This window comes from Sturnira hondurensis, unplaced genomic scaffold (genome assembly GCF_014824575.4).
Source record: "Sturnira hondurensis isolate 20B ecotype Veracruz unplaced genomic scaffold, ASM1482457v3 Scaffold0000880, whole genome shotgun sequence".
NCBI lineage: Eukaryota > Metazoa > Chordata > Mammalia > Chiroptera > Phyllostomidae > Sturnira > Sturnira hondurensis.
This window is the reverse complement of record NW_028073511.1, coordinates 1,635,693-1,924,050: the sequence shown is the minus strand read 5'-3', so window position 1 is coordinate 1,924,050 and position 288,358 is coordinate 1,635,693. Positions and strand designations below refer to the sequence as shown.

Below are 288,358 nucleotides of genomic sequence, written 5' to 3'. Positions count from 1 at the left end.
TTGAGTTTGTCCTGGAAGTAATGAGCTCAGCCTCACATGATGAACTATGGCTGATCATGCAATGTGAACCCCATTTTACCAATGGGTAATTTACTCATTAATTGGTTCTGGCCAATGAGGCATGTGTATTAGTCAGCTCAGCTGCCATAACAAGCTACCATGAAATGGGTGGCTTAAATCAGTAGACGTTTGTTCTCTCACAGTTTTGAAGGCCAGAAGTCTGAAAGCAAAGTGTTGACAGGGTCATGCTCTCTCTATGCTTGTATTATTGACCATCTATGGTCAATGGGTGGTCATAGACCATCTAGGGTCTATGCTTGTATTATTGACCGTCTTTAGGGAAAATCTTTTCCGTGCTTTCCCCTCAGCTTCTGTTGTCACTGAAAATCTTGGGCACTCCCTGGTTCACAGCTTCTTAGCTCCAATCTCTGCCTCCTTCGGCACATGGCATTCTCCCTCTATGTCTTTGTTTTCATCCAGCTATCTCTCCTCTGTGTCTTTCCTCCTTATAAGGACACTAGTCGTATTGGATTAGGGGTCTACCTTCTTCTGGCTGATCTCATCTTAACTCATTATACTGCAATGACCCTATTTCCAAATAGGGTCATATTTAGAGGTGTTCCAGCATTTTTAGAGGGTGGAGGCACAATTTAACCCATGTAAGACTGAGGGAGAGTCTTTGGAAAATGCTTTCCTGCCTGGTAAGGCAGCAGCATCACAGAGAGCCACCCCCACCCCCATCTCCCATATTTGACTCTATCAAACAGGAAGATGTGATGTAGATTACTCTGGTTGTCTTGAGCCCCTGAGGAGGGACATCTCTCATTGGGGTTGGCAATGAAAGAAGATGGTAAAGTGACATTGCTGAAGCACAGCCCTGATCCTGACATGTCCTACCTCTATGTTAATAAATGTGCAGAAGCCACATTTTATTGGGGGTTCTGGTACTTATAACCAAACATCCTTCTTACCTAGTAGCCCCTAATTTCCCTGCTCAGTTTGTGGAAATAAGAACCATGAGATTTTGGAATTGTAACAGAATTTAGGAATCATTTAATCCAACTTCTTCATTGGATAAATGAGGAAGCTGAGGCTCAGCGGGGAAAAGGACTCACTCAGAGCCACACCACGGATTAGGGACACAGCCAGGGCTGACACTAGGTTCTCCAAACTCCCATTCCCCCATCAGGTTTCCTGGGCTTCTGGTGCTCATGTACCACTCTTTCTGTGGGGAAAAGAAGGTGTTGTTTAAAGGGGGTCCTGTTGGGTGGGCCATCTGTAAGGTGTCAGAAGAAAGAAAGGATGGTGGGACAATCAATAAGAAGGATTCTGAGGGAAGCATGGGAGGCCACCATGCTGCAGAGCCATATTCAGTCTCAAGGACACATATTTATTCTGATCACACACTCTGTGCAGAACTTGCTGCTCTGAATTGTGAACCTTGAAAGGGTATTTCATCTCACCAAGGGGTTGATACCAGCCTGCTTGGCTGCTTGTGCTGGGCTGTGAGTTAGTCTCTAGAGTAATTTGGGACAAGGAGGCAGAGAAGGCAAATAGAAATGCCTGAGACCTTTTCTTTCCTGGGGACTCAGGCCACCCACTTCCTCCTTCCACCAAGGCTGGTGGGACAGGAAGAATGGTTGGTGGGAAGGAGGCAGTAATCCACCCTTCACCTCAGTCAGTCTGGGAGCCTGGAAGGGACTCACATAACCTTGTACCTGGCAGATTTCCAAGAGTGCAGAGAAATCTAACTTCATCAGCTCGGTTGAATGAAGATCTGTTCAATTCAAAGGACCCAGAACTCTAGAGATAGGTCTGCAAGATGTCTCTTATTCTAGGCTGTTCATTTTATAGGAGTGGATACCAAAGCCCCAAGAGGGTTTAGAGAGGCTTGCCCTGGAGCTAGTCAGATCCCTAAATGTCAGCCTCCCTACCCTGTGCACTTTTGATCCAAGACAGAGCTGAGCCTTGAGTTCAGTCAACAAATACTGTGTGCTTGAGCCCTGTGGTTGGCAGCTTCTGACATGGGGCCCCTGACCCTTGACTCCTAGTGTTTATGCCCTTGTGTAATCTGCTCCCTTTGAGTGTGAACTGGACCTAGTGATCACTTGTAACCAATAAAACATGGTAAAAGTGGTGGATTGTTGCTCCTATGATTAGTTTACAAAAGACTGCGACTTCCATCTTGATCAATCTCTCTCTCTCTCTCCCCTGGGATCCTCTTCTCCTAACCTTGCTCTGATGAAGTGAGCCAAAGAGGTCCAATTGACAAGAAGCTGAGGGCTACAACCAACCAGTGAGCAGCAAGAAACTGAGGCCCTCAGTCAACAACCATGGAAGGACTAAATTATCTTAATAATCATAGAGTGAACTTGGGAGCAGATTCTTCTCCAGTTGAGCCTTGAACTGAGACCACAGCCCTGGCCAAACATCTCAGTTATAAATATTTGTGATAGGTCACAAAGCAGAAGACCTCGTTAAATATGCTTGTATTATTGACCTTCAGAAACTGTGGAGAAATAAATGTGTATTGTTTTAAACTGCTAAGTTTTGTTATATAACAATAGATAACTAAGACAATCCCCTATTCTAGGATAGTATTTAGAACTATATGTCTAGCACATTCTAGGCAGTGTCGAAATGAAAAGAAATCGTTAATATGGATTTACAGAAGCTTATAGTTTGATGAACTAAGCTATAGCATATGAACTAAGCTACAGTATATAATAATACTAACTATTCACTGAGTGTTTCCTCTGTACCAGGCATTGTTGTAATTCTTACAACAAAGAACCTGTGAGGCCTGATGTTAGTCCTACTTTACAGATGAGAAAACAGAGGTACAGAGAGGTGAATAACTTGCCCAGTTTCATATTTAGTAAGTGGTAGAATTGGACTTGAACCCAGGCGGTCTGATTTCAGAAGGAAAGAAGACAGCATTCATTCATCTGTAAAGCACTTGAATGACTCCTCTGTGCATTAGTTGTTAGTTGCTGGGCACATAAAGACATGTCCCTCTTGTGAAAGAGTTAATGGCTCTGCCCTTCACTATGCACAACCTTGAGAAAGTTTATTAACCTTGGTTTTATGTACAAAGGGGTATAAGGGAGACCAACCACTCATATAGGGTTGGAATAAGATTAAATTAGTATTTATAAAGCACATGCAGTAGCACCTAATACATAGAAAATGTTAAGTTTGTAAAATAAAAAAAATAAATGCTATGTCAGCAGAAAGTGACAATAGCATGTCATTGCTAGGGCCCTGTCTGCTTAGATGCAATGGGAGATGAGAGGGAGTAATGTGCTTCACCTTCAATGTTTGTACATGTCCTTTTTCTTTTTCTTATTGTTATTCAAAGTCCCATGCTCATTGGTGGTCTTCCCAGGCAGCTTGTAGCCTTTGTCAATGCTTCTTATTTTCTCATTAAGATAATCAGCAGTTCTAAGTTGGTCCTCTCCTGCCAAGATGCCCAACTCTTAACGGTTGTTCACTTTTTCAGCCTAAGCTTCCCAGGATGAGAGACTTTTGCAGTCTTTCCAAGTCCCAGGGTTTATGTGCACCTCTGGCCCCCCTCCCTGCAATGCACAAAGGCCCAGAAGTCTCGGGCCTCCTCCCTAGGCTCCCATCCTCCCGATTCCCTGCTAGACTCTTCCCTGTTGGTGAGAACAGTGGTACCTCTCATGACTTTGCCCAAAGTTCAGGAGATTAAATTATTTGCAACAGAAGAAATATAAAAACTCTGAAATGCTAATGAATTCTAAGTGCCAAAATATATCCTACAGACGATGAGAATTGTTGTTGGCTAGGCCAAAGGGATCCTGGTAAAAGTAGTGGCTAAGGGGGGCTTCAGGGAGGAGATGGGGTTCCATCCAGGCCTCACAGAATAGTAAGGACAGAGAGAAGGAAATGGACAGGAGTGGCCATGCAGGAGCAGAAAGCACCTCCAGGGTGCCATGAAGATGTGATAGATGTCACTTGTGCCTACCCATATTGAGTGTTCCTCTATTTAAGGCACACTCCCACCCCAACTTGCTATTATGCGGAGGTCACAGAACTCAATCCAGGCAGTTGGTTGCAAGTGAAAGCGACATGTGCCACTTACAGAGTGAAGCACTTAATGAATGGAGAAAATGCCTTCAGTCCTGTATTCTACTGCCATGGCAACCAGGGAGCCTGAGTTGGGAAGGAGCCACCAGAATGAAGAAGCCAAGAACACTGAGTATTCTATGAAGAACAACTGCCCTGGAGAGAGTTGTCTGGACCCAACCTGGACTGTGTGAGGGACAAATAAACCTTTGTCACATGAAGCCACTGATTTTTTAGTGGTCCTTGTTCCTGTCATGGCCTGGCTTACCTGATGGCCAGAGAAGTATATATGCTATGTAGCAGGACATTCAGTTGGATCAGGTAAGGAGGTCCATACTCGACCTTGGTGTAGGGCATCAGAGTCACCTGGGGAAACTTTGTTCTGCCCCCCAAATTCTAATTCAGTGGGGTAGGGCCTGGGCATGGGTATTTTTAAGCTATCCAGGTGATCCCTATGTGTATTCAGAGTGGAGGACTGTGGACATGCCCACCTGCACCCCCTGTGATGATGCAATCTTAAGTAAACTGCTTTATTCTACAAACCCTGTGTTTCGGCTATAAAAGGAGAAGAGTATTATTGGACTGGCAGGCTCAAAGCTGAAATTCCCCATAAAAATATGAAAGGGCTTTATAAACTGTAAAGGGCTAAAAAAAGTAATTTTATTCTCGATGATATTAAAGGCCTGAAAAGGCAGGAGTTCAGACTCAACCCAGTGGACTGTTCACTTTGAGAACATGTGCAGCTGATATTTCTGGTCTGGAGTTGGTACCCGTGGTCACCGGCTCATCCCCTTGTGGCAGGGTGGGCTGCAGGATTCTCAGCACCTGTGACTGAGCTGTGTGTGGCAACAGCTCCCAGGTGCTCTCCATCCTCTGATGCTACTGTGATATTTTCTCCACCAACTGGATTAACAATCTGGTGCCTGTTGTCCTCCAGACAACAAAGATTTGACAGCATCCTCCTTTTATTTGCAAGTATATTAATTTTTATTTTTATCCAAGTTTGATATAAATTTAAGTCAAATAGGTTTATAATATAAAAGAACAGTGTCCAGCTGCAATCTTCCTGTTCAGAACCTCTCTCCTCAGAGGCAGCCCTTCGACCGTTTAGCTCTTTCTTCACAAGTTTATTTTTCTCTTATTGGCTTTATCTGTACTGCTTCCCTTTGAGACATTGTCCGTTGACTTCTCACAGTAGAGTGTGAGATTTAGCTTTCTGATAATCCTCCTCCTATCGCTCCACAACAGCAAATCACACTTCCAACCAGTCTCCCAGTGGAGTTTTATCAGAAGTTTTGCTTAAAAATAGGTATTTGATATTTGCATTAATATTTATGATTATATAACACGATTTAGAAAAGAGCTCCATGTATAACAACAGTTTATTTCTTAGACTATTTTTAATTTTCTTAGAGCTAGTCATTGTTTCTATTTTGTTTATTCCTTTACTTACATTTTAGACCTTGGGGAGTGAGAACAACAACAAAAAAATGTGTTGCAATCTGCTGGAAAGCATAGAATCATTTTACACTATGTAAATGTGTAATATTTACAAATGAGCCATTAAGGTTCTCGCCCCCAACCCACCAACATTAGGAGGAGCCATCTAGATGTCTGTTATATCATTTCACCCTTGTTTTTTATTTTCTATATAAGATTAATAGAAATGTCCATTCAGTTGCTCACAGAAAAATGTGAGTTTTCAGAGTGTGGGAGAAGGGATTTTTTCTGTTCTTTTTAAAAATTTTATTTATTTATTTAATTCTTGTTCAAGTACAGTTTTCTGTCTTATATTCCCAGCCCTGCCCATCCCCCCAGTGCTCCCCACCTCCCTCCCATTTTTACCCTCCACCTTAGTTATTGTCCATGTGTCCTTTATACTTATTCATGTGAATCCTTCCCCTTTTCCCCTGTGATTCTCTCCACTCTCCCCTCTGGTCCCTGTCAGCCTGTTCTGTATTTCAGTGTCTTCGGTCATATTTTGCTTGCTTGTTTGTTTTGTTGTTTAGATTCCCGTTAAAGGTGAGATCATATGGTATTTGTCTTTCACTGCCTGACTTATTTCACTCAGCATAATGCTTTCCAGTTCCATCCATGATGTTGCAAAGGGTAGGAGCTCCTTCTTCCTTTCTGCAGCATAGAATTCCGTTGTGTAAATGTACCATAGTTTTTTGATCCAGTCATCGACCGATGGGCATCTAGGTTGCTTCCAACTCTTGGCTATTGTAAATTGTGCTGCTATGAACATTGAGGTGCATAGGTTCTTTTGGACTGGTGTTTCAGGGTTCTTAGGATATACTCCTAACAGTGAAATTTCTGGGTCAAAAGGCATGTTCATTTTTAGTTTTCTTAGGAAATTCCATACTGTTTTCCATAGTGGTTGTACCAGTCTGCAATTCCACCAACAGTGAACTAGGGTCCCCTTTTCTCCACAACCTCTCCAGCACTTGTTGTTTGTTGCTTTGTTTATGATGGCCATTCTGACTGGTGTAAAGTGGTATCTCATTGTGGTTTTAATTTGCACCTCTCTGATAGCTAGTGATATTGAGCATCTTTTCATGTGTCTCTGGATCCTCTGTATGTCCTCCTTGGAGAAGTGTCTGTTCAAGTCCTTTGCCCATTTTTTAAAATTGGGTTGCCTGTCTTGTTAGAGTGGAGTCGTGTAAGTTCTTGGTATATTTTGGAGATTAAACCTTTGTCTGAGGTATCATTGGCAAATATGTTTTCCCAAACTGTTGCTTCTCTTTTTATCTTCATACTGTTTTCCTTAGCCATGCAGAAGCTTTTAATTTTGATGAGATCCCATTTGTTTATTCTTTTCTTTATGTCCCTTGCTCTAGGGGACATATCAGTAAAATTATTGCTGCGTGGAATATCTGAGATTTTCCTACCAATGCTCTCCTCTAGGGCTTTAATGGTTTCACGGCTTATATTTAAGTCTTTTATCCACCTTGAATTTATTTTGGTGTATGGTGTAAGTTGGTGCTCGAGTTTCATTTTTTTGCACATAGCTGTCCAGTTCTCCCAACTCCATTTGTTGAAGAGGCTATCTTTACTCCATTTTATGTTACTGCCTCCTTTGTCAAGCAGAGAGTTGGGTTTATTTCTGGGCTCTCTGTTCTATTCCATTGGTCTATGTGCCTGTTTTTATGCCAGTACCAGGCTATTTTGATTACAGTGGCCTTGTAATACAGTTTGATATCAGGTATTGTGATCCCTCCTACTTTGTTCTTCTTTCTTAACACTGCAGCTGCTATTTGGGGTCTTTTATGGTTCCACATAAATTTTTGAAGTGTTTGTTCTATGTCTGTGAAATATGCTATTGGTACTCTAATAGGTATTGCATTGAATCTGTAAATTGATTCGGGTAGTATGGACATTTTGATGATGTTAATTCTTCCAATCCATGAACACAGTATATGTTTCCATTTGTTTGTGTCTTCTTTGATAAAGAAATCCCATCGAATGGGATTTTTTCTTCATTTCTGCTTCTGCTATTTCAATGTTGGTATACCAAAAGTCCCTTTGATTTCTGGATATTGACTTTGTAACCCGCTGTTTTGCCAAATTCGTTTATTAGTTCGAGCAGTTTTTGGGTAGAGGCTATAGGATTTTCCAGGTACACTATCATGTCATCTGCGAACAATGACAATTTTGTTTTCTCCTTTCTGACTTGGATGCCTTTTATTTCCTTTTCTTGCCTAATCGCTGAGGCTAAAACTTCCAATACTATATTGAATAGAAGTGGTGAAAGTGGTCAACCTTGTCTTGTTCCTGATCGTAGTGGAAAAGATTTGTTTTTGCCCATTGAGTATGACGTTGGCTGTAGGTCTCTCATATATGGTCTTTAATATATTGAGACATGCTCCCTCTATTCCCATTTTTCTGAGTGCCTTTATCATAAATGGGTGTTGTACCTTATCAAAAGCTTTTTCCATGTCTATTGATATGATCATGTGGCTTTTGTCTTTGCTTTTGTTTATGTGATGTATTACATTTACTGATTTGTGAATATTGAACCATCCTTGCATCCCTGGGATGAATCCCACTTGGTCATGGTGTATGATCTTTTTGATATATTGTTGGATGCGATTTGCCAATATTTTATTGAGGATTTTAGCATCTATGTTCACCAGCAATATTGGCCTGAAGTTTTCTTTCTTTATTGTGTTTCTATCTGGTTTTGGAATTAGGATGATGCTGGCTTCATAAAAAGAGTTTGGGAGTATTCCATGATTTTGAATTTTTTGGAATAGTATGTGAAGAATAGGGGTTAGCTCTTCCTTAAAAGCTTTGTAGAATTCTCCTGTGAAACCATTGGGTCCAGGGCTTTTGTGTGATGGGAGTTTTTTGATCACTGCTTCAATTTCATCTGCTGTTATTGGCCTGTTCAGATTTTCTGTTTCTTTTTCATTGAGTTTTGGAAGAGTTTTGAGTTTTAAATTTTATTTCTAGATATTATATTTTTCTAGAAATTTGTCCATTTCACCTAGGTTTTCAAATTTCTTGGCATACAGTTCTTCATAGTAATTTCTTACAATCCCTTCTATTTTTGTGATATCAGTTGTAATCTCTCCTCTTTCATTTCTGATTGTGTTTATTTGGGTCCTCTCTCTTCTTTTCTTGATGAGCCTACTTAAAGGCTTCTCTATTTTGTTTATCTTTTCACAAAACCAGCTCCTGGATTCATTATAGGAATTGTGCTTTTAGTCTCTATGTCAGTTAATTCTGCTCTGATCTTGGTTATTTCCTTCCTTCTACTTGCTCTGGGCTGTCTTTGTTGTTCTTCCTCGAGTTCTTGCAGGTGTAAGGTTAGGTCGTTTGTTTGGAATATTTCTATCTTCTTTAGGTAAGTCTGTATTGCTATGAACTTCCCTCTCAGGACTGCCTTCACTGTGTTCCATAAGTTTTGGGTTGTTGTGAGTTCATTTTCATTTGTTTCCAGAAACTTTTTGATTTCTTCCCTAATTTTAATCTTGATCTATTCATTGTTTAATAGCATAGCATTCAGTCTCCATGATTTGGGGTGTGTTGGGTTTTTTCCTTTGGGGTTGGTTTCCAATTTCAGTCCCTTGTGGTCAGAGAAAATGCTTGGTATGATTTCGATTTTCCTGAATTTGTTGAGACTCGTTTTGTGTTCTATCATGTGGATTTTTTCTTTAGACTTGGAGTTTCTTGAGAGCAGAGGTTTTATCATCTCATCACATTGGGGACTCCCTGAGGGCATGGTGTGTCTCCCTCAGATTGGGGTTCCCTGAGGGCAGGGCTGTGCATCCTCCCTTCTCTTCCTGTCTTCCTCTCAGCCCCACCTCAGTATCTAGGTAGGGTTTCTACCTCTGGGAGTTGGAGACTCTGCCTGATACTGTGAGCCCCCAGGAGCTGCTCAGGCTCTGGAAATATTTCCCTTCCTGTCTTTTTTTGTGCTGATGACCTTGGCCCTTCAGGAAGCCAGAGTCTTCTGAGACATCTTAAAGGGCTCTGTCTTGCTCTCTGAGCCACTGAAGACATCAGTTCTCAGTCTCTGCATGCTCCCAAGGATATTCCTTTCCTCTCTTTTCCATTGTATGTAGCTTTTCTTTTCTTTTCTTTTTTACTCAATGCTATCTTTGTAGAGAGGCACTGTGGATGGCAGAAATAATAGATTATTAATTTGGAGCCTCTCCAGTAAGTGAGACTTGCCACCCAGTGAAGATTCATATTAGGTAACAAGCAAATTACAGTGGCATCAAAGGTGTCATGGCTGCTGACGAACTTAGGATGACAGGAGTGGGGGAAACAGGGGGGAAGGCCACTTTGTAGGAGGGTCTGTGGAGAGCCAGGCTCTCTCTCTGGGCTGGGTATTTTCAGCTACTTCTCTTGTTAAAGTCTCACTGAGGCCAGTGAGAAGGCACCAGAATTTCCCTGTGAAGAGAAAATGGTTGAAGCTGAAACTGGTGGCACTGAGGGATAGAGCAGTAAACAGGCCAGAGTTCCTGGCACCTGGCCTACACCAGCTGGCCATGTAAGTTGGTCATGGCTATGCCACGGAAGGACTGACAGAAAAGGCATCCCAAAGCAAGAAGAAAATGGGCAAATGGGACATAGGACCTGTCATCTCTGGAGGAGGAAGCCCCTTGTCATTTCCTTAGTGACACTGCAGCACCTTACCTGGCTCCTTTCCTCCTAAGACCTCTCTGATGTTTCTTAATCAGCAGTGTCCGATTGTCCTATGATAGGATAGACAGAAGTGTGGTGTTTATTGAGTTTAAGACTAGGAGTCCAGATCCAGGATTCATGGCCCTGCTTGATTGTTGATGAGCTCTGGGACCTTGATCAAGTAAATTAGCCTCTTAAAGCTTCAGTTTCCTCATCTGCACAAAGGTGATGCTAATAGCAGTAATAGCAGCTAACACTAACTGAGGGTCTCTTACAAACCAGGTACCACTGTAAGTGCTTTACATCTACATTGTTATCCCTATTTTATAAGTGAGATAGTTAAAGTACAGAAAAGGTAAGAAACTTGCTTGAGACCACAGGCTGGTGAGGAGAACAGGTGTGCTGCAGACCCCTGTGGTCTTGATTCCTAATTCCCACATTGTTTTGCCTTGGTATACTTATCTCATAGAGCTATTGGGAGGACCATGTGAGATTATCCAGTGTTTTTTAAGAAAAGTTCCCAGACCCAACACATATCTAGGTTCTGACTCCTGGGTCCATTATGACAGCATGTGTTCATGAAGCACTTTGTTCTTGTCATTCAGTACAGGCATCCTTACTGTGGACCTTCTATGTGCTAGCCACTGTGGAAGGTGCTGGGATAGAAGAATAAACAGTCCAGACTTGCCCTTGACCTCCCAAACCTTAAAGTCCAAGAGGGAAGACAGATATTAAATACATAGTTATGCAGATGATTAATTTCAGCCAAAGTCTCTACTACACAGAGAAGCAGTGAGTACAGTGGGAAAATGTAACAAAGAGACGTCTGGCCAAGATGGAGGCATAGGTAGATGTACTTTGCCTCCTCACATGGCCAAAGGAAGGGCAAAATCAAATTTAAAAACAAAATATAACCAAAACTGACAGAAAATTTAACTGTATGGAAGCCCAACAACTAAGGAGTTAAAGAAGAAATATTCATCCAGACCCTGTGGTGGGGGGGCAGAGATGGGCAGCTGGGTGGAGAGGACTCGTGGCAAGGCAGAGGCTGGTGGGGCAGGTCATCCTACGTTAGCCTGAGGATAAAGCAGGAGGAACAACTGGGGAGTGAGACAGACCACAAAACTCAAGGTTCTAGTGTAGGGAGAAAAAAACCTTGAAACCTCTGACTGAAAAAACCTGAGGTGGCAGGAGAAGCTCCCAGCCTCACAAGAGAGTTGGTTGGAGAGATCTGGAGGGTCCTAGAACATGCACAGAGCCACCCACCCACAAATCAGCACCAGAAGGGCTCACTTTGCTTGTGGGTAGCAGAGGAAGTGACTGAAAGCTGGCTGAGAGCTGAGCAAGTGATGTTGTTCCCTCTCAGACCCCTCCCTACATACAGCACTGCAACTCAGAGATGTGGGTTGTCCCACCCTGGAAAATACCTAAGGCTACCCTATCTACTTTGTAACAAACACACTGGGACAAAAAAATATGGGTCAAATGAAAGAACAGATCAAAACTCCAGAAGAAATACAACTAAACAATGAAGTGATAGCCAACCTATCAAATGTGGAGTTCAAAACACTGGTAATCAGGATGCTCACAGAAAAAATTGAGTATGATCACAAAATAGAGGGAGAAGTGAAGGCTGTGCAAGGTGAAATAAAAGAAAACATACAAGGAACCAAGAGTGACAGGAAGAAAACCAGGATTCAAATAAACAATTTGTACCAAAAAGAAGAAATAAACATACAACCAGAACACAATGAAGAAACACGAATTTTAAAAAATGAGGAGAGGATTAGGAGCCTCCAGAACAACTTTAAATGTTCCAACATCTGAATTATAGGGATCCCAGAAGGAAAAGAAGAGCAAGAGGTCGAAAACTTATTTGAAAAAATAATGAAGGAGAACTTTCTCAATCTGGCAAAGGTAATAGACTTCCAGGAAGTCCAGGAAGTTCAGAGAGTCCCGATGAAGTTGGAACCAAGGAAGCACACACCAAGGCACATCATAATCACATTACCCAATATTAAAGATAAGGAGAGAATTTTAAAAGCAGCAAGAGAACAGGAGACAGTTACTTACAAAGGAGTTCCCATAACACTATCAGCTGATTTCTCCAAAGAAACCTTGTAGGCAAGAAGGGGCTGGAAAGAAGGACTCAAAGTCATAAAAGGCAAGGATATACATCCAAGATTACTCTATCCAGCAAAGCTGTTATTTGGAAAGGAAGGGCGGATAAAGTGCTTCCCAGATAAGGTCAAGTTAAAGGGGTTCATCATTATCAAGCCCTTAATTATTACATGAAATATTAAAGCAACTTATCTAAGAAAAAGAAGACAATCAAAATTATGAACAGTAAAATGACAAAAAACTCATAATTCTTAACAACCAAACCTAAAAATACAAAAACAAATCAAGCAAACAACTAGAATAGGAACAGAATCCTAGAAATGGAGGTAACAGGGAGGGTTATCAACAGGGAGGGTGACAGTGGAGAATGGGGGAATAGTACAGAGAATAGGAAGCATAAATGGTAGGTAGAAAATACACAGGGGTAGGTTAAGAATAGTATGGGAAATGGAGAAGCCAAAGAACTTATATATGTGACCCATGGACGTGAAGTAAGGTGGGGGAATACTGGTGGGGGACAGTTACAGGGCATAGGGGAAAAAAGGGGAGAAAAAATGAAACAACTGCAATAGTGTAATCAACAAAATATATATTTAAAATAGAAAATATAACAAGGGAACCTGGCCTGTGTAAATTTGAGGGACACAAGACTGTTTCTGCCTACTTTGGTGTGATCCTTGTCAGAAGACACAGAGCCCTCTCCTCAGGGAGCCCCAGTCTGAGAGGAAGATGTGGCCCTGCCCTCAGGGACCCCCAGGCTGAATTGGGAGATGAAGCCCAAGTGCCTGCTCGGACAATAAAAGGGGAATTATTCAGGGGCCTTATTCTGAAAGTACAGCTGAGGTCAATGAGGAGACAAATTAAAGCACAGACTATTTGTTAAGGCTAAAGAAGTCTTATCTGATAGGCCACAGCTGGCATTTAGGAGTCTGTCCAGGCACAATCTGAGAAAAGGGTCTGTTTTCAGGGGCCTGTTAGTAAGAAGGGCACAGGCAGAGATTGAAGCAAGAATAGGTAACAAAGCTAAGTGACTGGCCCAGGATGGGTGCTAAATAAATTACAGTTCTTATTATGGGAGAGCAGGGCTGCAAGGTCAGTAAAGAACATAGAGGAGACTTGGAGTCAGTCGGTCCCCACCATTCCATTATCAAAGGCCACATTGCAGGAGCTTCCAGAAAGATCTGTCTCCATTTTCGTACCTGGCTCTTCAGAGCTGGAAATTAAAGTGAGACTGAGGAGCAGCACCTGGGGCTGTGGTGACGCATGCTGTATGGGAATGGGTACTTAGCACAAATACTCAGAGGAAAGCCATGGCTAGCTTAACCGCCGGCTGTGCAGCTGAAGTGGGATTTTTTTTAAGTGAAGTAGTTGGGGGAAAATTTCTAATGAACCCTATCCAACCATAAAATCATGTAGAAAATGAATTCTACCTGACAATAAAATAAAACTGAAACAAATTACTAGGTTCCCATATTTGTAGGGCAAATTAATTTCATGTTTAGAATACCAATTGCTTGCTGAGAGGTCCGTAACCACATGCTGCCTGAATTTGGCCTGACCATCAAAGTTTGGAGGGGCTGCAGAGGAGGCGTGGAGGCAGGGGCAGCTGTGGCCTGGCCTGGAGTCCTGTGCTTGGACCCTGGTTTTTTGCCTGTCTCTCTCCAGTGCCCAGGACTCGGTTGGTACAACATTGCTTACCATGTGCAAGTGCTCCTAAATTGTTTCTAGTATTTTCTGTTTCCCTCAGCCAGGATGCACCTGGAAATAGCAGTTGTGTTTCTTCCATCAGATGTGAGCTATCCGAGGGCAAGGCCCTGTCTCCCTCAGACTGGGGCTCCCCGAGGATAGGGCTGTGCATCCCTCTTCAGACCAAGGGCAGGGCATAAGTCTTTCTCATTAGGGCTGAAGATTCTCCAAGTAAAGGTGGTCTTGAGAAAAGCTATAACTCTTTTCTATGCAGTAACTTCCTGGTGCCTATGTTAGAGAAACAAGAGAAGGCTAGAGTGGAGCCATGATAAAACTGGGCTAGTTTTTTGTATATTGTAATATGAAGGACATGTTTTCTTTTTAACTCTTTTACACTTTATGTCTAATGGTAGGAAATGTGAGTTAATTCCCAGTTATCCACATATGAGTGATTATATTAGTGGATTATCTGTGAAATATTAAAAACCAAAAGACTGTGCGCCCTTTTGTCCCAGAAACTCCTGGTCAACCTGCCCCCCACTTGATGGTGCTTATTCAGGAGACACTTGGTTCTTGGTCTTGTGACCCAAGCTGGTAACTGTCATGATACCTATTATTGATCTTCTTGGCTAATGCTCTGCTGGTAGCTCTTTGTATATATAGTCTTTATACTTCTGGCCTTATTATGCCCACTGTACAAACTGGGCAAACAAGACTCCAAAAATTACTAGCACAAGATTTAACAGCAGCTACGGGTTTGAGATGGGATTTGGATCAAGCTTCATTGACGTTTTCTTTCCCACACTGTGCTTCCAAATACCATGCACAGTTAGGAAAGTTAGCCTGTCCCCTCTCTGCCTCCAAAAATGTAAAAAGTAATCACATTCTTTAAAGATTACCCACCGCCACCACCACCGCACACTACTTACTCTCCTTAGGTAGGACCGTGGACTGAGAACTTGGTTCATCCATTTTCCTTTGAAGTCTCTGGGCCACAGTGTCTAGTGCAGGCCTGGCCCTCAGCCCTGAGTAAGCACCTATTAGGTGCCAGTGTTGTGCTGGACCCATATGGGAACCTGGTCTGAAACAGTTGCATTCTTGTGGACAATACTGAGTGTCTGATGTCACCCCTGAAGGACTGTCTGTGGGACTTGGCCTCCCTTTGGTCCTAAGACTAGCTGTGTGAGGGATGTGTAGTGTCCCACCCTCTCCGGGCTCTGTCTCTTAGCTCAACAAGGAGACAGACTGATCCATTGACATTAAGGACCTTCCATGTGTGACAGGCTTGGATCTGTGTGACATGCTGGCCTCTCTGTCCTAGGGTGAGTGGTGGGTGTGATGGGGAGAAGGTATCTTTTCCTGCTCACCTTTATCCCTCCAGTGCCTGTCATTCTTCTGATGACCTTTTCACCCTAGAAGTGCTGAAGACAGGGGTCTCTGTTTCAGGGAGATAGACTAGAGACAAGGAGTGCATATAGGTGATGTGTCAGGCTGTCCTTGAAACCAGGGACTGTGAATTTGCAGGTCTGGCCCCCAGTGCATAATACAGTGCCTGACACATTGCTCGTATACAATAAATAGTTGATGAAGGCATAGAAAATAAATAGTTGATGAATGAATAAATAAATTCATGTGATCAAGGCTCCTAGACCCCACAGAAGACCCCATTCCATGTCTGATTTCTCCTTTCATGCCACCCCATTACCCACTAATCTGGAAGTCAACACTCTCCCCCTTCACATTATGTCCTTTTGTCTCAGCTGCTGAAAACCTTTCACCAAGAATTACACACTGTTCCCATTCTCGTGCCACTGGAGATTCCCACTGCTCTTCACTTTTCCTCTGCACCACCTTTGGCTCCTCTAGTTCTTGCATTCCATAATTGTGATGGGGCACCCATTCTCAGACAGAGAGCATGGGTCTCTAGGAAGGGAGTCCTGCCTTCCATTTCTGCTCAGGGATCTAGAGGGAGCTGGGACACCTGGGCAGGTATAGCGAACCAGGCCATTGAAGCTGGGACTCCGTGACAGAGATTTTGTGCTATAACATAGTTACCTTCCATTATTATGTTAATCTCTCATGTACGGAACACATCAGTATTTTACTTTATTTTTATTTTTAATGTATCGTATTGGTTATGCTATTACAGTTGTGTCATTCCCCCCACTTATTCCCCTCCATCCTGCACATGCCCTCCTACCCACATTCCCCCATCTTAGTTCATGTCCATGGGTCATATACATAAGTTCTTTGGCTTCTACATTTCCCATACTATTCTTAACCTCCCCTCGTGTATTTTGTATCTACCAATTATGCTTCTTATTCCCTGTACTTTTCCCCTCATTCTCCCCCCAAGCCCTTCCCACTAATAACCCTCCATGTGATCTCCATTTCTGTGATTCTATTCCTGTTCCAGTTGTTTGCTTAGTTCATTTTTTTTTTGTATTTTTAGGTTTGGGTGTTGATAGTTGTGAGTTTGTTGTCATTTCACTGTTCATATTTTTTATCTTCTTTTTCTTAGATAAGTCCCCTTAACATTTCATATAATAAGGACTTGGTATGATGAATTCCTTTGACTTGATCTTATCTGGGAAGCACTTTATCTGCTCTTCTATTTTAAATGACAGCTTTCCTGGATAGAGTAATCTTGGATGTATATCCTTGCCTTTTATGACTCTGAGTCCTTCTTTCCAGCCCCTTCTTGCCTGCAAGGTTTCTTTTGAGAAATCAGCTGATAGTCTTATGGAAAGATAAACTCCTCTTTAGGTAACTGTCAGTATTTTACTTTAAATAACTGCTAGGAGAACATAGAGTCCTGCAAAAGTAGCAGGGACAGTAGCTGAGTGTTTAATATTTCAACTAAGCCTTGCTGATGAATGTTTACCATTGCTTCCCAGTCTGCCTGCCAAAGGAAGACAGGAGAAAGAAAGCAGGGTGATAGGAAGAGGAGAGGGAACAAGTAGGGAGAGGGGGAGGAAGGGAAGAGGGGAAAGAGAAGGAAAGAAGGAAGAAGGAAAACAGGAAGAAAGGAAAGGAAGGAAAGGGGAGATTGAGAGAGGGGAGGAAGGACTCACAATGGGAAAAAGACCAATAGATCAGAACCCAATCTGAAACCCCCACACCACAAAGCCAGGCCCTATGATACTTTCTCACTCTGATCCATGAATTTGTAAACTCAATTCTGAAGACAATATATATATTTTACTCCCTGCCCTGTGTTCCTGTGTTGTTGACATCTATCATTCCCGGCCCTTCCTCATGGCCTTGAGTATCCAGTCCTCACTCCTTTATGTCCCCAGGTTTTATTGCCTCCCCAGCACTACCTCCAGTCACCTAGTCTGTGAGATCCCCATTGCCCAGGCAGCAGAGGTCACATAGGCAGACCACTTGGTCTGAGTGAGGGGCCATGGCTCTCCTCCTGAAGGGGGTATCTCTTTGTCTAAAGACCTGGTGCAGAGTCCTCCATGTGGTGGGTCAACGGAGTCACAGGTGCCAAGAAGATGTGGCCACTGGAGTGGCAATTTGGCCACAATACCAAGTCAGGCTACAGAATTTAGGTCCAATATGGATTTAAATACGGAAGGGGCTCTGAGTTGGAAGCAAAAGCCTTTTTACAGCTGCTTTTTGAGAATTCAGCCATCAGCTGTTAATCAGCCGCCGTGCGGTGGGTGCACGTGTGCTTGAGTGCGTTGCCAGGCCCGGCAGCTCTCCTCTCTCTGCTCTGCTGCCACCCCTCTTTGGTAACATTAATTAAGGCAATTTAGAAGGCATGCTAAAGATTGCAATGGAAGCCTATCAATATTTCACTTAAGAACGGATTTCTGTCCGATGGTATCAGAAGTCTCTAAGTGAAAAATATGACTTGTTCTCAGGCAGCCACACACACACACACACACCCCTCTGATGAATTATTAACTTGTGACTTCCTTTCTGTCTCAGGCACTGGGCACAACTTTATTCAGCTGCAGTCAGAACGAGTGTTTCTAGCAAAGCCATTTGCCTAAAACACAGTAAAATAAACATGAGAAATCTGTGGCTCTGTGTACTGGGGCTTTCTGTCAGTGAGGAGTCAGGAGATACTGCTGCTCAGTGCTCCTCCCTCTCTGGGTTGGCTGGGCATGGAATAGTCATTACTCTCCACCAAGAGGGCACAGTCTCTGCCAGGCCGCAAGGCACAATGTCCATGTCGGGGATGAGAAGGGGCTAGGGCTCGGGATCCCTTTGCTCCCCCTTCCCTGTCCTCCTCTCACTCTCTGTGGATCCATAGTCACAGGGTTTCATTCTCCTCTGTGCTTCTTCAACTTTGGGGTCTGCAAATGGGTTACTTATTGCTTTGCATCCTACTGTGGGGGACAGTATGTCCTAGTGGAACAAACATGGGCTTTGCCATTTGGCAGACCTGAGTCACTTACTAATTATGTGATCCTGGATAAGCCACACCTCCCCTGAACCTCAGCTTTCTCAGTTCCGAATGGGGAAACAATCTCACTGGGTAGGACTAATGATGGCAAATCTAAACCCCTTGTGCAGAGGAGAGATCCAGGGAGACACTCAATGCCAGAGATAACAGGGTTACTTCTTTGTGTGGTTGGTTATAGGTGCTACACCTTAAACAGGACGTGGAGCAACTAAATTTGTCCAGAAAGCAGTGATTAGGATGCTGAATGTCTGGAAAACCATGATCATGTAAGAGCAGATGGAAGGGACTGGAAGTATTTGGCCTGGAGAAGTTACATTTTAGAATGATGTACTAGCCCTTTTTAAGTACATTTTCAACATCTTCCTGTCAAAGAATGATCAGATGTGTTATGCAAAGCCCCTAGAAAGAAATAGAAATTACAGCAAACATTCAGATTAATAGAAAAAAACGTTTCAACCAGCAGAACTGTGTGAAGATAAAATGAGCTTCTTTGGATGAGCCCCTACCCCTGATCATTTTGCAGAGAGGCTGAACAACCAGTTGGCAGGGGTGCCACAGAGACTGCCATGCCCCCAACTAGAGACTATGACTCAATGTCCTCTAATCTCCAGTTCCGTCTGGAGGGGCCTTCATAAGAACAATCCTCTCTTCTCTCCATCACTTCTCTTGTTGCCATCCTGGGAAGAGGCAATTGCACCGTTGGTGAGTTTGGGGGATCTGAGTGTTCTCCACTTTAGGGAATTTTCTGCGACAGGAAGGCCATACTTTCTGCTCCTCTCAACAGTGGGATGGAGATGGGGCCGTGGATGTCCAGCTCTGCCTGAGACTCACTAATTCTGTCAAATTGAGGCACAAGGTGTGGTATTAGCAAGCCCACCTGGCTGAGACCCTAGTGCCACAGTCTCTGCTGTTGCAGTAGACTAAAGGTAATATTTGGTCTTCGTCTGCTTCTATTTCAATTTCTCAGAAAGGTATGAACTAGGCATGGAAGAAAAGATGTTAGTAGTTTGTCACTCAAGACTCTAATGGTAGTTCTGTTACTGGTGGAATGAAGCTGTTTTTCTGAGTTGCAAGAAAAGCTTTTCTGGAGAACCATGCATGGAAGGTTGAGGTTTAGTCCTAAGATTTATTGAAGAAATTGAAGCAAACACAAAAGACTATCCTGCATTAAGCTCCGGTGTTCGTCACCATGGAAAAAGTCTAGTCTTGTCTTCATTAAGCCTAGTACAAAGGCCAGGGTCTAAAAGTTCTGTGCCACTGGCCCAGCCCAGTCCAGTTCCTGTCACCATAAGGCAAGCTTGGTCTGTATTCCTGGCTCTGCTCCAGCTGGCTGGGCATCTCTCCAGGTGCATATGGTTTGCTGCAGTCCCTAAGTGTCTGCTAGGGTCATGTGGATGCTATGGAGAGAGAATGTGCAAGTGAATGGGGCACATGTGCGTTACCGGCAAAGAGGGAGCTTCTTTGTTAAACTGGGATTATATTATCTCAGGCTTGGGAAAGACCAGGACCCCCTTCAGACTAACTAATCAACTTCCCAAGCTTTTGCCAGCTGGCAGTGGATCCTCCCTCGAACCAATACATTTCCTAGATCTTCAGGGGTTCTCTGTCTCTTATCCAATCCAACCCTTTTCCCAGGCTAGACTCTCCTTACAGTCACCATCTTAGTTCCTACTACACATGCCTCAACATAGAAGTTCCTCCCTCCGTGTCATCTTGGCTTGTACTGGGCATGCAGCTATCACTCCCTTTTATTGTTCTATCCCTCCCTTCAGTGAGCTGTGGGGAATGAAGAGATGGCTTCCCGGGGAGTGTGTGAAGCTGCAACTTCCTAGTAAAGCAAGCAGGCTCAGTGTTTGATTCAGCTCCCTAGCCCATTAGATTCAACAATGTCCAATTCCTTTTGCTCCCTTCCTTTATTAATATCTAGCCACCTACACTACCAGTGCAACTTCCTAAGGTTGAGACATAGAGTGATCAGTGCCTATTTGCTTTCATAGCTATTTCCTATCCATTTCCCAGTTATCCATGCCAACTGATCTCTTGCCAGGGTCAGCCAATGGGAGGAAGAGTGGGAGATTGCAGAAAAGAAAAAGTGAGAAGACAGGATATTTCTTCCTATCTCTTACCGCTTTAATGGATGTCTTCAGGGCGACTGAAACTGCAAAATTGTCCCAGCTACTGCCAAACAGCCTTGGCAAATGCTTTCTGGTAACAGATGTTGTCCCTCCAGCCCTAAGGATCACAGTGGCTTCTGCTCTTGCTGGCCTCTGGTGCCTTTTCCATCCCTTTGTTGACCTCTTAGCTCTTCCAACAGTTATGTGATCAATTTCCTGTATTAAGTGTTTCTGTTGGAAATATCCAGAGTGGTTTATATTATCACGGCCTGACTCTGACTGATACAGAAGACAGTCCACACTTGGGAATTTTATGTGGCTGATTTCTTGGATGGAAGCATGTTAAAGACCACCATATGATTTCCAAGTCATCTGGGGATCTCTCCAAACCTTAGGCCCCTGACTTTTATGCCTTAGGTTCTGTGTTCTCAGGTGGGATGAAGTCATGGAAGCTAAGTGGGGTTGATCAGGACCACCTAGGATGGGGTATAACAGCTAGTTATAGGTTTGAGCTTCCCTTGCACAGAGAGGTCAGTCACCGGGCACTTTAGGGTGGGTATAACAGTCCATTGTTGGTGGCAGTCTTTGACCTGGTTTCAGGGCCCTCTGACCTTAGGCATTCCCTAAACAAATTATTTCCCCAGAAACCTCAGCCTGTGTGTTCAGGTTGTCAGCCCCACTTTCTCCACTCCTGGCTGTTCATGTAGTCATCACACCAGATCGTTCTGCATTTTGGCTTCTGAGTGCTCTAGTCTAGGCCATCTGACTTATGCCACTGCCTGTGGGCCAACCTGGGTTCAGGGACTCCAGGCCCTTTATTGTGTATTCATCCTTGATCATGCAAACGACAGGCTTTGAGGTTTCTTGAGTCTCCCAGGTGCCTCACAGCTGTTGGTGCCCATCAATGAGCCCCGCTTCTGTCTGAGAACACTGCCAGAAATGCAGTAACCATCTGCATCTCCTTCTCATGGGCTGGAAACAAGGCAAGTCTGGGCTACAGATGTGGAAGTAGACTCCATGGGAGAGCTGTCACACCAGTTTCATTCTGCATCACTCTATGCCCACCTGAAACCTTTAAAAAATGATTTAAGGTTTTCTTGCTAGGAGAAAGAAGTACACGACTTAATAAACTCTTAGAGATTTTCTATTATTTTCCCAATAATTTTTCATTATTTTATGTGAAAAAACCCCCAAGGGCTTTATCTACAAACTAATCTTTATTATAGTCATCACTGTTGCCTTCTACAATACTGTGATGGTCATGAACTCTATCCTCACTACCCCCAACACCACCCTCATGACCACCACAACCACCAACAGCATCACTATCACCATTGTCACCACCATCCTTAACACCTCCCCATCACTATCTCTGCCACTGTTATGGTTATAACCATGGCTATGACACTGTTACCCAAATTAACACTAGAAACACCATCAACCTCAACATCATACACATCATCTACCACCCCTCATTATTCTCCTGTAAGGCTTTAGCTGGGTTGAGTGCTACAGGGCAAGAGAGACTTGGGGACTCTTATAGGTGCCAGTCATAGCTACATGGGAACACAGCAGCAGAGAGGTAATAGGCAATGAAGACACAAGAAACAGAGGGGTTATCTCTTTTGCACAGAGCATGTCTTTTAGTGGGAGGAGCAGCAGCTAGAAGAATGGGAGGGAAACCATTGCTGGGAAAGTAGAAGGAGAGGAGACAGCAGACTCATCTCTGCAGTTAGGAGCAGGATGCCTGGAGCCATACAGGGAATCAACCAGAGTATTCGAGGGGTTGGAGATAAGGTCAGTTATATTGGTTGTTATTGTCCTTCCTTCAGACAATATACAAACTGCCCAGTTTCCCTGTGGTGGAGTGCTATGATAGGGTGGTAAGAAAGAGAAAAGCAACCCTGAAGTCTGGAAATTGGCCTTGGTGCCCTCCTATTGAACATAGACAATTTCACAGAACATCAACATCAGACAAGGCCACCTGTGGCCATAGTAGGTCAAGATAAACAGTTTATTCCTTAATCATGTCTGAAGACAGGCAAAGCATGAACACTGCAGAAGCCATAAAATGCCATGCCCCAGAAAAACTCCCTGTGAGTGACCACTGCTTTTTCACCAATTACAGCTTTGGCCTTGCTCTAGTTTTCCCTGCCTATAGATCAAATTGATCTAGACACCAGCATAGGATTGTCCCTGCTTACTGGCAGCACTCAATCCAGAGTAAATTCCTGCTTCCTTGGACTGTACCCAAATCACCTCACCAAAGTGCACCAAAGCGCATGTTCTGCAGCAGCTTCTCCTCAGCTCTGTTCTTTTACTGAGACCCCCACAGTTGCCACGGTCTTCCTCAATTTGACAAGTAATAAACTCAATTTGTTTGCTACTGGTGTGTTCATGGGGGTCTTTGACTAGAGGGCATTGACAAAGGTGTGGAAGGCTATACCCTCTAGTGACTAAGAGAATTAATAAGGTTCTCCACCCCTCATAAGAGTCTTTCTCCCTCCTGAGGGCAGCCTCAGCATCCCTTTCTTGGACTCCACTTTTCCAGCTGATCATCCTGATAAAGAAACAAGGTCTGAATAAGCTGCAGGTTTTTTTCAGAAGTGCTGGTCAATGGGTCATAACACTCCCCTGAGCTGCTTGTTGAAATGCAGGATCCTGGACTTTACTCCTAAAATTATCCCAACAAAACACCTGAATTCCATTATTTTAGCAAGAAATTCAGGTTGTGATCACATGCAACAAAGTCTGAGAACTACAGGTTGAGGGGCCTGACACTCTGAGGGCTTTCAAGGTCACCAAAGACGGAAGATTGGGTCTGGCAGGGCTGGACTCTGCAGGCCACCCCAGAGAGACCTAAAGAACATCCCCACCCTGGAAGCCATCTGTCCCTGGGCTCAGGCTTCTCTGGTGTTGCTCTCCCACTCTGGAAAGGCTACAAAGGATCAGGTCTTTCCTTGCCTCTGTATGTGGTTGTGCACTTTCTTTTAGAGGCCAGGAAACAGAACTGACCAATAACATTTAAGGTAAAGGCATCTGCTTCCAGAAAAATATGTCTCAAAAGGGACTGACATTCCATATCTTGAAGTGAATAAAAATGTTAATCGATGGATCCATCATCCTGTCTCAGGGTCTCTGAGCTACAGAAGCAGGGAAACAAGCCAATAATGACACACATACACACATGAACACAGTTGTTCACACACACGCACTGAGAAAGAAGAAAGATTTCTTATTCTCAAAGCCTTGAACAGTCACCCATCCTCACAGCCTCTCATCCCACCCTGTCCTCACCAATTCAATCCTCCTTCATGAGGATGGTCCTGGCCCAGTAAGATTTAGGGTGAGACCATGTACCTGGGCTTGAGTCAAGGTGCTCCTATTTCTTTTTTCACTTATCCCACGCCCACCTTCAACCCCAGACCAGAGGAGTACATGTGTCTTGGCTGAGGGAAGGTAAGGAGGAGTGCGATTATTGAGTCTATGGGGCCTTATGAACAATTTTCTAAATGAGAGCGAGGAATACTAAAGGCAAAGGGGCTTAGTTTGAGGCATCCCAAGGTTGGAGGTTATGGGAACCCCACCCCCATTTAGGCTAGATAAAGCATCTGGGGGTCTTAATGCTGTGAGTGGAACAGATCCCTCTCATATACACTGAGTGACCTTCAACAGCTTCTTTACTTCTCCGAACCTCAGTTTCCTCATCTGGAAAATGAGAGTGATGCATGGTAACTCATGAAAGTACCTGAGGTTGTGGATGCACATAGCAGATCTTCAGTAAATGGTTGTTGAAGCCTATGATGTCCTTAAACCTTTTTTAAAAAGACAGACTCCCACAGCTATGGTACCCAGACAAAAGTGGGTCCAAGTGGGGCACAGAACTCCAGTGTGTCAGAGACTACTTCCTCCCCAGAGCAGCAGGTCTGGACTGTGGTTCTAGGTTGGTACCCACAGTTTGCTGAGCCCTGCAGTTCTGACAAGCAGCCCCAGGAACCCAGAGGCTCTGCATGGAAGATGCCTAATTAATCACTGCAGTAATGGTTTCAGCAGCAGCAGTCCACTGCACTGGGCCACATGTTTGTAATCCTGCAGCTGCTCACTTGCTCTGGAGCCCAGGGAGCCCATTGTCCATGTGTACGCACTCTATCATCCCACATCCCCGGTGCCTGCTGAGGTAAACCCAGACCTGGAAAGAAAGGGACAACCGCATTTCTTTGACTTCCAGAGATGTGTATGCAGTTGACCGCCAACGTACTTGTCCAATGGGCAGGCCTTCCTCTGAGCTCTTCCCCTTCTTAGACTCCAAATACAAGCAGGAATCCCACACTGCAGTGAGGCCTGAGGGTGAACACTGGATTTGGAGCTTGGAGACTGTGGCTGAACGGTCTTTGCTGTCCTAACTTCCTGTGTGCCCATACTAAGCTTCTTCACCTCTCTAAGCCTCAATTTTCTTATCTGTGAAATGGAGACAATAAGGCTTATCCTGATTAGCACATAGGACTGAAATGTATTACTTAATAGATGTGAATTGCTTTAGGTGCTATATCAAAGAATGAATGCCTGGAGATTTTGTTGCACTTCATGGGAGGCCCCTCCCCACGCCAAAGATAGAGATGAGGTGCCCTCTGGCTCCTCCCTGTGGACGTTCCTAAGCAGTACATCAATCCCTGTACCCACATTATCTTAGTAGATGGGTCTGGAGTAGGAGGGTCCTGTGACTGTGGAGATGAGGACCTGAGTCGGGCAGGGCTGCCTGGTTCTATCATGACAACCCAATCCAAGTAAGCAGCACGTCAGGGAGGACAGAATGCTCCTAGCCCCAGAGCAGTTTCCATGATTCACAGCATCTGACCCCCACCCCTGCCCCCACAATCCGACTTGAGCCGCAGATTTTGAGGACCGAGAGAAGACCCACATGCTCTGCTCTAGCTATGGGCCCTTAGTTTGGTTGGGGAGGCATTGCTTGGCCGGGGCGGACATGGCTCACTCTCCAAACCTCTCATCCAGGTGGAAAGTCTCCAGGTGCAAATGACTCTCATATCGGTCTAGTAAAAAAGCTCCTGGAGACACCTGCCAAGTGGCTGAGAGCTAATGGCCTTTTAGGAATGGGGCTGCTGCGAGAGAAGGGAAACTGGGAAACCTGTGCTGTCATGAACCCCTCCGTTAGCATAGGCAGCTCCATATTAATAAAGGAAGGGAACAAGGGAATCAGACATGATTAAGCCTAATGGACCAGGTAGCTGAACAAGACAATAAGCCCGCTTCACTAGAAAGTTGCAGCATTCACAGGCTTCCTAGAGGATCAAGGCATTGATCCCAAGGGGATTAACACACCTCCCTCCCCAGTTTGGGAGGAAGGACCAGCTTCCCAATCTCCCCAGGGTACAATGGGTCCACGTGCCCAGACTACAGGGGGGAAAATGAAACAATGAAGGAGAAATTCCTCTGCTGGGCGCATTCCCAGGAGAAGCCAAGACGGCTCAAGGGGAGGTGCTTCTACTATGAGGCATGCGCAGTAGGAGTCAAGATGGTGGCCACACGGGGCGGGGCCTAGCCTGGGGAAGGAATAGATTCAATTAAAGACACAACCTCTGTAAGATGTGAAAGGTGGATTGGTTGGAGGGAGGGCCCAGCAGCAGCCCACGAAGAATTGGAAAGTTAATCGGTTAGTTTAAAAAAGCACTCGGTCCTTCCCAAGCCCAAAAATAATATAATCTGAGCCTGACAAAGGCAAGCGTGCCCTGCCGAGTGACACATGTTTGTTTGTGTGCTCGTGTGCTCCTGTGTTCTCGCTCCGCAGCAGCCGCCACGGACCACGCAGGCTGTGAGCACGAGTCTGGGGACAGCAGTGCAGTACCCACCGAAGTACAGCCAGGAACAGACAGGCTGGCCGGACAGGGACGGAGCTGAGCTGGGTAAACTAAGCTGTGATATGGACCGAGCCAACGGCACAATATCTGGACCTTGGCTTGATGGAGACAAGGCTGGACTTCTTTCACAGTGGGACAGAGCTGAACCCGGGCAGTCCTTCATATTTACTCCAGCTCCAATAGACCTTACAACAATACCTCATCCTCCCATGCATGGGTCTCCTCCAGTGCTGTTCTCGTGACTGTGAAAGGACCCCATTTCCACAGGCAACACCTCTGGGGGGGACCTGGCCCCACATGCAGTTCCTGAGTCCTAACGTTAAACAGAGGCTGGATTTGGGTAGATCAGAATCCAAGGGCACCTATCTCCCTTATGTAGCAGCAAAAGCCACTTCCTACCCCTCTTGACTCAGTTTACCTCTTTGAGCCACTTGTTTTCCCCAAGATGTTTTTTTCAACCTCTCCAGATCTCAGCTCTTTCTTTTGGGAAATGGAGGGTGAATCTTTTGATCTCTCTTTGTCTTGAGACCAGAAAGTAAAATGATAATTAATATAATAGGATTTTTAAAAGCAAAGGTATCAGGAAATTGAATCATTTGCCTTTGTTAACAAAGATAGCTAACATTTATATGACATCTACCATTTGCCAGACTCTGTCCTAATGGCTTTTTGTATATTTACTTGCATGAATACTATGTGGTAAGTAGTCTTAACATCGAGGCCCAGGAAAGTTAAAAGACTTGCTCCAAGTCTCACAGTTAACAAGTAGTAGCTGGCTTCAAAGCCCTACTCCAGAATCTCGGCTCTTAACTTCCAGCTCTCCCATCCCTTGAAGTCATGGCTACTTCTGCGTCTACCTCCCATGCTGGACTGTGAGCTCAGGAGGCAGAAACCCAGCTTGTTCCTCTTTGTCCCCTCTAGGTCCAGTCATATTCCCTGACACATACCAGATGCCCAGGAACTATTGGTTACATGAATGAATGAATGAATGAATGGCACAGTGATAGATGCCCCGAAAAGGTATTTGAAATCTATCAAGAGGGATTCAGATGCTTGTCAGTGAGAAGACAGCAGAGGTCTCAGGTCCCTGTTGGGGGTGTGCTTATTCCCTCAACACTGTGTTAGGAAACATGCTCATTGGAATCACCAGACATCAGCAGTGTTAACCCGAGATCAAATGACATTTTTGTGCCTTTAGAACCTTTACTACCTCTCTCCTACCACCACTGCAGGAAGCAACGCTCCACCAAAGTCTTTAGGGCCAAGCCAGGCTCCGTGTATCATCTAGCTCCCATCCCACCCCCCACCATCAGCAGTGAGTACTCTCAGATCCATTCTAATTTGTATTGTTATTATGACCACTAGACATTTCCTTATCCCCCAAACGTATTTTTCCTCTAAAGAAAAGTTGCTTCACATGCTGAGGCTGGAATGCTAAGTGTTCTGGTAGGAATTGGAAATAATCATGAGAACAAGCAGGGGGTGGTGTATGAGGCTCACTGGCACGTGGGGAAGAGGGGACCTCACTTCCCTGAAAAATCCTCTTTTTCACAAAGTCCTGCACTGGAAATGAGACTTGTCAAAGGGGATGCCTGCAGTGGGGAAGGCAATGAAAGGGGGCAGGGAAAGGAGGTGGACCTACTTCTCTGTATGTTGTGGGAGAGAGAGGGTAAATATCCAAGGTGGTGGGGAGATGGGAAGGCCTGCAGTGTAAGAAATAATGCATTAACAGAGTAATTCAGTGAGTAAAGAGAAATATCAGGAATATCAGGAATCAAACTACAGGGAAGATTTTAAGTAATCATAAAGGGTTTTTCAATGTAGTCACTGCTAAGAGCTATAGATGTCAGGGGAGAAAATTGGTTCACTTACCAACAATTGTGGAGGGCGAGAGAGCAGGATGCAGATCGGAAAGTACTTAACTAAGGATTTCCACCTCTTCCTTTCCTGGGATGCTTGGGGGTGGGGTGAGGTAGGGGAATGGCTTGTCCATTTACTGAGAGGGGTGGGAAATGGGCAGGTGGCCAAAGCAGGCTGAGCAGGAGAGGCAGCTTGGAAGGGAGAGAGGACACTGTGGCCCCAGCAGCCCTGCCTCAGTGTGAATTTCTCTTCCCTCCCTGATAGGTGCACAGGTTAAGTGAGGTAAGGACAGGGGTCCTGCTTTGCACTGAGCTGGAGGCGTGTTGATATCATCACCAAGAACTTATTGATAAGCAGAGAGAACTCTGCCAGGTGTGTGACATATTGGAAACACTCAGACACCCAGTACCTGCCCTGAGTTTACAACCTAAGTAGAAAGATACGAACAACATCTTAGAGAAGATGAGAAAGATCTTCAGCATTGTGCTGGGAGATGTGGACTAATCACGATGGGATATGATAGTACTCAGCCATCACCAGGGCAAACCAGTCTGGGGAATCTTCAGGGGTTCTCAGATAGTGACCCACTGTGTTTGGCCGCAGTGCCACCTCTTTCTCTCAGGGGCTCCCAGCAGTAGCAGCATGTACTAACAGGGCAGACTCTGCCTTCACCTGCCAGGAGAGAGTCCAGGTGATTCTGCCACTAAGAACAATCTTGGGCAGTGAGTTGAAGCTGACTTGAAATTTGTCTCTGAGTGCAGAGGTAATGTTATTGGTCAGTTCCACTGACATCGAGGACAAATTTTACCCCATCTTATCTAATATAACTCTCGCACCAGTTTCTTAGTTTCTTGAGTCCCAAATCCCACAGGACAAGTGGAGAGGACCAAATAATACCCACACATGCAATGGCTTATGTTACAGGGGAAGAACCTACACTTACAGAACCCAAATTTTTTATAACAAGCAGCAAGAGTGCCTGTCCTTTCCTCCAGAAGAGACAATCATTGTATTAAACTGAGGAGTGAGTGGGTCTCCCTCCGCTGCAGTGAGAAACACTAGCTCCCACAGCTGTTTGCCACACACACATCCTTGAAAGAACAATGCAGAATAAGAAGCAATCAATTCCTTACTTGTAACATGTGTGAAAATGCAAGTGCAGTGGATAAGTGTCTCCCAACATTAACAAACAAATAATGTAAAGCATTTATTTATTATGGTTAATCATTATGTCTATCTTTTCCTGCTGAAATGGATGCTCCTTGAGGGTTGGGATTAGTGTTTCTTTTGTTCACTAATGTATGTATGACATTCAAATACTATGTTAAATGATCCACTAGCATTTGGGCTAGGGTTAGAGTAACTACAGTAGTGCCTGGCACACAGTAGTTACTCAACAAATGTTAGTTGAATGAATAAATAATTGCATGAGAAAGGAGAAAGTCCCTGCTTAGCATGTCCCACTCAGGAATTTTCCTTGCCAAATTGCCAGCATTCCATTGGAAGAAGGAACCTTGGTTCTAGAGAAGTAACCTCTTTCTGTGTCCCTTGAATTGGCCTGGGTCACATGTCTCCCCTGTATCTCTCTGTTGGTTGGAAATAACTACTGGAACCCATGAGGCAGCAGAGGTGCTTAGGGAAGAGCCAGCTGGTTTTCACTTTGTTTCTGCATCAGGCAATGTGTGCTCATGGCCAGGCCTCTGGCACCTCTCCTGGGCCTCCCCTCTTCTCCCTCCCTTTCTCTGGCCAGTGATTAAAAGTATCAAAGCAAAGTAGAGCTGTCTCATTACATGTCCTGCTTGTGTGACTTTAATGTGCTTAGAAATGATTTGAAGGGCTCAGAAATTAGCAGCAGAGCTGCCTCCCCATCCAGCCTGGAACTGGCAACCCTGAGATAAGGGTATCAAGACCTGGCTGTGAATTAGTTCTAAAGTAAGCTGATAATTCATCAGAGTAGGTGAAGAATAAAAAATAACAGAGATGCTGCACATATCTTTGATTAATTAGCCATCCTTGTTAATTTTGCTACTTGTAGAGACAAATCACTGGTCCTAATAGTGGAGCCATTTCCTATTTGTCACTGGGGTGCTGAAATATGGCACTATGCCTTCTTCCACCCTGGAACTAGCAGGGACCGTGAGTAATGGGGCTCCCCTGAGGGAGGCTACTATGACCACTTGGGAAATTTTCTTTACTTTTGGACCTTCTCCACGAACCAGGCGTCCACAGAGTGAAGGGAAGAATGCGGCTTGGGACCAGCTGCCTGGAGTCCTCCATTTGTGAGTGTTTAGTGATTCCTAAGGACAGGAGACTGGGAGGGGAAGGTGAGATTTTGTGATTGTGCTATCATTCATCGAGCAGGGGCCCAACACTTTGGCGCCTCTGGATCACGCTAGAAGAAGAGTTGCCTTGAGCCAGGCATTAAATATACAAACACTAATGAAAACTGACGAGCAAAAACAAAGGTTTTATGTCAATTAATGATTTTGTGTTGGCCTGCATTCATAGCCATCCTGGGCCACATGCGGTAGGTTGGACACCCCTGAGGTTTATCACAAAGGCTTTGAACTCTTGCTGTTTCATTAATTCATTCACTCATTCATTCATTCAACTCCTATTTATTTAGCCTCTTCCACATACTAGGCTTTTGTTGGCCCCAGGGATGCCAAAATGAAAGCTGAACAACTGATGGGCTCTGTGAAGAGGAATTCCTAGCCTGATACTGAAATACAGCAGCTCTCGCTGTGAGGTCACTTCTGTCTCTGTCACAGTCACTTCAGAGGGTCCAGAAGCAGCAGGAACTGGTGGTCTTCACCAGAATACCACACATGCATGTTTTCACCACGTACTCCCAACCGCTGCTGGAATTCGGACATAGTGAGACTGTATTTTTGCTTGTTTGTGTATTTGTTTGTTTGGTTTTAGGCACTCTGTTTCTTTCCAGACACAAGTTTACAGCCTCAGGAGCTTGGTGCACTAGGTCAGAGCTTGGGACAACAGACTCCTGGTCTGCTCTGAGGCAGACTTGGTGGCCCAGGACAAGCTCCTGCCCTTGTCCCAGGTACTTGTTCTCCAACTTGCTTCTGCCTTCACATGTAATTTCTGCCCCAAGAAAGTTCCCACCCCACACCTGTGACCGAAAGTGAGCCTCCGATTTGTTTCAGGTGTATAGGGGACCCAGCTCCTTATGGCTCCTATAGAGAAGGCAGGACAAGGAGGTTTCTGGGCAACTGAATGTGGACATCTGAAGGGGAACATCTTCCAGGGGGACACCAACTCTGAGCCAGCAGGAGCCAGGTGGGAATGTAGAGTGAAGTCAGCTCAGTGGAAACTGTGTTGAATGAACATAAGGATCCATGACCCAGCGGAAAGGGTGACTGTTATTAAGCTTTCAATTTTGCCAGGCTGAATTGTAGGCTCAGTGGTGTCAGATCTTCCATCTTTTCAGCAGAAGTCATAATTCAATGTTTTTTATGTGAAGAAAACCTCTTGGTTTTAAAAGGCTGGCCTGGAATTTAAAATATTTGAAAGTTACTATGTGGGCAAACAAAATATGCCTAGGGACCAGATTCAGTCAATAGATGTGTCAATTAGAATTAAGTTTAGCCTGTAGCAAACAAACAAAATATCAGTGGCTTAAATAAAATAATTCGTATTTCTCACTCACTTCTAAGAAACTCAGAAGTAGTTGACCTTAGACTGCTCGAGTGTTACATAATGTCTAGGCTCCTTCTGTCTTGTTCTCCCACCATTCATGGACTCTATTTCCCACATTGCCTCAAGGTCAAAGGTGGCTGCCGGAGCCCCATTTGTTATGTCTGTATTCTTGTCAGCAGAATGAAGGACAGAAGAGGAGCATGCTCCCTTCTAAAGACATTTTCCAAAAGTTGCACACTTTGTTTCTTCTCACATCCTATTGACCAAAACTTGGTCATATAGTCCAGTCTAGTTGCGATAAAGGCCAGGAAAGATTGTCATTATCCTAAACCCAGGATAATTGTGTGCCCAATTAAAAAGAAGAAGTACCGATAGAACAGGGAAAGGGGAGAGTGGATTTTAAGTGACAGCTAGTAGTCTTGACCCCAGTTTACTTTCAGTTTGAGACCTGTTTGACCCAGTGTACTTTTTGTGGTGGGGGTAGGGTCGGTGAGTGCATGGGATCTGGGCACTTGAAGACCACTCAGAAAGGGTGAGGCTGCTTTGGAGAAGGACCTGCTTTCGGGTGGGAGAGTTGGGTAGGGCGGGCTCTGCCCCAGTGATTTGACTTCCTCAGAAGTGTGGCTCAAGCAGACCCTCTGGGGTTATTTGTTTCTTGATATCTTGCAGGGGCCAGAGTTTTCCTTTCCATACAAGCATCCCTTGGTTAGTATTTGGGCGATGCCACAAGCACCCTTAGCCACACCTTGACAGGGCAGGGGTGATGACTTTAGTCAGTCCCTTAACTAGCATGGGGCTCCAGATAAAGGTGGGATGCCACTGATTTGTTCCAAATATAGAACAGGGTGAAGGACCTTCAGTTGCAGCGAGAGTGATTCTGGTAAGAAGTCAGGATCTCCAAACTCAGCCATGAAGGATATATAAGCGGCTAGTAGAAGAAAGGGTGGCATTTTCTTTCTTGTAATGATGAGGGTGACCTGTCTGGAATGAGGTCCAACATGCATCCAGCAAACAAGCATCCAGCAAACAGGCATCCAGCAGGCATGCATTGTGTACCCAGGCAGGCTGCTTACCAGGCTCAGCAGAGGACAAGGGATGGGTTGGGGGGAGAGAGCAAGAGGAATGAGACATGGGGCATGTCCTCAGGACTCTGACCAAGACGACTGGAACCCAGGATGGAAGCATGTGGCCCTCAAAGCTGCCCCTGTGGAGATCATCACCATCATCACCATCGCCTCTACCATCACCATCACCATCACCATCACTGTGGAAACTGACCATCATCATTGCTGAAGCCACTCATTACATTATGACCACTGTCTTTGCTGTTGCCACCAAAAATGACATGCATACTTTTGAAAGGAGTTAAAGAGAGAGAGAGTGGCCCAGCCCCTATCTGTGGGATAACTTGTCATATAATGTAATCATATAATTAAATTATAACATGTAACATTTGTTGAGTATTTACCATGTGCCAAAAACTGTTCTAATCACTTTACTCACATTAGCTTGTTTAATCCTTGAGCAATTCATGTTGTAGGTGCTGTTATTTTACCCATATTATAGATGAGGAATCTGAGGTACAGATGACAAATAGACTCAGGAAGAACAGCATGGAGTCAATGAGCATAGGGAAAATACAGAAGTAAACCCTGAGACCATGTCTAGTCCTTCGGTGAGCGCAGTAGAGTTGGGGCCAGTGGGTGGCATGTGAGGGGAGTCTTCCACCCAGAATGTCACCAAGGGGACTGCAGACACATCTCCACTAACTGGCTCAGAGTGACTTGAAGAATTTTGCTGTTCTGCTCCAACCTCAGGGACCAGACTCTGGGAACCTGAGAACCTAAGGGCAGCTTCTTTCCTGTGGTGAAAACCCAGCTCCTCAGGTCCCCCACCCCAACATCTCTCTTTATCTCCTGGTTTTAAGGACACAGGATAACACCTGATACCCTCAAGGCAGTGAGTCAATCTTTTCTAGTACCTGCCAGAAATGTCAGCTCACACATCACTCTCTCCAAGGCATCTTATCCCAGGTGGGTTCCCCTCCTGTGCTCTCCTGCAGGTCCCTGAAGTTCTCTATGTGCAGGACATTCAGTGTCCTCATGATCACCTGTCTATGCATCTGTCTTTCACTAAATTATCACCCTGGAAAAACAAGAGCCTTGGTACACTGCTTTCTGCTCAGGGCCTGGCACAGTGCTTGCACCAACAAAATGTCTTTGGTGAGTGAATACATAAACCATAGAAGTCTGGGCCGACTCTGACACAACTGCCTACAAGTATCAGCATCTTCCAGACCCTCAGCTTCACCTCTGAAAAATGGAAACACTACTTCAAATTTTATATGAAGATTTAAAACAAAAGTAACAACAGAAAAATTTCCTCCCACCAGGTAGGTGTACACCTATGCATGTTGACTTACTCTACGAAGGATCCTGTGAAATGCAACCTGTCTCCAGCTTTTAGATGAGGAAATGGGGACTCTGAGAGGAGAAAGACTTTGCTTACCAAGAACTCTGGTCTCTTTCCAGTTCCTTATGGCCTCTAGCTTCAGACCCCAGTCCAAATGTACATATTCCTGTCTCTACCAGTTGCAGGAGTGCAGAGAGCCCTGGGACCGTGGGGGGCCAAATAGACAGAGGAGGCACATGGAGAAAAGGTGTGGAACCTGGCATCTCCCTGAGAGAGGAGTGGGAATTCTGTCATCACTTACCAGCTCCCACTGTGAGTCTTTCTACCCACAGAAACCCACAGGAACTTCCACCCGCTTGAGCTGGCCCACCCTGGGACATATTTTCTGGGCTGTGTGCCTGGGGTGGGGGGCGGGGCTGAGTTTTAATCCTGGCTCAACTTTGTATTCTATGCATGGAATTTGTCTCTGACATGTCATGGATTACCATAATGCTGGAGGAATGGCTGTGCTGGCTTGGCCATGGTGTGGAGGAAGGTGTGAAGAGGAAAAGTTGTCTTCTTGGTAACTGGCCAGGCTGGGGGTAAAACCCCACCACTTGACTCCCACTCCAAGTCTCTTTCCAGCGCACTAGGAGTGAAGTTCTGGCACGTAGATGTAGGAGAGTTTTTCTTCACTAATTCATTAAAAACAATTCCAAACACATATTGGTGGAAATTACCTCTACAACCCAACAAACAAAAGGTATGAAAGCCAAGTTTAATCCACTCTAATGAGCAAGTCCATGAAGCTGGGTCAGTGTCTTCAAATGAAAACCAGAAATCACTGAAGATAATTGACTCTGTGTCCCCTATCGAGTTGGGATCTCCTTGAGGGTAGGGCTGTCTCCCCCTCAGATCGAGGATGCCTGAGGGTGGGGCCATATCTCCCTCAGACTGGTGCTCCCTGAGGGCAGGGCTGTGTCCACACTCTGCTTATAAGACTCCCTTGGGTAAGTCTGTGTCTCTTCTATTATGTGAAAGATTTCTGAAGACAGGGCTGTCTCTACTTCACAGGGAAACAGAGACTCTTGGGCTAACAACATAATTGCTCTGAAACTCATTTTTGTGTGTCTTGAGCACAATCATGCTAATTTTGCAGGGTTGTTATAAATGGCTGTGATTCTAAAACCTGTCTGTAACTTCTGCAGCACTCCCCTTTCCAAGAAGTAGATTCTCACTTCCTCACCTTGACTATAGCCTGACCTCAGTGACTTGTTTCTAGTAAAAAGAATGTGGCTGAAGTGGTGCTGCTGGACTTCCAGTCTAGGTCATGAAATTCAGTAAAACTGACCTGCCTGAGTCTCTCTCTCTCTCTCTCTCTCTCTCTCTTGTCTTCCCCTCACTTGCTCTTGGAACCCAGATGCCATGAGGAGGCCAGGGCACAGGAGGAGGCACATGTGGGTGTTCCCGCCATGAACCCCAGCTGTGACCAGGTGACAGTCAGCATTCTCTGTCAGATTTGTGAGTGAGAAGCCTCTGAAGTGACTCCATCTGATGATCGGTCACCATGGATGGACCCTGAGTGAAACCAGTCAGCTGAGCCCAGCAAACCCCTAGATTCATGAGAAATGCAAATACTTGGTATTGTTTTCAACCACTGTTTTGGGGGGTTGCAGGCAGCAGTAGATCATTGGAACAGTGTTAAGTTAAACAACTCTATACCTGATGCCAGCACTTTGCCTGGTACACGGTCAGTTCTGCATAAAGCATAGCTATTATGGTAGTTTATCCTGTGCCCTCCTGAGTTCAGGGCTGTGCACAGTGGGCTGGGAAGGCACACACTTACTGGGACCCCTGAACTGACACCTGGTGTCTTAAAGATTCTGTGGCAGAAGTCACAGGAATGGGGAGAAGGCTAGGGAATAAATCTGGGAAAGAAATCAAAGAGAAACCACCCAGGTACTTACTTTGACTGACAGTATACAGGCATTGTGTTAGGTGTTCTACAACATTGTCCTTACAGCCAGGTTGTAAGATATATTTCACCCCATTCAGCTGGTGAGAAAACTGAGGCTCACAGACAGATGTGCTTTGGCATCTCCTCCATATCCTCAGAGCCAATCAGTGCAGGTGCCAGCTGGTGTGCAATCTACCTGTTTCCTCCCCCCACCACACTGCTCTTCATCTACCCAATGATGCTTCCCTCTTGCTCTCAGCCAATCAATAAACATTAATAAATGAGTAATCACTGTGAGCCCTCAAGGTGCTCATCAGCACTGTGGTGCCTGGAAGGGCTTCCTGACACCTCACATCCACATTCACTGCTGAAACTTCCTTACTTTGTTGAAGACCAGAAACATCATCCTCCCTCCCTCCCTCCCTCCCTCCCTCCCTTCTTTCCTTCCTTCCTTCCTCCCTCCCTCCCTCCCTCCCTCCCTCCCTCCCTCCCTCCCTCCCTTCCTTCCTTCCTTCCTTCCTTCCTTCCTTCCTTCCTTCCTTCCTTCCTCACCCAAAGACATCCCCATTGATTTTAGAGAGGGGGAAAGGGAAGGAGAAAGAGAAAGAAAGAAACATCAATGTGAGACAAGAACATGGATTGGTTGCTTCAAGTACATGCCCCTTCTGGGGTTGAACCTGGAACCTAGGTATGCCCTGACTAGGAATTGAACCACCGCCTTCTGGTCTGCAGGACGATGCTTCACCCAATCAAACTACACCAGCCAGGGGTCATTTTCCTTTCTTTAATAAACCTCCATAGACCTAATAATTCTTGTTGAGCTCTGTATTGCTCCCACTCCCCATACCCCAACTCCTCTGATGGAAGAACAGGCCCCCTAGGAGCCCCTTTACTGGGCTTGAGGTTTTCTCTTCTGGGACCCACTGTTCTAGAGAATAAATGCTTCAACTAGGACAATATTGCTCCTATGGGGGAACAAGTTGGCTCTTTGGCGGGGAGGGGATGAATTTTCTCAGTGATGGTTTGTGGCTCCCCAAGATATAGAGTAAATCTTCAGTATGAATTACTATCTCTGTGGTATTGCCCCAGGGCAATAGTGGAGAAAAAGTTTGCAATACGCTCATCTAGGTCCCACACCCTGTGCAGTTTGGAAGTCGTAGATTCTTTCTTGGGTGAGGGTGATGGGGACTCGAGGGGCTTCCTGGGGTGGGGAACGGTGAATGGCTCTGATTCCCAGGTCCTACAAGAGTCTCTGGGGAGGGACGGGCTGACCACACAGATACCAGCTCAGAGGCAGGGACTCAAATGTTTTCTTTTCCAAGACTCCAGCCCAGCACTTGCTTCTTGGGCCAGAGTGCATGAACAGTGTGTTTTCTTTAGAAAATCAATAATTGATTATTTATGCTGCTAGAAATAAAGATATTGTCACCAGGGTCAGAGATTAACCAAAGCTCTGGGCTGCCACTGGGAATTTTGACATCCGTATTTGAGACTCTTCCCCTCACTCACATTTCTAGCCTATGGCCAGTGTGGATCAGGGGGTGACAGGTCTTCCTGCACCAGACACATGGCCCTCCCCAGACCCTAGTCCACATTCTTCATCTCAACAAGCAGAGATGACAGCAGGGCCTCAAGCCCCATTGGGGCAGAAAGAGCTTTTCCTCAGAATCCCCTAAATCTTCTAAATCCCATGAGCATCTGAGGGTTTCATTGTGGAATCTTGTGGGAAGGGTCATCCGTGGCAGAATGCAGGGGCCAAGTGTGCGCTGTGAACCAGCCTTTTGCGTGTGTGTGTTGCTGTATGGGGTGTATGCTGTGTCTGACTGCTTATGTGTGCCTCCATGTGCATTTTCTCACCTGTCACCTGGCTGTGCATGTCTACCCACACAATTCCCTTCCCTGGGTCATCACACCAGTCTGAACTTGGAGAGACATCAATCAGGGTGATTTCCATGCCAGGCATGGCTGCCTTGTTCCCTTAGGAGAGAGGGATGGTTTTCATGGGAGGAAATTAGTTCATTTCTAAAGGCATTTAAAACACCTCACCTGTAGCTTCTCTGAACATCTAGAATGCTGAGGAGCAAGGGTGTGGGGCTGTGAGATGGCTGCTTCGAGGGTTCCAGCCTGAGAGGCACAGGGAGTGGGATGGTAGGGGAACTGGGCAGGCATGAGGTGAGGTTTGGGGTATTAATAAACTTGGGCAAATACGGTGGAAGGGGGAGACTCAGGACCAGAAGAGAGATGGAAGCTTGTGAGGAGAGTGTGGCTGGGCTTGGAATCCCGGCTCTGTCTCTGAGCCATCTGAGCAGGGCCCCATTCCTAGAGTGGGCAAGTCACTCTCTGTGGGGGCCTGTCTAGAAGGGCATGGAAGACACACACCAAGTGCTCAGGACAGGGGCTGCAGGCTCTTAATGAAAGGGTGCTGGAGAAATAAAGGGAGGAGCTCGTCTCAAATGCAAGTGCCCCTTTGGTTCTGAGACCTGGCAGCTGGCCTTGTCCATCTCCAGGCATGAGAGACACCCTCACTCATTCCTGTGTTAAGGCCCCATTTGAGTGCTGTGCCTGGTGTGGTAGTCACAATCTAGGCACAGAGGGCTGTGTGAGGCATTCGCACCTCTTAAGCATTTAAAGTACTCACACCAGTTCCAGGAGGCATCTCTCTGAGCCTTGCCTTCCTCTTCTGTAAATAGGTTGAGCTGGGGAAACTGCCTCCCTGACTTGTAAATAGTTTTAGAGCAACACCAAGTCTGTAGTTGGTACTACATCAATGTGACCTACTAGTACCATCCCTATTTTACAGATGAACATATCAGGGCATGGAGATAACAAATAACTTGTCCTCAGGGTACATAGGTAGTAACTGGCAGCCCAGGGATTTGACTCCTGACTTCTGGCTCAAGAGCCATGTGCTTCCTCCCACTAGCCTTTGCTTTGCTCTTGCCAGGACCTGTCCTAGAGACCAGAATCCTACTCTTTCATTGCTGCCAACTGGCTAGGCCTTACCCCTGCAGTGCTGGAAGTCAGATCACTGATTCTGACTGTTGGCCTGCCCACTTATCTAGATTCCTGAGTCACCAACGTACTCTGGTCTCCTATATGGTTCCCTTCTTGCTCACCAACCTGGTTGTCCTTCCCGGAGGAACACCTACCTGCCTGCATGTCATATTCCAGTCATGGAGACACAAAGTTAGAAACAGCTGTTTCTAACCCCTTAGGTTGTCCCCAAACTGCTGTGGCCTGTCAAGGCAAGAGTGACAATTTAAGGTGGAGAGTCTCAAAAGTCCAGACATTTGACAGTCCCTCTATTTAGGTATGGTTAGTCTCGATTTGACTGCTATGTATCATTTGTCAATGTTGGTTTTCTGTCTTGTCTGTTTAACTGTTTAATTGCTTTTGGCTTCCATTTGTTAATTCTTTGGCTTCAATTGTGCTGGTATTTCAAATTTGCTGAGGAAGAATTTTGCTAGTGTGGGGAAGATAACCAAATACCATCCTCTAAGTTTTCTTTTGGCTTTGCCCTATTGTCCAGTTAGCAAGAATCATCTTAGATCCCTTCCCAGAATTGCAGGTGGTGCTTACTGTTTATTTTGTATTTCAGGCCTTTTTGAAGAAATAGTTTTCTTCATTTTATAATGGTCTGCTGTTCCTTTCCCACTGAGGGGCTGGGGGCACAGGCCATGTCTCTGCCTCGCCTGCAGCCTCCCAGCTACCCATGCTTCCCCTGGGATGCACAGCTGTGCACAGCACACATCCATGGCTGCACATGTTCATATTCATATCCATATTCATGCACAGTATATTTTAAACCTATAAATATTGATAGAATGCACATTCAGGCCAGGCATTATTAGAGGTGCTGACATGTACTTCTAATAGTACCTGGATAACAGACAAATATAATACTCCTGTGAATATTATGCACATACACAACACAGACACATTTACATACACAGAGTCACACACATTCATACTCACAAACACCATGTTTTATGTCCATGATTTCCTTGGGATAAAGCTTCTAGACACTCTGACCATGGTCTGACCTTGTTAGTGTGGATGTCACTGCTCCTGGCAAAGTGTCCCCTGCCATTGGAGTAAACATTGGAGTTTCTCAACCAGTGAGTTTCTGTGGTACCCACTCACTTGGACCTCTCCCCCACCCCCTTTCATCAGTGGCCTATGCATAATCTCATCAATCACTCCCCCCATCCCCAGGTACATATCTGGGATCTCCCTCATGTGTGCACAGGAGATGTGAACTCAGATGCTCATCATAGCTTTGTCTGCAAGAGCAACAATTAGAGAAAACAAAAGGTCCATCTATGGAGCAGAGAATGTAATTGAGCCAGGGCTAAATACATGGATCAGCATGGATAAATCTCAGACATATAACATTTTATTTAAAAATGTAGCCCATAGAAGAATATAATTGATATAGCATTTGTATAAAGCTAAAAAACATACAAGTGCTGTGTATCATTTATGAATACATGTATGAGAGGAGACCCAAAAAAGAAATTTATTCATTAAAAACTAATGCATTTGTCCTTACATGTTTAAACTTCAGTCACCTTCAAAGTACTCTCCATTTGATGCAGTACATCTATGGAGACTTTTTTTCTCACTGCTCAAAACAGTTTTTGAGCTCATCAATTTTGATGCCTTTCAGTGATTTTACCTTTTTTTTTTGTCTCACCTCTCCCACATTGGCAAAATGTTTCCCTTTGAGGAATTTTTTTTCATCCAGGGAAACAACAAAAAAAGTCTCTTGGGGTGAGATCAGGTGAACAGGGAGTGTGCGGCATGGGGGTCATGCCATTTTTGGTCCATAACTGCTGAACACTCAGCGCAGTGTGAGCAGTTGTGCTTGTAAATCACCCATCATGAAATGGGCAAACACACTGAAAGAGTCTTTAAAAAAATTTACTGAAGCCAAATGCGGCCTCTCAGAAAAATGCCAGCTGGTATACTAATGCAGCTGGGTTCCGAGTACACTCACCTAGTGGAGGAAGGCTGTACGACAAGGGGCCTGCTCTCCAGATGATAATTTCAGGGGTTTGGGGGTCTCCCTTCACATTGTGGTACAAGCCCACAAACCCGTGCAGGACGAACACCAGATCTGGGAGAGCGGTGGCCATGGGCACAGGCGTGGAGGTCAGAACCAGGCAGGGTTTAGAAGGGCGTCAACAGAAATTATAATGTTTAATTTTGTAAATTGGTTGCTGGGTACATGATGCTCATTGAATCATTAATTATACATTTTGTGTCCAAAATCTGTTGTTTTAAAAATATAATAATGAAAAAGAACCTGAGATGTGTGTTCATCCAGAATTCTTCTGGACTCAGAGCTGGAATCATATTGGAGCCTTTATTTCTTCATCTGGTTGTCTCCAAGTTACAGGCAAGTTTTTTCCAGATAAGAGTCTTCCATGTAGAGGAAATGACTGGAGTTCCTCATGAAAGATGACAATGACTGCGAGGCAGCTGGGCCTTTTCACTCCCATTTGGCTTTCCGTCTGTTTTATGTTGCTAACCTGGTGCTGACAGACAGCTACAATAGCAGTCTTTTCTTGCCCTATTGAAGTGGGCGGGATGCCTGTAGTGTGGGGTGCGTGATGGGGGAGAAACCTTTCCCTGTGATTTCTTGTCTGGCAGGAAAGATGGGCTTGAGCCTCTTCGAAACTAAACCTGCAAAGGTTTTCCCACGTCTGAGAGCTTTGTTCAGTCACGTAGTGTACAAAAGCCTGCAACCTACCCCATGCCCCAGGTGGTCCCAGTGTTCGAAGCCACCCTTCCCATGTCCCTCTCTCGTCAAAGATCAGTTTATTGTGTCCTTCCTTGGTGTCCTGCTCTCTACCAGGTAACTCAGGGGACTGATCCTACTTGCCAGGAACCTCATGGCGACACTTTTTGGAAGACCTGCTGTAGCCTTAAAGCAATGTAGCAGCCAGACATGTAGGCGTCATCTCTCCTTTGCCAGGGTGACCCTGAGGTTGAGGATTATATTTACCGGGCCCCTGGGGGTGCCCGGGTTTGTCGTGCAGGAGCAGGAGGAGGTGGGAAGAGGCAGATTGAAAGGGGTCCAATCAGAATGGAGTCCATTGTGCTCTTCCTGGGCCCAGCTCGTCACCTGCACGCTCTTGTCCCACTGCCAACAGCGGTAATCCGTCTTCAGCGGCTGCTCGCACTTCTGTTATCAGCGAGAATCAAATCTGGTAAAATGGCAGGAAAAGTGCTTGCGCGGGGCTTTTCAGCAAAACTCAATTAAAGTGGAGAATTGGTCTTGAAAACGAGCCGCTCTGCTCACTCCTCAGCTCAGAGTATTCCTTCCCTTCCTGCACGGGCTGGACACTTCCACTAGGTAACCCGATCCCGCACGCCAAGGACAGTGAATGAGAGAAGCCGTGCACGGGTCACCGGGGGCTGTCACCACCAAGTCCCACGCACTGCTGGAACGGAGGGCTGTGAACTCCATCTTCTAAGTGGGAAAACTGAGACAGATTTCTGAAGGCCATATCGCTGTCAAGGGCAGAGATGGAATAAGAATCCTAGTATCTCTGGTTCCCAAGAATTTCCACCCTGACCCTCTCAGACCCCACCGCATAGAAAGCTTCCGCCTGCTGATGTATCTCAGCAAGGCTGTTTCAGAGGCAACTCCACTGCAGGGTCTCCCCCCAGACCCCAAACTATGGAGTGGCTCCCCTCGTGGACTCCAGCTAGTGCTCAGCCTGGTCGCCTCTGTGGACACAGCCACCCCCTACCTCGGAGCTGCTTCTGGTGGCCTGTGCCTCCCTACTGGAGAATTTTTGGAGTTTTATGGGGCACAACCTTATCCCGAGCCAGAGTGGCACCAGGGCACTAGAAGTAGCTGTGACGTCCCGAATTCCTTGTCTCACTGCCTTTCATCCTCAGGCCAATCTGGGTGATACAGCTGTCCTCATTTTACTCCTGAGCATGTTGAAGCTCAGAGAAGGGGACTGAAGTGTCCAGGGCCACACAGCTGATGTTCATCAGGGGCTGAAAACCTGTACCTGTCACTCTTGGAACCTTTAAACGGTACCGCCACTCCGTTCCTCTTGTTCGACTTTTTTGAGGCTGCCCTCTCTTCAGGGAGCTGGCTCGTTCTATGCAGCTTCTACAGTCCTTTCCCAGGCAGCCTCCAGGGGGCCGTACCTACTCCTTCCACAGGCTTCAACAACTCCCAGGGCCCTGAAGTTCCGTCGGTTACCATCTCCACTTGAAACCAAAGGAAAGAAAGCAAGTGTCAGCCTGTAGATGGGGGCATTTCCACATGATATTATTGGAATTTCGTCTCCCTGGAAAAAGTCATATGATTGAATTTTGAGTTCAATAGTGAATATATTTCAATTTGAGCTGTGCAGTGAGTCAGAGTTAATTGTGTGTCTGTCACTGGGACTTGGCCCGAAGAATGCTTGCATTCCTCAGATATCTACTGAGGGGGCCTATCTAAGTGTGGGGATGTGCTTGTTCATGCTGATTGGATCCTCTGCCTCACACCAGGTCTTAGGAGGAAATAAGGCAGTGGTAATCGTTTGGGGTACATCTCTTGGCAGCTAGTAATCAAATATCTGACGAAAAGTGGTTTTAGTTGTAGGGCTTTAGATAGTGTAATCAGAAATAATTCTAATTTGGGGCAACTTAGTGATGCCAGCAGAGCCCAGGCTTCTCCTGTCTTTCAGAATGACCGGCAGCCACCCTTAGGTTGCAGAATGGCTCCCCAGCCCCCGAGTAGCAAGAGTGGAGCATTTCTCCTCAGGAGGAGAGCATTTCCCAGCACCCCACTCTGGGCAGGTAGTGTTGTCATCCCAGTAGCCAAAGCAGGGTTGTGTGCATGCTTGGTCCTGGACCAATCACTGGCAAGAGGAAGTAAGATGATCACAATCTGCTTAGACCAAAGAGGTTTCCTCTCTAGAGTGTTGCGTTAGAAGGAAGAAGATGGCAACATCTGCCGGGTAGCCACGAGTAGCTGGGTATGACCCAAAAAGTCAATACCTGCTTCTCAAATAGCCAGTAAAGAGCTGACCTTGAAATGGTAGATGGGAGCTGGGGGTGGAGGTGGAAGAGGGTCTGGGGACAGCAGGGTCTGATGTTGTTGACATGTCGTAGCCATCCTTTACAGATGATGCCTGGAGAGCCAACCCTACTCTGAGACTCCCCAAGATAGGAGAGGTGGGGCCTCTTATAGAGAAGACAGATTCCAAACATGATATAATATCATGTTTGTGGGACGCTGGGTGGTTAAAAGCATGTTCTGTGGACTGGGTTTCCATGGGCTGTGTAATTCTGGGCAGGTAACTTAACTTCTCTGTGCTTCTGTTTCCTCATCTGAAAATGAAGACAATAGTATTTATCTCTTGCAGACCTCAGAGGACAGAACCTTGGTTTGGAACTGCTGCTTCTCATTGTGGTTGGCATCGCTGTTAGCAGAACCTTTGCTGAACAGTTCTTTTCGGTGTAAGTCAGCTCTTCTCAGATGTGCTGCAAGACAAGTTCACACAACCCTCTTCTTACATGAGGCCTTCCTGGATTGCCTCACAAGGTGGGCCTGACAATGGAGACATGGGTCCCTGCAGCTCTCTTCTTTTCCTTCCTCATCTCTTAGATGCTGACCCTCACCTGGTGACCCCTGAGAAAACCTTATATTTGGACAAACATTTACAGTTTTAGTAAATGTAGCCACATACATTACCACGTTGAATTCCTGCAACATCCCCATAAGATAGGAACAAGTTTATACAAGAAACCAAAGCCTGAAGAAATTAAGTACCTGGCTCAAAGGCTGAACATAAAATCAGGTGAAAATCAAATTCAAGTCCTCTGAGTCTAGTTCTAGCTATGAGAGTAATAACTCACATTTATGTACTATTCATTCTATGCCTGGCACTATTATCTCATTAAATTCTCACAGCAAACCTAGGAGGTAGTTTCTATTATTAGTCCCACTTTACATTTGAGGAAGCTGAGGCACAGAGAGTTTAAGCGGGCTTCCCAGGGTTATACCATTTGTTGGTTCTGGAGCCGGGATTCAAACCCAGGCCACTGGGTGCCAGTGATCATGTTTGTAACTACTTTGCTACACTCCAAGCCAGGTGTTCCCACTCTTCCAAGTCATGGGGCACTCAAATTTCTCCATTATCAACAACTTAATCACTAAAGCTAAAAATGAAGGTGCCCCTCCCCCTAGGCTACTGTGTGCTGTTAATTATGCACTGGTCAGCTCACATTCCAGACCTCTCAGGACTAATCTCTTCACCCTTAGTTTACTTCTATTTCAATTTTTGGTGCATTCAGTGATATATATTTCTACAAAAGACATGGCCAGAAATACATTCAATCTGACCCAGATGTCATTATGACATGCTACTGAGAAACCCATTCCTGAAGTGTCAGCCTTTCCTCTGTATAAGATTGGAGGGCCTCAGAAGGCCACCATCATCACTGTCAGAAATACTTAGGAGCTCCCTATCACCCTTGGCTTGGCCCAGGTTGAACCCCACAGACACACTCCTGACCCCAGCCAGCAGGACCTCCAGAGAACTTCAACCCTGCGCAATGGCTTGACCAGAGATCTCTGCTACCCAGACTTTGGAAGAGAGTGTGTGGATGCTGTGCCCAGTGTACCTGGCAGGGCAGGGAGACCCCTGCCCTTCCACCTGGGGGATCTGCAGAGGGTACAGTGACAGCATGACCTGACATCTTGGACATGTTACTGCCACTGTGTTCAAACGATGCTCTGAAGTTCAAACCTACTCTCCAAGATAGGAGGGATGAGGACCCTTGCAGAGAAGTTCAAGGGAGGGTAGGCGGTGGTGAGACCAGCTGACACCTCCCTTCTGTCTTTGCCCGGACCCTGGACGTGTTCCAAGTCACCTCTCCCAGCAGGCCCCACGTGCTTTCCTTGATCTAGAGCACAAAGCTCTTGGCTCTCTGAGATGTACACAGCATAGGAAATCTGAGCCAGTCTCCACTCTCCAAGGTCAGGCTGAAAGGCAAGCTGAGCAGAAAGCAGGTGATAAAGGGGTCTTGCCAGCACCCCACTCCCTCCAACTTCTCCTTTGTCTGCCTAGTTTCAGCTGGCATCTTCCCTTGCTGGTCTGACTGCTTGTTGAGAAGAACAAGCTTCTTGAAGGACAATTTACAACTCCACAAATAGTCACATGGTGGGAGTCACCCCTCCAAGCAGGCAGAGGATGCTGGGTGGGCACTGGCCAGGGTTCTTGACTCATGGCCCATTGTCCTGGCACTGTCTTCTCAGGGGAGTTGCTTTTAGTTCACCTCCATGGTGGTGGTGTCAGCATCGCCTCCCACTCCTGGGTGGTTTTTCTCCCAGAGAGGCAGAAGCAAGCAAACCACAGAGCTGCTGCTGCCGAGTGAGAGCCAGAGGTCCAGGCAGAGTGGGGAAGCAGCTGCTTCAGAGAGTTTTTCTGCAGACACAGAGATGGATGCCTGGAATCGATCCCTTCTGAAGATGAATCACGGCAAGACGCACAAAGAAATCCCCTTTGGTCTGAACAGGCAGATAATGTTCCTGACAGGGCCTTGGCTCCATGTCAATTCCTTGTGATTGGTGGGAGGTATGAGAGGAGGTGGAGGAGGTAGAGAGAAAGGGAGAGAGAGAGAGAGAGAGAGACAGAGAGAGAGACAGAGAGAGAGACAGAGAGAGACCGAGAGAATTGTGTTGCCTTCTATGGGCAGCAAGATTAAGTTTGGATCTATCTTTTCCTTTAGAATTAGCAATGCCCACCTATATCCACTCAGGTAATTAAGAGGCAACCACGGGTGAATTCATAGCATGCTCTGCACATCCTTGATGTGCCACAGATCAGGCCTTTTCTAATTATAATCTTAGAGTGAGAGAAACTCAGAATGTGGTTCATCAGAGTTGGGCAGAAAGCCTGGATATCCTCCAGTTCAGCACCTTCAATTGCAAAGATGGAGAGACAAAGCATGAAGGGTTGCGGGGGTCTGCTCAAAGGTGCACATGCAGACGCAGCCCCCCAGGTGCCTTCTGCCTCTACCTGCACAGGTAGAAACATCCATGTCCCCAAGGACAAGGGGTCCCCAATGTCCAAGCTTTGCCAATTCAGAATCTTCCTCTCTGATCCTGCCTCTCACTGGCTGGTGTGAGAATTTTTCATCTCTAGTCTTTACCAGAGTTTGCAGGGCTGTCTGGGGAGTGAACCCTAGAGGTGGAAGAAGGAAAGCCACCATATTTGATGCTTATATAAACTGTTTCCTCCTCCATGCTTCTAGAAATGCACCGTTAGATATTGGGATGGCAGAGGCAGGGGGGTAGGAATGCAGATTGAGGTCATCTTGTGAGACAGGTCCTCTGGAGACCCAGAAAGGTAGAACAACCATTCTGAAAACTCACTCCAGGAAGCAAATGGCCCCGAGAATGGTGGTTCTCAACCGGGGTCGGTTCCGACAAAACCTGGAGACATTTCTGGTTGTCACACTGCAGGTTTCTACTGGTGTCTAGTGGGTAGGGGCAAGAGATGATACCGAACATCCTGCAATGCATGAGGCAACCCCCATGACAAAGAATTATTCTACATAAAATGTCAATGACAAGAGTAACCCATTTGTTTAATTTCCATCTATGCAACTCACACTCCAGTATGGAAATGCTCCTTGTTTTGCCTGTGTAAACATGGGTCTTTCTTCCAGTGGGACAGAGAGGGTGGAATTACTGAGGCTGGGGTGGGGCAGATCTGGATGAGTTGTCCTGATTGTAGAGGCAGATTCTGTTCCTCTGGTTGTCCCCTCCCTCCCTCTCTGCTCTTTTCACAGAATGACCTTTCCAAAGAGAGGAGACTCATTTTTCAAGGGCTCTCCAGGAGCTGACTTTACTGCTGAAAACCTAAACCAGTTTTCCAAGGTCATTGGTAGAAGACACGTTTACTAATGAGGTTGGCTGTCAATGAGGACTTTCTCTCTCTACCTGAGCTTAGGAGGGAGGAGAGAGAAAAGACCACCTGGACTTGCTGTCCTCTTATCTTCTTTTCTTTTCATTCTTATCTTTAACAGTTTTACCCCCTTCCTTCTCCCTATTTATATTTTGTTCCAACTCCTTCTAACTTAAGTCCTTGCCAAGTGGCCTCTGATTTTCTTGATGTCCTTCCTGCCTAAAGCTGAATATTGTACAGAACAAAGAAAAAGGTTTCATTCTTTCTCCTTAAAACCTAGATCCCAATAGACAATAACTACTAGCCCCACACCCTACCCTGTAGTGTATTGTATCAGGGGGTTGATACCTGGCTGAAATCAGCTAATAGCCCAGGGACTCAAGAGCATCCCCACCTCCAAAGGATAAGCCCAGAGTGGCCTCACAGTGCTGACCCCTCCACCTGTTGACAAAGAAAAGAACTTAAGGAGCTGTTTAAGAACTGTGCTAGAACTAAGGCTACAGACATGAAAGATGTAGATCAATGTTTATACTATTTACTGGCGTGTGTGGCTCGGGCAGTGAGAGCAAGAACATTTGTTACCTGAAGGGACTAGCTAGAGGGGAACATTGCTCCTCCATCTTTGTGATTCACAGAGCCCTTTCCCCTGACAGGTGAGCTTGGGATAAGAAGCTGGAAAAATTGGGATTCACACAGCTTAGATCCAGATACTTGTTCTTGCTCATTTTTGAATTTTGGTCAGGGTTATATGAGTTCAGGGAGGTGTCATGGAGAAGTCAGATGACCAAAAGAAGGGAAGTGGGAGGGGATACTTCCTCAGAGTCTTTCTTTTTTCCAACCCAACAATGGGCATTTAGGGAGGCAAACCAGGGGCAGACTGAGGAGAAACCCCTGTCCTTCCCATTCTCTCTCTCTACACATCAGCCCTCCTTCCTCCCTGGGGGCTATACCGCTCTTTCTCCCTCACCTGTCTTCTCCCAAGTGCCACTTTTGGAGGCTCAATGCTGTGTGTGAAAGTGAAGGGGCCCCTGGAAGATAAATGGGCTTTCCCCCAAGATGTGCCTGTGTGTGCAAACCTCGCCATTTCCAAAAGGGCTTTGAGGAAGATAATGAAATTAAATTTAATCAAGCACAATGTAGCTAAATTACAGCCTGTAAATGCCATATCCACTTACAAAGTGTCATGTTCAATCACCAAAACACTGTGTGAAGTCCCTTTGTTAGCCCTGAACTGCAATTGAGAAAACTGAGGCTCAGATCACATAAGCCACTTGCCTGAAGGTCCACAGCTGGTGAGTGACAGAGGTGGGCCTAGAGGCCACTTCTGACTACAAAACGGAAGCTCTTTCTGCCACACAAAGAGCTGGCAAGAGCAGAGAGCTAGGTGCATGCAAGCATCCTAGGACTAGGGAGTCACTGGGAGTGAGGCAGGAATGCAGCTTGGGGTCCCTGAGAACCCAGGCCAGTAGCTAGAGAAGAGAGGGAGGGAGCAGATTGTTTAGGAGGGTGGAGGGGCTGGGGCAGTTGTGGGGAGATGGGTGTGAGGAATACAGGGTCTTGGGGGCCAACACTGTGCAGTCACAAGCAGGTACAGGACAAGAGCATCACGAAGGGACGAAGAAACAGAGACTGCTTTGTCTGCTTCCTCTGTGGGTCTCTCTCGTTTTGTCTCTGCCTTCATTTCTTGGCATTTGTCCCTGCCAGAGCTGGTCCCATACACACACTTTAGGAGCCTTTCTGGGAAGCTCATAAGAGGCATGAAGAGAACTGTTTAAAGGCTCTTGCACTAGAGCTGAATCTTTGTCTCATTATTCCCACCTGCTCCTCTGGACACTCAGCCCCACTGCAGTTGGTACTAACCCGCAAGGACCATAAATTATATGGGTCATCTGGTCAACTCTCAAGATGCAGTAGAAGAAACGGAGACCCAGAGGGGGCATGTGGCTTGCCCATGGACACACACTGTCTTGGGGTGGAGGGATGACATGCTGATCTCCTGACCCAGACCAGACTCTTCCTTCCACTGCAAATGTAGGTGTCAGTGGTGGTGGGGGGGGAGGGTGCTGGCACTCCCAAGATACAGCCCGCAGGGCCGCCTTCGCCTGAAACTCTGTGTACCTCTGCTAGAGTTGGTCACAGCCACTCTGTCTCCAGGGGCTTCCCTTCTTCCCTGGTTTGCTGTTTAGTGTTTTAAAAGCACATCTCATTTTAGAGCCTTTGCTATAGTAAATATCTAATAATCGTTTCAGACTCTATTACTTGCCTCACAAAACAGTGCCTGGAAATGGTGCTTATTTAATTTTGTGCTGACAAAGAAAGATTCAGAAGAAGCCTGAAAATGCCTATCAAATCTCAAGTGCTGTTGACTATTTATGGTTCAGGGAGGAGGGGTGGCTCACTGACCATCACCTGAAACTGATACTTATTCTAGTCGTAGGAATATTGGTGCTTAATTAACTCTGCGCAGCCATTCTTCATAAAAGCTGCTAAGGTGTGTGTGTGTCTGTGTGTGTGTCTGTGTGTGAGAGAGAGAGAGAGAGAGAAAGAGAGAGAGAGAGAGAGAAAGAGAAAGCTCAACAATTTGCAGGTTAAAGCGTATCTCTGAGTATTAACATAAAAATGTATATGCCACAAGTCACCTTGCCAATATATATGCCTGTTCATATATATACATGTGTTAAGCAAGAGAGTAGACTTATGTTCTTTATTTGCACAACCAGCTTATAGTCTCAAAAATGGGTCCCACTAATGAGACCACAGGTAGAAGGCATCAGTCGTAAGAGTCACATCCACTGTACTGTTCCCAGATTGCTCTCATCTTCGTTATCCCTGGGGATCTTCACCACCTAGATAGTTTCATCCCCACTTTACAGATGACTAACCTGGGTCCAAGAGAGGTGAGAAAATGGAGTGGAGTTCAAACACTGTCAAGTGCTGGACTTGTGTTTCTGACTGTCTGAGAGCATAGAGGCTAAAGACACCTGATTCAAAAATAGCTGTGGTCATATTTGGATTCCGACTTCAGCACTTACTAGCTGTGAGAATTTGGGCAGGGAACGATCTTGCCTGATTAATGATGTTCTCATATGCAAAATGGGGACTGTAATATCTACCTGCCTATCTCAAAAAGTGTACGAAAGAGAAACAGTGGTGTAAGAATTATGCAAGGTAACAGGTATGAATGCTTGTCTCATGCCTGACCCATTACAGGAACCTATAAATGTTTGCTTTTATTATTGGCTGATCCAGTTTCCATCACACTGCCTGCATCCCCAGCTGTGTGAGAGCCCCTTGCCCTGGGTTAACTATGGTATCACTTGATCAACAGTGCTAAAACATTTTGGGCACGGGACCCCTTTACACTATTAAATATTATTGAGGTCTCCAAAGAGCTTCTGTTTATGGAGTTACATCTATTTCAATCTACTGAGAAATTTAAAAATACTTTTATTTTAAAACAGTGTTAACAAACCCATTATAAATGGACAGAAATGCCAGTTTTAATGAAAAATAACTGTATTTTAGAAAATACATTTATAAGAATATGGCTTTTATTTACATTTTTGGAACTCTCTTTAATGTCTGCCTTTGATGAAGACAGCTGGATTCTCATATCCGTTTCTGAATTCAATCTGTTGTGATATTACATGTCATGCAGCTACTGGAAAAGGCTACTGCACATTCATGAGAGAATAAGAGAGGAAAAAGTAAGTAACATCTTCATATTATTATAAAAATAATTCAGAGGAGCCCTGCGTGAGATGAACATTAAGCTCCCTACTCCCCAGGCAGGTGTGATTCTCTACCTTTCTGTGACTCCATCTGAAAAATTAAGATTGACTAAGAAAAAAGCAACCAGTTGTTCCTAAGATTTCTCTCTAGGGACGCACATTCATGGATCGAATATTGACAAACTAAGGTCTGGCTACTTCTCAGCTGAGCCATCAATAGTTAGGAGCTTCTTCAGTGGCATCTAGCATCAGCCTTAGACCGAGAGGCTGTTGATTGATTGAGACCATATGCTGTGTCATTGAGAATGTACTTCAATGTAAGAAAGAGCTCCAAATGATTTCAATCATAAATAAATTTAGTATCTCACACAAAAGAAGTCACCAAGTTAAGTTGCAGAGCCGGTTATTTCAGAGGCTTAACAAGAATCATCAACAACCCAGGTTTATCAATCTCTTTTTTCCTCTGGAGGTTGATTATATCTCCCTCGTCTCATGTTCATAGGATGGCTGCAGCAGTTCCCACCATCACATGCAGATGCAACAATGTCATCATCAGAAAAATCAGTGTTTCCTTTGAGTTGCTTTGTATTGTGGGGAAGATTTCCCCCAGTCAACTCTCCTTTGAATGTCATTGGCCAAAATGGGGTCACATCTGTGTTAGTGTCCTAAGGCTGCTGTAATGAAGTACCACAAACCAGTGGCTTAGAAATTTATTGTCGCACAGCTCTGGAGGTTGGAAGTCCAAAATCAAGGTTTTGGCAGAGCCATGCTCCCTCTGAAACCTAAAGGGAAGGATCCTTCCTTGGTCTTCCAGCTTCTGGTAGCCCCTGCCCTTCCTTGGTTTATGGCATTGCATTCTAACTATGTCCCTTCACATTGCCTTTCCTCTGTCTTCTGTGCCCGTGCCCAATCTCTCCCTTGTTATAAGGACATCTGTCACATTGGACTAGGCTCCCTCCCTAATGACCTCATCTTAACTTGATCAGCTGCTGAGACCCTGTTCCCAAATAAGGTCACATTCACAGGTGCTGGGAATTAGGATTTCAACGTATATATTTTGGAAGGGATGCATTTCAACCCATGAGACCTGCCTTTTCTTAAATCACTGGCAAGGGGAATGACATCAATGTACCAAATAATTAGCTTTGGGGGACTCTCAGCCAAGGGGTAATAGCCTCCCAGGGGCATGTGTACAAATGGGGAAGGGTTTTTAGAAATCCTAACATCTGAGGGCCCCTCTGAACACACAGTCCCTTAGAAACACTGGGGATGAACTGAAGGCATGAGACACCTGTGCTGCATGTGTGGCCTCTGGGAGGAAGGTAAGCATAAGAACAAAACCTGAGTTCTGCCAGAGACACAGAAAGGGGACCAGGTCCTGGAAGGCCAGTGACCATGCCTGCTGACGGTGGCACTGATTTCTTTGTGTGTCAGTGCAAAGGCCTCCCACCCAGACCCAGAGCAACATGGCGTGAAGCAACCAAGATCTGCTTCTCTTCCTGTTGGTAGGGATAAGGGAGAATGGTGGGAGTAACTTTCGTATTTGTCTGAAATGCTGTTCTCCCCTTCCCCACCACGCCCACACTTACCCTGCACCCTCCGTTTTAGTAACTTAGCTGATTTTGGAAGGGTAAAAGAAAAGGGAAAAAGTGTAACACTGTGCTTCCAAACACAGCCAGAGATACTTCTCTGTTTTATTCTGTTTTTCAGATGTTTTGTTACATGTTTTGTTTACTAAGTTGGGATCCTGTGTGTACCCAAACCCAGGCATACTACTTCTAGGAGAGCACTGTCTCTCATTCTAATTATAAAATTGAAGGGCTGCAGACAAATATAAATAAATATTAGCCAGATATAATTTGGTTGGATCTGCCTAGCTTTATTTTTCTCCCTATGCATTCTAAAATAAAATATTTGAGGTCATACTACTATATATATACAGATGTTGTTTGGCACATAAGACCTGTCATGAGGACTTTCCTAGTTGTAAAAAGATGATGATTCAGACATTAGTGCTCAGGTTGCTAGAAACCTCTGGGTCTCTTCACCAGGTGGAGTGGACTAGATGAGAACACAGCTGTCTCCTTTGCATCCTGTGACCCTGGTGAGATTGTGGGGAATGCGCCAAGCCCAGGGGCATCAGGTATTTCCTTCTCCAGGGTCTCCTCTGCCTGTTGTGATAGGCTCTTCCAGTCCCCTCCTACAGGCTCCCAGGACAGAGGGCTCAGCTCCAGGAGGGTCCTCAACAATGCCTGAACAGAGCCCATTCCCATCCTTGTCTCCTTGCAGCACCCATCTGGTGGTAGATGACCCAGCAGTGGGTGAGTCATTGACCTGGGAGCACTCCTGCCCTGCACTTGACTGTTTCCTCCTCAATAGAGCAGGGAACACAGACTGCTTTCCTTTCTGAGGTGCTCTACAGCCTTATAAACCTAGCGCTCCCCCTCTCTGTCCCCCAGCTGATGGTGGGGTCACCCTCAGTGCTGCCTCAGCTGATGGCTAGCTGTGCTCTGAAAGCCCCTGACCACTTTCTTTTCTGTGCTTTCTGAGCACTGAGCACCGAGTACCAGCTTTTTAGGGCCCCTGGATGGGCTGTGGGACTGCAGGTTGTCTAGCCAGCCACCTGCCCATCCCTCAGGGAGAGAGAGAGCAATGATTAGTTTCAAGGAGGACATCTGTGCCCCTGGGGCCCCTTGGATTGCATCATGGAGACAAGCCCTGGCTTTGTTATGCCAGCAGGACATCCACCTCCCCAGTCTTCCAACCTCTTCTCACTGGTCTTTATTTCTTGCTGTTCATGGTCCCTCCATGCCACTGTGCTTACTTTGGTTCCCTCTGTCTCTCACCGACTTCTGCTCCCCCCATGCCCAGCTCCCTCCTCCCTCACCCTGCTGCATCCCCTTCCATCCTGTGTGAAGGGAAAAGTTAAGTGGAGACACACTTGCCCTGTCTGTTGCAATACAGACGTAGCAACTTTCTCCTCTAATCAATCTGTCAAGCGTGATTAGGCTGCCCTAAGATTCAGATTACTCACAGCCCAGCCAGCCCAATGGGCTGACAGCTTCTGGCACTGCCAGAATAGATGCATGCACACACACACACACTCAAGCACACATGCACACACAATACAGAAACTCTTGTTCACACGTGTGTGTACACACAAACACTGGCACTCACACACGTACAATCTGCAGAGACTGGGTCCAGGGCCTCACTTTGTAACTATGGCAACCTATTTCTGCCGAGAAGCCCATCACTTGGGTGACAACCTTTCCCTCAATCATTTCTTCACTCATTCCATGAGCATGGGTAGAGTAGCCACGTGACAGACCCTATTCCAGGAACCAAGAAGTGCTTACTCTCAGGGAACATAGAAAACCATGGAGAAACAGCCAGCAAGTGAAGGTTAGAACATGATCAGAGATGCTAACCAAGTGGTAGAAGGAGAAGGGGGAACACCTTTGGGGGAGGGGAGTGCTCCAAGGCCTGGGCAGGGGTAGGAAGAGCCTCTAGGTCACCTTGCTCCGGGAACTGCCCACCACCGGGAGTGGACTGCCTGGGTTTGAGCCATCCCTGCCACTGAAAGCGTATGACCTGGGGCAAATCATTTAATTCCCTTGTTCCTTGGCCTCTTCATCTGTAAAATGGGGTAATCACACTAGTTACTCCTCATAACTACCTTTGAAGAGACCAAGTTAATGCATATGAACTGCTCAGAACAGGTCCTGGGATGGGGTAGGTGCTCAGTGAGGGTTTCCCATCCAAGACTGATCTGATGAAGGAATTGTCCTCAGCAAGTGGTTATCACACAAAAGATTCAGAATTAGCATAGGTAGCCCAGATAAACAGGGCAGGGCCCTGAGGTTGGGGACCTAGGGCAGTGGGGTGGGAGCAGGGCATGGAGGTCAGGCAGGTCAGACCCTGCAGACGATGAAAGGGCTAGAGATTTAAGGTCAGCCACTAAAAATATGGTGCATCCATTCAGGTTTGGGCCTGGTAGAGCCTGCAGGCAGAACTGAATTGCATCTTCCAGGAATATATCCTGTACCAAAGCCTTCTTCACAAAAACATTATGTGAAACAGCACAGATTGGTCTGTATAGCTTCTTGCGGGAGTCTGGGAACTTGGGCGTCCAGGCCACGTTTTACTGAGCTGCTGCTCAAAGGTCCATCCTCTTTCCTCTTTCTTCTCCCCTACCCCCTCCAGCATGTACATCCCCAAATGTGGCAGAACCCCTGCCAGTAAACTCACTCTGTGTGGACCCCTGTGAATAAGTCAAGTGGAAAGTTACACAAACAGAATTAGGGCATCTTCAGTTAACACCTGGGCTCTCTGCTCCCTGTCAGTCAGTCAGGGCTGGATCTCAGCCTCCCAATGCTGAATCCCAGAGCTGCATCTGCTATGGCGCTTCCCACCCAAGGCTTCCTGCTACAGCCCTGCCCTCAGGGAGCCCCAGGCTGAGAGAGCATTTTAAACAAACAAACAAACAAACAAACAAATGCAAGATTAGGGTAGTGGAGAACAGAATGAGGACTCCTGGAGAAGAACTTCCCGTGGTTGTGACCTCGAGTTGCTGTCTCAGGGGCTTCACCTCTCCTGGATCAAATCCTGATGATAAGGGCTGGGAATAGCTCCCCAGGAAAACCCAGTACATTCTCCATCCTTCCTCTCTTCATCTTTCCCTTTCACACTGAACATTGCTCTCTCCAAAGGTTTTTCATGTTCTTTATGTTCTTTATGTTGGAGCTTTACTTGCCCTGTGAGGAGGGTGGCAGGGAGTGTTACTGTCATTGTAAAAGGAGGGGAAACTGAGGCCCCTGCAGTAATGCAGATTCCACAGTATCCTGATCTGCTTGTGCAGAGCTGGGTGTGAGGTCCTGGATTTTGGCCAGAGGTCTTTCCCTATGGGGCAGTTTCCCTTCAGTACCTCTGTTTTCTCCATGACAAAGTGGAGACAATCACAATAGCTTCTCATGGAGGCATCATGAGAATTAAATATATAATGACAATTGAGCAATTCCAAAGGGGCCTGGCACATTGTAAATTCTCAGTGTGCTACTGCTACCACTACTCATTATTCTGTTTCCTGGGGTCCCTTCAAAGCAGACCCTGAGTCATAGATTTGGGGTCACATAGTTTGTCTGGAAGGTGAGCCCAGGGAGAATCTACAGGGCTGTGGGGAAGCGAAGCAAGAGGGGAAGGGAGACACTATTGGGCATGTTAATGAGCAGTTACCACTGTGGAGAAATGGGTCTCCATCCCACTGGGGACTGCTTGGCCACTGTGCAGAACATGCCTCAAAGTCGTCCCAAGGCAAGGCGAGGAAGCCAAAATAGTCACCCTGAAGCCCTTATAGGCATATCTCTGGGTATTACTGGGCATTACTTATAGGTATTACTGGACATTACTGGGCCTGTGATCTCCCTGGCACTTGGGCCTGTCCTATGTGCACGGCTAGGAGAGAGCCCTGAGCCAAGTCATGGTGCTTGCAGTGTGGCCCCATGAGCTTAAGCTGGAACAGTGGGTGGGGAGAGCACTGACCCCATCTGCTACAAGTAGCACAGCCCCTCAGTGAAATGTCGTTATTGGATCCCACTGCACTCTGGACAGAATTATAAAAATATTTGGATGAAGCTTTCAAGGGCAGGGTCTCTGCCTATGCTGGCCACTGCCACTTTTCCAGGGCTCAGCACAATGCTCTGTTCACTGTAGGTGCTCAAGAAACATCTTTCAGAACACAAAGTCCTCTGTACTAACATCTTGTAGCACATCTTTACTTCTAATCTATATCTGCTAACACACATGCACACCCCACTAGGGCGGGCTGGGGACTCTATACAGTCCTCATACCTAGCACAGTAGCTGGCACATGGCAAGCAGTTGAGGCACATGTATTAATCAAATGCAGGGCATCCCTGGAATCTAAGGCGTAATAGAGGTCTGTCTAGGATAAAGAATAGAAGCCAGAAGCAAGACTGCTGCATGAGCACAGAGGCCGGAATGAGAGAAGCCTGATGGGTAAAGATGAAAAGTGTCAAAGTCCCTGGAGAAAAGGTGGGGGGATAATGTCTCATTTGTCTCATCAAATTGGCTGGCTTGTGGGATTTCCCAAGAAGCTAGCCCCTGGCTTGAGAAAGCCATAGCAGAACACATGTTACACCAAGGAAATATAAATAGGAATTTTTAAGAAATGAAGGTTTGCTGAGAAGGCTTTTCCGTGACAAATGAGAGGCCCCACTGGGGATTGTGCAGCCTTGGCAGTAATTCAGTGTCTGAAAACAGGGGATGCAGCAGAGGGACGGCCACCTGAAGGGGGATGAAAGTGGAGGGCAGAAGGGCTTCTGCGGGCCACTTCAGTTCCATTGAGGAGTGATTGAGGTGATTGAGGTGATTGAGGAGAGAAAGAAGATGAGAGGAGAAGACAGAAGCAACCACAGGAGCAGGGAGGCTGCCTTGAAGTCTTTTCCAGAGTTGCATTTCCTCCAGACTAGACTAGACTTAAAACAAGGGCTGACATCCAGCAGGAAATTATTTTCAAAGATGTGTCAGTCAGTGATTGCACAACAATGCTGTGTAACAAATCACCTTAAAATTCAGTTTTCTAAAACAACATTAGTTTATTTGCCTCTCAAATTTCTCCACACTATTTCCATCAAGATGCAGGGTCTATGTCCTCTTCCCTTGAATCTGAGCTGAACCCAGTTACTAGCCTGTAATGGCCTATTTCTAGATTTTTGTTATGTGAATAATACATATTATTTTAGTTAGATTCTGTTATTGACCTCTGAAAACAGCCTGATAGATGCAATGGTATTTTAAGTCACACCCAAGACCAGGGAGAGATTTTTAACCAGGGAGCTTTCCCCAGAGCCCCAGAGACATGCCTTATAGGCCCAGCTGTGGAACCAGTAGAAATATTTATTGTCTGTTACCACCACTCTGTAAGTGGTTCTCTCCCCATCTCCACCTCCAACCAACCAGAATGCTCTCACATCCTCTCTCACCTTGGCTTGCACTTCCATCCTCCTTTAGGACCTGTGGTTCCACCAGTGTCTCCTCTTCCTAATTCAGTGGGATTGTTAGACTCAGGGATTCAGAGAAAAGCATCATTCTGCCTTCTTGCCCCCAGGGAGCTATCTGCTATTCAGATCCTCTTCCATGGGTGGGCTTAGAGCCATAAGCATCAGTTCTTACAGCAAGAAACCTCTATCTCAGCCAAATAGGTTTAAATGCAAAATACACATGGATTTAGAAAATCACTCGTTGTAGTGTAGCTGCTGGGACAGAGGTCTGAAGTGTGTACTCTGCAGGAGATACAGCCAGGGGATCCCCAGTGCTGGAGGAGCAGAGGTGACCAAAACAAATGCTGTCTGTTTATCTGGGATGTTAATGGCTCTTCTATCCTTCTCTGTGTATTTATAGCTTAGTCTAGGCATGGAATACCGGGCGCCTCTCTCTGCCTTCACCAAGAGGTAGGCATGTGTGTATCTATCTGTATTTTCATCTTTCTTTCAGCGTTTGTCACTCAGTGTGTCACTTTTTTCTGTACCTGTTTCTCTTAGTCTCCTTTTCTCTCATGTGTACAGAATACTCAGCAAATATGAGCCAAATATTTGCTGACATTCTGAGAGTACATGTTTGTCTCTATGAGGTCTTCATTAAGTCCTCCTTCAGTTTTTAAACTCTTAAACATTTAGGTCTAGGGGTGATAAACAGCTGCAGATGGCATTTGAAGGCAGATGAAATTTTCTTCTTGCAACGGATAAGTCCTTTTGTGCCTCTGGCTGTGGCAAAATACAGATGCCCTTGTCTTTCCAAGTAAAGTATTTGTGTTTGCCGCATAAGCTGAAATTATGCGATGTCATTTTCCTTAATTTTAACAGACTGAACACATTTGCTTGTGGGCTGCATGAGGACCTTTGCAAACCAGGGACTGCCTGGTGGCTAAAAGGCATGACCCTATACCCCCACAACTTCTCCAGCCCTCCCCAGCCCCAGGGCTGGGCCTAGGGCACAGTAGTAAGGTCTGTGGCCACTGCTCATGCTTCCCAGGAGGAGGTAAAGGAGGAGGGTGGGCCTCCTCAGACATCTGCCCCATCGCCTGATTGGCAGTCATCCCCCACATCCATTTACCCCCACTTCCCCATCTGGGATCTGAGCTGTTGTATTCTTAAGCATTCAGATGACTAATGCTGGAACAGAATTCTCAGTGATCTCTGAGGGGGCAGGAAACTTTTGAGCTTGGCCCTCTTCCACAGTCCCTGCTAGGGGGATGACATTTTCTCAAGGCAGAATAGCTATGCAACATCTGCATCCTAGCTTTCCTTGGCTCCATTTTGGCTTGCTTAATTGAGCTAGAATATTTCAGTTCAGCTTGTGGAGTTCCAGGCTGTGTACCTGGATATAGTCTTTGACACCTGGATGTGGTGGGGAAGTGAAGAAGGCATGCTCCCCCTGGCTGGTAGAGCAAATCCAGAACTGCAGGTCTCTGGGATTTGGCTTGGGTGTAAGGAGTTAGGAATGTCAGCAGCTGAGGAAGATTCCTGGACAAAGGGGACAGCTGGCACTTCTCCTCCTGCTTCCTGTTCCTCGCCCCTTTTCTCCTGTGGGAGGGCAGGGAAGGAACTGCTGGGGGGTGATGGGCTTATAAAGTCAGTGGAAGCTCCCTCCTCTTGGTGACCGACCTGTAGTAGGGACACTACATGACCTTTGTATAGCCCAGGATCCTCTGGGGGTCAGAGGATATACTCTGATTCCTTCAGCCAAAATGCTTCTGCCTTGATATGCATCACTCCTACACACAGGACGGGGTGGGGGACACAGCCAAAGAAGGTGGGACTCCATAGTCATACAGGTTCTCAGATGTCTACACTGGTGTCACTGAAGGTCAGAGCCAGGAGGAACATCAGTTCTTCTGAAGAGCCCTTTATTTTCACCCTGAAAGAAATTGAGGCCTAAAGGGAGGGGAAATAAAAACAGATCTTGAGAGACTCAACATCTTACAGAAGCAAATTTGGGGGAAAACTGGCCTTCAAAGTTTGCTGCCTCTGACTCCAAACCCTCATCTCTAAATCCAGGATTCTCAGACTTAAAATTACCCCTGAATCTCAGAAGGTGGGCCTGGGTGTTGGTGTTTTTTAAGTCGTTTTATTGAACTGTAACATTCTTCCAGGAAAGTGAACCCACCCTAAATGTGCATCCTTAATGCACGTTCACGAAGTAAATGTGCTCATGTAACTGTCACCCAGATCAGGAAACAGGGCTCTGCCAGCCCCTCACAACCCCCGGGGCCCTCTCTCCCAGTCATTTCCAAAGTCACCCAACAATATCCCGCCTTCTGACGTCCTAGATTAGTTTTTGCCCATTTGTAAATGTCATATAAACAGAACAAAAAAGCATGCATTTTTGTGTGTGTTTGGCTTCACTCGTGAACATCATGTTTGTGAGGGGCATCCACATTGTGGCTTGCAATTGTGTTTGTTCATTCCAACTTTGCCTTCAAATGTCACTGTGTGAACTGTCACCCCTCATTTATAGTCCTCTGATTGATGAGCACATGAATTGTTTCTGGCTTGGCTTCTTATAATCATTCTTACTTGCTGTGAACATTCTTGTATGTGGTTTGGTTTTGCTTGTTTGTGGGTTTTTTTTTTTTTTTTGTGAATATAGGCTCGCTTTTCTGTTGTACCCACCTAGGAAAATGCTGAGCCAAAGGGTGTATGTCTGATCAGTTTGAATACTGCCAAGCAGTTTTTTGGTGTGGTGGTACAGTTTCCAGTCCCACCAGCAGTGCGTGAGAGTTCGGGGCTCCCATCCCTATAGGACTCAATGTTGTCTGGACTTTGGGTTTTACAGCCTGTGTGGTGTCCAGTGGACTCCCAGTGTGGCTTACTCTGCCTTCCCTGTTGGCTAGTGGAGTTGAGCACCTAGACATATTTATTGGTCTTTCATGCAGCCTCCTCTGTAAAGTGCTTGGTAAGATTTTCTCCAGGCACCTGTATTCTTTAAAACTCCCTGGATGATACTAAAATAGAACTGGGTTGAGAACCTTTGTGGCTTAGCCATTATAGAAGGGAGGTTTGGCTTTGGGAGACAGAAGTGGTGAAGCTGGTGTGTGTGCATGTGTGTGTGCTTGTAGGTGCAGCAAAGGCACTTAAGGAGCCATAACCCAGGAGTCCAGAGCACTCCTTGGGAGCATCTGAGCTGGACCCCTCTTGAGACATTCTTGTTGAGATAAGGTAAGAAACTTGTGCCCAAGGGAGAAGAAATCCCTACATCACAGCCACAGAAATATGTTGCCATAGCAGGTGGACAGAGCCCTGTGGAGTTGACCCCAGGAACTTCCTTCTATCCCTCTGATGTAACATCCTCTGAATGAAAGGGCTCACCACAGGCCCAGCCCCATTGGAGCCTTTCTTATTAAGAACAACATAAGGGAAGGTCACTGAGCCACTTAAACCAGAAAAAGTGACATCAGATATCGACTGTAACAGAGGGGGATTAATGATGATTTGTAGACAGGAAGTCCGGAGACAGCCCCGGCTGCCCCCACACCCCAAGCAGGGACCTGGAGGCAAACATTTCATTTTGACATCTGCGAGCATAGCCCAGATAATCAGATTTCTCTGGGAGGACAAGGCAGAGGCATCAATAAAAAGAGGCAGATTCATCTTCCTGGCCTCCCAAGTTTAGCATGGGCTGTGCTAGTCCTTCAACCACAGCAAGCCCTAGACACTGTTACCATCCCCTTCCCCAGTGCTCTCTTAGGTTGTTCAGTACAATGGGCAGGGTGGAGCCTCCCCAGATCCCTGCCCTCCTTGACTCATCTGGGAGTTTAAGGGTCCCACGCAAGGCAGCAGCTTTTTAAGGTCACTTGTGCACTCCAGGTGCCCCGTGGTCCCTCACATAAGATACATGCAAGACTGATTATCTTGTGGGCTGTTAACAATCATGCTCCACAGGGTAAGGACTCATCAAGGAACAAACTACAGGCCCAGCAATAGTTGCTGGTTTAGAGATGAGCCCCAGGACCCATGTCAAAGGCATTTGAAATTCCCTTGAACAAAGACTTCTCTTCCTGGTCTTTCTAAATAATCTGCATCTTCTCTCTAGTTTCACTCTGTAGCCAGACTGCAGAAAAATCACAGAAGGTTTCTGTAATTTGTTTGACCATTTTAAAAGCAGTGTTGAGTATCTGGTTTTCTAGCTAGAAATACTAAGGATCATCAAGTTCTTTCTCTCATTTTATATCATCATCATCACCATCCAATTTACTAATAATTTACCATGTGCCAGGCACTGTTCCAAGGGCTCCACATTTGAGCTTATTTGATGCTCATGACCATCCAATGAAATAGGCATTTGTCAGTGCCCTTTTATAGACAGACAACTTGGACACAGAGAGGTTAAAAATTTGTGGCTACACAACCATATTCTATAAAGAAACAAGAACCGACAAATAAAGTAATATTATCATCATAACTTATTGAGTGCACACAGTGTGTCAGAAGATTTATATATTTTATTCTTAAGTCTTATAAAAGTTCTTTAGGGCAGTGGATTAGTTTGCTAGGGCTGCCACAACAAAGTACTACCAACTGGGTGGCTTGAACAACAAAAACGTACTGTTCTGGAGGCCAGAAGATTGCAATCAAGATGTTGGCAGGGCCATACTCCCAACGAAGGTAGTGGAGAAGGATCTGGTTCAGGCCTGTCCCCTAGCTCCTGGTAGATCCTTGGCTTGTAGAACAACTCCAGTCTTCATACAGTATTTTCTTTGTGTTTGGCTGCCTGTGTCTAAATTTTCTCTTTTTGTAAAAACATAGTCATATTGGGGTAGGATCTATCCCAATGACCTTGTCGTTACTTGATTACTTCTGCAAAGACTTTATTTCCAAATAAGGTCACATTCAAAGGCACTAGGAGTTAGGGCTCTGACATCTTTCTGGGGCACCTAATTCAACCATCAGAGGTGAATGTTCTTCTCTTTTCCCAATGAGGAAAGTGAAACTGAGTAGTTAAGTGACTTGGCAGTATATGCAGGCATTAGAGCTAGCTGGTGTAAGGGCCAAGACTCAAACACGAGGCTGCATAAGGGACTCACCTAGGGAACTTTCAGAAACACTGCAACTTGATCCAGCTGAAGAGTTTCATTGGTTCCCCAGGTGATTCTATGCAGCCAACTTTGAGGACTTTGGGGTTGGAGTCTGGGCTGTCTACCACACCAGTGTTACCTGTATTCTGTGTTGGAGAGTGTCAAAGATGATACTGCAGGATACTGCAGCCTGCTGATGCTACAACTGCCACCCTCCCCTGGGTCCCCATCCCTTACAATCCTTCTTCCATCAGCCAGCTCCTTTGGGACAATTTTAGTTTGTTCCTGATGTCTTTAATCACCCTTTGCTTCCCACATGAATGCTTGTCTCTGCAGTTCAAACAAAAGCTCAGAATCTTCCCTAAGCTCCTGGGGGTGCTGAGACATAGCTTTCTCGCTCATTTCAATGATCTCTTAAAACTCATCTCAATACCAGCATTTAAGTATAGTAAATATTTAGTGTAGAAAGACAGTCGTGGGGCAAAGATGCACAGAAGGCAGCATCATGCCAACTAGGAGATGCATATAGCTGGCAGGATGGAGGTCTCTGTCACACTGAAATGCAAGAGGTAGCCCCCCATCCTGAGGACTGCCAGTGAGAAGTTAGTGAGTTTGGGGTCCAGGTCCAGCCACAATCACAGTGTAGATTAGATTCATAAAGATCTTTACACCTGTAGATCCCTCCAAGATCCAGCTCTTGGTGGCAGATGTCTGTAGGATGAAATCTTATCTTCATTCTACAGGCAGATTTAGAGATAACTTAGCGATGACATGTGACTTACTCCCATTTACAGGTTGTACTTGTGGAATCAGGACAAGACCTGGGATTCCCCCTCCAGTGGCCTTCCTAGTCATTTTATCCAGAAAGAAATTTTCAGGCTCAGATTGTTTCACTGGTGAATTCCATTAAACATTTAGGGATAAAATTATAACAATTCTACTCAAACTTTTCTATGGACTAAATTGTATCCCCCCCCCCCAATTTGTATGTTAAATCCCTGCCCACCAATATGATGTTATTTGGAGATGGGGTCTTGGAGAGATAAGTAGGTTTAGATGAGGGCATGAGGGTGAGGCCATCAAAATGAGACAGGTGTCTTTATAGAAAGAGACACAATACGCTTTCTCTCTCTCTGTCTGTCTCTCTCTCTCTCCCTCCTCCCTCTCTCTCCCCCCTCTCTCTCCTTTTTTTTTTTTTTTTGTCATATGAAGACACAGAGGAAGGCAGCTATCTGTAAGACAGGAAGAGAGCTCTCATCAGAACCTGACCATGCTGGCACCTGGATATAGCCTCCAGAGTGTGAGAAAATATACATTTGTTATTTGAGCCACCCAGTCTATGGTATTTTGCTACAGCAGACTGAGCTGACTAATACAAATTCTCCCATAAAATAAAGAAGGTAATTAAAAAAACCTAACTCATTTTATGAAGTCAGTATTACCCTAATACCCAAACCAGAGAAAGACAGTTTAAGAAAAGAAAAGCCATAGACCAATATTCTTTATGAACCTAGATTTTTTAACATGGAAAAGAGCAAAATTTTTAAATAAATATTTTGCAAAATGAATATAGCAATACAGATATATTTATATGACATGACTAAGTAAGGTTTATTCTAGTAATGCCAGATTGGTTTAACATTAAAACATCAGTGTAATTCATTATATTAATAGAACAGAAGAGAAAAAAAATGATCATATCAGCAGATACAAAGTATTTGACAAAATGCATCACCCAATTACATTAAAATCTCTTAGCAAATTAAAAATAGATGGAGACTTTCTCAGTTTGATTAAAAGAGCCTATAAAAATATTATAGTAAAAATCATACTTAATGATTAAAAATTTAATGCTTTCTATCTTGTCAAGAAATGTAAAGAATCTGAATTTTACCCTACTCGCAAGCTAGCAAGCTAGCCTACCAGTTGTATGAATGTTGTATTTGTTGGCTTGGGCTGCCACAATACCATAGAATGTGTGGCTTAAAGAACAGAAATTTATTTTCTCACCATTCTAGAGGCTCGAAAGTCCAAGGTCAAGGTTCCAGAAGAATTTGGTTTCTGGTAAGGGCCTATAGACAGCACTTTGTCCTCATGTGGCCTTTCCTATAAGCATGGGAGGGGAAGGGAGTAGGGAGAGAAAGAGAGAGAAGCTCTCTCTAGTGTCTTTTCTTATAAGGACACTAATCCTATTGGATTGGGGCCCCACCCTTGTGATCTCATTTAACCTTAATTATGTCATTATAAGTTCCATCTCTAAAATACAGACACACTGTGGGATTAGTGCTTCAACATATGAATTTTTGTAGGAACACCACTCAATTCATAGTGGATGCTGGCGGGACATGTGAGATTCATTGGTCAGAGACAAAGGATTTTACTCACATCACAGAAGGTAGCATGAGCTTCATGCTCTCATCGTTGACCCTTCAGTCCTATTGGGCCTACATGGATGCTTCATAAGAAGTGGGTTTGGGTCACAGATAAGGAGCCCCAAGGTTAGGGAACCCCAATCTTTTATAAGGGGTTTTAAGCAAACCTGCACAGCCTTTGCCCTACCTTTGAAAAGATTACTTTTGAAAGCAAATGAATAGTCCTCTTCTCTAGAAGAAGACACTATCTCTGCGTCCCTGGGCTGTTTGCTGTACAAATGTTCTTGAAAGATAGACTCTGTGTGTAAGCATTTCTCTTACTAAAATGTCATACAAATGTGAGAGATCCATAGATAATTATGCCCAACAATTCTAGGCAGGAGAACAAGGCAAGGATGTCCACTCTCACTACTCTAATTCAATAACATACCAGACACCATAGCCAGTGCAATAATGCAAGAAAAGCATAGAGATTGGAAAGTAAAACTGTATTTGTAGATTACCTGGTTGTTTGCATAGAAAATGCTAAAAAGTTAGAGCTTGTACTACAAAAGACCTACTAGAAAAAGTAAGTAAATTTGCTAAGATTGCAAAATATAAGGTCAAATACTAAAAGCAATTGGATCTCTACATGCCAGTACCAAAATACTTAGGAAAAAATTATGAAAATAAATGCAAGACTGAAAAATACCAAACACTGAGGGAAAGTAAAGATCTAAATAACTGGAGTGATATCCCATGTTCATGACTCGGAAGACTAAAAACTGATATGATGTCAAGTCTCTCCAAATTAAAAGTGCCCCTTAGAAGAAATTGGCATGAAGAAAATTAAATTTTATATGAAAATACAAAAGACTTAGAATATCCAAAGCATTTCTTAAAAAAAGAACAAAGTTGGATGGCTTATGCTACTTGTCTCTAAGACTTATTATAAACATTAGTGCAATCAGAATAGTATGGAGTGACATAGGCTCAGCAGATAGATCAATGGGACAGAATAGAGAATTTGGAAATAGACCCAGCTATCTGTAAACACTTAATTTTCACCAAAGTCACCAAATCAATGTGATGGAGAAAAGGAAAGTCTTTTCGGCAAATGGCACTGGAAGAACTGTGTATCAACGTGAAAAAAATGAACCTCAGCCCTTGTCTTATACATCGACAAAAATTAATTTAATATGGACCATAAACTATAAAGATTCTAGAAGAAACTGAGAAAATATCTTTGTGACTCGGGGATAGCAAAGGTTCCCTAGACAGGATTTAGAAACACAATAACTATGAAACAAAACATTGTTAACTCAGACTTCATAAACGTTAAAAACTTCTGCTCATATAAAGGCAAGCCACAGATTAATAAAAATATTTGCAAAACACATATCTAACAAAGGACTAATGTCCAGAATATATCCACCCCTCCTGCAACTCAATAATAGAAAGACAAATAATCCAACAAATTTGGGCAAAAAATTTGACACCGTGTGCATTTGAACAGACGGTTTAAAAAGGAAGATAAATGAATGGCCAATAATTATAGGAAAAAAAGATGCTCCACATTATTAGTCATCAGAGTAATGTAAATTGAGATACCATGGCACACCCATTCAAATGGTCACAAATAAAACCCTTGACAGCACCCTGATGGTGAGGATGTGAGGCTGGAACTGGAATTTCCATACTGCTGATGGGAGGGTGAAATGGGGTGATCGCTTTGGAAAGTACTGGTAGTTTTTCTACTAAAATAAAACTAAGCATACATCTAACCTATAACCTAATAATTTCATCCCTGGATATTTACCCAAATAAAACAAGACCACGTATCCACAAGAAATAGTGTATTCAATGTTTGTATCAGCTTTATTCATAATTGCCAAAACCTGAAAACAGCCTAGGTGGCCATCAGCAGGAGAATGAGAATATATTCCGAATCTGATATATTCATTCAAGGAACTACTACTCAGCCATCAAAAGGAATGATTTACTCATTCACACAGCATGGATGAAGCTCAGAAGCATGCTGAGTGAAAGCAGCTTCATGCAAGAGAGTGTGCACTGAATAATTATGCTTCCATTTCCGTTTCCATAAAGCCCTACAACTGGCAAAGTATTCCATGGTGAAAAAATCAGAACAGTGCTTACCAGTGTGTGTAGGGGAGTGTGCAGAGATTGGCTGAAAGAGATGTGAGGGGGCTTTCTGGAGTGATGGTAATGTTCTTAGGGTTTGGGTTATAAACACGTGTGCATTTGTCAAAACTCATCAAATGGTGTGTTTAAGATTGATGCTCTACACTACGTAAATTTCATCTAAAAATAACTGTCAACAAATATTAAACTTTAGTTAATGATATGTATACTGATGTGTTAAAGGTGAATTACACTGATGTGTGGACTATGCTTTGAAATGCATCCAAAATGAAGATTTACTAATGGATGGGAAGATAAATGGTAAAGCAAATGTTCTAAAAGGTTGATTGTAGAATATAGATGATAAGTATATGGGTGTTCCTTAAAAATTATTTTCTCTTTCAATATGTTTAAATTTCTTTTCATTTAAAAATGTTGGGAAAATATTGTTGGAAAAAAGTAAACCCCCAACATTTGTGAGAAATAAAGTTTTTCTTTATAGGCCAGCATGCTTAGCTTTTAAGCAACAGATTTGCAACAACAGGCTGCCCCAAAGAACAGAGATGGCATGCATTCAATAAAGACCTTTCAAAGAAACATAAGCCTCAGACCTAATCTTTTCTGTTTTTAGTGTGATGTTCTGCCTTCATCAAAGTCGTTAGTGGGAATGAGAGTGCAATTACGTCTTCACATGTCTGTTCGCATCTCACAGCTGCTAGTCAGGCTCAGTCAACACTTCCACGTGCTAATAATTGTAATCAACCCATTTGTTTACTTAAGACAGACAAATGATTACTCTCTGGGGGAAGAAATACCTTGTCCCAATTTGTTAATTTTTAGTTCTCATGAACATTAGCCATTTATTCTGTTTTTCTCCCCAAACTTACAGAACACCAGAGCTATTTTCCTTTCTTTCCTGAAAGATGAGTCTGGGAATTTTCTTCTATTCCCCACCTAGTTTGTAAGTGCACAATTAAAAGAAATATACCTTTTTGAACAATTGAAATAAAATTAATAAAAATAAATAAATGAATAAAAGAAATATGCAATGGTCATTTTACACACACACACAATAGTGGGAAGAAGGGAGGCATCTCACTTTAGTACACATATTATAGTTTACATTTTTCAAAGCCTTTAAAAGCACTTTATAACAAAATTCACAATATGCACGCTACAGCCAAGCCAAGTGGTGAAAGGGACAAACAATCACATTGGAGGGTTTGACATATCTATTCAGCTGTGTCCAGGCCCTATCCCCAGGAGCTCTGTCCTTCCCTGGGAAAGGTCTGGGTCAGAAGATACAAATCCTTCACCAAAGATGTCTATGAGTCTCTCCTGAAAGTGGAAAAAAGACTAATGAAAACTCATTGAAACTCCTCCTTTTGGCAGACTTCCTGGAAGAGGAGAGCACAGAGATTAGCTGAGAATGACAAGAAAACATCAGCACCAACGAAGGGGGAGAGACTGTCCAGGACGCTGTGGAGGAGCAAGAGTGAAGGAAGAGGAGGCACTTATGCTGATCACCATGCACATGGGGAGATGGCTCAACCAGCTCGGTGACAGCTCCCAATCCCATGACATCCTTCTCCATGGCCAGGTCTTCACTTTGGGGTCCTCGTGGATAAGCAGTGGGCAACCTTGACAAAGCTGCAAGACCAGTGCTGCGGGTCCCAGCCCCTTAGTCAGAGTGCCTGCTTCCCTAGAAGATAGAGAGCTCCCTCCCCTTCCCCACACACCTCTCTCGTGGGTGCTCTGCCAGCCAGCATTGCTTTTTTTCAGCATTTGTATGCTGAGGCCATGGAGATATTACCTACTTACTTATTTCTCTAATATGTACCCCCTGTCCTTTGTGCTGGGACAAATGCTAAATAGGAAAAATTTAATACAGACAGATGTTTAAAAAACAGGAAGGAAGATAGGGACCAGAAACCAGGGGCCCATAATGGGGGGACCAAGGTAATTCTCTAGTGTGATCTGCTTTGTGCAGGACTTGGCCAGTTTCAGCACAGAAAGTCCCACATCCTGGGAACCTGCCTCCCTCACCTCAGTCCCAGGCAAACTAAGTTGGTTATGATGCAGCTCTCCTGGACCCTTCAGGGGGCTGGGACATGACTGTGCCCCACTCCCAGGGCAAGGCAAACAGACCCTCAGCCTAGGGGATCCCAGAGGGAGCAGAGGTGGCAGAGATGATGTCCTCTTACCCACAGGGGTCAGGAGCCTGTCTTAAGGAGCCAGAGTCTCTAGCTAAGAGCTGCCTCATCCCAGTGTTTCTCCTCCCTGCAGACTGTTCTGGAGACTGAGGAAGGGGTGGTGATGGACAATGTCCCCTGTCTGCCAGCCCTGCAGTGGAGGAATCTAAGAAGCACAGTTCCATTCAACCTGTTGTTCAGAGAACAATGGGCTGTTGTTCAGAGAACAATGGGCTTTCCATTCTCACCATCCTCAAAAATTGGACAACCAACCTCATAGCTCCTCAGAGTCTCTGGCAGGAGTGTGATAGTCACATTAGCTCTATGTCGGGCCTGTCTCTCTGGCTTCTGCTGTGACCACTGTAGCAACCTGGATCGGTGCTGCAAGGCATAACCAACCTGGAAGTGGGTGTGCTAGGGAGGAGCATTCATGCTCACTGAGATGCATGGCTGGCAGGGCCCTCTACTTCGCCTACCAGCTGGATGGGGCTGCCAGTCTTTTACATCATGGTGACCTTGAGCAAGAATCCCAGGCTTTCCCTGTGCCAGCAACATCTGAAAAATGGATTTGTGACTAATAATAGAGGCTCAAGAAATAAACTCAGTGAAGGAAACACTGGGCTGCAGGAGTTGGGATGGTAAGCTATATAAGAGGCCCAGAGAGACAGGGCTGGCTGGTTGTTCTGGGCAGGTTTACAAATTTCAGCATTCAGTTACAGGTGTACACTCACCTAACATTCCTGGTAATGGGCACCTGGGACATGCAGCCATGTGGAGCCAGGCATGAGAATGGCAAGGAAAGTGGAATCTGTTTTTGGCAGTCAACACAGGAAGAAGAATGGATTTGAACCCAAGTGGTGGAGATTGAGATGTTATTAAGCAACTAGTACAGTGCCTGGCACAAAGCTGGCCCCCTCTGAAGGGTGACTTGGTTACTCTAGAGAGTCTGAGATGCAGAGATTGAGATGAGAACCACGGGGGCAGGGGAGTCATGGAGAAAAGAGGCCACTGAGGCAGAGACCAAAAATCACAGGCAAGTATTCCATAGCCCCGCCAACTGACGTGTTAGAGGGAGTGACAGTCAAGCCTGCCACTATCCTTCTCTGGAATGCAGGCTGCTAGGAAAGAGGCCTCAGTTTATAGATGAAGATGTCAGTTAAAACTGGAGCTGAGATTTATTTATAACCAGCTTCAAAGACCATGTGCTTTCTCTTCTCTTCTGTTGCATCACACCTCTAGTAGCCTTCACGTTTTGGGGTGAGTTTGTGACAGCTGTTAACATGGAAACTCCTTGAGGGTAAGGGTCATGTCACTGCCAGCAGACTGGAAGCTCTTTGAGAGCATGGACTGTATCTACTGATCACATGGGAAGTCCCTGAGCCAGAACTGGGTCTACCCCTCAGATGGGAATTCTAGGCTCATGGCAGCCTGTTACAGGATGGGGCAGAGGGTGAGCCTGAGCGGGCCCTGTCATGAAAGCCACCCGAGCTGAGTAAGGCTTTTTTGAAGATTCTCTGTGCAGAAATGGGGGACATTGCCCTGGGGCCCCGTCCAAGGGGTGGGACTGGGGAGTACCCCATGGAGAAGGGATGGGTGTGACAGACAGCGAACATGGTGTCAGGTCACAATCCTGTCACAGACAGCTGCTTCCACTCTCCTTGGGGCTATTTCCAAGCAAGCGCACGGCTCTCGGAGCGGGCCTTGCTGTACGGGAGGAGCTGGCCTCTTACACAGCTCCAGGAAGACGACAAATAAGTGTGTTGTACTCCCTGCTAAGGTCTGAGGTACTGCTTTTTCTTCCCCTCAAATGAAAGGAGGGTTTTATTCGCTTGAGTGTAGAAACAATGCATAAAAAGTGGCTTGTTTTTGTTTTCTGACATCCTGAAGCTATAGCTGGAGAGAGAAGTGGGAGGAAAGGCAGGGGAGGGTGGGGAGTGGTCAGGAAGCAAAAGGAAGAAATGACAGGGTGGAGGGGCAAGGAGATCTGACAAGTTATGTGGGGAGGAGGGCAGAGGAAGATGGTGGAGGGGGAGGTGAAGGGGAGGGAGGAGGAAGATGAGGAGAGGAGGAAGGAATCGATGCCTCACCTTAGGCACTGGCATCCATCTTCCCCCAGTGGGAAGGCACTCAGAGCCAAAGGGAGCAGTCAATTTCTATTGGAAAAGCCTCAACTCTCTGGAGACACTGTCCAGCTCAGATGCCAGGGTTGCAGAGAGTGGCGTGGAGGCCAAAGGGACTGGGCAGGGTTTTATGCAGTAATTCTCGCCCAAGGCCACCACCACACACGTTCCTGCAGTATTTTTTGTTTGGTAATTATTTTGTTTTTCCCTGAATATGGGATTTGAGATCTCCTGGGGTAAGACTCCACACTTTTTTGGTTGTTGGAGTAGGATGAAGAGAAGTTCTTAATTTTGAGTGCCTTAAAATGGCTCTTCTCCCTCAGCGCACTAATAATGCCCCTCAATGTGGCATTGATACAGTAAAGATGGCGTGACACAGAGGGGACAAGACTCTGCCCTATGAAGATCACTGTCCCCCAAACCAAACAGCTATCTCTAAGCTCCCTGCCCTTGCCCATACTGCTCCATTTGCCAAGTGCCACCTCATGCCGAATGGACTGTCAAATGCTGGTCACTTTTAATGTTTTAACTCACATTTTGCTTCCTTTCTGGAGTTGTCACGCCTGCTCCAGCACTGTATTTATCACTATTCATATTATGCTGTATTTTGGTTATCAGTTAATGTTATTAGTTAAGCAATAACTGGGAGGTCTTTGGGAGCAAGAACTGAGTCTAATTTACCTTTGTATACTTAGCACTGGGTCAGAAACACAGTAAAAGTATCCACTAGTGTTTAGGAAGGAGGAAGGAAGGACCCATGGAGAGGCTGTACAACATAGTGGGTGATACATGAACCTCGGGATGAGACAGACACAGGTGTACGTCTCTCCTCTGTTACTTCCAAGCTGTGTGGCCTTGAGAGATTACTTTTCAAAGATGCCATGAGGACTAGAAGTAACATATATAAGTTACTTAGCCCACAGCCTGGTACATAGTAGGTGTACGATAAACAGCAATGTCTATATACCAGACCTCCTGAGTCCTGGGGTCAATTCTTAGATGCCTATGCCTCCCATTACCCTGCCATCAGGTTCCTCCACAGAATATCTGGGCAGTTTCTTCCAGCAGGCAGACATGAATTTTTTCCATGGGAAGAAACAGTATTCTTGCATCTTTGCCAGCATTTTCCGTGTGTCTGCCATAGGACTGTTGATAGGAGGTGCAAATACGTTTCCTAATTTGAGATGCTGGTGTTTGGGATGCCTGGCACTGGGCTATATTTAGCCCCAAACTCCCCAAATAGTCACGGGGAGGAAGAGCCTCCCATTCAAACATCTCCCATCTAGCTAGAAAATATAATGGTCACAATGATTATTTTCATTATTGCTATTATTATTTATTGAGTAAATAAATTAATGGCATTTGAGTATTCATTGACATCTGGAATGATGGGCTTTAAAATATCGGGTCTCAATTGCCTTTGAACGCCATACAGTCAAATATAACCTGTTCAATGAATAAGAAAACAGGCTGAAAAAAAGGAGGTATAATGTGCATAACCAATATCAGAGTCCAGACTAGACCCAGAACTTTGGAATCTTGATTTGGTTATTTTTGTCCTTAAGTACTAAGGGACCTCCAGCAAGGACACTGAGATGGCCTTAACCAAGAAGCTAGTCATGCTCCAGTTCACCCCTATGTCTGCCTCTGGTTTTCCAATCCTTCTCTCAGTGCCTGTGGAGGCAAAGTGGAGCTCTGCGCTGGAAGTCAGAGGGTCTTCGTTTTAATCTCAATCCCAAACTAACTCTGTGTCCTTGGGTAGGGTATTTCATTTCTATGGGCTTCCTTTTCCTCACTCAGTGCTCATTTTGTTCATCCATTCGTCCATCCATCCATCCATCCACCCACCCAACAAGTGTATATAGAAAATCTCCTTGCTCAACTGGGGACACATAGCATCCAAGGGAAGCACTAGCATCATTCCTGCCTTCTACATATAGCCCACAGGCAGTGGAGAACTACCTGACATACCCACAGAGGAGAGTTACAAAGAGCTGCCCACATTAAGAAAAGGCAGCAAATGTATGGAGGGCCTGAAGTATTGAAAGGTGATGAGAAATGGCCAGTGGGCTGCTGCTTTTCCAGGTTGGGTGAACACGCACACACACACACACACACACACTCCTACTTATCCTTAGCTACTCTCAATGCACTCCCCAATGATCTTTGGAAGAGCTGGGAAAGGAAGGGCCAGGGTCACAGCTAACCCAGAGCATGTGTGCTGCTGGTCACAGAAAGTTGGGGCTGCAGGCTGCTGGGAGGGATGTGTTCATTGTCACTCAGGATTACTTTCCAGGAGTGGGGACTGTACCTTAATACTTATCAGGAGCCCCCAGAGCATCAGACAGGGCATATCCTATGTGTTGACTGAATGAACACTGCAGGATGACCTTGGGTAAGTCCATTTCCTTCTTGAGCCTCAGTTTCCATGTCAGTGAAATGGAGAAGAGGTATTAGGATGAATTCCACTTGAGATCTTTTGCAACCTTAGGACTCTATTGTTTCATTCAGAGGAATGAACCTCTGACTCTTAATCTTATTTTTTCCCTGTGTTATATCCTCAGACTCCAGGATTTGATGTCCCAACCATTCTTAATTTCTGCTTCATCTTCCCTCCATTATTGTTTTTATCCCAATCTCCTAACTTCTAATTCTGCTAACTAACTTAATCTCCTAGTTAAACTAGAGCTTCTCAACTATGGTTGGGGAGTTAATGCTGTGGCCCTCCATTCTCTGTTATGTGCACATGTACACCTAGACTCATCTGTGAATTACGATGAGCCAAGGGTGCCAGGAGGGATTATAACACTTGTCCAAGTTAATAGGAGAGAGCATAAGAAGAGAAGTACTGAATTTCAATCACAATGTGATTATTGGTCTTTTTGAAGTTTTGCTGAGTTTTTTTTTACCTGGTTGGCTTGATATCACTAACCAAATGCTTGTCTCACAAATCGGCTTTGGCTGCGATTCAAATTTAATTACATTCTAGCTAAGTGAAAGCAAACAAGAAAGAAAGTGCATGGGGAAGGGGGGGGAGAGAGAAAGAGAGAGAGAGCACCCTAGCTTACATTTGAAGCAACATTATGCTAAATCTTCAGATCTCCCCAAGTACAACTGTCAATGTGAGACAGACAGAGGGACAGAGATGGGTCAGCCCTGAGATAGATGGAAAGCCATAACAAGCTTCACTGCATGCCAAAGACGAGAGAAAATTGGAAAGTTAGCAGTTTGGCTCAAGTGATCTAACTGCCTGATTCTGTACCTGGGAGTGCCTCTTAGTTCTCCATTTAGCTACTATCCAAGGCACTCAGGCTTTCTTCTCAAGTTGCTTATTAGTTAAGAAAACTCATTCACACTAAAGTGTAAATGGCTGGTGTTATCTTTGCCTCTCCCCTGCCTAGAATTGCATTTTACTAAGAAGAGAACAAGGGCAGACAAAAACACACACACATCAGCACCTAAAAATGGAATGAAAAGCTCAACTAGCACATAAATAAGGTATGTTGGATGGCCATGAGACTGGATACCAAGTAATTAAGATTTAAAGCCCATGGAATATTAGTATAGAGAGGTGGGGGATGGAGTCAAAGGTGACTCATGTTCCTTGTTATGGAAAATTTAAAAAGTCACCTTTGAGGGAAAGGGTGGTAATTTCTGCAGAGAGTATGATGACTTTGAGGTCCTTATGGACATCCAGCGGAGATGTTCATCAGGCCTTGAGATATTTTTGTTTGGTTCAGAGGAAAGAGCTGCACTGAGCCATGGAGTTGGGAGCAATTAACTCAGATGTAAAGCCCAAGAGCATGGGTGGGTTTACCCATGGCAAAATGCGTACAGTGAGCATAGATGAGGGTCAAGTGCAGGATACTGAAAAACAAAAGAAAAATCAGGAGTGCTCAAGAGACTGAGAAGGTGTGATCTAAGAGGTAGGAGAAAAACCACTAGTGTCAAACATATTAAGGAAGAAAAATGATTTTTAAAGTACTCAAAAATGTGAAGTAGGAAGAAATTAAGTAAGAAAAGAATTGTGGGGGAAATGTCCATGGGGTGTGACAATTATGAGGTCATTTGTGCTCTAAACAAAGGTAGTTTCAGTGAATAATATGTCTGGAACTCACAATGCAATGGGTTGAAGGATGAATGGAGAGATAATATAGAGTGTAGATTACTCTTTTAGAAAATTTGGCTTTTAAAGGAAGGTGATTAGCTAGAAGGATGCTTTATAAGATATCAGGTATTTGAGTCCACTCCTGTGCTGAAAGGTAAGAGTCAATGGGAAGGAGAGGTTGATAAAGTGCAGTAGCATTATTGATGAGACAAGTTCTTCACCGAGTTAGGAGGAAAACTCTACATCATGCACACAAGGGTTTTCCTTGGGCAGAAAAAGAAGCACTTCCCTCTTTATGAGAGAAGAAATAGATAATTGTAAGAACAGATGGATTTTTAATGAGGTTGAGGAAATTCATGCCTGATAGCTTGATTCTTTATTGTTAACTAGAAAGCCCTGTCATCTACAGAGAGGAAATGGGGGAAGTTTAAAGATCTTCTTAAAAGTTGAGAAAGGTTAGTATAGCCAAGGCAGAGAGTAAGAAAAAATTACCCAAGTCCAAGTCCCAGGAGAGGATCAGGGGCCAGATGGAAGCACAATATCTAAAATCTGGTCCCAGATCAGTACGCACCTTTTCTTTCAAAGGCTCAGCAGCAGAGGAATAGGGGGAGATTGCTGGATAGAATGAAGATGAAGGATCTCAGAATTCAAGCAATGGCAGATTGGCAAGGCGACGAGGATGCTGGAGATTCTGAACAGAGGTGGTGGATATAATGTATTTTGCTAGCTGCAGCTTAAAACCAGGCAGTGTGTGTGGGTGTTGTAAAACCTGGTGAAGAAAATGTGTTTGTATTAGTGGAATGGTTTGTACTTTATCCCATGTAGACTGTCCACAGGGCATCATTAATCCTAGGCTGACTACCTTCAGACTTTTCTCCCTTCTTTCTCCATCTTTCTTTTTCTTGCCTCATTCAGTAGGGCTCAACATGATTACAAAGGCACACCTACAATCACTTCCCTCCACCCAAAGTGGCTTCAAATTTATTCTACACTCAAAGTAGACATTATTTTTTATTGCATGACATTTGGAAATCTATGAGTTTCACTTTCCCTTCTAGTGAGACAGGTAATCAAATCCAAGTTACATTCCATCTTCCTAAATAGCAGATGTAATCATGCCAACGGAACACACCTATCCACCCTGTGGGTCTCACAACCCCCACCTGTACCACAAGAGAGGTGAAATAAGTGATTCCAGAGTACATGTCCTGCCCTGACAATGTTCTGAACCTGTAACCTGTAACAGCCTAGTCTAGCGCAAATTTCAGCACCGAGGACGGAGCTCAGTAGCACTAGCAGCTGCTCAGACAGGGATGCAAAGCTGTTTTAACCTCTTCTTCTGGTTCCAGTTCCAAACTTTCAGAAGAACTATGTAATTAACCTGAATCGGGGCTGCAGATCTCTGCTGCCCATAGCTGGCAGATGGGTAGATTGGTGTGAAATTGTTGACAGACAAAGTGCAGGGGTGAACCATAAAGAAATTTATGAACTGAGGGTTTTTCTACACTCATTCACTCTCTCCCTACCCCCACTTATCCATTCCCTGATTGTTGGTGGTGCATTCCCAGTGATATGTGGCTGCCAGGGCTTGCAGGAGGGGATTCCAGGGCGGAATGGGAGGTGCACTGAGTTGAAGGTATCTGTGGCTCCAGGCCTGGCTCTAGGCCTGCTCTGTAGGTGTAACCTTGTGCAGGTCACCTCCCTCTCTGGGAGTTAATTTATTTATGATGTGCTTGAGCCAGATGACTTCTAAAATTTCAAGGAGATTGTCTCAGCTTTTCCCCAGAAGCACATACTGAGTCTAGGATTCAAGTTCATTGTATTGTTTATTTAGGAGGCGAGCCCCCCAAAATACCAGTAGCAGAATGAGAATGAGGATGTGAGACAGGAAAAGAACTAACACAAGATCTGCAAAGAATCAGTTTACCAGTGAGGTTCAATCCCATTTTGGGGATCTTTTGGGAGTTGGTGTGAGATGGGTGTTTCAGAGTTGTCCCTCATGAAAGGAGATAAAGTAATTCATCACCAAATTTTTACTTGTCATTGATAGGGTCTTCTCTCAGGAAGTTAGGTTTTACAGCCTTCTCTGGGTGTGGGGACAGGCATATTCTTACTGCTAAAGCAAGCCTTCAGGCAGGGGGATGCAGGTGCTTGCAATAAGAGGCTCTCAACAGGCACAGAACCAGTGAGTGCTAAGGAGACATGGGCAGGGTCCTGACAGTATCTGCCACGCATATTTAATGCCCTTAAAATTCTATGACTTCCTTCAGCCAAACCAAGAGTGAGAAAAACTATACATTTGGGAGGACTAGTGGAAAGTTTTTGCTTTAGATGTCTGGCTCTCCCTTCCTTTAAAGCTAAAAGCCTACATGTTCTGAGAGTCTTTCCTGGATTAAGAAGGCTGATGGCCTGCGTTTTAATCTCAGGCCCACTGGTTACTATGGGCAAATGATTCAACCTCCATGAGTTTCAACTTCCACACCTGCAAAGAAGGAACACCAATTCTTGTCTTGAAGAGCTGCCCTCTGTGTTAATTAAGTGTAATGGGAAAGCGGGGAAAAGAAGAACTGGGTTGGGCTGGAGCTAGGGGAACTTATGGGAACCTGTCTAATTCCTCCATTACATTGTCATGGAAAGGCACTAGGGAAATTGAGCTGAATCTGATCATATATATATATATATCCAAGGAGGCTGCCAATGTGATGGAGACATGACAGTGGGAGTCTGTGTTAATGGAAGTCCACTGAGTTCTGTGTGTATGTGGGGGTGGTGGATAGCTTGGCTTTAAATGAGACTTCTGCCTTGGAGCATCAGATGTCAAATGAGATTAAGCTGATAAAGAAAATAAGACTTATATTTAGAAAGAAGAAACCACCAAAGTTGGGAATCATGTTCTGGGACAGTCTCAGCAAGAAAATGAAACATGATTCATAATATGGGGGGAAATTGGAGGGTCCCTAATGCTATATGTTTAGGGCTCACATCATAAACTTTGATTAGAACTAAAGCAGCCACAGAAATATTCACCCCAAGCCTTCTTTATGAAAGCAGGGATGTGGTATAAAAAATATGGACATCATTGGTAAAATGTAGCATGACTTAGAAATCAGATTTCTGCAAGGAGCAACATAATCACTTTGCTAAAAAGATTGTCAGAATAGAGATAAAGGATTCTTGTGACTTCTCTTCACATGCATGGACTTGCATGGACCTTCAGAAACTAGTGGCTTACATAAAAGGACCTAGATGAGGGTCTTCATCAGAGTAATCTTTTGGTGAAAGGGAAGGATTGGGGTATTCAGAATAGATATGTCTGTAGAGGGCATGACATTGTTAATGGATATCCAAAACACCAAGTTCATGAAAAGAGAGAAGAGCAGCAATGGGTACCAAGTGGTGGGTGGCAAAGGATAGAAAACGAGGTAGATAATGAGAGTGGAGAATAAAAAGACAATGAGTTGAAGGAGTCTTGTCTATAGAGCTCTGGGCAAGAGGGTGCTGTGACCAATGATGAGCCAATCTGGTTGCAGTTACTATGATTGTTGCCCAGGTCTGCTTTGCCAGTTTTGCCTCCCCAGCAGCAAGCTACCCCAAGTGCTGGAGTCAAACCTCATCTCACCCTCATCGTAATGCATTGTGATAGACAATATAACTTCGTCTCTTCAAGAACCTTCCTCACTAGCAGCAACTACAAATAACCCTCAGCACACATTCCACTCAGTGACCTGGTACTCCTGTTGGGAGGATGCCACCCAGGCTTTCCCCTTTGCCCACGCAGTCTTTACAGTCTACGTCATTGGTATCCAACCCATGGCCCATGGGCTGCATGTGGCCCAGGATGGCTATGAATGTGGCCCAATACAAAATTGTAAAATTACTTACAACATGAGATTTTTTCGTGATTATGTGTCACAATGTCACATAAAATAAATGTACATACACTCTCGCTATTTATATGCACGTGTGCACAATATTTATGTCATCAGTATTTGCCAACACCTACATTTATGAGGAACTATTTTCAAGAATGAAACTCGTTAAGAGTAAAATTAGAACAAAAATATCTGATAAGCACCTTGAGAACTCACTGGGCATTTCAGCTACTTCTATCAAACCGGTATTGATGCACTAGTTTCTCAAATACGATGTCAAACATCCCACTAATTTTATATTTCTCTCTTTTCTTTTTTATAATAAAAATATTTAAACACATCGATAACGTTTTATTCCTTAGATATGTACATTTTCTATATTAGTGATCGCAAACTTGGGACCTGCTCCACAATTTGAGAAGATCCCTGGAAGGGCCATTGCATAATTAGGGTTATTACGTCAGGATTTTTCGCTTATCTGTGGTGGCAGATATCACGAAAATTATGCATGAACTTTTTTTTTTGCTCATTAGTTTTCATTAGTGTTTGTGTATTTAATGTGTGGCCCAAGACACTTTTCTTCCAGTGTGGCCGAGATACGCCGAAAGATTGGACACCCCTGGTCTTTGTGACATATGCCCCAGAGACAAGTCTAACGCTGGAGGGAGCGCGCAGTGCGCTGTCCAGCACCTCATGCTCCTGAAGCACGCTGGCTTGCGCCTGGATGAACTCCGGACCTGGCTCTGAGGTGAATTAAGCCCTGGTGGGCCGCCCCGCAGTGCGGACTGCTGCAATGCCCGCCTGCAGTACCCCCGACAGCAGAAAGCTTGCTGATCCCGCCGCCTCCGCCACGGCAGCAGCTAGGGGCACGCTATCCAACTTCAGGCTAGTTGTAAATGGCTGCAGCATTGGAGACAGGAGACTAAGGCTCTGGTACTTTATTCCGCTGCTCACTGATCTATTTCCATGTTAAGGAACAGATCAGGCAGATGAAGTAGATTAAAATATAATGTACTGCATTGAAATTTAACACAATATTTTATACATAATATTCTGTCGGATTTGCATATTCATGTCTTGTCCCTCCTCCCGCAATTTCTTCTGCAATGTCCCCCATCAGCTTTTCTTGTTAAGCTGTAACACTGCCAAAGAAATTTAATAACATGAGGGGCTAAAAGGGCATTCAAAATGTCATCTAACCTAGCTCTCTGTTTCTCACCCAAGAACATTGAAATTCTGCACTCTCCCCTTAAACTTGGTGAAGAGGGAAAAAGGAAGGTTGGCATACACCTGTTGGATGGCTTCCATTTCTCCTTTGACCCACTCCATGTGTCTACTTCCGTCTGTCTTTTCACCCTCAAACCTTGTTTTGAGCTAGAAGAAACAGGGTTGAACTTTCTGTGCTGGCCCCCTAATCCCCCACCTGATTTCCTGGCTTCAGCAACAATTCCCAACCTTCCATTTTTATTAGCACCCTCTTACTTGATTGGGAGCCAAGCTAATAGGAAATAATGTTAGTTAAATTCCTAGTCTCTAGAGGCTTCAAATTGTGGACAGGTACCAAAGAAAAGAACTCAGTGTGTTGCAAAGAATGACACCAGAGAATCCCATTTAATTTGATGGCATGATGAATATTTAAAGTTTTGTATAGAAATACAGGAAAGCAATCAGGCTTATTCAGGCATGTGCGCTGGGGAACAGAGCAGGATCCCCATGTGCTGGCCATATAAGGATGGGGGATGAGGATGGGGTGGGGGACACACGTAAATAGTCTACATTCTTCTCATTTTTTTTGTATTGCTGTGAAAAAGAGCTTAGTGGTGCAGTTCAAGAAGAACTGGGGTGGGGGAGAATCCTCCCCGATGATTATCATAACATGCTGACACCCTAAACAGCTCTTTTTTAAAATTGAATTTCTAATATCATCACTTTGGGGATTATAATATTGAGACATGTGTCTCCTGGAAAACGCGTCAGAAACCATACACACCGCGATGAAGGCACCTGTCAAAGAAACAGGAGGGGACATAAACCTCCCACCATGTGTGCAGAATGCCTAATTGTTCCACCTCTCTAGCAGAGTAGGGTCATCAGAAATCTTCAGATTGCCACTCGGAGGGCAGCTCATTCATTATAAACATGTACAAAATATTTTCAATTTTTGTATCAGCCATTATGTCAAATTCTGTCATCAGAGAACTAGGGCAAGATACGGCCCCTGACTTCAAAAAGCTTCCAGTTCTTTGGGAGAGACAGGTAAACATGCGCATGATACCGTAATGTTAGCTCAGCACTGAGCAAAGACAAGAGGACAAACTATGGGCTAATGGCGCATGGAGTGGGAATCAGTGCTGATTGTGGGGACAGGGAAAGGTTTTATAATAGGCACTGTGGCAGTCACTGTCATTGCCCTGTTGTTATCTCTGGGGCAGTCACCTTTATACAACTCAGTTGCTACGGTGAACACCTAAGACTTTATGCCTGAGGGTGTTTCCTAGCCAAGGGAGCCAGGTGTGCTGGAGAGCTAATCCCCCTGGAAGACTTCAGCCAATGATAGATGGCAAGTAGGTGGATAAATACTTCACTCCCTCACCCCTGGAAGGGACAGTTCAGGGTATGCTTCATACCATATCCCCAAAACCCCACTGAAATGAGCTTCAACTGAATATACCCATTGACAACACAACCTTCATTAGATTCTTTCCCTTTCTTTTTTCACTTTCTACCCTTCTACTGACATTTTCTAGCTCACCTCCTAAATAAAATAGTTATACTCAATCCCCTATCTAAAGGTCCATTTCAGGGGGAACGCAAACTAGCTCAATACCAGTAGCTGCCATTTATTAAAAGCCAACCATTCCAGGTATTGTGCTGATTTTATACTATTTCTAATTCTTGCAATAATTCTGAAAGGTAGGAGTTGTTGTTTCCACTTTACAGATGAAGAAACTGAGGCCAAGGGAGTACAAGTGAAGGTCAAGGTCACAGGTTAGAGACCTTTCAAGGTCACAGAAGGTTAGAGACCTTGAGCAAATTAAGTTCTTAAGACTCAGTTAGTGATTGTTCTTATCCTCTCCCTCAAACCACTCAAGATGAAGGGAACAAGGATCCCTTTGAACATGTGATAAATAAGATAGCCTCTCTCTCTTAAAGAAAAACACACAAACACATACGTGTAAAATTAGCTATATAATTTCAGGTGGGTCATAGCCCCCATCAGAATCACCCATGGGATCCAGGTTAAGAAACTCTTTGAAGAAGGAATAAGACTTTCAAAAACAGGTGATAAAATATATTCCCGGGGACTTGGGGAGGTGGTGAAACTATGAAGGGGACATAGCTCAGGAGGAAGTAGCAGAAAGAGGGGATGACAATCATGTGAGTTTGACCAGTCACTGGAACCCATGGGGGTTCCGAGGAGGCTGTTAACTTGGGGAGTTGAAAGGATGGGGAATGCTCTGGTTGAGTGAAAGCTGGGGAGGAATGTTTAGTGTGATAATCAAATATCCCGGCAGAATGCAGCCCCTGGAGGAGGGTGCGAGAGTTCCTATCTAGCCTCAACTATGGAATCTTACACAGAGCTATTCCCTCATCTCTCAGCACACCCCAGCCCACACCCTCCATCTCCTCACTTTGGCCGTCCAAGTGCTTAGTCTTTCCTAGGCTTTGCCTTTGGGTAAAACTGTCTCACCAGGAAAAGAGAAATAAACCTGGGCATTTCAAACAGGGGAATTTAACACAGAGAATGTGTATCAAAGGTGTTGGATTTTTAAAAGCAGAGAATAGAAGGTGATACTACTCAGAGACAGGTAACTTCAAGAAGCCATTACTGCTCATAGAGCTGAAAAGGTAAAAAGGGGAAAATGTCATAATCCGGAGTCCAGGAAACAGCACTCCCTGACATGGGCAGAACCGCTGCCGAAACTGGGCAGAGACCCAGGAGCCCACACCCATGCGGATGCTGCTGCCGTAAGCAGAGAATAGCTTCCACCTTCGTGCCTTCTAATCTCATGTGAGTGCTTTCCATCAGTACACTCTATGCAGAATCCAGCCGGCAAGGGTGTCTTGGAAATGAGGTTTTCAGGTGTCCAGACTCCAGTGGTACAGGGGAGAGTAGGAAAGAGCAGGCCTGCAGGTGTGGGTCTCCTGTCAACAGGCAACATTCAGCAAAATCCTAAAAACCTGGAACTCTGTATTCTCCTTTGGTCTGGTCACAAATTCTTATCTGTCCTTCTATGGACAGATACTCTATGTCTACCTATTTTTAGATTGCCTTCAGATTAAGCCCACCCCTTCCACCATCCAATAACTCCTGTCTGTTTTCATTGCCTGCTTACTCTGTTCCCCATAATGTACCCTTCAACATGAGTCAAAGTTCACTGCATGCTTGATTTGTCCTCACACCCTCCTGACTACCCCAAATCCGAGAACACACATGTGCTGGCTCTTTCTGTTGTTCCCAGGTTGAGAAATTGCAGGACCAAGTCCCATGGCCTCCCCGAATATACACCAGAACATAGTAAGAACAATGGGCCCCATTTCTGTCTGAAATACCCATATTCATCCTCTGGCTAGAGGCCAGTCTCATCCCCCCAGGGATACTTCCTTTCCCATCAGATCCTGCTTCCTCTGACTGTACTACTCAATTCAAAAGACTCAGACCACAGATCACTTTCCTACATCTCAGAATATCTGTCGTTTCCTTTTCCTTTTTTCATTTCCTCTAGCTGCTGTGGAAGGACTGCGTCCTCTTTCTAGGGTTCATGCACCCCGCCCCTCCCCTTGGAAGATCTCTTCTTACTTTCTCTCTACACTAGCTGCTTCACTCTGGCTGAAAGCCAGGGTTTCCCACCCCCAGCAAAGTTTTTTCTCCACTCTGATCTCTCCTGAGCTTCCATCCCACCTTCCATCCTCCTTCCACAGCTAAACTTCTCGAAAAAGTATTGTACGTTCTCCGCCTCTACTTCCTCACCTCCCACTCAGCCCCAACCACTAACAATCTGGTATCCACACCATAGCACTGCAGAAATTGCTCTCTTAAAGGCCACCAGTGACCTCTGAGTTACTAAACCTGATGGCTCTGCTCTACGAGTAACCAGCTTCCAAAACCTACTCCTCTGCCAGGTCAAATGCACTATTTAATAAAATTCTTAGCCAGTGAGCCCCAGGGATGTGTCAAGGGATGGGTCACATGAAGACTGGAGATGCACCATTCAGCCATATGGGTGATTGAAATAGAGGAATGTTTCCAAACCACTGTCTGAGCCACACAGGTGTCCCCTTCCACTCCCTGGCTGTTGGAGCCCCTGATCTAGGATTCTGTGATGAACTGTTCATTATGTAACAAAGGCAGAGTGATGCTTGGTGTGGCAGAGGATGTCTGCTCTAATTGGTTGGTACTACTGTGCTGAGATATTGATTACTTCAGTACTGGGAACAGCCACATGGAGTCAGGGAAGTCTGGAGAGCAATCTCTTGTGAAGAGCATCCTCCCCATTTACCCTCCATATATCATACAAATATCATTTGCTATATGAGCCCTGGCATGGGGACATTGACAAACAAATCTCCAAGCCTACTCCCCTTCCTTAATTCCAACAATAGAAACCTGTTCTTCTACCCTCAGTAGTCCTTGGCTGGCTCTTTAACTAACAGACTAATCTTAGACAAACTGCTTAATCTTGTTGAGCCTCAGTCTTCTTATTCACAAAAGGGGGCTAACCAATTTCTGCTTTGCAGGGAGCAACACAGATAATATGTATAAAATGGCTAGTGCAACAGGTCAAATAAATGTAGGTTCCCAACCCCCACCTCCTTCTAATTCTACCCTTTCCCCCCTGGGGATTTTCTTCACTCCCATGATTGTCTACTTCCATTCTACCCCCGACTGTTTCTTCCAGGCTCACTTATTGAATTATGTTCTTGATAAGAGGACCTGGGTGTCCCCCAGCCCTCAGACTCCAGACATCGATGTGGAACTCATCACTCTCCTCCTGCCCACTCACTTTCTCGCACCTTCCCAGTATCTCTCAAAGACACCAACTATTCTTGCAGGCGAGTAGGCCTCATAGTAGGAATTAAGCTTTAACTACAACCCCCCTCCTTCTCAGAACCCATGCCTGGGTGCCTCTGGGGTCCAGTCAATTCTACTTCTCAGTCCGCCTTCTATTGTCACTGCTCTATCCCTTGATCTCAGGTTTTTTCCTCTTACCTGGATCATTTTTTCCTCTTACCTGGATCATTTCAATGGATTCATAAATGTTTTTCTTTATTCAGGCCCCTCTTCCAGCAGTTCATCTACCACACTTCTACATTAACCTGTTCAAAACACCTCTGTGTTGCTAAGTTATCTGCATAAAAGGGACTTGAAACACATGATCTTCATGGCAGGGTCAACCTATTCGACTCTTATTCCCCACTATGCACTATAATAATAATAACATGAGTAACAACAATGACCATTTCTTGAAAATTCACTACATATCACTCTGGTAGTCTAAAGTCCTATCATTTTAATGCCTCATCTACTTGTGACATTGTCACTATGATCATCCTCACTTTACTGATGAAGAAATGAAACCACAAAGAGACTTGGCAACTAGCTAAAGTAACTTTCCTTATGGGTGAGGGACTTGAATTTAAACCAGAAGAGTGTATGCAGAGCCCACCGTCTTAACCACCATGCCTTCTTCTGTCTTTGCTTCAGTCACCCAGGAAAATTCTCCATGTCCTCTCTGAACTGTACTGTCCTGCCTCTTTGCCTTGACCTGTACTGTTGCCCCCAAATGGACAGCCATTTCTCTCATCTTTACCCACCAAATGCCATCTATCCCTCTTTCAAGTGTCATTCAAATGTCACCACCTCCTTGATTGTTGTTGTTGTTGCTGATTGTTTGATTTTCTTGCTTGGAGGTGATCTTTTCATTCTGGAAATACAGAAATTTCCCAAACATTTTTATTTTTACCTTATTCTTTTTTATTAGTGTCATTTGGATACATAGGTCAGCACCACCAGAGTGTAGGATGGGACCACAGCTGGTATCCCCTTAATCCTTTTCTGTATTTTTTTGCGTGAAATGCAAAAAGATGGTTTTATTAGATGAAGCTGAATTAATGTCCTTTTGGAACTGAAAGCAGGTTGATTTTTGCACCTCTCTTCAAGTCCCTTTGAAAGTAAAGTCAAGGGCTTGATTAAGGAATGGAGAGAATTTTTGTAGTCAGTCAATTCCTGCTGTGATAAATCTCTTGGGTGAAGGATGGGAGGCCGAGGACATAACTGACAATAGCTGTGCTTCCACAGTTGACTAGATTATAGAACATACTCATGACTCTGTGTTCCAAACAATGCACAAAAGAAGGCAGAGTGAGGTGAAAGAAGGACCGAGGAGCCGGTGTGAAGGGAGGGAACCTGCCCTGTCCATTTTGGATATGGGGACAGTGACTTTTTCAAATAAGTTCACTTCACAACCAGCCATGTCTGGTACAGGCTCTGGAGGTCCATGCTTAGAACGGTGGCTCTGCTACCTGCCAGCTCTCTGACCTCCCATGTGCCCTCTCTGTGACTTGGTGTCCATATCTGCAAAATGAAGATAATAACAGTACCTGACTCACAAAGTTTTGGTGAGAATTAAATAAAATAACCACTGTCCAGGGAAGAGAGAACTGCCTGGCATACAGTGTACCCTAAGAGCTGACTAGGACTCTTACTGTTACATGCTTGGTGACCAGAGAGGAGTCTGGAAGGGCAGGGCAGTCTGGTGAAGTCCTGGAAGGGCTGGGGCAAGTGTGTGGAGTAGCCAGGAGCTGTGGTCCTTCCAGATTCTCCTGGGTACTTGTCAGAGACCTCAGTGTTTTCTGCTTCAATACCCACACTTAAGATTTGCGGATTCCCTGGTAGGAGGCAAAAAAGCCAAGAAAGTCAAGGCATTTGTTGTCTCATCCTCTCTGGATGTCTGTTTTCTTGATCGCTCTTCATTGGACATGAGAACATTTAGCCCCCACTTTCCCACTTTAGATATGGAGAAATTGAGGCCCCGAGAGAGGGAGAATTTCCCCAGGTTGCACTAAAGAACCAGAATCCAGATCCTCTATCTTCCCCTCTGGTGCTCTTTCTACCACACTGTCTCAAAATTCCAGGTGGGTCTCACCAGCTGCACAACCTTCACCAAATATTTACTGCACTGCAGGCAGCACTAGGAATTTGACACAGTGCATTCAGGCTAGTATTAGAAAGGCAGCCTAATACATAGGAAGGAGGCTGGGATGGGGAGTCAGAAGACTGGTTTGAAATCCAGCATCATCCATCAAGAGCTCCAAGCTCTTGGAGCCATAATGTTACCTGTATAGGACTTAGTGTCTCTGTGATCCATTTCATGTGATTGTTGTGACAAACAAGTGAGGTGGCATTTGGGAGTGCTCTTTATGAACTGCAAGGCTTTGTGCCAGGGTGGGTTTACATCCTTTCTCTCCAGAAACAGACTGTGTTTTCCTCTTCCCTGTCTTGTCCCTGGCAGCATGTAGTAATGTGCTATGAGATAAAGACTTTTCTGTTCATTGAATACACTCTCCGAGGCTTGTCTGACCCTCTGATGCACCATGAGCAAGAGGATGAGGTTTTGAAGGGAGTTCAAGGGGCCTGGGGGTGTGGGAGAGATAAACAGAGGGCTTGATTGATGAAAAATAAACTTGATTTAGAAAACAAACTTAAGCTAATGGCTGTAGGTGGTGTTAGTCATTCCGTTAAGGAATTTGGGAATACATATACATACTAATAAGAATTTATTTGCCTGCTTCTTACTCCTGCCTTTGGGGAAGGGAGGAGGGTAGAGGGCACTACAGGATTAAGACATTCAACCTGCATCTTCAGAAAGTCCCCTCGAGGGCTGGGCTTCAGCTCCTGAGGATGTGTTCACTCGGGTTCTACATGTCTTATGGGATGAACTGGGATTTTGGCCAGCTGTTGGTCCTGAGTGAGGGGGAGTAAATAGGATGCTAAGAATGTTGGAGTGGCTCCCAGCTTCCAGTCCATGCTGTACACTCAGTGGAGTGAGATCCCAAGGCCTTATGAAGCTGTGCCCCAGGACCTCTGTAATTTCCCTGGCCCACAAAGTCACTCTTCAGGAGGGGAGTCAAGGGAGACTCTGAGAAGCTCTAGTGCATTCCTGGGAGTACAGATTGCACCTGTGATTCCATAGTCTCAGGCATCTGGTTCTGTCTTGTTGTATAACATGAATCTTTCCCTCCTCACCACTTTTTACACAAATTTCCCCTCTTTTTCATATTTGGTGAATACAGAGAAGAGATAGGCTTCCCATAGTCCTTTGCACAAGGGATAATCCTATCTTTTATGAAGACCTGGGCCAACTTGACCTTCTCTTCCTCAGGCCGAATGCCTCTTGACCTCCTGCCCCTCCTGAGAGCTCTTCTTAACAATCATTGTCATCTCATTGAGCAAGTGGGTATTGAGAGCCCACCATGTGCCCATCTGGTCATGAGTGCGCAGAGGGCAAGCGAAGATGAGTCCCAATGTGGGGAGCAGGGGAAGCATGAACTTTCTTCACATTGGGGCACTGGAGTTTGTTCAAGAATGCAGTGTGACCATGATGTGCAGTGTGAAGCATAGGGCTGTGCTGCATAGAGACAGGAAAAGGTGTGTGAAAACATCCTTTAGCACCTTCTGGGAGCTCTCTGGGAAACTGTTTATCTGCCCTACACTTTAGTGCCTCAACTCTAAAGTTGAAACAAAGAAGTAACTACAAAAGCCTTACGATGATCATATTCTTTGGTCCAGTGATTCTATTTCAGGAAATCTAGCCCAAGAATGTGGGCAAAGACTAAGGTACAAAGATATTCATCACAGGGTTACTTAGAAGAGTGAAAATGTGAAATGTAGAAGGTTCCAGGTGCCCATTATTAGAATGGCTTGCATACAAGCTGTTCTCTCCCTTTCTCTCTCTCTCTTTCTCTCAGACTGATTGACTCATTTGGGAAGCCCTGGCTGACCTTGTGGTCAGTGGCCAGGAAAGGCCCCAGCAGTGCTCCTACACAGCCTTTTTAACTTGCTCAAGGACCCAAGAGATTCCTCATTGTTCACCTTTCCATTTTCTAAGTGTGAGTTATCTTCTGGGGATTTTCCATTGTGAACTGACTCCAGACTGGTTTTGTCTTGGCCTTGCAAGATGCATTCGGGTCCACATCCTGTTCTGTCTGCCAATGTCACTCAGGGGCTCCTAGAGCTGGACAAGCCATTAGGGAATACACAGTCTAACCCCTTTGAGGGGAAGGGACTTGTCACATTGCTTATTAGTTAGTACAAAGCCATGGTGAGCATTCAGGCCACCTGACTCTTAGCACGGTGCTCAGTTCAGGCTGAGGCAAATATAATTAGAAAAATAAACCAGTTGTCCTCAGAAATGCCCAAAGTGCAAGAAATGACCCAGACCCATGAATGACTATTCATGGAATATTCACTTTGGAGCAGAGATTGGACCATACCTCCAGCATCCCTGGGGGCATGGCCCCTCCTTCCCACCATCCCAATTCTTTGTTGGTTTCCAAGAGCAGGTCCATCTCTACTCTGTTGCTAGCCTGGTCCTCTTCTTGCCACTAGATTCTGATCCTGTCTTGGGTGACTGTGGGGTAAGGAGATAACCTAGCCTGCAGTCCTGATGCTTTGGGGAATTCAGAGACTGGAGCCTAGGCCATAGTTCCTCCTTCCACTCTCACCCCCTCCTCAGTAGCCCTGGGATGGGGCTACACCATAGTTCCCCTTCCTCCACCCTTCACATCCTCCTGTTTCTACCCCAACTCCTCCATTTGCCACCTCTTTCCTCCTTTCTCCCCTTCTCATTTCTCTCTACCTCTGTCCCTGATCATCCCATTTCTGCCTCTTCTTTCTCGAGCCAGCCCACTCTAACACCTTGAGCTTCATCCTGGCCATGTCCTCCACAACCCCCTCACCCCCCACCAGGCTTTCCAGATCCCTGCAAGGAAGGGCCTGTCTTTCAGGGTCTGCAAAATTTTCCTTGGGTGCACATGGGGAGGGTGCTGAGCATATGGGGCCTAGGTGCCTGGGCTTCTGGTATGCACCCATGCTCCTCGCCATGTGCCTAGACAGGAGAGAGGGTCTTATATTACAAATTTATCCAGCTGAGCCCACCCGGAGCTGCAGAGACATATCCACATGGCACGTGTACCTCCCTGTGAGTACCTGGGACAGGTGCAGGGGAGGTGCTGGAGAGGAGATCATTTGAGACATTCTCCCTGTCCCTGGATTTACCAGCTGGAGTACAAGCAGGAATTTCAAAATTTAAGTCTCTTCAGTAGAAAAGGTGCACTTACCTCTTAGGAAGCTCAGAAAGACAGAGATCAGTCCTACCTTCCCCAGGAACAGGTTGCTGCTGATCCTAGTGGGCAGAGAGAATGACCAAAGGATGATGAGGTCCTGGCCAGACCATACCTTCAGATGCTATGTCTACACTCAGCTTGGAGTAGAGAGAGGGACTCAACTACCTACTACTTGTCTTGGACAAGTCTCTTTACTGTTCTGGACCTCAGTTCCCTCGTATGTCAAGTGAGGGTTGATGGGAGGATCAAATGAGTGAATAGTTGTAAAGATGCTGCAAACAGTTGGCATTATTGCACACCTCGCAGATTCCAGTGATACAAGAAGTCTTAATACATCTTTGTGCATTCATCGGGCTCTCATTTTTCATAGCTCCCTCTGGGGTGTGGGAACCAGAGGGGTCCAGGGCTGGGTTCAGGGGCTGAGATCCTCCCAGGCCCCCAGCCCGCCCGCCCCCCGCCCCCGCCCCAGCCCAGGGCCAACACGCGGATTTTCCTCCAGCAGGCGGCAGGCTAAAGGCTGCACCACAAGCTCCGCGCGTGAGGCGGCAGCACCGGCGCCCGCTGCAGCGGCACAACCCGGGCAGCCCCGCTCGCCTTGTGCGGGGGTCGCCCGTGCCGCTGAGCCAGACCTCCCAGCTACCCGGGCACTGCGGCCGCAGCGCACTCCCGCCCCTCGTTTCGGATCCCGCTGGTCAGCCTGTTGCCTCGCCGTCCTCGAGGCAAGCCACCCCCGCGGGAACCGCTAACGTTCCAGTTTCGGCGGCAGCGTTTGTCGGCGCGGAAGGGGATGCGCGGGTCTGCAGACGGGGCTGCTGGCTACCCGCCCCTGCACCTCCGCGGGCGGCCACTGGGGGCGGCCACACCGGAGAGCTCCGTGGGGACCGAGCGCACAGCCCCTTGGCTTCCTTCACCGCTGGCCCATCACTGCCTCCGCAGCCTGCTGGTTGCCTCCTTAGTCTGCTCCTGTGATCGCTGTGCATGTGTGTGTGTGTGATCGGGAGCGCGTGTGCGCGCGCTCGGGGGGCAGTGCGCACGACGGGAGTGCAGAGAAGTGTGTTTGTGTGTGTGCGTGTGGGTGTGAGTGCCTTGCTGGCCCTCGCGCAATCGCACACACTCACACACACACCCTGGCTGGCTTGTTTCAACTTGAAGACACCCCACATTCCAAGATGCTCGAGTTGCCTAGAAATGCCCGGGGTTCTTCGATCTGGAAAATCCTACCGGCGTCTTCCTAGGGAGGGATTATTATTATTATTATTATTATTAATTATTATGGAAGAGAAGAGAACAAGTTGGGCTTTTTCCTCCTTTCTTGCTAAATGCCATGGATATAACTGAATAAGCAGCTCAGGGCTCTCCCCGCGTGGACGTCCGAGGCCACCATCTGTCTGCGTTCGCCAGAGCCGAGGGCTTAGCTCCAGCCTGTGTCGGGCGGGGAAGGATGCGTGGCCACAACGGGGAGCCCGGGTGCCCCGCGCTGCCGGCCTCGGTGCCTCCCAGCCAAAGGTAGATGCTGCCTCGCCCAGGTGAGTGGTCACCCCCACTGCGTCTCCGCGATCCAGTGTTTGCGAGGGCTCGGTGCGGGGCTGAACGCACCCGGGGAACCAGGAACTTTGCATCCCTTCCTTTTTCACTTGTGGACTCCCTCATGCGGGCACTCGTGCGGACACCGTCTTCTTTTTTCGCTCATCCGTATCTCGGGAGGTTTCCTTTTCTTTCTTGTGTTCCAGAGTGGGGGTGAAACTCTGGAGGGGAGCGGGGGAGCGGTCCCTGTGAAGCCGGAGGGCAGGAGGAAAAGACGGAAACCCAGATAGATGGAAGCATGGAAATAGCGGGAGAACTTTGCCGTCAGGCCACTCTGTTGCATCTCCCCACTAGTAAGGCCTGTCCCCAGCTATTGCTGGGGGCTGGGTCGACCTCTGGAGCTCCTGGCTCTCTCTGGGCTGGGTGGGTAGGGTAGAGCCCAGCAGAGAGCTTGATTCAGCGCTCCTGAAGGGAAGGAAGGCATCACTGCAGTTTGGGGAGGCAAGTAGGGCAGACTCAGGGACCCTATCCTGGTCTCAGGCAGAAGGCAGGGAGATCAGGCGGATTGTGTGCGTGCAGCTTGGGGCATCGGGATGGCGTGATGAAGCAATATGGAAACTGGCATTAGCTGTGCCTGGTTGGTAGGTCTGTCTCCCACCCAGCCCTGCCCTGGTTCTATGGTTAGCCTGGGAAGGGAGGACGGAGAGCTGGTGGAGAGCTCAGAAACCAGCAGTGCCTCACTCTGCAAAGACCCTAGGCAACTACAGGGAGGTGTCTTGCCCATCTCCCTGTCACTCCAGTACAAAGGACATAGAGAAAGACAGAGCCCCTGAAAGCCAGAGCCTGAGGGAAAGAGGGGGGAGAAAGAAGGAGAAGCCTGAGCAGAGGCAGCAGAGGGGCTGAGCCGAAGCAGCACAGCCAGGCCAACACCAAGCAAGTGAGGAGATGTCCACAGACTGACAGACCCTGCCTGGTGGGAGCTTATCTGAGCTGGCACTCTGAGCTGGAGTTGCAGGCATGGTTGTATACGCTGACCCTCTGCCCTGCCACAGCCTGTGTGTGTCAGGGAGGGGGACCTCTGTGGCAGCTATGGGCTGATTGGCCTTGTGGGGCTGGGGGAGGGGGTGGCTTCGGGAAATTGGTTCCCCACAGCTGGGGAGGAGCAAAGCTTGGGAGGAAACCGCCAGTCTCTGATCTGTGAAGTTCCCTGGGACCAGGGTAGGAGGTTCTAGGAGGGTTGTTGTACTTGGCTGGAGGCTGGTTTAGAACTCGTGGTGGGGAGACTGAGGGGATATTGTGGGGTTACTGGGAGCTAAAGAATCTGTGTCTTGAGATTGTGCTCTGTGCTAGTGACCACCCTCTGCAAGGGGCTTATACAACCACAAAGCGGAGCCTGGCAAGCCGTGGGACTTGCTCCCAGGGAGGCTGAAGGGAGTCAGGGTTGTGCAGGGTGGACTTTAAGCTTGTGAGGGCCTGTGCTTGGAGACAGCAGCCTCCGTGGACCATGCCAGCTGCCAGCTCTTCTGCTGACGCTGAAATGTCGCCTTTCCCTCTACACTCTGGCTGGGAGTGCGGAGTTCCATTTTTCTCCTAAGGCCTCTCACATGCTTCTTCTGCTCAGGCCCCCTGACCAGCTCTCCATTTAGTGTCTGGTCTAATTCCTGCCCAGGAATGTCATTAATTATCTTCCTGCCCTTGGTTTGGGGAATACAAAGAGCAAGCTTGGCATTTCCGTTTCAACCTCTGGCAGTGCCTCACGGGGAGGTGGGATCCCAGCTCTCTCCCCTGTGGGGCTGGACTAGGGGCTTATCTGCACTGGGGCTTAGGCTCCTTGCTTCTCTGATGCTCCAGTTGCATTCCCAGGCCCAGAAATTGGAGAAGCTGGGGAGCGTGGCCCGGGGGCAGGCGAAGGGAGCCTCCAGGAGGCAACCCTGAAGAGGAAGAAGAAGGAGGGCGGATGGGTAGGTAGGGCCACTGGGAGAACGAGGCAGCCTTTTGGCCACCCAGTCCCTGGTGTGGAAATCACCTTCCTTGTCTGGGCTGCAGATCTGAAGTAAAATCAAGAATCAGGGTTCTGACCAAGTGCCAGGCTTGTAAAGTGTCTCCAGGCTGTGGGGAGGAGCAGGGTCTGTTCTCCTTCAGAAAATACCCTGTCCTAAGGGGAGATGGGCACAGTGATTGGCTTTCAAGGCATTCCTGTTCTTATGGGGGTGGCTGCTAGCTTGAAAGCAGAGACATAGGGAAAAAAACCCAAACAACCAGAGCTAGCTAAGTGGAGTTAGGCTCTGGACAAAAGCAACACCAGTTTGGGTGTTCTGTGATGTTTCTCCGGGCACAGTTGTCATTTTAGGGTGCAAGTTATTTGAAGGGATTGAGTTGTCATTCAATGGAGTAGAACCTAAACTTGGAGGCTGGGTTCAAATTCTGCCTTTGCTACACCTTTGTTCGTTAATCCCTGGAGCTTCTGTGTTTCCTCATCTGGCAAAGGGAAATAACAGTGTGTGCCTCACAGATGCGTTATGGCCCCATGTTTGTCATAGTGCTCCCCAAGCCCCTGGTCAGATCTGGAGGAGTGTCAGGTTGGAGGGGCCGGGTTTGGAGGGGGGCCCTCAGAGACACAAAGGATAGTGCCCTTCCCTCCTCTATTCACAGAGCTGCCAGGAGGGTTTGATGCCATCACCTGTAAGGTGATCATTAAAAGACTCCAGGAAGCCCTCAGGAAAACTTTGGGTATTGATATTACAGAAGCAAGTTTCACCTCTGGGGCTGTGGCACCTGCTTCCCTGCCTCTCTCTTGTTTGCTTTGGAATTTTACCGCCTCCCCCGCATTTGCTCAGTATGCTTTGACTCTGTGTTTTATAATTGTCATCTGTCACCCTTTTCTGTCTGAAGCTTGAGTGTGAAATATCCCCCAGAACCCAGTCCCTTCCTTCTCCTCTTTGACTCTGCCTCTTTCTGTCCCCACACTGGCCTCACAGGGGTCGTTTCAGGTCCAGGCTAGGGTCTGTACAGGGCCTGTGTTGGGACCTGGGTCCCCTCTGTGGATTTGGGTGCTACACCCAGTCAGGCAGAGGAGGTCAGACCCAGACATGTATTTAGCAGGGTCTGACTAATGAACCAACTGAAACTGGAGCTGAGAGGAAGGTCTACCCACAATATGGGAAGGCTTAATAAAAGGTGTTTTCAGAAAGCAGGCAATCAGGTCTGGAGATAGAGACAAAGAAGAGTAGCCCTGTCTAGACTGCTTAGGGTGAGAGCAATCAGGATGGCTTCCTGGAGGAGGTAAGGATTTCAGGAATAGTAAAAGTCCATAGAAGTCTAGAGAATGCAGTCTAGAAGTTCATAGAAATATAGAGAGATTTTGTTTTCTTTTAAATTCTCAGAGGTCATTGAGAATTTGGGAAGCTTCGGGGGTGGGGTACTGGACAAGTAGAATGGATATTCCAAGAAATTTCTTAGGCTATTAACCAGCTCTTCCAAGCAATATTTTGATTGCTTATTATGTTCCAGGCACAAGTCTAAGAACTTCACATTATTATTTCATGAAATTCTCTCAATCCTGTGAAATTTTCCTGTGAAATTGCCACCACTTAACTAGTACGAAAACCAAGGTTCAGAGAAATGTGTTCCTTCCAGGGGGCTAGTAAGTAGCAGAATTGTCACTCCATTCTCATGTCAGCTGAATTCAAAACCCTCACTCTTTAACTCCAACATGCTGCATCTCCTCCACAACGAGGACAGGTAGACACCAGGGACTGGCACCTCTCCAAGCCTGCTGGCCTCCTGGCCTGGGTGGGGAGGCAACTTCAGAGCCTCCATCACAGGGCCCTGCAGAGCCCACCATCTCCACAGGCATTGCTTCCTGCCCTGCCCACTCATGCCCAGCTGTTTAAAGGCTCCCGTCAGTCAGCACCACCCTCATGGACAGCATGGAAGACAGGACAGTGGGGCAAGCCCTGGACTGGACTGCAAGTCTTATGACCCAACACTGCCACGTGTGTGTGACCTGGGTGGGAGGGAACTCTCCCTACTCCCCTAAGGTCTGGCTTCCTGACTGATCCATCAGGATGGTAATGCTCACTTCCCAAGGTTGACGATGTTGGGCAGGGCTGCCTTGTGAATGGGCTTCATATATTCCACAAGCCTTTTAGCACTCAGAGTTGTACAGGGTGGGGCAAAAGTAGGTTCATGGCAGTTCATATGGAAAATGATACAGTAATTAATAAATAATAATAAAAGAATAAACTGTATTTTGCATACTCACAACAGCGTGTTTTGCCCCATGCTGTATTTGTGACTCCCTTCTAATATAGACTGAGTAACTAAAATATCAAGTGTGACAATGCCCAAGTATGAAGGCATTAAAGGTGGGCTTTCATATGTCAATTTCATGTAGGACTGGAATTAATCAGTGAGATAATAGGCCAGTTAATTCTGTGCCTTCTGGGAAAAGGGATAGTAAAGAACCTGCAGAAGAGGGGCCTGTGGTCTGGATAATTGGGTGGGATTGGTACCAGACAACAACCAGAAAGATATACACTGATACGTATAACATTCCTTTTGTAATCAAAGGTCACCATGAAAACTCTGGCACAGAGCGGGCAGAGGGCATTTTCCTTAGGCCACTGTTTCTTGACCTTTTTTTCACTACTGATTCCTCTAAGGGGCCTTTTTTAGACACTTTTTCCTAACTGCACCCCTCATACAATTTAAATACCACAGACATATCATGTATCTGTTTATGTGTTGTAATGTGTATCTGTGCTTTATATACAAAAAGTTAGATTCTTTTTCACCCCTCCCAAGAACCAATGTTTGCCCCCTGGGGGCGCTGTTGCCTCCATTGAGAATGCTTAGTTTAACAGATTAGGATTAGAAAACAAGATGGATGACTGAGGCAGAGAGAATCCAGGAGATGATGAGGACAGATGAACTCTGGCATGTTGATAGTCTGAGTGTGGTTAATGGATCAGCAGCATTGCCACTGCCTTGAGCAGATTGGTGATGCAAAACCCCACCCCACCGCAGACCTGCTGAACAGGCATCTGCATTTTATCCTGATGAGGGAGGGGCAGGGTTGGGTGCACTGCCCAAAAGAGGGGAGAAGTCAGACCAGAGACAACTGTGCACTGGGTCACTGGCTTGTTTAAAGATTGGGTTCAAGTGCACCAGGAAAGTTCAGTCAGTGATACTGTCCACATCTGTCAGGATCTATTGGTCTTTGTTCTTTTCTGGGTGATTTTGCATTGCAGTGCAGGTTGTGATAAGTGGGGAGGGTGCCACAGAGGAGGCACAAGGTTGTGTGTGGCCTTGCTTCCAAGAAACGGAGGACCGGGGCTTCTTTGACTTGGGCAGATCTGAGCTGTTTTCTTCAATATTCCCAAGGTCCAAGGCTAATGGGTCCCATTTGAGGGCCAGACTGAACTGTAGAGGCAAGATTTAGGTGTTAAAATGTATCAGGCTGGATTAAACAACAAAATGGGCTCTTATAATTTGTCAGCTTGCTTGGGATTGTCTGCAGTACAGTTTGGGTCTCCTTGTGGTGGTCCTGTGTTAACAGGGCAGCCCTGAAATATGAGACTGCAAAATCCCCAAACTGGGTTCTTTAGAGTCCAGTGCACTTATTATCGGCATGTCCTACATTAACTCTCACCCACTGGCAGGAGCTAAGCCACAGCCATTCTGCCCAGACAGCAAGAGAAGCAGAATGCTGAGTCTCTCTCAGTGCCTCTCCCTTCTGCAGTTCCCTCCTGCAACGTCTCCCCTCAACACAGCCCTTCCTATACCCTACTTTGGTCTAGGCCGCATGGAGCAGACTTCCATCTCTCCCTAGCTCAGGTCTCTAAAAGACCTCATGGAGATGATAAATCTAGTTGGTCCTCCCATCTCCTCTTTCTTAGGACTCACTTCCTATTCCTTTTCTGAAGAGCTGGTACTCTTCTTCCTGGCTACCCTCTTGATCTGTTCCCCCACTTTAGTCAAATAAGCTTGTGGGAGACAGTTTACTATGGTCTCCAGTTAATATTGGTGGTCCATGTGAGATCCTGTTCAGAGTGGCTGTAAATTGGGTCTTGCTCTTGTGTGATTCTCTCAGACCTCCAAAATGAGTGACATATGGTCACTCAGCCTGCAGGACCTGGTGGAGCTTGGGGAGAGACCTAGGCTCAAGTTCTGGCTTGGATCTCAGTGCCTACTGAGAGAGAAATGGGCACCAGGGAAGATGGTGAAGGTATGCTTGATTTCTGAGCTCCTGGAAACCCCTGCAAATGGCCAATAAGGGCTGTGAGATGAGGTCCTGTCACTCTAAAAAGATGTTGAAGATCTGTGGGTGGGAAAAATTGATCTCTTGACTCAATGTTCTCTGCAATGAAGTCACTATAATACCCAGATAGTTGTCCAGAAGGAGGGAGGGTGGCTGGTGGCCTGGGGTCATGGAGGTAAAAGTTAGAGGTACTAGTACAGTACAAGGCACTGGGCGCTGGTTCAGGAGGACTTGTGGGCTGCAAGGGAATCTGGACCGTGTTCTTTCAGCTCTGCCAAAAACTTGCTGGGTGGCTTGGGCCAGCCCCTCTTCTTTACCACTCTCACCTGCAGAATAGGACCTGCATGCTTCCTCAAGTCCCTCCCCATTCAAGGGTTTGAGCCTTTTACTTGTCTATGAACAAACCTGAGTAAAGATACATCTGCTGAGCCATCCAGGCCCTGGAAGTGACTTGTCCAGGCTCCTCCAGCCTCCTTTTATTCCTGCTCTCCTTCAAGACAGCAAGCACTGACCTGATGCTTCCCTCTGCCTGATACCTTCTAACTGCTCTTAACCATCCTTATACCTTGTTATGAGGTTCAGTTTCAAATGACCAAGATCCCAGGGCTGCAGTGTGAAGGGAGTGTTTCCTTCCTCTCCCACTCCAACTCATGCAAGTGCACATACACACACTCCTACACACTCACATTCACACATGTGCACATGCACACCCACAAATATGCACAGGTCTGCCTGCTCACACTGTCACATACACACATACATGCTACATGCCCTTACATATATTCTCACATACACATGCATGCACACAGTCATGCACACATGCACACCCCTATACTTACATCTACAAACACATATGCACATACATACACACTTGCATGTGATGCACGTACATACATATCCGTACACAAACACCTCTCACACATTCAGATGCTCACATGCATGTGTCTGGTACCTGTACACCATACACATGCTCTCACATGAATAGACACACACTAGCACACACTCTCATGTCCACTTCCTCAGCGACTCTCTCGAAGACAAGTGCCCCTGCCATTCTACCTTTGCAGAGCACTGACTGCTTTACAAAGTGTTTCTATGTATGGTCCCCTCAGCCTTCATAGCTCTTTGAGCTCAACTGGCATGACTCTGGCCTCCTCCCTGTCTGGATGAGGAACCAGGCTCAGATTAAGAAAGGCCATGTAGGTAGCAGAGCCAGGAGGAGAACCCTGGCTTCTGACCCTGTCTAGAAGTTCCTCACCACAGCGGATAGTATCATATCACAGTGTCACATCTGTCACTACGCTTGCTGCGGAATAGCCCTGGAAGATAGGGAGGGTCTATTTGTCCAAGTGTGAAAGCTGGGAAACTGTGTTCGGGAACGGTCACACGGGGGGCAGTGGAGCTGGCACTGGAGTCTTCTGTCCTCTGTAGGGACATTTGTGCACGCCTGGTGATTGTTCCTTTGTAGCTCTTTGAATCACATAAAACCTCTAGCAATTGAAAAATGCCACCCTAGGTCAGCCCCCTGGGCATTCCAGCCCCAATTCTGCCTTGTTTCCACTGAGAAAGGATGCAGGAGAGGACTGGACCATCTCTACCCTCTCAGGGTCAAGGAAGCCCTCTCTGCCATTTCTCATAATGCTTCTCAAGGATCAAGGTGTGTTCATCATGAATGTGCCTCAACTCACTCACCATTTTCATCTCCTCAGCCTTGCCTGCCTCTTGAGGCCCTAAGTTCTAGACTTTGTTTTAAGGTCAGGAGAGCCTGACAGTTTAGGATTTGGCGATCAAGCCCACACTCCTTCATCCATCCCTTTCATAACTGGCTGGTCAACAGTCCTCACCAATCAGTTTAACTTAACAAGCAGTTATTGATCACCTACTGTGTGCTGCCAGCAGGCCAGATGCTGCAAAGATGAATCATCTCTCCAGTCCAGTCCATGTGAACACACAGTCCTCCATCACATCAATCATTTGATTTATTCTTCTGTACTTTTTCCAGCCCTGCCAATGGACAACAGGACTTGGTGGAGGTGGGGGATGGTGAGGGTTCCTATGCTGGCTTGTTTATGGCATCCTCTCTCGCCTGCATTTCCATGCACACATGTGTATGTGTACTTGTTTGCTCAGGACTCAGCTGAAGGTCACTTGTGATTAACTACCTTCTGTAAAGCTGATCATGCTGGTGATGGTGGTGGTGGTGGTGGTGGTAAAGTCCACTTAAGAAATGCACTCTCAAACAGCTTTCCCAAATCCCTCCCTAACCCCAACACTAAGCTGACATCTTACCATCTTGCCCAAACAGAAACTGAGGGATGAAGAGATCTGAGGGAGATTTGGGGGTCATGGTCCCAGTTTAGGGACAGCTGGCCCTAAAGGAACCATTTAATCTCCCTCCAGGCCTGATTACTTGTGTCACAGAGGATGAACTGGGGAGAAGAGGAACTGAGGGGAAACCCTAGAATAGATACAAATCCTGGAGCCTCTGTCCAAAGTCACAGCTTCTAAGCACAGGACAAATGAGGGCCCCTGCACAGGGGAAAGACAGTTTCCCAAGCCTAGATGGGCCTGATCTGGGCACGGGCCATCTGGCAGGGGAAGGGCACAGAGAGGTTATACATGGGCCAGGCATGTTTCTTATGTTTGAGAAGTCTTCATCTGGTGGAGGAAGGCTTGCTCCTCATCCTTGGGAAGTTTATGGCCAAGAGGAGGATGGAACAGATAAACACGGCACTGTATCCAGGAACGCTTAGGCACTAAACTGCATGGACTCAGAGCCTCTCTTGAGTAGGAAGCATGTGTACATGGGGCCCTGATTCCTAGGGCTGACACTGTGTTCTGTGGTCCCAGTTGTGTGAAGTTGAGCACATTGCTCTGTGTCTCTTTCTCCTCATCTGCAAAATGGGGATAATTATAGTACCCGCTGTGTAGGGTTGTTAGGAGAATTAAATGAATTACTGTATGTAAAGTGCTTGGAACAATGCCTGGATCATGGTGAACACTATGTAAGTGTGAGCAGTCATTATTCATAGTAGATATCGTCATGTGTTTGTCTAAGTGTGGGGAGGAATCACTGTGGACCAGCTTAACTGGTCTCTAACAGCAACCTGGGGAATTTCATAATATTCTCTACATGCTGTCATCTGACGCTCCTGACAATCCTACCAAGCAGGCAGGATGGACAGATGCTGTCCTTATGTCCATTGTACACAAGGGTAAACTGAGGCATGGAGGTTACTAAGTGGTTCTTGGTCCAGTTGCGTTTTTCATTATCTCCCACCATCACACTGTATTGAGTTTAGGGGTGGAGTGATTGCAGGGAGGAGGTTTGGGTGAAGATGTCTGGTAAGTTCAGGACTGGACCTTCCACCTGGGCCTTATTCGTGTTGATTTAGATTGGTGAGGAAACAAACCTCCAGGTCTAGGTTGTATCTGCAGAGCAGGCGCGGGGGAAGCAGACTCTGTCTGTACACACAATTTATGGGGGATGGGAGTTAGTGGCAGGGCCACAGGGCATGCTTATTTGGATCCTTTAGACCCCATCATGAATGTCCGGGGATGGGGTGGGGTTGGTACTGGGCTAGGGGCTCTAAGAGGGAATGCAGGACCTGGACTGGGGACTGTTCTATGAAGAAGGAGCATCTGATTCATCCTGGTGGAGAGAAGTATAAAGAAACATGCCCTTGGCCATGAATCTTGCCTCCTACTCCCCAACAGGAGGGTTATTCCTGGTGGTGGAAAGAGGGACCTCCTGGATGTTTTGGTTCCCAGGATCTGGGAGAGCACTGGGGCAGGAGAGAGGGCTTTACTCCACGACACAGAAGAGGGGAGTGACAGCTTTAGACCTGGGGTGGGGACAAACCAGATATAGAGGATATGCTTGTGGGGTGGAGATTCAACTCTGGGGGGATTGAAGTGCAGGAATGTATTCTGGTCAGTGTCTAGGGGAAGACATGGGGTGATGATGGGTGTGGGTGTGTGACCTCAGGGAGGGGTCATGGGTCCAGGAGGACATGGAGGCCACTATGGGGCATGGTCTACCAGGAGGGCTGGGGATAGGATCCTGCAAGAATCTGGCCTTCCAGTCACTCCAAGCAAAAAGCCAGGTAACCTTAACCAACCCCCCAGCCCAATTCCCCTCCCAGGGGGAGAAGTTCAGACCACAAGCTCATTTCCAGGGATATGCAATCAGCCTGTTTCATAAATCATGGGCCACGCAAATATGGCACATAATTGGGAGGCACTATGGGTACCAAGCTCCAGGATAAATCCTGGGCAGGAAGGAAGAGCCATGTAAGTTACGTGGAGGTCAGCAGGGTGCTGGTGGCCGGCCCATCTTAGGGTGAGTTATCTCGGGTTGGTCACCCTGTGATGTTGCTGCTCTGCAGTGCTGGCCTGATATTTACTGCATATTGGTTTTTAAATTGTAGTATGGCATCGATTCCCTGCTCTTGAAGTTCAGCCCTCACTCGCTGTCCCTGTCTCACTTGGCCTTTCTCTGACTCTCCTTTTCTTTCTCCATCTGTCTTGTCTCTCTCTCTCAATTCAGTTTTTAATGTAGAGTATTATCTTACACTGTATTCTGTTACCCTGTAGTATTATGTTTATATTACCTTATATTAGCCTGTACATTATATTCACTCCTTCCACGTCTATACAGCACTTGATAATGTTTAAAGCTTGACTCACAGCCGTGGTTATCTACTTTGCAGCCATGACAATGAGGAAGTGGGGCAAGCAGAGTTGCCTCCATTTAAAGGTGGGGAACGGGAGTTCGGAAATGCTAATGGAATGACCAGGTCATGCTTGGATGGAATTATGTTATACCATTAGAATAATGGCTCCTGGGTATTGAGTGCTTATGGTGGGCCCAGCACTGTTCTAATGTAAGCTTTATGTACTCATTTTATCTCCACATCTATTCGGGGTGGGTGAGTGGGGGGGGGGTGTTTATTTTTACAGGTGAGGAAATGGAGGCCCGGAAGAGGTTGCCCAAGGTCACACAGCTTTCCGAGGGCAGAGCTTTGATTCAAACCCAAGCAGCACGGTTCCTGAGCACACACTCTTATCCACTCTTAAGCTGCTACATGTAATTACTGAGTTGGAGTCAGGTTGAGAGGGTGGGGAAGAGGTCAGATGGCTTCATAGAGTTACAAGAGGCATTCTTGTCCTTGCACACCCTAACTTTTTGTAACAGTTTTACTGCACCCCAAGTAAAGGCTTGGGAGACCTCATGTCAACTGAAAATGCCCCCCAGCATGGGGGACCATGTTCTTCGGGGCTCATCAGGACCCCAGTATCTACAGTGTGGCCCTCAGGCGAGTGCAGAGGGGCCGTCTGCATAGAGTAGGGGTGATGGGAGCCCTGGCCAGGTGACTCGCTAGCTGTATGCCCTCCTTTTCTTTTCTGTGGAAGGAATCCGCTGTCCTGACCTCCATGGCGCCCCATATGACTGCCTTTGTGCAGTTTCCTTTGCCCTTTGGGTTTCTGCTCTTCTCCAAGCGCAGCCTGGCTCCCAGGGGCACAACGGGTCCGCAGATGTCAGAGGAAGAGCTGGCAGGGCCTGGGGGCCCTGTGTGTTCTGCAGGGTGAAGCTCCTCCCTTACAGGGTTCATCTGAACTACAGCCACAGGCCCTTCCTCCCCAGGCTCCTCAGGTACCTTGCCCCCCACCTCCTCTTGAGGAGATACTGTCATGACTGCAGTCTGGGTCATGTCACACAACTTGCCATGGCTCGGAAGCTCATCTCATTGTCCCCAGGTTCTCACTCATGGGGAAGAGGAGGCAGACCGGCTGGGCCATCTGCATTGGCATGTCCTTTACACGAACAACATCTCATTCCTGGGCCCAAGGGCCTGGGCCCAAGGAAGTTGCTCTAGGCTGCCTTCCTGGAAGCAGGTTCTGACTCTTCTGAGCCATTCCGCAGGGAGTACGGCCCATCATGTCTGCATTTCTGTAGGCCTGATGGGAAGTGGGGCTCCAGTTCCGAGGCTCCACGGCTAGGATCTTACCCATCTTTCCTTGCTAATGGGGCCTCTAATGAGCAAAGTGTAAAGTGGAAGATAAGGTGACCCTTAAATTCCCTCCCAGAATCATCAACTCTAGCCCTGGCCTGGACACAGACTGGGACATCCCTCCGAGGGGTGATGTGTTCGTTGTTTTTCTCTTTAATAGCTACTCCTTATTGAGCACATGCTATGTGAGAGGGTAATTGAGCAAGTGATTGAGGCCCAGAAACCAGCCAGCCTGGGTTTGAATCTCAGCAATTCCACTTATCTCTGTGACCTTGGGCAGGTCACTTCTCTCTGAGCCTCAGTTTCCTCCTCTGTAAAGTGGGACCCACACCAATGCCTGATCCTGAGGTTGTTGTATGAAATGAGTGATATCTACTGGCAATGCAGGGTCTGGCTAGGATGTGTATCATCCAGGTGTTGGCTGGTGCTGTGATTCCTCTTACTTCTTCCCCTACTGCCTTTGCAAAGTAGGTGCTACCTCCCTCTGTGCGGATGTGGAAAGCAGCCATGGCATGTGCTCTGAGTCTAAGGTGACCAACTGTCCTGGTCTACCTAGGACTGAGGAGATTCCTGGGATGCCCGACTTCCGGTTTTAAAACGATGTAAGTCCCAGGCCATTTGGGATGAGTTGGTCACTCTACCCAGGCCACACAGAAACTCCCTGGCTGAGCCAGGATTTTAATGCCATTGTGTCTGATTCCCCTGCCATGTCCTTAACCACCACTCTAGACCCCCTTGGGGTAGGTCCCTCACAGCTGCCCACATTCGCTGAGCTAAGCCAGGCAGGCTTTAGGGATGCTCTCTATCCTAGTTCATCCTCTCAAAACCTTGCGAATTACACACTCTGATGCAAATTTACCAAAGAGGAACCTGACACTTGGAGGGGTTAAATAACTGGCTCAGGGTTGTACAGCCAGGAAGTAACAGTGCTGGGACTTGAGCCTGGGCTGTCTGGCACCAGCACCCCACACTCCCGGTCCCTCTGCCAAGTTCAGCTCCCCTTGTGTCCCTCCCTAGCCCCCTCAAGGTGAACGGGTCGGGTCTCATTTCTTCATCCCAGTGGCCTGTGGGGCAGGGCAGATACTTCTAAAGTTCAGAGAACTGAAGCTCAGGGAGGCCAGGAAATTCAGCTGTCACGTAGCTTGTAAGTGACAAAAGCGGAATGAGATTGCATCAGGGGTTCTCAGCTGAGGCTTTCCTCTGGTTTCCTGGTTTGATAACTAGGGGAAGATCCCTTAGCCCCACCCAATCCTGTACAAATTCCTAGAGGCACGAGGTTCCGTCGATGACTGGGTCCCCTGTTAGACGGCTGGTTCCCGGCTTGTGTGCTAGTATATCCTGTGATCTAGTTGTCATTATCTGATTGTCCCCAGCCGGTAGAGGAGGCGCCCGGTGGCAGAGTGGGTGCATCTGCCAGTCCCACAGTTGCCTTCCTCTCGCCAGGTGGGGCCTGAACGCAGAAGGGGCTGCGTTTTCCTGGAAGTGCAGTAAAGACTGTGTTCACACCGAAATGCTTTTAAGGTGACTAAAGAAAAGAGTTGGAAAGGATGGTGACGAGAGTCTATAAATTCTGAATGGTGTTCAGGATAGTGGTCTGGGCCCCAGGGTCCATAAAACCCAAGCAGCTGTTGGGTCAGGGGTGGTTTATGGGGCCCTTTGTCTGCTCTGGCATTGCCTGCCCGTCAGCCTCCCACTTGTAAGATACTTTTTTTTTTCACTTCCAGATTCTTTTCATACCACTTGGCATTTCATGGTTGTCCTCAGGCCACTGATGGGGATGAATTGCTCCTCCATTTTATGGCTGGGGAAACTGAGGCATAGAGTGGATTTGGTGAATTGCTCAGGCCCACACAGTGACCCAGGTTCCTTGATTCTGACCTAGGAAGTTCAGTCTGGTATTTGTATGGATGAAGGACTTGATTATTTGTGGGGACCTATCCTAAGCACTTTGATTTGTTAACTCATTTAATCCCCACAGCGATGCTAGGTCACAGGACTATTGCTGTCACTGTTCTTTTTATTCCGTGGCGAGGAAGCTGAGGCCAGCAGAGTCTAAGTCGTTTGCCCAGGACCACATAGCTGGATTTGGACCCACACCCTCAACCATCATGCTGATAGGAAAATGTGAAAGTAGATTGGCCTCTGGTGGTGCAGAGGGGCCAGTGCCATCCCTGGAGGACCTGGCTGGCTGTTCTTCCCCCTGAAGGCAGCCGGCTCCTCTGGTCTGGGTGCTCTGGGCTCTGGGTAGCTTCAGCACCACGGGGAACATGGTCCTGAAGGAGCAGTGAGGACAGGCGGGGCTGTGAAGGTCAGTGGAGAAGTGCCACAGAGAAGGCCCTTGGCTGGCAGTCCTGGAAACCTGGGAGCCCAACCCAGTTCTGCCACCGAATGTCCTTGGTGCCTTGGTGACCCCTCTGAGCCTCCCACTCATTGACTCTACCCTCCTGTGATTCAGATGGTGGTGGGTCATCACATGGCATTGGAGCCCATCTGGTGGTGGCAATGGCAGCAAGACCACAAAAGCTCCAAGGCCAGACCTGGCCCTGTCCTCACTGTTAGCAATGCAGAGCAGCAGCAGGTGCCCACACTGCCAGCTAAATACCTGGGTTAGTTGAAGCCTAGAATCTCGGGGCTCTGCTGTTTCAGGCCTGGAAACTCAGGCTCTGCTATTTCAGGTGGGCTCTGGGCTATGACCCCCTCCTTTCCCATTGCCCTGCCTAATGGAATTTGCCAGGAGGTGAGAGGAAGGGTTAGGGCTTGGCTGCTGCAGCTTATCCATAGCTCTCATGCTGCTTTTCCACCTGAGGTGGTGGGTGCTCAGCCACGATGGTAGGCTTCTGGCCATCCCTTGGGCACAGGGGCTCTGCTGGGCACAGGAGGGTGCAACATCCCTTCTTCTGGCCAAAGTCTATGAGATCTGCAGATCTATGGAGGAGAAGGTAGCAGGGGATATCTAGTTTCCTCCCTAATTCAAAATTCTTCAGAATGCTGCCTGGTGGGCCTCTATTCAACTCATTTGCAGGTAATAGATATTCCCTGAGCACCTAGATTTGGTTAGCTTCTGGGTTACAGAGGCCAATTAGACCTGGTCCCTGCCCTCAGGGTTCTTCCAGTCTGGTGGCAGAGGCCAAGAAGTAAATGGGCAATTGCAATGCACATAATAGTGACAATTGGAGGTGAGGAACTGGCAGGGCTTTTAGGAGGAGGTGATTCTCTCCAGCTAATTGCAGGTGCCTCTTGCTCTGGCTGCGGCAGCCTCCTGAAGGCCCCTACCTCCCTGGCATCTCTAGCTCACCATTACATGGACACTGTACATCTTGCTGATGTCTCTCCATTGGTCTCAAGATAAAATGCTAACTGTTAGGTGGCCCACAAGGTGCTGGCCCTGTCAACTTCTTTCACCTGTCTGTGCCCTCTCCCCACCCCCACTAGACCGCCACAGTTCCTAGAGCACATTATGCTCTTCCCACTTCTAGACATTGCAGTTCACTGGGCTCCCTGCCTGGAACACCATTTCCCCACCCTCTGGCTGGCAGGAGCCTGTTCATCCTTCAAGTGTAGGCTTATTGCTCTGGGGAATGGCTTGCCCCCCCCAGTCTAAAGTGGGCGCCTTGCTCTTCTCACCCAGGGCAGTTTGTTTGTTTTCCATGTCCCATCCTCCACTCTGTGTTTCCTTGTTTGTTTATTGCTCCTCTCTTGCAGCCTGTGGGCAATGTGAGGGCAGGAATGGGTAGGGGTTACACTCCAGTGTCTGTGTGCAAGTCCCTCTGCAATGCTCACCAGTTTGGTGACCCTGGGGAAGTCACTTCACTTCTTTGTGTTCCAGCTTCCCCATGTGTAAAATGGGGAAATAATAGTACCTACCCCACAGAGATGTTGTTCCGGTTTAATGAATTAATATATGTAAAACACTTAGAACAGTGTCTGGCATGTGTCAAGTGCTCAATAAATATTAGCTTTATTATTTTTACATCCAGTGCTTAGAATAGTACCCGCCTCAATAAACGTGTGATGATTCAATGAGATGCCTGTACTGAACCTTCAAGGGAGTAGGAGTTGGTTAAAGAGAGAACGGTGATTCTCAGCCCTGGCTACACATTGAAATCTCCTGGGGAGCTTTGAAAACCACTGATGTATGGGCCCAGGAGAGTTTGGTTTAATTGTTCTGGGTGTGGCCCCTGCATTTGGAGTTTTAAAGCTCTCTCGGGATTCTGATTCCAGGGTTGAGACCTTGGAGATGATGAACGGCAGGCGTGCAAACACATCATGCAACTGGGGAGGCCTTGTTGGAGGATGTCCTTGAAGAGGGAGCAAGAAGGGTGAGGCTGGGGGCAGGGGAGTTGAATGGTGGTGCAGGAAGGCAAGGCCAAGCCAGGGAGATCCCTGCACGCCAGGCCAAGGAGCTTAGGCTTGGTAGGGAAGTCAGTGGGGAGCTTGCAAGGCTCTTAAACCAGAATGACATGGTCCAATGTGCCTTTAAGGAAATTGCCCTAGATGGATGTGTGGAGGATGGATTACTGTGAGTGAAATTGAAGGCTCGGAGATCAGAGGGCAGAAGCCCTCCTGCCTCTGTCAAAGTGGTTCAGGGCCAGGTTTGAACAGTGAAGGTGACTTGCTTGGGACCAGTTTAATTACTTAATCCTCGTTGGCATGTCTGAACAGGGAAATGTGGTCAGTGCAGGATATCTCCTTGCCACCCTGTCCCCAACTACAACTGCAACCTGTGCCACTGGAGGCTGATGTAAACCCCATCTTGTCCTGGCTGCAGGAGGGTTTTTCTGTCTGGGTTCTCAGCTGGACTCCCAGGTCGCATTCAGAATCCTCTATTCCACAGTCCCTTGGCCCTGAGCTGGTTATTTCAACCTGGAGACCCCTCCCAGGACTGCGTCCTCATCTGTGATGCCCCACTAGCCAGCAATCTAAATGTACCATCTCTTTCACTGGTTCCAGGCTGGCCCACCTTGAAGCAACAGACTCCTATCCTCAGGGCTTTCTCTCCCAGCAGCAGGTGGAGTATTTTCTTAATCTTCCCTTGTACCTGGTTTGTAGACGGGGCTCTCACTTCCTGACTTCCTGCTCCCTGACTACCAAGCTGTTTTCCTCGCATTTTCCATTGTCCTCCTGCAGGTGGATGTGGGTTTTGGAGAGCTGCCTTTGGATTACAGAGCTCTTGATAAAGTGACCCATGTCTTTCCTACTCTCCCACATGGTCCACCCTCCCTTAGAAGCAATATAGGTGAATACTCCAACCTATCTCTGTTTCTTACTGGCTGTGTGATTCGGGCAAGTCATTTGACCTCCCTGTGCCTTAGTTTTTTTTTTAATCTGTAAAATGGGGGCAAGAACTCAGAGACATAGAGTTAGTTCATTGCTACCAGTGATGATCACAGGTTTGGGTTAGCCATCCAGTTCAGAGGATATAATGGGTTTTAATTTAACATCCTGTTTCTTAGCATTCGGAAAGGATTTGGGACAAAGCAGGAAATAAAGCACACACAGCATCTTTATTTTCATCTCATGGGGATGCCCCGCAGCTGCCCCCATGTACAAGTCTTTTGCCCCTCACTCACCTGAGGCCTGTCTGCTGCTGTGGATAAGAGCTGAGGTGCATGTGTGTCTCCTCTGTAAAGAGAAGCTGCGGCCTTGACTCCCTGCCATCTCTATACCATTTGGGGGACCCAAGGCCTGCCTGCCAGTTCACAGTTCTTCAGGCCACGGATCAGGACTTCCACACCACAGTTCACAGGGCACATACCTCGGACCACAGGTGCCTAACGTACTGTGGGGGACGTACTGTGGGGCATTTCCCCAGGGAGCCCCAGACCAGCCCAGGCTGCTGCCAAGCCTCGACTCAGAGTTAATCTGCACACATTTCTTCAACAAGAGGGCAGTCAGTAGACTGCTGTCAACTAAGAAAGACAAAAATTGGATTTGTATGACAGAGAGAAGACAAGAGAGGGAAAACTGCAGACCATCTGGGAGTGGGGAATCTTGTTTTTACTTTTGGGGGTTAACTGATCAGCTGTCAGCTGGCACAGTGATTAGGCCAGGCATTTCTCTTCTTGAGCAGGCTGACTGAGGTCATCAAAAAACATGTCTATTGTTAGGATTTTCCAGAAGAAATTCAGGAATTCGTCTGGCGGGGGGGTAAAGTCTCTGCAGGGTGCCCCTCACCAGCAGCTCCACCTTCGCAAGGACAGTCTGCACCCTTCCCTGGTCAGAAGGCCTCAGCATGGGCTGCCACGGGGTTCAATGGGTCAATGCCTGCAAGGTCCTCAAATAGGGACAAGGAAGTATCCATAGGAAAGTAAGTTCATGGTAATGTTTAATAAGTTCTAAGCATAATTATTCTTCCCCTTGCTGAGGTCCATCATTGTGGGCCTCTCCAGCTGATGTCCTGTATCTCTTCTGGAGCCGAGATACAGAACTGAGAGAAGGAAGATGGGGACCCAGAGTGGAAACCAACAGCCAAGACCACTTTGGAATAGTTGGTTTTAAGTAATAAAATGGTCAGGTGCTCCCCTTGAACCCTTTAGGGCCTGGAGTTGAGGGGGATTTCTGTTTTGCCTCTTTGGCTAAGGCAGCATCCATTTGAGGCTCTTCCCCCATCACTTGCAGTTTTATCCCTTCAGCTTTGAGCAGGTTGTGCCCACCATTCTGTTTTTTCTCTGAGCCATAGAGGATAACTAGAAGCCCATAGAAAGAGTGTCCTATCCTGTCTTCATTGGGATATGGAGATGAGGACCCTGGTAGCAGGAGGTTGCCCCCTTCCTAAGTGTCTCCCCCATCTACTCCTTGTATTCCAGGAAGCCAGGTAGGCTAAGGGACACAGTCTCAGAGATGACCTTGCAGCTGGCTGTCCTAGTGACTTGAAGTATATCCTTGATCGAGAGGGTCTCTTTTCTGACCCTCTTTTATTTTCTCATCTTTAAAACTGGGAGATGAAACAGTATAGACAATCTCCTAAGGACCCTAAGGAAGTGGGCCTGCCTCTCTCTACTTTAAACATACTTTTCATGTTTCTCCTTAAGGCTGCTCTCCAAGGTTATCCTCCCAAGGTTGCCTGGAATATAAATGTTGGGGAATCCTATAGTGATTTCTCTTGGGGTCCTCTTGCAGATAGTCTTGGCTCTTTAGGGCAGGAAAAACAGTGTTTCCCTCGACTACGATGGAGAACTTTTCTCAGGGATGGGGAAAAGCTAGAAACTCCTGATCAGTCTTACAGCTTTTATTGGAACTGACAGGTACCATGATTATTGTCTCTGAGTCTGTGTCTCAAATAGTCAGAACTCTGATGGCAGGTGTCTGCCTCCATCACTTCACACAGCACCTGACTCAGGCACACAGGTGGAGGGGAAGCTTTATGAAGACTTGTGTGTCTGTGACGGTCAGGGCTGTTGCAGTGGTGCAGGTGGTGGAGGAGGAGGTTGGGGGATGGTGGGGATAAAGGATGTCAATGGCAATGATGGTGGAGGTAGTTGTGATCATGGCATAGGGAAGTCTGGGGAGGCAGTTAGGGCATGAAAGTCAGTTAAGTATTTTTGCTAGGAGCAAGAATGGAAAGTCATTGAAGGATTATAATTTAAGGGAAGGGGAACCAGATTGACACTTTGAAAAGCTCACTTTAATTGCGTGGCGGAAAACTGCTTAGAGGATGGCAAGAGTGGGTGTCTGTAGACCAGTTAGGAAGCTATTGGAATAGTCCAGGAGAGAGAGAATGGTGACTTGGATTGGGGTGGAATGCAGAGCAGTGGGCAGATGCTAGAGCTACTTAAACAGTGAAATCAATAGGACTCAGTGATGATTAGATAATGCCTCAGTCAGATTGGGTGATCCGTGAGTGAGAGGGGGGTATCAAAGATGAGCCTACACAGGTTTCTGGCTTGGGCACCTGGAGGGATCATTAGATTGGAAGCCCTGTGCGGGCAGGAACTCGACTGTGTCTGCCTGTGTCCTCAGGGCCCCCAGCAGCAGCTGACATGTGGTAGACATTCAGTAAGTGTCGGTTGCATGACTTCTGCTGTTGACTCTGTCAGGAGCCTGATGAAAATCATGTATTACAATTTTTGGTTCCCATGTCTGTGTCTTCCACTGGACAACAAGTACTCCTAGAGCTGGCCCAGAGATTGTTAAATGACTGAAGGGCTGGACCTCAGATTCGGGTGAACCTCAATTTGAATCCCAGGGACTTACTTAACTGGCTGTGTGGTTTTGGGAAAGTTACTTAACTTCCTTGAGCCTAAATACAGTGACCTCTAAAACAGGAGTACAAAGGGTGCTTACCTCACAGGGTTGTTGTACCAATTACATGAGATAACACAATGAGATAAAATTGTAAAGCGATAGCCAGTCCAGTTTCTGGACCCTGCTTGGTAAGGGTGATGGCTCTCTTTAAGAAAATGAGTCACTTGTATCTCTCATCCAGCACCTCGCTGGCTCTCAGAGGTGTGTCTGGGGTGACAGGGAGAGGAAATGAGTGAAGGCAGGGACACTGTTGAGGCTCTGGGGACAAGGCTGGGGATATTTGGGGGAGGCTGATGTTCCTTCCACATCCATCCTCTGACTTCCATCCTGCTTTCTGATGTTGTTTCTTGGCAGTTCTGGAGATGAGCCTGTTTGTGGCATGGCCTCCAGGGCACATGGCAGCCACTCGGTGCCCAGGGCAAAGCAGAGCATCTCAGGACTAAGGTGCTTCCATATCTACCTTTGCTTCAGCTTCATCCCAGCTTAGAACTCACAAAGAAATGCGTGTTTAAAATGGTAACAGGTGCTGTTGATCCATATGGAGCCCCCTAAAAACCTCTACTTTCTAGTGGTCTTTGCCGCATGATGAATGACGGTACCGACAGGGAGCCCCCAGCTATGTCTGTTCCCTGCTCCCTTCCTCCCTTTAATGAGGAACTAGAGGGCCCCTCAGAGGAGGTAAGGGAGGGGGAGCCCAGCCGCTGTCCCTGCTGCTGTCCTTGTGCATCCTGGCTAGAGAGGGAGGGAGTTTTGTGTCCCAGACATTGAGCAGACCTGGATGCAGAGAGGCAGATTTCAAGAGCATGCAGAAAGGCGCCATCCACACGTGGAGCATCTGTAGGTACCATGTAGGTGTGTGGGGACGGGCGTCTACACCTGGGGCCCCTCAAACCATCTGTCAGCTTAGAGTCAATCCTCAGGAACACATGGGTGGGGCCAGAAGCCAACTGGTAGACCATCAGCACTTGGCCAAAACATGGACTTGGGGCTTAAGGAGACACCCATTTGCACACACTCCTCCGCATGCAGACACACACACACTGGCCCTTATACTCTCTGTGGCCCAGAGGCTCACCCATATCCCCTTGAGGAGAATGGCCATGGGCAAGCCCCAAATGGGCCTCTTGGTGATAAATGGTGTGTGCATGCATGCATGTGTGTGCAGGCACCTTTGCATCATAATAGAGGCCTAATAGCCAACATCTAAGAAAGACTTCACCTCCAAGTGGTGACAGAAATAGACCAGGTTTCTTTGTAGAGCTTTCTCTAGCTGGTTAATACAAGTGTGTAGGCAGGACCAGGAGGCCCCACTCCCACTGCTTCTCCTGTGGTTAAGGTCCTTTAAGCTTCAGAAGTAGCAGAGGGAGAGCGGGACAAGCTCTGCCTCTGGCTGGAACCACTGGGTCCTGGAAAAATGGTCTGCTGTCCACGTGCATCCCATTTCCTCCTAGGGATGTGAAATTGGAAATCTTGTCCCTTCTCATGCTTTATCTTCTTCCTCCCTTTGTGCACCACTGCCCACATTCACAAGGCCAGTTCTTAGTTGTCCCTGCTCATCCAACCCTAGGGAACACACAGCACCCTTCTGGTCTGCATGTGAGATACATGTCCCTCCTCTGTGACCCCTCTGATGTTCTATACCCCACCCCAATCCAGGCACTGTGGTTGTGTAATCCTGGCTCCTCATTCCACCTGCCCAAACCTGACCTGCCCCTAACCTCAACTTTTAGGAAGTGTCTGTGTAGCCCTGCCCCTGTACCCTTCATCCATCTTTCATTATGTTTTCATTTTTAAATGGTCTTTCCTCTCACTGTCCTCAGGCTGTCCTCAGGCTGTAACTATCATCTCCCAGAGAACACATTGTGCTGTCTAATCTTAACCCTCCCTCCCTCCCTCCCTTCTTCCCTTCCTCCCTCCCCCCTCCCCTTTCTCTCTCTCCCTTTCTTTCTTAAAATACAACTTGAATTTCTTGTCCTTTGTGAGCAGGACACTGGACTAGGCCCTGGGGCTCAGGAGGGTTTCCCAGTTGGGGCTCCTTGGCTCCAGGCGGGGTCTGTACTGGCCAGTGCCCACAGAGGGACTGTCACAACACTGTCACTGTGGCCTGCCCAGTGTTCTGGCCCCTCCAGGAGGTGGGAGCAGTGCTCATGGGGAAGTTTTAGGAGGTGTGGGTTCTGTTCCCAGGTCATTGGCCTCCCTCATGGGGCACAGTTCCCTATTTACAAAATGAGGGGCACTGCAGAAGCTCACTGGAGTCCCTTCCCACTCTGACCTCTGTGACTCTGTGATGGAAGGCCCACTTGAACGCTGTCCTTTCCTTTCCTTTCCCCTCTTCGTAAGGAAGAGTGCAGTCCCCATGGCTGACTGCAGGGAACATCGAGGGGGCTCGGGCCCCAGCTGTCCTTTCCCTGGGTCCTGGGCTCCTGGCCACACCTCGTGGCCTGGTGGCTGTTGAACATGCCTCCTTGCTGAATGTGCTCTGTTTATGACATGAGATGGAGGGTAGCTCTTCAGTGGGGCAACAGTCCGCACAAACACCCCTTAGCAAGGATGTAAAGTACAGCACAGGGAATATAGTCAATAACATCATAAAAACTATGGATGGCGCTGTCTAACCACTGTGCTGTTCACCTGAAACTAATACAAAATAATATTGAATGCCAACTGTAATTGACAAATTTTTAAAAAGACAAAAAATTCTCTTAGCACAGACAGACACTCCACGTAGTTTCTGAATCAAATCACAGAGAGGGAGGAAGGCACAAGTCAGAGTGTCGTAAATTTGGGGCCATCTAGGTCATTCACATTAGCGACTTTCAAACTTTTTGACTGGAACCCACAGTAAGAAATAGATTTTATACCACAACCTAGTATGATATGAACAAATACAGAACATATATATATTGGAAATGAAAATATTACTAAATTATATCCTTTCTAAGTACAATGCCTCATTCTATTATGTTCTGTTCCCTCCGTTCCGTTCTGTTCCATTCCATTCCATTCCATTCCATTCTATTCTATCTGATCCTACATTTTCTGTCTGGTTCTGTTCTCTTTTATTAAGCATGCTGGTCAGGACCTACTGTATTGATTCCATCACCCAGCAATGGGCCATGAACTGCATGCAGTTTGATAAACACTGATCTGGAGTGACTGGGCAGATCTGCTGTGATGGGTGTAGGGAGCTTCTGTCTGTTCCGATGTGTGTTAGTAAGACCAGCTTTCCTCCTGGAGCCTCTTCAGGCTGGAGGACCCAGACAGGGAGTGTTTCGCTTAGCACAGGCCAGCAACTGCAGACCTTTGCCTGTGGACTCAGGTCGACCCTCCTGACATCACTGCTCCTGGTACTTCCTTGTGATGCCCAGGTATTTCTACATATGTGAGGACCTTGGCCTCACAGGGGCACCCCTGCCCAGGATTGGTGTCTCACACCTTGCTCCATCCTGGCCTGGTGGGTGGTGGCTGTGGCTGGGGCAGCTGGCTGGAGCTATGTCCCTGACTCAGTTAGAGAGAACCTCCTGGACTGGGTTCCATTCAATCCAAACGCTCACCACTTTCTGTGTCTCATACCCTGTACTACATTAAGGCCGTAGACATGAGTAGTTCTTCTCTCAACCAGTGTTTGCTGAGCTTCCTCTGAGCACTGGCCTAGAGCTACCCAAGACAATCCAAATGAAGAAGATGCAGTCCTGCTCTCTGAGAGGTGGGGACAAGCATGCACGGGCAGACAGTTAAGTGTGTCCTTGTTACAGGGAGGCCAAGTCAGACTGTGCCCAGGAATGGAGCCGGGGTGGAGGCCAGTCCTCGTGTGCAGCTGCTCCTGCAGGAGTGAGATTTGGAAGAGAGGGAGAAGTGAGAATTTGTGACCAAGAGTCAGGGAGCCCAACCAGGAAGGGGAGGGGAGGCTTAGGAGCAGGAGGGATGGGGTCAAGGCAGCTCAGTTTTGGGAGGGCACTGGGCAGGGGTGCGGTGGGCATAAGGGCAGGGCAAACCCAGGGGAGGAAGCAGGTTTCAGTCCCATTGCCCCTGGCCCTGAGTGCATCCAACCTCTGATCCCTGCTGATCTCACAGGCAGAAGGAATTCTCAGGGTCACATCTCGGGTGTTTCAGGAGGGGCCAAATAGCCCCGTCAGCCCTCTTTCCTCCCTCTACTCCCTCCACCACTGGGCAGGCCTGGAATCCTACAGGCTCTTCACACTCTGGCCCGGGAGGGTCGCAGCCAGACCCACTCTCAGGGGGTGTGGTGTCATGTGTGCTGCCCCAGATCTGCTCTAGGCAGGATTTACAGCAGCAGGAGTCATAAACTAAATTTGAGTAACATCTCAAACAGTGGCATCAGCAATAGACTGCGCACTGGAGGCACGGTAATGGCTTTACTTAGGAGCCCTGATTTACAGCATCATCAGGAAGCCCTGCAGCCCTGCTCTTTGCAGGAGGAGCTGCAGGAGGCTGACCCTACCCCCCACTACTGGCTCCCATCCTTCACCTGACAAATGCAGGAGACACAGAGCAACACTCCCTCACCCCACCCACCATTCCACCTCAGCCCTCACCATAACCAGCACCTTCCTCACCTCTCGCCATCCTCTCTCACTCACCTCCTAGGCTCTGCACCCCAACATATGATTTTTTCCATGCCCCCGTCAATCTTTGCTGCCTTCAGCTATTACTCCTGCAGGTTGCCTTCCTATCTGGCTTTCCCCTGCACTTGGCCTCGGGGCTGGCACACCTGTAGGGTGTGCCACTGTATCCTGTTACCCGTGAAGTGCAGCATCATGGTCACACCGGGCCTTTGGACCCTGTCTGCTGGAGACCTTGATTGGGCAGGTTACATAACTTCTCCCTGACTCTTCTTCTTCTGCAGAACTCAGGTGCTCATGATGTTCCCCACCTCACAGTGGTTTTCTGGGGTGAAATGACAGAATACAAGTAAAGTTCTAGGAAGAGCAGAGTGGGAGCTCTGTGGTCATGGGAGTAGGAGATATTAATAATAATAGTAGTAAGACCTATTATATTATTACTATAACCATTTTATTATTGTTGCTGTTGAATGATTCTAACATCAGCCCTGCCCCTCCCCCGCTGACCAGGCTCCAAGCTCTTCCCCATCAGAAGAGGGCACCTTCTCCCAGTCCTCTCTCTGCCCTTCCCAGCCTTTCTGGGACCCACTTGCCTGCGATGCTCAGCTCACTGATTGTCTAAACTCCACACCTGCTTCCCATTCCTGCTGCACATCCATTCTTGCGATCTCAAATCCTTCGAAGAGTGGGGGAGCCAAGACCTTCCATAATGCAGAGAAAAGAACTCCTGGTTGTTCCTGCACTGGCCATCCACCAGCTAGTCCAGAAGACAAACAGTGTGCTGTCCATTCTGGAGTGATGTGGGCTAGGAGATTCCTCCTGTTGCCTGGCCTCCAGCCTGCCACTTCTTTCTGGATCCTCAGGGCAGCTGGGCTGTGGAGGTGGGTGTTAGAGGATCCCTCTGGGACATCCAAACAGCTTCCCTTGGGACCCTGACTTACTCAGGCCTGGGAAGACCAGAAACCCCCCATCAGCCTGACTCCACCTCCTCACCTCTCCTTTCCTCTGATCTCTGGCTTGCAGAGTTAGGAGGCACATGGCACCCCTTCAGGGTCATTCACTGCTTAGTGCTGCAACCTGTAACTTCTTTCAGACAAGTGGGCAAGGGAATCCTTGCCCAAAATATAGAAACCATGTATCAGCAAAACCACTGGAATTTGATTAGAAAAGGCTTCTATGCAATGAAGTAACTCCATCATCATCAATACCAATAATAATAATCACCACTCACATAGCACTTCCAAGCATGACTCTAATAACTCTGTAAATAGTAACTTGAGTCCCTCACAAGGACTTTACAATAGGTACTGTTTTCGTTCCCACTCTATATACGAAGCACAAAAAGGCTAAGTAACTTGCCCAAGGTTACACAGCAGAGCCAGGATCATGGGTGTGTAGGAGCATCTTCAATGAGATGGTTTGGGTCTAGCTATGGCCAGTCTGTTGCCCCAGTTTCTTTCCCTGGGCATTCCTCAATCTCGTCTTTATTTGCAGATATCCTACTGGGCCTATAAGGCCTATTACTGACTACAGGCCTCCATGGTCTATCACTGACCCTCACCCGTGGGTCTTGTCCCCTGTGGTTCGCTAGGGTGAAGGCCCATAGTGGCAGCCATGGCCCTTTGGCTCATCATGCTCTTCACTGTCCTATCCATGCTGTTTCTGAGAGAGAGCCTGGACTCCACTGACAATGCAGCATGTCAGTGCTTTGAGGGCAGGCTGTTTCTGCTTCCTTGGAGGCCTCAAAAGGTCAGACATGAGCTGGGCCAATGGGGACCTGGCCTCCTAGTGAACGAGGGTCTGATGGATGATGTGGCGCCTCTGTCATGAGCTCATGACTACCTCACCCGAAGTCCTTCAGGGGTGCAAGGCTGGGTTCCTGCACAGAATGTGGTGGTAGTATGATGACAGACAGGCTGTGAGGTGCACTGAAGGGGGAGGGGACCCAGGAGGCACCCGGTCATCGAATGTTGGTTATGATTCTGGTGCCATAGATCAAGCAAAATTGAAGGAAGCCTTGAGCTGGCTTTGTATCTTAGGAGATCTGGACATCGGTGGCCCTGGCCTCAGGAATTCTGGGGGTGGGCCAAATTTGGGACACTCAGACAGGGGAAAGAAGTCAGAGAAATCACACATTCAGAAGAGGGCTCTGGGCATTAGTAGATGTGTGTGTGTGTGTGTGTGTGTGTGTGTAAGGGAGAGACCTGAGTTCCCTCTGCACTTCTAGCTGTGTGAGTAGTGTCCCCCACCTGCACACTCATCTGGACTAAATTACCGTCCTGAGGGTGAGAGGTGTGGCCTCCTCTGAAGGACTGCAGTGGTGGAAGTCCTGAAGAGGCAGCGTGTGGGTGACGGTGAGCAAGATGATCTCACTCTAGCTGTCCCTCTGCCTCCCCTCCCCTAGCCCTTTCAGAAGAGCATGTGCAACCCACCCCCTTGTCCTCACTGCCCTGCATCTGCAGCACAGCTTCAAATCACATTATCATTTTGGATAGAAAGGCTCTTGCCCTGGGATGAGAAGGTCCTGTCAGGGTGTCAGGGCCCAGGGAGGGCTTGTGTTCAGACTGGGCTCTGTCCCTGACCATGCATCCAGGGCCAGTGCAGGACAGGGAGCCTGGGAGGGTCTGGGAGAGCCTTCTGATGTCTGTGACTCCTTCCAGGCTCCACGGACCCTAAGTTAGAGCCACAGGGCTAATTTTAGACCCACCAGCTGGGGCCCTTTCCCTGTCTCAGGTTGGGGGGGCTCTGAGGAGAGCAGGTCTGTGACAGTGAGGGTCACAGTGCCCAGAACATGCTTGGTGCAGAGCCTGGAACAGAGTACATTCTTAACGTGTTGTTGTTCATGTTATCCTGATTTTTACTATGTTTCTTGTTCTTAGGGAGCTCCCAGTCTGTGATGACATAGCTGTAGGCAATAAAAAAGAAGTACCACAGTAAAACAATCAATGCTAGATAAAAACTGTATAAACAACATGCATGTCAGGGGTATGTGTAGGTGGGCAAGTGCTCAGTGGTGGGGACATGGAGTCAGGGTGGACAGGGCTGGACCAGAATCCCTTGATTCTCATCCATCCAGTGCAAGGAGACTTCCTGTGAGAGGGAGGCTTCTGAAGCCTTTGGGAGGAGGGGAGAGAATCAGGTTGGGGGAAAAGTGGGTGAGTGCAAGGATGTTGGGCTGGAATAAAGGGTTTCTCTCACAATGCCAGGAGCTGCAGACTCCTCCCCCTGAACCCTGGAGCAGTGGCCTGCCAGGAGGGGTCTCTGAGTGGGGACTGCATCTGGCTTTTACCTCCGGATGGGGCTCAGACAGCCTTCAGTGGCTGCCACCCCACCCTCTGTGATCAATATTCTGAGAAAGGTTTCCTGCACCCCGCAGGCTTGATTTCACGTGTGGAGGGAAGAAAAGGCACAGGGTCTTCTCTGCTTAGCAGTGGGTGAGCTCATCTCCGCCTGGCCTCTCCCCTCACCCAGTGTGGGGGAGCAGGCAGTGGTGGGGGGCAGCAGAGTGCTTCTGCTTTTCCTGGCTTTTCTAAAGCTGGAAAAGACAATGCCTTGTGTTCTTAGGGAAAAGAGAATGGGGGAAATTATTTAATCAACTGTAGAGAGAAGGACCGAATTGTGTTAGATGTGAGGAAGAACTCTCCACCAGCATACAAGGAAAAGGCCTTTTTTGTACGTTATAATTAATTATACATTATTGAACAGGGCTTTGTTAGAAACAAGAATGTTGGCTTCACCTCCTGCTTTCGCTGTGGAAACCGCTGTGCTTGTAGGTTGATTTACTGTGGGGTGATTTTTAAACCAAGAAACTGGCTGGGGGCAGAGATGAAAGATAGGTGATATGTAGGTGAAAGTCAGGACAAGCCTGGTTTTTCAGAGAGAAGGGGAGGGTAGTGGGGGGTTGGCAGGGCAGAGAGGGGGACGAGAAGGAAGAGAAACTAGAAAAAACAGTACAAAGAATAAGCAGTGTCTGAGACTTTGAGCCAATCATCTGAACTCCCTGGACCTCGGTTTGCTCATCTTCATAAGGCGTACCATTTCAGCTCAAACAGGCAGTGTTTGTATGAAGCTGTGATTATGATTTGACAACTAGATTACTGAGTGGCGATCTAAAGCACTGAGCAGTTGTTGGGGCCTCTTTACCTTGAATTAATGTTTTTTTTTTAATGGAAACAGTTAAGGAGAAGAGTAAAAATAAATACCTGTTTCCTTGGGACCTTCCTGCTTCCTGACAGTCTGTCCACCACAGTCTCCTGTCTCCTCATTCTCTCTACCTGTCCATCTATGTATCTCTCCATCCATTCACACCCTCCCCGCCCCATTCATCCACCCACCATCCATGCATCCAATCCCTCCAGTTCTAGCTTACTCCTGGGTGTAACCAAGGCAGGCAAGACAGCGTTTTGGAAGGGCCCAGGAGAAAAACTCTCAGGAAAGTCTGAGGTGAGCCTATTGGAAAGAGGCCTCCAGAACTCTCCAGAACTGTGGCGATGTGCCTGACACACTGGCACCCAGACCTCTGGGCAGGCTGGTTTTTTTTTCCCCGCAAACTCTCCCTTTTGCTCCTGTATACCACAGACCATTTCTCTCTCTCTTTAGAAAGCTTGACCCCCTTAAGGAAGCCCTGATTCCCAGGTGGTGGTAGTGGAGGGGTAGTGAGTGGAGAGGCTGGGTGGGGAAAGGATTATTCTTTCTCTGAAAAACTTGAAACGTCTGATGAGAGAAGAAAGGCCTGCCAGAAGGCACGAGAAAGCCAAGGGCTAAACTGGGTCCCTGAACAACAGTGTCTAGGGCTGATGGCGCTCTGTGGCCCAGAGAACTAACTAACTTGTTGAGTAGTTGAGCATATTAATGGAATGATTAAGTATGGGGTTTTTACTGATTAAGATAAATGAGAATAGGGTAAGAGCACTCCAGTACAGAATTATTCTAGCCAAGAAAACCCCATAGTACATGATAGGAGCTGGTTTTATTTGTATATTTTTAAAGATACTTAAAGCCTGGAAGGATTATTTAAATATAAAAAATTAGGTGCTGAGCTAGGGTGATTAGGGTATAAGTGTTTTTCTTTCTTTCCTTTAAAATTTTTTTTAAATGTTATTGGCTTTATATGAAAAAAATGTTTTAAGTGAGAAAGAAAAGAGAAATAGGTTTTGAGACTTTGGCCACCTATGTTTTGTATTCAAATTACCTAATGGTTTTCACTTTACATATCTCCTTTTCTTCTCTGACATTTTACTCTCTCAAGACCCACATGGTTGTGTCTGCTTAGCAACCTCTATAAGAGCGGCCCACTTCCATGCTGGGGACCAGGTGGGAGGCGATGGTCTAACACAGTGAGCTTTGCTTCTCGAAGTGCGGTCCCTGGACCAGCAGCACTGGCATCACCCTGGAATCTAATCAGAAATGAAACTTTGTGGGCCCTACCCCAGACCTACTACGTTTGAATTGGCATTTTATCAAGGTTCCCAGGTAATTTGTATCTGCATGAAGATCAGAGAGCCACTGTTGTAGAAGAGTGTTTCTCAAGCTTGAGCATACCTCCGCCTCACCTGGAGGGCTTAGCTAAAAAGAGGGCTGCTGGCTCTACTTCAGAGTTCCTGATTCAGTAGGTCTGGGGTGGGCCCCAAGGATGAGACAAAACCACATGACCCAAACATGGAAATGGTGTGGGAACTGGTGTTCCCTGCAGCTGTGTAAATGGGTTGTTGCACCTGTGTGATGTGAGTGCATCTTGTCTTTTCTTTGGCTTCAAGTTCCTCATCAGTTAAGAGGGTGGATTGCACTTGATGGACTAGAAGGCTCCTTCTTTCCCGCTCTGATTTTTCTATTTGGTTCCACCATATCTGCATGTCAGAGCTGATTAAGTACTTTTTTTTTGTATAAAACATTCTACTGTTCTTACACTGAATGCGCTTAATTTTCCAGTCACCCGCATTGCTAAGTTTACTGCTGTGTATGACCTTTGCATCATGGTCTCTAGCATTCTGTGCTGGAGTCAGTCTTCAATAGCCTCTTCTGCCCACATGTTTGGTGGTTTCTGTTTGTTTATTCACTAGACGCATACTTACCAATTGCTAGCTGTGCTCCTGCCAATGGGTTAAGTGCTGTGGCTATGATGGAATCCAGAGAAGTGAATCAATTGACAAATGCAATCATATATTTTAAATAAAATAATGAAATCCCAATTGAAACTAGGTGAAATGTTTGAGGGCGTTCATGCATTTGAAAAGTCGAGCCTTTACATGGACTGCAGCAGCAGCCTGAGCAGGCCTTGGGCTGCATTTCTCAATGGCTCTTTGTGTCCTGACCTCTATGTACGGGCTTTGTCCTCCTCTGCTGGCTTCCTTCTTGGCCTCACTTCCTTATGCCATGTTTTCTTGAAGAAAGTAGGTTTCTGGAGGGCAGAGCCCACGTCTCTGTTGTTCATTACAGAATCCACCACTGCCTACAACAGTGCCTGGACTGCCTACAGCCTCTGTAATTAATTACCTGTTACTCAGTGGCTTGCCTCTGAGAGTCACTCTCAATGGACTGACTAGGATTGCAAGTTTCTCCAGAACCAGTCTTTGTGGCTTGGGTCATGAACTATCACTAACTTATCTGGTATCATGCACACGCTCCACCCTGGATTTAGAGATTGCATCATTTTCTCCAAACCCACAGGAGGTCCTAAATGGAAATTGGGAGCTTTTACAATGGATCCTTGGAAGGCAATTGCTAGTACTGCATACAATTTCAAGAACACTCCACCTACATACAATATACACACCTCCTGAGAGCATTTTGAGGTTTCACCCAGCTACTGCCTACAGCTCCCTGCCCAGCATCTCTTGGTGCCGTGAATCCTCTTCATCTGTTTTAGACAAAACTGATGTTTCAGGCTCTGATGTATTAAATGATAAGTTATCTATGCCTCAACAACCCAATATGTGCTAATGGAGAAAGAATATGAGAATTGGAAAAATTTTTTAAAAACTCAAACAAACAAAAACATACCCTTCCCATTTGGAAAGCAGTAAAATTAGAAAGCCACCTGAGGTCACTAATCTGTAGTTCATAGCTTTTATTCTGGAAGCATGTGCCCTCCTTGGTTAGCCAGCTGGGGTGGGATGCTTTCCTTTGCCTGCTCTCCTCTCCAGACCACTCTGAGATGGACATTACAGAGGACTTCTCTTCTGTGCCACTTTAGCAGTTGCCTCCTGTTGGATGAGGCTAGGAACTTAGGCATTGCTTTAGGATTTGAGCTATCAACGGCTGTTGTCAGCCAGACTTGACAATGTAGGTCTCTCTGAAGACCTCAGATTCTCAGTCTGTTTACTTCCCAGTCAATACCATGTGCCAATAACAGCAGCCAAGAGATATTGCTGAGTCAGTCTGAAGTCTGAGATTGTCTCCTAGCAACAGACCTCCTTCCTTTGCTCATTGCCTAGCCCTTAATTTCATCACTTCTGCTTCCATACTATGTCTCCTGGGGGGCCTTTGCTTTGGGATACAGAAGGACCTCTGATCTGCTCTTTGCTCATTGGCTACACCTCAGCTGTATCCTCACAACACAAGGGGTTGTCCTCATTGCCAGGAGGGGAGTTTATTTCAAGAGATGTTTGCATGTGGTTCAGGGATTCAGACTTTAGTCTGACTCCAATCTTATGTTTCACTATGGCTCCCACCACCTACCTTTGCCCACATATAACAGCATCACTTTTCCGTGTCTACCAGGCTCTAGGTGACATTAATGTCAGGAATTGGATAACGGGCCATTGGTAGCAGTGATACTGCTCCTAGCAAAGCCATATTTCCTTTTTTCTCTACTCTCAGGGGGCCTGCTTGAGTCAAAGATTGCCTTTTAGGACTTTACTTTTTATTGAAGGCCGCAAGAAGTAGTCAGTGTATTCCACCATCTGAAACTTCTCTTAGCTGCCACTGTCTATGAGCACACAGTCAGTCTCCAACCTCGAGGACCAGGAGGCAGTGGATTAACCGCCCTTCATGCTGTTATATATCAAGTGTTGCCAACTTGCTAGCTGGAGAGCCATAGCCCTGCTGCTTGTCAAGTTGGCATCACTGTGCCAATTAGAAAAAGCCTCCCCTTTCTCAAGTCACTTTACTGCCATGTGCTAGAAAGTTGTCTTGCAAAGACAGAAATCGATAATGGCTGTGAATGTCTGTGTCCCAGAGTTGGGCAGAGGGGGCTACATCTCTGTTGTTTGCCAGCACATTTCTTTGGTTTGGTGTATGTGCCCTGCCTGACACCGTAGGGTCAAATATTTCAGCATCCCATGTCTGGTACCAAACTCTCAATTGCTAGATGCAATTGATTGTAAGTTGACAAAAACCCGATTTGATCTGACTTCTAAAAATGAACGTTATTGGCTTGTATAACAAGAAAGCGGTGTGGATTTCAGGCATGGATTCCACTTCCCAGATCTCCATGAGATAGCTTTATCCTCATGGTAGCAAGATGGCTGTGGCAGGTGCAGGCTGCATGTGCAAAGATCAGGCCTTCTAGGCAGAGAGTGAACACATTCTGCAAATGATCTTGGGAGGAGTCCTGAGTTGTGCTCTGATTGGACCTGCTTGGATTGCGTATTCCTCTGATAAGCAATCACTGTGGCCTCTGGAGTTAAATGCACTGATTGAAGGTGGGGAGTGGGGGCTTTGGGTCAATTTTCCAGAACCATGTAGCTCCCCAAACGAAAAGCAAAGGCTTTTGGAAAGACAGCCATACATGTTCCTGATATAAGTATAATGCTAATAAAGCTGATGGGTATCATTTATTGTCCTGCTATGTGCACTGGATCAAATAACCTATAAAGAAGGTACTACTTTTACCCAAATTTTTACTCCCATGGAAAAATAGATGAGAACACTGAAGCTCTTACCTAGGTCACATGACTGGTAAGAGAATAAGATTTGACCCAAAGGCTGCCACATTTTGATGCTTTCTGGCTTCATCTAATTGAAGGTTGGCTTCCCATCAGGAAACAGATGGCACACTCAAATGGTTTGGTTAAAAAGGAACTCTTTGCAAAGGTGCAGACATGGCTATTGGGAAGCCGCAGGGATAACGCAATACCACAGGACTCCTAACCCTGGCAGGCTGTTTACCACCCCTAAACTTGAAGGGATTAAAGAGAAGGATTGTTCCTGAAACCTGAGAGTGTGGGCAGTATCATGAAGTCTGCCCAAGGGGAGCTGTCACCTTTGCTTGAAGGTCACACAGCCAGACTAGCAGAGAGAGAGCTCGGGTGGGGATAAATACAGTCATCTCCCCTCCCATCTCTGCTGGTCTTCCCATTGGCCTACCCCAAGCAAAAGGCAGAAAGCATGGTGGCCACTGATGTAGGACACAGGGGGCAGCCTCCTGGGTAGTGATCAAGGTGGAGAAGGCTGTACAGTGGATCTGGAGGGGAAACAAGGATGCCCAAAACAGGGGCAGTAAGACATAATACTACAGAGTGTTAGAAAGACGAGGTATTATGGGGCAGGAGAGTCACCATAGTTTGGGGCCATTTACTGATATTAATCAGGATTTACTTTATTGCCATTTTTTACAACAGAAATACACTCTTAAGTCAGTGAACTACAACAGCTGCAGGCTATTGGATGCCTACTTTACCTACTTTATATATGTAATTTCAAATACTCTCAGTAACTCTTGGAAGAAGATAATATTGTAAGCCTTACTTGACAGACAGGAAACTGAGGCCCAGAGTGGTTAAATGGGTGTTGGGAAAGTTGAGAGTCAGGGCTGTGTAGACCAATTTTTTGAATTCAAGTTCTGGTTCTACCACTTACTCCTTGACTCTATGCCTGTTACTTTTTCCTTATTTGCCTCAGTTTCTCCATTTGAAAAATGGGGTAACCGTTGTAACCACCTCACAGGAGAGTGAACACATATAAAAAAATCAACTTCAAACAGTGCTTTAGACAGAGAAAATGCTCATAAATGTCTGTTCTTTTACTCACTAGGTGGCTTGAGTCAAATGGCTTGGAAACTGCCAGGCTGGGGGTTGACTCTGACTCCAAAGCCAAAAAATGTCCCTGCTCTGTATCACAAGGGTTGGCCGAGCCAAGGAGGGCACATCATCAGGAGCTCTTCAGGGCTCCCCACCAGTGTCGGCCAGGAGTGGTTTATGGTCTTGGGCCTGGTTACTCATTCCTGTCCCTAATGAATCAGAGTCTAGCAGTTGGGAGTTACTGAGGCTGCAGACGGAATTGGGAGCAGTAGCAGGTCGTAGGGGTTAATCACGTCCATTCTCCCCAAGAAAGGATGAGTTAGAATGCACAGGATTTGGCACAGACCTTTTGGAACATGCTGGACCTTTAAGGTCAGTGGACACGGGAGAGCTGAATCCTCAGATGCAGTCAAGACCCTGTCTCTCCATGCTCTCCTGGCCTGCCAGCAAGACCACAGTCACCACTGACTGTGCTGTCGTGCAGACCTCCCTTTACCTCCTCTGTCTCGGCCCTCTCTCCCCAGACAATCTACGATCCTCAAAAACAGCCAGTGGGGCTCTCTGGATCCCCGACCCCACAAAGTCCTGTGGGCAGGCAGAACCCACAGAGGCCGCTGGGCTCCAACCCCTCAGGCGATTGTCTGCACTGAACTATTTTCATTCAGTGAGTAGTTAGTGAACACTTTCCTGGGCAGGCTCGATTCTTAGACCTGAAGATACAACACTGAATGAAAAGTAAGGAAAGAAAAAGAAGTAGTAAAAAATAGTCCCTGTTCTCATGGAGCTCACATTTTAAAATACCTCTTCACTTGTAGGCCAGGGGACGTTTGCAGCCTTTCGGAATTGAGCTCAACTTGGGGACATTCAGGTTCTGTCTTCACTTTCTCCCTGCTTGCTTTCTGCTCCTCCCTGTGCATTCCTTTCCCTTCTCCTTTTACCTCCTACCTTTTCCCCCCTCCCCTCCCCTCTTTCCCTTCTCCTTATCCTCTGCCTCCCTGCCTCTGCCCACCACCTTCCTGACCACCTCCTCCCCCTCCCCCTGGACCACTCCTGCTTTTTTCTTTCTGTGCCCTTCCCGTCTCTGCCTCCACACCAATGAAGACAGTAACCCACTTAACATGCTCTGGGGGTCGCCCCAGTGCAGGAATGTGGGAGGCAGGGGAATACAAATTATTCAATCAATTTGTCTTCAATGAAGGTAGCTGGTGTTCTCTCTCTTATTTGCCAGTGACACCTTGGTGTTGCAGCCCAGTGAGCCTGCTGCTGCCTGGCTTTGCGTGATGAACAAGTGAGTGTTCTTTTGAGGCTGTAGCATTCCAGTACCCTGCCTTGCCCCCTGACCCCACCTTCATCCATGCTCCCAAACCCCAGAGCCTCCATCACTGTGCAATTCTCCAAAATGAGAGGATCAGGCTCCTTGCTACCTGGTCAATTTCCGAAAGGACAAAATATTATGCATATATTAGGTGCTTGGCTCTGTGCTGAGCACTTAATATGAATTAGTTCATTTGATCCCACAATTCCAGGAGGTAGGCACTCATTCCCCCAACTTACAATGCAGGCATTCTGGCTCAGAGATGAGTAGTGACTTACCCTGCTAGTAAATGGGAAAGCAGGATTTGAATTCAGGACACTGCTTCTAACCATTATCCTATACTGCCCCTACTGCAGTGTTTGTTCAAGTAACATTTCCTAACTCATCACAGCTGCAAAGGGTCCTGTTCTCTAATTGCTCTGTCCCCGTTACTATAAAGATGCAGGTTTGGGGCTCAAAGAAGAAAAGCAACTTGCATGTGGTCACCCATGTGGGCAACATTGAGCTAGGACTCACACTCTCTGGCCGGGACCATGTTTTCTACACCATGGAAATGCATGTTATCCTTGTTTCTGCTGAAACTAGGGAGCTGGGCCATCCCTTTAAATGACTTGTTTTTTGAAGAGGAAGAAAGCGGGCAGGTAGGTGGTTGTTGCTCATGCTCTGGTGTGAGCTGGCAACAGTTTTCTTCTCATCTGTCACAGGAGGACATTGGAGCAAATGACTTCACAGTGCTGAGATGCTGTGAAGCTGGGGCTTGGGCAGGCGGAGGTGCGGGCTTGCAGACTTCTGGGAGCAAGCGTGTGTGTCCTGCAGAGAAACACAGGATTAAATATGGCCATTTACTCAAAACCACACAGAAAATGCTCAGCCACAGGAATGCCTGTCCTGGGTGTTTATTGTAGCTTTGAGTTGGTGCTTAAACTTGGTGTATGTGTTGGAGGGAAAACCAAGTCTAACCAAGTCAGCCGCAGGTGGGACTTTCAGGTCTGGCATTATTGGGGACAGATGAGACACTCTGCAGACTTCTGAGGTCAAGCGGGTGACTGTGCTTGCTGGGAAGGAGGCTCTTTCTCTTTTCTTTCTCTCTGGTGGCTGGATTGGATAGGCACTTCCAGGGGGGCCTTCATCTGAGAGTCCCCAGATGGCCTGGCATCTCAGGGTGGTGGAGGGTGGGGGTTGTCCATGCCAGTCACTGGAAGGAAGCTGGGGACCAGCACAGCAGGGTGCTTCCCTAGGATGTGACTAGGACAGGGTAGGCATGGCAGGCCCACGTCCCTCTGTGGCTCACGAGCTGAGCATTCCGAACCTGGCTGCAGGCATTTGCTACACTAAGNCTGGGAAGGAGGCTCTTTCTCTTTTCTTTCTCTCTGGTGGCTGGATTGGATAGGCACTTCCAGGGGGGCCTTCATCTGAGAGTCCCCAGATGGCCTGGCATCTCAGGGTGGTGGTGGGTGGGGGTTGTCCATGCCAGTCACTGGAAGGAAGCTGGGGACCAGCACAGCAGGGTGCTTCCCTAGGATGTGACTAGGACAGGGTAGGCATGGCAGGGCCAGGTCCCTCTGTGGCTCATGAGCTGAGCATTCTGAACCTGGCTGCAGGCATTTGCTACACTAAGGACAGGTGACACTCAATGGCATCTGGGCATTTCAGAAGGATAAGAAATGAAGAGAATGGGAAGAGGCCAAAGCCCAAGGCGAGTCTCTTTTGGCACACCTCTAGGATCTGACTCTTCATTGATACAACAGACGCCCACGCGGAAGAAGACCCCAATGCCTGAAGCTGCTTCCCGCTTAGGACTTGACACATAATTATGATCCCTTTCCTTTGATTTTTCTCTGTAAAAACAGCAACATTCCAGCTTGGCTTCGAGCTGAAAAAAAGCATCAGGTAGGGCTTAAGAGATTTATAAACATGGTGAAAAATCACAGGCTAGTTTTCCCACAGCTCATGTCCCTAGGTGAGTGGAAGGAGGAGGAGAAGACAGCTGAACTCAGAAGGTAGGAGTCAGAAGTAGGAGTGGGGAGGATACAGATGTGCAAACACCTGTGTGTGCATGGACCAGAAGCTGAATGGAAGCCAAGAATGCGACTCGGCTGCCTAACACCTAGCTAATCGTCTCTGATGGCAATGAGAGAGGTATACACACCTACATGTGTATGTGTCATATGCAGGTGCCTGTGGCTTCATCCAGAAAGGATTTATGAGACTGGTGTGTACAGAGAAATTAGAATGAGGAGGACAGTTGTCCTTTTGGATTCTGTGCTGATGGGCAGGGACCCAATAAGCCTGGGAAATGTATACTCATTGGAGTGGGAACAGATGTGTGGTCTTATCAGTGTGCCTGATAATGTCTGAAGGCCTGCCATTCACAATTAATTGAGAAAATTCCAGCTTTTGGAGCTGGCAGGGGCTCTAGAGGTCATGAGACCCGATCACTTACTTTGGTAATTGTTTGCTGCCCATTTTGCAGATGAATTATCTAAATGTCAGGATGGGGAACTGGGAGGCAGCAACTGTCCACTTTGTAGCCCTATGTCTACAGCTAGCCTTGGTGTTAGATGCCCTTGGGGAAAACGATGGATGGTGGCTCGGGGACTAACAGCTCTGGCTGCGTCCACAGAGACCTAGGGGACTCCTTCCAGGCAGAGAGGGTGGCTGGGGGAACCCAGCCTTCTGGGGATCTCACATTCTGGGTACAGCTAAGAGGCCAAGGTATTAGGGCTGGCTTCACCTGTGGAAAAAAGCAAGGTGTGGTCAGAGTTGGGACAGACCTAGATATGGAGCTGGCTGAAGAGGTCTTTTCAGCATCTTACTTTCTCCAGCCCAGCTCAGAGGCCAAGTTGTACAGTGTCCCTTTTGGTAGCCTGGGTAGTAGACATTCTCCTAGTGGGACAGTGAGGAAGCCACTGCTGGCCCTGGGCGGCTTAGCAGCCCGGGGCCAGGTTTGGTGTCTAGCAGCTCAGTGCTCTGCAGGTGCTGCTAGAACACTGTGGAAGTCTTTCTGTGGCTTCTGTTGCCCTAAGTGCCTCCCGCCCACTGTCCTACTTCATTCTGCCTCCTAGCCAGCACTGCCTGGGCTGCATGTGAATGATCCCTGCTGCTACTGCACCTCTCTGGGATCAGGTTTCCTAATTGGAAAATTCACAGCCAGCATCTCCTGGAAAAATAATCTCCTGGGACCTGAGGAAGCTCATTGTAGGGTGTGGGACTTCCTCCTGGGATGGTCCTCTCTCATGCTAGAACTGACGAGGGTGCATCTGCAGCAAGCATCCAGGCCAGAGTAGCAGCCTGCCTGGAAATGGAGTGTGCGTGCACATGCACATGTGTGTACCTGTATATGCGTGCACATAGGTGTTTGTACACGTGTGCATGTGTTTGAATGAGCATGTCTCTGGATTCATGTCCACATGAGGCAAGTCTGTGCATGGCAGTCTCTGCAGGTGGCTAGGTGGCTGGAGGAGCTAGTCGGTGTGGTATGTTCCCACACGTGGCACTGCCTTATGTATGCATGTGTGTGTGTAGCTGCGGGTTTGCTTTTCTGTAGGTCCTTGTGTGCCTCTCTGGGTTCCACGTGCAGGGTGCACTCTGGCTGCCTGACACCCTGGATGCTGCTGCAGTGTCTGATGGGTACAGTGTCTGACGAGTAGCACAATGAAAATCTCTTAGTGGTCAGAAGCCAACTGTCAAGCATGCGTTTTGGGGGGAGGGAGTGCTGGAGGCTGGGAGGCTGTGGCTGCCACGTGTTTCAGCAGAGCTGTTTCCCAGCATCCTCTGTAAGGAGACCTTCCCCACTCATTGCAGCTGAGACCTGTCACCTGTGCCTGTGGTAGGCATGCTAGGGACCTTGCCAGTGAGCTTTGTGTCACCCTGGAGACTGCCTGACACCTTGAACTTTCTTTCTGTCATCTTTATTCTCTGGGTAGACAGAGGAGGCTCTTGGGGATTCCCCCATGCCACGAGCCCCTCGGCTGTGACTGCCTCTATTATTGCGCCACCCTCACCGCATTCCATCCTGGATCTCAGGAACAACCTTCCCAAGGGCCCTATCTCTTTTTGACACCTCAGGGGACCTGGGACCTGTGGTGAACAAAGACCTGAGAGAGCTCCCAGCTATCCTCCAGGGGACGTGTTCTGCCTGCCTCAGCTCTGTGCTTGCTCCTGGAAAAAGGAAAGGTAGGGAGGGCCTGGAACAGATAGATCCTCGTGGGGAACTTAAAGTGATGAATGAATGAACAGGTGTGTCAGGCACACCCACACTGGTGGTCAGGGAGGTGTCACCTAGTCACCTGGCCCAGGTTGTTCAGGGAGAATATTTGCAGCTCCTGTCTGTGTGCCAGCATTTCTAGGGAGAGTTCAGGCTGGGTGGAACCTTCCCAGGCTGAAGTGGCCACTCATCACAGGGGCCTGGGGCCTGCTGCTGGCTGCCCAGGGAAGGGGCCGGGATCTGAAGGTCATCCCAGTGACATGGGATGCTGGTGGCAGAGTTAGGGCTCTAACTCTGGTTCTGTTCTGGCTCCGAGTGCGTGCTGCAGTGCTGCTGCAAAATGAGGGGAGGAAGCAGGCACCCTGCATGCAGCATAGGCCTCGAGCTCACAAGCACTGTCCTCCTTTCCTGGAAGGAAGCTCATTTCCTTCTGATCCCAGTGGCCTTCTGCAGCCTCAGACAGGTCTGTTCCTTCTGGCCTCAGAGGGAGCTGGGGAAGGACCTTAATTTGCAGACTACTGTCTTCCATCTGGAGAGGTTTGCCTCCCTGGGCTCTGCGGACCCCTGATGTGCTCCTGGGCCTCTGAGGGCAGAGGCGTATGTGTGTTCCCAGAGCAGCACACTCCAGCATCCGGTGCGCTGCCCTCTGAGCCACGAGGGAAAGAAACATAATGCTCTGCAGCAGGTGCAGCCATGCTCTGCATTTCCCTTTCACAACGAAAATACCATTGTGTTCTCTGCTCTCAGAATGATCAAGGCAGAGGCAGCTGGCAGCCCCTCTGGGCAACATCCTCCTTTCCCATGCTGCCAGTCATAGCAGAGCCACAAACAAAACCACACAATCCCAAAGCTCTCTGCTGTCTCCTGCTCCCTGACTGAGGCACCTAGAGGGAGATGCTTGGGCCTCTGTGCTGACCAGAGGGAGTAGGTAGAGCCTGCCTGTCTGTTACTGGGGGCCCACCAGGAAGAGGCTCAATCTTTACAAAAACTTGGGATCCAGAAGGAACTTAGGTCCAACCTGCTCATTTTGTAGATAGGACACCTGACACTGGAGGGGGGATGGGTTCACTCAAGGTTCCCCAGCAGCTCATAATTGTCAACGCTTGCATAACACTGAGTGTCAGGGACTGTTCTGAACATGTATTTGTAGTATCACTATCAGGTATGAGGTGGTATTTTCCCAGCACACCTGAAGAGGAAACTGAGGCACAGCATATGGGTGCTGATGAAAGTGGGTGCAGTCTGTGGGTGGGCATCTGTGCCTGAGGGGTAGTCCCTCCCTCAGTGAACCCTGAATGGGAGATCCTGAGGGCAGGGATTCTGTGTTGTTTTCTGTCTTGTATCCACAGCTCCTAGAATGCACTTGGTCCATAGTGGGTGCTCAAGAAGTATTTATTGAATAAATGAATGAATTGAAGCTGGACACTCCTCAAAGCTGCTGAGAGTGGCTGCTTTCTCCATGGTGAGAACTCCTTGTCTTTAGTCCTCGGTTTTACACACAGTTAGTATTGGCTTATGTTGAACCATTGTCAGTGGCTGTCAGGAAGGGAACATCAAGATGATTGAAGTTGGGGAAATGGTACCTCTGGGCCAGCGTTGACAGGATGGGGGTCAGTGGCCTCTGAAAAGGGAAGGCAACCTCAGAGCTCTGTTTAGGAAGGCTTAAGCTGTCTGTGGCTAACAGCTGTTCTTCAGCCTCTGCCCTCTGAGGTTTGGCCCTGGAGGGAGAGACAGGTAGAGACAGGAGGGAGAGAGTGGGGGATATGTCACTGGACAGATTTAGGGCTGGGGAGAGGTAAAAGGTGGAGTGTCAGACTGTCAACTGCTCTGTGTCATTAGGGATGAAGGAGCCTAGAGAGATCCACCACAAGGGCATGCAGAGCAGAGGAGAAGGGTGAGGTATTTGCCCTGGGTGCAAAATTTAAGGGGATACACAGGTAATTGAGATAAATCATCTTTTAATGCAATATTTCTTTAAAAATTAATGCAAGCATTTATGATGCACAAAACAAGACAGGATCTGATACTATGCTTGCATGTCCATCTTGCTCCCCTCTTACTAGCCCCAGTCCTGGGCCTGACATCTGTGTCAGTGTCAGGTGTCTCTGAGACTGGGTGGGGGCAAGGGTGGGAGGGTGGGGCTGTTGTGAGGGGATGCAGAGACAGGGGCAGGCCGGGATGTGTCTTGGGAGGCTCCAGAGAGAGCTGTAACTTGGGGGAGGTGGGGGGTTGGCATTTGTGGTGACAGGTGTTATGATCAGAGGTGGTGAGCAGTGAGGGGAACAGAGTGGCTGACCTGCCTGCTGCTAGACAGGAGGGAAAGAGGGCTGTGGATGTGAAGATTTCTCTTAAACCAATGAATTGCTCCCCCTAATTGGACCTATTGTGTTTATGGTAATTCATACTGGAGTGCAGCAATCCTGAGCTGGGGTGGGGGCAGCTTTTTCCTGAGGACTGAACTGTCAGAGGGAAGGCTGTGGGTGGCTGGGGCCATGCTCAGGGAGTGTGCAGTGGACGCCTGGGCTGAGGCCAAGCCTCTTGCATCTGGGGCTTTTCATCACCCTACCCAGCCTCGCCCCTTTCCTTCCCTCTCCTCTCATTTCCTCCCCTTCCCCAGAGCACCGAATGCCGAGGTCTCAAATAATTGTTTCTTCTGTTACCCTTTCTCTTAATAGCAAGGAGAGAACTGAAAGAGGCAGCCATGCCCCTTAGTACCCCATGGAGCAGAGTTGAGAGAGCCAGGGGGTGAGGGTTTCAGGAGTTCCCTCCCTCCACAGTTCTTCAGCCTGAGCGAGGTGAATCTGGAGCCACAGGGAAGATGATGGTGCACAGAGGGGGCTCAATGGGCGGCGTGCTCCTGCCTATCTCGGGGGGTTCTTAGGCTCTCCTAAGGTTGAAGGTGGAAGGTTGAAGGAGTTGGGATTCTCTTGGTACTTTCTTCCAAGACTTTTGGGTGCTGAAGAATAGCATCACGCAGTTTTCTGCCCCACAGTGGAGGAGCTGGTGGTCAATGGGGAGGTGAGTTGCCCACTCCCACAGATCACAGACAAGAACCAACCCCATCAGGTGTGGCTCAGAACCAGGGGAGAAGTAAAGATGATGGAGCCAAATAGGGGCTGGAGTGGTCAGGAATGCTTCCTGGAAGAGGGGGCACTTGAGATGGGCCTTGATTTTAACTCTGATAGAAGCCACCTCAGTTCCATGGCACTTGTCCCTTGGAAAGTTTTTTGTTTGCATGTTCATTCTTGGGTCACTTTCTGGACACATTGGATGTAATGTGGTGGAGGCATGCCTAGAACGTTGTCGTAGCCCCAGGAGTAGGAGGATGTGCACCCAAGGAATGTTTCTACTGGAAGGACATCCGTTCCACAAATTATTTCTGAAGACTGTGTTCAGGTTCCTGCCCTCATGGACCTTACACATCCAGGGTGATGAGCCTCTGCTCTGCACTTCAGATTATGCTAGAAGGTGCTCTAGCACCAGCAGTCTGCAAGGTAGTGAGCTCTCAGTCCCTGGAAGCAATTAAACATGCAATGATACTTAGATTCCCTAGGTCTGGAATTCAGTTCTACCAGTATGAGTTTCATAAACTTTGATGATTACATAATCTCTCTGTGCCTCAGTTTCTCATTATCTGGGAAACAGGAAGATGTAATAGGAAGACCTAACTCCTAGTGTTGTGAGGTTTAGAAAAGTTTGTACATGTTAAGCCATGAAAACCATGCCTGGCACATGGCAAGTACATAATAAATGGGGTCTTTATACAAATAGCCATCATTGCTTATGGGATTATCACCTAGGGAGTTCTCTTTGTCTGGGGACAGGAGGTGAGGTTCAAAGTCTCCAGGTTCCATCTGATCTGAGTCCCTGGCTTCTTAGTCGCCCTCACCTGGCAGGGCTTCTCCTGGTTTCCTGCCCTCCGAGCAGCCGGGCTACAGCCCAGATAGGGCCAGTTCTGCTGCTGCTCTGTGGGACAGGCCCCTCTGCCTCTTCCCTGTTTCTCCCTGTGTTTCTGCTGTAGACCCAGGCTCTTCGGCCTCACCACTTGGGTTCTTTTCATTTTCCTAACACAGTGCAGCTGAGGAAAAATCCATTCACATTTGTCATCACTGTGTTTCGTTTTGAACACACAGAAGGTCACCTTCTGACCTTGGGGAATGGTTAACATGTGTGGAATACGACTCCTAGCTGTCTCTCTAGGGAAGGCAGTGGTCCCTCTCTCAGACTAGAAACTCCCTGAGAGTAGGGGTTATTTCTACTCCTCAGACTGGGGCTCCCTGAGGGCAGAAACATGACTCCCCTCAGACTGGGCTCCCCCAGAGGGAGGGCCTTGTCTCCTCTCAGCCTGGGAACTCTCCAAGGACCAACCCCCTCCAGCAGAAGCCCAGTGAACCATCCCAGGTCTCTGGCCTATGGAGCCTCTGCTCTAAGAGTTGCCTCCCATGACTGGTCACATGTAGCTGACACCTGACCTCAAGCTCCTTTCTTTTCGTCTTCTCACCCGACTCCTCCATCCTGGGCCTGCACAGTTTCTTCCTAACATCCTAACTTGGGCCAGACCCATCTGCTTCTACATCGCTGAGCCAGCTGCAAAACCAGGTCACCCTCCCTCTCCTTGTCTCTCTCATCCCCTTTCCCTAATCGAATTATTTTTCCTCTGCATTGTGCACGTCAGTCAAAGCTTGGACAGACGTGGGATCTCTGCAGTCACTGAACAGCGAGTACAGTGATGAGATGGGAATAATAAGAGTCTTGATGCAAAATCAGCAAAGTGTATGCTGATCCCTTCCTGCCCCTCTTTCTCCCTGCCTGCACTGCCCTTATACTGGCTGCAGGGCTCAGCACTTAATGGCGGTTTTCAGAGTGGGTCTGCAGGGACATAGGAGAAGGTACCTCACTCACCCTCTTGCCACCTGCCAAGGGGGTGATGGGGTGGGAGTGTGGTGGGGACAGGTGGTTAATGGTCACATCAAAGCTCATATGTGATGGGCCTCAGAAGGAAAGTCTTCTGATTCCAGGCAGTTCCTGTCAACCCTCTGGGACACCAGGGCAATGGCAGGGAGAGGACAGGTCCTGCTCCTTTCTCCTCTTTGGAACTTTGGGTCCAGGTCACAGCCTGGCTTTCAGGATTCCCTACACTCTCTCCCAGCCAGCATTCAGGACACAGCTGCCCACCTACTTCCTCTGAGTGAACAGTCATAATAGTAATGACAATGATAATGATACTAATCACACAGCCTAGTTGTAAATGCTCGGAGTGCCTCCCAAATGGCATTCCCTTCCATCATCTCATTTGACGGACAGGCAGGTGGCTGAGACTCAGAGACATCAAGAGGTCTGTTTGTGATCACACTGCAAGGCAGTGGCACTCTTCCCATCTTGCTTTTGGGGTGGCTTGAAGACCTCAGGCCTGGCCCAGGCTGCCTGAGGCAGGTGGACTAGATGGCAATTAGCCATCTGGGCTGTGGAGTCAGGCAGACCTTGGCCTGGCCTTGGCCCCAGCCCTGCCTCTCTCTGTGTGGGCTTTAGGCGAATTACTCTATTGCCCTAAGCCCGAGGCATCCCATCTGTGAGATAGGACAGCAGTGCTTCCCTCCCAGGTGTTCTACAGATGTGTGCAGGGCACCAGGCACTCAGTAAACCCTCCGAAAGTGGCAGCTTTCTTGGTCTTGTCTGAGAGCTCATTGCTCCTTCCTCATCCTCTCCAGACTCGGCAAAGTGGCCCATAGCCTGTGTCCAAGGTCCGAAGGAGAGTGACCAGGAGGAGAGATGAAGAAATGAGTCCTGACCTTAGTAATAGTGATTCTCAATGTTTACATGGCTTGTGCCCTGTGCTAAGCACTGTCCTGAGCTTCTTATATGCACTTTCTTGGCAAATTCTCATAACACCTTTATGAAAACTTAAAATGAATACTTAGATATAAATAATCACAATTAGTTATAAGCCTCATGCTTTTTATTTCTTTTTAAGAAAGGATTAGAAAGTGCAATTTTTTTAACCTAACAAATTGCTATAGTGGTAGTGTAGGGTTTTTTTTTTTACTCTCTATTTGTGAAAATGTTGGTATATCTGATTAATCTTCTGAATGAATAAACGTATGTATACGGACACATACACATGTGAATGCACATTTGCATTTACATTTACAGGCACATACATGGATTTATTACATAATTAAATCAAATGCTATTTTTAACGGGTGTTACCTATATTAATTGGGGCAAAAGGAGTAGTGGATAATTTTCTTAAAACCATATTTGATTTTGAAATGCAGTCAGAGTTGTTTAGATCATTTATAGACAATTTATTCTTATTTAGTACTGATTTAGAGGTCATGAACATTTTGAAACTTGAGAAATGTTGCTGTATTCAGGTAGCTGAATGTTTACCGAGTTTTCTTTTCCTGTAGCCTCCACTTGGCCTCTTGCTACCTAAGTGGCATGGCCATGATATATCAGCCGAGGATGCTGGAGGATTCATAAATACACAGCTTATGTTTAATACAAGTTTAAAGTTAACAAAAGAGTATCTATTATATGAAGGCCACTTCATAGAAGTTTTCCCCAGGAGGGGAAACTGAGGCACAGGGACATTACCCAGTTGGCCTTCGAGCCTGCCCATCTCACAGTGACTTGCCAGCGTCCACAGGGACAAAGGGACAGAACTAACAATGGGCTGCAGGGCTCCCAGCTCCCGTGGGTGGTTAGAAAGTGGTCACATCACAGGCTCTGCAGTTCAGATGGCCTGGTCCTCTGTGTACCGGCTGTGTCACCGTAGATGAGCTACTTAGTTTCTCTATGCCTTAGTTTTCTCATCTGGAAAATGAGGATAATAGTTGAAGAACACTTACAACATGAAAATTAAATGAGTAGTTATTGTAAAGAACTTAAAGGAGGGCCTGGGGTATTCTAAGTGCTCAGTGAATTTGGCTATTCATCCTATTAGCACAGTGAAATGGGTATAGTTACGCCATAATGCTCCTGCATGTACCTTGTCTCCTCTCTCCCTCCCTCCTTCCTCAGTCCAGCAATCCACCCTTTTCTCCACAACATGCTTCTTATGATTTAGCCACCTGACTTTTCTGCGGGTGCAGTGCTTGTTTGCCAAGTCTCCTCCTCTATCAGAATATCAGGTCCCTACTTCTCGGGGCTGCATCTGCCCTTTGGTTTTTGTCCAAAGAAGGAGCATCTGCCCCCTGCTCCCAGGACATTCGGTGCAGGCTGGCTGACCTGATGGGTCTGGGCAGTTGTGCCTTGCTTCCCAGGTGAGGGGTGGGAGTGGAGCTTTGCTTTTTCCCAGCGATGGTCAGTAATTGACAGAAAAGATTACTTGAGGGTTTCTTAAGGAAAAGGAGATCTGATTGTGTTTGAGCAAGAGAGGAGTAGAGTAGAAAACACTTCACGCATACTTTTTAGAGCAGGGAACAGATAAAACAAACTCAGTTAGTACAACAAGTAATATAAAATGCATTTTGGTTCTGTGCTTTATCCAGTTAAGGAAAAGAGAAAGAAAGGATGAGGAGATGGAGAAAAGGGGAAAGAGGGTCGGGGGAGAAGGAGAGAGAGAGAAAACACAACATAGAGACCCTTCAGGAGAATCAAGTGAAGGTCACTGACATCCCGAGAAGCCCTGAGAAACATCCTCGTCTGGTAGGAGTTTAAGACCCTGCCGCTAAAGACTGACCAGTCTGTCGCAATTTTACAACACTGGTGGCCATCACCTCTTGAAACTTGATTTGTAGTCCAGGTGAATGAAGCCGAGGACTCGATTAAGCCTCCAGGCTGGTGGTCTTCACTGTGACCCTTCTTGTGTGCTGCTCTGTACCCACCTGCCTGCAAGGGCTCGAGATTCGGATTTGTGGTGCCGCCCTTAATGAGTTCCCAGCCCAGTCGGAGAGACAGACATGTAAATAACGATTATAATAAAAGTCAGGCTGCTATAATTACTGTAATAAAAGTTCAGATAAAGTGCAGGGAGGAAGGATTAATTAATTCTGCCTGGGAAATCCAGAACTGCTTTGTAGGGAATAACTGATGAGGCATCCTGTTGGAGGCCCTGGGTTTCCCACCGGCAGGATGGACTGGGAGGGGGCAGTGCTGGTGGGATGGGTTTTGCATCAGACGACTTGGATTTAAGCTCTAACTGTGCTACTGTGCCACCTTCGGGCAGGTGACTTAACCTCTCTGTGCCTGTTTCTTCTATGAAAGGAGAATGACTGGCCATATCTCATAGGGCTATTGCATACGAGATAAAACCTGGAACACTGTCTTGTAAAATACAAACTGGGAAACAAATGTGAACAGATCACATTGTGGGGGCCATGGCTGCGTGTTTGTGATAGGGTGACTGTGACCACTGTGTCCGTTATCTCAGTGTGAGAATACAAGCAGGGTGGTGGCATGGAGCTGCAGGCTCGGCAGTGTTCACCCACAGTAGGTCCAGCTTTCCAAGCGATCAGATACACAACAGCCTCGAAGTCCATCTGAGCAGAGTGAAGACCCTCTCTGGTCCTTTGAAAAGCAAAAAGCCAGCCCTTTGGTGGGAGATGGGGAACTTTATGTACCTGTGGCCACTTGGACATCTGCGAGGTATGTATTGGCTTTTGTCCTAAAGCAGCTGGACACAAACTGTAAATCAGTCACATTAGGATGAATGCATCTTGCCCTGGTGGTGGCCTGTCCATCCCTCCCAGAACCTTGAGAGTGGTTACAAGGTGGCCTTAGTCTTGAGTGAGCATGTCCAGCTGCCATGAACGGGAGGTCCATCCCAGCCATCTCTGGGATCTGATGACCCTGAGTAAGACTAGCCTTTGCCTGTTTCAAACTGTTCCCACAGAGAGGAAGAATTTCAGACAAAGGGAATGACACTCCCAAACACCCAGCACATCACGGGCCCACAGCAGTAATTGGGCGGCTCACACTTGCTAGGTGTGCTGTGTGCAGCCGTGCCTAGTTTGGGTTCACTAGGGGAACCTCAGGAATGGGATCAGAAAGGAAGGTGAGGCCAGAATTCAAACTGGGTCATCATACATGTGTGGGGCCCCGATATGTGCCCGGAGCTGTGTGCGTGCTATGCAGAGACACCTGCCAGCAAGGTGTTCATTGATTCTAGCACAGCAACTTTGCTTTAGGTGCCAGAGACTGTAGGGTTCTTGCACAGAAAGTAGCACCACAGGTGTGTGTGTTAGGGCATCCTGCTGAGACATGGAGGCTGAGGTGGGAGAGGGTGGCCCATACAGGCCCATCAGGAGGGACTTGAATGGGTGACAGCACAGACAGGTGATAAGGAGGGCAGAATTAAGGCAATAGCAATGGGACTAGAGAGGAAAGTGGGAATTAAAAACCCACTATATAAGTAGAATGAGCAGGACCCGGAGCCCATGGGAAGCAGTCTCATAAACAAGAAAAACTGGCAAAAGATAAGACAGCCATACACACTCCTTGGAGAGGAGGAAGCAGGAGGGAAGTGTCAAAAACAGCTTCAAGGGCAAATGCAATTCTACTTGCTGGAGGGAAGCTATGCTGGGACAGACACTCAGAAAACTGTCGGGCAGCACTGACTACAGCTGTCTATGTGTGTCTTCTGCAACTGGCAACTCCCTCCTAGTGTCCATGAAGCAGGAATGTGCACATGTGTCCCTGAAAGATGTGTTCGCTGGTGTTCCTGGCTGCACCCGACATTCCCAGTGGCCGCAACTGCACGCTGCTCAAGTGCCCACCAGCGGGGCAGAGGAGGCAGGATTCAGGGATCGCTGCACAGTGAAGCATGGATGGTTGAAAGTTCCACCGCACTTCTGAATGTGATCTCCTGACAGTGAGACAAAAGCCAGATGTAAAAGAATGTGGAGGGCAGGATTCCACCTACATAAATTACACAAACAGTTGAGGTGTCTGTGGTGATAGAAGTCCAAATGGTGGTTACCCATGTATGGGAGGGGCTGGAAGCGGGGGACTTCTGGAGGGCCTGGTTGTCCCATTTCTAGAGCCGAACGTCTGTTCCATGTGTGTTTATTTTGTGCGAATTCATTGAGCTTATAATATGTGAACTTTTTATATTTCAACAAACAAATTCTTAAAAAATACACCCCCCTGCCCCGCAAAAAAAGGATTATTCTTTAAAGCACCCAGGTCAGGAGTAATGAAGGCCAGGAGCAAAAGGGGAACATCAGGGGATGATGCAGGAGGGAATTTGGTTTGCACAGGTTGAGTTCAAGGTGGGGAGTTTGGGCAAGCATGCATGGTGGGGGAGCTCAGGCCAGGCCAGCATGGAAAGTAGGGGTATGTCTCCCAGAGGGACAGGCAGTGAGGAAAATAGCAATGGAGGGTCAGGTTCTGGGGAACACCAAGGTTCGTGGGCAAGCAAAGGGGGTGATCCTCAAAGGCGGCTGGGACAGGGTGGTCAGAGGGAGAGGGTAGGACCCGGGAGGGGAGGGTGTGTCCGCAGGGTCCCAGGCTGCAGAGAGGCTAAGCCTGTTGTTCTGACTGCCACCGTCACAGCCTCCACCACAGCGTCCTTCCTCCCATTGCCCACCTCCAAGGCTTTTCTCTCCTAGTGAGCTACTGTTCAGTCACCTGCCCATGTTCCAGACATTACTGCCCCCACCCCTTAACCTGGGCCCTTTTTCACTTTGGAACTGCTCCGAGCCTGGGCTCTACTATCCTATGTCTGTGCAATGGACTGTTTGGACCCAAGTGAATGAACTTTCCATTCACCTATCTGTTTAAGCCAGGGGTCCCCAACCTTCAGGCCATGGACCAATACCATTCTGGGCCTGTTAGGAACCAGGCTGCCTAGCAGGAAGTGAACTTCAATGTGATGCTGTGGTGTATTTGAATCATACCTAAACCATCCCCCCACCCACTGCCACCCCCTCTTACCACACACCCCCTGCCCCGGTCTGTGGGAAAATTGTCTTCCACGAAATTTGTCCCTGGTGCCAAAATGTTGGGGACCTCTGGTCTAAGCCACAGAGGAAGGCAGAGAAAGCTGAACCCTGCCACCCCGCACTGGGCAGGCTTGCATGTTTATGTTTGGTGGCCCAGAGCCCACCGTCTAGGTGGAACAGGCAGCTGGGTTCCCAGAGAAAGGGTCTGTCTCTGCTTCAGTTCCTCAGTATGGACCACCCCCAGCCTGCTGTCTTCCTGGGCTTACAGCCTACATGTTGCCTGACACATGTACCCACAGTGGCCACAGGTAACACCTAACCAGGGAAAAAGGGAAGATTTGCAAGCAATTGAAAATCTGTGCTCTCATTTGGGTATCTACAATACCATATGAAATTGGGAAGTTAAAAATATGACAAGAATTCCTTAATTTGAGTAATAATAATAGCTATCATTTACTGAAACTTACTGAGCTGAGCATGTACATATGTGATCTGATTGACTGGTCGCATCTACCCTGTCGGGGGGAGATGTGCGATGACCACTCCCACATTACATCTGGGGAAGTTAAGACACAGAGAGAGATTTACTACCTTGCCCAAAGTGCCTCCAGTAAGTGACACAGCTGGTATTTGAGCCCAGAGGGCTCGAACTCTCCACTACCTTTCATGGAACATTACTAGTGATATGAACACAGGGAGTGGAGGCCGAAAGCTAGGCCTAATCTAAATCCAGAGACCAATCCTCAGGCCATTCATTCTGGGTTGAATGTGTACTATTCAATGGCTTGGCAGCAGATTTGTTTTTCTCCTCTATTCCATTTGGTTTAAACAAATATTAAGATGAGTTATATTTCCCTAAAGCCAACATCGAGCGATGGGAGGCAACGATGTAGATAGCATGGTGAGCAGCTTGGCCCACAAATGTAGGTGGGCAGTAAATGTCAGTCTTTCTTCAACTGTCATAAGACTGACCCTGGGCTCTGACTCAATGCACAACTCATATGGTGGGAATTTCAGTTCTGATCATGCCTGGGACTTTCCAGTTACCCACTCAGCCTAGGGCTACACAAAGGTCCTGGGGTCCTTTGAAGTGTTGATTGACCTCCCATTACTTCCCAGCATCTTCAGAGCTGCTCTGATCTTCCTGTTCCCCTTCAGAAGGCCTCACATAATTTCCTCACCAAGTTTAGGCTTTTTGTTTTCTTTTTCTAAAAAAGACAACCAGGGCAGTGACCTCAAGCATCTTTTATTTGACATCCTGAGAACATCGTGAGGCCTAGAGAAAAGGAGAAGGGGATAAGGAAAATCAACACAAATTAGTTGAGAGTCAATGGGAATGAAGTAGGGGTATGACAGGTCCAGGGGACCAATGTGGGAGGCTTTATGCAGAAACCACAGGGAATTGTGGTGAGGATCAGATAAGCCAGGGACTCTGGAAGGAGGAAGAAAGGAGGGTTAGCCTGAGCCCAGAGCCCTCAGCTTTTGGAGTGAGCCATGCCTCCTGGCTTTGGGGTGCCACCCTTGCTCCCCTGGGATAGCTGTGGCAGGGTAGACAGAAGGCATCTGTTGCATTTCCCCCTCAGAGGGGTTTCAGAAGAAAGTACAGAAAGGAGCATGGGCTTCTGGGACCTGAGTAAGGAGGGCTTTGGATACATGTGGGCTCTCAAAGATGGTCCATAGGGGAGAGGAATCCCCAGTTGTCAATGGAAGAAAACAAGGCAGTAAGGGTGACAGGTAGGGAACATATTTGGGGATGGTCCTTCTCAGCCCCTTTCAGGGGGTGAGACACTGACTGATGGTACCTCAGGATGGACCTAGTGTCTGATAGACCTGGACTTGAACCTGGCTGTATGTACACTCTCCTAGATGTGCAATGCTGTGAATGTTGCTTTACCTCCCTGGGTAAAGCAACAGTGTGTGCACACAGCTGATAGAGACATTGCTGTTATTAAACCAGGGGCATTGTGAGGACTGGGACCTTTGATCCCTCCCTTTCCCACCCCAGGTTTCGTGCCTGTGCCTGCGTGCTCAGTGTCCACGTTTGTTGGTAACTTTTAGCTAGCTCTTGGAGGGGAGTAAAAGTCAACACAGAGGTGGAATGGGGGAGAGGTCCAGGGGAAACTGTCATGCATGGTCTTGTTGGCAACGTTCCAGGGCCAGAGAAAAGCAAGACTGTGCAGGAGGTAACAGCCAGAGCCCCTTGGTGGAAGCCTGGCAGTGTAAGAGGACTGCAGGAGAGGGTGGGCTTTCTGGAGGAGGTGAGATGGGTCGACCGGCACACTGGAAAGTGAGAGGAAAGTGCCAAAAAAAGGAGGCACCAAAAGAGCCAAGGGGCAAAAGGTGGGCAGGGGAATGTGTACATCTCAGTTCCCTCTTCTCATAAAGTTCCAGAGACTCGTATTTCTGTCAGTTTCACATTAACATTTACATAACAAGTAGATTGAGAGATTACATTATTTACATATATATGGAGGCTGGCTGGAACTGGGGATCCTTGTGTCTGTACATGACGTTTTATTGATTAATAAATTAGACTCTTACAGATCAGGCACAAATCAAACCCATCCATTTCAGACACCCATCAGGTGCAAATGAATGTAAATTGGAGGCTTCATTTACATATGGATAGCAAACCATTTAGTCGTCATCTGTCATATGCACCCTTGAGAGACTATAATTTGCCTTGTGGAGCCAGCTGGCTGCAGGGCCACCCCTGTGCTTTGGGTGGCTTCTGAGACTGAGGAGGGGAGCACAGCTCCAGGCAGGGTGGGCACGAGAGTTGTCGATGGAATGCTTCCCCTCCCCAGTCACCAGCACGGCTCCCTATGAAGGCAGAGGAAGGGGGCAGGTGGGACATGAGGCCGTTGTCTCATCACAGAATTAGAGTCCAGATGGCCAGAGCTGAAGGAAATCCTGAGGCCCATCTACATCAGCTCCTGTATTTCATAGATGATGAGCTGAGGTCCAGAGGGGAGAATTGACTTGCCTAAGGTCACACAGCAAGACAGGCACAATGGCAGGACTAGAACCCAGTTCTCTATATCCCACAGCAGTACTTTTTCTGTGATTCCATTATAAGACAGAAACAGAGGCTGGAGCCTCAGGAACCCTGGACCCCGACTCCATTTCTTGGAGTGGGGCATGGGAGTGCAGGGTTCAGGAGAAGGAGGAGCTGCTGCTCTCAGGATGTACCTGTCCCACGAGCCTGTCATGGGCTGACTTCAGAGCTGTAGGAGGGCTGCTTGCTCCACGAAATACCTCCCACACCTTCCTTCTGAATCTCCAAACTCCTTTAAGGACAGAAAGGGCTTTTCATTACAGAAGAAGAGACAGAGTTTAAAGACTGCCTGGGGTGGGGGCAAAAGTGAGCCAGAACGCCTTAGTCCCCTGCCTGGATGAGCCAGGCCACAAGAAGGATGGAAAAGGAACAAAAAGGAGGACACGAGGGGCCAACTTTCACTCTTTCACTGACTTGNTTTAAGGACAGAAAGGGCTTTTCATTACAGAAGAAGAGACAGAGTTTAAAGACTGCCTGGGGTGGGGGCAAAAGTGAGCCAGAACGCCTTAGTCCCCTGCCTGGATGAGCCAGGCCACAAGAAGGATGGAAAAGGAACAAAAAGGAGGACACGAGGGGCCAACTTTCACTGACTTGCCCATCAAAGAGAGAAGAGGGCTGCAAGTATGTGTAGGGAGAGCAGTGGGGGGGGGGGAGGAGTGACTCGGGGCAGAGGGAGGTGGCTCACTCATGAGATAGTTACCACGGGCCCAGTTACAGGCCAGAGCAGGCATCTAACTGATCTGTCCTATTATGGACCACCTGTTGGAGACAGGGGGTTAGCTAAGTTGACTCCAATGGGACTTTTCTTTGTTTTGAAATCTGCATGTGTATTTGCCATGTTAGAGTGTCAAGGTTCGGAGGTGGTTTTATGTTTAAAATCCTCTTTCTCCCACGTGTTAAAAAAACAAGTGAATGGGGACATTGACTCCCTAGGTTTCCTGTACCCCTGTTGTTCATGACTATGAGGAAGATGGCGTGTGATTTTCCTGGAACTATGGGAAGTGACACACAGCTTGGGGCCTTCCCAGCTTCTTTTCCAGGATCTGGCAGCTCACCTTTCCATGCTGTCTGAGAGAGAAAGTGCCAGGAGCTCGTGCAAGGCCCTGGGTTTGTGTCCCACCCTAGGGCCTTGGTACAGGCATGTGATGGACTATGGCCCTGAGTGCCTTACTTAACTTGACCTCCCCAGCAAGCTTCATGTGCTCACCAGGAAACAGGCCTGATAATAGAATTAGTTCTCATGGGCATGCATGCCAGGGCCTGGTCCCGAGCTGGCACACAGTAGGTGCTCAGGGTGCTGTTATTCACTGTGTCTGATAAAGTCTTCCTATGCTGGCTTCTGAGGGCTATTGGTAATAAAGCACCTGAAGATGCCAGCATCTTAGAGAACTGAAAACAAGGGGTAAGGGTGTCAATTTAATGACTCAATGTGATTATCCTTTGTCACTTGGGGCAGTAGGGCTGAGGCCCTGGATTAGTGTGTAGGCTGAGTGCTTGAAAAATCCCCTCTTGGTGAATTCAGTGAGTGATGCCATCAAATTCCGCCGGTTCAGAACTGGAGGTCAGAGTTGTCAGTGGGCATTCAGAGGGGTTCAAATACATCATTATTGAGCATTTACTGAGCACCTACTGTGTGGGTGGCACTTTCACTGGCATTTATACATTTGTTCACTTTCACCTTCGCACAGACCCCTTATGGGTCTGCTTGCTTCAGCTCCACCCCAACTACCAGCATTGAAGTGGGTCCCTGCAGCTTCAGCTGCAAAGGGAGGGAGTTGGGCAGGGCAGTTGTCTTAGGAATAGATGCAGCCAGGAGCCACCCTGCTTCACCTCTCTGCTCCCCTCCCCACATATTGCTTCTGCAGCTTTGTTTGAGCTTTGGATGAAGGCTTGCTTCAGGTGGTGGGCTGGTGCTCTTGGTCTTCTTTTCCGGTGAAAGAAGCTGGACACTTGGCTTTCTGTTTGTGTTGCTTCCTCTGAGTATGGACACTGCCCAGATGCCCACATGACCTTCCTGGTCACCCTCTTGGCCCCGCCTGACTAGGACCCATGTGTGGCCTTCTTCTCAGACTGGGCGTTTGGTCCTCAGTTACCATTTAGTTTTTCCCTGTTTCAGTGTGGCTTGTCCCAGCCCCCTGTGTCCCCTCCCCAGTAGAATGTCCCAGCATGCTGTGCAACTGTCAGCGCCACCAGCGTTTGGCTCTGTTGTGAGGACCCATCTGCTCTGGAGGCTGCTTGATTTTTCCTGCTTCTCCATTGGCTAAGCAGCACCATGGGATGCCATAAGGTCCTGAGGGTGTTGCTTCCAACCCTGAGATGCTCCCCAGCCAGCCCATTTTGCAGATAAAAACCTAGGCTGTGGGAGAATGGAAGACACTCTTTGTCTTAAAACCACAGCTAGGTTGGTCTCCTGGTGGGGCCCTCTTTGGAGAGGGGTGAGGCTTGGCCAGCAGACCTCCTGTGAGCTTTTTCCAGCTTTCCCTACCTGGGGAGGCCCCCATTCTTCATCATCAGTGTCTTTATTAGGTTCCATTCTGGGATCTGAGAGTTTGATGAGAAGAGACGGCCAAGGTGAAGCTGCCCACACACGATTCAGCGCAGCTGAAGTCCGGACACCTCCTCCACCCCACTTCCTGCCCAACAACCCCTGACCTCAAAGCCCCTCAAGGGCAGAGTCCCAGAGCATCTTGTTGCTGTTTTGTGAATCCTGAGTAATAATTATGTGTACAAAATTTGACAGCTTAAACCGTTTAGGATTAATCGGCACCAACACACAGAAAAGCGCCTTGCCTATAATTAGTGATTCCCTGGCAAATGCATTTTGCAAAATAGCACTTGATTTTAATAACAGGCTGTTAGTATTAGAACACTATGTCCATTTCATTTCAAAGTATCAAAGAAGACCCCTCTCTCGGGCCACCCCAGACTCCCTGGCTGGCAGGTTCCTTGGGCTTGGAGATCCGGGTTGGGGCCCCTGGCACCCTCTGGGAAGGTGTCTTAGTGGTGTCCTCCTTCCTGGCTCTTCTAAGCATGTCTTGCCCCCACCCAAATTCCCTCAGGGTGCACCGCGATCTCAGCTGCTGCAGTTAGAGGTGAAAACCCAGGCCCTCATCATCAGGATTCTTCCTCCCCTCCTCCTCTCTTCCCTTCTCTCCTCCACATCTGCTCTCTCACTGCACCCTGGCTGCCTCCTCTCCTCTTTCCCTCTGGCTCTGTGTTCTTGTCTGACTCAAAGTCTGCCTCTCTCCAACAACCGGGGCCCCCCATCTCTGAAGACCTCGGCGTCTGTCTCCTACCTGCCTACTCCTATCCCACACTGTCTCTAATTACTTCTCCCTCCTGGTCTCTCTGTTTCTGTGCTGGTGGCATGTCAGTCTTCTAACTGCGTGTCCCACAACCCTTCTCTCTGAAGATGCTTGAAGGGAGTGGGACACAGGGCTGGCAGTCCCCCTCCCCCAACAACCATGGCTGAGTTTCTACGGCAGAGGATGGGCAGAGGCGGCAGGGCTCAGGTATTGCAGCTGCCTGCTCCTGGTCCCCTACTACCCTCCTGCCCCAGCCTCCAGAGGCCCTTTTCCCTGCTGGTACCTCTGGGTCAGCATAAAGCCGTCCATGTGTCCTTCTTTGAGGACAGACAGCTGTGGTCATTACAGGGTCCTTCCTGGTGGGAATGGGAGAGGAGAAAGGACAAGAAGACTGAGGTGCCTCTGGGTGGGTCAGACAGATGGCTAGGACAGGGGGCTGCAAGGAAGGGGGGGCTCCTGCAATGAGAGCATATCCCAGCTTGTCTCTTCTTCCCAGAACTGACTCTTTTCCAGTTTTCCCAAAACCTCCCACCCAGTTGCCCAAGCTGGAGACCAGACCATCATCCTTGACCCCTCTACCCTGGCCCTTCTCCTTGAGGCCCTTTCCCAAAGCTTCCTGCCCCTCCTCTGTGCTCCTTCCTCAGCCCCCTTCACTGTTCTGTGTCAGGATGGCAGCAGCTCCTCTTGGCTGGCTTCCCTGCCTCCCACTAACCGGTCCCTCTCGTGGCTGCCAGATGGTTCTGTTTAACACCAGAGCCAGGTCTCATCACGGCACTACTTCAATGCCTCTGAGGGGTCTCTGTCACCTTAATGTACGGCCTTTGCTGTCCATCTCTGCACTCTGTCCCACACAGCCTTTGTACTCCAGGTATGCCAGACTGTCCTCAAGACCATCAGACCTTTGAGTGTGCTGTTCCTTCTGCTTGGAATGCCCTTCCCTATGTTCTCTCCTTTGAAAAGTGACAGGGCCCAGAAGAGTAATTGGTCATAGTATGTGCTCAATTATTATTTGTTGACTGAATGATGGATCTTACCAATCATCTAACCCTGGGTCAAATGCCTCCTCCTCTGGGAAGGCTTTCTTACCTGCCCCTAGACTTACCTACTTCTCCCGTATGTCATTAGGCTTCTTTTATGCCTTGCTTTTCCCACCCTGGAGGGAAAAGAAAACAGCCCTATTGTATTTGTGAGCTGTAGCTCAATAACAAACCACACTCCAACCCAGTGGTGGAAAGCAGCAATGCTAAGCAGGGCTTGACAGGAGAGGCTGGGCTGGAGTAGCCCGGCCTGCGTGTCTGTCATCATATTCCTTGTGCCACTGGACTGGCCCAGGCACATTCTTGTTGTGGTAATGGCAGACACATACAAGGCAGGGACAACCCTGAAAGGCCTCTTGAAGCCTTGGCTTAGAACTGGCACACATTATGTCACCTTATCCTATTAGCCAAAGCAAGTCGTATGAACAGATTCCAAGTCAAGGGATGGCTGATACAATATATTTACTTCTTTATAGGAGGCACTTGAGTCTTGTTGCAAAGAACGTGAATGTGGGGGCTGGGTGGGCAGATTTGAACCTGTACCAGCGATTGAATCCTGGACACCCTGCCTATGAGAATAAACAAGTCATTTCACCCCTCTGAACCTCAGGTTCCTTATTTTCTAAGTGTTATAAGAATTAGACTATAATTCATTCATTTATTTCCTCAATGCCTGTTTCTTGAGCAACTACTTTGTGCCAGACACTGTTCTAAGTACTGAAAATACAGCATTGGACAAAACTGATGATATGTGTAGAATGCAGAGTTCTATGTCTGGCCCAGACAGTGAGCCACCTTCTCTCTCCTTGCCTGCAGCAGCGGCAGTTGTCCCCTGATTCATGCCCATCAGCGACCCTGTGGCCAGGCCCTGCTCAGATCTTGGCATCTTTCTGCTGCTCCCTGGAATGCTCAGGGCAGCCCTGCTGTTCCCAGGCCGTCCGGTTCCATCTCTCTGCCCAGAATATCCTCCCCCAACCCCCTAATCCCCACTTCACATGACTAATCCCTTCTCTTTCCCTGGCCTCAGTTCAGACATCTCTTCTCCCGGGAAGCACTCACCACTGTACATATTATACATAGTGAAGCTTCCAGGGTGAAGGCTGTTCTATGCATCTTCAAGTCATCAGAGCCTGGAATACAGCAAGAGCATAAATGGATGAATGAGTGTATCCTAAAGTGTCCTGTCTGAATTATCTTATCTGTATAGGCCTAAGGAGGGGCTGTGTGGGGCCATCAATGAAAGGACATAGGAAATGATGCCAGCTGCCTTTCACTGAGCATCTACTAGTTGCTTTCCCTAGACTGGGCCCAGAGCGTAGTAGGACCAAGACCCCGCCTCTGTTAGACATCTGTACCCAGTAGATCATCTAGGACAGCAGTGTATGAGGTGAGAATATAGGTTTAGAATCAGGCCCAAACCAGATCTGAATGTGGGTGAGTTTGGCGATTTACTTGGTTTGCTTTGTCTCAGTTTCCACCTCTGAAAAGTAGGGTTATAGTAGCACTTGCTTCATAAGGGTCTTGGAAGAATTCGTGGAACAAATGTTTCTCTTTCACTATGTGCCAGGCACTGGAAGGAGAGTAGGAAACAAAATAAAATCAGTGTGGTATCAAATGAGATGCTTTGTGAAAATGCTTAGCACAAGGCTGACTGCACAGCACACATTTAATGTGTTCACAATTTTTGCCGTTGCTATGCTGTTGTCAGTTTCTTTATCAAAGGGCAACAATTTGATAGATAAAGAAACTGAAGTCCAGAGAGGGTTAGGCATTCACCCAAGGTCACCCAGCAAATTAGGGATGGAAATGAGACTAGACTCATGTTGTCTGATGCCTAAGCAGAGCTCTTTGTACTTCACTACCCACTTCTACTTGGAAAGGGGTCAGCTGGGAGATTAGGAGTCAGAGGAAAGGGGGCAGGAGGCAGGGGAAAGTTGGGCCTGATCCACCTTCACTCCCCTCTCAGTCCATGTGGACCTAGATTGAAAAATTTAGTTTCTGTTGTCATCACCCAATTGTCTGCGCCAATGGAGCAGAGATAGTCCCAAAGTACTGCTAATCCCACAAACCTTTTTCTGCCACTTGCACAGGATAATGTCACATGTGTGCTGCTGGTGAATGGGTGTGCAAGGGGAGGCTGCTGATTGACCCCTAATTAGGCTTTGTGCAGAGTGATGTTAAATGAGCCTGCCTCCTGTGAGTGCACAGGCACAGGTAAGGGGAGGCATCCAGGTGCGAGATTCTGGAAGCTGCCAGAGATGAGCAGGGGAATGGACAATCGGCATGGAGTACCAGCTGTGCAGGTGGAAGGAAGCTTAAGAGCCTTCTCTGCCCTTGTCTGTATCAGAGAGCAGAGCTCAGCATCCTGCTGGAATGAAACTCAAATGACACGGCATGACTTTTTGTCTTAATCTAAGATTGGATCAGTGGGAATGTGTGCACTTTGGGAGGGATTTACCACCCCATCCTGAGCTTTCTGTGTCTTGCACGATCTGGGTCCTCCACCTCAGAAACAAGCCTACACTCCCTTCATCACAGGTTGGGCTAATGTAGTTTTCACTCCGTGATAATGACCTTCTATTTGACACTGAAGTCTTGTGGGCACCATGTGTCAATTCAGTTGAGTGGATTTAGGCTGGGATTTCAGGCCCTTGGCAACCTGGGGGTGGGAGTCGGGCAGGAGTGTGAAGTCTTGCAGCTGGGAAGAGAAGAGTGGGGTCAGTTCTCTCATCACAACACCTGAGTGACTAAATCCCTTTGTCACAGCAGGGTGGTCCTTTTCAGCAAGTGCCAGTTCCTAGGCCTAGAACGGAAGCACTGCACCAGCAGGGACTTTTCTTTTTTTCTGGCTCATTCTCAGCTATGTCCCAATCACCCAACAGAGAGCCTGGTGCAGTAGCCTCACAGTAACAAGTAGTTGTGGAAGGAGTGAGGAACTCACTGCGGATGAGAATGAACTTCTTCTGATCCAAGGGTCAGTTTCTGCCCTCCCTCAGATGAGGACCTTCGGAGCTGAAGGTCTCAAGTTGACAGCAAGCAAGGCTTGGCTTGGGGACTCACTTATCCTTGCTACTCAGGAGTGTCCCTTCTTCTCCCAGCCACCCATTTATCTTCCAGGAACCTAGTGGCTTGAGTGGGAACAGCCCCTGACCAGCATGGAGAGTGTGTGAGAGACACAGGTGTGAGAGACACCCGTGGATAAGAGTCCAGGGAGGTCTGGACCAGCAAGTGTCAGCAAGACTAGGGAAAATGATATGGGGAGAGGGCCTTTGACAGGTAGTTTTCAAATTAGAAAAGCAGGTGGCATGAGTGGGTGAGTCCTATAAATTAAATCACCAGATCCCACTGAACCACACATTCCACTCATTTTTTTTCCTGGGGCTGCTGTTTGCAGGGACCAGATTAGCACACAGTTTCCAGCCTGGAGGTCTTTTTACCATGCAGGTGAGTACGGAGACACGAACCCCAGCATGCACCTCCCTGGGTCTCCTTCCTTCTTTTCACTCAGAGTGTGTTCCAAAGAAGCAGGCTCGTTTTGGCATGTATCTGAGTGAGACCAAATTAGGAAGGTAAGGCCGAAGTCAAAATAAACTACTTAAGCATGCCCAGAATAAATGGCTTTGGATTATCTGCTGCTTTGGGTTGTGCTGTCCCCATGCAGAGAGACCCTGACTGCTGTGTTCGCCTGCTCCAGATTGAGCAGGCTGGGGACTGCCACCAAGGAGTTCTAGAAACAGGACTTCTAGCCAGAGACTGGATGGGGAGGAGGCTGTCGGAGGAAAAAGAGATGCACCTTGAGAAAGGGGAGATGTTTGGCAGTGTTTCCCCTGCTCTGCTTCTTCTCTAGGAAGTTCATGGGTATTATGAAGTTGTGGGGAGAGAAATGAGAGTTTTGCGGTGACGTTAGTTTAAAAATGCTGAAATTGGAATGAATATATAAAAATGGAATATTTATATACTGCAGAACTTCTCAGATCCTTACTATGCAAATCAGCATTGTGATTTCCCAAAAAAGGAATATGATCTATATTTACACCTGTCTATACATACACAGACACACAAATGTAGGGTAGGGCAAAAGTAGGATTACAGTTGAGTACACAAAACAGTTTTTTTGTATTATTGTTTACTAATTATTGTATTATTTTTCATACAAAGAACTATAAGCCTACTTTTGCTCCACCCTATGTATAGTATGTATGTACGTAAAGCATGTGTGTGTGTATTTTATTTTATTTTTTTCCCAAACTATTTGGATCGTGTAACCCTTTTTACCACCTAGAGTTCTTAGGACTTGTGTGAATGTCATTTGGCATTTTCCCAGAGCTCTTTCGTACCCAATTCTCATCCAATCCTATTCAAAACGGAAAACAGGACTGTGACACTTCTCAGCTTCAGACTCTTCAAGGTCCTCCCGCCTGCTGGGTGATGTCAGGTGTTTCTGGCCCAGCCACTGCCTACCTCTCCCATACCCTCTCTGGCAGGAGCCCTGCTCCTGGTGGCTCCCAGGGTGGCCCCAAATTTTCTGACCGCCCCCCGGCCTTTGCCCATATTGTTCCCTCTGTTGAAGAGCCTTCCCTCTAACCCCCCTTCTGCCTGTTGAGCTCCTGTTCATGTTCCAACACTTAGCCTGGACACAGCTTTGGGGAAGTTTCTTGATTTTGTCACCGTCTTACGGAGGCCTGCCTGACTACTTTGGAATCGCAAACCCTGCCCCCAGAGCTTCCTATTCCCTTCCCCTGCTTTATTTTGCTTCTGGACACTCCTCTCCTTTGCACAGATTATTTCATTACCTTATCTGTTTTGTTAGTCATTTGCGGTCTGTCTCCAGCCTCCAGGCTGTTTACTCCATGAGGGTACAGATTATTGTTGTTGTTGTCCATTTACAGGGCCTAGCACATAGTAGGCGCTCAAAAATGTTTGTTAAATGTGAGAACATGGTTAAGTACTTCCTCAAGGTGTTCTGCCTGAATTCCTTACTTGCACAACAGTTACTGAATACTTGAGATTGCAAATAAATCTGTGCCGTAGCGTCCTGCCTTTCTGGCACACTCACTTCTCCTGGACACCTGCTCTGGGCCTCCCTCTGCATCCCAGCAGTTAATAAGACCCTGCTGCTTAGAACATGCTAAACAAATGTCTGCTACAAGCATCAGTCTTGATTTTTAGAAACAGGAAATTCAACTCTTCTCCTGGGTGAGCTGGGAGGCTTGGATCTTCTGGGCTCCTGACTCTCTATAGCCCAGGGGCCTCTCTTTTTATTTCTTTAATCTCCTGGCTAACTGTTGTCCCACCACATGGAGATGCTGGCTACAGCTGGTTTCTTCCTGTGCAGAAAATGGTACTGATTTTCTTTCCCAAGGGTTCTGCATATAGGCAGGGCACTGGCATTCTCCCCGTGGGTCTTTCTTGTCTCAATATGCGTCAGAAGGTAGGTCTAGGAAGCTGTGGGGCCCTGGTGAGATCTCAGGAGGGATCCAGGGTCCACTCTGTTCACTTTTAGAGTGCTGAGCCCATATATGCCCACGGAGAGAATCCAACAGGGCTGAGTTAAGCCCAGAACCAGGAGGGTGGGGCCTGGCCTGGGACACAGGCAGACCATCTCTGCCACCACAGTGTGTCAAAGATACTGAGGGATATGTATGGGGTTCAGAGGATGAACCCCCCCACTGACCTGGCTTGGGGGATGGGACACACGGAGCACAACAATTGCGAGATTTTGCATATCTATGGCAACTTGGCTAGCTTCATAGTTATATTAAGAGGCTGTGCAGCTAGGGAGATGGGCCTGATTTTAACTTGTGATGTAGCTGAGGGCTTGCTGCACCTGTGTGAGTGCTTGGAGGTAGTTTGCTCTGCGTTGTGGGGCCATGCCTGCCTGGACTAATAATGGTAGCCAGAGAGAGGGAGAAGATACAGAGAATGGGTAGGTGGGAGGAGTCAGAAATGGGGTTGTGCAGGAAGCTCAGGGCCGGGATTTAAACTAGGCGCTGCAGCCATTCCTGCTCTTGGCCCTGTGGGGTGGTAGTAGTGAGGGAGGAGGCGTGCTGTATGTAGTAATGGATTTTTGTAATGCAATTTGAAAGAGCAGTGAGAGGGGAGAAATAAGCAGGCAGCTATGTAGTTTATAGTGAGGAAGGAGGCCATGTGGCCTGGACTAATAAGAAAGGATATGCTGCTGCTGTGATGGTGTCTGCTGTAGCTGACTCTGGAGCTGCAAAGGACCTCCTTGCAAGATCCTGTCCTGTTGCACCTGAATTTTACCTGGACTTTTAAGACCTGTGCTTCTCCTGAGTTTCTCCATGATCCAGAGTAACATGGCACATGCTTTTCTGGGCTATTGCACAGAGGCTGATGACCACGTACCCCAGATCCTGAAGGAGAGAGCTGGTGTGTGAGGATGGTGACTTAGGTACCTTCAGAGGGACTAGAGAACTGTTTGCACAGCCAGCTTAAGATAAGAAAATGGGGAATTTGGGGGGCTTCTTGCTTGTACCCTGGTGGGGAGTATGGGAAGTGCTGGGTCTGATGGGAAAACTGGTCTTGGAGCTGAGGTGCTCTAAGCTCTCCCAAGATTGGAATGTTGTGAATAAAGACCCATTCCTTCCAGTATTAATCATTGGATCATTCACCAAGGCAGGACGTGGATGGTCCCCAGTCTGCTCAGTAACATACATACTATGATATTTCATAGGATCTAAGACTCCTTTGATCAGAGGATGGACTGTTATTTTTACATCCCTAAGAAAGAAAGGTGACTGCTGATTAACTGTGACGTGGCGTTCATTGTAAGATGTGTTCCAGTATCAGAGGTGCTAAAAGAAACATCTAAGGATTGATGGAACCCAGTATTGCTATCCATAGGAAGTGGGCACAGTGGGAAGTTAGGTACCCACCAGGGCACTTGGGGGGGGAGACTGGAGGTCTTGGGTCTTGCAGGACAGCACAGAGGTTTGTTCTACTCTCCCCACTACTAAGGTGTGCGTGAGAGATCAGGTCTCCAGATGGGGGCATGGAGACTACAGTTAGGCTGCACAGGAAACTGTGTGGGGTAGGGGAGTTCTCTGCTTTAATTGTCCACATCAAAAGTCTGGTTAGAACCAGGATTCTCTTTCCTTCGGAGTTCTGTGCCTCCCAAAATGACTCTTGAATGCCCGTCACCCACCACCCACATTGCCTGTCTCTGTATGTAGCTGCCGTTCTTGTCCTTCCCCTGCCCTTTTCCCCCCTTATCCCTTTTCCTTTTTCTCTGTCTCCACCTGTTCTTCCTTCTTGTCAGTGACAGTATAATTATTTGAGAGCTACAGCCCTTCTACTTCTCCTTTGTAGAATACCCTGCCTCTGGCTAGAAAGGATGATCATATTAACATCTTGGTATATCCTTTCTTCTCCCTCATACCCCCTTCTCCTCTGCTGGGAACTGGCGATGTCATCACCACCCCACACCTGGTTCTCAGTCACCCTTTCAGTGGCTTCTCCCTCTCTAATTTTTCCCCTGGGCTTCGTGAAACACCTGTCATGCTTCCTCTTAGAGGTGGGCAGTGCCTCCCTGATGCCCTGGCATCTCACAGACTGAACAGAGCTGAACACCAGCTCTGGAATCACAGAGCCTGGGTTTGAATGCCTGGTGCCGATTCCTAGTTGCATGTCTTAGGGCAAGTTACTAACCTGCCTGCTACCCCCACTTCCTGTGAATAACAATGCCACATTCCATCGATTCTAACATGTTTGTTTTAGCTTCTCTGGAATTGGAACACCTCCTACAATCCATTGCATGTCAAAGTTCAATTAGCAGTGATATTTCTTTCTTGGAGATACCTGAACAGTCCATCTTCTAATCTAAAGAGTCTCAGATTTCATAAAATGATGCAGTATCTACTTCAAGGATTATAAGGATTAAAATGAGCTAACACGTGAAATATTCTTAGCACAGTCCTTGGCATGCAGTAGGTGCCCCATAAATGTTATTAGCACAAGACTGAATTCTATGTGACTTTCACGTTTTCCTCAGGGTGTCCCCTCATTGTCTCCACAGTGGGCACACCACCTGGCCTCCTATTTACCCATATTAGCTCTGCCCTTTCTTCCTGCAAGGTGCAATACTGACCACTCTCTGGCTGCCCTCTCTGATCTGTAGATTGGCCCCACTCCTTCCAGCACTGACCTAAGTGCTTGCATGGCTTTCCCCTATTTCTGCTGTGTAAACCTCACCTTCCTGATGTGTTGTTGTCACACACTCCCTGAACTCTGCGTGCCAGCAACTGGGTATCAGTAGACCATCATGGGGACCACCCAACTGGAAAGAGCATCACTGCCTGCCCTTGGCCTTGCTTTCAAGTCCTCAAGCACATTGCCTAGCTTGGTATTCTGGGCATGTGTCTGTTGGAATATTATTGACTTCATAGGATAGAATGTGAACTCCCTGGGGAAGTGTCCTGATTGCCTCACTCATCACTGTGCCTCAGCTCCAAACCCAAGACTTGGCATGATGTCAGTTCTCAGTAGATGTTCATGGGATTAATATGCACATTTTTGACCACCGACTGGTTTGTTGCCCAACTGAGGGCAGAAGTTTTAGGTGGTGGCACAGCTTCCTGAAGCCTGAGAGTCACAATCAAAAAAGAGACAAGGGCTCCAGACCACCAGGGGACTCTTCCATGGGGGATGCTCAGCCTTGTCCGTCTTGATGCTATTCTTGTTCGATCTTCATGGAAATTCCTTCGTGGTGGATGAGGTAACTGGGCCCTGAGACATCAGATTATATGTGCTCTAGGAATGTGGCTTTCGAACTTCTTGGACCACATACCACAGTAATGCAGGCAATTCACATCACAACCCACTGTTCACTTCTGTGAGAGATACACGTGTACTCTCACAGCTTACTCTGTACAGCACAGTTTTCTGTGCCATTTGATTCCAGTCTTTGTGCTTTCATTGTGTTTTCAGGCCAAACATGACCCCACTACATTGAGTTCATGACCACAAATGGGGAACTTGGCCCCATGTCCCAGAGCTATGGAGTGTGGAAGGTGATCATCAACTCAGGCTGGCTGGAAACAAAGCCTGTGTTCTTTCCAATAAGCAATCCACCCCCACCCCGGGAGACCAGGGACCTAAACTCACACGTATGAAGAGAACAAGATTATTCTTAGAGAGCAAGTTGGGAGGTTCCACCTGAGCTTGGGAGGGAAGTCCAGTATGTGTCATCCTGCCTGGTTGTTAGGAAGAGAGAGCCCACTTTGCCTATAGTAGGTACTCTAAAAGGTTTCTTGACTAAATGTGAGTTAGGGGATGAGTGAGGAGTGAATAACCCCCTTCCCCACATGCCTCCATGCAGGCCCGATAGGTGGAGGAAGAATGTGCCACACTGGTTGCCATGGTTCTTAAGAGGAAGGGATTTCAGAGTCTTGGGATCGAAGGAACCCCAGAGATCATCTCACCCAGCTCTGTTACTGCATGGATATGGAAATGAGGTCTGCAGAGGAGACCTGGCATATCTAAGATCATGCTGCGGTCACTGGCAGAGCCGGAGCTGGGGGCTGCCATGTGCTGGCTCCCAGGTCAGTGCTGAGATGGTGTGACGAATGGGGAGACTGGAGGCTTTGGGGTCTAGGACATGGTGCTTCTACCATCACTATCACTATTAGTCCTAGCAGCATCTTGGAGCATTTGCAAAGCACTAACTTTATGTGCAGCGTAACTTTAAGTGCCTTACCTACCCATACTAGGTCCTTTACTCATGTGAACCCTTATTTTCAAGAGAGAAAAACTGAGGCACAGAGGAGTAAAGCAACTTGCTCAAGGTGACCAGCTAGTTCATGGAGCAGGGATTTGAATCTAACTGGACTCCAAAGCCCATGCTGCTGGAAGCTTGGTGGTGGGGAACAGAGCCTCTCTGAGTACAGGGAAAATACCTGGGCCCTCTTGGGTGGATCCCCTTCCCCCGCTGCAGATCAGCTTCCTCTGGAAACTACATACCTCCTAGTAGAAGAGGGAGAGAGAGCACAATGATGTGGCTGAAGTGGGAGGCTGTGGGTAGGAGATAGGCAGAGAGGGGGCTTTTGTGTGGGGCAGGTCAGGATGGCTGGGCAGGAGGCTGAAGCCGGACCCTGCCCCTTTCCTGTGGCATGTCCTTTATCAGGGCAAACAAGAGCTATTAAAATTTATAGAGTGGCATGAGATGCCAGCACTGTGCATGGATAGTCAGACCCAAGTCTAGGAGTACATAGGGGATCAGTGGCCAGGTAACTTGCCCAAGGTGACAGCTAGTGTAGGGCCAGAGCCAAGTTTGGACACCATCTCAACCTGAATCCCAAGCCTCTGCTTGCACCCACATGCAGGTTGATGGCCTGCTCCAGGCCTCAGTTTCCTCACCTTTTCAATGGGGAGAGAGGCTTCCACCTTGAGGGCTATTAGAGTCATCTTCAGGTGTCTGGCTCCTGAAAGACTCTCAATGTTTGTTAGCCATTACTCATCTTACTGTCCTCATCGCATCAGAAATCAGAATGCCTTGTTCTGAGTTTGGCTTGAGGTTTAATCTGATTCAGATAGAATCTGAAACCTTTAGGGGCTGGAGCATTTTGTGTGTGTGGATGATTAGGAATCAAGAACCCAATCAAGGCCAGAAACAGACACTGAAAGAGAGCAAGATGCCACTCCCATTTCTTAGCACTTGCAATGTGCCAGGCTCTGGGCCAGACACATTCTCCTCATATCATTTTCTTTTCAAAACAAGTAAGTGACAAGCATCATCTTGCTCAATCTTCAGAGGAGAAAACTAAGGTTCAGAGTGTTTCAGGACACTGCCCAGATTTAAGAGAGGCCACTTGGCGTTGAGGCCAGAGTAGGGGCTTCCACGCCCGCACCACCAGCCAACTGTGTTGCTTACCTTCTTGGAGTCTCAGATCCTGAACATGGAGCCTGTCTCAGCAAGTCACTGCGAGGATTAAACAAGATGCTGTGTTTTTGGGGTTTAATGTGTGTCCGACACAGGGCGAGCACACATTAAACAGTAGTAATCAAAAGCCTGTCTGTGTTTTGTTAGGGTTCAGAAGACAGGGGAGAAATTCTCTTTACATCTTGAACTAAACCAAAACAATATTAGTCTGGCTGGGGGAATGGTTGGATGCATTGGTGAGCATTCATTAACAGCCTCCCCTGTGTGCAGTGAGTCCAGGCTCTGTTTCCAGCAGAGAGGTTGAGCAGAGCCTCACAGGCATAGAACTCTGGCTCCTGATTCCAAATCCAGGGTTGGGGAGATAGCCTTCCTGCCAACAGGCAGCCGACACAGAGTCGTTACCATTTAGACATCATCTGCTTCCCAATGTCATACTTTGTAAATTAATGATGGTACTTGATCTGCTTGGTGCTTTATAATTTCCAACAATATTCTCCTTTAAGGGATGAAACTTAAAAATGCTGTAGCCTTTTCCTTTGAGCTTCACGTCCCCACCACCAGGCAAATGAGGGACAGTTAGTCCCATCTGGCATCTGAGAAAACTAAGGATCACAGACTGGATGTGAGTCTCCCAAATTCTCCAGGCTGGTTGCTGGAAGTGTGGGGGCTGGAACTCCGATCCCCTAAAAATGGAATTCTCACCACCCAATCCAGGGCTCCCTCTCAAAAGGAGACATGGCTGACCCCAGCTGTGGGAACAGTGACATCTTGGAAGAGGCATCTTCCAGTAAGATGAGGGCAGCTCAGCTTAATGTTTTGAGGCAAGCTGCCTGGTTTGCCCGGGGTCTGCCCACATGTTAGCACCTTCCCAGAGACTGGACCTGCCTCACTCACAACCCCAAACATCAACTGAATGAAATACCAGGTGAACTGGGAGAATAGTTCTGGGCTCCACTAGTATCCTAGCTTCATAGTTTTATTTATAATATTCAGGGTGCAGGTTTGGCTCTGGTATACACTGTTTCTGGGGGTATCCTTTTTAAAAAAATAGTTCCATTCATGTTTCAGACAGCTAGCAGATTTATTCTGGTCAGAACGCTGCCTTCATTTCAAGTTCCTGCACACAGTCCTGCATGAAAAGAGAACAAAAATTTATATAGGTGGTTTTCATTGTAATTGGTAATTGGCTGGATAAAACCATGGTAGACTGCCAGGTTCTGGAGAGGACAGCTTATCCTCAGGGAGAGGAGGCTGGGTGTCTATGCCCATTCTACAGCTGATGACTTGACTTGTGTGGCATCAAGTCACGCTTCTGACTACCTCCCGTGTCTGCATGGTGAGGGTCCTGCAATAAGATACTCTCCAATTTTCCCTCTGGCTCTGGTATTGTATAAATGGATACAGTCTCCAGCAGGCCCCTTGCTGGGGACCCCTTAGAGCTCAGGTCCAGCCTGCAGGATCCTGGATATTGCTGTGGGAAACAACTTAGGGCCATTTGCTTCAGTGGTCAGTTGGATGTGACCCTTTAATGTCTGGGTCACATGGGCCCCAGACCCCCTCACATATCTGTCTCTATATCCTGGGACTCTAGCTTAGGTGACCAACTGGCTGAGACAGCTATGCTGAGGAGGCCTGTCCTGGCAAGTCACAGCTGGGACCCGCCCCCCCCCCCATTCCCCTTAGAAGATATGAAATTAAGGCCAAGTGAGGAAGATAGGTCAGCCTTGTGCAGGGTGATGTCCCACAGCCAGCCCCACTGAGCACCACCCTAGAGGCCAGTAGCCCAAGTGCCCTGTGGTTCTAAAATAGTGCCCTGTCAATCAGAGCCCTGGGGGATGCTGGAGTCTCTCCCTCCTTCCCACCCAGGCAGGGGGAGGCTTTTGTGTGACAACTTCCTGATTTCACATTTTAATTTTCAAAAGTGAAATAAATTCTCTCTAGCCCTAGCTATAATTGACTTTGGAGTTGTGACTTTGTCATGCAAATAGTTATTTGTGGACTTTCAGAAACCTGCCTCTTGGAGTGCAATTATATACTTAGAGACTTCTGAAGCCATAGATTATTGTCCCAACAGATCCTAATGATTCTCTGGGTGCCATTAGGGTATAACGTGAAAATGCATATTTAGAGGATGATTAAAAAGCAAATGAGCATGCACAGGGGAAATTCCTTGTGGAACGTGATGATTAGACTCATTTTGAGACCATTTTCTTATGTTAGGGATTTCATGAAACAGCCTCCCGCCCCACCCATGCCCCTGGAGAGCCCCTGGAGGCCCCTCTGACAGGTTATAAACAATCACAGACTCCGGCCTAAAGGAGGAGAGACCCATCAGGGCCGCTTCCTCTTGGAGGGAGTTTGCTGCAGTCACCAAAGGGATCAGGACTGTCCTCTCCAAAGGACTATGTGTATTTTCTGCAATGCCCTGCCCCCAATCCAGACCATCTTCACATCACATACCCTGGAACCAGCAGAGTGTGAAACAGCTTTGGCAGCAAGTTTGGGGCTCACATCCAGGTGGGGAGTGCAGGGTCTCAAGTCTTTGGGAGGGTTTGAGACCCCAGTTTCAGACACTGTGCTTCCCCTCAGATGTTGCCAGTGTGCCTTTGGTCATTGTAACTCATACACATGTGAAGTGTAGACACTAATATCAAATGTAATCCTGGCAATAAAATAGCTCTGTACATTGTAAAGGGCTGGAGACCGAGGTTTGTTGTAACTCCTCTATGCTGTTTCTTGGTCTTGGTGAAAGCAAGTGCTTTCTGGCTGGGCTCCAGGTTCATCCCCTGCTGGGTGGCTGTCCATCAACCTCTCTTCCCTGTTTCCTTTCCACGTCCACTGTCCTTAGCTCCAAATTGATTTCTGTGGGAAGGAGGCTCCGAAGATCCTTGTTACCTAATTTTTATTCTCACTGTCATAATGGGCGGTAACCACCCTGATTTCCTCATGAGCCCACTTCTTTAATGCGACAGTGGTACTTCAGTGTGACCAGAGAATTGGTTAGAAACACACTTTGTGGAGCACTTCATAATATGTGCTGGCACTGTGATAAGACCTTGCTATGTTTTATGCCTCATTTAATATTTGTGATAGCCCTGTGATGATTCTAATTTAGAGATGAAACTAAAGCCCAGAGAAGTTAAGCAACTTGCCCAAGGTCACACAACTATTAGGTGACTGAATCCAGGACCTATCTACACATTCCAGCTTTTAACCTTTAAAATTATAGGCCCTCTCTCATGGGTTTGAGGCAACAGCCAGCTCTGGAATATGGTTCTTTGCAGTCTGTCCTGCTGCGTGCATCCAGTCTTTCCTGGGGAAGGCCCTTACCCCAGCCCCAAGCACGTTCATCTTTTGGTCCTGAACTACTTCTTCCCTCCCTTAATCCCACATTCCCCTAGCCACTACCCTTTCTTTCCTCAACCCTGGACAAACAACTGAGAATTGGCTCTTTTCTGCCTCTGCCCTAGAATGACTCCACCATTCTGAACCTCTTTTCAGTCTCCCTGCCAACATAATGGCTCTTTCTAGGTCACCAGTGGACTCCGTGTCTCCAAATCCAATAAGCATTTAAAGTCCCCTTCCCACCTGACTTCTCAGAAGCCTTGACTCTACAGCCCCCTCCCTCCTGCCTGATGCACCTTTTCTCTTTACCTCCAGTGACATTCACTGTTCAGGTTTTCCTCTTGAGTCTTTGGCTAACTTTTTTCAGACTTATTGGTATTGGGCTGCTCTGCCCTCTCTCTAGGTGGTCTCATGCGTGCTGACCTTCATTTCCTATCCACACATGGGTCATCCTGCTAATTTTATAGTATCTTCATTAACACTGTAGGGCTGCAGGCAGTGGGGTCTGTCTCCAGAGGAGGTCACACCATCTCTGGATGTCCACTGGGCTCAGCACAGGGCCCAGATGTAGAGTCAGGTGGAGCTCAGTGAGGTAACTGATAATAAAACTATGAGTGGGCACAACTTTGGCTCTGGTTTCTCTGACTCCACTTCCCTGGGCCTAGCTCCCTGATTCCAACAAGGCTTCTGCCCTCACCTGGCCACACTCATGAGACTGTCTGGCCTCATTTTCCCATGGTCCTGGCCATGGGGACCCCAAGCCAGAGTACGGTGGGCAGAGAGAGACACTGGTACAGGGCTGAGGCCACATCCCAAAATACTTTGTCTTAGATTCTCCCAAGTTAAGTTTTTAATTCAATTATTAAAAGAACAATGCTTATTATAGAAAATTTAGAAAATACAGGTACATATAAAGAATCACCCATAATCCCATTATCTTAGATAACTTCTATTAACATTTTGTGCTTCCTTCCAGTCTTTTTTAATGAAAATATTATAGATAATATAATAAAGTTATTTTTATATATCATATATAACCACAAATAAATTATAGTTATCATATATGACTATAAATATAACTATTTATAGTTATCATATATAACTATATATAAATTATATAAATATGTACAATGATATAGTTTAGGTTATTTTTAGATTATGTTTTATATATATATATAGAGAGAGAGAGAGAGAGAGAAAGAAACTAATTTTGCTTTTTTCACTTAACATTTTATAGTGTTTATTTTCCAATGCCATTAAACTTCTTTAAAAACATTGTCCCTGGATTATTAATAATTTATTTTCTAGTTGATGGTGTAATTTTTGCTCAAAGCAGAAAATGCAAATAAACACAGAAACGCATCAGAGGAGGAACACCCATTGCCCCTAGTTCACACGATCAAGGATGATGCAGCGGACATTTCAGTGCATGTCCTTGCCAAACCTTCTCTTTCCAGAGCTGCAGCGTTGGGTTTGATAATGTTGGGTGACCATAGTTTCAGGGCCTGCAGTTTTTCTTCAGGGTATTGGTGAATATTTTTGCACTTGTCCTGTTCACAGTAACTGCAGCCCAGGGCACTGTCTGGGTTACAAACCTGATGCCTGATAGGCAGACCTCAAAGATCCTTCCATTTTTCTATCATTATAAACAGCATGGTTATTAACAGCCTCCTGTGAAAACCAGCTGTGATTGTTTCCTGGTACATTTCTGCCTTTACTCCTTTCCGCAACATTAAAGGAAGAAGCTTGTTGGAAGGTTGTGAGCAGACTTGACAGAACCAACAGGGTGTGAGGCCCCCAAATAGCAGCCACACTGGGAAACCATAAGCTACCTGCCTCTGGCCTGAAGTGGTAAGGTCAGGAAACACAAGTGAGACACTGGGGCCAGGGGGAATGTGGACAGAAATAGCCGACCTCACTTTCCTCCTCCCTCTGGCCTGCTGGTACCTCCTATTGGCCAAACCCACTGGAAGTAAGAAGACAAAGAGGCCTGAGGGATGTGGCCCACTGATGCTGGCAGCCTCCTAGATCACAGAGCTGGGTGAGGAAGGCTGGGCAGAGGATCTGGAGGGGCCAGCAGCATAGTTAGCACAGCGGTGACCTCTGTGCCCTGTAAGGGCACCTGTAGAGCGAGGGGGCTTCCCCTTCTGTCCATCCACAGGCAGGGAGCTAGATGCCGCTCATCTGTCTAGAGAGCCTTCAGGGTTAAGGACAGGAGGCTGACAAGAGCCAACATCTGAGGGCTCACCAGGACCTCCTCTGAGTGAAATATATGCAGTAGTCTCCTATGTAATATTAAGTGCTATTGTTTTTCCCACTTTACAGATGAGGAAACTGAGGCACAGAGAGGTTAAAAACATCTTGTTCCCACAGCTAGTAGAGGCAGATTTGGGATCTAAACCTGGGTCAGTGGCTCCCAATCCACCCCCTGGGATCACTTTGGAGTCAGCAGGTTTCTCATCTCAGTCAAGGATCAGTAGAAGACCCAGCATATTGACTTCCTCTCTGCTTACTCTTTCCGCTACCACTCCCTTCACTGGGGACAAAAGGGAGCCCACACACTCCCCACAACCTGAAAGGGAGCCCTGCAAAGCCCTAAATCCACCCCAGTTGTATTTTCTCTCTATCCCTCAGAAAATAAAAATTGCTGAGTGCCTGCTATTTTCCCTGAGTCTGCGTAGCAGAAATCTTCTCCTGGGCTCTGACCCTAGAAGTCAGCTTTCTGCCCAAAGCACATTTTTACAGCCAAGTTATTTCTGATTCTTTAAAAGCAAAATCAGAAGCAAAAAAAAAAAAAATCTGGAAGGAGTGGGCTCTGTTTTAATGTAATGTCTCAGCAAAAATCCCCAGCTGCTGGGCCCACGCTTGGCTCTTGTCCTGACCACAGGAGGCTGGGAGATGTCTTGAGCAGCATGTGGGGTGCTCAAGGCTACAGGCAGCCCCTGACACTTGAATTATTCCAGGAACATAACAGAATGGAGTGAAGGCAATATGATATTGAAAGGAGAGGAACACATAGCCAGGCAGAAGAAGGGGCAATTTACAGATCTGACTTTGAACTTGGGAGGGCCTCACTCTGCATTGTAAGTGAGATGCTTACTCAGGTATCATAGAAATGCTGTGACTTTGGATTTGTATCTAAAATCACTAAGAGCCGTGTATGTGCATGTGTGTGTGCATGGGTGTGTGGCACATGTGAAGTTATTAGGCTTGCTTGTGAGTGTGCATTAATGAGTCTACTGTGAGGGTAAAGCCATGTTTGTCCCACTCACCTGTATATCTCCCCAAGGTGTGCTTCCTGGAGCATGAGAAAAGATATAAGTACAGTCAGAGACATGGTCAGCTACTACAAACAGAAACGTTAGAGAAATATCTAGAAATATCTTTATAAATATGTCAGGGTATGCTTTTGGAAGCTCTGGCCTCTCAGCTCATGGCCCTGGCATGTCTGAATTAGGGTCTTAGTTGTAGACCCTTCAGCCACAAATGCAGCTTAGATTCAATTATTAGGAAGGACTTATGGGCAGCAGACTGAACTTTTTGTTGAAGACACTCATTACTTACCTCTGTCTCAGTGACAGGCCCTTCCAGCTGTCTTGCATCTCCTCTTCACACTTCCAATACCATTTCCCCCAACTCAGTCTCTCCAGACTTCCCTGCCAGTGAGGGAGCCTTTAGTATAGACACAGGTCTGCAGACATGCAGGCATCGGTCAGTGTTCCTTCCAGATGGTCTGGACCTTACCCACTGACATTGCTCCCCAAGTCTTCATCTTGCCCTCCCATGCCCCTGGTCCCTTGGCACTCCAGCTAGCACCCTGGTAAATGATTCTCTCCTTGCTCAAGGTCAGCTCTGTCTCAAAACTGCTCCCCAACAGTAAGGATGATAAATGGCTGTTGTGGCCAGAGACTGGGAGGTGACATTTCTCTAGCCTTCTAAGAATTCCCTGTGTGCCTGCTATTGTTGTCCTGATCTTGCTGTGTGTGTTTTTTTTTTTTAAATCATTCTTGCTACCTGGGGAGCCCAAGGCCCTCTCTTCAAAGGCTATGCATCACGTCTGGGGAGACAAAAGGTGGGTGGGTGGTGGGGTATATAATGTGGAAATTCTAGAGCATCTGCACTACAGCCTGCCTTCATGCAGACAAGAAAACTGAGGACACTCAGACACTCAGCTTCCTTTTCTCCCCTTGTCCTCTTGTAAGCCATTTTTTTTCTGTTTCCCATAGGCACAATGTCACTGTTCATCATCTGTAGCACAAGGGATTTGTTAGATGCTAGTGTGGTAATGGGTGACTCCCAGAAAAGGAGAAAATAGAGTGCTCAAACAACTCCTGCTGGTAAGCAAAGCCAAGAGGCTGGCTGGGGACAGGTGTCTGGGTGGGATGGAGGGAAAACTCAGAAAACAGAGCCTGAGGACTGGGAGAAAAGACCAGGAGAGATGTTGGGAGGAACAGGGGTTGGGAAGGCTAACAGCGTGGGCCCAACTGGCCTGAGGGAAATGCTGGAATAAAGGGGTGCAGGGGTCCTCAGTGGGAGAAGACTGGGGACTGATCTGTTGGTGAGGGTTGGGGTTAAGGACATGCTGAAGGGGATTTAAGGCTGGGACAAGGAGCAGAGGTAACAATGAAAATAAAAGACAGACTTCTGAGCAAGATGGACTAGTGGGAATGGCACCAGAAGCCTCTCAGTTTGGGGTGCTGTACATTCCTGTATTCTTGGTTGCAACCCTCTTTCTGCAAAGCCAGGTAAGGGCTGATGCACCTGCTTGGTACTTTATAGTTTGCGAAGTTCTCTCACATTCAATAACCTTATACGAGTCCCTGGAGGCATGTCAGGTATTAGAACTCTTACAATTAGAGATGAGGAAGGTGTAGAGTGACTTATTGTCTTCTCAAGGCCAATCAGCAAAAAGTTGGTGGTCTAGGACAATTAGTCAAACCTACCAAATAAGCACCTACTATGTGCCAGGTGCTTTTTAGGTGCTAGGATTAGAGTCAGGAACCATATAGAAGGAAGTCATGATCACACATAAACCATCAGTAAGATGCTTCTCAGCATATATAAGAAGATAAAATAGGTTAGTGTGAAGTGGTGGCAGGGCTTAGGGATGGGGCCCTTTGACCAGAGTGGTCAGGGGAGGACTCTCTGAGGAGATGACACATAAAATGAGATCTGAATGATGAGGGGCAAGCTGGCAAAGACTAAGTCAAGGTTCAAGCAGAAGGGATGATAAGTGCAGAGAACTCAAGACTGGAATGGGTTATAGCCAGGGTGTCTAGAGCTTGCTGACCAAGGCAGGGCTGAGGGAAGGTAAGGCTAGAGCAGTGGGCAGGGCTGATCCTTGCAGGACCTGCAAGTTGCAGTGAGGACCGTGGTAGAGCAGCAGCTTCTGAAAGGTTTGAAAACAATCGACTGACCTGACCTGATTCTGGTTGAGGCAGATCCCTCTGGCTGCTCTGTGGAGGACAGAATTAGAGACAGGAGATGAATTAGAAGATGAATGTGTGGTCCAGGTGAGAGAGGATATTGATTGGAGCCAGACGGTAGCAGTGGAGATGTGAGAAGGGACAGAATTTGGGATCTTGGAGGTAGAACCCACAAGACTCAGTGATGGTTGGGACACGGTGTGAGGAAGTGAAAGGAATCAAGAGCAGCTGGATGGTGGACAGTGAGGCATTTTGGAGATGGAATAGGTTCCCAGGAGGGTAAATTTGGACGGAGAGGAGGGAATTTGTTGTCCTGTTTGGTTCAAGATGCTTCAGTGGATCCCAAGTGAAGATGGCAAGTTGGGAGAGGGGTGTGCAATTCTGGCAGAGTTCAATGGAAAGGTGTGTGCTGGAGGTAAAGTTTCAAGAGTTTTCATCAAACAGAAGGATATGACTGGATATGACCATCTAGGAAGAGAGTGTAGACACAGGAGAGAAGAAGGCTGAGGACAGAGCCTGGGGCAATATGGTGACAGAGTTCTAAGAGCTGAGAAGTAGCAGCATGTGAGAATGGGGGTAAACCAAGGAGAAGGAGACAGGGTCAAGAGTGTTAAATGCCATGAAGAGGTCAGATTAGAAGAAAACAGAAAAAATGGCTGTGGGCTTTGAGGTGTTAGGAAGTCATTGGTGACCTTGACCAGAGCTTTTTCCATGTATACGTGGGGACTGAGAGCCAAAGTTGAGGAGCAGTGGGTGTGGAGGGTGAGGAAGCAGAGAGAGTACTAACTAGCAGATCTTTTGCTGGGGCAGGACAAGGAAACAGAGGGGTTAAAAGGCAATGTGAGGTCAAGGAAAACTTTTTATTCTTTGAAGATGTGAACTAGTGAGACATATTTGTCAATGGGAATGATTCAAGGAGAGAGACAGTGAAGATGCAGGGCTCACCGGGAATCATTGCAGGAGAAGTCTTTGAGAAGGTGAGACCAGACAGGGTCCTGTTCACAAGTAGAGGGCTTGGTCCTAAAAACAGAAAGGAATTTTTTTTCCATTTGAACAGAAAAGAAGACAGAAAATGTGGATGCGAGTGGGTGGATGAACTAGGGCTAGGAAGAAGACACAGGTCTCTGGTTTTGTTCATTACCCTATGAAGTATTAATATGTATCAAAGTTGTCATCTGGTGAGGGGGGGAAACAGATAAAATGGTAATTTGGGAAATGAGAGAAATTTTTGAAATAATTTTCTCAGAGTTGGAAACTATAAATACTAGGGAAGTTCAGAAACATTAGCTGGCAGAGTTCAAAGGTATGCCCATCATCAATCTGAGCCAGTCAGCATGGTGTTGTGATAGTCTCTGGTGGGTCTTAGACAGCAGTCAGCTGATGGAATGCAGGTGCCAAGCCAATGGTTGGGTTAAACCAGTATTGAGAGTTTTCTAGATGAGAATCAAGAGGGAGATTGGGCCAAGGATGTCAAGAGTTTTAGGAAAAGGATGGGTTTTTTTTGCTGATCCGTGAAATCTAGGCTGAGTAATGAAGAGGAAAAGAATAGTGTCTGTCAATAGTTAAATAAGGTAAATGGAATAGTGGGGTGGTTTTGGTAAGTGAGAGGATTGTTAGCTTTGGAGTACTAGAGTTCTGTAGGGCATGGAAGTCAGACAAGGGAGACACTTAAGGTCCAGAATGCAGCCCTGGCCAGGCGGCTCAGTTAACGGTAGCATTGTCCTCTTTATCAAAAGGTTACAGGTTCAATTCCCTGTCAGGGCACATACCAAGTTTGCAGGTTCAATCCCTAATTGGGGCATATACAGGAGGCAGCCAATGTTTCTGCCTTACACTGATGTTTCTCCCTCTCTCTCTCTCTCTCTCTCTCTCTGTCTTTCTCCCTTCCTCTCTCTTTAAAATCAATATTCTTGGGTGAGGATTTTAAAAAAAAGAATTCAGAGGTGTGGTAGTAACTGGTGAGGATGAGGCCAAGGGTACATCTGTGTGTGAAAGGTTGAGAAAAAGAGCAGGAAACATCTTTGGTGCTCAGGTGGGGGCCAGTGAACGGACAGGCCAGGTGTTGACTGGATANTCTCTCTCTCTCTCTCTCTCTCTCTCTCTCTCTCTGTCTTTATCCCTTCCTCTCTCTTTAAAATCAATATTCTTGGGTGAGGATTTAAAAAAAAAGAATTCAGAGGTGTGGTAGTAACTGGTGAGGATGAGGCCAAGGGTACATCTGTGTGTGAAAGGTTGAGAAAAAGAGCAGGAAACATCTTTGGTGCTCAGGTGGGGGCCAGTGAACGGACAGGCCAGGTGTTGACTGGATAACCTACAGGGATACCAGAGATGTGGAGAATGGTGGCAGGAAGAGTTGTGGAGAGAGACAGAGAAATAGTGAGCCAAGTTCTGAAGCCATTGGTTGGTGACTAATCTTTAATTCATGGAATTTCAACATCATCTAGTGAAGTGATTTTGAAATGATTTGGAAGAGTCTCCCATTTACAGGAAGCATTTTGAAGCAGCTTGAACAAACAGCAGTATAGAAAGCACAGCTACTGTTGGAAATGGCGCTGGGGGAAACTGAGTCCTTTATTCTCTACTCCAAGGGGCCTTGTGAGGGCTCCACAGCACTTTCCATGGCACACAGAGAAAACCACTGATTGAATCCAGTGCCCCTTATTTTACATTATGAGGAGCAAGAGTACTCCTTCTCCATGGGCATCCTGGTTGTTAGGACAGGATGTTAGGATCCAAGAATGGATCCTGGGCCTCATCACTACTCCAAACCAGCTTTCCCATTTTGTGTTGTGTCCCCTGACCTTCCTAACACTCCGTGTTGCAAATGGAGGACTGACTAGAGCATTAGCAGGGAGCTCCTCTCCAGCCTGTCTCAAGGGAGGTCCATTTCATTCAGTCTGGCCTTACTCAGAACTGCAGGACAACACTGTCCTGTCCTTAAAGAAGGCTAGGCCCAGGTGAAAGTTATGCCAGATGGCTGGGGGACGGACCCAGCAGTAGGGGATGCCCTTGTGGGGCCAGATCAAACTTTAAGTGTAACTGCAACCTGGGACTTGGCCATGGCTGGGCTCTTAGGGCCTTGGTTAGATTTGGGTGAGCCAGGATCAACTCATAGGCGGAAGTCAGTACCCAAGGGTGAGGTCCACATCCAGCTAAGTGGACTGTCCAAGTAAGACATCAGCATGGTGGAAAAGCAGAAGTGAGCTGCAGGGCAGTGGGACAGAAAACAGACTCCAGGAGATGGCAAGGAAGATGCAGAGCAGGACTATGAATGGGGGAGCACATTCACTCCTGTAGGTTAGGGGTGTGGAAGCAAAGGGCAGTGCTCAAAGCCAGTTGATCATCCTTTCATGGTTTTGAATCATCTGCTCATGCACAGGTGAGCCCCACCTGACCTGGGAGGCAGAAAATTGTGTCTGTGCCCCTGGGAAGGGGCTCTTAATGGTTTAACAGGTTTCACCCAAATAAGGTTCAACACAGTCTCCATGTATAGTGGAGTTCGGGGAACTGGAGAATCAGAAAGGCAAACTGAGGTAGAGGGCCAGGGTGTACTGGCAGGTGCAGGGAGTATCTATACAGGGCTACCCTTCCTATTTGTGACCCCAGTGCACGGAGGACTCCAGGATTCCCCTCAGTCCCTAAGCCCTCTCCGTGCTCCCATCCCCTCAGTCCCTAAGCCCTCTCCATGCTCCCATATCAGCATGGCTCAGCTTGCTACTCATCCTCTCCTAGGAAAAGCCTTCCCTGATCACCTTGCCTAGAAGAACCCCATGCATTATTTCTTCATTCCTCTCCATTAACCTGCTTTAAATTTTCTTGAAGCACTTATTACTATCTGACATCAGAGAATATACGTGTTTACTTGTATTGTTCACCTTCTACACTAGCGCTAGACTAGAAGAGCCCCCATGACAGGGGCTTTGATTTTCCCATTTGTTTGGATCCTGGGACAAAGGGACCACTTGACAGTGAATTGCAAGGGTGCTCTGTGGCCCCTGCCCTCTCCTGCTTCTCCATCACTAAGGGCACAGTTGAGTTGCAGGTACCCCTTTTGTTACAGAAACAAACCCCTGCCCCAGGGTATTTTGTTCTCTGGTTCTTCTTTGTCTGACATCAGTAGAAACTGTGGCTCTCAATGCCAGAGTTTGGTAAAAAGGAAAGGAACTATTTAATTAAAAGTTACACAGGTTTAGAATAATGGTAGAATTCTACCATTAAATCTCACCCCCTTTAGAAATGAAGATACACCCACAAACATACAGTCCTGCCCTCCCCACTTTGCCCAGTCAGGCCAGTCTCAAAACATGCCAGTCAGAAGTACCGCCTTCCAGAAGAAAAAAACCAGAAGCCCACAGCTCACTTACTTCTCCTGGTTCATCCCCGTAATCTGTGCTGGGGTGGGCAGGTCTCCCACTGTTCTCAGCAGCATCAGCTGTGCCATCACAGTCTCCAGTTCTTAACCGAGAACCATGTGGCACCTCCTCATGGCCCACCAGCAACAGTCCTTTCACCCCCTTTTACCTGCATGGTCCAGCCAGAGGCTACATTGCCCCTCATTGTCCCCCATAGTCCTACATTGTCCCTGTCCCACATAGTGGCCCACCTTTTTGTTTAAATCCCAGCCTCGAACCTCCTCTGTAACTCCATTTCCTACTCCTCCCACAGTCCTAACACCTGTTAGCCCTCCCATGTTCTCTGCCTTTCCTGGCTGCCATAGTTAGTCCAGGCAGGTGTGGCCCCATGGCATGGAGTGAACCATCTCCCAGCTCTCACTCAGGTGCTGTAATGGGAAGCCGCAGTGGAGGGCAGTGGAGGGGAGCTGTCTCCCAGCTACATCATGGGTCAAAGTTATGCACATCTCATTGGCCCAGGCAGATTATGAAGCTAGCCAGCTGTTATTGAGATGCAAAATAACTCTCAATCCCTGTGCTGCTGCTTTTCCTAGACCCCCAAACTAGGCTTGTGTGGGTGTGCGCCGGGCCTCTCAGCCTGCACCCTGCTCTGAACTTGGTTCCACACCTGTTACACTTTGAATGTTTCAGGCTCCGGAGCTAGTGTTACAGAACAGACCCGCAGGGGGAAGTGAATGATATACTGTTACCAAAAGGACCCCCCTTTTTCTCCAAGGGGTTCTCCCCATACTAGGTTTGCTTTGCCCACCACCAGAGGAAAGATATCTCTCAATGCCAGGGATTGGTGAAGGGGAAAGGAATTATTTATTTCAAAGTTATACAGACTTAGAGTAATGACTTAATAGCTTCATTAAAATACTAAAGTCCTTTAGAATACCCACAAACACACACACAGTCCTTCCTTCTCCCCCTTGCCCAGTCCAGGGTACCTTATCTCAGGAAAAAGAAGTAGAAGTCCGTGGTTCAGGCAGCCCCTCGGTTCCAGCATCATTCGCTGTGTTGCCGCCACAATCTCCAGTTAACCCAAAATCATGTGGCACTTTCTCATGGCCCACCAGCAAGAGTCCTTTCACCCCTTTTCTTCCAGGCAAAGTCTCTCCTGCTTCCTGAAATAGGTGGTCCCAGTCTGGTATGGCTGCCACACCTGGGTTTAAATCTCTGTGCCAATCTTCCTCTGCAGCCCCATTTCCAACTCTCCTCACAATCAATTACACCTGCCAGCATTCCTGTATTCTTCCAGCTTTACTGGGCTGCCATAGTAAATCCGGGCTGGCATGGCCCCATGGCATGGAGCCAATCATCTCCAAGCTCTCACGCAGGCTCTGTAACCAGGGTTACATGAGTTGCTTCCCAGTTACATCTTGGGTTGAAGTCACTCCCATCCCTTTGGCTCAAAGCATGGCTGCAGCTATTTAATATATCTATGAAACCAGTTAATGGTTTATAGATATGTTAAATGACCAGGCCAGAGGTTAGCTGCAAAGCTGTTGCTACACAAAACAGCTCTCAATGGCCCTGTTCCATGTGTCCCATCCCCCAGCTCAGACTGGTAGGGGTGAGGACATCATATATACTCATATTTTTTGGACCATAAAACTTCTAGGTTTTAGAGGAGGAAAATAGAAAAAAATTGAAGCAAAAATGTGGTAAAATATTTAATAACATAAATAACATAATATTTCACCAATGTAAATGTAAACAGAACTCAACAGCAGCATTAACAACCATTATTCCTCCCAAATTTGGGGGTGGGGGAGTGCATCTTACAGTCCAAAAAATATAGTATATTTTTCTCTAATATTTCCTGAACACCCTGAGTTCCGGACCCCATTACAAATCCCTATTTGGGGCCCCCCTCTTGGCTGTACCCGGTTACACTAGGTCTGGTTCTGGGTCTGCAGAGGGCCCATCCCCCAGGCCCATCCAGTCCAGCCCATCCTGCCCTGGGGTCCTATGCCTGCTTCCCTGGGCCCCAGCAGCAGTTGGGGGTCTGGCCGCCAGTGCACCTTGCTGTACTGCTGGAACATTCAATCCTTCCTGAGAACTGGGCCATTGCAGGCCCTAGGGCAGGTGAGCAGCTAGGCCCCTGGAATCTACAGGCTTGTTATATCAAGGCCGATAAGCCTCAGTAAGTGGCTCTAAAGATAATCAATTGTTTTCAATCTAAGTGAAACAACTGACTCCAAGGAACCTCTATTTAAAAAGCACACACATAGGCCAGATCCATTTTTGTTAAATCGTTGCACACTCTGATATGATTTGACCTGGCAGGTTCAATGTGCTTCCTGTTCAGGGCAGGAGAGGGGCCTGGGAGGGGAGTTGAGCAGGGACAATGGAGCTGGGGGAGTGTCAGGGTCAGAGGGGCAGCTGAGCAGGAAGCAGGGGAGGGTCTGGGGCAAATCAGGGGAGGGAACCTCACTAACTGGTCTTACCCACCTTTAAGCCTCAGGCAAGGAGGTGAGGGAATTCTGTGGAATTGTGTGGAAATTCCTGCCCTAACCCCCTTCCTCCTTTTCTGCTAATCTATCTGGGCCAGTGGCCCGGCTGGAAGGGCCCTTACACGGTAGGGTCCAAACCCTTGATTTTCTAGAAGGGAAAACGGGCTTGAAGAGGGTAACCTGCTTACTCAAAATCACACAGCAAAATACCGGCAGAGTGGAGCCAAGGCCCAAGACCCCAGAGAGCTGACCTGCTATTCTTTGTAAATGCATCTGGGGAGGGAATCTTGTCTTTTCCTCAAAAGCAGGGCACATCCTTCTCCCTCTTTGCCCCCAGGCACACCCTCTGTTGGGCATCCAGTGAACATTGTTAAATGAGTGAAGAGAGGGGTTCATGGGGTCCCAGGGAGAGAAGAGTTTGTGGGAGGGAATGGAGCCACTCACGCAGATGAGGCCCTGGGAAACAGAGCAGCAGTCTTTGAGAACGTAAGGCAGACATGCCCTCCTCTGCTCCAGATCCTGCAGTGACTGCCCAGTTCACAGAACAAGAGCCAAAGTGCTTTCTCTGGGCACAAGGGCCTGCATGATCTCACCCTGACTGTTATTCCTCTCCCTTCCCACCACCCTAAGACCACCTAAGATCAGTCTCCTTGCCAACCCTCCTTCATTCCATGTACATGCCACCATTTTACAGGAGGGAGTTGTAGACACTGAAGGAGTCAAGGACGTGAAGCGTCACTCAAGACTGAGCAGGGGGAGAGATCAGGCTGGATATCAAGACAGGCAGGTAGTGGAGGGCCTGGAAGGCAAGGAGCATCCCACCCCAGGCAGGTGGGCAGCAGAGGGAACCTAGTGCCCATTTTGGGAGCTCGTCTCCAGTAGTGGGGTCATCTGATGTCCATGTCCTGGCAGGCCTAGACACGAGGGTGGCTTCTGAGGGACCTGCAGCACCAATCACGGTAAGCTCTAGAAGGAGGACAGAGAATGGGCAATGTGGAGAGGGGTCCACAGGGCTGAGGGGGGCCACAGTAGCCAACAATTTCTCTTGTGTCAGTCTTGAGGGTAACGCTACTCAGTCCCAGTGAGGGACATTTCTACGGAATTGCTGCAGGTGACCTGTGGAGTGAGGGGTGACCTCAGGAGGTGAGGGCTTTGAACCTGTCAGTCCTTACTCTCTCCATGGGGCAGCCGAGCCTCCCTGCCCCAGCCCCCCACCTCTCCTCACCTTTGGTGGCCGGAGGCCTGGGCACAGTCCTAAATAATAGTAATAACGAGAGAGTCTGTTCCAAGTGCAATGATTTTGTGAAATTACATTTTTGAAAAGGTTAATTCTTCCATCTCCCCACTTGTACTCCAATCTGGAGAGACAAATGTGAATTAATTGGTCCCATTTCCTCCCTGGCCTCCACAGAAGCTCGACAAGATGTTTGCTTCCCAGGGCTGGCTTTTCCTGTGGGCTGGCTGGCCACAGCGGAAGGGCCCTCCTCTTTACTGGAGTCGACTGACCTTCCTGCTTGGCCCATGTTGAGCTGGGGTCTTCCCTGTGCCCCCATGCTGTTCCAGCCAAGAGCATGGCACTGAGCCCAGCCATGCATTCATAGCTCGCCTGGGGAAATCCTGGCAGACAGAGGGGCAGACAGGACAGGAGACGGGGACCAAGAGATTGTGGAAGATGGAGTTGGAGGGGAACATGCAGAGGAGCAGACAGGGGTGAGGTGGTATAAATGGGGGACTGGAGCTGGGGGTCCCCAGGTATGTACAGAGTGGGCAAGATGGGTGAGTCAGAGAAGGGAAGTGAATAGAGACTGATGGACAGACAGATTTGGAGAAGTCAGAAGCCAGTGGCTAGGCTCTTTTTCAGGTCCCTACTTTTCATCTTTTTATTTTTTATTATTACTTTCCCCTAAATCAGGCAGAGGATGTGTGAGGAGGAGACAGGCCCTGACAGAAGGCATTTTCCTCAGTAGGAGGCAAGTAGGGTGGGGAAGGAGTGTTTCCTGAGAACTCTAAATGTGACCTGCGTCCCTCCCCACAGACAGCCCCTCATCACACTTCCAAGGCAGCCCTTACCTGTCTTCCTGCCCCCATGGTTCCCAGGGCGCCCCCCCCCATTCTCACTTGTCTTGGATGCCCAGCCTCCTCCTCTGGGGTACAGCCTTCCTCCACCAGGTGCAGCTGGGGTGGCGTCAGCAGGCCTGCCCCTGGTCCCTGGCTCTTCCATTCTTGGCTGTGCCACCTCAGACAGGCACCGGCCCATCCCGAGCCTCAGTTTCCCGAAGTTAAGAGATTGGGCAAGCTTCTTCTGAGTTCCCTTCTAACTCTGAAGTGTGCAGAGTATTTGAGTGGAACTTAGGGGCAGGTGTATTTTGTCATTTTGTTGTGTGGTAGTTTTATTTTGGTTGGAAATCAGCAGTGGTTTTCAAGTACAATGAAGTAGACCAGCAGGGGACACAGAGAGGACAGTGAGGTGGAGGCAGCCTGCATGAGGGTGTCTGTCTGTCTGTCTGTCTCTGGGTGTGCTGTGAGATGGGTGTGGCTGTGGTATATGTATGTGTGTCAGGGAAGAGTATATACTTCGTAAATATCTGTAGGAAGAACGATGTTTACATCAGGCCATGTGCTTCGTGCTTTGTGGAACATTTACTCCAACACCTTAAGAACAAAACAAAATTAAACCTAATCAATGCAACTGTCCACCAGCAGGTGCTTGCAGTGTGGCTTGAGTCAGTTCCCCTCCTTGGCTTTGCTTCTAGCATCTTATATTTGCTAGGGTGATTCCTGATCCTAGTAGTTTCCTAGCCCAGCACCCTGAAGTCTTGGGGGATATAGACATGGACCTGCCTTCAGGAGGCAGAGAAGGTGAGACTCCTTCATACCAGGAGTGATTCAACTGCATACCAGACCAAGGGGCTTGTGCATTAACTGGAATTACCACTAATTCTCAATGTGTACGGGGAGGAGGCATTAATTCCCCCTGCAGGTTGTAGAGATCAGGGAGAGCTTCCTGGAGGAAGAGACATTGAAACAGATTACACTCTATGGGCCAGAGAAGGCCAGGCAAATGGCCCAGTCAAAGGAGAAAGTGCCAGGCAGGTGCGCAGGATGTGTGGGGATGGGTGGAGAGTTGGTCTGTTATATGACTGTGACTCAGTTGGGTCTGAGATGAGAGAGGTGCAGAAAACTTTCACATAGGAGATAAGGTCTGGAAGAGACATGGGTTTGTTTCAGTGGAGGAGGGGATACCTTAGCAGAGAGGGTGCTGGTGTCAGGAAGGAGTGGGACAGAGAAGAGGAGGACAGGGTGTGGATAAGGAGGGGACAGGCAGTCAGCCAGCAGAGTGGGCCCTCTTGCCAGGTGGTGCAGAAGATGGAAGGTCAGCTGGAGAGATAGGGCTGTGGGTGGGGCCAAGACCAGAACTGATTTCCTGGCATCAGTGCCCTCTTGACAGGCACTTTCCCTGTTTATTCCTGTTCAAAGAACAGGGAAGACCTATTTCCCTCCCAAGAGCCTATTTATTCTGCTTTCTCATTTTCCAATCCAGTGACTTTATGGCTTTCTTCTTCTTCTTCATCTCCCCAACAACAAGGGGAACCATTCCCTCTTCTTCTTGACCCTGAGCTGGGGCCTGCCGTGCCCAGGCCTTGCTGTGGCCACCAGACAGATGGGTCTAGGACCCCACTGTCCTCCCTCGGGCACTCCCTAGGCCACTAAAGGCTGGGGTGGAGCAAGGGGGTGCAGAGTGGGGTGGCTCTGACTGCTCACCCTCTCACTCTCTCACAGTCCAGGGGCCAGTAGGAAGAAGTGGAGGTTGGGGGAGATGAGGAGAGGTTCAGATGTAGAGATACAGGCAGCTGGGAAGGATGGGTGGGACTCTATATGGCAATGAACGGTGGTCCTACAGGCCTCTTTGGTTTGCTCCTATCATATATCTTTCTACACTTGGACTGTGATGCCTCATCTTAGCCATTCCTTAATTCCACCACCCTTGGATTTGCTGCTGAAACCCACTGACTTCTTGCCATTATTTCATGGTTTCTTGGGCTTCCAACTATCCCTTTTCACCTTCATCTTAACAAAAGTAAGAGGTCACGCACCTTTCACAGCTAACTGCCCACCTCCCCTCCCTTCCGTTGACTCTCTAGGGACATGTTCATTTATGCAGAGTCAGAAGGGCAAGCTCCATGGGATTGCTGTTTTCTGAGTCAAGGAAGCAAGCAGAAGGAGCAAGCTCCAGTGGGGGAGCAAGAGCTTGCTGAAGGCCCTGTTATGTCTGGGATGCAGTGATGATGTCCTGAGAGTTGAATTTCAAGTTTGGAGTTCAGGGTGAAGCCAGGCCTGGGCATATACACTCAGGACTCGCTGGCATAGGATGTTATTTCTTCAAAGGAAAGGGTGTAGATTAAAAAAAATGAAAGGGCCTAGAATGGCTTTGAGCACTTCAACATTTTGTTGAGAGGACCAGCAAAAGAGGACAGGCCAGAGAGGAAGCCTGTGGCACCTGATGTTTCCCAGTGTCTTCCTAACGTGCCTGGTCCCTGGTGGTCTTTGGGCCACTTCATATATTGGGTCTGTGTCCTCAGACCAGAAAGAATGCAGATTGAATCAGAAGTCCAGCCCCAGCCCCAGCCAGTGTGGTTTGGTCAGTTGGCATGTCAGCCCACAAACAAAAAGTCATGGGTTCAATTCCTGGTCAGGGCACATGCCTGGGTTTCAAGTTTGGTCCTAGGTTAGGGTGCATATGAGAGGCAGCCAACTGATGTTTCTTTCCCTCTCCTTCCCTTCCTTCCACTCTCTCTAAAAATTAATGATGATAATAATAATAGCAAAAGTCCCTCCCCAGTCTCTCCTGGCTGTGTAGCCTTGGACAACTTATTGTACTTGCTCATCTTGAAGCACATTTCCTCCTTCTGCTGCAGAAAGTTCATAAAAACCAGCAAAACACCTGGCACCTGGCACCTGGTAGCCGTGCAATAAATGTCAGTTCCCTTCCCCCTCCTTGCTCTTCCTGAAATAAAACCGTTATGGCATGCATCATCTCAGAAGGAAGTCCTGTAGAGTTTGAGATACTTGTCTTTAAATACACTATCTTACACTTGCCCACACTGACTCTCATCTGTCACTTTTCTGCCCACTCACACACACCCTTGTGGGATTCTGTAGTGTATCCCTATTGGCTTGACATTTCACTTCCTCCAAAAACTTATTGCCATTTGCAGACTTCCAGCTCTTTACTGTGTGCTCCCTCTTCCCAAGGATTTATTAAAATTTCAAATGAGGAAGGGCACCTGCCTAGCCAGCCAGATTAGCTGAATCAACCCTGGTGATCAATAGGGTGACAAACGCCATAGCCAGATCGCCCTCACATCCTCCACCCACATCTTTGAGCTGAGAACCTCCCCTGGCCGCTGGAGCACACTCTGCCGGGGGAAGTACACGGGCCAGAAGTGCTGGGGAACTCAGCCCCTGGAGCAGCCCTCAGACTGCTCCCCACTCCTTGCTTCCACCCCTTTCTCCTGCATCTTCTCCACTTTCTTTTCCTCCTTCCCCCTTGGGGTACCGTGTTGGTGGGCAATCCCAGCTGAGCACCCTCGCCCCTCAGCAGGGGGAGAACTATAATATGGGTCCTGCACAGTCTCCTAGAGGTCCCAGTGGGGCCGAGATCCAGCTATCCACCATTGTAATATCTTTGACAACACACATTTGTTGGCTCCCTTCTCTTCCCTATCTGACGTCTCCTGCCCCCTTCCCAGTATTTTCAGGGACCACTTCCCAAATAAACTATGTGCTCTCAGATCTCTGCCTCCTTCTGGGGGAACTGAAACCAAGACATTCCAACGGGTCAACCCATGATAATCAATGAACCTCTTCCAGCTCTTGTCAGCAGCCTTCTGGGTCTAAGACCTCATGGGGCCCTGGTCAGGAGCCTTCTCCTCTCGTTCAGGCAGTTTCTGAGTGGAGGACTTTGTCTTGTCACTACTGCATTGTTCGCCGATTTATCTCTGTCCAGGGAAGGGGGGGCCAGCTGCAGACAGCAAACATATTGAGTAAATTCCTAATGAACTGATTACTCAGCTTAGCATTTTAACTGCAGCATTAAGCATCCTCTCACCCTCATAAACATGTGGAACTACTGAAGGGATTATGGCTTTTAGTCTGGCCACTATGTCCTGGGAACAATTAATCTTGAGATTTAATCAAAGCCAAAACTACAAACTGAAGTTGGGAGGGGGCTTTTTCTGTCCACAGTGCTGAGAGGGCAGTAGGGAATTCATGGAGTCCTCGTACTTGGGAGTGACCTTGAGATGTCATCTGCTCCATCCTCCTTTGCCTGGGTGCACAAAGGCTTTCTTGGCCTGACAGTTGAAAATTTTCCTAGACATGACCTGGCTGAGAAATACCCTTTTTTGTGGAGAGAAGAGAAAACCCGAGAAGAAGTAGGTTAATGACCTTTGCTATACAAGGTTGGAATGCAATGCAGAGAGCAAATGCAAGGTTTTATTTATACTTTGCCTCTTCTGTTAGTGATTCACAGTGACCCTCAGGTCTTCATGTGGTGGCTCTTACAGTAGCCAGGGCTACGTTTGGACTCTGATTGTGTCTTCCCTGAGCTGCCTCACCTCTTCTGAACTCTGTCAGCTCTTGTGTGAGCAGGTCGAGGAGTGTGGATGGCAGAGCCCATCTGGGGAACTCTCGCCTGGGCATGCTTGCCAGTGTGTGGGGGTGAGAGGGGTCTGCAAGGGTTCACTCCTCCAGGGCAGGGACCAGATGTTGTACGTCACAGTTCAAAGCCCATTGGCTTGGTCTGAATGTGCTCATTAGGCTCCCCCAAAACCAGAGTATATTTATAAAATACTGTGTATTTCTTCTTACATGTTTAAATTTCAGTCACCTTCAAAGTACTCTCTATTTGATGCAATGCACCTATTGAAACTTTTTTTCACTACTCAAAAAAGATTTGGAACTGGTCAATTTTGATGGCTTTTAGTGCTTCTGCTGTTTTTTGCCTCATCTTTTCCACACTGGCAAAACATTTCCCTTTGGGGATTTTTTCATCCAGAGAAACAACAAAACAAAGTCGCTCAGGGTAAGACTGGATGACTAGGGAGGGTGAGGTGCAGGGGCCGTGCTGTTTTTGGCCCAAAACTGCTGAACACTCAGCGTGGCGTGAGCAGGTGTGCTCATAAATCACTCATCATGATATGGGTAAACACATTGAAAGAGACTTCAAAGAATATTCACTAAAGCTGAACACAGCCTCTCACAACAACACCATCTGGTACACTGATACAGACAGGTTCCTAGAACACTCACCGAGTGGAGGAAGGATGTACTACAAAGGGCGCCTCCTCCAGAAGATAATTCTCTCTTTCTGGGGGTCCCCCTCGTGTGATTGGTAACAATAGCTGAGAACAGTTGTCTGTGTTCAATCCCTGAGGGAGAGGTCCCAGAAGAAGACCCAGGGAGGGGGCCCTGTGTGGCCCCAGAGAGCCCTTAAACTTTGACTCTCAAAGTCTTTCCTGAAGAGGCCGTCTTGGCTCATCTAAGCCTCACTACTACGAAGTAATGTCCAGTCAGTTAGAAATGCAGCATCTTGGGCCCCACCTGGACCTCCTGCATCAGAATCTGCTCTCCACATTGGGAGCCCCAACATGGTGGAGTCCCCACGTGGTTGGTATGTGCAGCACTGGTATCACTGTCTGGAGAGGCTGTGGGAGAGACACTCTAGACTAGGTGTGGGGCAGGACCCAGTGAGGCGCTGGATCCTCTGTCCTCAGTTTGGGCCTGCAGTTGAGCAGGTGAGAATTAGAGAACAGCCAATAGCCAGGAAGCGGAGAAAAAAACTGAGGAGCGGTAACTGGGCAGAGGCCTCTGAAAATGAGAACTCTCAGCCAGGCCTGTCCCTTAGCCTGTCACCACACTCTGTCCCTGTCAGGGCCCACTGCCTGCCTGCTGGTAAATCCTTGCTCCTGGAATGAGATTGCTTCCTTGACAGTGGTAGTTGGTGCAGCTTCGGTGCAGAGAAGAGGTGGTGAGAGGGGGTGGCCAGTCTCCAGGCCTCCAGAGCTGTCATGGGTAGGCAGGAAGCCTCTCACTTAACCCATTGGTAAAAGTTTCACCAAAGGAAATTGAGAATTCTGTCAACTGTGCATGCTGAGATGGCCTTACTCCTGGCAGGGAGAGGGGACAAAGATGTCTGCCATCCTCTCCAAGCTAGCAACCTGACAAGCTTGGGAGAGTGGTGGTGGGAAAGGCTCTCTGGGTGACCTTAAACTTGGACCAATGATGCTTCCAGGGTTCAGGTGCTCCTCAGGGGTATTTGGGATATCATAGCACTGTCTCAAGGTTTACTGAGACCTGAGATTGGAAGGGAAGGGAAGGGAAGGGAAGGGAAGGGAAGGGAAGGGAAGGGAAGGGAGGGGAGGGAAGGAGAGGGGAGAGGAGGGGAGGGGAGGGGAGGGGAGGGGAAGACCCTGCCCGGTGTCTCCTTCATTCTCACCCTTGTGTCCCATGTCATGGAAGTGCTGCTCCTCACGTACTGCTATCGCTGACCTTGGGTCCCTGGGTATGAGATGGTATGACAATAGTAACCACTACATAGGCGTGATGTGATGATTCAGTGAGCTCATTTGCAGAGAGCTTCTCAAACAGAGCCTGGCACATTGTAAGTGCTCAGTCAGTGGTGTCCATTGCCATTCTTGTCCTTGTGCTGTCATTGATTTTCCACCAGAGGTCAAGGTTGTCCCTCCTGGAGACTGAGCATCTCCCATCCTACCTTTCCCAGGAAGCCCTGTGATCCCAGGAAGAACGGGTGAACTCTGGGCAGAGGCTGTGAGGGTGCTGCTGGCTCTGCTGCTGGCTCTGCTGCTGCATCAGTGGGAAAGCCCAGGGAGGAAGAGGTGAAGAGGAGANGAGCTTCTCAAACAGGGCCTGGCACATTGTAAGTGCTCAGTCAGTGGTGTCCATTGCCATTCTTGTCCTTGTGCTGTCATTGATTTTCCACCAGAGGTCAAGGTTGTCCCTCCTGGAGACTGAGCATCTCCCATCCTACCTTTCCCAGGAAGCCCTGTGATCCCAGGAAGAACGGGTGAACTCTGGGCAGAGGCTGTGAGGGTGCTGCTGGCTCTGCTGCTGCATCAGCGGGAAAGCCCAGGGAGGAAGAGGTGGAGAGGAGACAGAGCAGGAAGGGGAGGGGGTGAGGGAACAGAGAAGATGCAGGAGAAGGGGGTAGAAGCAATGGAACTGGAGAGATGGGAAGGAGCATGGCTCTAGCATCTACTATGTGTCTGGTGTTTATACATAATTCTCATTTATACCCCACAGTAACCCTCAAGGTAAGTCTTAGTCACCCACTTTGCCCGTGAGGAAATTGAGGCTCTGAGCCATGAAGTAACTTGCCCAGGGCCAGGCTAACCAGTCTTCAGAGATTCCTTCTTCTCAACCACCCAGAGCCTTCTGGGCTTCAGTGGAAGAAGAGAGAGCCCCAAAGGCCAGACGAAAAGCCAGAGGAACAGATGGGACAGAAGCTGCAGCAGAGACAGGGAGCTGGTTGTGAAACAGACATGGCCCCTCTGGGCAGTTCAGTCATGTCTGAGCATTCCTGGCAGGCGTGTGCCACCCGGGAGCTCATTACTGTCGCATACGTGCCTGTGTGTTGGGTTCTTCTGATGATATCCACCCTAGCCTCAGACATCTTTCACTCTGTCTGGGACATCTGAGCCTGCCTGGCCTGGAGGAATGGGAGGCTGGTCCTGGGGACCTGCAGAGACACAGGTAGCGGGAGGCTCTGAGGTGGATGGGACAAGGGTAAAGGGGTGGGCAGGAGGAGGGTGCAGTAGGGGAGGCTGTCAAGGCCGCTGGAGGGAGCTCAGCACTGACTTCAGAGTCCGTGAAAGTGTTGCCATGGCAACCACAGACCAGTGACATCTTTGAAAAAGAAAAAGGACAAGCTTGGAGATTTTATTTGCTGCCTTCACACCCTTTGCCAGGAGGCGAAGTGAAGATTTTGGGAGGGCTGTGGAAGGCTGGGCAGGTGGGTGGGTACCTGTCAGAGGCAGGAGCCCTGGAGGAGACGGTGTAGTTCAACCCCCTCAGAAGGTGGTGGAGGCCCCCACTTGTGGTCCTCAGGACTTCCAGGTCTCAGCATCCCCTCCTGATGCCAGTGCATCTATCCTCTGCCTTCCAGGACCTGTTCTGAGAACTGAGATCCTCCATGGGATTTATCAGCCTGGTCTGGTTCCGTGTAGGTCCTGCAAAGTGACCAGCAGAGAAAGCTTTTCAGACTTGAGCAGACCAGGAAGGAGGAGGCAATTTCAGATGGGAAGAGGACTGTCACTTTCCTGTCCTCCCCGCACATACCTAAAAGCCGTCTCTTCACCTACGTGGCACTTGGCAAACATTTGAGGGGCACAAGGAATAAAAGTCCAGGCCCCACAGCCACACTGCCTGTTTTACAACCCCAGTGCCCCTTCTATCTGCTTGGGCAAGCTAGTTAGCAACTCTGTGCCTCAGTTTCCCCATTGTGAAATGGGGATAATAGTAATATCGACCTCTCAGGGTTGTTGGCACAAGTAAAGGAGTTAGTATAAGTAAAATGCTTAGAAAAGGCATTGCTCTGTCTGGTCTGGATTCTGTATCTTCAACCTTTAGCTGTGGAACTGAGGCTTTGAATGGCAGGTTGTGAGACTGAGTTCCCAGCCCCACCACCTCCTGTCCCCGCTCCTAGGGACCTCTCAGACCTGGGCACTGCCACCCCAGTCTCTCCAAAGGGCCTCTAGCACACTCCCCAGGTATCCGGAAGGGAGGAGAAGACAGTCCCCTCTCCTTAGGTCTGCCTTTCCAGGGCACCCTGGGTCTGGATGCACACCTAGATTCTCTGGGCCTCAGTTTCTCCATGGCGCTTTCCATCTATGGCGTGTCCAGGATTCTGAGCAAGACAAGTAAGAAAAATGAAAGCAGACTGACTCTGTTCCTTGGGGGGAGGACCTGTCTCCATTGATGAGAGTCTGCAGCAGAGACTGCTTCTCAATGGGTAGGTTCCTTCCTTTCAAAGCCACGCTTTCAGAAGCCCTGTCCTCCCGAGCAGACACAGACCTTGTCAGGTGCCCATCAGCAACTGGCGACTCATCAAATTAGCATGGCGGCTGCAATAATCGTGTAAGTCTCTAGTAAGTTTCACTGAGGATCTTTCCCCCCAGAATTTATTTTTTAACCTTCCCCCAGATGTATAGATGATATCATTTTAGGTTCCATCTTAGTTACTATGAATTTCTAAGTAAGTAGGTTTTGAAGGAAGTGCCCAGTTAGCAGTCTGATATTCCTTTAAATCACACATAATGCCTACCACTCAGTGAGCCCTATGTCCTGCCAGGCCCCTTTTGGGAATTGGTTATATGTAGTATGGACAGCTCCCAATCGAAGCTCTGCAGGGTCTAACTGTCTTATCCCTGTTTCCAGGGGAGGAGTGTGAGGCCCAGAGAGAGGACGGGATTCATTCAAAGTCACACAGTGAGCTAGCTGATCAGGAGTCAGGCCTCAAAGCTAAGACCACCCAACTCTGAGATGCTATTCTGAACTCAGAGAGCAGCCTTCACAGCAGGAGCCTGAACCCCTAGCCAGACAAGTGGGACTGAATCCCAGTTTTCACAGTGTGCAAAATTGCTTTTCAAACCTTTGTTTCCTCCCATGAGAAAAGCAATAATAATACTCACCTGGCGCTGTTAAAATGAAATGAGTTAATATATACAAAACTCTTAGAACAGATCCTGATACACAGCAAGCACTAAATCAGTGTTTGCTTTTATTCTGTCTACTGAGCCATGAGGCTTCCATATATGGGAAGAGGAATAAATACATGTATCTACTCAAACATCAATCCTCAAGTGTCCTTGAAACTTTCCTAGAAGCAGGTCTTTAAAAAAACATCACAGGTTTTAAGCCAAAATGATATTCCTGAACTTATTTCACAGCAGCACAGATTCTTAGAGCTGGTAGGGCCTCGCATGGTGGAGAGAAGAACACAGAGCCAGCTGGGCCAGAGTTAGACTTCAGGCTCCACCCGTCACAGAGCGTACCCCTGGCACAGCCTTCAACCGCCCTGGAGCCCAGGGGGGCCTGTGCAGTGAGGACGGAGAGCCCACAGCTCCTCACCCAGGCCCGTCTTGTCACTAACTGCGTTGGGTTCCCACTCTGAGTCTCAGCTTCCTTGTCTGCAAATCGAGGGTCATGCACCACACGGTTTAAGCAACAAAGACTCAGGTTTATGGACCCCCCTCCACCCAGAGCACCCCTCAGGATCTTGGGTGGCAGCACCAGATGCTCACAGCAGAAGGAGACAGGAGCTTGACTTCTAGAAATTCTAGAAAGCGAGAGCTAGAGAGGAGCATAGAAAGTTATGCTCCTCATTTTACAGATGGGAAAACTGAGGCCCCAGTCAGGGGAAGTGATTTATCCAGTGTCAGAGGCAGGATTTATAATCCCTGTGTCCTGTGTTATAGGCCCAGTGCCCTTGACACTGCAGCCGCTATCAGCTCAGGAGTCTGAAGTCTGACAGTCTAGTCTGCGTTTTCCACCACTTAGCTTGAGGACAGCAGACCTTCCCAAGTGTGGTTTAGCACGAGGACTGAGAGACGCATGTCCTGCTGATTGTAATGATGATGATGGTAGCTGTAGTTTACTGCACACTATGTGCCAGGCATGGCCCCGAGTGCTTTCCAGTCATTTATTCTGGGAGGTGGGGAACCATTCTCCATTCTCACCTCTCTTTGCAGTGCGAGAACTCCAGCACAGAGAAGTTAAGCAATTTGTCCAAGGTGAACCAGCTGGTATGTGTAGGAATGTGGTCACGAGCCAAATAAAATTCAAGAGTCTGCCCTTCAACTATTCGTCTTTATTGGCTCCTTAGAGTGTAATATTTCTACATCTCCTGTGTGTAAGAGTCCCAGGAAGAAAACCATGCTGCATTTGATTCAGTTTAACTCCATTAGTATCTGTGAGATCTACTCTGTGGTTAGTCAGGAAGCCAAACACAATGTCTGGTTCCAAATCAAATGCATCTGTATGCAATAAATGTCAAGATTGCTCTGTTACACACTGTACACATGTGCGTGTGCACACAAACACATACACATACACACATTAGGAAGGGCCACGAGCATGGTGAAGCAGGAAGCACACTGAACAGAGCACCTCGCTCAAGGCCTGGCCTGGCTGCTGTCTGGCTGAGGGATGTTCGGCTGGCTAACTTGCCAGCTCTGTGAGGGATGGAAGGATGTGAGGATGGAGCTGTGCCAACACTATTCACCCCTGAATTTCCAGTTGTTGTCACTCAACAAGTGAATGGATTATTTTCTTACTTCTGATTTCTAGCTGTGTGACCCTGGGCCAGTTACAACCTCTCTGTTCCTTAGTTTCCCCATTTATGAAATAAAAACAATAATTTTACTTATTCATAGAGCTGCTGCATAGGCTAAATGAGTTAATGTATAAAAGACATAGAGCTTGGCTCTAAGTAAAGACACGCAAATATTAACCACAACACTAGTGATAATAGTGACAATATTATTATTATTTGTTTTGGCCTGTAAAATGAGCCAAGTATATAGCATTTACCTTCCAGAGTTCTTCTGGGGACCAAATAAAATGCTTGTATAGATATGGGCTCAACCCCCAACTCAGGAGTTAGGGACCAAAGAAGAAAAGGTGTGTAGGGTGGGGGGGACACCCTGCCACCCCACCATCAGGAAGAGGAGGGCAGCAGGGTGGGACTGGAGCCTGGCACAGCAGTGGACAGGGCGTTTTATCCCCTTGCACCAGTTTATCACTGTGGCTTCCTGTCCTGTTGCTGCTGCTTTGCATGTGTGACCCAGACTGTCTCTTTAATTATCACACGGAGGAGAAGCTGCAACCAGGTTTACGATATTCATGGTTTGCTGAGTCTGTGTTACATCCTGCGTGCATGTAAACAACATCTTGTGGCATTGTCTGATAAATTAAACATCTCTCCTTCCCGAGATTGGAGAGGAGCTTGTGTCCCCCAAGAGGGGAGTGGATGACTCACCACCTAGGCCACTGAAGAGCTTTGAGTGGAGCTCTTAGAGGAAAATGCTCGGGAAGGGATAGGAAGTAGAGGCTGTGCAGCTCCAGTTTGGGGTGTGTTTCCTAGGAGGAGACGACAGGACATGCCCACAGCTGGTCACTTAGATGGGACAGAGAGTCCTCACGGAGGCAGACAGAATATGAGCACCTGTGGAGCTCAGGTGCGGAGGCTGGTGGGTTGCTGGGCGCAGTACACTCCACACCACCCCAAGGCTCATTTGTCCCCTAGTGCAAGCCCCTCTGCCCAGCCCACCACCAATTGCCTGTCGGAAAAACCTGACGTATCAACTCAGCCATGCCATCTGCTCGCTCTGTGACCTTGTGAGAGACACCTAGTCTCTCTGGCTTTTGTTTTCCTGATGGAACCACAGAGAGGGTGATAACTTGGTGGAAGGCAGACAGCTGAATTGCACCATTACCATCAGTTCCAGGAGCCATGAGCCTCTTCTCCACATGGCTTCCAGGAGATCCCCTGACGCAGAAAACGAGCCAGAACCAAGACATCATGAGAACAAAAGGGAGATACCTTGGATGACAAAACCTACCAGCTGGATGAGTGTTTTCCACCCAGCTGATGGTTAGAATCACCCGAAGAGCCTTTTAAAAAGCACCCAAAATTCTGATGCCAGCTCTCATTCCTAGAATTTCTGATGTAAATGATCTGCTGAAAGCCCAGGCATTGGAGTTTTGTAAAGGCTTCTTTTATAAATCTAACGCTCAGCCAGGATCGAGAACCACTGACCTAGATAATCCATTCCCCAATCATCAAGAGCTAAAGGTTATTTTAATCCATGAAGAAGGGGAAAGAGACTCTGGGGAACCAGATGTGAGGTGGTCCTCGGGGTCCAGCCCAGCAGGTGAGAAACGGGTTGCTGACCCTTGTTCCCCTTCCCGCTGAGTGTGGACTGGGCCTGGGGGGAATATCCCACCGGGCCACCCATGACCCCTGAGGCCTGGGCTGGGCCCTGCTGTCAGGGGAGCTCAGCCTGGTGACATAGCAGCCAAATAAAGTGGGACAGGGTTGGTGTAACCTGTCTTTCAGAAGGTCATGTACCAGGAGCCAGGGGGAACAGACAAGGGGAGAGATGGATTCTCTCTGGAAAGGTAAAGAAGGGCTTCTGGAGGAGGAGACTTGAGCTGAGGCCTTGAAGGATGTGTACAAGATTCTCAGATAGGAGACAGGGAAAGCAGCAAGACTTCCAAGCCCGTACTTCAGAGCACCTGGCCTCAGGGCTGTCCTTGCTAACTCAGCACTCACGGGACTCCCTGTGTGCCCAGCTGTGAACAGGCTCTGTGGGTATGTGTGAGAGATGTGGTGCCCCCAGGAGGGCAGGGCCCTTCCCTTAGGACTTACAGTGAGGCTGGCGTGAAGGGAATTTCAAGATGGTCCCATACAAAAAAAAAATCCTAGTGGGGGGTCCTCATAGGCCTGTTATCAAGGAATTCTTCTCGAAAGATGTGAGTCTGGAGAAATGTACAGGCAGATAGGAGGCAGGTGCCATCTCAGGGGACTGGAATAAATCTGGGGAGGGGAGAGGCTTGCGTGTGTGAAGATCCAGCACCTGGCAGGGCCAGAGCGTGGGCAGGGCAGGGAGGCCCCATGGGGCGGAGGGACAGGGCAGTGGCCTGGGGAGAGCAGCACCAGGCCAGGCTGGGGACAGGCAGTAAGGGGTACCAAAAGCCACATTGGGCTAGTTGGACTCATTCTGAATTTTTAGGGTTAAAGAAAACATTTTCATTTTTAATTTAGCCTGGGTTATATTCGTGTTTATATGCAATCATAGAACATACTTTTTAATATTTTTATGGAGGAAGGAGCCTACCAAGGCGAACATGCCAAGGACCCAGGAGAGTCACATGTGGCACTGGGACAGCTCACTTGGCTGGGCTTCCAAATCCCTGGGTGGTCCTCTGAGCCCCGCCTTTGATTAGCTGTGTGTTTTGGGGAAATCACCAACCCTCTTTGAATCTCAGTTTCCCCTTCTGTGACCTAGGAGTAATAGACCCATCTCATAGGTGGCGTGCCCCAGGAGGCACCGAGACCTGGGAGATGTGCAGAGCTGCCCCTCGGGGAGGTGCAGCATGGCGGAACAGCTCACCACAGTGAGGAGGCTGCAGAACAGGAGGCGTGGAACTGCTTTTCTAAACAGCAGCTAAGTGAAATAATTCAGACAGAATAAGACCAATACCGTTTGATTTCACTTATATGTGGAATCTAAAAAAAAACAAAACCTCAGAACATACAAAACAAAGCAGAAACAGACCCGTAGATACAGAGAACTAACGTGGTTGCCAGAGGGGAGGAGGTGAGGGGAGGGGCAGAAAAGGGGAAGGGGCCTGAGAAGTACACACGGCCAGCAATAAAGCGAGTTGGTCACAGGCATGTGAGGTGCAGCACAGGGAATATAGCCGATAGCATCATAATAACTCTGTACAGTGACAGATGGCTACTAGATTTCTTGTGGTGATCACATAGCACAGTCTATGAATGTCCAATCACTATGTTGTACACCTGAAAATCATATACCATTGTATGTCAACTATATGTTAATAAAACAGCAGCTGTGAGGAGAGCCTTAGTCTTCACACTTGGGAAGGGATCAGAGACCCCTTGCTCAGCCTTACCTCTCCATCCCCTACACCCCCATCAAATCTTCCCCATGGCACAGAGAATCTCTCCGTTGCCAGTGCTGATAACACTCTGTGCATCCCACCTGATCTGTGCATACTCCTCACCCCTTCAGGGCACCCCACCAGCCCCTAAGGACTGGAGCCGCTCTATGTTAATGGGATTAACATAGAGCCCTAGCCCTGATCCCATGCACAGGGCGCAGCTTCATGCAGAAGCCCACTACTGGTGGCAGACCAGTCTGCACTTGCCTGTCACAAGTGTGGTACCAAGCAGAAGCCCCTGTTCCTTCCTGTTATCCCTTTCCCTCCAGGGCCCCTGCTGGGTTTGCATCTTGGTCTCTGTTTCTTGCAATGCTCCTTTGGTCCTGCTTCCTCTCTGAGCAGCACAGTGACAGCAGTCAGCCAAAGGCTGTCTTGCAGTCTCAGTGCGGGTGCCTGGGTCTGCAGCCCAGCCCAGACACTGGCTTCCATGGGCTCTGGGGGACATGCCGCTCTCTGGCGGCTCCTCCTCCGTGTGTCGGGTACATATGGCTATTCATTCATGGAGCTCCAGTCTCCAGCAACCATGACAGTGAAAGGGTAGCTGGGACTGTCTCCACTCATCTTTCACATAGGGTGTGATACTCATCTTTCTCAAGCTCCCAGAAGAACACGGGATCTCTTAGGGTCATCTCCTCTTTTTAAGAAGCTGGGGCCAAGAGTATTGAGTGGGTTGAACTCAATACTTTGGACTCCCCCCAAAGCTAAGTCCATCCAGAACCTCTGCATGTGACCTTATTTGGAATAAGGCTATTGAGAAGAAATCCTCCAGGGTTAAGCTTGGCCCTGATTCCAAGATGGGTGTTCTTGGAAGAAGCAAAACAGGCATCCTTTCTTCACGCCTCATGTGACACCAAGAGAAGGTGGAGGCAGAGATTGGAGTGACGCGGCCACAAATAGAGGACCTAGAGGAACCACTAGAAGATAGGAGAGGCGTGGACTCCCCCCTGGAGTCCCCAGAGGGAGGACAGCACTGTCCCCACACACCCTGGTTCCAGGCTCCTTGCCTCCACAACTGTGAGAAAATACGTTGTTGTTGTATTGAGTCAGCCGGTCTGTGGCAGTTTGGTGCGGCAGCCCCAGGGGAGGAATACAGAAGAGTCATGACTCACCTGAAGAGCCTGGCTCTCTCTTTTCCGATTTAATAGTTTCCTTCCCTTCACCTATTGTCCTGCCTGAAGACCCCATGTCCAAATTAAGATTGACGATGAGACCATCTTGCGTTTCTTGAGTGCCTGCAGTGTTCCAGGTGATAGCAGGTGTTTGCATCCCAGTGAGCTAGAAGGTCATGTGTGAGAGGCAGTGTGTGATGGTGATCTAGGGCTTGGCGAGATCCAGACAGCCACTTTCTAGTTCTATATCCCTGGGCAGGTGATTTAACCCCTCAGTGCCTCAGTTTCCTGGTCACCTTCTGGGTTGTCATGAGGATTAAATGAATTAGCATGCATGACACCCTTGGCACCCTACCTGGTACTCTGCAAATGTTGACCATTGTCATTTCCCCATGGCTCAGGGGAGGAAACAGGAGGCCCAGGTGGGATATGCCACTTTTCCCACACAGCTAGCAGATGGCTGGGCTGGAGTTTACACCCAGGTTTTTCTGACTTTGAAGCAGTCACTTTGTAGTCTGACACACACTGTCTCCTTTTCAGGAGCTTTCCAGAGACTTGACATTTAAGCTGAGAGGAAGCGCGTTACCTGAGATGCTTAACAAGTCTTCTTGCCAAGGGGTGGCAGCCGGGGACTGATTGTCATTTTATAACCATCACTCCTGGCCACCACCTGGTAGAGAGTGGAGCCCTGGAGCTGGGTTGGGGCCCAGGAGATCTGCTTTCTCGAGGAGAAAGAAGGTAGAGGAGGAAACTGAAGGCATGAAACTGGGAAGATGAGATTTGAGCTGCCTGGGGAGGAAAGGAGGGAGATAGACTCAGAGGTGCAGGGATGGGCTAGGTGTGTGGTACACGTCCTCTGGTGCACAGAGAGGCCCTCTGTTCTAGAATCTCACCCAATGAGACCCATTTCCATAAGAGCCTGAGAAACAGGTACTTAAGGATCTGCTGGGGGATGTAGCCCAGAGTGAATGAAGAGTGTGAACGCCAGGGTGGGAAGAGACAGGAGATTCCAGGCCAAAGAGATTCTCAGTCATGGAAAATGGAGAGCGCATGAAAGAGAGGCTTGGGGAATGACATGTTGCTTGCTGGCCAGCCTGCCGGGTTGCCTGAAGGGTGGCGTGGGGAGCAGCCACAGGCAGGGCTGAGGCCAAGACGGGAAAACGCTACCATTGTGTCAGGGATGCTCAGAGTGGTGACATACGCAGGGCTCCCACAGGCTCTCCCTGGACCCATGGGATGCAGTATCTCAAGTGATTTGTAACAGCACTGTCTGGAGGAGGGGAGTCCAGTGCGTGTGGACTACCACGCTTTCAGAGGAAAAGGCTGCCATTCAGGGCAGGTACATTGGAAGCTATGTGGGGAGCGAGAGGGTACTCTGCAGACCTTTTCCAAAGGTCACTTGGCAGGACCCCCCAGAATCCTCACTAGACCAAAAATGATCACAGTGGACCCCTGGTCCCCATGCTCTGAGGTCTTTCCACGTCTGCTGAGTCACTCCTGTGGCCAATAGCTAGGGGTCTTCAGATACCAATGCAGTGGGCAGAAAAGGTTCAGGCAGGCAAGGGGTTGTTCTCAAGCTGCCAGAATAAATCCTCAGATTTCTGGTTTTGACGAAGACCTGCCTGCTAGGTCCCTGAGTTAGTGGAATCGACCAGTTGTTTTGACCCAGACATACCCACCCAGCCCTGGGGAGGAAAAAACCTAGAGAAATTGAAGGGGCTCCTGAGGGAGCACAGAGGGAAGACGGGGAGCAGGCAGGGAGGGGCAAGGGAGGGCAGGGAAGAACTGTTTTTTGTAACCACAACCCGATCTTCTTTTTCCTGTGTGTGTGTGCTCACATGCACAGGGGATCCCATCCTTAAACCCCACATGTGGGGTGGGCATCCTTTCATACCTGTTGTTAGGTCTCTGTGACTGTGCCCATTGGCACATGGGATACTCAAGGACATAAGGTTCACTAAATAAATGTGAATAAGTGGGCCCTACTGCTTCTGGATACTTGGGTACCCTCTTTCGGGCCTTGTCATATAGGGATGGGATCCCCTGTTCACCTCCTTACTACGAGCAAGTCTGTTCTGGCTGTGGGTGTGCGACAAGCCACCTTGACCTGAGCATCTCTCTTAATGTAACACAAAATGAAACAGCGGCTCTTTGAGGGGATACTGTTATTTTCACCCCCATCTTATAGCAGTGGGGTACCAGTGAGCTGCCCCTGGCCACCGCAATAGCAGAGCAGGGACTTGAACCTAATCCAGCTGCCTCCAGAGTCTGAGATCTTGACTCCACACCACACCACCTGCCAGAGGGCAACTCGGCCGTGTTAGGCAGAGATTTGCATCCTTAATAGAGCTCCCCGTGACAGCATCCCTGAGTCATGACAGCCGCTGCATGTTTAAATACATCCATGAGAGTCTGCTCATTACTTTGCCAGGAGGCCAGACCCACCTTCCAATAGTTTGGATATTTTGCAAAGTCATTTGGAGATGGATCCCCAAACTTGCCTCCTGGTACCCTCCTGCCCTAGAGCCACTGAGAAAAAGTCCAGCTCTCTGCCTGCCTGAGACCTTCAAGTATTTGCTGAACAGCCCCATACCTGCTCCTGAAGAGCCGGGTGCACAAGCAGGGCCCCCTGGCCCTTCCTTCTGTCCTTCCTCCTTCTTAGCCACCAACTCCCATACCCCTCACTGGTCGGGCCCAGACCTGCTGGACGTGCTCTAGTTTGTCAATAGCCTTCTCAGCCTGCTGTCACCAGGCTTGGGCAGGCCACTGTGGTGTGACCCTGTCACTTCCGGTCCTCAGCTTCATCAGTAGGGTGAGGGGATGGCTCAGGCAGCTCCTACATTATCCCCAGCTCTGACACTTCAGGTAGTATCTGGGGTGAAGCCCCCACCCCTGTCCAGTCCCTATTTCTCACGCTCCATCCACCCCCCACCCTCAGTGCTCACTTGAGGCAGACTCCAGGCCAGGGAGGTGCGTATGCCAGAGTCGAGCAGTGAGAGCAACAGCAGATGGTGCAGGGGCCAAGGCACGAGGAGACGGCAGGGACCAAGCCTGGGAGCTGGGATGGGGTGAGGTGGGGAAGTCATCCGCAGGCTGGGAGCTGCTGGCTGCTCAGCCTTCTAATTTTCTCTCTCTCCCTCAGGGAATTCTTCTGGAAGCAGGCAGGAAACAGCCTCTTAAATTATTCATTCAATCAAAAACTCTTGGCACAATTTCACTGTTGGTTTCTGTTTCACGGGGCAGTGGTGGGGTGGCGGGGGGGGCGCGGTATTGTGCTTTCTTAGATGCTCACCCACTCCACGATTGCCCCTTTCCCAGGCCTATAGGCCTCAGGGGCCAAGCTGGCTGGGGCACAGAAGTCCTAAGTGGGGTTCTGCAGGGAAGACGGGGGATGTGTGACAGGTGAGGACACTGAGGCCCAGACACACCCATCAGATGCCAAGGGGCCCATGATCACCAGTTTGATTGTGTGTAGACAGAAAACTCTACCAAGCTGTTAGGTTCTTCTTGGTAAGAATCCAAAAGGAAGGAGCTGGCTCTGAGGTGACAAGTTTGTAAGGCAGGTGGACACTGTGGTAGGTGGAGACCCAGCTTCAGGAAGATGACTCACCCCCAGAGCTTACTGAAGAGATGAGTGAGGGGACTATTTGCAGAGAGAGGCATTGACAGGGGAGGTGGCGCCAACAGGGGCTGGTGCCCTGTGGGGGCACTACAACGCAGTTACTATTCCTGGGGCCAGCAGCCCTAGGGGGCAGAGGTGCCAGGGGAACAGCTGCCAGCAAGAGGGGCCATAGCCATAGGAAGCAGATACTGCCAGAACTGCCGAGAAGCAGATGCCATGTCTGGGCGGTGCAAAAAATACCCTGCCCTCACTCTCATCCAGCCGGTCCTTCAGTCTCCCGTGGGTGCCTCCCAGTGGCCAAACCCATGAAAGCCAGCAGGAAGGGAAGGGGCGTCTGAGAAATGCAATCACTAGGGCCCAACCCCCAGGGGTCAGAGCAGGGCAGAGGATGGATTGGGGATGGGGTGGACTCATGGGGAGTCAACAGCAGGAACATCAAAGACGATGGTTGTATCCATTTTCTGGGGCTGTGATAACAAATTATCCCGAGCTGGGTGGCTGAACACAGCAGAGGGTTGTTCTCTCACAGTTCTGGAGGCCAGGAGTCTGAAATCAAGGGCCTGGGATGGCATTCCCTCCAGTCACTTTAAGGGAGGAGGACCCTTCCTGCTCCTCGGGCTTTTGGGGGCTCCGGGCATTCGTTGGTCTGTGGCTGCGTAACTCCAATCTCTGCCTCTGTCTTCACTTGGCCATTTTCCCTGTGTCTTTGTATCCTCTCCTCTTCTGTCTCTTGTAAGGACACTTGTCCCTGTATCTTGGGCCCACCAGGGTAATCCAGGCTGATTTTATTACCTTAACTGAATTCTATCTTCAAAGACAGAATTCAGTTAAGCCTGGAGGACCGGCTGGACGAGAGCGAGGTCAGGGTATTTTTTCCACCGCCCAGACATGACATCTGCTTCTCGGCAGTTCTGGCAGTATCTGCTTCCTACGACTTTATTCAAACAAGGCCTGTTTACAGGTTCTGAGGGTTAGGGAGGTGGACTTGTTTGTGGGAGGCACCGTTCTACTCACTACAGTGGTTGTATCAGGTGAGTTCTTATCCCCCCTCAGTGTCCCCTGCACATAGCACCTCAGCGCACTTCAAAACTGGACAGGAAGGAAGGTAGGCTGGCATTATTTCTACTTAGAGATGGAACAAGAGAGGAGGAGGACATACTGGAGAGGATGGGGCGTCACAGAGGTGGACTGGGAGTAGGGGAGTGTGGCCTTCTTGTGTCACGTCCCCACTCCCCCACCCCAGTCACTTTGTCCATTCCCCCATTAGTATTAGCTTCTCCGTATGTTTTTTTCCTCTTTAAATCAAGGTACCAAGACCTGGTTTAATATCACACCTCATTGGTCTCATGTGGCTCATTTTTAAATTTGGATATTTAGTTGGTTTTCATTAGTAATGGAATCAATATATACAAATTCACCACCCCCAAAACAGCTTGACCTTAACCTACAACTGAGCCCAGTCCCACCTTCCCCCACCCCTTTCCCCAAATCTGCACCCTCATCACTGAATCCTGACTATATTCTTTGCTTTCCTTTCTATGGGGCTCTATTGTGTATTTTTTCTCACCAGGTTTTCTTTCTTAAATTATGAATATTTCAGGCATACAGAAAGGTATGAAAAACAGTGTACTGATACTTGCTTCACTGTGTTTTAAATAAGCAAATAATTTTTGAGCTCCTGCTTTAGAGCCGGACTCTGTGCTGGGCACAGATTGCAGAGATGCCCAAGGCAAGTCCCTTAGCCAGAGAGGCTAGGAGGAACTGTAAAGAGGGTGTTACAGGACCTCCCAGTGTTGGGGGCAGGGAAGAAGGGCAGTGGGATGAGGACTGTGAATCCCCGCCCCCACACCGTCTGGCTCAGAGCAAGTGCTCAGTAAACATTCACAGATTTAATGAGAGAAGAGTTTTTGGAACAGACAGGAAACATCCATTCTAGCTCAGTGGGGCCCATGGCCCTGGGATTTGCGGTTGGATGGACGGGAGGGTTGGTAAGGCAGCCCTCACCCTGGTCCGGTTCAGGGGACTCATTCCCGAATGAGCCCAACACATGCCTCTCCACACTGTGACACAGTGCACTGTTTTGAGACAGATACTCTCTAAATGCTCTCTATCTCCTCTCATTAGGGGTTCCCTAAGGCCAGGTTTGGGGTTCTGAGGTCAGGGGCTGAGTGTCCCACGTCAGAGTTGGAGATTTCTGAAGTGGAGGCTATGTGCCTTGTTAGGTTCGGGGCTGCCTATGGCAGAGACTAGGTCCTTTCCATTGTAGTAGGAGAGTCCGTAAAGCAGGTCTGATGCCGCTTTTAGGCTGGGGCATCCTGAGGTTCAGGTGTTTTTCATGGGATAGATCTTGAAACCAAAGGCTGTTTCCCTCCTTTGACTAGGAGTCCTCTAAGGACAGAGGCTGTATTTCTTCCATCAGACTAGAAAATCCTTGAGGCTGGGGTGCTTTATCCTCCACTGGAACGAGGTCAGAGCTGTCTCCTCCCCATTGCACAGAGAGACCACACTTTTCCCTGCATGCTTCTGGGGAGAGGAGTCAGCCGCCACCTGCCTCTTGCCCCCGATGTCCTTGATCGATGTGCAACCTCTCTGAGATGTCTTTATTTTCTCTTGTTACCACTCAACCTGGAGATAACTCGCCTGCAAAATTCCTGTTGCATCACCTGGACTTTGCCAGAAGTCACTGTGTCCCCCAGACACTGTGTCTCCAGGTCTGAGCAGCTGAGACATACATGAGTATGGTCCAACTTCAGTGGGGAGTAGTCGCAGGAGGGGATATCATATCATCTAATCCAGCTCTTGATCCTTGTTCAGAACTGGCTACTGCGTCTGAAGGCTGAGCCTGGCCTCTGGGGACATAGGCAACTAGGCTTGCCCCAAATGGGATCAGTGGAAGCTCTTCCCCTCAGCCCACTGGTGACATTGTTACAGAATGGACCCAAATGGGGTGGGATGGAGAACAATATACTATTATCAAATGGACCCCCTTTCTCCTGGGGTCCCCCTGTACCAAATTCACCTTGCCAGCTGCCAGGGAATGACGTCTCTCAATGTCAGAGATTGGTGAAAAGGAAAAGGAGTATTTATTCAAAGATTGTTCAGACTTAGAGTAGTGACTTAATGTCTTCATTAAAATCCCCAAATCCCTTAAAACATTCACAAACACACACTGTCCTTCCTTCTCTGCTTTGCCCACTTAGGGAGACCATATCTCACGAAAAGAAATAGAAGTCCATGGCTCAGGTAGCCCCCGATTCTTCCCAGTATTCTGTACTCAGTTGGCAGGCCTCTCTCGGTTCCCAGCACCATCAGCTCTGTCACTGCTGTGACCTCTTGTTAATCCAAAACCACACGGCAAGAGTCCTTCTCATGGCCCATCAGCAAGAGTCATTTTACCCCTTTTCTTTCCAGAAAGGTTTCTCCTGCTCCCTAAGTCATGTGGCAAAAGGAAGCACCCCAAAGCTGCGTGGTCCCCACTTAGCATGGCTGCCACCCCTGGGTTTAAATCCCAGTGCCAATCTTCCTCTGCAGCCTCATTTCTGACTCCTCCCACCATCAGTTACACCTGCCAGTATTCCCTTATTTTTCCAGCTTTTCTGGGTGCCATAGTAAGTCCGGGCAGGCATGTTCCCGTGGTGTGGAGCCAATCACCTCCAAGCTCTCACGAAGGCTTTGCTGTAACCAGAGGAAGTTTTCTCCCACTTACATCATGGGTTGAAGTCATTTCCATCTCCCTGGCTCAAAGCATGGCACAGCTATTTAACATATTCATGAAACCAGTTAAAAGTTATAGATATGTTAAATGACCATGCCACAGGTTAGTTACAAAACTGTTGCTATGCAAAACAGCTGTCAATGCCCTGCTCCTTATGTCCCATCCCCCAGTTCAGACTTGTGAGGTAAGGACATCCTATATGTATTTTTTAATATTTCCTGGACACCCTGAGTTCTGGACCCCATTATAAATCCCTATATGGGGGCACCCTGTATCAATGTCAAAGTAAGAGCATCAGAGACTTAGAAAGGTGACGAATGAGGGGGGAAGATGGCCTTCTTTGTGGTCCACACACACACACACACACACCATAATCATGATCATGATCATCTCATTCAAATTTCCAAATACCAAGATAAGTACAACACATGTTGTCTTGATTTTGCAGATGAGAAAATTAAGGGGGAGAGACAAGTGGTTTGCCTGGGGTGCTGTGAGTGAGGTGGCAAAGCAGAAGGTATCAGAGTGCATTCTCCCTATAAATCCCATGCTATGTCCAGTCCAAGACCTGTGGCTTTGCCTATAGAGGGAGCAACCCTCATAGATTCTTGAGCAGGGTCCTCTCCTCTGTGTCCACATGACCTCATGGTGGAGACACCGTCTCATTCAGGGTTTTATTCAGTGTGTGGTCAATTGGCATCTTTCAGGTGGAGTCCCACTCCCCTGTTACATCAGGGGCTCCTTAAAGATGAGCTTGAGATTCTTCCTTCAGACTGGAGACTCCCCAGTGCAGAGCTTGGTTTTCCCTTCCAGGTCCTTCCCCAGAAGAGGGTAAATGACAGAAGCACATCTGACTATGCTGGGAGGACTTTTACTTGGTGTGTTTATAGATTCCAATTTTCCCTTCATTTGGCCCTGCTGCCTGCTCCTTGACCTTGAGATGACCCTGAGATGACCAGGGGTTATCTGGTCATCTTGTCTTAAGGTCACAAAATCCCCAAACTTGAGAGCTGAATAGGCCTACAAAGGTCATCTCATTTATTATAGCTCCCATTCAAGATTGGTTACAGGGGGAGCTAATTTCTCAGCATTTCTGGCCTGTCCACCCTAGTCCAGTGAGCTCCTGTGGCCAGAGAAAACCTTCAGGCAAAGTTGCAGACCCTTGGTGTAGCATGCCATCAGTACGAATGGCCTTGACCTTAAACGAACAGCCAGCAAAATGGTTTTATTTAGGAACAACAAAGAGTTGCACTTTGGGACATGGTTCAAATGGCAAACCATGAGTAAGTCAAGAGAAACAAAGGAGAGGACTGCTCTTCTACAGACTTGGGAGGGGCTGTTGTAAGTAAGGAGTCCATTGGAGGAAACTGAAAGTTTGAAGTATAGTGACTTTTCAGTGGCTGACTTGAGGCCGGCTCTCATTGGCTGAGCTGTTACTGAGTGAGGAGGAAGCTCTCCTTCCTCCCGATAAGGTAGTAAAGGGAGATCTCTTTATGTCCCAGATACAAGGTACTTCTGTTCCTGTTGGGGTCACTAGTGACACGCACATGAGAGTTCTCCCTTCTAGCCTCCTGACTCCATTTTAAATGAGATTTCTGTTCATTAATCTTCACAGTGAGAATGACGAGCACCGAGGGGATATGGGTGGCTCACCAACAGAGTCTGCTACAATTACTCCACTTATTCATCAATGACTTGAATGTCTGGTTTAGTCGGGTCTTTACCAGGTTCTGATGAGAGAACGATGGAATAGATGCCAGTCCTTGCTCTGGGGGTTTCGCTGTCTGGTGGAGGGGACAGGCACATAAGAGATGATTATAATGCCATGTGGTAAGTGTGGCCAGAGACCACGGTCTGGAGTGGAGATAATGGGCAATCAGAGAAGGCATTTTGCAGGGCTAAAGTTAATACTGTAGGACACTTAGTAGGCAGCCAGACCACAAGGGCAGGTCATTGTCCAGGTGGAAGGGATGGCATGAGCAAACATGCCTGGGTAAGAAATGGTGTGAGGCACCCAGGCAGCATGGAGTGGTAAGTAGCTTGATGTAAAATTCTGGGCAGGAGAGGATGGGGAATCCTCTGGAGCATCAGGCAGGGGTACTAGCATCCATGGGAAGAAGTTCAAACACCGTCTTGAAGCCAATGGAAAGCCACTGTAGGTTTTGAGCTGGGAACAGATTAACTTGACAGGTCCCCCTGTTCCTAGTGTAGAAAATTGGTATGAGATAGTGAGACTAGAAGAAGGGGACATTAGGGAGCAACTATTGTAGCCATCTGGGAGAGAGAGGAAGAACCTCTGAATTAGGATTCTGGTTGAGGAAATGGAAAGGCATTGCCTATATTCTAAGGCCAGCTATGTTTGTAGATAAAATACTATTACCTGTATATTACTAGGACAAAGTATGACTTTGAGTGACAAAAAATACAAACTGGACAACAGAAGTTTATTTTCATCTTACAATAAAAACCAGACTAAGGCCCTGGCTGGTGTGGCTCAGTGGACTGAGAGCGGGCCTGCGAACCAGAGGGTTGCTGGTTTGATTTCCAGTCAGGGCACACGCTTGGGTTGTGGGTCAGGTCAGGCCCCCAGTAGGGGACATGTGAGAGGCAACTGCACACTGATGTTTCTCTCCCTCTCTTTCTCCCGTCCTTACCCTCTCTCTAAAATAAATAAATAAAATATTTTTTTTAAAAAGAACCCAGACTAGGCAATCTGGGTTCCTTCCACCTTGTTACTCTACTGGGTATGGCCTCCATTCCCAAATTCACCTCATGGTCTGAGATGGCCAGTGCAGCTCCAGCTATCCCATCCACATCCCAGCTAGCAGGAAGGAAAGGAAGGGAGGGCCCCGACCTTTCCTGTAAGGACACTTCCTAGAGTTGCCCATATCTTTGCCACTTTCCCCTCACTGGTCAGATATTGTCACACAGTCAAACCTAGTTGCAGCCAAGGCTGGAAAATCTTGTTTTTCTGGAAGGCACGTGCTCAGCCACGATTTTGTTGCTGCAAGGAAAGGACACCATGGACTCTGTAGGCAACTGGTCATGATGAGGAATGGTGGACGTGTGCTCTGTGGCCAGACCGACCTAGTTTCTTTCACTCTTTGTTACTTTGGGAACCTCCTCTGAGCATTGGTAGCTTTATCTGCAAACAGAGACGTAGGATTCTTGTGAGGGTTCAATGAGATAATGGACATAAAATGTCTATAAATTTTAAGATGCTGTCACTTGTGAGGTATAACTGTGGTTGCATTTATTGTAGTTCCTTTTATGAGCCAGGGAAAAGAGTGAGGTAGCGAAAGGGTTTTACCAGAGAGGGCTTAGAAGAGGGAGGCTGTGAACCATGTACTCAAGGAAAGTGCCAGGTATCTCTAGAGGAGACAGCTTCAGCCAGAGCCCGGAAGTTGTACCTGGAATCCTACAAGACAGCAAGGAGGACTTTCCATAGCCCCCTGTGTAATCCACGCACACCTGCGAGCAGCCCTCCTGGTGCTCTCCTCCATTCATCGTCTGAGCTGTGTCTGAGCTTGCCTATGCTTCTCTCCTTGGACCAAGACGGGGTTAAGAACCCAAGACTGGGCAACCATCCCAGATTCATTGCTTAAGCCCTGTTCTTCTCTTCTTTGGCAACAAAATTATTTCTTGTTTTAGCTGAGATGCCTGTAGTTCTTTAGAGTAATTATTGCTCTATCAGTAAATTGAAGTATTTTAACTTCACAAGGGCATGTGCAAATTTTATGTTTTGCATTTGCTCAGCCTTAATCAATACTGTAAGAGAATTAAGAGGTCCCAGTAAGACTTGTGATCTTACCTAAGCTAATAGAAAATAAGCCTTTACAACCACAACAAGACCTTTGGAAACACACTTGTGGATAGCTGGTGACCACATCTTTTCTGTCTTACACCACGTTTTCTCTAGTTTATTTAGGTATTGACTAAAAGAATGTTGTTAAAAATATATGTAGGCAGGGACAGCCTATCATTGCTACTACAGTTGAAGGTTTTGTGTTGTATTCTTCCATGTCATCAGAATTACATTAAATGTCAGCCCCAATCCTGGTAATCAATCAGTAATTGTCATTCCCTCTCCTGCTTTATTTTTCTCTTCAGCACTTACCACCTTCTATTATGTTGTTCATTTGTTTATCTCATTTATTCTCTGTCTCCCCAAACTAGAATATAGACTCTGTGAAGGCAGGATATTTTTTTGGCTGGGAGGGGGGCAGTCTGGTTTACTTCGTGCTGTATTCCCAGGGCCTAGAACAGTGCCTGGCATGTGGTTGAAACTCAACAAATTATTTGCTACAGGAAGGAATGAAATCACCTGGTACAATTATTGTACTACAGTGTGTATAATTCCCAACGTCATTTTGGCTCTAAAATTCTGTGTTTCCAGATGCTTGGTATATGCTCCCTGATTAAATAAATGGACCAATCAAATGTTACATTACAATGATGGAAAGTAATGTTACTCCATCCAATAGCCCCATCCCCTCTTCCCTAGCTATTCCACAAACCCAGCTGGCCAGAAGGAAGAAAGCATGAAGAACAAGCATATATTCTGTGCCCTTATCTCTCTAGCACACAGCCAATTTTTAAAATAGCATTTAATGACCATTGCATAAAGATGTCACTGCATCAGCGCTGTCCCCAAGCAGCTGGGAGACTATAAAGTCCCCTTGTCTTTCTGTGGTGAGCAGTCCCAGGCACCACGAAGGGGGTTTCCAGGGCCAGTTTACCTATTTCACTTGTCATCACCTTCCTGGATAAGGTATTCTGTTAAATACACACTCTCCCTTACAGGTATCTCCTACGGTAATGATCTTGCTACACAAGCCAGACAATTAGAGGTAATTGGGATAATCGGCATTTATTATGGCAATTTGCATTTCTACAGCAGGCAGCACAGAACTCACCACCCAGACTGGGAATGTGCTATTTGGATCTGGGTTGAATTGGCTCTCCAATGTAACACCCACTTTAGACCCCACAGGATTTCCCCGTCCTTTGCTCATAGGAGGTCCTTAGGGCTGTGTTAGGTGTGAGTCTCACTAACCAATCGGGAGGAGCATACAAAGTACAGTCTTGGAATTAGGACAGTATCTTTTCCATCATCTGGGGCCTAGGGAAAAAATCTACTGCCTGGAAGGAGCCCTGGGTCTGTAGTCAGACCCCCAGTGACTGATTTTTTGCTACATTGAACAGATACTTGACTTCATTGACAGAATTGCTTTACCATCTCAGCTGAGTAACTCAAAGCTCAAGCCTGCTGTAGGATGAAACTTCACACAGAAGCCCACATAGGAGCTTTAGAAGTGGCACCTGCCCCTGTCTTCAGCTGCCCTCTCTGGTGTGGACACTTCCCTTGTGCCCAGCTTCTCTGGCATGCACTTGTCCATTTCATGAATGTTATGCACTGATTATAACTGTCAGCTTGCCACTGCAGCTTCCTAGATTGGAATCTCTCCTCCACCAGTTGTTAACTGGGTGACCCTGAGTTATTTACATTCTGTGTCCTGCAGTTTCCTCATCACTAAAGCAGAGGCAATAATAGCACCTGATTCATAGGGTTGACAAAAGAATCAGGTGAGATCATGTATCTGAGTCTCCTAGCAGAATGCCAGAAACAAACATTTCATGTACTCATTAAAAGATCCTTTCTCCAACCTGGCTGGTGTAGCTCAGTGGATTGAGCACAGGCCAGTGAACCAAAGGGTCACCAGTTTGATTCCCAGCTCAGGCACATGCCTGGATTGCAGGCCAGGTTCCAAATAGGGGGCTCACAAGAGGCAACCACACATGGATGTTCCTCTCCCTCTCTTTCCTTCTCTCTAAGAATAAATAACTAAAATCTTAAAAAAAAGATCCTCACTCCACACCCTTCATTATGCATCTTCATCTACAAAGCACAAAGGGTCCCTAAATAAGCACAGATAAAATGCCTTTAGCAGTTTGGAGGAGGGAGCCATTGATCTGATTGTGGCGGCAGTTTGAGGGGAAGAGGTGGTATTTGTCCTGGACCCTGAAAGACTGATAAGGTAGGGCCTTGCAGAAATGAGCTGGAGGCCACTAGGAAGCAAAAGAGAGCAGGTGTGCATGAAGAGAAGTTCACAGCAAGGGGCACCTGTTTATTTGTACCTGAAATCTCCATGTTTACATAAAAAGACAGTTTGCAGTTTAACTGCAATTTACAAATGAGTTACACATTATACACAGCCTCCCCTTACTCTATTCCATCACCCCCTGGTCAGGGAGACCCAGGGAAGCTGTCATCCCCTTCAGTGGCAGCTACTCTGGTACAAGACTCTACTCTTTTGGCAGTCCTATCATAGGCTTTGTCCACTCTGTTGAGAATGTGGTGGTGAAGGAAGAAAGACAGCTTCCTTGGCTTATTGAGGAAAGTGAGGGCTATTAGATTGCCAGTTCCTTTGGCCCCCCAGCCTGCCTGCCCAGGAGAGGGACCAGGATCTTCTTCTTAGGGAAGGCAGAGATCTTTAGCCAGGCTTACAATCAAGAAAGACTGCTTTTGTTGCTGTGGGTCCTTTTGGTTCTTGGGGAGCACATGTGAAATACAACAAAACATTTGCCGCAGCATCTTTTTATCCAGTGTATCAGTTAGGATGAAGACCAAGTGTCTGCAACAAATAATCCCAAAAGAAAGTGACTTAAATAAAATGGAAGTGTATTTTACTTTTACCTAGCAGGATAGCTGGTTCAGGCCAGTGAGGCAGCTGTGATTGACAGTTGTTAGGACCCAGATTCTGTCTGCCTTGAGGTTCCACACTGCCCTTGCGTGTTGTGCTTATCTGCATGGTTGGAGCTGTGTGGCTGGCACATCTGCTTCCCAACAGATGGGAACGGGTAAGAGAAGCTGAACATAAAGGGCCACCCTAGGATGAAGGTTTTCTCCACATGTTATAGCACAGAAGATAGTCTCAGTGAAGCTAAATGATGCCTTACTTAGAATTAAGCTAGTTATGATTTAGTAACAAGCAGCCCCCAAATCTCAGTACCTTACGCAGCAAAGGTTAACTTCTCATCCACACAAAATCCACTGGGGTTCTGAGTGACTGACTCTTTAGGGTAACTGTCCTCCACATCATCCTCAAAGATTCAGGCTAATGATACTCTCTTCCTGTAGCTTCCCCATCTGGAACACACAGGCTCCTTGGTCCTCACAGCAGAGCAAAATAGAGACTTGGATAATCATGTCTGACTATGACACATTGCCTGCTCACACTCCATTGGCCAGACGTAGTCACGGAGCTCACAAACCGGCAAGGGGTCTGACAAGTGTTGTCTGCACGGGGCAGAGGGGAGGGCTGGGTGTTGGTAAACACCAGACATACTAACCACAGGTGTTTTAAACAAGATTTCATGCCAAATTTTGGTACCTTAAGCTTTATAAAGAGTTTTCTCATTTCTGGTGTAGCCCTAGGCCAATAATAAGGCGAGTGCCATCTCCTTTTTCTCAGGAATAACAACAAATATTTACTTATGTGACTGATAGGATAGTCATTTTTGGTGGAGAAAGGCTAATCTCATTCTCAGAACCTCCTTGTGAGATGCTGGGCTTTCTTCCAGAGTAGGCAGCTTCTTATATCTCAAGGCCTCAAACCCACATAATTAGTATCCCATCTTTGGATTTGGGCTATGGGAAAACCCTCTTAAAATGCACACTTTCTCTTGGCTTGGAGACAGGAATATAGAGCCATCATTATTCATTCATACCTCCATATGGCAATGGTATTCTTAGTGGGCAGGAACTGGGAATTAGAACATGAACATTTCACCAGGGAAAGAGGAGGAAGAAAAAAGGGAAAGGGTGGTGGGAGGAGTTGCAGAGTGGAGGGTGTAGGTTGGCTGGAGAGGTGAGATGATGACCAGCCTAATGTTTTACCAAGTAAAATGCTGAGGAACTGTGTGGCCACTTACAGATCAGAGAAGAGCATGTATGGAGTGAGGGAAATTCTGGGATGCCATTTTTCCCAGGTGCCAATGCTCTTGTGAGAAGGGCTGCATTTGAGGCTTGTTTCTCTGGCCTTGACCCAAGGAGCAGCTACTCTCTTTTCATCCTTCTTTTTTCTTGAGCCTTTGGTCTGGGTCCTGGACAGACACTGAATAGCTATGTGACTGTGAAGAGGCTTTGATGATCTGTTTATTTTCTCTATTTGTGCAGTGGAGCTAAAAATATTCTCTCCAGGGTCCATGGAGAATCAAACATGCCAATAAATATATCACTTTTGTTGACTATAAAGAACCAAGAGGTTACTATTGTTTCATCATTGCCATCACCATCATCTTCACTATCATCATCATTAACATCCCCCATCACCATCCTCATTATTATCATCACTGTTATTTTATTCCACACATAAGAACAGAAGATACAGGGATAGCAGCAATTACAAGTAACTAGTGAGGCTACAAAATCTGGCTATTTCCAACTTAGGAAATAAATCTTGTTAGCCTACCTGGGTCTAGTTTCTCTTGGTCTCTTTTTCTCAGATACACTTCTCCATAAGGCAGTGACTTTCTCCTCTGGCTTTCTGTGCAGTTAGCTTCCTTTTTCTTTTAGTCTGAAGTGAATTCACACTTCTGGACATTCTTATCAGTTTTATATTGCTGCATAATAAACTACCGCTAACATCGTGGCTTAAAGCAACACTGATATATTGCCTCACTGTTTCTGTTGGTCCTCTGCTCAGTGTCTCACACAGCTGAAATCAAGGCATTTGTATCTAGAAGCTTAGCTAGGGGAATGTCTTCTCCCAATCTCCTTCAGAGTGTTGGCAAAATTCAGTTCCTTGTGGTTGTAGGACTGAGGCCCTGCTCTCTTGTTGGCTGTCACCTGAAGGTCTCCCTTAGATCCTGGGAGTTGCCACCTGTCCCCTGCCACCTGGCTCTCTCCACAACATGGTAGTTTGCTTCTTGAAGGCTAGGAGGAGAACCCATTCTCTGATTTCAGGAAAGGCTAAGTCTCTTTTAAAGGCCCAATTAAGTCAGCTCCATGAAGAACAATCCTCCATTTGATTAACTCAGTCTATTGATTAAAAGCCTTCCTTAATAATATTTGCAAAACCCTTCTGCCCTATAAATTAACATAACATAGGATGAGAGTGATGTCTCACCACATTCACAGGTCCCTGCATCCTACTTCCTCACACTCAGTGGGAGGGGACTCTGTAAGAGGTGGGTCTCTTGGAGACCGTCTTAGAATTCTTCCTACCAAGAGGTTTCCTTATCCGAGCACCCAACAGGTTTCTATTTCTGGTCTTCAATTCTTCTCTCAGACGAAGCTGAGTGGCAGTCCAACAAAGATTTAGCTTCTTCTGGTACCCTAAATTTGGAAGACACAAAGAGGTCTCGAAACAAGTAAAGTGTCTGAGTGGTTGTCTTAACCTGGAGTTCCTAGAAATGGGAGGCTGGGGCAGGGGTTCAATGCTGATGCTTAATTGGGAAGTACAGTCCCAGGGTAGTGAGAATAAGGGCTAAGTGGAGAAAGTCAGGGAAGGATGGGAAGCCCTGCGTGGTGATGTGTCAGTGGTTATTGTGATGGCCACTGCTCTCCAAAGCCATGAGAAGGTACAGCTACTCATTTATCAGAGTACCTGCTCAGCCTGGCACACTTCTCTCAAAAGGTTGCATGGAGAATTCATGTCTTGGAGGGAAGAAGAAATGAAGCTGTCTGCCTGGCTCCCTCCTTCCTTCCCTTTTCCTCCCTCTCCCCACCTCTCTGTGTGTTTTCTTTCCATGTGTTGAGGAAGTACTGGGGGGAAAGGCTAATTCCATGTCGTTCACACAGCTGGCTTCAGGGAATCTCCCTAGTGTTGTCGGTCAGTCACATCTCTTGTTTGTGGTCTGTGTGGGTCCTCTCAGAGCCCTGTCAGCCATCTGTAAGGTTTTTTAAACCTGGTGTAAACCTGGTGGAACAATCATTTCCCTCAGTTCTTCTAGCTGCTGATATGGAAAAGCTAGTGAGGGCCACACTCACACACTGCAGACAGAAATGCCTCTCTCTCCCCACATCAGGATGCCCTGGGGTACGAATCCAGAGAGCACAGGACTCACCAAGGCAGACAATGACATAATCCTGGCTGGTGACACCATTGGCTATTGTGGTTTTGACAGCTGTGGTTAATTCTGGATTATTGTGTGCTTGAGGTGTCAGTAGTATCATGGATGCATGGTTGACCCAGCATGTGGTTGGTCTTGGATATGTGATATTAACTTGGAGCCAAGCCATGATTCTGGCTTTGAGGCCAGCTGATACCATGGATGTTCAACCTAGAGAAACTCTAACATGAGTTGTCACATTACACAACAAATCTGGCTTGTGCCTTGCCCTTTATTTCCAGAACACTCTGGAAGTCCTCCCAGAGTCTTCTAGTAGTACCCTTGGCCTTTCTCCTTTGCCTTTGTTTCTCCTTGTTTGGGAGGGAAGGTAATGGTAATCCTAATAGTGACCTTGGGTGTCCATAGTATGATTTAAATTGGAAGAGGTACCCTTGGAATGCAGACAAGATGAAGGAGTCATGATTTCTGATAGATTGTTCACCAGCAGCTGTAAGGTTCTTTCTTGTTTCAAATATAAAGGGAGCAGTGATGTGTTGCATCATCTTTCTGCAGCCAGAGTGGTCCAGGCCCAAGGAAACATCCCAACAAGCCCCCCTCTTGTACCTTGAGATCTGCTGCAAGGAGTCTCTGGCTTCCCATGGTCACATGGAGCTACATGTGTGACTAGGGAGTAGGAGACAGTATAAGTTTTGAACACTGTGAGGCTCACACAAAGATGCCACTTGGAATTCTGGCTCCTTCTCATAACTGTCGGAAAACCAAGGTCAACAGAGTGCCACTGAATTCTGGTAATGAAATGTCTGCTCTCCCCAACACAAGCCCTGTGGCCAGTCAAGAGAGTTGCTCATTAAGTGAAAGGGCTCATGATTCAGTCACCACAGAGCCAGAGAGAAACAGAGAATGCTGCTTCCCTAGGGAAGAGCTTGTCTCACCTTTCCTCTCAGTTTTCTATCTCTTGTCCCACTCCTCCAGCTTAGCCTGGTTTAGCCTCCCCATATTAGGCAATAACACAGGTCTCAGGGAATTAGTGTTTGTGCAGCAAGAGCCACATCTACAAATCTCTAACTTCTCTTCATGGAGCGAATTAAATCAGACAAGTAATAGTCCTAGATCCAGCAAGGCCTTACGTCTCACAAGGTTCTAGAGCATGGGTTCAACTTTGGGAGAATTCATCTCCACCTGGAAGAATCTGATGAAGGCTGTGACATTCTTCCTAGGAAAGTGCATGATCACACAAAATTCAGCAAGTAATTGCAGTAAGTTCATGGACCTCAGAAACCCTTCCTGTGCTAGATTATGTCACATATATCTGGCTCCCATAGGTGCACTTCCCTCCAGTTTGGGGGAGCAATGATAGTAAAGCTAAAAGTAACGTGGGTAAAGATGCCTTGATGCAGTCTTTGAGATGAATGGCACTTTTAACCCACATTTGTGCATGTCTAAATGTTACTGGTCCTTCACAATTCATGGTCAAGCCTCTGAAATTTGTCCCTCGTCCTTTTCCCCTTCCTTTATTTGAGATCCCAAAGAACTTTTACCCCAAACGATGATGATCATTTCATTCTTACATTATATGTTTCAACAATTCCTGTCCTCTCTAAAGGAGAGCCATTTCCAGGAGGCGAGGGGTAGTCATATTTGTTTCATCACTGGAGGCTCCTCAGCACATGTTGCAGAGTCTTTTGTGTGTCAGGAGTGCTCAGTAGATGTTCCCTGGTTGTGTACATGAGTGACTGAATGAGAGTTCTCACCTGGGGACTGACTGCCTATGTATAACCAGTCTGCCCACAGTGGGATGAAACTGGACATTGACCAACACTGCACACATGACCTTTCTTACAGGCTTCCAGCAGTTGCATATCTCCCAGATGCCCACTCAGGGACACGGAGAAGCTGTCCCCAAGAGGAGGTGCTCCTCCCTCCCTCCCTTGCAATTCGCTCAAGGGCCTTTGACATTTAACTCCAGTGCAATTTGTTTGTTTTTACCCGAGTTGAAAATACCAACAAATGTCACCCGCCTTCTCTCCTCTCTCCTGACATGTGACTTTGATGGGCCAGGAGCCAGCAACACTAATGAGCATCTCAGATCTCCATGAATTAGCAGGGGAATGCAGAGCTCTGGGTAGGTAGGCGGCAAGTGTGAATGTGGTTCTATCAGGAGAAGGGTGAGCACAGAGTAAGGGATGGGGGAGCAAGATGCCTGCTACAGTGGGGGTGGAGCGAAAGGTAGGGGAGGACAGTCAAAAGGAAAGATGACTTGATAGTGCAAAGCCTCTTGCTGTTCTAAAGGACCTCTCCACTTTGCCCTGAGGGTAATCTGGTTACTCCCTGCATCTGGTCAGCTGCTTCTGCCTACCATGTACCTTTCTCAGGCATGGAGCTGGGATGCCACCTTATACTTTTGGGAAATTATAGCAATGAGAAATACATTTTATTGTGGGCAAACAAAACAAAGTGTTCTAAATGAGAAAGACTTTCATTTCTCTCTCAGGTAAAAAGTATAGGAAGTAAGATGTATGTCGGTTGAATAGCATTGCAATAGTGTCAATTTCCTGTTTTGACAATAATTATGGGTATGTAACTTGTATCACGGAGAAAGTGGGGTGAACTAAGGGGACTCTCAGTACTTTTGAAACTTCTTATGAGTCTTAAACCATTTTTATTAAGATATAATAATAAAAAAAAACCTGTAGGGAATCCAGGGCTTTGTGGTGGTGCTATGATCACCAGGTATATAGCTTCCTTCTATTTTGTTATTTTGTATTCTCAACACACAGCCACCAACATATGGACCCAGAGAGCTAGCTGCTCAAGCTCTATTCATGCATCTACATTCAGTCATTAAGAAAGATGGGCCCCTCCACAAAGAGGGCTCTGTTTTTTCTTTAAGGACATCTCTAGGATATCACCTACTAAGGATTTACTTACAGTCCACTGGCTAGAACTTGTCATATGACCCCACCTAGGTACAAGGAGGCTGGGAAATGTAGTCGTTTTCTGCAAGTCTTTGTGGCCAAATAACACTTGGGGATTCCCTACTAGGGAAGAGGGGGAGAATGGACATGATAGGACAACCAGGTGGCTCTGTATTGTCACCTGTTGAAAGAAGAGCACAATGCTGAGTGTTGAGGTAGAGCTGGTTGATTTGACTGCCCTCCCAGCTCTCCAATGTGACTTCCATGTTACCCCTCCCAATATGGCTGGAAGTTGACCTTGTTTCCTTCCTTTAGCAAAATAGACTCAGTCCTTCTTTGCTGGTCTAGAGATTCTCCATTCAATTTCCTGGGCTTTTCTTCCCCTGTGTGGGAACTTAAGCCGGAGGCACTCATCTTCCCTAGTTTTATATCTCACTGTGGGAGGCACTTATGTGATGTGAATTAGGAGAAGTGACTAGATTATCCCAGCCTTACAGTGTCTCCAAATACCACCCCCACACGGCAGGGGATAGCACCCAAATTTCATTAGGGATTCAGTTCCTTGGTGAAGGCGGTGCAAAACAAAATTCTCATTTACTCTAATCAGACATTAATATCTTAATTATTGATTTATTTGCTCTTTTTGAGTGTTGCAGCAAGCTAAAAATCCTGAAAGGTTAGGGCTGAAAGGGAGTTCAGAGATCTTGCCACCCCTACATACCCTTTACATGTGAGGCAATTGGGGATAGTAAGAGTGTTGTGGGCCACTGTGGTCACACCACCTCAGGGGTGGCTCTTTTTTTAGCTTTGAGCCCCCTCTGACTATCAGAACAGTTTTTTCACCCTACCTGAGGTTGGTTGAGGTGGGGTCTGGAAGGGAATGCTTGCAGGCTGATCACTAAACCCTGAGGCAGAGGTGGGGGGGTGCAGGAAAAACAAAACTCACTGCCTTAGCTGAGCACTGCCCCTGCTTCTCCTATCCACAGTGGGAAGATGGGATCCCCTTCCCCAAATCAGCCAGGCCCCTGAGTCCTGAGGCTGCAAGATGGAGTGAGCAGAGTTGGGGCTCACACTCCCTTCCCTACCTGGATGGTGTGAAAGATACCATTCAGTGCCTCCGATCGATCACCCGCTTGTGTTCTAACATGGGGAGCACTCTTATCTTTGACACATCAGGTCTCCTCACCCTGAAACTCAAAACTTGGGAGTGAGCTTCCCATTATCTCTCAATTAAGGGCTTGTTAACAAAGTGAGTGTGATTACTGTTTGGTTGACTCTTTGGAGAACATAGGTGACCCTTAGTGTCCTGGGATTCTGATGTATCCCAAAGCCCTCTGAGGGCCCAGAGAAGTGAGTGGTCACTTACTAGGAAGGGGACTCAAGTAAGGTCAGCTGAAAACCTCTCCAAACCTCACTTACCTCATCTATAAAATAGGAATAACTATCACACCCCACATGGGGTGAGATAAAACCACATGGGGTTAGATGATGGTGATGGTGATAAGGATATCATCTACATTTCAAATTGTAAAGAGCAGGAACTATTAAAGCCAAACTCAAGTCATTTGGCTTCTGAGACATTTACAGGAAAATGTAGGCTTGGGGGAAATTTTTTAAGATTAATCTCGTGTCCCTAGTTAGTACAGGTGGAAGAGAAAATGCCAGGTAGTGACAGCTGTGCTATGGTGATGCTCAAAGGGAGTCCATTTGGGGGAAAGAAGAGAGGCTGAGGCTGAGGCTCATCCCAGAATCTACTTAATGATCACATTTAACTGTGGGAATCTGAGGCACAGGGTGGGGCCATACTTAGCCTAAACTTAATGAAAAGGTCAGAGGGGTATTAATCTCTTGTACAGAAGAAATATAAATTTGGTGTTCAGGGATAACTACTATCATGATGAGTAAATATAGGACTTTGTTACCAGAGAGCTCCAGTCTGAAGGGACACACAACCCTGACCTCAGGGAGCCCGTGTGAGGGGAGATACAGCCCCTGCTTCTTAGAGAGTTTCAGTTTGAGGAGAGAGGCAGGACAGATGTAGTTTCTGCCATCTGTCCCCTGCCTTGCACACCCTTTCCTCTCCTCTCTGTGCTGGCTCTCTCTGTCTTGCCTTTAATAGATTGTAGTCTCCCAGAGGACAGAAGGAATCTATATTTCAGACTCTGTATGGCGTCCAACACAACAGCTGCTCAATAAATATTTATAGCTGCTAGTGACTTAGCACATTAAATACATGTAACCTAAGTGACAGAAGCCTAGTGAACAGAGCACATAGCACTTGTGCTGGGGAAGGGTGCTGGGTGGAGATGGACAGGCAGGAGAGGAGTTACTGAAAAGCCTGTAGTGATCAGAGAGAAGGAGTGGGAGACCCTTTTTCTGTGGTCCCCACAGCAGGTGATCAGAAAGTACCCTGAGCAGGGCTTCTTTATAACTTTTCTGGGCCCTGGGCACTTTTTTCTGGAAAGGCTTTTTTTTTTTTTCACTTAAAACAAACCCCTCTGGCCTCTGGCCACCTCTCCCCTGGGACTGGAGGCATCCTATGACCAAACTGCCCCCATGCCTAAACCTGGAATCAGAGCAGCCATGTTGGAGGAGGATTCAATTACTGCTCCCAGATCCCATCTGTACTTGCGTTAACTCCTACCCATGAACCAATAACAGAATTTCTTAAACTAGTTTTGGAGGTTTCTTAGGGGTGCTGAGTTTAATAATATATTTTATAGTTTAGTTTTTTATTTCAGTAGCAAACTAAAATCTATTCTTTACCAAAGCTTCTCTTTAGGAACAGCCAATTGCAACTTAAAGATAGCCCACAGAATAAGAATTATAATAGTTGGCACTGTTGTTGAATTCACCTTATGCCCAGCTCTGCTAAGTGTTTTTATACCGAGTGACTCCATCAATCTTTGAAAAATAATCCAATTTCCCAGATGAGGAAATGAGGGTGTGAGAGGTCAATAAACCTGCCCGAGATCACACAGCTAATGAATGGAAGATCTAGGATCCAAGTTCAGGTGACCCTGTTGCCTTGCAGGCAGCAGGTGAAGGGGCTGGACTCCAGAGTCCTTGTACTTAATGCTAGATGCCTGGCCTGCAATAGAGCTTCTTAGGAGGGTGCCTTGCAAAGTGGAGCCTCCAGAAGGGCCTTCTTTACAAAGTTGCTAATGCCAGTGTGTGTTTGTAATTACCTAACTCTGGTAATCCACCCCCGTCTACCACAACACCTTGAGTCTTCGGTCTTCAGGGACATCCTCGGTAAGACAACCATCCCTAGCTGCTGAAATCCTGCCATCTATCATTCAAGGCCACAACTAGTAGCACCTACTCCAAGAAGTGTTCCATCACCTTTGTTAGGAAAGATGTCTTCTGGAGGATTCTCATAGAAATTTTGCCACTTTCGTTTTTCTCTACCTTGAGAATAGTGTTGTTCACGATGGGGTAGGGCACAACGGGGCTGGAATTCCAGCTTTGCCTTTTTTTTCTTGTATCATTGAAGCAAGTTACATAAACTTCCTTAGCCTCAATTTCTCCACCTGTTAAATGGGCAAGTAGTATTGCATTATCAAATCCTTTTAGTGAGATGATGTGTAAAATGCCAGATACGCTGTAGATACTTCTTTCCTCTGCTGGATTGCAGATGCCCATGTCCACATTTGTAAGCTCTTTCCAAGGAGAGGGGAGAGGACCCATCTGTTCTGTTCACCCTGCAGGCCCATGTGGAACTGGTGCTCAGCAGAAGCCTGGTTGAACTGTTGAGTCCTTGTAGCTGGGTCAAGTGTGTCCCCTCTCTGTAGGGGTAGAGGTGGAGGGTTATAGGAAAGAGAGATTGACCACAATGTTCCAGATCAACTCCAGATAGGGTCTTTAGGGAAGAGGCCAAAGTAGAAAAGAAGGAGAGGACAAAGTAGACAAGCAGAAACAGAAAGAGAGAAGATTATGCGGAGAAAGGGGGACAGGAGGGAAAGGGAGGGAAGAAAATGGAGAGATGAGTCTGAAAACTGAAAAAGAGAAGTCCTATGAGGCTTGCAGACTTGAGGACAGAGAGGGAGACAGCAGCCAGGACTTCCATTTCCCACACTTGACGGGCCATGGTTGCTGGGGCAGGGATGAATAGCATGCTCAGGTGTTCTGCCCCTGACCTAAGTTTCATCAAACTGGGGCTGGAAAGGGACTTGGATAGATGAATCCCCCAAGACCACACACACACACACACACACACACACACACACACACACACTGCCCAAATGAGGAAACGGAGGCATAAAGGAGAAGTGGCTTGCTGAGGTCCAGTGCAGGCCAGGGTGGAGACCCAGGTCACAGAGTTTGTGGTGCTTGCCCTGTTGTATTGGGCTATTGGCAGGAGTCAGGACACTTACATTCCAACATGAAGAAAGACAATATTAGGAATGCAGAGAGCAAATCTCAGGGTAATGGAGCCTGGTGTTTGCAATAAAAATTTAAATGTGCTGTCCTGGTGGCAACATCGAGTTTTATCTGATCAGCCTGTCAGTGCTTAAGAAGGCTGGGTTATGTAAATGGCAAACCAAATTGAATTCATATTTACTGCCCTTGAGTCTGTGAGGCTTATTGTTTCCAATGGATCAATCTCTCTTTCTCCTTTTCCTCCTTTTTCCTTCTCCCCCCCCCCCCCCTTACAATTCCAAGTGGTATAGCTCATTGGGAAAGTTGATGAGAGAGAAAGGTGCTCTCTGTGTGAGGGTTATTTTCCATTTGTTCCTCCAGGTAAACTCTCCCCCTTATGCCCCGTGCCCTGTGTCCCCAGAGGCTGACCAGCGTGGAAAGCTTCCTGCAGGCTCCCTTGCCCTCTGGCTTCCTGTATTTAGGCTTTGAGAGGCCCCAGCAGGATGACAGAGAGGTGCCTACTTCTGTGGCCTGTCACTCCAGGCTGTAGTTGGTCAGTGGATTATATCCATCTAGCCACTAGGGGCCCTAAACTCTGTCATGCTCTGCTTTTCTCAGGGCTGCAAGTGCCCTCTGCCATTGCCCCTTTAGGCCTAAAGGTGAAAGGAAAATAGGCTTTCTCACCCTTGCCAGCCCCTGGGTGTCACAGTATCCTGCTTCAGTTTCCTGGCCCTGCCCACACTTCTGTAGTTGTCCCCTCGCTGAAATTCCTTCAGGTGCCCCTTCCATTGTGTCATCTGTTTTCCCCAGGAACCTGACTGATAATGTCTCTCTGTAACTCCTCCCCAGAACTGGGATAATACAGAAGAGAGAGACAGTGGAGGAGCAGGCAGGGAACCCATCCCACATTTGCTTTGTACAAAATGGGAGGAAGCTTCAGGGGCTAGAGCTAGACCTGGTCTCTGGGCAGTGTTTGTCATTTGTGCATGGAGACAGAGCTGGCACACTGGCCTCACACCCCAGCACCCAAAGGGCCTGACAGTCCTGCCCCACCTCCCTTCTCACCCCTTTAGTGGCCACTTTGCTGGGAAATGTGAGATGGGACAGCCTGTGTGAGACACCACAAATAGGCCTTTTCCCTTTGTAGCTTTTCCCCATGACTTGTCCATTGAGTGAATTTGTGGGGGCTACACAACAATGAAAGTAGCCCCAACAGAAAGTCATTCTGCTTTTGTGTGTTACTTTGCAAGTCTAGGTTGGTTAATAGGGAAGGATTCTGTTCCCAGGCCATGGCCTACCAGGCGTTGCAGGGGTGACATGGGACTCCTTGCAGCACCTCCTCTGCACCGTCCACAAACACACAAGCTTGAACGAGCACATGAAGCCAATTTGATTCTCCGAGCTCATTTTTAAAAAAAGAATCAGAAGTGTTATTAGGATCCAGCATTAACTGTTCCAAGCTTGATGTCATGCTGAACACAACAGGGCAGGGTAGTGACCCCAGGATTATCCAATGAGAGGTGATCCTCAGCATGGCCTGAGAGCCTTAATGACACTCCGCCAGGGCTGCTCTTGCTGAGGACCCTTGGCAGACATAGGGAATGAGTGTCAGAGAGGCCTGGCCCTCACCTGGGCCCCCAAGGGTGAGCAGTGAAAAGAGCAGGATGATACTGCTAATACAAGCTTCACATCCCAGAGGCAGAACTATGAGCAGATGCTTAGCTACAGACTAGACATGGCCCAGCCTGAGGGGAGATATAGCTCTGTCCTCAGAGAGCTCCAGTTGGCAAAGGGAGATCTAACCCTTAGGTTGAGCAGCCTTCAAGTCTGATGTCCTGTTCAGATGTTGCCCCATAATTATGTCCTACAGCTAGATTGAACTTTAATGCAATCCACCCATTGCCTACCCTGTAGCTTGGTAAAGAAAAGCCAATTTTAATTTTTGCCTGTGCCAAACATAATGAGGAGAGTAAATCATAGAGCGAATGTTCCCCAGCCAAATGGAAATGAGTTTTGGATTATCTGCCTCTTTGAATTATCTACCCCAGTGCTCCCTTCATTAGAGCAGTCCTGGAGAGGACCAGCACTCAGGCTGCTCCACTGAGTGTGGGGACAGGGAAAGGCCAGGGGTGCTCGGAGGGTAGTGGGTGATACTGATGAGTCAGTGAAGCAGGGGTGCCCTGTGAATCAGAGCTGGATAAGATGAAAGGGTTAAGATGGCAAGGACTGGTCCTTGCATATGAATCTGTTGAAAGAGACCTTGGGAAAGGGAGAAAGGACCAGAAAGGCCACAGTGACTCAAGATGCGTGTGTGTGTGTCCACATCCTCTATGCCCTTCCTCAGATGTGAGACGGGAGTGGTCCACCGGGTTCCTAGAAGTGGATCTTCACTTGAGGCTTCAGGTGCTAGGATCTCAAAGACGCTTGAAATGGGGGTGGGAAGTTTTAGAGAAAGAATTTGGAAAGTCATAACTAAATTAAAGCAAAAATCTGTGTGTGAACCCAGAGCCCTCTAACACTCCCACCTGAAGGCTGGAGTAGCAGCTGACAGGTGGCAACAGGGAGGGGGCCAAGCCCTAAAGTGATGCGGAGAGCTGCCAGCCCTGTGAGCTGTCTGTGTCCCCTGAGCAGGGACAGACCACAGGCAACCATGGAGATTAATGCATTTGAGGTTGACAAAACAGCTGCAGAACAGCATTTGTTTTCATCCCGCTCCCTTCCTGACACACCCTGGCCTCAAAGGCAGCTCTATTCACATCCAGCCCCCATTTACAAATCCAGGCCCTCCCTCACCCACACAGCCTTCCATTCACACAAACACACCCATTCACTCACTCACTCACTCACTCACTTCCATTCAGGCAACACGCCCTCACTCACAGGGACCCCTTCAGTCAGACACCCACTCCCTCACATGCGCCTCTTCATTCTTGCCCCAGCCTCCACACCCATACCCCACACCTGCCTGCTCATGAGCCACCCTAATGTTGCACAAATGTCACTCACACCCTGGCTCTTGGGTGTCAACACAAAAGAGTCTAGTGCTCCACAGCCTGGTCGTGAATACATGGGCAGAAGACATTTTTCAATCAGCTATTACTGCCAATTGTTAGTGGGGGAAATGAGGTCTCCTTCCTTCATTAAGCCGCTAGTTTTTGTTAGTCATTGGCGAAAATGTACATGGCTTCTTATCATTTTTTACTTTTATGCCTCTGACATTTCCACAGTGGCCCAGGCTCAGTTGGTACTGTATATAATGAGAGTTATAATTAAGAAGTGTGCCTGAGGCTGGGTTTCCCAGAAGTGGACCTGAAACAAGAATTTGAGCATAAGTGGCATATTTAGCCAGTGATGGCAGGACACACAGGAAGAGAAGTGGAAGGGGAGGTGGGAAAGGGAAGGCAGCCAGTACACAGTGTGTTAGGAGCCGTCAGGCTCAGTGCCACTCGGGACTTTAAGGGGTCTGTACAGAGTGAACCTCAGGGTCGTCCTGCCCAAGGGCTGAGGAGGTTAGGTATTTACCCTCTATCCCCATCACAAGTGTAGGCCAGAGTCTGCTTTCTGGGTATTACTTCTCCTGCTACCTGTCCTGCCCCAGAGAAGGCCCGGCATGCTCCTGCAGCTAGGCAGCGTGTGCAAGGCCACAAAGGTGTCCAAGGGTATGACTCTTCATGCTAGAGCACTTATTCTTTCACTCTTTCCCTCCTTTTGATATCCAACACGTCCCAGGTGCCTGCTCTATGCCAGGTATTGGACTTCTCCTGGGGATTCACAGATGAGTAAAATACACTCCCTGCCAAGATGGGGCTCCCAGGTGAATGGGGTAGAAGACAGGGAAACAGGTAATGACAATACATTGCAATGCAACAAAAGCTATCCTGGTTGTGTTAACACAGAGGCATAATGTTGTCACTGAGAACAGAGAGGAAGCTGTTCTGAGCTTAAGCTTAATAACTTATGATAACAACTGCTTATCTTGCACCATGGATGTTTAAATAGCCTAAATGACTTCATTCTACCCTTTTGATGTTTCAGACATTATTTCCTCTTTTCTTTCCTGTTACTTATGCTAAGATAAACAAGTCTTTTTAGCTAGTTGATGAAGAAGCTTGGTGATTCAGGATGTGGCCTTTGTTTCCATGGTTTTGCTTAGGGGCTGCACAGGGAATGTTTTCGCCCATCCTGTGTGGGTGTCATTCTGTGCCCATAAAGCTAGAACCTTCTGAGGGCAGTGGCTCCCTTGGGAATTTGGCTTCTCCTTCTCACTCTCTCTTATTCTCTCTCCACCCCCCACCTTTCTCTCTCCTTTTAAACTGGAAACTGTGGCCCCAACATCAGCATAGGAGCTGCCTGTCGGACTGCCACTAAGTCCAAAAGGGTGGTGCAGCCACCCTAGTGGGCTCAGAAGGTAGAGCTGCCACCCAGGTGGGCCTAGAGGACAGAGCACCAAGCCAAAGAGGATGATTCTCAAGCCTTAAAAGCAATGGTTTTGCTCTGTTACAGTCTTAACCTTGCTTGGGACCTGTCAGCCTTTCCTTCTTTCCCATTTCTGATGTAGCCCTTTTGAAATGGGAATGTCTGCCCTACAGCTGTCTCACCACTAGAGTTGGAAGCAGATAACTTGTCTGATTTCACAGACTCACAGCTGGAGAGGAATTTTGCCTCAGTCCTTCAATTCTCACTCGCATGGTTTTAGATGATGTTTTGGTGAGATTTTGGACTTCGAGTTGATGCTAGAATGGGTTCAGACTTTTGGAATGGAGCTAAATGAATTCTGCATATAGGAAAACATGAATCTGGGGGTGGGCAGAAGGCAGAATGTTATACTGAATTGTGTTCCTTCCAAATTCATAGGTTGAAGCCTTAATCCCCAGCATATCAGAATGTGGCTATATGTAAAAATAAGGCCTCTAAAGAGGTGCTTGATCTAAAATTGGCCGTTGGGGTGGGCCCTAGTAGAAGATGGAGACACACAGAGACAGCAGGACCACATGCACAGAGGAAAGGCCAGGTGAAGGCACCATGAGAAGGTGGCCAAGGACTGAGGAGAGACGCCTGAGAAGAAACCAAGCTGGCTGACACCTTGATCCAGTACTTCTAACCTCCAGAACTGTGAGAAACTAAATTTCTGTTGATCAACACCCTACACCCAGCCCCCCCCCAAATATAGTCTTCTGAGGTCAACAGCTATGCCTCCCCTGTCTGACTGGGAGCTGTTTGAGATCAGGGGCTTTCTCCCTCTCCCAACACACACACTGAGCTTGGCCTCTCTCACCTCTTTCTTCCAGTTCTCAAGGGAGCCCTCTGCAGGGCAGTATTTGAAAGGGTGTTTGGGAAATCAACTGTCTGTTTCTAATGTTTTTGGTACCCATGGAAGAAGCCTCAGATTGTGACTTCATGAGGGTCTGGGAGGCAGAGGTACTGCAGATGTGGCAGGGCAGGTCTGCAGCTCCTAGACCAGAAAGGCAGCCCGACAGCCAGAGTCTGGAAGTCCAGTTTTATTTTCCCATCTGCCTGCCCCAGAGCCAGTCCCTCCTGAGTGGTGTGATGTGTGGGGAACAGCAAGTGCTCTGGGAGGGAAGCCTGCCAAGAAGGTGCAGGTGCTGCCTCTCCTGGCAAATTCGAACCCTTCCCCCCCCTTATTAATTCCCATTTCCCCAGCCTGGAGCACCCTTGAGGGGCCATTTCTTTTCACCTGAAGCAGAGACAGGCATCTTATTTGATTTACAGGCTCCAGGGGTGGGTGGCTCCTTGGCTGGTTGCTAAGGTATCTTTTAAATGGAAATCAGGGTGGAGAGATATCACATATATCTTGCCAGCCATCTGCTAAATGTTGCCTCTTCTGTCTGGAACAGCTCGAGGAGCTTCTGACAGGAGGCAGGGCCCAGGGCCTGGGGGAGGGGGAACAAAGTCTCAGGTCTCATCTTCAAGTGAAAGGATAGAAATTTTCTTTTTCTGCCACCATGTCCCTTCATTTTCTACTTACTGTCCTCATCTTTCTTTTCTTTTGTTTTAAATATAAAGTTCCATCTGTCGATTCTGCTTACAAACCATCAGCCCATTTCCACAACTCAATATATTGCCAGTATATTTAAGCATGTGCACATGTGTGTGCATGCATGTGTGCCTGTGTGTGTGTGTGTGTGTGGCTCTCCACCATCGGGGCTTGACAAGTGAATATTTCTGAGCCAATTAGGCTTCTGCTTCAGGGAAAACCAGTGTTCTTTCCAGGCCCATCCTCAAAAAGGAAACACAAGTACCCAAATTTAGTTGAATAGCTAGGCCATCACTGGTTACTAAGCAATCCCGTAGTGGAGGCAGCAGATTTCTCTGAGTACACAAGTCACATGGAAGCTTGTGGGGGAGATGGGAGGCAGCCTCATCTGAGGAAGAGAACAGCTAGAAGCCAAACAATCCTCAGTTCAAATTGCCGTTCTTCTCTCGGCAGTTGGGAGAGTTAGGGCAGGCTCCAACCTTTTTGAACCCCACTTTCAGTGGTTAAAATAGGGAGAAAAGACTCAGGACCACAGGGTATGGTAGGGCAGGTTGCTCACTGCAGAGGCTGCTCAGTTAAGGGACCCTACAAACACCCAGGAGTCACCCCCTTCCTCCTTGCAGAAGAGCACCTTATGGCCTAGTGGCATCACTCACCTTGCAGAGGTGTTCGGAAGACTGCACGGAGAAACACCATTGGAAGGGAAAAGACACGGTTCCTGCCCTGGTTCAACTCCCAGAGATGCAATGATTCCCCCCAGCACTGTCGTTTGGGAAGAATGATTATCGTTCTCTCCCAGCTCCTTCTTTTCTGTCTCTCCTGGCAATGCCCTTCTGTCCCATCCTCTCTCCCAGTAAGGGCTCATGGACTTTCTGAGTAGCCAAGCTCCGGCTCCTCTGCAGACGGATTCCTTCTCTGAAGGCCGAGTCTGACATTCAATACAAGCCGCCACTCTCAGCCTGGCTTCTGATGCTCATGAACTTCTCTCAGCTATGATCACCAATAATGACCACCCTGCCCACTTTGATCTGGTTTTTGTTCCAGACACCAGCCCTCTCCTCCCAGTCTCCACCTCTCCTTACTTCCCTCCACCATCTACAACCATTGGAGACGCTTACAGGGACCTAGGTTGCTCTTCTCAGTGTTTGTTTAAGTTACCGCTCAAAAGAGAGACCTCCCTGACCATTTGTACCAATTATGAGTATCAACCCAGTCTTTTCACCCGCCTTCCCAACTCAGGGTTTAAGCTGCTTTTTGTTTGGCTGTGAGAGTAATATTCTAAGTGACACTTCTCAGAATACAATTTTAATTAAGATTCAATAGTCACTTCTCTGTCAGTAATCTTCCATGCTGATTACTTAAAACATATTTACCCAGCTCTTTTATGTCACAGATTTGAATTCATTAGACGTTTGCTAATCCTCCACAAACTTTTTTTTTTAAATGTGATTTGTTTAGCATGATTTACAGGGACAAAACTGTTTAAAACAATGGGCCCTGTGCAGGGTATATATCCCAACATGACTGGGCCTTCCCCAATTACCACCACCACCGCCACTGCGGCTGTCTGCCAGAGGCAGGCTGACAAGAGTGCATAGTAGGGCACTACTATCGTTCAGAACACTATCTTTCTCTGTACACATACACATACGTGCACACATGCACATAGCCACCTCTAGCTTAACTAGCCAAGGGCACCCTTGGGTGTGCCTGTCCCTACGTCCTCAGTGACTGTAGAGATACCACTCATCTCTACTTGAGCAGATGAGGAGCCAGACAAACATGGCTTCCCTGATTCTGCTGCCGTGGTTAGTCAGGCTAGAAAGGGCAGCCATTGGTTGGCGGACAATTCTTCTGAAGCTTCTGCTGTGACCAGGCCACTTTGTAAAGATGGTTTTCTCATATAATTAGCCAACAGAACCTCAGTGCCAATGCTAAAAACTCACTTTGCTCAGGACTATTCATTCATTCCATTGATATTTACTGTGCACTTACTGTGAGTCAGGTGTGGTGCTGTGTACTAGGGGTATGGTGATGGGTGGACAAGACAGGTAAGTTCCCTGCCTTTTGGAATCTACAGACTAGGAAGACAGATGGAGGAATTAAGAAAGGAATTAAGAAATTAAAAAAGAAATTGTGATTGAAAGTTTGATGATTGATATGTGAGGCAAGTACAGGGGGCTAAGGAGTAAATAGCAGGAGGGCCTCATTTGGTCTAGGCTTTGGAGAGGCCTCCTGGAGGTAGTATTTAAACTGAGACCCAGAGGTAGAACAGGAGCTTGACTGGGCAGAAGTGGAGGTGGTAGAGAAGCCAGGATGAAAGCAGAGCATGTCTAAGTGCTGCAGGATGATCAAGCGTGGACTGATAAGAAAGAGGTTGAGTATAGATGAGACAGGACTAGCAAAGGAAGACAGAGCAGTAAGAGATAAACTGGGCTAATAGGCAGGACCAGCTCTTGCACAGACTTTTCTTGTGCTAAAAAATAAGAAGAGGGTCAAGGCAGGTGGAGAAGATTCCTGTTTGTTTTATCAGAGCCCAGCTGAATGTGGACCCAGAATATATGTGGGCATGGAGACACTGAGGGGCGGAAAGCTCCCCCATAGGGACGCCTCTGGGATGGATGCGCTCGGTGGGACCTGGGTTGGGGTGAGCTGGTGCCCCCCGGGAAGAAGGCTGGTGAGAGCAGGCACTGGCAGGGTGGGCAGCCACTCCTGGGAGCCCAGAGCATAACTACGTGGAATTAGGCATGTTGGCAAACACTTTTAATGAAAATTACCATAATGAAGAAGATGAAAAGAAAAAAATTTCATAGAACAGCAGTCAGCTAACTTTTTCTTTAAAAGTTATTTCTGTAAATTAGGTAATATGTTAGGCTTTGTTAATACATTGTATTTGCTGGAACTCCTCGACTCTGCATGGAAAAAAAAAACCATAGACAACATGTAAATGAGTGAGCATGGCCAAGTTCTAGGAAAACTTCACTTATAAAAACAGGTGGCAGGCTGGATTTGGCCCTCAAGCTATGGTTAGCCAACACCTGCTCTAACAGCTCTGTCCGGTAGTGCAGCCAACACCACATATGGCTAGCAAACACTTCAGACGCACTCTAAGTGTTAAATACACACCCGATTTTGAAGACTTAGTGCAAATAAAAGAATGTTAATCATCTTATTAATAACTGTGCTGATTATAGGTTGAAATCATATTTTGGATATAGCAGCTTACATTAAACATATTGTCCAAATTGATTCACCTGTTTCTTTTTACCTTTAAAAAATATGCTCAGTAGAAAATTTAAAATTACATTTATGGCTCATGTTATATTTCTACTAGATAGTGTTGCTCAGAAACAACACTTTCTGTAGATAAAATACAGGGTAAGTCTCTGGCCCTGAAGGCTCTTAGGTGAGAGATTTAGCCTTAAAAAGACACAGTAATGGAATTTAAAACTTCACAATAAAGTAGTGTCTGATTGGAATAGGTTTTTTAATTTACAATACATCTTTGTTTTATTAGCTAGTTGTTTTGTCTGCATCTATGCTCCTCAAAGTGAGAACTATAGAGTTCTACTTCCTCCAGATATTAATAGCTGTTGCTCAGAAAAACGAGTATCTTCAGCCAGAACGGAAAAAGGGAGCAATGCAGAGTTAAACATTAATCCAGTTTCTCTACTGCAGCAGGATGTCTCAGCCCTTCTGAACTCGCTAATGCATGTAGAGCTTTTGCAAGAGTGAGTGAGAATAGGCAGTGCTTCCCGGCTCAGTGGCCTTAGAAGCCTTTTTTGCAGAACTCTAAATAGCACTCCTAGAAGTCAGTTTGAGAGCTGCTGGTCTGTGTGATGCCACACAACCAAAGTGCACGCTTTTCCCAAAGTTCAATTCAATCGATATAACTCTTAGCAGTACATAAATAGAGCCACGGTCAGTACAACACAGATAGTGAGAAAACTGTCAGATTTGGAGGCACAAGGACCTGAGCCAGAGTCCCATTCCTACCTTTTCTGGATATTCATTCATACAAAAACAATGTGTGTCGGGGGAGGGGATTTTAGACTTTGAGAATATAATAGTGAGTGAAAACATGTCCCAAGTTTTTGGAGCTTTATTGCCAGTGCAAAAGGCAAACAACAGGATATAAAGTACAGCATAGAGAATACAGTCAATAATATTGTAATAACTATGTATGGTGTCAGGTGGGTTCTAGACTCATCAAGGGGATCACTTCTTAAGGGATACAAATGCCAAATCACTGTTATACACCTGAAACTAATATAATATGGCATGTCAACTCCAATTGAATGATAAAAACTTTTTTAGATCTAAAAAGACAAACAATAAGGAAGGCAAGTAGGTAAAATATATATAGTAAGTTAGACAGTGGTAAATTTCAAGGAGGAAACACAAAGCAGAAAAGAGGGGTATGCACAGTCCGGGTGGGGTCTGGGTGAGAAGGCGACTTTGAGTAAAAACCTAAAGGAGCTAATAGGCCATGGACAAGTCCTCACCTATATACACATACATAAATGAGCATTTCCTTGTGTGGGGTGTTCCTGAAGCCCAGACGAGAGGATGTATTTGACACTCCAGGCAGAGAACCCAGCATGTGCTAAGTACTCAGAAGAAATTCATGTCCCAAAACCTTCCTTACCTCCCTGAGCCCCCAAAGATGTATCTACTCTATGGATTCTCAATGGTAAAGAATTTATCCAAAGCCAGTTCCCCAATAACCTTGGTGTCTCTCAAGGCCAATACTCTCTTTGTCCACGTCCTTGTTCTTAAGGAACGCTGGGCCAATTTAATTTCATGCCAAGTCTAAACCAGTTAGGAAGGTAAAAACTGCTTCAAAGTATAGCCATAACACACTTTTCAAATCCAATGATCATAAATGAACTCCTGGTATGGAATTATCTATCCACCCATCCATCCATGTATCTATCCAGCATACATGTATTGAGCATCTACTGTGTTTCAGGAACTGTGTTAGATGCTTGGGATACAGCAATTATCAAGACAGGCAAAGGGGACTGCCCTCCTGGAGCCGACATTCTAGTGGGGAGAGAGAAAACATTCCATAACAATAATCAATGAGTAAACTAAATAGTCTGTTAGAAAGTGATGAGGGCTAAAGAAAAAAGAAAAAGCACACCTGTGTCACAGTGATTGGCAGAAGAGATTACACTTTGCAATGAGCAGATGACATTCATGGCTGCTCCCCAAGGCATCTGTTAGTGTGAGGGAGGAAGCTCTGGACAGGGGTGTTAGGAAGTCCCCTCCTGACCCTGACCTTGTATCCCTCTCTTCCAGGCACCACAGCCTGAGTGACCAGACCATGGAGACCCTGCTTGGTGGCCTGCTGGCATTTGGCATGGCGTTTGCTGTGGTTGACGCCTGCCCCAAGTACTGTGTCTGCCAGAATCTGTCTGAGTCACTGGGGACCTTGTGCCCATCCAAGGGACTGCTCTTTGTACCCCCTGACATTGACCGGAGGACGGTGGAGCTGCGTCTGGGTGGCAATTTCATCATTCACATCGGCCGCCAGGACTTCGCCAACATGACAGGGCTGGTGGACCTGACCCTGTCCAGGAACACCATCAGCCACATTCAGCCCTTCTCCTTCCTGGACCTTGAGAGCCTCCGCTCCCTGCACCTTGACAGCAACCGGCTCCCTAGCCTCGGGGAAGACACCCTTCGCGGCCTGGTCAACCTGCAGCATCTCATTGTGAACAACAACCAGCTGGGCGGCATCGCCGACGATGCCTTCGAGGACTTCCTGCTGACACTGGAGGATTTGGATCTCTCCTACAACAACCTGCATGGCCTTCCCTGGGGCTCTGTGCGGCGCATGGTCAACCTGCACCAGCTGAGCCTGGACCACAACCTATTGGACCACATTGCTGAGGGCACCTTTGCTGACCTGCAGAAACTGGCCCGCCTGGACCTCACCTCTAACCGGCTGCAGAAGCTGCCCCCAGATCCCATCTTTGCCCGCTCCCAGGCCTCTGCTCTAACTGCCACGCCCTTTGCTCCATCCTTGTCCTTTAGTTTTGGGGGGAACCCACTGCACTGCAACTGTGAGCTTCTCTGGCTGCGGCGGCTTGAGAGGGATGATGACCTGGAGACCTGTGGCTCCCCAGGGAGCCTCAAGGGCCGTTACTTCTGGCATGTGCGTGAGGAGGAGTTTGTGTGCGAGCCGCCTCTCATCACCCAGCACACGCACAAGCTGCTGGTTCTGGAAGGCCAGGCAGCCACACTCAAGTGCAAGGCCATTGGGGACCCCAGCCCCCTCATCCACTGGGTGGCCCCAGATGACCGCCTGGTGGGGAACTCTTCGAGGACTGCCGTGTACAACAATGGCACCCTGGACATCCTCATCACCACATCTCAGGACAGTGGTGCATTCACCTGCATTGCTGCCAATGCTGCTGGGGAGGCCACGGCCACTGTGGAGGTCTCCATTGTCCAGTTGCCACACCTCAGCAATAGCACCAGCCGCACAGCGCCTCCCAAGTCCCGCCTCTCAGACATCACTGGCTCCAGCAAGACCAGCCGTGGAGGGGGAGGCAGCGAGGGTGGGGAGCCTCCCAAAAGCCCCCCAGAACGGGCTGTCCTTGTGTCTGATGTGACCACCACCTCGGCCCTTGTGAAGTGGTCGGTCAGCAAGTCAGCGCCCCGGGTGAAGATGTATCAGCTGCAGTACAACTGCTCTGACGATGAGGTACTGATTTACAGGTGAGCTGGGGCCTCACAAAGGCAGGAAGGGGTCTGTCTGGGTAAGCAGGAGGTGGGGAGAGGGCTTTGAGCTGTTACCACATAAGGCCCTGTTTCCCAAAGGTGCCTGTAGGGATCCTGAGACAAGCCATACCATTTGTGTAGGTAAGAGGAGCTAGAAAGAATGTGTACATGTTTAAGAAGAGAAGAACCCACATGGGCAACCTGAGAAGATTTGTATGTAGGAGGACCAAGCCCCTAGGGGTGTCATATGGCTTTGAGCCACAGCTAGAGGGTATGCATGAACCGTGAGTGGACCTCCTGGTCAAAGGGTCTGACTCAGCCAGGGAAGAGTGCATCGGGCCTTCACATGGACTCAGATGCAATCATGATTAAGGTTTTGAGGTGAGAAAGAGTAGAATTCAGATCATGGCTTGGCCACTTGCTAGTTATGTAATTCTCCTGGGCTGCCTCAGTTTTCCTCATCTGGAAAATATGGGTAATCCATACATAACTTACTCTGGACACTTATTTGTAGGTAATTGAACCCAAGCGATACTGGCTTAAAACAAACGAACAAACAAAGGAAGAGGTAACACGTTTGCTCACGTAATTGAAAACTTGAAGACCTGCTTCAGGCTCAGCTACATCAAAAGCCCCACAAACATCCTGCATTCTCAGAGCTTCTTACCTTCCCTGAGTTCCATTTTCTTCTAGGTTGACTTTATCCCCTGGTAGCCTCTACCCTGAGCAGCCCTAGCAGGAGAAAAGTGTCTCTTTCCCAGTTCACTCCATTGAAGTCCTGAATGAGCTTCAATTAGCTACAGCAAGTAACATGGGCTCCTGGGATATTAGAGGTTGGGTCATCCTGTCCACCTGTACTGACTTCTGTCTGTCAGTCTCCTCAACTGGAAGTGGAAACATTGATGTTGGCCTTGTAAATTTGCTGTGAGAATCTAGGGGCCATTTTCTAGGCATGGTAGGAAGGGAGGTTTAAGATAGAAAAGCTGCAGCAAAATTGCTTAAGTCATTCAGCTAGAGGGAGGAGCTCACAGAGTGACGGATATGGGCGGGGCCCCAGAGGTCTGGCCGCACATGAGTTTCCTTCTCAGGTAGCCTCAGTTTGTGTGAAATGGGAGGAACATGGCCTAGAATCTTGCTGTTCAAGGAAGGCAGTTTCTTTTGAAATCCTGTGTTTCCTTTTATGCATGTAAAACGATCCTGTAGACTTCACCTACAGCCAAAGTGTCCATAGGTCAAGAGAGGTCAAGAACCCTTGATCTATTGTTGGAGTTTCTTCCAGCTCTGACGTCCAACGTTGATGAGTCTCAGTGGGAAGGTGTGGGAGAGAAGCTGGGGAAGTTCCCTTACTTGGCGTATGCTTATGTGGACTTTCTGTTACCTGGTTCATCTGGAGAGCAGCTTCATTTCTCAGGATGGAGGGAAAGCAGCATTAGAACTTAAACATATGCATGTATACATCTGTGCAGAAAGATACATAGATATAGAGGTATAATTAAACATAAATATACATATGTATATTTTCATTTATAAAAGTAATAGTCTTTTCTTTGAAGCAAATTTGAAAAATAGAGAGAAATGATAAAGAGGGGAATAAAAATTACATGTAATTCTGCTACTCAAAATTAATCAGAGGCCTTTAGTCTTTCTATTTTATTTCAATTTAAAACAATATTTATGATCATTCTAGTATGTACTTTTGTTTCTTAAATTTTCCACTCAACATTATAGTTTGCTTAGTTCCTATGGTGTTAACATATTTTTCATTTGGCTGTACCATAATTTATTTAACCAATCTTCTATTGTTGGACATTTAGGTTGTTTACCATTTTTTAATATTAAAAGTAATGCTGTGATGAATGTCTTTATACATAAACTTATTTGTGCAGCTTCAATGATTTTCTTAGCATATTTTCTTAGGAATTGGATTACTGGTTTAATGAGCAGAGTATAACCTTTATATATTGTACATGAATATTTATTTACCCTCTCACCAGTGGCAGGTGACAGCACCCACTCTGACCACACCTTTGCCAATCATTGAATATATAATTGTTTGCATCTTTGCCAATTTTATAGGTGAAAAATGGAACTTATTTTAATTTGCATTTCCTTGATAACTTATGAGATTGACCTTTTAAAAATATGTATATTTCTTCACTTGTGAATTTATTATATGGTCTTGACTTTGATAAAAAGTGTGAAGGGGAAAAGCTACCAGCTCTGAGGCTTGCACAGGCCCAGAAAGAAAGGAACTGAAGTTTGGGGGGGACGTTGGCATCAAGAGGGCAGCATACTGAGGTTGCCAAAATGGCGGCCTCCCAGGAGTCCCAGGAACTCTGGGAGGGTCACTGGAGGGGTTGGAGCTGAGGCCCTGAAGTCAACCAAGGTTCTGGGGACACTAGGTTTATAAATATAAGTAAAATGGAAGTATCAGAGGTCTTGGAATTTAAAAAAACAGATGCCGAGTTGCTCTTAGAGTGCCATGAGGATTAATAGAGATATGGCACAGAAATCTCCCCAGAGAGCATGGGCACATAGGAAGTGTTCAAGGAACACAAGTTATTTTATCTTTGGTAGTGGTAGTAGTGTGGAAATGGCGAAAGTAAAACCATTATCTTGTCTGCCAGCCTGGGGAATGAAATGGAACGGGAAGGTTAGATACACAGTTCAACCTTTAAGCAAACAGACTTCCTACATTTTAGAGCAAAAGGTCAAAGTGCTGTGTATGTAGCAGTCACTAGCCAACACTATCGCTCACTTACGTGTGTGTGACATGCAGCTCCACAGGCAATATCTCATTTAATTTCCTGGACATACCAAGAACTATAGAGGCTGAGAGAATGAAACAACTCCCTGAGGTTGCGCAGCCAGAAAGAGGCAGTACTGAGAGAGCCCAGACCTTCTGGCTTTAGACTCAGCCATGATGGCCCTGCTGCCCTACCTGTGACTCTGGCTCCAGAGAAACAGGAGACTCAAAGAAAGAAACTGCATTTTTAGGAACAAATTGTTCCCATAAGGAGGAAAAATACACCAATGGCTCTCTGATATGCTCCAACTTTGACAGGAAAGTGTACGAAGAAAAGAAAGAAAGGCTTGTATCCAAAGATGAATATTAAAGAGGAGCACACGCCATACAGAGAGAACTATAGGCAGCCAACAAGGGCTTTTAATCCACGTTTAGAGCAAGAAGAGAAAAATGACAAAGGTCTGCTGTCTGACAATGGGGTTGCAGGGGACTAGACAAAGCCAGCAGGCAAGGCCAAGCAATTTTCAATATGCCTCCACCCTCCCCAGCAAGAACAATAGCAACAATAGAGTCAGTCCTCACTTACCATCATCCACAGGTTCTGTGACTTTGAGCAATACACCATATAGCCAAACCAAGTTCACCTTAGACTAACTGATGCATACACACAAGAGTTAAGTTCCTTCAGCATCTATCAATACTATAATGGAAAGACACTACTATCGGAGGACCGACTTAAAGGTACAAATCTGCACTGAGAACTTTCTTGCACTGGGAACTCTTCTAAAGGCTTTATGCATGACTCATTGAGTTTTCATAAAACCCCAGGAAGCCAGACTGTGCTTCTACCACATTTTATTTAAGAAACTTGCCTGAGGTGTTACATGGTGGGGTGGGGCGGGGGGCTTAGTTAGCACAGACAGAATTCAAATTCAGGCAACCTGGGAAGGACAAGACTAATTACTATGGAGAGGGATCCATAGCTCAGCAGAGAGGCATCACACTGCCAGACTGGTCCCCAGGACTCAGGGGTCACTTCTAGGTCTGAAGGAACACTAGGCAAGGTTCCCAAGCCCAGGCACTGATCCAGAGATAGCGTGGACAGAAAGGGAGATGCCTAAGATGGGAGATGGGAAGATATTCTACTTTGCAAAGAACAGACCCAGAAAACCATAGGATTCTGGGCTGGACCCGGGCATTCCAAATTCTAGAAAGAATTTTTCAACAGATGCCTGTAAGCCTCTGGAAAAGAATGCTGATTGCCAGGACCGGACCTGGGTTCCCAGTAAGCAAATCCTGCCAAGTTATTGGGCTGTCTTCCGGGGACACAGGATTTCTCAACCTTTTAATCTGCATCCTCATCATTCAGGAGAGCAACACTCCTCAGTGACATCCCTCCTTGCACTGTGATTCTCCACTAGGCCCCATTCCCATGAGTCTCCAGGGCAAAGTGGACCAGAATCTCTGTGGTGATAAGTACACTTGGAAAACATCCTAGAAGTTTCCAATGGCTGAGACTCACTGCCATAAATAGCCCATCACAATTGTATGGGGCATTTGAGAAAATCTCACACTGTGTTTGGAACAAAATGGAGAAATGGAAACTGATAAAGTGGACTTATAACTGGCCAAGAGTCAGATTGGTTAATAAGTTGATGTGAATATGCAGGAACGCCTCTGCCTTGTGCCTCCACACCTGCCTCCGTCACTGTGCTGTGCAGTGTATCAACGTGGATAACGACACAGAAAAGTGTGTTCCTTTTGGCTCAAGGACTCAATTGCCTGAGTTCAAGGTGAGGAAAATCTGGCTCTACTGGAATTTTGTGTGGCATAGGCTCAGAATTTCATTTGATCTTAAAGACATCATGGCCATGAAGTGATGGAGCTGCTAAAAAAACTCCTATAGTTTTCAGTTGTGTTAACAGAAGCAACCTGCTCAGGTCACATATGGGAGGTTATGATTTTAATAATTGAATCATCCACACTGGTCAGAACAGAGCTGTAATATGTTTAATACAGATGATGCAGTCTTAAGGGTCATCTTTTACCAACTACCCTCTATCCAGTGATCAAATGATGAAAATGTGATTCAAAATCACATTTTGAAAATGTGATTATGTGTGATGGCCACAGATTACCTTGGAGATGACAGGACTTAGAAAAGAAATCATAGTACCCTTAACTTGTTAAAAAAACTTCCATGAGTAGAAGAGAAGAAAACACACACATACATGCACACAAGGGAGAGAGTAGGCATCGGCCCAATACAAGAAAAAATTCCAGCAGCAACAGCTTTCCATGCCCCTCTCATTGCTCTCTCTCTGGCTGTGGAATGATTTGGCTTCGTGTCTTTCTCCCTCTCTAGCATGTGCTATTCTTGTGTACTCAGCTCTGGACCCTGCAGCTCCTAGTAAGTCCTGGCCCACAACAGCTACCAAGTCAACACTTGGTAAACTGAACAGAATGGAAATGAACATCAGAGCTGCCTAACAGCAGAATAAGCAAGAGCTTCCACTAAGTCATCAGCTGCCTGGGCCAGAAGGGTTCAGGCAGAACCCAGCTGACTCTGTGCCAGGGTTACTGAGTAGGCAGCCTGAATTTAATGTGTGACTTAAGTGAGTCCAGCCCTGATAGTCTATGACTCTGTTTGACTTTTACAATCCCAGGACCCAGACAATATGGTTACCATGGTTGCTAAATCTACCTGCTTTTACAAGCTGGGGCCACTAAAGCATCTTGCCTCTCATGGTTAGGGAGCCCTGTCTCATAAGGTTTTGAGTTCCAGGGCCTGAAGACACAGACAGGGACTTTGGCAATGGCTCAGACTGTCCAACGAGACCTGGACACAAGTCACTGACAGGTCACCCTTGACTCATGCCAAGGTCCCACAGAAGCCTGGGGAGTTGTGAGCTGTGTCTGAAAGCATCAGGTTCTGTTCTACATGCCAAGAAGGGAGAGCAGCAGCCTGGATAATCCCAAATCATGGATGTAACTCAGGATTTGAATTTGGCTATGAAATAGTGTCCTGCTCTTTTACCAGATATTAGCTGTCGAATTATCTAATGGTTCTTGCTGACTTTCCAAGACATTTGCCTTCCCTGAGTACACACTGCTGAGCCCTGCAGTCAGGTCCTCAGTTATGCTGGACACAGACAGTCCGCAGGTGGGTCCTGTTTCCCGTATGACTAGGGAGAGTAAATTCTCCCATCTCTAAGCCCTAGAACCTTCCCTTGCAGGAAGGGGCCAACATTAATGGAGACAGTGTCAGGGGGAGGAGAGGACAATAGGGGGATGAGAAAGGGTAGCCAGAATGGAGTCAGAAAGAAGGGGTTCCCCCTACTCACCCCCCAAAAAACAGCAGCCCATCCCAGCTCTGCTTCCTCCCTGGTGTGACATGGAAAATTAAGTGCCCTGCATGTTATTATCAGTCCAAGTGACTTTCACAAACACTTGTTTCCAAGAGTCATCAAGAACATCTGTCACCAGGCATGATGTTGGAACAGTCCCCAGGAGGGCTAGGGGAACAGCAAGCATGCTTCTAAAGCACGCTGTGGAATTAGCCAGGATGTGGTGTTGCCTTCGTGGTACTTATTAGGCTGCCATTCTCTCCGTGTAGGGAAAGTGAGGGATTATGAGAAGAGAAACCTTGCAGATGGGGGGAGAGAGCAGTCTCCCTCACTGTATATGTATGTCTCCCTTTCCATACTATAGTCTTCCAGGATTCTCATCCATACCCCCTACGCTAGGGAGACTGACTACCCTACTGAGTTTTTCGGGGCTGGTAGGAAGCATATTCTAGTCTTGCTCTCTCTCCCATCTTAGGAAAAGATAAGAAAGCAGATTCAGCTCCCTTTCCATCAATCAACACTTCAGTGGAAATTTGCTCCCTCCCCGTGAAAATATAGCTGCCTTTACCATGGGGTAGAGGGAAATTTACTGGTGAACCTGGGATCTTGTGGATATGGGGAGAAACTGCTGGGGATAGGTGTGCTTAAAGGGAGAGGTCATGGCTGGTCCAGGACCTGCCACCTACTCACAGAGATTCTTTGATTCAGAGCTTCCCCAGATACCCAAGCTTCTACTGAAAGGGTTGATTGAGCCCCCACAGGCAGAGGAAAAAAGGGGTATAAAGGAGGAACTTGGGGTAGACTGGTGGGGAGGGGAACTCCTCAGCAATTCCTTGGTTGGAGCCAAAATCAAAATCAGCCTGCCTTAGATTTTACTTTCTAAATATTTCTAAATTTCTTTCATGCTGTTTGATTGTTAAGACCTGACATCCACAAGTAGGGATGGACAGGACAAATATTATGCCCATTTCATGGATGATGAAACTAGTCTCAAATGAATTGAATCAATTTTGCAAGGTTCTACAAAACAGGCTAGACATGTGGTCTCCAATGTTCATGGACCATGCTGGGAGGCACACCTCAGCAACATCCCACAGGGGTTTTCTTAAGGCTGAAGACTTGGGCTGAGAGCACTAACTGTTATTTCTCCTTCTGGGAAGAATGGGGTAAGACGCTAGGAGTCCGATAAGATTTCTCTTTCAGCTTCAGTGTCTTCCCTCCCATTGCTAAGGCTCAGCAATGTTGGAGCAAAGGGGCACGGGGGTGCCAGTGAGAACCTTGGATCCCACTCAGAAATAGCTCCCTAGAACCAGCTAGCAGAAATGGTCAAGACGAAGATTTCTGGGTTTCATGTCTCATCAGGTGAGACATCATAAAGTGACCATGTTGTTAAAGGTATCACAGAGAAAAATAAGCTTGGGAGCAAAAGTCTAGAGTGACAATTAGGATAAAAACTTAATGTGACTTAAACTCAAGGATATATGTCTGTCATGTAAAAGAAATACAGTGGGAGAGAGTTTAGGTCTAGTTTTCTGTGCAGCATGACCACCAGGGGACCCACTTATCTTTGTGCTCTGCCATCCTCAGAACAGTTTCTGTCCTGAAAATCACCTCATAGTGCAAAATGGCTGCTGGAGCCATCTAGCCATCACATCTCTTTTCTATACATCAGGAACTATGAAAAGCTGAAGGGTGAGAAGGCAAAGGGGAGGGGATTCTCAGAAGCTCTAGACAATACTTTATCTTATATCTAATCAGTCACACCTGACTGCAAGGGAAGCTGAGAAATGTAATTTTTTGAAAGGTAGGCATAATATACACCCAGTAATATAGAGAAAATAAGAAGGCAACTAGCATGCCTAGATCTGAGTTTGTACTCCAGCTCCACTATTTACTAGTCCTTGTCTTATGGACAAATCATTTCACTGTTCTCAGACTCCGTTTTCTGTCTGTGAAGTGGGGACAGAGATTCCTTTCTGCATATTTCATATGTTGTGGTGTGGACTGAATTAGGTCATATATTTGAAAGTGCATCTTTCCTAGTCAACTATGAAGTACTGGATACACGTAAGGATTTATTGTGATTAAGAGCCTGCCCGCGTTTCCTTCTTAACCCCCTGTTCTTGTCCCTGTTCTCCAGACTGCCTCTTGTGGCACCATTCCTCAAAGCCTTACTCCAAGAGAGCTACAGACCAGGAAAATGATCTGATAGTGTTTTTAGATATCAAGGTATAAGGTGTAACTCCTTTCAGAAATTGTTGTAGCTCAACTAGGAACTCTGGAAGAACCAAATAAGTGAATCTCTGATGGTGTAATTTTAAAACCCACAGCAAGTTTGTGTGTTGGAGAGATGTTTTTTAGGGGTACCTTCCAAGAGTGTCTCAAATCATATCACTACCCTCTCTTCCTGCCCTCTTGCTCTGCACACAAAGATTCAAAAACCTTCAGAGGTGGCTGACTTCTCCACTTGTCATGTCTTCATCACTCTCAAAAAGAGTGTCTGGCTGGAGACACCTCTGAAGATAGAAATAATTAACAGAGTAAAGGGCTTCGTGTGCATCAGGTCTGCCTCTTTTCTGAAATGTGGTTTTTCCCCTCCTAGGAAGGGTAACCATACTATCAGCCTCTTGTTAATTTTATATATGTTTGGATAGTTTAGTAGTGAAGTGAGGATAGTGTTTATTTCCCTAGAAAATCACTGAATAAGGTTTACAGAGGGAGGGGTTGGGAAGAGGTGCATCTGAGACCTTCAGGGCTGGTGGTGGTGGCAGCCACGAGAATGACATCAAACACTCCTCTGACAGCTAGACTTTGCCAAACTTCCACTGCAGCCAGCTCCCGTCAGCCTCAGTACAGCTCCGAGCAGACCTGGGGTGGGCAAGCAGTGAAGCCAGATGTCCTGAGACCAAGCCCGAGGTTTCCCACCACCCCAGGACCTTCCAGCCCTGGCTTCACACTGCAGTCCCCTGGTGAGTCGGATAACCTCTCTCTAGGAGATCCTGAGTCAGCTTGGTGTGGTGCCCACCAGAGCATCCGTGATGTTAAAGTTCCCCAGTGACTCTGATGTGCGTTTAGCATCATGTCCCTGTACCCAGTGAAATCAGGGGTGTGGGAAGCACTGGTGGGGGACACCCCTGCCAGTCCCACAGCTGGGGGTTTGGTCTCTGAACTTCTAGTGATGGTAGAAGCCAGAAGATCTGGATTCTGGTCCCAGCTGCAGCCTACTCACCTTACCTCTCTGAGACTTTGCTCCATCTATAACATCGGCATAAAAATCCCTTCAAATGGAGGTATCGCCAAACAGATAAAGTATGGGAAACACTTAGGAAGCACAAACATCTTGTGCATTTTAGTTGCATTTTAGTTGCTAAAATCCCTTTAGTTGCTGAGGGATTTTTCTCATCCCTCAGCTGAGCATGAATGATTGATATAGGCATAGTTTTATTGGGCTTCACAGATACTGTATTTTTCACAATTGAAGGTTTCTGGCAACTCTGCCTTGAGCAAGTCTGTAGGCATCGGGGTCCCAACAACTTTGGCTCACTTCATGACTCTATTGCATTTTGGTAATTCTCACAGTATGCCAAAATTTTCATTATTATTGTATTTGTTGTAGTGATCTGTGATCAGTGGTCTTTGATGTTACTATTGTAGCTGTTTTAGGGCACCATAAACCATACCCATAAAATATGGAGAGTTTAATGAATGAATGTCTTGTGTGTTCTGACTGTTCCACCAACCAGCAGTTCACCCATCTCCTTCCTTCTTGTCAGCCCTTCCTAATCCCTGAGACACAGCAATATTGAAATTAGGCCAATTACTAATCTTACAGTGACCTCCAAGTGTTTAAGTGAAAGGAAGAGTTGCACATCTTTCACTCTGCGTCATGAACTATGAATGATTACACTTGGTGAGGAAGGCATGTCAAAGGACATGCCTGAGACAGGCTGAAGACTAAGCCTCTTGCTCCAGTTGGCCAAGTTGTGAATACAAAGAAAAAGTTCTGGAAGGAAACTAGAAATGAACAATAAGAAACAATAAGAAGATGAACAATGAACAATAAGAAAGTGAAACAGCCTTACTGCTGATATGGACAAAGTTCTAGTGGTCTGGATCGAAGATCAAACCGGCCACAACATCCCCTTAAGCAAAAGCCTAATTCAGAGAGCAGACCCTAACTTTATTCAATTCTGTGAAAGGCTGGGGGATGAGGAGGCTGCAGAAGAAAAGCTAACAGGTTGATACATGAGGTTTAAGGAAAGAAGCTTTCTCCATAACATAAAAGTTTGAGTGAAGCATCAGGATGAATGAAGCTGCAGCAAGTTATGCAGAAGCTCTAACTAAGATAACTAATGAAGGTGGCTACACTACACAATAGATTTTCAATTTAGATGAAACAGCCTTCAACTGAACTTTCATCTAGGACTTTCCTAGCTAGAGAGAAGTCAGTGCCTGGCTTCAAAGCTTCAAAGGACAGGCTGACTCTTTTGTTAGGGACTAATACAGCTCTGACCTTAAGGTGAAGCCAATGCTCATTGACTATTCTGATAACCCGAGGCCCCTTAACAATTATGCTAAATCTATTCTGCCTATGCTCTATAAATGGAAAAAAGCCTGGATGACAGCACATGTTTTTACAACATGATTTACTGAGTATTTTAAGCCCACCATTGAGACCTACTTCTTAGGAAAAAAAAAAGATTCCTTTCAAAATATTACTGCTCATTGACAATGCACCCAAGCTCTGATGGAGATGTACAATGAGATTAATGTTTTTTTTCATGCCTGTTAACACAACTTCCATTCTGCAACCATGAATCAAGGATTAATTTTGACTTTCAAGTCTTATTGTTTAAGAAATACATTTCATAAGGCTATAGCTGCCATAAATAGTGATTTCTCTGGTGGATCTGTGCAAAGTAAATTGAAAACCTTTGGGAAGAAATTACCATTCCAGATGCCATTAAGAACATTCATGATTCATGGGGAGAGGATGAAATATTAACATTAGTAGGAGTTTGGAAGATGTTGACTCTAACCCTCATGGATGACTTTGAGGGGTTCAAGGCTTCAGTGGAGGAAGCAACTGCAGGTGTGGTGGAAATAGCAAGAGAACTGGAATTAGAAGTGGAGCCTGAAGAAATGACTGTATTGATATAATCTCATGATCAAAGTTTAATAAGTGAGGAGTTGCTTTTTTAAACAAGCAGAGACTACATTCTTGAGATGTAATCTACTCTTTCTTGGTGAAGATGCTATGAGGATTGTTGAAATGACAACGAAAGATTTAGAATATTACTTGAACTTATTTGGTAAAACAATAGGAAGTTTTGAGAGAATTGATTTCAATTCTGCAGGTCTACTGTGGGTAAAATGCTATCATATACCATTGCATGCTACAGAGAAATTGTTTATGAAATTGTAGCAAATTTCATTATTGTCTCATTTTAAGAAATTGCCACAGCCACTCCAACCTTCGTCAACTACTGCCATGGTCAGTCTGCAGCCATCAGTATAGAGGCAAGGCCCTATACCAACAAAAGGACTACCATTCACTAGAGGCTCAGTTGATGGTTAGCATTTTTTTAAGCAATAAAGTATTTTTAATTAAAGTATGTACGTGTTTTATGTATAATGTTATTGTGTACTTAGTAGACTACAGCATAGTGTAAAGATAACTTCTATATGTACCAGGAAACCAAAAATTCAGGAGACATACTTCATTGTGGTGGTCTAGAATTGAACCTGCGATATCTCCAAGGTATGCCTCTTCAGGAAAGATGGAATTAGGGACTCCAGACAGGAGCTCCTACTATCTCCCTGTCCTTCAGTTCTCTGAGCCTCAGTCTTCTCATCTGTAGAATGGGGATAATAATAACTGTCCCGCATACTTCACAAGGTTGTTGAGAAATGGAAGATGTCAGGCATGAAAGAAGAGCATCTTTATACTGTGGTTCTAGTAGCAGAGATCTGACTGCAATCCCTTAACCACATGTGAAGAGTTGGTTTCTGTCATGTGACACAATCCCAGAGGGAGGTAATTCAGCGCTGGTATGATTTCTCTGTGGACCTTGAGGACTGAGGCTCCTTCTGCAGGTCACCTGCACAATCTTTAACATGTGGATCACTGTTCCTTTGCTTGCTGACACTTCCACCCAGGGACCTTCTCTGGGGTGTCCAGCCCACAGGCAGCACAGTCCAAAGTGCAGAGGAGTTGATGTCCTCAGAAGCAGCCCCAGCCTGTGACAGAGGGTTGGAGGGTTAGTACCCCAGCTGCCTCCCCTTGGGGTGTGGGGGAAGAAAAAGGAGGACAAGTGAGTCATGTTTTATCCTGTCTCCCAGAGGGTCCCAGGGGAACTGAAACCCAGCTGTCCACAGTGGTAACTTGCTTAGCAAAACACAATGTGTTTATTTTCTTCCCCACTCCCTTACCAGATGGTCCTGAGTCCACCTCCCACAATAAGCTAATGGTACTGGAATCCTTGTCTCATGATCTGCTTCTGGGAGATGCAAGCTTCCCCCAAGAGTCAGCCCTTTTAGACCTCCAAGGTCTAAAAGTGAGGAGGTCTATAAGTCTTAGACCTTTTAGACCTCCCAGAAGTCTCACGCAGTGTCTTTTGCTTCTCTCTCATTGTGTTTCCTCCAAAGTGCATTGGAAGTGGAGAAAGGTAGTTGTTTGTTCAGGTATGTTCCCTCCCCAAATAAAATTAGGGCTCTGCTGGGAAGTCAGGAGAGGAGAATGGGTGTTGGGGAGATATGCAACCTTTACTGAGCTGTGGCAAAAGCACTGGTGTCATTAACGTTTCTTGGCACCTGTCCACACAATCCCAGAATCCAGTAGCCAGCCTGCAGCTGAGGCCAGCCTGGGAAGGAAGCTGATCTGGATGCTTTTCTGCCTCATGTTAATGCTCTGTTTTCGTCTCTGGAGACACTGAGTCAGTGCAGCCAAGAGGGATTTGTTAGTTCTTGCCAATTAAGCCTATGGTCTGGCATGTGTGTGTGTGTGTGTGTGGCAGGTCACCCTGTGGGCAACAAAAGGGTTCAGGACATGAAGACAAATTAATGTCTATCATCTTCAGAGCCTCAGAGGTGGGGGTGGGGTAAGTGGGTAGAATCACACAAAACCACCGACTGGTGTGGGAGCATAGGGTGAAAGCTGAAACAAGGAGACATGCAATAGGGATGAAGAAGCCCATAATTATTTATAAAGGAGAGCTATTTCCAGCTGGGGTGGGCTGCAGAGATGGACTCCAACTTGTTCTGTGGCTGTGGGGCTGATGCTGAGGGCGGGAGTGCAGATCCAGATGTGGGAACTAACTTCCACTGCTTCATAAAGAAGATAACTGGTCAGAAACTAAACATCACAGGGAACTATTAAACACTTAACCTTCTAACTAGGTAATTAGCTAGTGATGGTACTTAGTTAAAGGGTTTTTCAGTTTAGTATAGCCACCTAAAAGGTTAAAATGTAAATGAATTACTTGGTGAACTTTATCCACTTGAGCTTTTTCATTAGCTAACTAAAGCAAATTCACATCCTTGCCCTGGGAGGGCTATATTCTGGGGGGCTCTCTGGCCCAGGTGGAGAGGAGTATAAGCTGTGTCTTTCATATAGGTGAGATTTGGAGGAAAGATGGGAGGGGTAGCTTTAGGTGGAACCAGTGAAGAAAGAGACAGAGGCAGAAAGAATCAGGCCTAGTCAAGGACCTGTGTGGGCTCCTGACATATTTAGTCAGCTGTTGCCTCAAAAATGTTTCATGACAAGCAAAGTCAAAACTGTAGGTGGGCTCTGGGCTGGGTGGCTCAGTTGGTTGGAGTGTCATCCTGTGCACCAAAAAGCTTCAGGTTTAATCCCCAGTCAGAGGGCATACATAGGTTGCAGATTTGATCCCTGGTTGGAGAACTAGAGGCACCCGATCGATGTCTATCTCTCTCTCTCTAAAATCAATAAAATCATATCTTCAGGTGAAGAGGAGTAAAAAAATCAAGGTGGCTTACAACCACTAATATTTAATTTTCTTATTTGTGGGTCTATAGGTTGCTTGGAGTTTGATCAATCAGTTGGCTTAGGCTGGGCTGGGCTCCAGGCTCCAGATCGGCTTAGACTTTCCTTACGTCTCTCGTTCCAGAGCCTAGGCAGAGGGACCATGGCTATGCAGAGTATGTTTTCTTATGGGGATGGCAGAAATGTAGGGGAGTGAGCCCAACTGAAAAAGCCAATGTCAGGTGTCTGCTGGCACCACATCTGGTAAATTACATTAATCCTATGTAAGTGACATGGACAAGCCCAGAGTTAGGGGGAAGGACATGTACTTTACGTACCATCAGACCATTTTATTACATCAGGTACCCTTTTATTACAGGGGAGTGAAGAAGCAGGACCAACAACTCAGTCTTCCACACCTGGCTTACCTGGTGGAAAGGCTATCTCTAGGACAGTTGTTCTCAGATCTGAGCACAACCAGTCACCTGGTGGACTTAGCACACAGATGCAGGATGCTGCACCCCCGAGTCTATGATTCTGTATGGAGTGTGGTCTGAGAACCTGCAATTCTAACCCTGAGCTGATGCTCTCTGTCTGAGGACCACTCTCTGAGAACTTCCAGCCTAAGGAAATAATAGTAGTTTTGTTCAGAGGGAATGGGAGAGGGCCTTGAATGTCAAGCAAAATAGCTATACTTACTGAGCCCTTACTATATTTTAGTTATTGTTTTTTAAATGTTCTGTGTGTCCTTTTAGTTGGTAAGTCAACCCTGTGAGGTATGGTATTGGCACTTGACAGATGAGGACTCAGCTGGGGGTTCAAGGCATGACTTATGAGGTCCCACAGCTTGGAGATGATGGAACTGGAGCTTGTAGCCAGAGCTCTGACCTGACTTCAGACGTTTTTTTCTGCTAAAAGTGGGGACCCAGGATCAAGTTCTGAGGGCAGGAATAATCTGTGGAGGAGAAAACTTTGGATTTGTAACTGGATGCTCTTAGATACAAACCACACTTTGACTTCGGGTGGGTAGATTTTCATTTATTTAATCAACAGATATGTATTGAGTATTTGCTTTAGGGTAGACTCTGGTCAAGACCATAGGGTTGGAGCAAGATAGGCAAAGTCCTTGCCTTCAAGGAGCTTACATTCTTATTGAGGAGAGGGTTAATGATTTTTAGATGTGCACTAGGCATAAAAATAACCAGTGTAAGGAGACAGAAACTGGGAATTTACTGTTTTATATGGGTGGTCGTGATGGCCTCTCTGAGGACAGACATTAGATTGAGTGAAAGAAAGAGCCAGGCAGTGGAAATAACACGTGCAAAGGCCCTTGGGTAAAGACAAGCTGGTCTTGTTGGAGAAGCAGCAAGGAATCCAGTGCATCTGGAGGAAAAGGTAACAGCAAATGACAGTAGAGGACTGGTCAGGGCTGGATCATGTAGGGCCCTATAGACCATAATGATGCCTTGCATTTCATCCTGGATGATATGGGAGCCAGTGGAGGGGTTCAAAGCAGGAAGGTGGTATGATGTGATTAAAAAGGAAGATTCTGGCCGCTGGATGAAGAATAGCCTGCAGAGGGTCAGGGATGGAAGCAGGGAGACAAGTTAGAGGATGGTTGCAGGTGTCTTAGCTCTGTCTTGAGATCTCTTGTTCTATACTGTTCACATCCATAAAATGAGAGAAGGATCCTTCCATCTTTTCCCCTTGGGCTCTGTGGGGCAAAAGGAAATTAGGGTAGGGGCATGGGAATGAGCAGGCAATATCAAAGCAGCGTGTATTGATGGTTTTTCTGGCAGAATTCTTGGGCCAGCATCTGCCTGGCCTGAGACACTCAGAGCCCATGGCCTCGAGTGGAGAGGAGCCTCAATCTCCCTTTCCAGAGCAGCACATGTCATCCATCACTGTCCTGACTCCTTGGTCAGCATCCCCCACCCTCTCCGCCCCAGTCCTCTTCCTCTGATAGGGAGTGATTATTTATGTTCTTGTTTAATGAGCTCTTTAGACATGTGCTGCAGTATTTCTGAGAATAAATCTTCTCTAGTGGCTTTGAAGTGCATTTGCTGGTACTTGGCCGTGATGATGGAGGTGGCAGTTGTGGGTGTTATGGTGAGGGCTTGGTGACCTGTAGTCTCCCAGACGTGTGTGGACAGTTGGGGAAGCTGCCAAGGTCCTAGTATGAAGGCAGGATCTTGCAAGCTGAGATGGTGGCAGCAGCCAGCATTGAACACCAGAGATTTTTACCGACCATCAAAATGCTATTGTGTGTGAGCTAGTGCCAAGGGCTGCTTCTCAAGGTGGCTGTGATTGTCATTCAAAGGGAGGTCTGAATGGCACAGGGAGGCTTTGAAAATTTCTGGGTTGACTAGGCAGGTGCTCAGCAGTCTTTCCCTTGGGCAGGAGGCTGGAAGGATATTTCTGTCATGTAGCAAAATTGAGTGGGTGGCGCTGCCTCCCTGAGGCAGAGGAAGCACACATGCCCCCATTAGACCCAAACCCCACTCTCCCATATCCTGCCTAGAGTGGGCCGAAAAAAAGGATGCCATCCTAAAGCACTTCCTTCACAGAAGATCAGAGGGCCTGATATTCCACCACTAGAGATGCATTTCTTTGCATCTATCATGGGTAGAAACCAGGGAGACCCTGAAGTGGTTTCCTCTGGGGCTGTCCAACAGATATGGACATGATGGAGGACATAGTGAAGGTCCCAGCAGTAGAAGGATGGAGGGGTCAGGAAAAGGTCATAAGTCAACCTCAAAGCCCGATTCCCCTGTGCAGACATATTGCCAAGGGCTTGAGAGAGCTCAGGGAGAGGAAGAGAAAGCCAAGCTCTTGGCACCAGCTTATTTTACTTACCACAACTCTCTTGGACTCTGTTCTTCTATCTTTAAACTGGGCCTAGTTCTTGCTATTCCTCTAGGTTGGAAAAACAACAGTTCAAGGTCACCCAGGCCAGCCCTCTCCATTCTTTGTGAATCTTTACTATGCCCACACACTCTCACCGATCACCCCACTCTTACCTTCCCTGGGATGCTGACTGGCCCCACGTGGAGACAGCTTCCAGACACAAGAAACTTCCCCCTCCTTTTTTTAAAAGAGCCTGTACCATGTTGGGTGCTCCAGCTAAAAAGCTTTTCTTATAGCCCCTAAATCCATTTCCCTCCACCTCTTGAGTTCTGCCTCCATTCTCCTCAGGAGGAAAACAAATTCTTCTATAATGTTTATTTCATTTTTGCAGATAATTCTCATGGCTCACTTAATGCTGTTGTTTTTTTTTTCAGATTCAGCATTCTTCCTCCTTTCCTTCCTCCATTCTTGCCTTTCATCTTTAGTCTTTCAGGAGGTGTTTATTTTATATTTATAATGTCAGGTCTGGGCCACCCAGGGAAGATGGCTGTGAACAGGACACTCCTGGCCTCCTGTATCTTTCATTTCCTGGGGAGACAGACATTAAAGGACTATGTGCTTGGGTAGTGACTGATTTGGTCCTATAGCTGTGATCAGCATTGTGTGTGTGCATATGTGAGATCAGGTCCTGGGGGACTGACCCAGACCAGAGAGATCAGGGAAGCCTTCCTGGAGGAGATGACTCAGAAGGTCAAGTAGAAGCCCAGTCAGTGAAGAGACATGAGAAGCACTGCATGTATAGGGCTGCCATATTTGTCTCTGGAGCAGGAAAGGGTGTGTCCTATGGTGCATCTCCTGGTCCCTTGCCTCAGATGAGTGCCAGGTTGTGCAACCCCTATACATGTGTGGAGTCAATCAATGGACAGTGTGCTGGATGTGGCCTGGCCATAGCAAAGTGGACTGTGGCATGCCCTCCTGTGCTTCGGGGACCCTTCATTTGAGGGCAGCCTCAGCTCACTCTGCCATCCTGTGGTTAGAGTCCTACACACACAGGGTGCTCCTAACAAAGCTGCTCCCTTCGCGTGGTTCTGAGGCCATCATGCCCCCTCCAACCTAGGCTATTTCCTAGATGCAGTGGCCCAGGGTTGTGTAGCAGCTTTGTGGACATGTGAGGTTTTAACCGAAGTTAGTGCTTGGATATCACAACAAACCAGCCTGGGGTCCGGGGCCTCTAACTCAAGCCTTTCTATTTATTTATTTGTCTGCCATATCACATTTTAAAAAACTTACTTGTCTCATTTTATACATGTTTTTATGTTGCAAGTCACTTCCTATCTTTGGTGGGAAGTAAGTGGCTTATAAATCACAAAACCAATTGATGGAAATTAGGTCAAAAGTGCCAAGTGAATGCAGGTGGTTTCTTCTCCAGTAATGATGATGGTAATAAGAGCCAACCTTTCTGAGAAGTTATTACATGCCAAGTATTATGCTAAGTGGGTTCCATTTATTAGCTCATTTAATTCTTCCCACTTCCTGATGAAGAAGGTACAGTTATTATCTTGCTTTTATGGATGAGAAAACTGAGGCAAAGCTGATTAAGAAGCTCACCCGAGGTGTCTTTCCTGAGGTTTGAACCCAGGTGGGCTGGCTCTGGGGTCTGCACTTTGACACCTGCCTAACTAGCATTTGAGTGTGGGCTGTGTGCTCTCCTAATGCACTAACCACACGCAATCCCCTGGAGGCAGCTGTTACTATTATGGCCTTTTTGCAGAGTAGGAATCCGTGAGTTCAGAGGAAGTAGGTAAGCTACACAAGGTCTCCCAGCTTGGAAGTGCCAGAACAAGAATTTGAACCCAGGCTTGCTGTGTTCCAGAGAGAGCGCCTGGCCCCACTCTCTTCCTCCTGGAACATAAGAGCTTATGTCCCCTCTCTTCCTCCTGGGACATAAGTCAGGATGGAGAGGAGAGACAGAAATGGCTATTTTGGAGTCACAGTTGGTGTGTTTAAAATAGAAGACAGTGCCCATACTGGTGTGGCTCAGTTGGTTGGGCATGATTCCACAAAGTGAAAGGTCACCAGCTCAATTCCTGGTCAGGGCACATGCTTGGGTTGTGGGTTCAGTTCCTGTTGGGGCGCATTCGAGAGGCAATTGATCAATGTTTCTCTCATATATCAATGTTTTTCTCCCTCTTTCTCCTTCCCTTCCCCTCTCTAATAAAAATAAATAAATAAACTAACAAACAAATAAATAAATAAAATCTTTAAAACAATAAAATAAAACAAAAGCCCATTACCCCACTTTCCTTCTAGATTGGCCCCTTCCCAGCTGCCTAATCCATTAACAAGCCCACACCATCAGCCTGTTGTCACTCAGAACAACCACGAGGAAACACGGGAAGTGTAAACCGGACCAACCCATCCCACCCACCCACACAGAAGGGGGAAACAAGAGGAAAGATGTGGGTGCACAGGGTGGAGTCTCAGGTAGACAAATGGAAGGCCTCTGGGCAGTGCTCATAATGTCTAACAGGCAAAGCCACAGCTTCTCTGGGAACAGAAGGAGGCCTCGCCACCTCAAGGACCTGGAAGATTCCATGTGAGACCCATGGGCTGATGCATGTCTTTCATCCCTTCTCCACGCTGAGAAAACTGATGGCCATGCCTTCGGGCATTCTAACGTATGAATTGCTATTTGAACCGTAGCTGCTCAGCCTCCCTAAGGCTGCCTCCTCCCAGGACTGAAATGAAAGCTGGGTCACAGGTTCGACCCTGGTGAGGGGGTGTGTTCAGGAAAAAGAGTAGAGATTTATGTCTTGGTCCCTCCCCTCAACGAGTTGTCATCTCCCAGAACCACTATGACTGCTGCCTCCCTGGCCCACATGTCCCAGGCCCGGGGCTTCGGGGCAGGCAGGGCTGGAGGATGGTACCATGAATCTCTGACAGCCATGGGCCTCCCTGGCTCACAGATGTCCAGTGGAGGGAGCAGCTGATAGATCACAGCTGGTCTGTTGACCTTGAGTCTTCAGCAAAGTGAGAAATAAAAGGTCATATTTATGTCATCAGAGCCACAGGGGCTGTGAAGTCCAGGAGTGTGAATAAAGACAGCAACAAATCACTCACCACTCCTGGGAACTTGGCTGATCTGTCTTCCAGCCCTTGGCTGATTTGTCACCCCCCGGCAAGCTGGGATCAGTGTATTCAGAAAGGGAGAAAATGGAGGGATGGGCAGTCCAGGGGACCCAAACAGTGCTCTCTCTGGAATGTAGCAAGAATCACTGAGTTTCATAGGTTCCTAGGATGTAGGATGTCCCTCACCTCAAATGTCATCCTTTTAAATAGGTTACCCTCAACCACTCCACTTAGAGCTCAGCCTGCCCTCCCTACCCCCTAACACTTTTGCCTTCCCTTAACCTGTGATGCTTCTTCTTTTTCCATAGGATGCTCTATTTTCTAACATACTAAATAATTTACTCATTGTGGTTACTGTTTAGCATCTACCTTGTTCCCACTGAGGTCAACTCATGAGGCAAGGACTTGTGTCTCATGGTCACTGCTATATAACCCAGTGCCTACAGCCGCACTGGCACATGATAAAGCCTCTGTAACATTTATTGCATGAATGGGTGAGTCTGGGAAGACCTTAGAAATGGACCAGACCCCTCACCAGTGAAGAGCAGAGATCCAGACAAGAGAGAGGACTCAGGCTGGGTTACATACAACCTGTTGGGAGCCACAGAGCTGGGAGAAGAACCAGGCTCCAGAATTCTAGGCCAGAGCTCGGGTCCTGTGCAGTCCAAGTTGCAGTCACACCCATCAGAGAATGTGTTTGTCAGGCTAGGTCACATTTCATTAACTACCTGTAGGACCAGAAGCTGTGTAGCCCTGGCAGGGAACAGGCCGGGGCTTTCTTGCTTCCTTCCTTGATTTAAAACACAAAAAAGGTGGTAAATACCCTGATTACCAACTTTCTGGATGCCCAAAGGGCATCCAAAAACATGGTTTCCATGACTGGGAAAGGTCAGGTAATTTCCCTTCCTGGGATTTTTAAGGGCTGGGGTGGGAGTGAGGTAAGACGTGTTTATGAAGCACCTGTGCCCTGTCTACCCACCAGTGCACTGGAGCCTTCATATGGCTCATTCATTTAATCTTCACTTCCAAGCTGGGATGGAGGGCAGTAATAATATTTAATATTTATTGAACTATGTGCCAAGCACTGTTCTCTGTGCTCTCAGGTACATTCATTCATTCAATCTGCCCAACAACTCTGTGAAGTGGATAGCTTCTATTATGGTCTCCATGTTACAAATGAGAAACCAGGGGCAAATATGCTGTAAAATAAATGCTACCGTTCTGGGTGCCCGGGATGCATCCATGAACAAAACAACTTGGAGATCATCGTCCTCATGGGGAAACTGGCAACAAGCACGATAAATGAGTAAATTACATAGGTGTGGGGTGCAATTCATGCTAAACAACAACAACAAAAAAAGCAGAGTAGGGCTGGGGCTTTGGAGTAGTGGGCAAATGGCAATATTACGTAGAGGGACTTGGAGGGCCTCACTGAGGAGGAGAGACTTGACACAGACTTGAATGAGGTGGGCCAAGCAGGGCACTTTGGGAAGGGCATTTCAAGCAGAGGGAACAGCCTGGGCAAGGCCCCAAGGCTGGGTGTATCTAAGAAGCAACAAAGGGCCAGGGTGGCTGCAACAAAGAGAGCAAGGGCCAGAGTCTAGGAGCTGGGGCAGGGAGGTGGCAGGGCCAGATCACAGGAGACTTGTAGGCCCCTGCAAGGGCAGTTTCTCCAGTGCAACAGCTTATTCAAACGCTTACCTCATCTCAGTGCTTGCATCCACTCACAGCCTCCAGCCAACACCCTCCTCTCAGCTCTGCCCACACAGTAGTGTTGCTTTTACACTGGCCAATAGTACACACTCATGCTCACATACACACAGAGCAGCCTATGGACACACATACACACCAGCCAATGCATGGTGACTTGTACTCACCATATGACTTGTACTCACACTGGCCGATATACACACATTTATACACACACACACACACTATACTCACACGCAAACACTGAGCAGTGGGCACTTACTCAGCTCCCCTGCTGGTCTTCACCCTCCACCCACCTGCATGTGGGAGAGGGGCAGCAGCCGTCCTCATCAGCCTTGCTCCCTGTGAAGCCAGCATGGCCTCTCCCCAGCCAGACCAGGAGTAGGAGGAAAGCAGGCAGTTCCTGAGGCCTCAGACCCATATCCCCAAACAAACAGGGCTGGAGAGACTCCCAAAAAAGTACAGGTGGGAGAAAGTCTGTGATTTACTTACATGTGATTTACCCACATGATTACTTCCACACTAAGATTACAGCCCCATGTGGTCATCCTCCAGGGATACTGAAGGGCATTTAGTGGCTCCGTTCTGGGCTGATCGTCCTCACAGGAGCTGATTGTTCGTTCTCTAGGCTTGGAGAGGGTCTGGGGAGGGGAAGAGAGTAAAACTGCTGCTTCTAATTATTCCCAATTAAAACCAGGACAGTGCACCTCTAAGCCAGGCCAGCCTCACCTGCAAGCTCCTGGCTAATGAGTAAATCCCCTAGAGAGGCTCATCTTCCTGCTCACCTCAGAGACCCTGAACCCCAAGGTGACCTACCAGTGCTCTCAGGTGCCGCTCACCTGCTGCTGCAAGAGATCCTTCCAGGAGATGGGGGTGTGGTGGGGGGTGTTAGGGTTCTCTGCAAAAAAGATGACAATAGTGATGAATAGATGATAGCAGACAGATGATAGGTAAATGACAGATGACAAAGTAGGCAAACGTTCACCATACACATTAAGCCCTCACTTAACATTGTCAGTAGGTTCTGCAACTTAAGTAAAATGATGTGTAACAAAACCAGTTTTGCCATAGGATAAAGGCTAAATTCCTACAGCATCTCATGAACAGTAGAACAAAACAACCTTAAGTGAAACAACATTATTCAATGACCTGCTGTACATATATGATTTATTGAGTATATGTTATATGCCAATGCTCTGCATACATTATTTATAATTCTCATATGAGTCTAAAAATTGGTTTTCAAACTGCTTTCACAAACAAGACTGAAGCTCTGGGAAGTTAAGTAACAGGGGTAAGATCATCCACCCAATAAAGTTATGAGTCAGGATTTGAGTCCAGAGCCCAGGTCACCCTGGTGTCAAATTCTGTGTGCCCTCAGAGTTGGGGGTCCTTTGATAGCTGTGCCCTGCCTGCCCGGCTCCTGCATCTCTCTTGCTTAACCGTATTCTGGTGGTGTTTCTGGAATTCTAGAATGTCAGAATTGGACATAGAAGCATAGAGAAAGAAAGTGATTTACCCAAGGCCACGCAGCAAGCCCCAGACAGAGCCAGCCTTAGAGCCTTGTCCATTCAGGTTGGACCTAGGGATATTTGATGGGTGTGGACAGCTCTGCTCCCCCACCCTCACCTCTGACTCCAGGGTTGGGATCTTGTCAGGGCCTCTCACTTGGCTGGACAGTGCAGCCTCCCATTACCTACCTGAGGTCTCCCCTCACCCCTGATAAGTCCTTTCCTGGCCAACCTGCTTGGAGAGGCACTGGTATCCAGGGAGGATAAGCAGAAACCCAGCCCAGAGAAGTGCTGAGCAGGTACCTCCTGACCACTGGCTGGAAAGGCTTATCTCTGTGGGGTGAGGCAGCAGGCAAATGACACTGCAGCCAGCACAGCGGGAATCTGGCAGGCCACCCCGTCTCGGGTCCAGTCTCCACATGCCGCATGGAGCGTCCCTCAAGGAAGTGCCAGTCAGTGTCTTGGTCACTCATTCATGCATAGGTGCTGAGTGTCCCCGCTATTTAAAAATGACAGTTCTCATTTGTAGATGCTTTGTCCTTACACACCATGTCCAAGAAGACACATCTCTGCAGGTTTTCTCGATAGTTCTGTGGACTGAGTAGTAGTATTATCATTCCCATTTGGCAGATGAGAAAGCTGAAATTCGGAAGAGTGATATCTCCTTTTTGAAAGTTGCTCAGCTAGCAGATGATGGGTCCGCATTTGAACCTGATCTTCACACACCAAATCAAACGTCATCATGGCTGCTTTTTATTGCATAAATCAAACATATTCCAAGTAGTGTACTCAGTACTGAATAAATACTGTATTTAATTTCCACAACAACGCCATATGGTCAATTTTATTAACCCATCATGCAGGCAAACAAAACTGAGTGAGGCTCAGGGATGTGAAATGTCTCACCTACAGTGCACAGTAAGTCAGCTTTTTTCACCATAGCCCAAATTCAACCCCAGAGCTTGATACCACACACTTCTTCAAGAAATTCCTGACTTGATAGAGGGAGGGAATTATAATTGGGGGAAAATACAAGTCCCCCAAACTCACCCAGGAAATGACTGAAGACTTCATTTCACCTTGGTTTCTTCTCTAAGGGGTCCTCGTTGACTCTGCCATTGTCATTGAAACAGAACCTAGTGTTTACGGTTCACTCATCTGTTGCCAAGCACCATGCTAAGTGTTTGACATCCCTCACCCCACAGTCCTGACAATAGTCCTATGGAGTAGGTACTAGAATTCCTATTTGAATAGACAGCGAGAGCTGAATAATCTTTCTTAGGTCACACAGCCAGTCATTAGCGGAGAGTGGGATTTGAGTCCAGGCCCAGTGGACAGCATAGTGGATGCTGGGAACCACTGTGCTTTACCTTCCGCAACCTCTTTGCCTTTGCATTTGACTCATGCCAAGCCCTGCTCTGGAGCTGCCCTGTTCTTCACCCACTGGGACAAGGATACGGCCAGGGGTCACCCTCCCCCAAGCAGGTCCTTCCCCAAATGCTGCTGACTGTCCCAAATCTGATGGGGCCAGCCAAGCCCATGGCCAGCAGAGCCAAGAAGCTCCTGCTGATGGGGACTTCCACTCACATGTGCGTCAGCCACACTGAAATGATAAATATGGTTCCAACGACCTCTGCTCTTCCTGCCCATCTGGCAGGATTTGCTTTGTGATAACATTTTCTTGCCATTGTTAATATTGTGCTAAGATATAGACAACATAAAAATTGTTATTTTAACCATTTCTAAGTGTGTACCTCAGTGGCATTAAGTACATTCACACTGCTATGCATCACCACCACCATCCAGCTCCATGGCCTTTTCATCACCCCAAATGGAAACTCTGCACCCATTAAACACCATTTGCCACCTCCTCCCCCCAGTTCCCTTCTACTGTCTGTCTCTATGAATATGACCACTCTAGGTGCCTCATAAACGTGGAAACACAGTGTTTGTCCTTTTGTGTCGGGCTTATTTCACTTAGCATAACGTTCACAAGTTCCCTCCATGTTAGAGCATGCATCAGAACACGGCCTTACACAACATGGAGTACTTCTTGTCTTCCATGTACAGGGCCACAGAAATCTTCGCTGTATCATTCCAATTTTAGCATATGTATAGCCAGGGAGAGCTCCGTGATTTCCATTTTGAGGAGGTTGGTGCTGGAGGCAATTGTGCCCCTGGGTGGTGCAAACTGCCAGCAGGGGAGAGCTGTCTGATCAGGCTCTTCAGTGGGCGGCACTGACCTGGGGTCTGTGTGTTCTGGTGGGGGTTCTTCACTCTGTATACTCCTGTGTTTATAGCAACGTATAATTGGTCTGACACCTTCTGCTTTTCTTCTGTACGTGATGAGTTGTTTTTGAACAAGCTTTTCTCAGCTCCTCAAGGAGAAACATGGCAACAATCTTCGTCATCGTCATGGTTATTGGGGCACCAAATGGCTCTGGGAGAGGAGCAGAAGGGGGTGCCACATCCCCATTGTACTTAAGTTCTCAGACTCAGCGCAGGAGGGTGATACTGCTATCCTCACTACACATGTGAGCGAGTTGAAGTTCAGAGAGAGGAGAAATGACCCAGAGTCACACAGTTGGTCAGGGGCAGAACCCGCTTTCCAAGAGAGATTTCTGTTTAATTACAAAGCCCATAGCTTTTCTTCTGAGACACACCAACCCAGTTCTTAGGGCCTGAGAGCTGAAGACAGTTAAATACAGAGATAAGTCCACATTCACAGAGACTTGGATGAAGAGAGACAGAGAGAATGAGCAAGAGAGAGAAAGATAAGGAGGGGGCTGGTGCCGTGGGCTGAGGAGCTTGCCTGAGTCTCTCAGCCTGTAGTGGTAGAAATGCCACTCCAGGGGAATAGACTGGGTACAAAAAGGCTTAAGAGCAACCCTCGGGACATCACAGGGCACCCCCATTGACAGCCTGCTCAGTGGAAGCCACCGTTGGGATATAGCTTCCCATGGGGCCTCACCAGGAGCGTGACGTCTGTTTGGAGGAATGTGGGGTCTGACCCAGGTCTCTGTGCTCAGCCCTCCGGGGAAAGGAGGGTCAAAGACAAAGGTTGTGTGATCAGCAGGGAGCAGCTGGGATGCAAGCTGGAAACTGTGTCCCAGGGAAATCGTCAGGAGGAATGCGAATGGGAGTTCTGGAGAATCGAAGACTCAGTGGGTTGAGAGGGCTGCTGCACAATTTGGGAAGCACCGACATATGTTAAGGAAAGAAACACCTTGTTCTGGGTGTCCCCATGGGGTAGAGTCAGGGCTGGTTGGAGGAAGCAGCAGCTGTCACCACAGCCTGATGTGAGGGGGGGGGCGGATTCTGGGCCACTAGGAGCTGTATGAAGCTGGGCCCAGCATGTCCCCAAAGCAAGCAGAGCAGACAGCCAGAGCACACACTGAGCACTCACTATGGACCAGTCATGGTTCTAATCACAGGCACCAGCTCGTGCAGTCCTCTCAGCAATCCTGTGAGGGAGGCCTATCATCTCTTCCCTTCACAGGGAGGTTAAGTAGCTTGCCCAAAGTCACACAGCCTGTAAATGACAGCTCTGGGATTTGAACCCTGTTGGTCCAATGCTAGTGCTCACACTCTGACCCCTGACTTTTTCCTCTCCATGAAGGAGTGCCACGGAGCAGGGCGCAGCTGCCACCCTGACACTGCCATCTCTGCCACACACAGGGGCTGCCGATTCCCCAAACACTGGCCAAGCAGCTGGATCTGCCACACATCCCAAGTCAGGAAGCAAAGGCTGTGCCTGGGGAGGTCACAACCTCACCTCTCACCAGGTGGGAGATGAGTACAGCCTGCTGGGGCTTGGCTCACTCTGACCTAATTTCCAGTAAACTCTGCAATCGTTGAGCCAGAGCTTAACTAATACAGTTACTGTGTGTCTTCTGAAAGAGACTTCTAGAGTCACGTGGGGCAAAAAACATGCCCTACTGTGGGTGTTGAAGCCGTGATGTCTTCCTGCTGGCCCAGTCATGGTCCAGGCACAGCCCAAGTCTCTCAGTTCCTAGCTCACACAGGCTTGCCAGCCACACATCCCAAGGCCTGGATTTCCAAGATCAGAGATTTGCCTCCTTTGGTTCAGCATCACCCACCCCTTAATATAACAAACCCTCAAGTTGAGCTGATCTGCCAGACAGATCAGGTCTGTGGGATGGGTGTTGAGTGCTCTGCCTTAGATTCTCGGCTGTGCTGAATGTAGCTCCTCTACTTGCAGGCAGGGCAAAGCCACTGCCAATCAGACAGAGTGACTCAGGGTGCCTGGGTCTCCACGTGTTCCCAGGAGAGGCAAAGGCAGTGGGACAGCAACCCATGGACCTTCTCAGAAGTTGGTAAGAGGCTTCTGATCCTTGGAGCCCTCACAGAATCATTCCAGCTCCATGACCATCCTGTGTAAGGAGCAGTCACATGCCTTCCCCTGTCATCACTCAGGGCCATGAGTTTAGGGAAGGCTAGCATCCCGCACCAGAGGAGGGGATCCTACCACTTGTACTGGTAATTCCCGTCATTCTAACTTCTCCCTGATCCCTGGGCCAGAAACAACAAATCTGAGACATACCTTCTCCCAGACTCATAGCACTGTGTCCCCAGTGAATTTGAACATAGCCTCAAAATCTCTCTCAACATGGGCACCCAGCAAATCCTTGGAGTTGGAACATAAGACTGAATATATTCATCAGCCCTCCACAACCTGGCTTCTGGCTACTGCCTTGGGGACCTAATTTTCTACCACTCTCCCTTTCCCTCACTCTGTTCTGGCTGCACCAGCCGCCTCACTCTTTCTGCCTCAGTGCCTTTGCACTGGCAGCTTCCTCTGTGGAGAAACTGCCTACAGATATCCATATGGCTTCCTTTCTTCCTTCAGACCTCCCAGGAGCATTCAGAAGTAGCAAGATAACCCTCATCATCACTCACTGGAATCCCATCTGCACCTCTAATTTAGCCGTGTGACTTCAGGGCAGTCAAGTTAATCACTGTCTCTAAAATGGGAGCATAATTAAGAAAAGTACTTCCCAGGGTTATCATGAGGGTTGAATGTTGAGGTAATATGAGATAATATGAGAGTGGTGGCTTTAATTCTTACCTAAACATGAACATCTCTCTGTGAGACCTTAAGCAAGTCATCCAACATCTCCAAGCCTGAATTTTTTCATCTGTAAAATGGGGATAATAATAGTCCATCCCTCGTAGTTACTATGAGGATTACGTTAGTTAGTTGATACATGTGACTTACTCAAAACTCTTTGACACCTATCAACTTGTAGTAAGAGTTCAATCAATGTTAGCTGTCATTGTAGTAGGATAAATACTTTTAATTGCTATTAAATCATCTAACTCTAAGACTTGCTTCCTGCTGAAATCTGATTCTGCTTATTCAGTCCACGGTACTACAGTAGAGGGAAGTCCACACTCAGTGACTTGGCACACCTGGCTTACAACACTGGCCCAGCCACTTTCCAGTGCGTGCACTTCAGCAGGTCACCCATCTGCCTGAGCCTCAGTTTCTTCATCTGTAATGTGGGGATAATTATTCCTACCTCCTAGAGTCAGTGTGCAGATGCAAAGAGACCCTGCCTGTCAAGTGCTCAGCACATGATAAGCAGTCAGTAAATTGTGTGCAAGACAGATACAGCCACATCGCCACCACTGCTTGCAGTTTGTGCAGGGAAGCAAACAGACCCCTTTGGGGCTTGCAGGAAAAGGGAGAGATTGGGGAGCCAGGACTGCTCACCTTGGTTTAATGAGGCCTTTTCCTGTGCCCTGAGGTCTTGCATCTGGCCAGAGAGGTTGGCATAGGCCAGTGGCTCTGTGAAGAGTCAGTAATGAGGGTGCAGAGCCAGGGAAGTTCAGTGGGGAAGCTTGACATGGCTTCTCCAAATTAGTGCTGGGGCCCAGCAGGCAGCTGTGCATCATCAGTGGGGGTTGGAGAGGGAAGAGCACCTAAAAGTGGTGGCTGAAAGGGGGTGGAGGCTGGAGATTAAAGAGATAGCATTTGCTGACATTTCCAGGGAACCAAGAATTGCAGTTCTTGGGTAGTCCCCAGCACCAATTTCTTCCTCTTACACAAATACACACTCACCTGCTCTTATCTGTCACACACCTATGTGTAACAGTAACAGACTCCTCAGGTTCACCTCATCTCATCTAAAGGTGGCCATATTAATCAGAAGAGGCTAATTACTGTTGCAAATGCATCCAAGGCTCAGGTACAATAGAATTTGACTTCTGGCTCTCCTAAGTGACCAGGGCGGTATTCCAGGTTAGTCAGGATGACTTCTTCACTTGGAGACTCAGGCACCAGGTCTTCACCACCCCTTGGGCCTTGTTGTCACCACGCCCAGGGTCCAGCCAGCAGAAAGGAAAAGAGGGACAGGCGTTCCGTCTCATTTAAGGCCTGGCCCAGAGGTCACACTCACTACTGCCAACACATTTCATTTACCAGAGGTTAGCACTTGGACAGCCCCAACTGCAACACAGCCTGGAGAATGTTGTTTGGAGTGAGCTCAGAAAAGGGAGGAGCGGACTTCGGTTGTCAGCTCACGGGCTTTGGGTGGAGACTCTGAGGGTCTCTCCCATTCCTATTTCCATTCCTGGATGCCACAAATGCCTGTAATGGTAGCACTTAGGAAAGAGCAGGCTTGGCCTACAAGTGTCTCCGGAAGAGATCACATGAGGAATCATCTCAGAAGTGTCAGGGGACATATAGAAGCCGCGGTCTGGGCAGCAGGTGGGAGGAAGCAGAACAGTTACCAACATTGCCTGGGATCAGAATTTTTACAGACCTTATATACATGAACACCTAGTCTCTCTCTCTCTGTCACACACACACAAGCTTACAAATAATCACACACGCAGTTCGCAAATAGACACACACACTGTCCCCGCACACTGTCACGCACATGCACACCCATGTACCTACACACCTACACTCACACACCCCAAACACTTACCTACATCACATCCATAAACGTTGTCAGGCGGCCATGCGGTGAGCCTTGAGGATGCAGAGAAATGCCTCCCTGGAAACCCCTCACACCAGCCAGTGTCTGAGAGTCACCATTAGCCAGCCCTCATGTTGAAATAAGAATCTCTTACATTTGTACAGGCCTTCACATTTAACAAAGCACTCTTTCATGCACTGCTCAACCATAGAGTAAATATTTACTCAGCAGTGACTTGAAGTCAGATACAATGATTGGCAGTGGAGATGCAAAGATGAATAAGACACAGACCGCGGCCTCATGGGAGACACAGGCACAGACAGAGAAGGCCTCCCACCGAGGAGTGAACAAAGGGCTGTGGGACGGGAGAGCCAGGACTGCTCGGGGTCAGAGCGGACATTTGAGTCAGGTCTTAAAGGATGAATGAGGTCACCAGATGAAGAAAGAGATAAGAGGTCTCCAGGAGGGGGGGCTGGTAAGTGCAAAGGCTCGAGGTGGTTTGTTTCGGGAGTGAGGAGTGGTTCAGAGAGGGTGTCAAAGTGCTTCCTAAGGCTGGAGGTCTGCTAGGCAGGGCCAAGGTGTGCTGCTGCTGACGTGAAGTAATGACGGTCTTTTCCCAAAGAGTGAGGAGAAAGTGATAAATTAAGAGGCAGAATATTCTTGTCATGTAAAGGTTGTATCTTTGTGTCACTCAGGATGCCATCAGGAAAAAAGAACACCCCATATATAACAGGGAATTTGGATTATATGGGTGATGGAATTGCTGTGGGTCAGTGAGGGGGACAGTGAGGCATTGCAGACATTAGCTACAGCCCAAAGCCACTACCACCACCCACTCCCATCCAAGGATGAAGGGATGTGGAGGAGACAGTATGACCAGAGCCTCAGATCCAGATCCATCTGGCAGGAGATATAACCCTGGAAACTGTGATCACACAGGAGGCTCAGTGTCACGAGCATCTGTTTGTGATGTAGGCTTTCCTATAAATCAGCTGGGAGACTGCTGGGCTAGCGGCTTGCTGAGCAGCCCGGCTCCAAGGAATAGACAAGAGTCACACACAGTGACTGTGCTATTCACTCAGTGTTTGTTAAATGCATGTTCACTTTAAAGTAGAACATCAACACACATTAATATCCTACTCATATTCTAACAATCTAAGAGAAATATAACACACACAGCAATCAAGGGGGGATAAGGAACCCGAGTCCCAGAGTGTCAGTCTGCAGGCGTGGGAGGCAGCATGGTGGGCAAGGGAGTTATCAGTGTCTTGCAAGAAAGGATCTCCAGAGCCAGGGGAGCAGCAGGGCAGGTGATGTCCTCAGTCCAGCAGGGCAGATCCTCCTGTGGCTGATGCCAAGGTAGATCTGCGTGGGGTGGAGCAGCACTCTGGTGTGTGGAGCTCGGTTGTCTTAGCGGTGGTCTGGAGCCTACCTCAGCTATATCTCAAAAATGGTGTAGTCCACTGTTCTGGGTCTTTTTGATAAATGTCTTTATAACCCTGCTGGCAAATGTGGAATTTCCCCAGGAGTCTATGGGTGGTCCCACTCTGCAGATGTAGCTACCCTGGTCATGTGTGCAGATATCTTAAGTTGTCTCCTTGCCCGACATGTCTCCTCTGACCACATAGGCAAATATGTCTACTTGCCAGATATGTTTACTCTGACTTAGGTAACTTTCCTCTTGCACTAAAGTGTCATGGCTAACTGACAGCCATTTTAGTTGACATAAGTGACTTCACTTTGTTTTATATACTTTATGCTATCTTAATTGGACCAATGCCATTGTATTGGTCCCACTCTCCACACTCAAGGAGCCAACAGGGAGAAGCAGAAAAAGAGGAAGAAATGCTGGCCTCTCCCCTCCTCCCCTCCAGTCTTCCTCCAGTGCTTCCATTGGCCAACTCTATCTGGAAACCCAAGGGCAAAGGAGCCTGGGAAATGTAATTCCTTATGAGACTGAGGTGGAGGGGAAGACATCTGAGAGCAAAGAGTAACCAGTAGGCTGTGATTTCTTTCTCTGGTATCAGCTGTACATGTCATCTGTAAATGTGTTTGCCAGGGTTAAGTTGAATGAACAAATGCTAAATGAACATTAATAGAAAAAAACACTCAGAAGGCTCTTATGCTTTTGTTGTTTTTTTTTTGTGTGTGTGGGTAAGTGCTTGGGGTTGCAATTTCAAATTGTGCTTTGGAACATGTGAGCTTAATTAAATTTTACACATTGGAGCAACTTAACTTAAAATGGTAATTCATGTTTTTTGCTAACAGAAATGTTGCTAGTTTATGTGATGGAAAGAAACCTACCATAATTTTAGGATGTGCCTTTCACAAAGAGGACATGACCTGATGGTTGTGGCAGATAGCTCCTTCTGCCTCTCCAACCATCCACTATCCCTCCTTCATCCTGCTCTGTGCTCTGAAGGCTGACCAGTATGCACCCATTAACTCTGGCTTTTTTTCTTACAATGCTTTTTTTTTTATTTTAAAAGAGGGGGAAGGAGGGAATAAGAGAGGGAGAGAGAAACATCAATGTGTGGATGCCTCTCATATGCTCCCTACTGGGGACCTGGCCTGCAACCTAGGCAAGTGTCCTGACTGGGAATCGAACCAATGACCCTTTGCTTCACTGGCCAGCACTCAATCCAGTGAGCCACACTAGCCAGGACTAAACTCTGGCTTTTTGTTGGGCTCAGCCATGGAAAGCAGTAGTAGAAAAGTGGGAGGAATGAAGACAGTACTTATTTGTCTGGTTCATGTGCTCTAAGATTTCCCCTGGCTGCCTCTGTCCCTCATCTAAATTTTCTAGATGATAAATTAATAGGTAGACATTAATTTACCTCAATTAATTTACTTCAATGTGTCTCAGTAGGGGATAATCTTGCACTCAGAAGACACCTGGCAATGTCTAGAGACACCTTTGGTTGTCCCAACTGGAGATGCTACAGGCATCTAATGGGTAGGGGTCAGAAATGCTGTTAAACATTCTATAGTACACAGGACAGCCCGCCAAAACAAAGACTCATTCAGCCCAAAGTGCCAACAGTGCCAAGGCTGAGAAGCCCTATTCTAGATTAGTCCTTATCAAGCTATTCGTAGTGAAGGACAAGGGCTGTTTTCATACCATCTGTTGCAGAGCAATGCTTTTGTAAGAATATAATAGAAATAAATTATCAGGGAAAATCATCACACACTTGAGTATCACAACCAATGCCAAATTGCCATAAAACTTTCTTAATGCTTACTCTCAATTTCTGTACTGTCTGATCATGAATCTGGATTAAACAGCTCATCAACCAGCATCTAACTGTGGGCTACGCTCTGGGCAGTGTGGACCTGCGTAAGTCTCTCTTCTTTGGGGATTTGGTGACCTCACCTAGTACGCTCAGGCCTAGAGAGGGTAACAGCTTGGCAGCTACAAACTCTGAGTTATTGTACATTCCCTTGTTGTCCCCCACCCCCTACCCACCACTTTGTAATGAGTCCTTTTGTAAGTAAAGTCTTCTTATCCCTCTGTGAGTGTGCCTTCTGCTCCTGAAAATCCTGACTGATTCTGAAGCATTTCCCTGAAGGATGTGCAAAAAGCTGGACGATGTTCAGGTGGAAGAACAAGCCAGGTTGGGGAGCCCAGCTTAGGAGCTTGGACTGTGCCTTACAGGTCATGGCAGCCCTTGAAGAATGTTTCAGGGGGCGAGGGGCATGGCCAGAGGTATGCTTTAAATGCAGCTCTCTGGAAGTAATGGTGCTGAGCACACCAGAGGCAGGGAAGCTTGTCTAGAGGCTGTTGCATTCGTTTAGACCAGAGGTGGACAGTCCAAAGCAAAAGGGTTGGCATGTAAGTTAAGAATAAAGGTGGGATCCAGGTTGTCTGACCAGGCCAAGAGATTCAGCGGCTGGTGGTGTTGGAGAGTATGAGAAGGAGGACAGGGCTATGTGGGCAGGAGATGAGTTTGGTTTTGTCCCTAAAGTTTGAATGGTGCTTATTTCACATGACTGCCTCATGCAGTTTGTCTTTTCTGCTGCCTGGAGGGGAGAGAGGTGTTGCTTCTGTGAGCCTGGGTTTTGAATCTCAGTGGATCCAGATCTGGTCTCAGCTCCAACAGGGCCCCACAGAAAGTGAAAACTGCTTAACTTCCTCCTTCTCCAAATGGAAATGGTGATAACGTCCTCAGAAGGGCTGTCAGGAGACTAACGCTTGTAAACTTCCAAGTGCAAGGTTGGCATGTGGTGAACACTGGTTAGTGCTGTTATTGGTAAAGGCAATCTTGGCTGCCAGAGGCTGTTTTGAGCCCCCTGGCTCCCACTCTTGTAAGTACACACGCATGTAAGTCCACACACATGCATATACATACACTTGCATGCATGTGTGCACGCATTGCAGAGAAATCAGGAGCTGCTTTCTTCTGATGGGCCAATTCTTGTGCAAGGCTTTTCCAAGCCCGACCCTTCACCGCTGACGCCAGGGATCAGCCTCACCCCATTAACCATCATTTGCAGCGCAGCCCAGCTATGGCTTCATCACATCATGATTCTCCCTGACTGGGGAAACAAAGAGAAAGAAAGAGGCCGAGTAGGGTCCCACACAGTCACCTGCAGAGGGCAGAAAATCAGGCTAGCAGCTGCATGGCCCAGTAGTCAGGAATGGAGGCTCTGGAGCCAGACTGCCTGGGTCAGATCCCAGCTCTGCCACTGTCTAGAGCAACACTGAGCAGATGGCTTAGTCTTCCTGTGTCTCAGGTTCTTTATCTGTAAAATGGAGGTGACAGTCACAACCCGCCCTGACCCCCAACAATTGTTGGGAGGATTAACTAAGTATTTTTATCCTCTTAAAGATCTTAGAACAGTGCCTGGCACAAAAGAAGTCCTCCATGGTAATTACTCTTTATTTTATTAGAAGTCCTTCATGGTAATTACTCTTTATTTTTTACTTTATTTTATTACTCATTATTATTATTAGTAGTAGTAGTAGTAGGCTAGGCTTCCTAGAGGATGGTTTAAACATTGAGATGATAAATGCATTAAATGCAATATGGAACATAGAAGCCCTTGTTCACTGATGGGCTAACAGGTGTTCACTGAAGATGTTAGCCCATCCCTCATCCTCAAATGGATCAGCTCTTACACTGCTCATGCTCCAGTGAGGTGGCAGCATGCAATGACTCAGAGTGGACAGGAGCTGGGCTGCCTGGGTTTGAATCCCAGCTCCGTCAGTTATGTTTGCTTCCTACCTCTGGAGTCTGTTTCCCCCTCTGCAGGATGAGGAGCATATTAGTGGCTACACAGGGCCTGGCACACAGCTGCCACTTGGTAAGTGTTTGCTCTTATATTGTCACTGCTCTGGGGGTGGTAACTCCTGCCTCTCCAGCTTCCAACATGACCCCAAGGGGAAGGAAGTGGGCCCTGCAGTGCTGGGCACTGAGGGCTCTCAAGGCTCTGCCCAGTGGTGTGTGAAGCACAGGGGACTCTGAGCATTGTTCCAGGGAAGGAGTTGGCTGACAGGCCCCAGGGTGAGAGAAAAGCCAGGGTGGGCTTTTCTCTGAGATGAGGAAAAATGCCCATGTTCATCACGTGGTAAGGAACACGCCCAAACTGTGGCACTAGAAGCTAGTGTTCAAGTCCCAGCAGCCCCATCCTAGCAGTCCAGCTGGGTGAGCAGCACACTTAGCCTCTCTGAGTCTGAACCATTTCACTCCCTGGACGTGAGAGCAGGACTGCCCTGATGCCCTCAAAACAGATGCCCTGGGGGCCTGGCTGGCAGGCATTAGCTGAATCCAGTCATCCCCACTCCCCACTACCTACCACTTCTGCCCCAAGCACTGTAGCTATGGAGTTGGGGTGAAGCAGGGGATGAAGCTCCCTCCATGGTGGCTTCTCCAGCAGCAGAGCAGCTGGGAAGGGGAGGAGGCAGACTTCCCAGGTTGCCCCCTGACAGGATGTCAGTACCTGTCTCTCAGCTCCACTCCTCTGCGTGGACCTTCCAGGTAGAAGTCCTCAGCCTCTGGAATTTCATATTTGAAATCTCAATTAAACTGCTTGGTTCTGGGTTTGAGGGGTTGACTGCTATTGATGGAGCCATTGAGTAGCAGGGGCAGGAGAATGGAGGGCTTTTGGGGAGTGGGAGCTATAAGGAAGGCTGCAGATAGGGACATGGCAGGAGTGTTTATAGGGTCACATAGGCATCATCTCTGGAAACAGCACAAAGCACACTACATGAACAAAAGCCTCAGTGATCAGGGTTGGAGTCCTGGCCTCCTGAATGTCCAGGCTACATTGGTTGGCTACAGTGGATGGGCCCCAGCATGGGGAGACTGCTGCCTCATCAGACTCTCCCCTAAGGTGGAGGGACCCGTCTAGGCCTCCCCAACCAAAGAAACTCTTTCTGCAGCTCTCTGTGGTTGTGCCTGGCCTGCTGTGGCTGTGATGGAGGGATCATCCTTCCCTCTGGGAAGCAGAATTGCCTTCTAATCTTCAACTAGAATTGCACCCCAGCCCTCAGTTTGCCCCAGCAAACCTCCTCCCTCTCCCCTCTTCCCAACCACAGGCATAGGAAAGCCATCTGGAGATGAAATGGTCTTGGCTCCTGAGGTCAGGACCTTGTCTGTGACTCCATGTAGCATGGGGCCTAGGGAGGAGGCTCTGTCAGTGCTGATGCATCTCCAAGGGGAGGACAAGGCAGAGACCAAGCCTTCGGGTGGGCCAGAACAGGGCCAGAGCCGACCCAACTCTCACACAGCACTTCTCAGAGACTCTGGAATAGTTGCATGGCCGAGGCGGGGCTGACTGGCCAGGGGTGGGAGGGAGTGTCCTCTTGTTGAATTTCTGCTTTTTCCTCAGGACTCTAACTTCTCTGTCTCTCCCTTTGCCCCTCCCTGTGTTTCCTCTCTCATCTCTGCCGGGTCTCCCTTCTTCCCTGTACCTCCATCTCTAAACTACTTTCCTGTTTCTACTTTGAACTCATCATGTTTATTTCCACCTCTTCTGGGTGGTTTCCCCACACTTGATTGCCGATGCCTCTTCCTGTGTACATTTCTCTCTGACACTTCTACCCTGAATCTTTCTCTCTGACTTCCCTTTTCACCCTGACCTGTCTTTTTGTTTTCTTACCTGGGTCCCTCTCCTCACACCTCTGATTTCTTCACCATTTCCTTTGCCTTGTTCCTGTCACCTGTCTGTTCCTGCTGCTTCTCCACTCGTGCCTCCTCCTTCTCTCTGTTCTCCATGTTGGCCCTTCCCTGTCTCTTCACCTCTCTCTTTCCCCTGCTCTTCCTCATTCTGTGTCGCTGTGTCTGTCTCTCTCTCTCGCTTCCCCACTTCTTCATCTTCCCTACATCTGTCACTGCCTCTCTTTATCTCGCTTCCTCTGTTCCCCACCACTCTGCCATCCATCACTATCACCCTGTGTCTACCTCCACCCACCCTAGGATGATACCAGCTTCCAACAAGGCCTTTGTGGTCAACAACTTGGTGTCAGGGACCGGCTATGACCTGTGCGTGCTGGCCATGTGGGATGACACAGCCACAACACTCACGGCCACCAACATTGTGGGCTGTGCCCAATTCTTCACCAAGACTGACTACCCGCAGTGCCAGTCGATGCACAGTCAGATCCTGGGCGGCACCATGATTCTGGTCATCGGTGGCATCATTGTGGCTACACTGCTGGTCTTCATCATCATCCTCATGGTGCGCTACAAGGTCTGCAACCACGATGCCCCCAGCAAGATGGTGGCTGCCACAGTCAGCAATGTGCACTCACAGACCAACGGGGCCCAGCCACTTGCTCTGAGCAGTGTGCCCAGTGGGGCCCCTGTGCCAGGGCCACCCAAAGTGGTGGTGCGCAATGAGCTGGTGGAGTTCAGTCCCAGCTTTGCCCGACATAGTGACTCCTCTTCCTCCAGCTCCCTGGGCAGTGGGGAGGCAGCGGCACTGGGACGGGGTCCCTGGAGGCTCCCTCCCCCTGTCCCACGCCCCAAGCCCAACCTTGACCGCCTAATGGGGGCCTTTGCCTCTTTGGACCTCAAGAGTCAGAGAAAGGAGGAGATGCTGGACTCCAGGACTCCAGGCGGGAGAGGGTCTGGGACATCGGCCAGGGGCCACCACTCGGACCGAGAGCCACTGCTGGGACCACCTGCAGCCCGGGCCAGGAGTCTGCTTCCCTTGCCCCTGGAGGGCAAGGCCAAGCGCAGCCATTCTTTTGACATGGGGGACTTTGCAGCTGCAGCTGCAGCAGCTGGAGGGGTTGCCCCAGGTGGCTATAGCCCCCCTCGGAGGGTATCGAACATCTGGACAAAGCGCAGCCTCTCTGTGAATGGCATGCTCTTGCCCTTTGAGGAAAGTGACCTAGTGGGAACCCGGGGAACTTTTGGCAGCTCTGAGTGGGTGATGGAGAGCACGGTGTAGGCTTGGGGGTGGGTGTTCTCTCTCCTGCTCTTGCAGGGTGGAAGAAGGGGAAAGAATCTTTATTGGCAAGTCTTCATGGTGTTTCCATGGTGATGTTTACATCCAGGGACAGCTTAGTCTCCCTGCCAATGGCCTCCCCCTGACCACCACCCACACCACCTTCCCAAGCCTGTCCCCCCAACCACCCAGCCAGGGTGTGCTCAGGGAAAGCAGACTTGATCTCTAAGTGTCGGACTGAGCTCTCAGAGTTTGGAAAGGTGGGATTCTTGCCTTTCTACTCACAAATGCAGCATATAAGCAAGTGGCTTTGGATTGCTTATGGTTCCAGTGTTGTTTTTATTTCTTAATTTATCTCTTCCACTTCCTAAATGCCTCCTCTACATTCACACAGATAATGGAGAGTTTGTTCTATATATCAAAGCAGGTTCCAAGAAGCCCTGGTAGTGGGAGATTATTTCCAATTGAGAGAAGGAACAAAGTCTGGTCTCACACTTGTTTGGGGGAAGACTGTGGAGTCCCTTGTCCAGACCTCTCATTATACACAATCATCCCCAAACTTGGGAGAGTTGGGTGATCCCCCTATACCTGACCCAGCTTTCTTTGCTTCTGAAACATGACTGTCCACATCCATCACATTGGCTTAAACCAGAAGCATAACTTCCTGGACTTCTCATGTGTGTCAGGGAGAGGGAGAGGGCTTTCTGAATCGTAATGGTGTAAGGGATGTTAGCTCTTGGAGTTCCTTTGGGATTTTTGCCTTTTGGGGGGAAGCTGGGACAGAAAGTCCCCATGAGTGTGTGGTGGGCCAAGGGGACTTCTCATAAAACAAGTATATTGGTTTGGTATAAGAGCACTGGACTTAGAGTCCAAAGCTCTGAGTTTGGGTTTCAGAACCACCACTGATTAAACCAGCTGAAGACACTGGTGGTGGGGGCATTCTTTTCTCTCTCTTTGGTCTTCAGTCTCCTAATTCACAAAATGCTGGGATTCAGATCTCCAATTCCACTCCAGTTCTAAGGACCAGTGAACTCTCATGACTAAATGTTGGGGTTTCCAGCTTGGCAGTACCATAGCACATGCTGGTCAAGCTATCCCTCTCCTCCCTGCTGGACACACAGGAGACTCCCAGAGGATTTGGAGAGGAATGCTGAATCCTTTTAGTATCATAGAGTTTTGAAACTGGAAGAGACATTTGCAATTATTTCATCCTTAACCCTCCCTCTCCTTCCCCCAGATGTAAGGGACTTGCCCAGTCACACAGGGAGTTAGTGACCAAATCAGAGAGAGGCCAAGGCCACTTACCTCCTGGATGGTGGGATCTGTCATCCTGTCTTCACCCAGGCTAGGGCATGTCTGTGTCCAAAGTCTGTCATTTGTTCATTGCTAAAGAAGCTGGCTCAGGGTGGGACATGGGGATGCCGTCTGTGGATGCTGTCTGTGAAGAGGATCCATCCATGGAAATGACATGATGGCAATGGGAGGGCACATGGGCTCACATCCATGTAGGGAGATACCCCCACCCTACCAAAGTGTTGAGAGGGACAGGGAGATGTGGCCAGGGAGAAACTGCTTAAGCGGCATCTGAAGGACTTTCCCTGGCATCTGTCTGTTCCAGGTGTTTCCTCAGTGCCAACACACTACCTCTCACTTGGTCTCCCCAACTCATCCTTTCCTCTCCCAAACCTCTGCCATGGATCTGTAGCCTCTCTCTTGTCCTTTTCCCTCCTTCTCCCACTTGCCAACCACACAACACACAAAGCATATAGGTGAGTCTATCTGGGACTGGAAAGTTCTGATGGGCTCAGACCTAGAGCTGAGCTGGTGGCCCCCACCCCAACCCAGAAAGCACAGGAGAGGGTGGACAACAGTCTATGCAGGCTTGCCTTCGGGATCCAGCCCAGGAGCATCCCATGCCTTCATCCTCCCCCTGCTTCCTTCCTCACCTTCCTCTCTCCTCACCTTCCCTCCACCACCTGTTTTCAAACTTCTTTTTCTTCCCATGACTCTCTGCCTTCCCTAGTCCCTGTGTGGTCCTGGCAAGGGCATGAACAGACCAGGCCAGTCTCTTCCTAAGACCACCAGTTAATTTTCACAGGCTAGTACCAGTGCCAGAACTCAAGCCTTCCCCAGTCATGGTGGCATCCACACAAGTGGGTGACTTGAAAGGAAATCTACCCCACCCACCTTCTCCGTCTCCCACACTGTTTTCCTCCTCTCCTTTTCTCTCTGCACCTTTCTCACTCAGTCTTTCAAAACGTAGCCATTGAGAAAGTGACCCCGAATACCACCTTTCTTTTTGTCTTTGGGTTCAGACACCCAGAGGAAAAGTGGTGGACAACAGAAGGGGAGCAACCCAACATCTGTTCTCGTCGGCGACTCTGAGCTCTGTCGTGATATGATATGTACTTGCACTGTGTTTGTCATGTTTCTGACTTGAAGTTTTGAAAGCATCATCCCTTTGGTCAGAATATAAATGCCAATCTTCTCCTTTGCTAAAAAAAAAATGTACAGTAAAATGTACAGTTTTAAAAACAACCAATCAACCACACTTCTTGGGAGAGAGAAAAAAGAGAACATTCTTGTGTCTGTGAATGTTTGCTGTTCATTTCTCTGGAAACTGCAGTCTTCTAAAGCTGGCTTTGAAGTGTCATTTTCCTTACACTTTTGTTTGTTACTGCCCGGTGGGAGCCTGCTTCCTGCCAAGTTCGTGTATACGATGGAAACCTTCTGAAATAAGAGAATGAGGCCATCCTCTGGACTAAAGAGCAGTAGAGGGATCTAGAGTGAAGCTCCAGGCTACAACAGACTAGTGCATCTTCAGCTACCCTGAGAATCCCACCTGTTAACTGGATTCTCCCATATTCCACCTGCCTCCCCTTTCCTAGACTGTGGCCACTACCACACTTAGCCACTAGGGGCATACAGGTACCTTCCACACATTTTGGCTGAGCTCTGTATGGCACTTTTTCAAAATGGGTGTTTTATTGGAGAAGCAGTACAATAAACCAAAGCACAAACCCAAACTATGGAAACAAATGAGCTTCTAGAACACATCTTCCCAGCCCTGTTTTCCTCTAATGTCAAGATCAGCACTGACCAATAGGAATAAAGTGTAAGCCACAGTGTCGTTTTAAATTTTCCAGAAGCCACATTAAATCAAGTTTAAATAAATAGAAATATCTTTAACTTTAAATCAAGTTTAAGGTTAAAGATAATTAACTTGATCTAACTGAATATACCCAAAATTTTATCTTTTCAACACATAATCACTATAAAATTATTAATAAGACATTTAACTTTTGTTTGGTACCAAGTTTTGGAAATCTGGTGTGTTTTTTTACATTCATGACACATCTCAATTCAGACCAGCCACATTTTAAGTGCTTTAGAGGCACATGTGGCTAGCACTGGCCACCCCGTTGGACAGCACAGCTCCAGACATGGTATAATTGACTTGGAAGCCCAGCTTTTGGAAGGAGAAGGAAACTAACAGTTACTGAGCATCTACGGTTTTCAGGTATGTTGATATTTCACATGCATTTTCCAATGAATCCTCCCTGAAGCCTCTCATGGTAGATATTATGCCAATATTACAAATGAAAGGCTCAGAGGGGTTAAGTAACTTCCCAAGGTCACAGGAAGTTTGGCTGCAAAGCCTCAGGTCTTTCTGTAATATCAGTGCTGCCTCCTCTATCCTTTCTTCCTCCTTTCAAACTATTATAGGTTGCAATTTACACTGATGGAAGTACTCAAATTTGTAGCCTAACTTAGAAGCTCTTGGTTTGACCTTAAGGTCTGGTAAAATTCTCAGAGTGTTGACTCCAGGCAAAAGCTTCAGTGGTTTCTTCTGGTGTTACACTGGCCTCCTGGCCCTTCCTAGCTTGTAACACATTCCCTTCTTTGGCCATGAAGATTCCCCCAGGCTTCAGACAGTCCTTCCCAGACCACCCTTATGATCAACCCTACTCCTCCACTTCCAGCCTTGTCTGTTCCCCTCTGTCCTGAAAGCCTATAACTTCTTCCCCTTAAGACAGAAAGTCTCACACCACTTGTTGCAATGACCAGGCCCATCTTCCACCTCTTCCTACTCTAAAACCCTTGTCTCCATCAGGAGGGGTGTTTGCCCACCCAGAGCCGCCTTCCTGATAAGAAAGAAGCCTTTAGCCCTCTGATCTTTTGCAGAAGAGAGGTAGCTGACAACCCCTGAGCCCACCTGAATTATTAAGCTTCCTGAAAAATAATCCAATTCTCTGTTTCCAGATTCTGAATAATGACACATTCTTCAGATTTTCCTCAAAGGAGATGTTTTTTCATTTTGCCATTATAACAGTGTTGATATTCCAAAAGAACTTAAACATACACTTTTTTTTTCCTTTTTAGAGATAGAGTTTCCAGCAATTTAAGAGGAAGGTCATTGTCTCAGATTTTCTCCTTTCAAAATTAGTAGTAACTACCCTCCCAAAGTCTGTGGGTGTTGATGTTTTGTAAGTGCAGCCTGGGTATTTCTGTGGCTTCTATCCTCTGCTCTTAGTGTGTCTGTAGTGAAGATCTCAGGGCTTCAACAAGCTGGTGGGGCTTCCTCTGTTCTTGCCACTGGGGTCTCTGCAAACTGCTGCTGGTAAAAGACACATTCATTCAAAAGAACAGACTATCAACAGGCAGCAGGCAGGGCCTGAACACGTAGTTTTAAATTTCACACCTGCATTCCCAAACTCAGCATTCTCTGGGATTCTGTTGGCACTAGGGAAAATTTGTTGTGACAAGAAGTCTTTTCCCAGTTAAATACCTGAGGTTTCTATCTTCACATTGTAATAGAATGCAACCCATTCAGATAGCTCTCCCAACATCTAACAGGAACACTGTCCTCTTCACAGTTTAAAAATATCTGTTGTGCTTTCAGTCTTTAAACCAAAGATCTTAGTTTCTCAGTTTCTGTGGTCTCGTTTAAGGTCGCCCAACTCACAACCAGTCCATGTTTACAACAAGGCTAATTGGTTTCCCTTTACTGAAGCCTCTAGCATAGGAAACTTGAAAAGTTTTCCAATAGAACAAAGAGGGAAGCTGTTGTTGACCTCCCAAGTTGTCCTGTGATCCTTGTCATAGTGATTTAGCATCTTCTAACAAGAGCGGTGATCTTGTCCCATGTCTTCATTTTGGACAATGTTTGGCACTTTCTTTTGCTCACCAGCTCTGGGGAAATGGGCCCAGATTGCAGGCTCTGAGTTGGTGATTTCCTTGTTAAAATCATTGTCTGGTCCCTGTAGCCAACAGGTGAATGGCTCCTGGTGAATGAGAACCAGTATTCTCCTCCACCATCTTGTGCTAAAGTTTCTCTGGCACTGGAGTGAGAAAGACCTCATTGCCTAGCTCCTTTCTGAGACTTCAATGCATCCAGCAGTTACCTGCTTGGTTTCCTACTGATGAGGAAGTGAAGCTGAAATTTTACCCACACCCATGGGGCCCCCAAACCCATCTGATCTACAGCCAGTCAGCCCACTGACCAGCCTCCCATGGCCTGGGCCCCTCCTTCCAGCTGCCATCTGGTTAGGTGATGATGACATACCCCCTCCTCTATGGGAACCTCCCCTATAATATGTGTTCATTGGTGCTCCTAGCACACTCAGCAATGACTACCATATATATACGTTGCAAGGGCGAGTTTTCTTTTTCTTTTTTTGATTCCCTTATGCTACCTCCAAGACATCCCCTCTTCTCCAAGCTGTGGTTACCTCTGTTGGCTGCCCTTTCTGATACTGTTCCCACTCTCTCATGAAGAAAATTTTCAGAGCCCCACATCTGTCCCCTTCATCACCGACTTGGCATGTCCTGATAAATGCAGGTATTTTGCTCACCATTTGAGAAGAGATGTGACAAAGAAGAGGAGATTTAGGTTCTCCTTTGTACCAACAAATCCCAAATATTCCCTTCCTGGGTTCCCTGTCACGCTCCCTCCACTCATTCCTTTGGGATATATCTCAAGGATACAATTCTGTCTGTCTACAAAAGATGGGTTGGTTGACTTCCCCACCTAAACTAATTACAGGGCAATTCTTATTCAATTCCTTCATTAGGTTGACTCAGGATTGGCATTTTTCCAAATGGATATTGAACTGCAAAATGAAATTGATAACAATAGCTGACTTTCATTGAGAGTTTCCTATGTCCCATGCACTGTTCTAAGAGCTTAATATAGATTATTTCAATTTATCATCAAAACACAATGAAGCATTATTATTATCATTGCTACTGGCAAAGCTGAGATAGAGAGGGGTTATCTAAGTTGCCCTGTGTCACACAGCTAGTGAGAAATAGATTTGGGTAAACATTTAATAAACTGAAGGTGCCTCCAGAGCTTCAGAAATTATTAGTAATTCAGTTTTCTAGGTTTTATGTAAAAAGCCTAAATCTTGGCATGTGAACCTTGAATTTGAGAAGACTGAGCCCAGCAGAGGAAGTGAGAGATTTGTATGTTCAACATGCATTTTCTGACCAGCTACGTCCTCACACTGTGCCGATTTTGAGAGAAATCAAAATAAAAATGAAGGACTGCATACCCTTGATGGCTTCACATTTGCCTTTGAGGGACAGGATCGCTAACTGGTGTCCAGCTGTCTGGTTTTACAAAGATAGGTCTGTTTTCACTCATTTCAAGTTAATGAATACCTTTGATAGCTTTGGGAAGCCTACTGTCTAGGAGGAGATGGATGGTGGGTTGGCCAGGGCCACGACTCCAATGTGGCACCTCCGGCTGGAAGTATTCACTAGATTTTAAATTCCAAAGGGACTTAGTATTAGTGACTGGCTTTGGGTCAAACTGGGGCCCAGTCAGGGACTGTAATCCCCAGCTTGGGGCTTTACTTGGACAAGGAGAGGTGGGAGGAGGCAACTCTAGCTATTCTGGGCAAGGAGAGGGATGGGAGGTGAGGCGGAGCAAACAAAGCCAGCCCCGAAGAGGGGCAGTTGCGGAGAAGTAGGTAGGTGCAGTCATTCCTGGGGGGGGGGGGGGCTGTTCAGTAGGAGGATCTGGATTCAGAGCCTATTTATTGGCCTCAGTTTCTTTCCAGTAAAGTATCAATTATAAGCATCACCTTTGGTAAGTATGCCTAAGGAGTACCATTTAGTTCCATAGATCACAAATTGAACTAAAAAAAGCAGGTTGATAACAGTTATTATTATTAATAATATGCATCATTGAAAACATTATTATAAGTTATAGTGTATTAGTGATGATATTAGGTAATTCAGGCTCAGAAAATCTGAGCAAAGCTCGCAAAGCTATCACAGGTCATCCAATCTAGCCTCCTTCAGTGGGTATTAGAATCCTCTGTTCAATATCCATGAAAACTGTTATTAATCTTATAAGCGAGATTGTGTGTGATGGATTTCAGAATTCACTCCAGGCAGGGAGTGGCTCCCTGTCCTCCAATTAGACAAAAGCCTGATGGTCACGGCTCCATGATCCTAGTTGGCTTTGCATAGCCATCACTCCCACCCTCACAAGTAATCCAGAGCCCAGAAAGCAGCCCCTGGAGATGGCCGTGGCCAAAGTAGTGGTAGGACACAAGATACAGAGATAGGGCCCTGGCTGGGCAAATCACAGGGCAGGAGGTGTAGTCGGGGTGAAGATGCTGTTCCCTTGCCAAATTAGCCCTGGTATGGACACTGAGAGAAGGAAGGAGGCAGGAAAGAAGCACAAAACATGTGGTAGACCCTGGTGCTGATTTATGTCCTGGGATCCATTGTCCCAGTTGCAGCTAATAGGACCTGGACTATTCCAGACCCCACCCTTGGGCTCCTTACTCACCAGTTCCCTAATCTCTACTTACCCTTCACCCTTATTCCAGTTTTTGGCCTATCAGCTGAAATCTAACAACCAGGCCTCTGAATGATACAGACGCTACCACCAGAATCCTCCCACTGGTTTTCCTTTATTCGTTGGGTTAACAGACATTTTCCCTCCTAGGATGTAAATGCTCCAGTGCCAGGTCAATCACCCAGTGAGAGGTTAAGAGTGGGCCAGCAGGTCCCCACTTGAGTTAGGAGGTGAGTACTTTCCAAAGAGTGGTAGGATGACCCAGGGAAGCCCACTGACCAGCCCTCTCAATATTCCTCTAGCACAAATACCATCTACCTGCTTAAAGTGGAAAGAGTAAAATTGGTTTCCAGTTTGGTGTTTACTTCTGAATCATCACATTAATCACAAGCCTGAATGTAGAAGAAATGTTAAAGAAGTATTTCACCCAACGGGAGGTCAGAAGGGGTTGTTTGCAAGGTGCATGGCTGGGCAGGCCCCTTGAATAGAGCTAATGTTTCCCACTTCAGGGAGAGTCAGGGTGCGGTAAGACATATTGCTGCGGACAGAGGACCCACACACATGGAGAGTTTGGAGTTTGGCTTCCATGTTGAAGGTAAACAGAGCTGACTGGGGGTTACACCAGGGTCTGGGAGGAAGTGAGGAGGACCTCACCAACAATGAAGTACAAGGGCCCAATTCTTTGATCTTTACACTTTTAAGAGTTCTGATGAGATTGTACCTTCTGAGGAATCCTGCAAACACCTTTAGGTGAGTTCAGCCTTGACCTGTTAGGGAAGCAGGGGCTGGGACTTTTCTTGGGACTTTCTACTTTAACCCTAGGGCTTTCCATTCTCCCTGAGGCTTATGGAAAATGGGGGTCTGTGCAAGGCATAAGAAGACTAGATGCTCTCACATGAGCCCTTTAACTTTAGTTTAGAGTAGGAGACAAACTGGAGGGAGCTCAAAAAAGAATATCTAATTCCAGGGGTGGTCAACTGAGGTGCCTTCCCTATACCAGCCTTGTCTGCAGAATGGTAGGGGAGAAACACAACAGGAGACATTCGAGATAAACTGAGTCAGCTGCAAATATAGAGATATTATACAACATCTCACTCTTCCAAATAAATTATTTCACATGCATCTATCATTCCTTCCATTCCTTACCTAAAAACTCTAATTTATGCATTACTGTTTTCCCAATTTACAGATTTTCCAAACTGAGGATGAAAGGTTTTTTTCCCTGCAAGTTTTTGTAGAACTTACGGAACAGAAGAGGATCTCAAACTTTACATCTTCTGACCACAGAACTGAAGCTCCCTTCACTCCACACCACTGTTTCTCCATGAACAAAAATGAGGCTTTGTCAACCCTCCAGGGCTAGGCAGGCTAGGACAAGGGTCAGATACCATAATCTACTGTGAGCTCAGCAATAAAAAGGCGGGGGAGTAAGAGGGAGTGAGACTTTCTACATTCAGGTCTAGGACCCCTTTTTAGGGATGTTTGTCCTCCTGACAAATCAGCTCTGGTCCCCATGGCACACTCTGAGGATGTAAGGGGCAGGGGTACTAGCAACCTCCCAGCCACCAATAATTTGTTCTGTAATAATTCTCCCTTTACCTGCATTAAGGATAATCGGGAAGGGGTAAGGGGCAGAATCAGAAGAACAATTGGGAGGACACAATGGTACAGGTTCAGGGGGTGGGTCCAGCCCACCCACAGCCCACCTGTAGAAGAGGGGAAAAGAGAAGAGGCCCAGGGTAGGGTTCCAGCTAGTGTCTTTGTAGGCCTTCTACCTAGTGGAGCCCTGAGGCAAGCAGTGTCTACCCAGGAGTTGAGATCTTTGTCAGGATTTGAGTATTTTTCCTGTATGCTTTCAGGTTCTTATTCCTCCTTGAAGGAAGGCAAAGACTTCTGACCCCGGGTAGGCTTAAAGAAGCACAGTGGGAAATTTTGGCTGTGTCTACACCTATATTTCAAGGTCTAGTGGAAGAAGACGGGGAGTGGGGTTTCCTCCATGAATACTAGAGGCTCAGAGCGTAGCTCACCCATCAAATCCATCTGTCTGTTCCAGGACTAGTTGGCCACTGAATGGGTGGAAAATGATTGAGAGTAGACTAATATGCTATACACAGTGTTTTTGGGAAACAGGTTGTTGTATAGACTGGAAGAAGTCTTTCGGAAAGTTTTATGGCATATGGATTTACCTTGAACGAGCTAGGAGAATGAGAAGTCAAAACTCCCTTCTGGTTATGAAGCACCATGAATAGGAACTTTCTTCACAGAACCCAAAGGACCATCCATGCAGGGAAGAGGGAACCCGTGTTATTTAATGAAGAGTGTGGTAAGCATCTGATATAATTAGTTAGTCCTCATAATCCTTACCCATCCTTACTGTGATTTAGGGATCCACCAACAAAACTGAGACACAGAAAAGTTCAATCATTTGCAGAAGTTCCTATAACTTATTAGGGGAAGGGCTGGGGAACTCAGTAACTGGAATTGCTCCAAAGTTTACCTAAGAAACAGCAAAGACATTAGAATTTCAGCTCATTTTCTGGAAGGAATCAGAACTTGTGAGCAACCAGAGTGAAAAGAGTGAATGTAACATTTAAAAATGGAATGCCTGGGGAAATGTGTTGAGCAGAGTGACTTCTCTGTGCCTGTCCCACTGTCTCATGGTAAGCAAAGGCTGCCCTTAAGCTCCTTAAACTTTGTCCAAACAGGGCATTAAATAATTCCCAGGTTACTGATTGCTATTTTTTGTATGTTTTTGTCTTCTAAAGTGTGGGGGTTGGAGAGAGTGGAGGAGTAAAATAGCAGGTCTAAGGAGGCAAGTGAAGTGCATACTCTCTCATTAAAAGGGAGTTCAGTCATTTTTCTTCTTTTCAGTATCAGCTGTAAAATGACCAAGGTATTTACTGCCAAAGATTCTTGTTTGCAAATTATAGAGCTCTATATAGCTACACAGTAACCACTAGGATGTGAGAAGTCACTGATTCATGATAATTAATGAAGTGGATCAATGACAACACTGTTATAAAATTACAGGACATTAATGGTAATTATATATTACACCCAGAGTCTCAGGACTAGAAAGATCAAAAGTCCTCAAATAAGCATTCCTCTGCTTATAAATACCCCTGCCAGGTGGTACTATTCCTAATGACTCCATACTTTTAATTTGTTAAGTCCTCCAAGGAAAAGAACTCATACCCTGCACTCCACTGAGCTCAGAGCTTGATGTTTTGGGTTCTAACATTGTATAGACTCCACCATTCATGTTCTTAAAAGACCCAGAGGCATTACAGAAGACAACTCCCAGAGCATTCTGTGGTCACCACTGGGGTAGAAAAACACAGAGCCAGGGCCCCAGCTGGGGCAGTTTAGGGATGTTTTTCCTTCTGACAAATCAGCTCTGGTCCCCATGGCACAGTGGGGATGCAAGGGGCAGAGGTACTGGCAACCTCTGAGGTCCCAGTAAGTGATGTGTTCTAGGACTTTCACAACCAATTGTGAGATCCAGAAGAGTCTCCCACAATCTCCCAGGTGCACGGCACAGGCCTATGATGGGATATCACTATTCTGATTCACAGTTTAATAAGGACAACCACCCCCCAGCCACCAATAATTTGTTCTGTAATAATTCTCCCTTTACCTGCATTAAGAACTTTAAAATCAAGGTTATGACAATAGTAACTCAAAGTTCCAAGACCTCAGTACAAACCACTATTTACTCCCTCCTCATCCCTCCTAATGACCTGCCATTCTGGTGGATAAGTTTGTTTCTTAATTTTTGCCCTATTACACTTAAGTGTTCAGAGAAAACTCCACCAGGTATCCCATAAACCAACTAGTTTTAGGTCTCTGAGACAGTGACCTAATGAGCATTTTTCAAAGAGAGATGTAAGAGGACCAGGGGGTACCCCTATACAGCACCCCCTGCCACCTTCCCTTCATTCCTATTTTCATGCAACACAAACACCACCTGGTTTGGGTGGGAAGAAAATAAAAGGGCTCCAATATGTACTTCTGAATCAGCACACCAGTTACAAGTTTCAGTAGTCAAAAGCACATGGAGTCTTTATTAAACCTCTCTACTTGACCTAGGGCTGAGGGGCTTTAACTGAGCCTGGGTGACTGACCAGGCCTCTTGAGTCCTTCAGGCCTCCTTTGTGGGAGGCCGGTTCTGAGAAACGAGACAGTGTATAAGTGCATAAAAGGGGGAAGATACCCCATATGAAAAGCCAAGTTTCTATGTTGATGGTAATTGGAAAGGCCTTTGGGTCAGAGCTGAGCTCTGGGACAAACACTAAAAGTGACTGAGGGAAGCAACCCATCTTCTTAACTGATTTGAAAGCCTACAGCTCACAGCCTTGTCCTTTCTATTCAATATCATGTGAAACTTGACCTCTGAGAAAACCATGACCTGTGAGGGCTAGGCTTTTCTCCTGCTGCCTAAAAGTCCAATCTCCTCCCTGAGGGTAGAGTACTGGATGTCTTAAGAGGTAAAGGAAGTGATCAAAATACAGAGAAGAAAGTCCCAGATACCACCAACAGATCCTTTTCCAAATAGCTAAAAACTTGCAAAGAAGAAGAAGGAGAACAGTCCCTCTGGGATGGGCGATGCTAAAAAAGGTCGGCCTCCCAGTGCCCAAACAGGGGTGTGAGGACAAACACACTGCCTCCATGTGCGCTGGTAGGGCTGGACTGGTGATCGCAGGCAGTGACCAACCCTGTGAGAGTAAAAGAGAATCAGAAGAAAATTATCACACAGAAAGGCAACAGGCCAACAAAGTTAAAGTCACAAGGAATATGTAGCACAACTATTTCAAAAGTCATAACCACGCACATCCTCACAAACACTGTGTATTAGGCACGACTATTTTGTCACTTTTCAGGTGGGAAGGCATGCTCGCAAAGATGTTCCCCATGATTACCCAGGGCTTCCACTGGAGACCTTGCACTAAGACTGAGAGCTCCTGATCTCAGGCCTGGAGAGCCTCCCCTGCTCCACCAGTCACAGCAGGAAGGGAGGTAAGAAATGTGGCAGAGAAAGAAGCCACGGGGGAAAGTACCTCCAGATCCTGAGGGGGAAGCGGCCTGGCCGCCTCAGGGATGCGCTGAAAAGGGTAGCCCGGCCTGCACGCGCTCCTCCATGTCGTACTGCTGTCTTTCAAGGCACTCAGGTGACCCTCCTCCTTCGGCCGTGACAGGTAAACTGCAGAAGCGGCGGGAGAAGCGAGGGGAGAAATGCAAGGGTGAGGACCGAGGCAGTGGGGAGGGGCGCAATGGCGGCTTTGGGTCACTTCTGCCCACCGCCCTCCTGCGCGGGCGGGGAAACCAACTCGCGGCCCGGGGCGCGGAGGGCGAAGGCCTGCGGCCCGGGGATGAGGCTTCCCGCCAGGCTGCCCGCCCAGCGGGGGCACCCCGCATCCAAGGGCCACGCATCGTCCTATCCCTGGCCTGCGAGGGCAGCGGGCCTCTGTCTGCGGGGCTGCCCGGGCCGGGTGCGGGCTCCGCGGGGGTGGAGACGGCAGCCGAGGAGTGAGGCCCAGGGGAGCGGATGCGCGCGGCCCTGCCCACCGCCCGCCCGTGGCGGAGGGAGGACAGGGGGCCCACCAACCCGGGGTGAGGAAGAGAGCGCCCCAGTTTCCACATCCTAGACTTTGGAGGTATTCCTGAGGCTTTACAGCAATTTAGATCTTCCTGGGCAGGGTGGCCACAAGCTGGTTCCTTAACCGAACTCACCCAGTTTCTGCCAGAAATTAACCGCCAACGGCTCCTCCTCGTGCCCTTGGCCACACCCCCACGGGCCTCCTCCAATCACCGGCCCAGCTCCTCCCCCGACCCTCTCCGTCCTCATAGGGAGGGGCGAGGCCCTGGGCCTTCCAGAAAGTTCCACAGCCTCGCAATGGCCCTAGTCCAGACGTCTCGTTCGCGTGGCGGGGTGCGGGGCAAGGGGCCTCCCTGGGTCCTGGGAGGGCGAGGGCTTCTGGGAAAGTGCGGGGTCTTTGCAGGGTGGGGAATCACTGTTGGGGAAGGTGGGGGGCGGGTATGGGAGGGGGTGTGAGCCCCAGGCCTTCCGGAATGTAGTCAGTCCCGGCCTGGCCTTTGAGGGCCCAAGTGCAGAGTGCTGGCAGCACCCCTTGCTTTATATTTACCAAGCCATTGGCTCAAAGGACACCTATGACCCTGGAGCTCTCATTTCCATTTTACCTCAAAGGAAAGTGCCATCCAGAAGGCACTTCTCGTGAAGCCTCATAAGAATCAGGAGCAGAGGTGTAATTCAGGCTCTCCTAACGCCAACCTCTGGCATTTTCCCACCAACCAAAGACCTCTCACTAGAGAGAAAGGTTTGAACATGCTCAGCCAGCTCTTTGGGACCCAGACCCTTAAGGGGGGTTTGCATTATCCCCTCCTTCCTCTTGCACCAGCTGCAGGGCCTGGGGGACTCGGGCTCTCCCTCACAGCTTGGATCCAACCAATGGGAGAGGTTTGCTAAGCTGATGAGCGTGCCCCTGACCAATGAGAAGGGGAGAATGTCTTAGGGTAGTTGGAGGGGTCCCTTGTGTTAATATTTATTTGGCGCCTATTTCCAAAGACTTTTTTTTGTCTTGAAAAAGTTTTAAATGCATCTTCATGTTTGAGCATTACATATTCTTTTTTTTAATTGACATAGAATTCACACAACAATGTTCCTTATTTTAACCATTTTAAAGTGTACACAATTCAGTAGCTTTTAGAACATGCATAATGTTGTAGAAACATTATCAGTAATTCAAGAACATTTTATCACCCCATAATGTGTATGTCCCATACACATTAAACAGTCATTCCCCATTCTTTTCTTCCCTCAGCCTCTGGTAACCACTAATCAGCTTTGTGTTTTCATGGATTTGCCTATTCTGGATGTTTCATGTAAGTGAAATCACATGATATGCGACCTTTCATGTCTGGCTTCTTTCATTTAGCATAGCATTTTCAAGGTTTATCCATGTTGTAACATGTATTAATGTACTTCATTCTTTTTAAAGCTAAGTAATAGTCTACTACATAGATATACAATATTTTGTTTGTTCATTTTGATGAACATTTAGGTTATTTCCACTTTTGGGGTATTATGAATAATTCTCTCTAAAAATATGTATGTACACATTTTTTTCATTTGAACATAGGTTTTTAATGCTCAATATTTAGGAGTGGAATTTCTGGGCCATATGGTAATTCTGTTTTTAACTTTGTGAGAAACGGCCAAAATACTTTCCCCACAATTGATACACCATTTTACATTCCTACAAGAAATATAAGAGAATTCCAGTTTCTCCACATTATCATCAACACTTGTTAGTTTTTTAAAAAAAATTGATAGCCATTTTAGTGGGTGTGGAGTGGCATCTCATTGTGGTTTTGATTTACTTTTCCCTGGTTATTTGTTTTGTGACTTTTCTGAAGTAGTTTTGTAAAGTTTGTATCCTTTGTCATACATGGTCACTAAAGTCTGTTTTGTTAGATTAATGGTCAGCCAGTGATTCAATAGAAATTTCTTT

General features: G+C 47.4%; 1 protein-coding gene and 2 long non-coding RNA genes across 3 annotated transcripts; 1 reads left to right on the top strand and 2 right to left on the bottom strand.

Moving 5' to 3' along the window:
* Positions 1–91,761: 91,761 nt before the first annotated feature.
* LOC118993491 (uncharacterized) lies at positions 91,762–92,529 on the bottom strand. The gene is made up of 3 exons (XR_005067864.1): positions 92,362–92,529; positions 92,187–92,251; positions 91,762–91,828 (listed from the first exon to the last, which is right to left on the bottom strand). It is a non-coding gene; the product is annotated as an uncharacterized LOC118993491 (long non-coding RNA).
* Positions 92,530–92,794: 265 nt separating this feature from the next.
* On the top strand, positions 92,795–276,160 carry LRFN2 (leucine rich repeat and fibronectin type III domain containing 2). Its single transcript, XM_037052154.1, has 3 exons — positions 92,795–93,718; positions 232,971–234,395; positions 272,038–276,160. Exons 2-3 carry the CDS (start codon positions 232,996–232,998, stop codon positions 273,014–273,016), a joined length of 2,379 nt encoding a protein of 792 aa, XP_036908049.1. The 5' UTR covers positions 92,795–93,718; positions 232,971–232,995; the 3' UTR covers positions 273,017–276,160.
* Positions 276,161–284,864: 8,704 nt separating this feature from the next.
* Positions 284,865–286,569, bottom strand: LOC118991118 (uncharacterized). Its single transcript, XR_005067354.1, has 3 exons — positions 286,435–286,569; positions 285,887–286,009; positions 284,865–285,544 (listed from the first exon to the last, which is right to left on the bottom strand). It is a non-coding gene; the product is annotated as an uncharacterized LOC118991118 (long non-coding RNA).
* Between the last annotated feature and the right edge of the window lie 1,789 nt (positions 286,570–288,358).

Excerpts from the sequence above, each read along its gene's own strand:
- LRFN2 (XM_037052154.1), top strand. The coding sequence starts at position 232,996 with ATGGAGACCCTGCTTGGTGGCCTGCTGGCATTTGGCATGGCGTTTGCT. Across the intron at positions 234,396-272,037 it reads GATGAGGTACTGATTTACAG|GATGATACCAGCTTCCAACA; the intron begins GTGAGCTGGGGC and ends CACCCACCCTAG.